Source organism: Drosophila obscura, unplaced genomic scaffold (assembly GCF_018151105.1).
Source record: "Drosophila obscura isolate BZ-5 IFL unplaced genomic scaffold, ASM1815110v1 contig_73, whole genome shotgun sequence".
Lineage (NCBI taxonomy): Eukaryota > Metazoa > Arthropoda > Insecta > Diptera > Drosophilidae > Drosophila > Drosophila obscura.
The window spans coordinates 9,209,149-9,484,218 of NW_024542865.1; the positions used below are offsets into that span (position 1 = coordinate 9,209,149).

The 275,070-nt window shown below is 42.1% G+C and overlaps 37 protein-coding genes and 4 long non-coding RNA genes across 64 annotated transcripts in view; 26 read left to right on the forward strand and 15 right to left on the reverse strand.

Annotated features, from left to right (window-relative positions):
* Positions 1-7,550: 7,550 nt before the first annotated feature.
* LOC111068704 (dual specificity protein phosphatase 3) lies at positions 7,551-20,883 on the reverse strand. Of its 4 annotated transcripts, none has more exons than XM_022358381.2 (7): positions 20,867-20,883; positions 20,306-20,573; positions 12,377-12,436; positions 10,540-10,709; positions 10,340-10,468; positions 9,886-10,010; positions 7,551-8,728 (listed from the first exon to the last, which is right to left on the reverse strand). In XM_022358381.2, exons 2-7 carry the CDS (start codon positions 20,321-20,323, stop codon positions 8,523-8,525), a joined length of 708 nt encoding a protein of 235 aa, XP_022214073.1. In that variant the 5' UTR covers positions 20,324-20,573; positions 20,867-20,883; the 3' UTR covers positions 7,551-8,522. The 4 variants fall into 4 exon arrangements, with proteins under 4 accessions (XP_022214073.1, XP_022214074.1, XP_022214075.1 ...); XM_022358382.2 differs by having other exon boundaries at positions 9,886-9,983; positions 20,867-20,882; XM_022358383.2 differs by lacking the exon at positions 12,377-12,436.
* Positions 20,884-23,363: 2,480 nt separating this feature from the next.
* LOC111068688 (succinate dehydrogenase [ubiquinone] iron-sulfur subunit) lies at positions 23,364-25,224 on the reverse strand. The gene is made up of 2 exons (XM_022358358.2): positions 25,117-25,224; positions 23,364-25,053 (listed from the first exon to the last, which is right to left on the reverse strand). The coding sequence occupies exon 2, from the start codon at positions 25,051-25,053 to the stop codon at positions 23,974-23,976; it is 1,080 nt and encodes a 359-aa protein (XP_022214050.2). The 5' UTR covers positions 25,117-25,224; the 3' UTR covers positions 23,364-23,973.
* Positions 25,225-34,083: 8,859 nt separating this feature from the next.
* On the forward strand, positions 34,084-38,538 carry LOC111068694 (fl(2)d-associated complex component). The gene is made up of 3 exons (XM_022358369.2): positions 34,084-35,625; positions 35,698-37,469; positions 37,546-38,538. Exons 1-3 carry the CDS (start codon positions 34,337-34,339, stop codon positions 38,175-38,177), a joined length of 3,693 nt encoding a protein of 1,230 aa, XP_022214061.2. The 5' UTR covers positions 34,084-34,336; the 3' UTR covers positions 38,178-38,538.
* Positions 38,539-41,309: 2,771 nt separating this feature from the next.
* Positions 41,310-46,856, reverse strand: LOC111068715 (ubiquitin carboxyl-terminal hydrolase MINDY-3 homolog). Of its 2 annotated transcripts, XM_022358400.2 has the most exons (7): positions 46,790-46,856; positions 44,862-45,326; positions 44,543-44,676; positions 43,703-44,465; positions 43,469-43,628; positions 43,209-43,368; positions 41,310-41,857 (listed from the first exon to the last, which is right to left on the reverse strand). In XM_022358400.2, the coding sequence occupies exons 2-7, from the start codon at positions 45,241-45,243 to the stop codon at positions 41,708-41,710; spliced, it is 1,749 nt and encodes a 582-aa protein (XP_022214092.1). In that variant the 5' UTR covers positions 45,244-45,326; positions 46,790-46,856; the 3' UTR covers positions 41,310-41,707. The 2 variants fall into 2 exon arrangements, with proteins under 2 accessions (XP_022214092.1, XP_022214091.1); XM_022358399.2 differs by lacking the exon at positions 46,790-46,856 and having other exon boundaries at positions 44,862-45,470.
* A 228-nt stretch (positions 46,857-47,084) lies between these two features.
* Positions 47,085-56,077, forward strand: LOC111068702 (zinc finger protein 596). The gene is made up of 2 exons (XM_022358378.1): positions 47,085-48,172; positions 55,991-56,077. The coding sequence occupies exon 1, from the start codon at positions 47,133-47,135 to the stop codon at positions 48,168-48,170; it is 1,038 nt and encodes a 345-aa protein (XP_022214070.1). The 5' UTR covers positions 47,085-47,132; the 3' UTR covers positions 48,171-48,172; positions 55,991-56,077.
* Positions 56,078-56,106: 29 nt separating this feature from the next.
* Positions 56,107-62,769, forward strand: LOC111068703. Of its 2 annotated transcripts, XR_002607205.2 has the most exons (6): positions 56,107-56,430; positions 59,902-59,977; positions 60,048-60,074; positions 60,984-61,474; positions 61,803-62,134; positions 62,328-62,420. XR_002607205.2 is itself a non-coding variant. In XM_022358380.2 (5 exons), exons 1-5 carry the CDS (start codon positions 56,119-56,121, stop codon positions 62,418-62,420), a joined length of 999 nt encoding a protein of 332 aa, XP_022214072.2. In that variant the 5' UTR covers positions 56,107-56,118; the 3' UTR covers positions 62,421-62,769. The 2 variants fall into 2 exon arrangements, 1 of the variants encoding a protein (XP_022214072.2); XM_022358380.2 differs by lacking the exon at positions 61,803-62,134 and having other exon boundaries at positions 62,328-62,769.
* A 3,406-nt stretch (positions 62,770-66,175) lies between these two features.
* On the forward strand, positions 66,176-66,657 carry LOC111068708. The gene is made up of 2 exons (XR_005968336.1): positions 66,176-66,467; positions 66,533-66,657. It is a non-coding gene; the product is annotated as an uncharacterized LOC111068708 (long non-coding RNA).
* Positions 66,658-84,921: 18,264 nt separating this feature from the next.
* On the forward strand, positions 84,922-91,831 carry LOC111068739 (ethanolamine kinase). 2 transcript variants are annotated; one of them, XM_022358429.2, is made up of 5 exons: positions 84,922-85,487; positions 86,899-87,274; positions 89,538-90,163; positions 90,243-90,692; positions 90,772-91,831. In XM_022358429.2, exons 2-5 carry the CDS (start codon positions 86,900-86,902, stop codon positions 90,857-90,859), a joined length of 1,539 nt encoding a protein of 512 aa, XP_022214121.1. In that variant the 5' UTR covers positions 84,922-85,487; position 86,899; the 3' UTR covers positions 90,860-91,831. The 2 variants fall into 2 exon arrangements, with proteins under 2 accessions (XP_022214121.1, XP_022214119.1); XM_022358427.2 differs by having other exon boundaries at positions 84,922-85,405.
* LOC111068742 (vesicle transport protein GOT1B) lies at positions 91,427-93,973 on the reverse strand. The gene is made up of 5 exons (XM_022358432.2): positions 93,835-93,973; positions 93,677-93,768; positions 93,417-93,595; positions 92,964-93,045; positions 91,427-91,773 (listed from the first exon to the last, which is right to left on the reverse strand). Exons 1-5 carry the CDS (start codon positions 93,857-93,859, stop codon positions 91,729-91,731), a joined length of 423 nt encoding a protein of 140 aa, XP_022214124.1. The 5' UTR covers positions 93,860-93,973; the 3' UTR covers positions 91,427-91,728.
* Positions 92,100-92,784, forward strand: LOC111068743 (cytochrome b-c1 complex subunit 7). Its single transcript, XM_022358433.2, has 3 exons — positions 92,100-92,216; positions 92,336-92,383; positions 92,457-92,784. The coding sequence occupies exons 1-3, from the start codon at positions 92,177-92,179 to the stop codon at positions 92,702-92,704; spliced, it is 336 nt and encodes a 111-aa protein (XP_022214125.1). The 5' UTR covers positions 92,100-92,176; the 3' UTR covers positions 92,705-92,784.
* A 604-nt stretch (positions 93,974-94,577) lies between the features above and the next one.
* On the forward strand, positions 94,578-99,703 carry LOC111068741 (RNA-binding protein cabeza). Of its 2 annotated transcripts, XM_022358430.2 has the most exons (7): positions 94,579-94,694; positions 94,761-94,868; positions 94,942-95,026; positions 96,900-96,934; positions 98,314-98,459; positions 98,587-99,026; positions 99,090-99,703. In XM_022358430.2, exons 1-7 carry the CDS (start codon positions 94,688-94,690, stop codon positions 99,430-99,432), a joined length of 1,164 nt encoding a protein of 387 aa, XP_022214122.1. In that variant the 5' UTR covers positions 94,579-94,687; the 3' UTR covers positions 99,433-99,703. The 2 variants fall into 2 exon arrangements, with proteins under 2 accessions (XP_022214123.1, XP_022214122.1); XM_022358431.2 differs by lacking the exon at positions 96,900-96,934 and having other exon boundaries at positions 94,578-94,694.
* Positions 99,704-100,815: 1,112 nt separating this feature from the next.
* LOC111068676 (endoplasmic reticulum resident protein 44) lies at positions 100,816-103,372 on the reverse strand. Its single transcript, XM_022358334.2, has 7 exons — positions 103,150-103,372; positions 102,810-102,894; positions 102,163-102,254; positions 101,708-102,101; positions 101,366-101,632; positions 101,092-101,290; positions 100,816-101,023 (listed from the first exon to the last, which is right to left on the reverse strand). The coding sequence occupies exons 1-7, from the start codon at positions 103,198-103,200 to the stop codon at positions 100,876-100,878; spliced, it is 1,236 nt and encodes a 411-aa protein (XP_022214026.1). The 5' UTR covers positions 103,201-103,372; the 3' UTR covers positions 100,816-100,875.
* A 2,933-nt stretch (positions 103,373-106,305) lies between these two features.
* Positions 106,306-108,323, reverse strand: LOC111068647. Of its 3 annotated transcripts, none has more exons than XR_002607196.2 (3): positions 107,751-108,323; positions 106,894-107,098; positions 106,306-106,816 (listed from the first exon to the last, which is right to left on the reverse strand). It is a non-coding gene; the product is annotated as an uncharacterized LOC111068647 (long non-coding RNA). The 3 variants fall into 3 exon arrangements; XR_002607195.2 differs by lacking the exon at positions 107,751-108,323 and adding an exon at positions 107,282-107,428; XR_002607194.2 differs by lacking the exon at positions 107,751-108,323 and adding an exon at positions 107,258-107,428.
* Positions 108,324-108,369: 46 nt separating this feature from the next.
* Positions 108,370-115,385, forward strand: LOC111068644 (myotubularin-related protein 4). 5 transcript variants are annotated; one of them, XM_022358280.2, is made up of 15 exons: positions 108,370-108,446; positions 109,720-109,843; positions 109,916-110,910; positions 110,975-111,165; positions 111,501-111,696; positions 111,764-111,949; positions 112,013-112,177; positions 112,255-112,381; positions 112,491-112,596; positions 112,666-112,985; positions 113,045-113,609; positions 113,674-113,833; positions 113,908-114,012; positions 114,262-114,464; positions 114,958-115,385. In XM_022358280.2, exons 1-15 carry the CDS (start codon positions 108,432-108,434, stop codon positions 115,151-115,153), a joined length of 3,654 nt encoding a protein of 1,217 aa, XP_022213972.2. In that variant the 5' UTR covers positions 108,370-108,431; the 3' UTR covers positions 115,154-115,385. The 5 variants fall into 5 exon arrangements, with proteins under 5 accessions (XP_022213972.2, XP_022213973.2, XP_022213974.2 ...); XM_022358281.2 differs by having other exon boundaries at positions 108,391-108,748; positions 109,709-109,843; XM_022358282.2 differs by having other exon boundaries at positions 108,391-108,748.
* On the reverse strand, positions 114,850-115,805 carry LOC111068648. The gene is made up of 3 exons (XR_002607197.2): positions 115,713-115,805; positions 115,493-115,643; positions 114,850-115,290 (listed from the first exon to the last, which is right to left on the reverse strand). It is a non-coding gene; the product is annotated as an uncharacterized LOC111068648 (long non-coding RNA).
* Positions 115,806-116,792: 987 nt separating this feature from the next.
* On the forward strand, positions 116,793-118,987 carry LOC111068646 (peptidyl-prolyl cis-trans isomerase). The gene is made up of 2 exons (XM_022358285.2): positions 116,793-117,062; positions 118,401-118,987. The coding sequence occupies exons 1-2, from the start codon at positions 116,808-116,810 to the stop codon at positions 118,824-118,826; spliced, it is 681 nt and encodes a 226-aa protein (XP_022213977.1). The 5' UTR covers positions 116,793-116,807; the 3' UTR covers positions 118,827-118,987.
* An 811-nt stretch (positions 118,988-119,798) lies between these two features.
* LOC111068720 (WASH complex subunit 4) lies at positions 119,799-125,292 on the reverse strand. 4 transcript variants are annotated; one of them, XM_022358408.2, is made up of 11 exons: positions 125,249-125,292; positions 124,616-124,999; positions 124,477-124,542; positions 123,643-124,414; positions 123,061-123,572; positions 121,689-123,005; positions 121,381-121,633; positions 121,086-121,240; positions 120,600-121,020; positions 120,319-120,527; positions 119,799-120,255 (listed from the first exon to the last, which is right to left on the reverse strand). In XM_022358408.2, exons 4-11 carry the CDS (start codon positions 123,665-123,667, stop codon positions 119,818-119,820), a joined length of 3,330 nt encoding a protein of 1,109 aa, XP_022214100.2. In that variant the 5' UTR covers positions 123,668-124,414; positions 124,477-124,542; positions 124,616-124,999; positions 125,249-125,292; the 3' UTR covers positions 119,799-119,817. The 4 variants fall into 4 exon arrangements, with proteins under 4 accessions (XP_022214100.2, XP_022214099.2, XP_022214098.2 ...); XM_022358407.2 differs by lacking the exon at positions 125,249-125,292 and having other exon boundaries at positions 124,676-125,214; XM_022358406.2 differs by lacking the exon at positions 125,249-125,292 and having other exon boundaries at positions 124,616-125,214.
* Positions 125,293-125,570: 278 nt separating this feature from the next.
* LOC111068722 (IWS1-like protein) lies at positions 125,571-128,511 on the forward strand. Its single transcript, XM_022358410.2, has 6 exons — positions 125,571-125,750; positions 125,812-126,789; positions 126,854-127,013; positions 127,089-127,452; positions 127,536-127,949; positions 128,020-128,511. Exons 1-6 carry the CDS (start codon positions 125,732-125,734, stop codon positions 128,140-128,142), a joined length of 2,058 nt encoding a protein of 685 aa, XP_022214102.1. The 5' UTR covers positions 125,571-125,731; the 3' UTR covers positions 128,143-128,511.
* A 620-nt stretch (positions 128,512-129,131) lies between these two features.
* On the reverse strand, positions 129,132-129,959 carry LOC111068728. 4 transcript variants are annotated; one of them, XR_005968346.1, is made up of 2 exons: positions 129,743-129,959; positions 129,132-129,448 (listed from the first exon to the last, which is right to left on the reverse strand). It is a non-coding gene; the product is annotated as an uncharacterized LOC111068728 (long non-coding RNA). The 4 variants fall into 4 exon arrangements; XR_005968348.1 differs by having other exon boundaries at positions 129,710-129,959; XR_005968347.1 differs by having other exon boundaries at positions 129,693-129,959.
* LOC111068725 (lambda-crystallin homolog) lies at positions 129,791-131,280 on the forward strand. Its single transcript, XM_022358414.2, has 3 exons — positions 129,791-129,965; positions 130,041-130,419; positions 130,639-131,280. Exons 1-3 carry the CDS (start codon positions 129,922-129,924, stop codon positions 131,170-131,172), a joined length of 957 nt encoding a protein of 318 aa, XP_022214106.1. The 5' UTR covers positions 129,791-129,921; the 3' UTR covers positions 131,173-131,280.
* Positions 131,281-133,879, reverse strand: LOC111068723. The gene is made up of 3 exons (XM_022358412.2): positions 133,627-133,879; positions 132,774-133,517; positions 131,281-132,714 (listed from the first exon to the last, which is right to left on the reverse strand). Exons 1-3 carry the CDS (start codon positions 133,786-133,788, stop codon positions 131,722-131,724), a joined length of 1,899 nt encoding a protein of 632 aa, XP_022214104.2. The 5' UTR covers positions 133,789-133,879; the 3' UTR covers positions 131,281-131,721.
* Positions 133,880-134,314: 435 nt separating this feature from the next.
* Positions 134,315-136,172, forward strand: LOC111068726 (27 kDa hemolymph protein). Its single transcript, XM_022358415.2, has one exon. It carries the CDS (start codon positions 134,539-134,541, stop codon positions 135,448-135,450), a length of 912 nt encoding a protein of 303 aa, XP_022214107.2. The 5' UTR covers positions 134,315-134,538; the 3' UTR covers positions 135,451-136,172.
* A 220-nt stretch (positions 136,173-136,392) lies between these two features.
* LOC111068724 (XK-related protein 6) lies at positions 136,393-138,170 on the forward strand. Its single transcript, XM_022358413.2, has 5 exons — positions 136,393-136,965; positions 137,026-137,166; positions 137,247-137,377; positions 137,446-137,598; positions 137,659-138,170. Exons 1-5 carry the CDS (start codon positions 136,721-136,723, stop codon positions 138,039-138,041), a joined length of 1,053 nt encoding a protein of 350 aa, XP_022214105.1. The 5' UTR covers positions 136,393-136,720; the 3' UTR covers positions 138,042-138,170.
* Positions 138,171-138,625: 455 nt separating this feature from the next.
* On the forward strand, positions 138,626-139,988 carry LOC111068727 (proteasome subunit alpha type-7-1). The gene is made up of 3 exons (XM_022358416.2): positions 138,626-138,853; positions 138,917-139,146; positions 139,207-139,988. Exons 1-3 carry the CDS (start codon positions 138,752-138,754, stop codon positions 139,622-139,624), a joined length of 750 nt encoding a protein of 249 aa, XP_022214108.1. The 5' UTR covers positions 138,626-138,751; the 3' UTR covers positions 139,625-139,988.
* An 817-nt stretch (positions 139,989-140,805) lies between these two features.
* On the forward strand, positions 140,806-152,061 carry LOC111068729 (mucin-19). Its single transcript, XM_022358417.2, has 5 exons — positions 140,806-141,859; positions 141,937-143,308; positions 146,034-151,193; positions 151,272-151,565; positions 151,632-152,061. The coding sequence occupies exons 1-5, from the start codon at positions 141,248-141,250 to the stop codon at positions 151,820-151,822; spliced, it is 7,629 nt and encodes a 2,542-aa protein (XP_022214109.2). The 5' UTR covers positions 140,806-141,247; the 3' UTR covers positions 151,823-152,061.
* LOC111068730 (sulfite oxidase, mitochondrial) lies at positions 143,345-145,522 on the reverse strand. Its single transcript, XM_022358418.2, has 2 exons — positions 144,301-145,522; positions 143,345-144,211 (listed from the first exon to the last, which is right to left on the reverse strand). Exons 1-2 carry the CDS (start codon positions 145,193-145,195, stop codon positions 143,397-143,399), a joined length of 1,710 nt encoding a protein of 569 aa, XP_022214110.2. The 5' UTR covers positions 145,196-145,522; the 3' UTR covers positions 143,345-143,396.
* A 1,757-nt stretch (positions 152,062-153,818) lies between the features above and the next one.
* Positions 153,819-155,063, reverse strand: LOC111068733 (L-xylulose reductase). Its single transcript, XM_022358421.2, has 2 exons — positions 154,506-155,063; positions 153,819-154,448 (listed from the first exon to the last, which is right to left on the reverse strand). Exons 1-2 carry the CDS (start codon positions 154,811-154,813, stop codon positions 154,028-154,030), a joined length of 729 nt encoding a protein of 242 aa, XP_022214113.1. The 5' UTR covers positions 154,814-155,063; the 3' UTR covers positions 153,819-154,027.
* A 269-nt stretch (positions 155,064-155,332) lies between these two features.
* On the forward strand, positions 155,333-157,686 carry LOC111068732 (U4/U6.U5 tri-snRNP-associated protein 2). Of its 2 annotated transcripts, none has more exons than XM_022358420.2 (4): positions 155,333-155,949; positions 156,017-156,067; positions 156,138-157,290; positions 157,344-157,686. In XM_022358420.2, exons 1-4 carry the CDS (start codon positions 155,928-155,930, stop codon positions 157,597-157,599), a joined length of 1,482 nt encoding a protein of 493 aa, XP_022214112.1. In that variant the 5' UTR covers positions 155,333-155,927; the 3' UTR covers positions 157,600-157,686. The 2 variants fall into 2 exon arrangements, with proteins under 2 accessions (XP_022214112.1, XP_022214111.1); XM_022358419.2 differs by having other exon boundaries at positions 155,334-155,949; positions 156,014-156,067.
* Positions 157,687-157,815: 129 nt separating this feature from the next.
* On the forward strand, positions 157,816-159,022 carry LOC111068734. The gene is made up of 3 exons (XM_022358423.2): positions 157,816-158,058; positions 158,128-158,536; positions 158,631-159,022. Exons 1-2 carry the CDS (start codon positions 157,891-157,893, stop codon positions 158,512-158,514), a joined length of 555 nt encoding a protein of 184 aa, XP_022214115.2. The 5' UTR covers positions 157,816-157,890; the 3' UTR covers positions 158,515-158,536; positions 158,631-159,022.
* Positions 159,023-159,683: 661 nt separating this feature from the next.
* Positions 159,684-161,645, reverse strand: LOC111068677. Its single transcript, XM_022358335.2, has one exon. It carries the CDS (start codon positions 161,566-161,568, stop codon positions 160,081-160,083), a length of 1,488 nt encoding a protein of 495 aa, XP_022214027.1. The 5' UTR covers positions 161,569-161,645; the 3' UTR covers positions 159,684-160,080.
* A 1,611-nt stretch (positions 161,646-163,256) lies between these two features.
* Positions 163,257-183,248, forward strand: LOC111068674 (zinc finger SWIM domain-containing protein 8 homolog). The gene is made up of 8 exons (XM_022358328.2): positions 163,257-165,041; positions 176,730-176,972; positions 177,039-177,202; positions 177,270-177,580; positions 177,660-182,450; positions 182,514-182,852; positions 182,930-183,079; positions 183,160-183,248. Exons 1-8 carry the CDS (start codon positions 164,777-164,779, stop codon positions 183,224-183,226), a joined length of 6,330 nt encoding a protein of 2,109 aa, XP_022214020.2. The 5' UTR covers positions 163,257-164,776; the 3' UTR covers positions 183,227-183,248.
* A 10,420-nt stretch (positions 183,249-193,668) lies between these two features.
* LOC111068693 (putative uncharacterized protein DDB_G0290521) lies at positions 193,669-194,986 on the forward strand. Of its 2 annotated transcripts, XM_022358368.2 has the most exons (3): positions 193,669-194,081; positions 194,142-194,415; positions 194,695-194,986. In XM_022358368.2, exons 1-3 carry the CDS (start codon positions 193,689-193,691, stop codon positions 194,820-194,822), a joined length of 795 nt encoding a protein of 264 aa, XP_022214060.2. In that variant the 5' UTR covers positions 193,669-193,688; the 3' UTR covers positions 194,823-194,986. The 2 variants fall into 2 exon arrangements, with proteins under 2 accessions (XP_022214060.2, XP_022214059.2); XM_022358367.2 differs by having other exon boundaries at positions 194,142-194,986.
* A 2,215-nt stretch (positions 194,987-197,201) lies between these two features.
* On the reverse strand, positions 197,202-211,017 carry LOC111068686 (CAD protein). The gene is made up of 7 exons (XM_022358355.2): positions 210,768-211,017; positions 205,858-209,873; positions 205,673-205,777; positions 199,980-200,119; positions 198,037-199,906; positions 197,596-197,979; positions 197,202-197,528 (listed from the first exon to the last, which is right to left on the reverse strand). The coding sequence occupies exons 2-7, from the start codon at positions 209,857-209,859 to the stop codon at positions 197,319-197,321; spliced, it is 6,711 nt and encodes a 2,236-aa protein (XP_022214047.2). The 5' UTR covers positions 209,860-209,873; positions 210,768-211,017; the 3' UTR covers positions 197,202-197,318.
* LOC111068687 lies at positions 201,169-205,433 on the forward strand. Its single transcript, XM_022358356.2, is given in 3 exon segments — positions 201,169-201,992; positions 202,065-204,153; positions 204,155-205,433. Coding segments are annotated over 3 exon segments (3,186 nt in total). The 5' UTR covers positions 201,169-201,405; the 3' UTR covers positions 204,665-205,433.
* A 2,195-nt stretch (positions 211,018-213,212) lies between the features above and the next one.
* On the forward strand, positions 213,213-214,020 carry LOC111068696 (protein BUD31 homolog). Its single transcript, XM_022358371.2, has 2 exons — positions 213,213-213,417; positions 213,485-214,020. The coding sequence occupies exons 1-2, from the start codon at positions 213,324-213,326 to the stop codon at positions 213,823-213,825; spliced, it is 435 nt and encodes a 144-aa protein (XP_022214063.2). The 5' UTR covers positions 213,213-213,323; the 3' UTR covers positions 213,826-214,020.
* A 3,375-nt stretch (positions 214,021-217,395) lies between these two features.
* LOC111068735 (protein sisterless A) lies at positions 217,396-218,034 on the forward strand. Its single transcript, XM_022358424.2, has one exon. It carries the CDS (start codon positions 217,396-217,398, stop codon positions 218,032-218,034), a length of 639 nt encoding a protein of 212 aa, XP_022214116.2.
* Positions 218,035-221,697: 3,663 nt separating this feature from the next.
* Positions 221,698-223,606, forward strand: LOC111068668. Its single transcript, XM_022358324.2, has 2 exons — positions 221,698-222,455; positions 222,517-223,606. Exons 1-2 carry the CDS (start codon positions 221,698-221,700, stop codon positions 223,604-223,606), a joined length of 1,848 nt encoding a protein of 615 aa, XP_022214016.2.
* Positions 223,607-227,035: 3,429 nt separating this feature from the next.
* LOC111068716 lies at positions 227,036-227,860 on the forward strand. The gene is made up of 2 exons (XM_022358401.2): positions 227,036-227,147; positions 227,224-227,860. The coding sequence occupies exon 2, from the start codon at positions 227,284-227,286 to the stop codon at positions 227,797-227,799; it is 516 nt and encodes a 171-aa protein (XP_022214093.1). The 5' UTR covers positions 227,036-227,147; positions 227,224-227,283; the 3' UTR covers positions 227,800-227,860.
* Positions 227,861-232,827: 4,967 nt separating this feature from the next.
* On the forward strand, positions 232,828-241,133 carry LOC121405010 (GATA zinc finger domain-containing protein 15-like). The gene is made up of 4 exons (XM_041595531.1): positions 232,828-232,885; positions 235,925-235,991; positions 239,713-240,065; positions 241,063-241,133. Exons 1-4 carry the CDS (start codon positions 232,828-232,830, stop codon positions 241,131-241,133), a joined length of 549 nt encoding a protein of 182 aa, XP_041451465.1.
* A 4,071-nt stretch (positions 241,134-245,204) lies between these two features.
* Positions 245,205-275,070, forward strand: part of LOC111068680 — a 91,540-nt gene continuing 61,674 nt past the window's right edge. Inside the window, exons 1-2 of the mRNA XM_041595457.1 lie at positions 245,205-245,407; positions 249,480-249,706. The gene's annotated coding sequence lies outside the window, so the exon portion shown is untranslated. The remainder of the gene's footprint in view (positions 245,408-249,479; positions 249,707-275,070) is intronic.
* LOC111068681 (zinc finger protein 239-like) lies at positions 267,769-273,110 on the reverse strand. Of its 3 annotated transcripts, XM_022358340.2 has the most exons (3): positions 272,799-273,110; positions 268,891-268,947; positions 267,769-268,810 (listed from the first exon to the last, which is right to left on the reverse strand). In XM_022358340.2, exon 3 carries the CDS (start codon positions 268,804-268,806, stop codon positions 267,895-267,897), a length of 912 nt encoding a protein of 303 aa, XP_022214032.2. In that variant the 5' UTR covers positions 268,807-268,810; positions 268,891-268,947; positions 272,799-273,110; the 3' UTR covers positions 267,769-267,894. The 3 variants fall into 3 exon arrangements, 2 of the variants coding, with proteins under 2 accessions (XP_022214032.2, XP_022214033.2); XM_022358341.2 differs by lacking the exons at positions 268,891-268,947; positions 272,799-273,110 and adding an exon at positions 269,327-269,358; XR_002607204.2 differs by lacking the exons at positions 267,769-268,810; positions 268,891-268,947; positions 272,799-273,110 and adding exons at positions 269,136-269,259; positions 269,327-269,388.

Consider the following 275,070-nt stretch of genomic DNA (forward strand, 5'->3'; position numbering starts at 1 on the left):
CCCTGCCACCCTTTTGTCCAATGCCTGCATCCGCTGCATTGCCTCTCCCTTCCATTCTCCTCCTTGCCGCTTGTCTGGCACGGTGCTATCTTTCTGTAGATTTATTGTGTGAATTGGCATTGACAAAGTGCATTTGATTGGTTCTTTTCTCTCTCTCTCTCTGATATGCGATGCGATGCGAAGCAATGTATTGCATTGCGTTGCGTGTGTTTCGTCTTCTTGTCCATGCCCCATGCCGCTTGCCACCCAGCCCCATACCCATACCCCTTCACACTCACCACTCACTCACTCACTCACTCACTCATTCTCCTTGTCTGTCGTTTTTAATGTGTTTTGATAACAATTCCATTAAAAGTGAAGAAGTTTATAATAATAATTTCGAGTAGCCGTGAGGCTGGACTGCCTGCCTGTTGCCTATACCCTCTGCCCTTGAGGGTACTATAATTTTCCAGAGAAAAAGGATTTAACTTGACTTCATCTGTTCAAAATAGTCCTACAGTTGGGGGCTGAAAAATATTCATAAAACTTAAGTCTACAAAAAAAAAAAACAGCTCCAAAATAACAATAATTTATTGTTTCTAAAGATGATTCCAGTCCAAATCGTATCACTATATAAGAACTATACAACTGCAAGAACTAGCCACATTTCTGGTTGTTTTTTGTTGTTTTTCTAGTGGCAAGCATATGGGTTCTACGCTGTTCAAAACAGAAAAATTGGGCAAGATTTCTGCCCAGGAAAGTCATATTATTTGGATGTGCGTTTTATGTTCAGAAAAGAGCTATTCAATTAAACTAAAAATGGCCATTACTATATAACTGAAGATCAGCGCTAACATAATGGATTTATCCAAGGAAAATCATAAAAAAATTAAAAATTACAGTACTTACCTACATATTTCAAAAGTATTAATAAAAATTATTTATTATTATTTATATTTATTTTATTTTGTATAAAAAAAGAAGATAAATTAACAATAATTCAGAAATAAATTAATGTTAACTTTAACTATAGGAGACATTTCGATTCCATTATTATTATGCTCGGAATACTCGTATGCAAAACAACTACCCCGTCGTGACAACCGCTCTCTCTCCCTCTCTCCCAGTGTGGCTTCGCTGCCTCTCCGATGAAGGGTATTCTGGTATTCGCTTAGAAACGGACTTGCTCCGTGCCTTGGCTGCTCTTTTTGATTCAATTGATTGTTGTCAGTCCATCACATGGCATTGGCCAGATATACGTGGAGTGAAGCCCATATCTGTGCATATAAATGTATGGCATGGATCTGCCACAGAGTACGGAGAATATGGTATGAGTTTGGAAATGGGAATGAGAGTGGGTTGGGGTTGACGTTGACCCAATATGCCATGTGCTTTATTGCAATCAATTTGCCCTCTTGTTTGTCAATTAGTTTGGGGGCGTTTGGTAGTGGTAGTGTGAGTCTGAGTGCTGTTGTTGTTTCATTGTTTTTGATGTTATTGGTGTTGCATTTTGTTGTTCGTGCCCCCGCCGTATTACCACGGCCGTAGCTGCCACTGCTGCTGCTGCTGGCTGGTGTTGCATTTGAAGCCAAACAGCCAAAGTTTTAATTGGCTGCATTATTTATTGTTTTTCACTTCGTCGAGCAACCACAAAATATCCTCGCCCCCATCCCAGAACTTCACCTCTCCACCTCTCCGGTTTTGAATGAATAATTTTTGTTGCACTCTCAAAATGCATTTAATATTTGCTCAAGTTGTGTGTGCTTTAAGCTCTGTCTGCCCTTATTGCCTTTATTGCCTTATTTCTCCCCAAAGCTCTCCAAGCTCATTAATAATTAATAATTGTTTGGCTTTAAACTAAATCCCCCCATCTATGAAACAATCAGCTAGAAAATACTCCTAAAAGTGTATTGAAATGTTTGCAGCTTTTGCTTTTTTGTTGCCATCATTTTAATTAAATAATTTATATTAAAAAACTTTGAAGGGAAATTGTTATGCACAAAATGCAAATAACATATGTATGTAGTTATGGACGGGGAAATGGAATCCCCAGTGAGGTAAATAGTCTTTAGTTGTTTGAAGTTAAACAGATGGAAGAGTTCTACATATATCGAAATTAGGGATTTCGAGGCTATAAATTTACAATGATTTACTGCCATAAGCTGAACAGACAGGAAAGGCACAAATTCGCAGCATCTTTCACTGCTCTTCAATACAAAAGAAATCGCTCTGCAAAAAATCTGTGCAACACTACTTTGAGGATCAGCCATGTCCAACTTCACGATTACCTGAGAAAATAAATCAATTTCTGAACAGCATTAACAGAGCATTAACTCTCCCTTTTCTTTGCTTCATTCTTTCATTTCTATTGTGTTGCATATTTCCCATAATTTTCCAAAGATCTTGCCCCATATATTGAATTACTCTTTGGAAACTCTAAGATCAAGGAAGGCGTCTTTTCCTAATCGGTGGAATATATCAACCGGGAAGTCTTTTAATGTCTCAATAAAAGGTTAAAGTTTATTTGCACACTTAAATTTTGTAAGCAACACAGAAACTTTAGGGATTTTTCTTTTTTTGTGTTAAGGTTTTTATTTTTAATTTTTATGCTACATTTTTGGTTGGATCTTGCTGTTCCCTGTGTCCTTGCGTCCTGTCCCTTCGTCTGGTTTTAATCTACGTCTGAGGAGGAAATTTACCAAAAGTGTTCCCCCACTAGGTCATCGGCAGGGCCTGTTCATAAATGGTACCGGTAAAAATATCCGGAATATCGAATCCCCCTAGACACACAACAACGAGGTTTTCTATTAGATGATTTGCGGCTAAGTTTGCCATCTTCTATGGTCGTGTGGGGATCCGGGGAGCATGACTATTAATATTTATGAATATTTACGACTATTTACTTGAAGACTAGTACTGGAAAAAAACATCAAAGCATCATCGATAGGTGAAGAAGATTAGCGTACTGAATGTACGCCACCAAAAGGAGCAAAAGGTCAGGATGAGCGTCTGGACTAGGGATATATGTACATACATATGTACATATTGAGATGGGCGGCTCCACGCAGGGATATGTGAATGCCCGTGGCCGCGGAAAGGAGATCACGCAACGTGATCCATGAAGAGCGGCCAATTTAACTAGATTCGTTGTTTTTATATTTTATACCTTTTTCCTATGATTTATATTTGCAGAAATATACAGCCCGTACCCATGGCAGAAGCCATTGTTGTGCTTCAGTTTCTTTGCATCAAACATTTCCACACATTTGCAGGTGCACAAACAGAGAAATAACAAGGTGAATCCCCAACAACAATAAGTGCACACAACAGCAGCAGCAATGACAAAACCATCTATTAGGACACCCCGGACACAGCTGCGGAGCCATTCACTATTTGTAGAGCTTACGGACGAGACGAGACGAGACGAGCCATAGAGGAGGGAGAGTGCCACAAAGGGTTGCGTTGCGGAGTCATGTGGAGTGTGTGTAGTGTGTGTGGAATACTCGTATGTGTGCTTATAATTATTTAACTCTTTTGCATGGTAGCCACACTCATAGCCCCCACCCCCACTCGTACCGCTTAGCCGCTACCGCTACCATCCCCAAAACATGTAGCTAGCGCCAGATGAAGATTAATTATAGCAGAGGAAACATTCATAACATTTTTCATGCTTAATCTTGTAACGCAATTCCCGGGTATCCATCCACACAGGGCAGCATAGAGCAGCGCAGCGCTGAGCAGAGCAGAGCGGGGGTAGGTAGCACGTGGAGTAAAACTAACTTATTAATAATAATAATTGTTTCATGTGCATAGAGTCCTCATCTATTTGCCCAATCCCCCTCTACCCACCCCCAGCCCCCACAACCGCCTCTCTGAACATGTGTCACAAAAGGAAGATCCCTATACCGTGGCAACACAGAAATGTTCGGGTCGGGTTGGGTCGGACCTCAGTGTGTGTGCTTTTTGAAAAATGATTTTTAGCGGCTTACGTCTGGGGGGGTATCGGCCTGGGAACACCAAAAACTAGTTTAACCATATTTAACCCTCCCCTCCCCTCCCCACCGACGCCAATTTGGTAGCCTCTATAGCGCTGCTGGACTTTGCCTTTTGACATTTGACCAGAGAGGAAGCGGGAGAGACACAGTTGAGGTTGCATTGAAATTTTTAAAGCAGATGTTATACACTCTTCGGAGTGTTTTATCTATATAAATACAAAGCCTACAATTATTTTATTATATTATTTTACTAAATATTATTTTATTTATAGATCCATGGGGCTATCATTTACCAAGTGCAGAGGTGATTCTCTATAGATGCTGGTGCTCTGTTACAGTGATTAATCTACCAAAACTACTACCCAACATGATCTGTTATGGCTCCACCTGATTAAAATATTAAATCTAATAAAAATAAAACACTTTAAATAGTTATATAATGCATTAAATTTTGAACCATATATGTTTCATATTTATATTAACTGTTATAATTACTATTATTAAAATCAAAGTGAAGAGACTGCTTATGTTATTTAAATATCCCATATTACATAAATGAAATTAAATATATTTTATAGTATATCACTAGCTGTACCCGGCCACGTTTCACTGTGGCACATTGTGGTTGCATGGATGAGAAGTGAGTCGAATAATACGTTCAACACAAATTTGCTTTTGCAATAATTGGAGGGTATCAAATACACAGCATTTCATTCCCGTTTCCGGCATCTTCAGTTGATCGACCGCCATTCCGTCTCCCGCTACGCATATGGATGCTTCATGTTATTATTTCTCGTACGGATTTCCGATCTTCCTCATTCATATTTGAACAACCATCTTCTTGTGCAGCATCTTTATTAATCTGTATACATATATTAATATATTTCTCACACAAAACAATTTTCAAAACCGACCAACAAAACAAACTAACTCTTTTCAGCAAACAGGCACATTTAAAATATTTTAAAACAATTAGCCAAATCGGTATTAACCGACTGAATTTATTTTTTGATTTATGTAACACTTCCATACAAAAAATCAAGCACACGTTTGATAGCCCTGGAAAGGCCTGCTTCAATACTAACATTTTCGGAGTATTCTTAAATTTTCGAGTATTCCGCGCAATTTTCTTAATTTTTTCTTTTATAAGAACCTTCTCCTGACAATAACCAACAATAACCAAAGGTCCAGTCGTTCACGCGCGATGTCGTGACCAAGGGAAATAGGGATTCTTTTTTATATATACAGATTTAAATGCGAAAAATATTTAACTTACACACATACATATGTATATGAAAAATATTCCATTTAAATATGAAACATATTTGAATGTAAATATTAAAATAATTAAATTTAACTATGAAATATTTAATTTAATTATGAAAAATATTAAATTTAAATATGAAATATATATAATATATGTAAATATTAAAAATATTTCCACTCTCTCTCTATTGATAAAAAAATTTGTAAGTTTAAATGTAAATATTAAAATATCAGCACTTTCTTCCAGAATATACCAGTAGCATTTTCATTCAGTTTTAAGGTTGGACTTCCCTTAGTTTACATTAAATTTTTATACCCGTACTAAGAAAAGAGTTAACGGGTATATTAGATTTGTGGTAAAAGTGGATGTGTGTAACGCAGAGAAGGAAACGTTTCCGACCCCATAAAGTATATTTATTCTTGCTCAGCATCAATAGCCGAGTCGATATAGCCATTTCTGTCTGTCCGTCTTGTTGAGCGCCTAGATCTCAGAGACTATAAGAGCTAAGGCAACCAAATTTGGTTTCCAGACTCATGTGAGATCACACTGCTACAAGTATATTTCAAAATTTCGCCCCGCCCCGAGTACGGGTACAAGTAGAGTCGCGTCCCCAGAAGCGACTCACACGTTCCTCCTCGTTTAATTTTGCAATAGTGCGAGTATTATGTATCACAAGTCCTCATTTATTGTCATGAATATCATCATTTTATGCACGCTCTTACGTGTACAACTCCTCCTCGGAGTGTGGGATATTTCTTATGGGCAGGCAGGTCACAGTGTTTATACTTTGGAGAATCATCGTCGTCATCGTCTTGATGGTTGTTTCCATTTGTTGTTCAACGACTTTTAACAACTGCTACCTGTTTAGGGTTTTTTTTTCGTTAGATGGAATTCCATTTCGAGATCACTTAAGTGGCACCCGCTGATCCCTCGCATGAACCCGCGCGTGAACCCCAACAGCGGAGACATTAATTTTATTGTTTTGACTGTGTGCGCCACCACGAACCAACCATCTTCTTGTTTAAACCATCTTGCGGTGGCCTCCTCTCGAGCTCTGTTTAGAGTTCTGCTCAGTCCAGTTATTGATAGTTCCAAATTAGGGTCAACTATGCGGTTAGCAGGGCGCTCTCTCCATCTCCCATCTTCCATGTTCCATCTACCATTTCCATCTGCAGGTAGCAACAGGCAGGGTTATCATCTGTTTTAATTACAAGTACCACTCCGGGAGTGGTTCTGGAGCAGAGCGCTGAGCAGAGCACTAGATAACAGACTATAAATGCCGCTGCAGGTGTTTCCAAGCAGTTAGCAGGCGACCTAATGGCCCCAACCAGAGACCCCACACACACGTACAATCTCCAAAGAGATGCTTTCAGAGGTGGGAAATGGGAGGGAAATCTAATTCAATTTTCTTCACACTGCAACGTGGTGAGAATTTTTTTTGGTAATGGAATATGGATTGAATATGAATGTCTTTCGATTTCCGCAACACATTATACCTACCATACAATATCTTTACGCCTAAATAGTGATTAATCATAGAAAATCATACAGAATGAATTTTTGTAGAGCCCCTTACTCTACCATAATTAGATACCATATTGGAATACTTTTCTTTAAGTAGATTTTCATAGAACCCTATATGTTATTATACATGCGTACACACGAGTATATCCAAATTTGTATAATCATATTATGAATTCCAAGTCCCCAAAAGCGACTCAAACAGAAATTTGAATTGAATTTAAAACTAAAAACTAAAATTTAGAAATTAATTTTATATCTATCATCTATCCGTGGAGACTCAGCTAGGAATGGTCGCAGATATATTCACAGATCCCTCTCATAATAAAAGCATCTACTACTCCACAATCTATAATTTAGAAATGATATATAAATAAACATAAATATTTGGAGTCCCTGAATCCAAACACATAGTAAAAGCATTTGAAAAAGATTCCAAATAACACATTTCGAAATGTAATTTCAATCTGATGTCAATTTGTTGGTTTTTCTTTTTCTTTATTTTGTATTTGTTTGTTTTTTTGTTGTTGTTGTTGTTGTTGTTATATTAATCACTTCTTAGACATTAGTTTTAGTTTTTAGTTGATTCTCGTTTGGTTTTGCTCATCATTATACATGTACTAGAAAATATGAGTTGTTTTTGGTTTTCTTTTGGTTTTATTACTTTGTTTCACACTTGGTGTATATGTATATATATATATAGTGTGGTTGGTATAGGTGTATATAACGCATGCGTTTGTATATCCATTACACGAGTTATATATCAGTATCTGGTTTCGATTCTATACATTGTTTCTTGTTCTATATAGTTTTTCAGCTCTTCTTAAACATAGTAAATCTATGTGTTATATGTGGGAGTTGGGGTTGTGGGTTGGTGTTTTTGTGGGTGGAGGGAACAGAGTTAGTAGTCTGTTCTGTTTTGTTCTGGGTTTGGGGCTTTAACATGGGGATCAAATAAAAAACTCTAACAAAGATGAACCGTTACAAAAAAGATACGTTTTTATATATAAATATATACTATATACTATATATGGGTGTAAGGAATACATGTATATAAATCTGTATGTCTAGGGTATAGGCAAAAGGTATATATAGGTTCAATGCATATATCGCATATAGAAGTGTATATATGTATATCTTTATATATATATATATATCGATTCTTTTTTATCGCCAATTAACGAGTATTGTTTTTTCATTTTATTTGTTTTTGATCGTGTCTGTCTAACAATCTAGGTCTCTAAGTGTCTGTCTGTCTGTGAATGAATAGATAACTTGATTCCCATATATCGTATATATGTACGTATGTCTGTATGTATATAGCGATTTATATATGCCATGATTACAGGTTTTTTTCTAATATACATATGTATGTATATATTTTCGGGTTCGTGTATGTTTTGCATATGCAGAAGACCAAGTTACCATTTATAAGTCATTTGCTTTTTGGGCCTTTTAAACTATTTTTTTTCTGTTTAGAACAACAATTTTTCAACATTTTCAATATTACTTTTTCTTTTCCTTTTATGATTATTATTATTTTATTATTATTATTTTTTTTTTTTGGTTAGTTTGCTGGATTTTTGGATTTGGAAGGGTTCCAGCTCCACAACGTATTGCATTATCATTATCATTTCCCCCCCAGACAAAGGCCCCGACATCATTCAGCGTTTTGTTGTTGCCTCTTCTTTTTCGTTCTCTTTGGTTGCAATTGCTTTTTCTTGTTTCACACACAATACTCGTATTGTTGAAGGCCATCCCTAATAGGGATAGAGATTCTTGCGCTTCAGTTCCATGTCCAAGTCGGCCAGTTGCTGCAGGAATCCATCATTGGGCCGAATATCGCGACGCATCCGGACCGTGCGTATCGCATCCACCGCCGACATTTTGCGACATATCATCAGATAGGCCAGCACACAGGTGGCCGAGCGGGACATCCCCACCAGGCAGTGTACCAGAATTTTGCCTATAAAAATATACACACATTAGTTGCAATTAACAAATAAAATGTAAACTGGAAGGAGAGTGGGATAATAAATGCTCAGCTATTGCAGTGTTTTTTTTTCGATTACTATAACATCTTCGGTTCCATTTAAAGGTTTCAATAAATGGTTTTTTCAATTAAAACTATAAACGAGAAATTACGAACGAGAAAACGGAACGTGTGAGTCACTTCTGGGGACGCGACTCTACTTATACCCGTACTCAGTCAGTGAATACATTTTTGAGCTTAAGATTTTTTAAAATTTTAGAATTAAAAAAAAATTTTTTTTTGCTACATCTGCTATCTACATATACATCTACAATGTATATTCTACATCTAACATGTACATTGTAAATGTACCATTTACATTCTAAATCTCCTCAGCTAGAGGGCGCTCGCGTACATAACGAGGCAGAGCGTGCGAGCGAGAGAGAGAATGAGTAGTGGGCCTCTTGCTGAAGGAGGCGGGGAAACCAACTGAAAATTATTATGATCCGATCTGATTCAGATTCGGCAATCTGGTAAATATGGTCATTCTCTACGATACTGCGTTTTCAATTTTATCGTATCTTTAAAATTGTGCCTGCCACAGATTTTCGTATTTTCTTGGGTCGGAAGGTGGCGGGGCAAATTTTTGAAATACACTTGTAGCAGTGTGATATCACATGAGTCTGGAAACCAAATTTGGTTGCCATAGCTCTTATAGTCTCTGAGATCTAGGCGCTCATCGAGACAGACAGACAGACAGACATGGCTATATCGACTTGGCTATTGATGCTGATCAAGAATATATGTATATACTTCATGGGGTCGGAAACGTTTCCTTCTTTGCGTTACACACATCCACTTTTACCACAAATCTAATATACCCCTTAACTCTTTTTTGAGTACGGGTATAAAAAATTCATATACATACAAATTAAGGCAAAATATACCTGTAAATATTATTTGGTCAGAGAGTTATTCAGAATATTTTCTGCTGGCTTTTACTCCTCATTTTGTATTATTATTTTATTCCATATTTATAAATTATTATTCTATTGCACTCGTTGTATTTCGTTTTGACACGCATTCCGACCGAGGTGCACTGCTGTACATTGCACTCCCATTTCTCCCAAATGGCAATTCCCAGTACTCACCTCCGCTGCTGATGGCGCTGTCAATGAACTTGGAAGCCACATAGAAGTAACGCGAGATGTCTGTCGTGGGGGCATCGATCATCGGGAATCCCATGTACCTAAAAACACAGTCCTTATGGTTCCGTCTGTGGTACACAACACACACACCACAGCACACATGCACACCATCCATACATCCATACACCACAAAACAGCAACAACACAGATGAGGCCAAAATCATAATGAGATGGCAAATGGAGATAGATGAATGGACGGAAGGGGTTGATATTCGAGGGGGGGTGGAGTAGAAAGAAAAGAATACATTTTGAAGTGTGTGAAGAAAGTGAAAGTCAAATCAAAAACGATTTCAAATTAAAACAAAATATGAACAAATTTTGAATTGGAATATTGGATTGTTCCATTGTTCATGTTGTTGCCTTTTGTTGGAAGGATGGAAGACGCTTCGCGACTCACCTAATGCTGGGCATATCCCGGTAGTAGCTGTGTCCGGTGTCTACCTGGCCATAGCGACAGCCCTCGGCGGCATTCAGGACATGCGTGATGCCCATCATTCTCAGATACGTCTTGTTCTTGGCCGCCGCTCTGTCAAAAAACGAAAAAGCCACCATCTATTGATTGGGTGAAACCTCAGAAAGATTGCACTCTCAACTTACGCATCGCCAATGTAGATGCCCGGATAGACCTCGTCGCAGTCAACATCATGGATGGCGCATTCGGCCCGCCTCAGGCCGGGCAGTGCCCGTGTGGGTGCCATTGAGTAGTGCAGGACACGCTGCAGCTGTCGTCCTGTGGTCTGTTCGGAGTTCTCCAAGCGGCTGGGCGACTGCAAACATAAACCACAAGACACATGGCACATAATATTAATATCACTCGGGAAACGATTTATGTTCTTCATGCTTCAAGATCATACAAGTATTAACAAGTTTTGGCTTAATTTAAGTTTCGTTTTAGTACAAGAAGAAAGCACGGCGCTTGTTAATAACTAACCGAATGTATCCTTTCGCTTATGGGTACATTTATACAGCGATTTAATGTCATTCGAATGCTGCTTGTGGAACAGGGAATACCCAATGCACTTAATGCACTTGAACCAACGAAGGAGAACGAAACAGAAGAAAGTCTGAGCAAATCGTAGGATCAAAAGGTCAGGATATAAAAATAAACACACAAAAGTTTCTCAAACCAAATGGCTCCCAAGGCCGTCTTCATTTTGAAACAGTCGCAATGGGTTTTTGGGGGCACACTCTCTTGGCTCTTCTCTTGAAGGAAGCTCCTTCTGACAAAAGCAAACTCTTCTCTTCTGTAGGAAAATGTCCTTAAACAGACTGCTCTTCTCTGACCATGAAGAAAGCCTTGCCCTGCCCTGGCCGAGACCTTCAACTTCAACGCCAGTCAGTGCTGCCATTTACTGTATGTAATTAGATTTTGTGAACATTTTGGCAGGATTATAACTTTCCCCCCACCCCAACCAACCAACACCCAACCGCCTGCTCATGACATCACAATCCCTGCGACAATTGACAAACAGAAACGCAACAAAAACAAAGGAAAACTAAAGTAAAAATGCTTGGGCAGCAGATTTATGGCAAAGGCGAAGGTCGCAATTTTTGGGTTGACAAATCAGTCGGTTGGGGGGGGAGAGCAGAGATCAGGGGCTTAGAGTTTTTTCTGTTGTAGTGTTTTGTGCCATTTTTTCAGGGTCATTTTCATGCCGTGAAAGTGAAAACTTTTACCCATTGCAATTCCCTCGAATACGAATTCGAGTATTTTTCTTTCAATCATTTTCAGATTTCATTCAATTTTCTCTCGCTGTTCGTTGTTTTGTTGTCGTTCCCGGCTATCGACTGTCTACCAGTTGTCATAATACTACAATCACATGTTTGGGGCGAGGGGCCCCACATTTCGTGAAAACTTTTGCTTTTTCTGGCGGCATGCGACCCTGACAGAAACCTCCCGAATCGAGAAACAAGAAACGAAAATCGAATAAGAATTTGTCTGTCGCCTGCAAAAAGTTCTCAAACATTCTGCCTGTCTGATCTATTGTGACGGATCTATCTTTCGTTTGCTATATATTCCTACTATTTATATACTTATACATCTTTTTCTTTATATATAGCAGAGCAAAAAAAATCTACATGGGGTATGCAAGGTGTGTGTGGGTTAATTGCTCTAAATCCGTTGTCAACCGTTGAAAAAAAGAAAAAAGGAAGAACAAAATGTGCGTGTTGGAAATTATTTTTGGCCTTTAGCTTCAGACACGATCGAAGTGCACATATAGACAACAGAATTAAGTTAGTACAGCACTTTGGTAAGCATTTGGAATCCAAGAGATCTAAGCATATTTTAGCTCACTCTTTGTTAGGGTCAACAAGCAGCACAGACAACAACAATATACACAGCACAACACAATCTATCGATTCGATCGTTATCGTTATCGTTATCGATCCTTCATGCACTATTTGTTTGAGTGTGTGTGAGTAGACAACAAACCTGATAATAGTGCGGACTATATCTATCGCCGATACTGCTGGTGTATCTGTCCGTTGAAAGCTGAAAACAAAAATCGATATTCAAACGCAAAAAAATATTTAATATTTAACAAAATAGGAATAAACTTTAAACAGACAAAAAATTTGTATTTGGTAATAAAATGCAGGACCCAATTTCGAAGGATCTATCAATGACAAGACTATATAATATTTTTCTTAAAAGAAAAGTCCAGTGTTTGAGAAAATTGTAACGACAATTAAAACTGGTAAAGAACTGTAATAAAAATTATTTAAAAAATTTTGTAAGCTCATTTAAATCTTCTACAAGCCATATAAATTAAGAACTGATTTAAAATTATTTATATTCAATTTATCAAGTCATAAACGACTTTCAAGACCAAGGAAACCATTTTGCACGCAAGTAATCTAATATCGAAAATATCTGCTACAAATTTACATATAGATCTATGTATAGATCCGCACCAAGTTATAGACTATCATTCAGGTAGAAACGGAAATAGATAGAACAAATAGTAAAAGCTTTCTGGCGTCGCAGGCAGGTGAGACATCGCCCCCAAGTTTTATGTGTCTTGGCTAGTAGGCGACAACGCCTTGACCTTGTCCCCCTTGCTTTGCTTTTTTTTATATATGTATGTATACGTACATATATCGTACCGGTACCAGAACGAATACGAGTACGATTATATACCCCCAGCAGATAGATTACTCTCCCAAAAAAAAAAATCACACACAGCACACATCACTCTCAGTGTCTTTCTCTGTATCTAAAAATACCGCAGAGAATAAATTACTCAGAAAACAGAAAAGCACACACACTAACACACACACACACTCAAATGAGAAAATTATTCAAGAAAATGTATTGGAAATACTTGAAGCCCACAAAATATTTCTTGTTGTTGTTTTTTTTTGTATGACTCATACCCCCCACCCCACAACATTCTCCCCAAGGGTACCCACAACCCGCATGACAAGACAATTAGCTGGACACGACAGATACTCGTATCACAAAAAGCTAAAATCTGAACAAGGGGGAAAAAAGGGGGAAAATAAAGTTAAATAGAAACCATGATTGATATTTTGAGTGCACCGTAATCGCCAGCATATATGTATAAAATATATGTGTACATCGAATATATTGAACTATATCTGCATAGCCATTCCCAATGGGTGACCCGACTGGGTGACTGACTGAGTGAATGACTCGTGTGTTAGCGAAAAATGCCAACAACACTGTTTTTGTGTTTCTTATTATAGAAACAACAACATTCAGCGCCGACTCTCACCTGAAAGGTATGCCAGCACACACGCAAAACAAACAAAAAAAGCGAATGCTCTCTCAATGAGAAAAAATGGCCATAGCTTGGGTCTTAGGTCTCTTACTAAGTATAACTTTGAAGAGTAGATTTGGGAAGTTCAGAGCCTGATTTTTGCTTTCCTCAGAGATGCAGAAGTCATAACCCAGTAGTGTTTCCACCTTGCAAAGAATTCCACAAGAAAGAGTAGACCATGAAATCTAGAAGTCATTCCATACCATTAATAAAAATAAATAAAATAAAAATAATAAATAAGAAATAAGAAAAAATCCCAGATAGAGAAATAAGATAAGAAATAAATAAGATTTTATGGATTAACTTTGATAGAAGCCTTTCATATTTCGTCGCAAGTTTTAATTCCATTTTTCCACCCACCACAAGGCTGCCCAAAGGGTGGCTTTGGCGCCCATCCAAGGCTCAAGCCGATATCTAAACGATTTACATATACGTCTGTAATTGTTATATGATCCACTGCTGCACCCCCACCCCTCATTTGTAGTAATGCAATTGCGATTGTCTAGTCTTCCGTTCCGTTTGCTGTCCTATCCTCTCGCTCGTGGCACAGTTCTTCTGCTCTTTTATTTAGTTTGTGGCACTTCCTGCCACTTCCTGGCAGCGAGCAGCAGCGAAAGCGATAGCAACTGTGTCAGCACCCAACCCAGAGGTCAAGCATTGGGCCCGGCCCAGCCACAACTGTTGCCACAATCAGCGAACGGATGGGTGGATGGTGCAACCTGCAACACGTAACCTGCGCTGCGCTGCCCTGCCCTGCGCTGCAACATGTGGAGCGGATGTGGGTCATGCGATTGTGGATTGTGCGGCTGATTGGAGGGGTGTTTAATGTGTGTGTGTGTGTGTGTGCCCAGTAGGTGGTCGAGGACATCAGCTATAATCAAAATCAGATTATGACATCATCAAGATGACTGCATTATGCATTATTCTCCTGGTGTACAAGCTGCCTTCTGGTTCTGCCACTGGTCCTCTGGTGTGGCTTTGCTCATAGCGTGAACCAGTTGCTCCATGTTACAGGAAAAATGTCTGGGCAACGGTCAAAGGAAATGTCCATCAATGGTAACAACTAATGCTCCAATTTAATTAGCAGACCATTCGCATGGAATGTTACATGAGACGTTCACGTGTTAATGGTAAAAAAAAAGGGAGATAATTTGAAATATGTATAGGAGATCTGTACTGGGAATTTTTCTTTTATAATTGAGAGAATTCGAAATCTATTTTCTTTCGAAAACCAATCAGTTGCATATTTTTTGTGGATTTTATAGTAATTAAATTTCGGATCCCTCTCTTAGGGTAACACTTTTACTGCATTGAACCACATCATTCCCATCTGGTAAAGAATATCCTTTCATTCCAAAACTATTTTCCACTACTAACACAGATTATATTTGTTGTTCTTCTCATATGAACTTTTAATAAAATTCCATTTAACAAGTTGTCAAGAGTTTCATGTAAATTTCCTACAAAAATCCTTTAAAAATAAATCAAAAAGTTATCTTACAAAAAATACTTTCAACAAAATTATAATTAACATTTTGAATCGTATACTAAAACCATTCTTATGTATGTACATTTATTCGTTGAAGCATCTATTAAATTTGTATCGCAATTTACTTGCCTTTGGCCTTGAAGAACCAAACATCAAAAATTCCCCCAAAAATAGAAAAACAGAAAACCGAAAAAAAATCAACCAAAAAAATCATTTTTCATGTGTGAAAATTCTCAACGTCCAAATGTTGGAAAATCAAACCAAAAACAACAACAGCAAGAGCAAGAGAAACAATTAATGTATGAACCAAATGAAAATTAACAAATTTACGAGAACATTTTTGGCATTGATAAATCTATATCTGTATGCATAGTATATCTGACAGATATCCATATATCTGTCTGAGCAAAACAAATCTACATATAAATATATGCAGAGTTCTTTTTTTTTTTTTGGGGCCACTCGACAAATGCAAATTGCATTGACATGCAAGCAGAAGCAGAGGCACCTGCAGATTTTTATTGATTAAACAGTCAACGAACACAACCCTTTACCTCCAAAAAAAGTAAATAAAATTCAGAGACAATTATTAAAAAAAAAAGCCAACAACAACAGCGAGAGAGAAAGAGAGAGAAAGACGCCGAGAAACATTCCTGAGGCGATTTCCCAATGAGGGAAAAAACTTTGGCAACGACAAACGGAATGAAAAATTTCTGATTCCCTCGGATTTTAATTCATTTGCAAAAACAGCAACAGAAGCAGAGAAAATAATTGCAAAAACAAAGTTTTCAATTTAATGCGCAGTTCCTGTGCTTCTTAATTGGCCTTTTAAGGTGTGCAAAATGCAACGAATGATGTTACTTCGTACTCGGATAAATGCTCATCAGAACCTCATCATCATCATCGTCGAACGAACGAACGAACGAACGAACGAACGAACGACAATTTATGCAAATGAAATGCAAATCAGGCGATGGGACTGAAGGTTATGAATAGGGCGCATCCACATCCACCACTACTGAGGAAACGATGAGTGCTTTAAGGTAATGGATCTCCCACAACTGGTAATGTGAGGAGATACTCATTAAAAATGGCTCATTAAAAACACACACAATACAGAAAGGGCAAACTTGTGGCTAATGCGGGGGCTGGGCTGCTTTTTCATTCTAGAAATGCTTTGAAGTTGCAAAGTTTTCAGCACGTTAAAATGTGAGTGTCAGTTTTATGAGTCTTTTTCCTTTTTTCTATAATTCCATTCAACTAGAGGGAGCTTATATATTTTTAAGCTGAAAATTGCACTAAAAACAGCGGCAATTCTTTTCAAAATTGAGATATAATTGAGTTAAAAATATATGGATTTATAGATCTATGGATATTTTTGAATATTTATATGATGATATTAAATGAAGCGTACTTCTCTTACCCTACCCTACCCTACACATTCAAGTTCACCAACTCATAATTATCTTTATTTATATCTCTGGATATTTCTTTTATACGTAGTTCCTTCTCTTATTCCCTCTCATTATATATTCTTCATTTCCCTTAGGATAAACTTTCTTCCATAGTTACACGGCTTCCCCTTGAGCCACTCCTCCCTTTCGTTTAATGCTTTTCAATGCTCTCAGAATATATCTACTAGCTTTGACCTTGAAACAGAATATACTGGGTCGTACATTCCCACTTTGTTAATACACTTTTGGGTCGAGTTTTTCCGTTCGAGCCAAATGGGGAAACGCTTTGAAGTGGCCGCCAACCAGCCCGCCAGCCAGCCATCGGTTGCTTCTGTCTTCAAGCCACAGAGCCAGAGTTTAAAATCGCGCGCGCATTGCCTTTCGCTTTTTTGCTCAATGAGGCGCAACAGCTGCGATAGCGCCAGCGACACGCCCACAGCTATAGCTGTAGCTACAGATACTATATCTGTATCTACGTATCTGCCAGTAGGAAACTAAAACTAAAAAGTGTACAATGCTCTATCGATTGTTCAATTAGCGCTCTGGATGGGCTTGACACTGAGCCAAAACAGAAACAGCAGCAGCAGCAGCAAAAAAACAAAAGAGGCAGTTGATGACATTGACATTTTAGCAAAGCTTTTTGGCATACATATATATGTATGTGCATATGTATTTAATGTGTATATATATATATATACCTTACAATCGCCATTACACGGAAGCAGCAAACCCCCCCCCCCCCCCCCCACCCTCCAACCGACCGGCATTTAATTTGAGGCGAGGCGATGGAAGGGGAGACATCAGCTTAATACGCTTCACTGACTCTGAATGAGGGTTTGGTGGTGCCCAGCGATTTAATTAATTCTTTATTATTTTTTTTATTTTTGCATTCGACTTTGAGATTTTATTTAATAGGAGGATGCCACCTGGAATGTGCCACCCGTTCCCGTTCCCGTTCCCGTTTCCCCATTGAAATATTCGTTTTATAATTAAGTTAATTGGCCCATGCGGCGTATGAGTAATCAGCTTTAGGGGGCAGGCAGCGGCAGCCCACAAAAGCCCATTACCATTGATCCGCTCTTTGAGGTCAATCGAATACCGTGCAGCGTGCAGCGTCACTAATTCGTTTCGTTTAAGGGTGGACCCTATGCACCCCCCCCCACCCTTTGGGGCTTAATTCCAATATTTACTTTTGAAATCCGTGATATATATAGAAAGAAGGGAAGGGATGCAACGAAGGGTTTTCTGATCCATAAAGTGTAGAGTGTAAAACATTCAAATATATTTTTCTAATAAAAAGTTTTATCAATCAAATTTACTTGAAATGCTTTCTATACCAAATATCAGAGCCACTTCCACAAATTGCTAAATTAAAGATTATTATAAGAGAAATCTACCCTCAAAAACCGAAAGCTACAAAAAGGGAAAGCCCATTCGGCGAACCAAGGATTACTTTAGGGAATTGATAATTAATTGTAAAAAAATCTTCAAAAATAATGCAACATTTATTTTCATCGAAGTGTCTGATATATTGACATCCTATCTATTCGCTATCGTTTTTGATCTTCAAAATTGAAGCTCCTAAAAAGCGCCTTCCAAATAAATTTATTTACATCTTCGTGTGGCCTTTTTTGTCCCCCGATAGAACACTTTTTTCATACAATTTCTTTCCTTAAACGAACGCTTCGTTGATCTATGGACCATAGCTCATTAGATCGCCTGAAAACAAGGCCTAACATTAAATTATTTAAGTAAAATGTTGTACTCTCTTTTTTTTACAGCGATTAACCTCTATGAAGGGGCTGTTGTACACCACCAAGGCCATGCCCGGCAACCTGCAACTTGGATAACAGACCCTCCGCCCGGAATTTGGGGCACCGCCCAAACGCAAACTTAATGCCAAGAAGATAATCTCCTGATAAATGCCAAAAGACACAAAGATATTTAGTTATTTAACGACCCACATGTTGGTGGGTTAGTGGGTTGATGGGTTGGTGGTTTTTGGAGGCCGGGCCTCTGCCTGCCACGCCTTGAAAAGGCACTTGAACTTTGCATTTGCATTTGGAGGCCTTCAGTGGGATGGGGCTATGGGTGGCATGGGCATGGGCATGGGCATGGGCATGAGAAACGTGGATGGTGGTTTGGCATGCCAAGGCCTCTCTCTCTCTACCTCCATCTCTCTCTCTCTCTTTCTCACTGTCCCCCACAGAAAATAGTACAAATTCTATTTTCCTCATTGTTTTTTTTCGGTGGTTTATAGGTGAAGTGTGTGGCTGTCAGGCAAATTGGGTCAGCAGAGCAAACCACACACACACACACACACACACACACACACAAGCAGAGACAGAGACATAGCCGAAAAACGAGAGAATGAGAGTGAGAGTATCAAAAAAGAAGGCAAGTCAAGGTCATTTCGATGGTCCATCCCCCCATCATCATCATCAAAAGCATCATCAACAACAGCATCGTCCTTGTCATCAGCTGTTTCAGACAGATGCCCGGAAAATGGAGCCCGAGCCGTCGAAAAGTCTGCCTATCCTTCCACTCTCTCCACTCACTCATCCTTTGACAGTGAGATGCTCCTTCACTCAGTCTGTTGTTCGTTGAGAACTCTTCCATACCATGCCCATTCGCTATGCTCTGGACAATTTAGCCTTCGTTCCGACTCTCATCTACTCCCTTTCCCTTCCTTACAAGGTTTATTAATACAAGGTGAGGCTATACATATGTATGTACATATGACATGCGGTGGGTGCCATTGGTTAAGGGACATTTTTGGAAGGTCATTTGGAGATGGTATATTTTCCAGTTGAAATCCAATTGCCAGACGATAGCAGATCGGTTTGTTTTGGTTGATATATTGGTCCAACCCGTAGGAAATTTCATAAAATAAAAATGTTGGCTTAAAACTCAAAAGATCTCTAGGGAAAGGGACGAGACGAACGTGGGAGAGCGGGTGTGTTGACGCTTCTGACACTTAAAGCCCTAGAATCACATTCAATCACTGAAATAAATGAGTGATTTAATCCCAGCAATTATATTAATGTAAACATCACCCATGGATATTTATACATAATATTTTATTCGTCCTTTGCCTGTCTTTGGGTATGACTAACGTTAAAGTGGTTTTTCGTCAAAAGCCTCACCTTAATTGAAATTATCTTTGATCCTAAACCTTTCCGTTACGATTTCTAGTTTCAGTTACTCTTCCTGCTCTCCCACTCTCCTGTGGCTATTCTGCTGCGTTCCCGTTTTCCCGCTCTCCTGTGTTTCCGCTCTCTCCCACTACTCTACAGTTATGTTTCCATTGCAACGCTTGCTTGCTCTCCTGCCCAGCCACTGATTTGTTACTCGTCTTCGAGCATTCTTACCGTTAGGATTTCTGGGTTTCTAGGTCCTACCCCTCACACAGCCCACTCATTTGTTAGTGTTTCCATTTCCATTCCCATTTCACCATCCCGTTATGATTGCTCTCTCGCCCACACCCACTGCCATGCTCCTCTGTTTCTTTTTTTGTTTGTTTGCTTAGTTACTCTTTTTCGTAGGAAGGAGCCCCCTGCCCCCTGCCCCCTGCCCACTCTTCCCCTTTCTCCTTTCCCCTTCCCCACTTTTCTCTTTCCGCTCTTTCCACTTACCGCATATCTCCATGACATCTTTGTTGAGTGTGAGGGTGGTGTGTGTGGGTGTGGGTGTGGGTGGTGTGTCCTGCTATCCTGCTACCGCTCCTCTAGTTTGCGCCCAGCCCTCCTCTTGCCTCTTGCCTCGTGCCTCGTGCCTCTTGCCTCTCTCTCTCTCTATTCCTGTTCCTTGTTCCTGTCACCGTTCCTCTCCTCTCGTTTTGTTTCGGGGGGCGGGCGGGCGTCGCGTGTGTGCGGCGGGGATTTGGATTCTCGCGCGGGTTGCCTTTTGGTTGGAAAGTTAATTCGTTTAAATAATAGGATCAAAGAGCAAACAAACAACAGCCACAACAACTACAGCCGCAGCAGCAGTAACAGTCAAATGACGTCGCCGAAGGGGATGTGGAGATGCTGATGAAGAAGGGGGCGGGAGCAGGACATAGGGGGTGTAGAAGAAGACGCTCAGCATTCGTACATTTCTCGGTCGCCAACAACAACAACATCACTCTCTCACAATCACACACAAACAAAAAAAATATATCTATGTAAATATGTTTATGTACAGCAACAAAATCTTACTTCTTTTTTTTTGCAAAATAAATTAATTTTTTTTGTATATTTATTTAATTTATATTTTATTGCGATTTGATTTTTTGATTTTTGGGTTTTGACTGCTGCCTGTTTTTGTTTGCTGGCGTTCTCTGGCGACGGAAACTTTTTTGCGACTGATTCGCGATGCCGCTTTGGGGTTGTTTTGTAGGCGTCCGAAAGCGCTCTCTTGGCCTGGCCGTGACGTAGGCGACAAAAGCTCACGCTCCCGCTCAGACTTTGGCCGGAATGGTATATTCCCCCATAGAGGTGAGGCAGTGTATTATCAGGGTCTGCCTGCAGCATCCGCTCAGAGGGTTACGTACCCAATCAGCCGCCTTACCTTTTTCGTCGATTCAACTCGGTTTCTCTCTCTCCCTCTCGCTCCCTCTCGCTCTTTCTCTCTCTCTCGGTTGGAGGCGCGCACGTGGTGAGCACTGATTTCTCTGTAGGAGGCAGGAATGTGGGTGTTGCCACACACACACACACACACAAACACACACTGCCACCCACTTACGGATGTGTAAATATTTTTATATTTACATTTGTATTTGCGACCCATTCATTTACATATTCAATCGGTTAAGCCAAAATAGAGAGACAGTTTTGAAGGAGAGAGAGAGAGAGAGAGGGCTAAAAGCTTTTCTAGGAAAAAGTTCTAGGAAAGCCAGCAAACGATTCCCGTCGAATCACACATACCCTTCCCTACTAAAGCAATTTTGTTATACATGCTTTGTATGCTTTGGAATGAGGAAAAAAGATATGCATACGTAGTTACTATCTATAGAAGCTATGGAGGGTAGACATGTCCAAGGTGAATAATGCCAACAATAAATTGCCTACCAGCTTTGAAAACTAATTTAAAATAAAGGTACTACAGGTAATTTACTCTATATATTTGTGTTCGTGTTATACCATAACCTCATAGAGTGTAGCGGCCAGAAAGAAGCATCTCCGAAGCTCCGAAGTGCCTCGACAAAAACGTTTCGAAGGATTTAAGGGTTTATATATTTTTTTTTTTATTTACGGTATTTTATTTATCTAATCTTCCCTATTAGAGACTCACGAGCAATTATGCAAATCTTAGCCTAATACATTCATTTAATTATTACACCTAATTTTTAGAGTACGTCCCTAACTAAGTATTATTGCTGGGTGGGGGAGGCGGGAGTGTATGGCTGTCGCCGAAGAGTCGCTTTAGGATGGGCCTAAGGGCCTGATACTTTGCTTTCACCTTGGCAATTTCATCTTCAACTGATCCTACATTTAAGTCTTTATGGATATTTTCATTCCGTATGTACCATGGTGCCCCAGTGATAGTTCTTAGTATCTTCGATTGATCGATGGGTATTGATTCGATTCGATTGATAAAAAGGGTTTTATAATAATTTTTTTTTTTGCTTAACCCTTGCCTGGGTAATAGAAAGAGCATTCAAATATGTATACTTATTCTGCTTAAACGAATCTAAACAGACTGCGGGAAATTCTTGATCGAAGCATTAGCAAAAATAATTGCAATTTCAATACCAATGGATAAATGTTTTCAGGAAAATATAATCCTACATGGAGACACAACTAGCAAAGTTCCATAAAAAAATCTAGCTTTGCAAACTGTTCTTTTCTTTAATCTATAGATATCGGTGGAGAAGATTTAGTTCCCAAATAATATAAGCTTTTGGTGTAAAAAACAGACCTACCCCATCAATAACCTCGATCGCCATATGATTCATAGACTCTCTTTGTCCATGAATTCGATTCACAATGCATAATACAAACGTATACGTATACGCTCTCTCACCCACACAATTTATGACTGTGGGATGCGAAAATAGAATACTAGATAGATCTCAAAAGAGAGATAGAGAGAGAGAGAGATACACAGAGAGATTAGGAGTGAGCTTATCTCTCTTGGTTCAAAAGTGATTCACGTTCAAAGTCATTCGCACTGTTTGGGCTTGCATTTTGTCATTGGTTTTAACCCACTCAGCCAACGAAGCTATGGCAATTTTTAATTGTGGCTAAGTTTAAAGCCATTTAGAACCAATTATTCCATATCCATAATTATCTTTTATTGTACATCTTGTAATGTACATTCCAGGAATACAGAGACTTGTCCCCCCACTTCCACATTCAAGATCTTTTGATGCTTATCATTTTCATTGTAATCTTTGATATTTTTGGTACAGTTTTTTACAGTTAATTGTTGTGTTAACGATGCCTATACCATATACAATACATTTCATTGCTTGTTTTTGTATTATAAGTGTAAGATATTCCAAGTATAGTAACATTTATTTGTGTTGCATGTCGTGCTAAGTGTTTTCAGCATTCATAGCTGTAGACCTTAAACAGTGTTAGATATCGTTCCAAGTAAGTGTTTTAAGCATTCATAAACAGTGTTGCATATCGTTACCATTAAGTGTTTTCAGCATTCACTAGTTCTTCAGTCTGGCATTCGGTTTGGTAGTGTCGATTTGACGTCACAACTATAACAATGTCATTTCCTACGTTAAGTACTCATAACGCTCTAATAAACAGTGTTGAAAATCGTTATGATTAAGTGTGTAAGTACTGTATATCGGTAAGTTTTTGTTGAGCTATTGTTAATTGTTTATTTCGATGTAATCCGTTTCTTTCCGTTTCAACTCAGTTTATTGGGAGTGTTAGGTGTTGTAGGCATTCATAAACAGTGTTGTATATCGTGAGTATTACGTGTCTGAAGTATTTAAAACTCTGTGAGGGATTCAGTTAAGAGTGTCATTATAACGTCAGTTGCATAGAAATGTCTCTGACTTACGTTAAGTAATTGTTGCATTCATAAACAGTGTTAAATATCGTTGGAATCAAGTGTTGTAAGCCATCACCAGTGCTGAACATCGTGAAGTTTGTTGAGCTTTCGATATTTACTGCTATGTAATACGTTCCTTTCCGTTTCAGTTCCGTTCCGTTTCCGTTCCGCCTACAGTTAGTATTTAGTGTTGTAGGCATTCATAAACAGTGTTGTATATCGCTTGCAATTAAGTGTTTTTAGCATGAGGTAATAGGTGTAGGACATCGTTAACAGTGTCAGGTGTCAGTGTGTTTTTGTGACGTGTCCATTACTTGCCCAAGAAGAGAGCATCGGTCTGTAGCTCCGGCTTGTTCTTCTTTTTGGCCCCCGACAGCAGTTGCTTCAACTGGATGATGGCCCTGGCCGGATTGAGGTTCTTCGGACAGGTATTGGTGCAGTTGAGGATGGTGTGGCAGCGATACAGCTTCCAGGGGTCCTGCAGGAAGCACAGCCGCTGATCGGTGGCCTCGTCACGGGAGTCGATGACCCATCGGAAGGCCTGCATGAGGACGGCCGGTCCCAGATATTTTTCACTGTTCCACCAATAGGAGGGGCACGAGGTCTGGCAGCAGGCGCACAGAATGCACTCGTACAGGCCATCCAGCTTGTTGCGATCCTCCAGGGACTGCAGATACTGGGCCCGGCCCATCTCGTTCTCGATATTCTTGCGCTGCAGCCAGGGCTGGATGGAGCGGTATTGGTCGTAGAATTGGCTCAGGTCCGGCACCAGATCCCGCACCACATACAGATGCGGCAATGGATAGATGCGGCACGGTCCCCCCAGGCTCTGGTCAATGGGCGTGACGCAGGCGAGGGTGTTGGTGCCGTTGATGTTCATGGCACACGAGCCACAGATGCCCTCACGGCAGGAGCGGCGGAAGGTCAGTGTCTGGTCGACCTCGTTCTTGATCTTGATCAAAGCATCCAGCACCATGGCGCCGCACTGCGACAAATCGATGGGATAGGTCTGCATCTTGGGCTGCTCGCCGGGCTGCCAGCGGTAGATCTCAAAGTTCTTGACACGCTTCTCCTTGGGTTTGGGCGGCGGCGGTGGTGGCCCGGCATTCTTCTTCTCAGCAGCCGCTGGTGGCGGCGCTTTCGGTGGCTCCTTCGGTGGACCAGGACCCCCCTTGGGTGGTGGTGCCTTTTTATCCCCTCCTGCCGCCGCTGTTGCCATCGTGATGGGGACTTGAGGTGGCGTACCGATGGGCTGTGATGGCGGCTGTGGCAGTAGCGGTGCACTCACATCGCCCAACCAAATCGATGGCTGGGTGCTAGCGATGGACCTCATCAGCTCCATCGCTGTCCGACTGTTGTGCAGCTTCAGCTGCCTGCGCACCAAAAACATCTGAAAATCCCCCACAAATGTGGCACTAATTTCGGACCTATTCGGGTTTAATTTCATTCTTACCTTTTGTGTGTGTGTTTTTTGTTTTGGAGCTTGTTCCACTTGGAAGTTCAGTGATAGACTGAGATTTCAAATGGGTTGTGGCATAAAGTCAAATATCTATCCAACTCAGGGACTACTTGATTTAATTTTTGTAGAAGGAGTTCGTTTGGGTAAAGGAATCATTTGGGCAGCAGACGAAATAATTTGACAAGTTCGAATAAACATGGACATATGGACATACATACATAGATCAACTGACTCTCAGATGAATGGGCTCTCATGGGGAAATTGGCAAAATTCAAAACAATAGGCAATCTTTTACCAAACTCCTTTTTGGCACTCAAAACATATTCGATGCTTGTCAGAATTTCAAACTCAATGTATGTATATTGGAATGCAAAATGCATACGATACGAGCATATTTTGTTGATGCTTATGCTGAAGAATACTTATTGATTGCTTAATTATCATTCTTAAAATGGGTTGACTATCCAATAAAAATAGATAGAGATATAGAGAATGGTGCCATGACAATCGCTGATTGGAAGCACTCGAAGCGGCTTCTCCTGGTACAAGGGAGTACTCCAGTATGGAGTATCTGCAGGAGCACCGTGTTCAGTGTCTTGACCTGAAATCAGGCCTGGAATTAGCCACAAATAGATCCTGCTTATAGGCGGACAGATAGCTTCGGCATATATGTAGAAAATCTTGTTCCAATTGCAACACTTGAATTGAATAATCCCCATTTGCAAACAAATTCCAGGCATTATTCCCCACACCCGAATAGTTCTTGCTAAGAAAAGAAATCAACAGCAAATCAATGTTTTGTCTGCTATTTCTGCACTTGTTGCAATTAAGTGGGGAACATGCTGTACGAGTACGAGTGGCAATGTTAATGTTCGTGTCTGCACCAGAGGGACCCAAGACAAAAAACAACAAATGAAACTTCAACAGATCTCTCACTCACTCACTCGCTCGCTCACTCTCTGTCGCTCCAACTACAGAGGAGAAGGCAAATGGAGATCAGCGATCAAGTGGATGGAGCTGAAGCTGGGGTGTTGCATTCGTGAGGGAAGCTGAATGGAAACCAACTGTGAAAACGGTCTCCAGTAGCAGCAGCAACAGCAGCAGCAGAAGGGCACTAAAGTCTATAAATATGCCAAACGCAAAATTCTGTTTCAAGGGAAACCCAAAGAGCGGCAGTGCGGGTATGGTAGGGGGATGTTTTCTTAAAAAAAAAACACAGAGCCCCCCCATTCCAGCCAAAAAGAGAACTTGTCAGCTAACAGCTACGTCGGGATCTACGCGAAAATTGTAAGGGGAAATTTGTAAAGAAAGAAGGAAAGGAATGGGGCATGGAACATGGATGGGGATATCTTGTCACATTTTCCCCATTCTCATTTACACAACTTGCACTTTTATTTTTACTCCGCCAAGTAAAAAGCAGATATCCAAGCTCGCTCTTTGCCATTTCCCAAAAAGAATTAACATCCAGCTAAACTTTTCCTCTCATTTATCGCCCGTTGAGGGGTTCGTTCGTTCCCCAACTTGTTTTCTTTTCGATTTCGAACAACACTCCATCGACATGACGTGGACGTGACGTGACAGCCACAAATCAGATGAAAGCCTTAGCGGCAAGCCTTCAAGAGATTAACCAAAAGCTGCAGCGACGAGCATCTTCTTATTCTGCTGCCAGTTCCAACTCCAACCAGATGCTTCTGCCCATCCTAGCCAGCCATTCCGTTCCATTCCATTCTTTTGGTGTGGTGCATCCCCAACGAAAATAGCTGCAAAGAAGGAGCCAAAGAGAGACAATTAAAAGGCAATTCCAGCAATGCGCCTGTTTGCACCTGCCGTCCAGATATCACAGGCGACAAACGACATTGTCAACAATGAAAGAGGCAAAGACAGAGAAAGACAGAGAAAGATAGAGAGAGTCATTTACACTGCACAACCTGATAGAGGTACTGTAGTTTCTTCTATAGATCATCCATTAGATCCTTTCATTAAGCACTTGGCCAGTGAGGAATCGACTAAATTGCAGGAATTTAATTATAAATAATAACTCATAATTATACTCTTTTAATAAAAGCTAATAAAAGTTAAAAAATATTAACTTAACTGATATTGTGAAATTTGTATGTGACTTTTTGCCAGATATTTAGTTGAATATTTAAAAAAGAATTTGTGTTAGAACTTTTATATTTCTTTTAATAGATAATAATAAATGAAAAAAATGGAATTGAAAATAAGCAAAAAAAAAGTATCGAACAAATTTACTTTTGCTGATGTTGATAGGTTTTGACATAAAGGTTAATGAGATTATATGCAAACTGATTTAATTAGTTAATATTTAATAAATTTATAAAATTTATGAAAATGTATTTCCAATCTATATTTCTAATCAATTGAAATTACCATATATGGTAACCACGAATGTAATGATAGGTTTTCTAAATTCTTATAACCAACAAATAGAAAAAAAAAAATAAGTGCATTTTCCAGTGAAGTATTCCACGGTTTTCTACCAGTTTCCTTCATCCATCGTGGGATTCTTAGGGAACCTTATACAGACTGTACAGTCTGCATAGTTTTCACGATTTATCGAGCGCACTTTGCGCACTCAATCGATAACCAGCTGTAAAATATCGACTCGCCGATGCCAAATTTGTTGCAAGCGCACAAGTATTTTCTATAGCCAAATGGGTTATTCTGCTAAGAATGGATCCTCCTCTGCTTTGAGTGCTTTGCTGTCTAGTGTTATTAAAAATAAATGCATCAACCAAAGACAGACAGACAGACAGACAAACAGACAGACGCACACGCGCTCTCAGAAAATAGTTGCAGCAAATTATGTTTTGGCTGCAACGCATTGTCAAGGTGTCGACGATGCTGCTGACAATGTGGAGCAGCCCTGCCCTGCCTGCCCCACTGTGCCTGGCAACCATTTGAGGTGAGCTCTTAAGCCGCCGCTGACGTCTGGACAGGTGACACCAGTCCAGGCATAGGCAGGCAGGCATTTGTTGCTGGAACATTTCGTCATAGACGCGTGCTGGAATTAGCTTGGATTGGATGTGGATCCCATGCAGACACGTCATGTCAGAGGAGTATAAGGAAGGAAGGAGGGAGGGAGGGAGGTAGGGAGGTAGGGAGGGACTGCAGCCTATGATCCAGACGATCAACGATCCAACATTGCCGGGGCGACAACTGTCCTTCCTGTTTTGCAGTTTGCAGCCAGTAGTTAATTTGATTGCCACCAATCTGGGTGTGCAGCAGTGCGATAGTATAAAGTCGCCAAGATTTATGGGTTTTAAATTTTCATTCATGTTGGGATCTGCTGTATCTGTCCGACTGATTGCAACTCTCCAGCCAGTGCCCAGAGCCCCATGAGCGGATGTACAAATCAATTGTCATTGTGATTGGGTGGGTCGGCGGCAGGGACTGGGACAGGGCAGGGGAAATGCAGCTGGGCAAGTGGGATTATCAATTGCCTTTTGATGCAATCGTAGTTCTGTTGACTCCTCTGTTGCCCCTCTATTCTTTTTTACGGGCGTATCGATTAATTTTATGTATTTTTTATTGATTTAGAATACCAGAATCAATCAGAACGAAAGCCGTTTGCGGTGGCAATTCGATTTTAGTTGGGGATCAAACTACAATATGGAAAATATATGGTTCTGGATCTAAGAGGATCTTGCATCTATTGACATATTGAACTGATCATCCACAAAGACTCTTCATTCATGCAACAGTCCCAATCCCACATGGCATGCCTCTGCATATATCGAAGAAGTCTGCCCAATGGATGTCCCAGCCCCCCCAGAGAATGGGTTTCCGATTGATGACGATTGTCTGCTATAAAGATTGTAAATTTATTTACAAATTTGTATTAGCCAAGAATTCATAGAAGTATCTTAAAACTTGAATTGCCTTAAATTTTGATTGATTTAATTAGGTATTTATAACTCTTCTAAGCATTCGAAGTGTTAATGTCCAATCGTAATATTGATAATCTGCTATTTATCTACATAAATGTTTTACATCGGAAAAATTATGTCTGAAAAACTCTAAGAAAAGGTTCTCAACTAAATTTTGCTCACTTTTGCATGTTGCATCATTACAATATACAGATATACTCGTACATATAGGTAGAATCAGCACTAGGACTTTTTTATGCCTACCGGAGATGCTCAACCTTTGGATCGGTTGCAAAGCAATTTAAAGTTATCCCTCAGAGATATTCTTACTGGCGGAAGGATTTCCACCAAATAAATGTTCAGCTACTGTGTTTTCGATGAGCACTGGTTTTATTTGGTAAAATGTGCGGTTTACATACAATTTGTATGGTTGCAAAAAATGGATACATATTTTTGATTTTAATACTGCACTGAAATTTTGGCAGCCCATCAAAGTCAGATGTTCGCTTAATTACGAGTTGGTATACGAAAAGTGGCGATCTTTTTCTTTACTTTGTGAGCTTGTAAGTTTTGTAAATTTTAGGAAAAGGTGAATGTAAAATATGGAACAGAAACGCCGGGCTATGTTGTTTTTGTTACAACACTTATAACTCGAGAACGGCTGGACCGATTGCCATGGTTTTTGATTTGTTGGATTTGTTTCCGTCCCGAATAGCAGAATACATCTTAAAAACAATGAAAACTCGATTTTTTTTTTTTGAGCTTATGGCCTGGTTGCTGAGCCACTACTTTATTTTTTTCTGAAGACATCATGTGTGCGTTCAGAAATTTATTTTTTGTAAAATGTCTACAAAGTTCAGGTACTGTTATATTTGTTTTTTTTTTTTGGACATTAATTTTCGAAAATTATTTATTAATTATTTAATTTTTAATTCCCGAAAATAATACCTAAGATTTACTCTACAGTAAAAACATAAAATCATCGGAAAGGAAAGGAATTTAAGGAATAAAAAATCAGTTTGGTGGTTTTATGCGAGTGCACATTTTAATAACAATGCCGCGTCCTAGAAGATCTAATCTTTCCAGGCGAAGCCGTAATGCAATTAGGCAACGGAATATCGCGAGTCAATTATCTGATGGAGAACGAGAAATTGCACGGGAACAGCGCAATGACTCGAGATGTTTTGGTGGTGCAATTATTTTATTATCTGGCGATTTCCGACAAACACTACCAGTCATTCCAAGATCTACTGCTGCCGACGAAATAAACGCTTGCCTCAAAGCATCGAATCTGTGGCGATATTTAAAGATACTTCAACTGTCTGTAAATATGAGAGTTGCATTGTTGAACGATCTATCTGCTGATGATTTCTCGAAGCAATTGCTGACTATCGGTAATGGCCGTGTTCCTGTTGACAAATCGAGCGGTTTGATTTCATTTCCTCCAAATTTTTGCAATTTCGTATCATCAAAAGACGAGCTTATCAACAAAGTATTCCCGGATATCATTGCTAACCACAAAAATACTAAATGGTTAAGTGAGCGAGCAATTTTGGCCGCTTAAAATAAAGATGTAGATGACCTCAATTTTATAATTCAAAATCAAATCGTAGGTACTCTGTATTCATTCAAATCTATCGACTGTGTAACAAACGAAGAAGAAGTCACTAATTATCCAACTGAATTTTTAAACTCCTTGGATGTGCCTGGTTTACCACCGCACAATTTAAAACTTAAAGTTGGCTCGGTAGTCATCATGCTTAGAAATTTAAACCAACCAAAACTGTGTAATGGAACGCGTTTGGTAATAAGAAAACTTATGAGCAATGTGATTCACGCGTCGATACTTAAAGAAAAATTTAAAGATGAGGAAGTTCTTATTCCAAGGATTCCGATGATCCCAACGGATATGCCCTTTGAGTTTAAACGAATTCAATTCCCGATTCGTCTTGCCTTCGCCATGACGATCAACAAATCACAGGGCCAATCCTTGACTATTTGTGGCCTCAATCTAGAAAATGCATGTTTTTCTCATGGTCAATTGTACGTGGCATGCTCACGTGTCGGCAAACCATCCGCTTTATTTGTTCTTGCGCCTGACCAGAAAACAAAGAATGTCGTTTACCACAAAGTGGTTGAATGAAAATCCTATTAATGAATTAATCCGAGTTTTATTTTTTTTCCCCCAATCTGCACAACATAGTTTTCAATCATTTTTTTCTGACATGCGTTTGAAGTACTTAATTATTATTTTTTTTTTTTTTTTTTTATTCTCATTCTGTATGTATGTTTTCATTATCATTCATCATAATAAAATACTTTTTTGGTTCTATCTATATAAGTATATTATTTTGTATCATTGTTTTACGTTCATCAAAGCGTAAGTACGAAAATTTGCAGGGTCAGCTAGTTTTATATAAAAACAGATTTTTTTCATATGTGTCAGTTTGTTTTTTGTTTCCAAAATTAGACAAAACTTAACCATCATGCCTGTCTATTGTGGCTAACAACTACTACCGCAGCAGCTAGCGGCAAAATCTAAATATATCAAATTAAAGTAGAAAGTGTATATTTACTAATGTCTATTAAATTACACTGGTCAACACGATTTTTCCTCAAGGAACAAAACAAACTTTGTATTAAAGATTTGGGGCTTAGAAATGGTTTGATAATATTTTTTTTTTTCTCTATGGCCGAACTTTTTTTAGAAAAATTTTTGAAAACTGGTATTTTTTGTTTTAGCTTTTTTCAGAGGTAGCGCTTGTTTTTTTCACATAACTTTAGTATCTTACGTCTCGTTGAAATAACTTTGCTATTTTGAAAAGGTAATTAAAACAGCTAGAAGTTAAGCTCAAATACTTTGTGATTTCAGCTTAGATAGGGTCTGGTAGATATGGGCATTCTGTACGATACGTATCTATCGTATCTTTAAAAATGTGCCTGCCACAGATTTTCGTCCTATGTGTGTGCGGAAGGGGGCGAGGCGAAATTTTGAAATACACTTGTAGCAGTGGGATATCACATGAGTGTGGAAACCAAATTTGGTTGCCCTAGCTCTTATAGTCTCTGAGATCTAGGCGCTCAACAAGACGGACAGACAGACAGACAGACAGACAGACAGACAGACGGACAGACATGGCTATATCGACTCGGCTATTTATGCTGATCAAGAATATATATACTTTATGGGGTCGGAAACGTTTCCTTCTCTGCGTTACACACATCCACTTTTACCACAAATCTAATATACCCCTTAACTCTTTTTTGAGTACGGGTATAAAAAGTGCATCTTATATGGTCGGCGGGAGTGGGCGTAGTCGAATCGGTTCGAAAAATATCTCAGTGTATCACTAGAATCAATCGCCGGATGGGACTGCCCTTAACTCCGCAATCAGATTGCTCACCACGGTGTAGCGGAGAAAGGGTATACGCCCATGCGGCATCACAACGGGATTTCCCCCTCTCTACAACTACCGCCTTAACCTAACCTAACCTATCACTAGAATCAACTGTACCTCGTTCCAAGTCTCTATCTTGAATTTTCGAATTATGCCAAAATTTTGGCTTTCTGGCCCAATGTGGCAACGGTACATAATTCGGCATAATTGGCATAAATAAATAACGCTTGCCGCCAAATAGTTGCCAAAGAGTGGAATCTCTGACAATACAGAACCACAATCCCGTACTAAAATACTCAATGGGGCACCTTATGCGAAGCGGCCTTTCAAAAGCGGAAATTGCCAATTCAATTTGTCGTTTTAGGTAGATTATTAACGATTCTTTTATAGTTTTAACGTGTATTTTGTCAAAATTGAGTCAGCAACCAGCTGTGTACTGTGGCAGGTGCTGCCACATCGCTGTAATTGGTAGCGCTCTTTTGAGCCCAGTGTATATCGATATATTTTATCACCCGTTTTGAATATTTGAAAATTACTGAATCGCATAGCACAGACAAATTTGTTAGTTGTAGTGAAGAACTTACTTTATTGTATTCATTATTGTTCTGAGCTCTGTCGGAACAAGTCAATGACAATTTTGTTCTAAATTTTGTGTTTAATTTTGAAAATTTCGTGAAAGTCTGTAAAACGGCTGGCGAATCCCAAAAACTTTTGGCTTCCAAATTCTCCGTTTACACATACATAAATCACTCAGAATCGTGGCTAAACCCACTCACCGGGTCTTGTCACGGAAATATATAATTTTCGTTTTTCACTTTAATGTGTGTGTTCGACTTTACAACAAAACGGTAGGATAAGTGACAGTGTTCGTTTGGATTAAAATATATGTGTCGTTAAGGAAAACCCTTCGGTGCCTGAGGACCTAGGCCTGTTCAAATGGCTCTGGGCCAGAAGCATATCATGTCTCAAAATTCCTGACAGGTAAAGTTATATTTCTAAGAATGAATATTTTAAAATTTAAATTGATTTTAAATCCCTCAGGAGCGCCATCAACCGCGACTTCTCCGTTATCTGCAATCGGTTCTTGGTGCAGAAGGGATCAAAATTTGAGTATTATTTAAATATGTATCTACAAGAATGATACACCTCCCCATACACAAGAGTACAGAAATGCAAACAACAAAAAGGTATTCGTATTCCATAGTTATATTTATTATATCTTTATTTATTGTTGTCCCAGCAGTAAGACTCCAGACTACACACTTCGTTTGGCGCTCTCGCACGAGACGTAGCCAAAGGGCTGCATAAGGGGAGATCCAACTTACATAATATTGACTATTGTTTGTACATATATATAATTTAAATTAACAAAATGCAAAAAAACATAAATTGTATTTTGATTTGTATGGCGGCTCTTTATCAAATATGTTGTGTCTATCGCACAAAAATATCGATATTCTTATCTACACTCTGTGCATCGATATGTGTAATCAAAAAGTCGCTGCAATATGATATAAAAACATAAAACAGCAACAAAAACAGTGTGAATCTGCCCCGAATTCAGAAGTCGATGATACATTCCACAAAACAATCAATATTAATGTGGCCTAAGGGTTCAGTTCAAATATCGATATATTGATATACTCATTTATATATTTAATAACCCATCCCTAGTAGAGGAAGAAAAAAAAGAGAAAGAGACAAAAAAAGAAACTGGAGAGTGGCAACAAAGTAGTATAACATAAATAAATAACAATTTGAGAGCGGGAAAAGACGTTAAGTGATTTCAAAAGCAAAACTCCGCGAAGCATAAGTGGCAGGCGCAGGAGGTTGTTTTCGTTTGCGTTTGTGGCGGCGGCCTTCTGTCCGCCCACCAGGCACCGGGCCAACTATTTCCACTCGACCCACGCTTAAGGATCCTATCATATGGAGAAGAAGACCAAGGACACTCTGAGAAGATACAAGAAGTCCTCTCGCCACAATGCCACGCACACGAGCAGCGAGAGCAGCAGCACCGAATCGGAGAGCGGCAGCAGTTCGTTCAGCAGCACCGACAGCGAGACGGGGCATGCGGACAGCCATGGGCATCCGCACGGCCATCATCCGCGCACCGCGGAGCGTCACCATCGCAAGAAGAAGAGCAGCAGGCGGGCGGCCAGCTCGTCGGGCGATGAGCAGCACCAGCGCCGGAAGCGGGACAAGCGCGATCATGTCCAGAAGAAGCTGGTGGCCAAGCGGAATCACATCAAGCGAAAGTTGAAGGAGGCGCGACTCAAGAAGCGTGCCGCCGCCGCCTTGAGCGGGCATGTTCATCGCTCGCTGTCGCCGGCCACGCGCTCCAAGCTCAAGAAACTGGCGGAACGGAAGCGGTTGCGTGCCGCCAGCAAGGAGCAGCGGGAACGCGAGAAACTGCGAGCCGTGCAGCGGGATCGGGAGCGGGATCATCATCGCTTGGGCAGCAGTCGATCGCCACCGAGTTCTTCCACCACGACCACCACCAAGATTCGCATCCATCAGGATGTGGTGGGCAGCAAGCGTCAGAAGAGCCCTGGCCTGGGGCCCAATGGTACGGGCGGCGGTGGCGGTCATCCCGGACCCGGTTCGTCGCGCATGCACCACCAGCTGATGTCGCGCGAGAAGATCATCATTCAGACGCGTGCCCGCGGACGCACTGCCTCCCTGGAGCGGGAGAGGGAACGCGAGCGTGACAGAGAGCGGGAGCGCGAGAGAGAGCGCCATGATCTGTCGCTGCGCGAAAGGGATCGTCGGGATCGGGACAGGGAGCGAGAGCGAGCCGAGCGAGAGGCGGCACGGGATAAAGAGCGCGCCGAGGCGCTGGCCCGTTGCCAGGAGCGACAGCGGGAGCGGGAGCGACTAGCACGCGAGAAACTGCGCCGCCAGGAGGAGGATGACGGCAAGCGGGGCGGCGGTGGGGGTGGTATTGGTGGACGCGACCTGGATCTGCCGCCATATGCCAGCCGTGAACGTTCCCTGGACGCTGTGGAGCGCGAGCGTGGTGGTGGTCGCCATATCCGGGACAAGCGGGAACTGGATCCGTACGAGCGCGAACAGGAGTACATGGAGGAGCGGCATGGCCATGGCCTGATCGATGAGATGCGTCGCTATCGTCGCCGCGAGCTGAGTCCCCTGGCCGAGCACTATGTGCCCCGCCTGCGTGATCCACGCGATCTCTACTCCGAGGAGGAGCGCGAAAGGTAAGCCAAGCGGGAGGAAGACCTCCCTCCCTGCCTTATCGTGATCATTCTTTAATCTGCTGGTCTCTGCAGGGCCTACAAGCGGGCATTCATGGATGCGCGCTTCTCGTCGCGCGAACGCGAGGCCTGGATCGAGGCCCGAGAGCTGCGGGAGCGCGAACTCCAGGGACGCGACTACCGGGAGCTGGTGGAGCCCGAGGAGGTCCTCTATCCGGACGAGCGGGAGCGTGTGATCCGCGATCGTGAGCGTGAACGCGAGCGGGAGCGGAATATCGACAGAGAGCGCAATCTGGGGCCACGCGGGGAGTACCGGCCGGAGTGGGAGCGCGACTGGGATGATGACGGCAACAGTGCCGGGGGCGGCGGTGGTGGCGGTGGCAGTGGCACTCCCGGCCGTCCCACCGGCTTTGTGGGCGGCCCCAAGCGCGGCAAGCCGCTGCCACATCCAGGCGCTGGCCCACAGCAGGCGGCCCAGCAGCATCATTCCGCCTCCGAGCCCGACTGGGATGCGGATGAGCGGGAGCGCGAGCGGGAACGAGACCGTGAGAGAGAGCGCGAACGCGAGCGGGAACGTGAACGGGATCCCCGGGATGACAGACCCGACAATGGCAGCGGTGGAGCAGGTGGCGGCGGCGGCGGTGTGGTCATCATCAAGAACGAACCCGCCTGGCTGGAGCACGATCAGCGGGAGAAGCCACGCTCCTGGCAGCAGCAGCAGTCCAACTCTGGCGGGGATTGGCGCGACAACGATGAGCCTTTCGGACGTAGCGGCGGTGGTGGCGGCTCCAACGATGCTCCACCGCCACCCAACCATCCGCATCCCCCGTCGCCCCACCATCATGTGCATCCGCGTGGCGAACGCGGCTCCGGGCGGGGCTTCCGACGCGGTGGCCATGGCCATGGCGATCATGGAGAGTCCCGTGGTGGTCCCGGCTACAGGTCGCATCCCCCACCGCTGATGACGCTGCCTGTGCAGCCACCGGGCGGCTATCATGGCGGTGGTGGCGGCGGCTCGCGGGGATTTCCCCACAAGCGGATGCAATATGGCGGCGGCGGTGGACCCGGCTGTGATCGAGGCGCCCCGCCCGGCTCTTCATCGTTTCTCAAGAAACACATCCATGTGCCGCTCGTGTCGCCCACACACCCCACACCGCTGCTGCAGTGCCAGCTGTCGGGGCCGGGGGGCAAGCCGCAGCCCGGCAATGCTGCTGCCGCACAGGCCAGCGCTGTGGCAGCCGCCACAACAGCGGTGGCAGCGGCCAAGGCGGCTGCCCAGAGTGCCGCCAATGCCACCACCAATCCGGGCATACTGGGCCAAGTGAGCGGCAAGCCGACGACCCACGTTAAGCTGGAGGATGCCTCCGAGGACTCGGTGATGAGCACCCCGAGCCTGGGTACCCAGGACTCAGAGTCGCCCAACGGTTCGGCAAACGGCAACGAGCTGGTGGGCTGCAGCATCATCAAGCAGGAGCCACGGCCGCCCACACGAGAGCCAGAGGCGGAGGAGCTGAGCGAGATCAGCGACAGCGATGATGACATACTCAACACAACGGAGATCATCCTGGGCAGCCAGCCCACAGCGGGCGCAGCTGCTGTGCGGCCTAAGGACGAGCTGCAGCTGGATGGGGATCCATTGGCCGGCACACAGGAGCTCTCCACGGACACACTCTCGCCAAGCACAGCGGAGGAGGTGAAGAGCGAGAGTCCATCTTCAACTGCGACGACAACGGGTACCGGCATAGGAGGACTGAATGGGGGCAATATCAAGGTGGAGGAGGTCGACGAGGTGCTGGACTTTGAGGAGATATCCGACGGTGAGCTGGAGGAGGATGCACGTCACAAAGGTGAGAATAAAAACCCCATCCAAGAAGGAACTCCCGCCCCCCACCCACTAATCTCTGTATTTCTGTGTATTATCAGGCATTGGCGATGCCTTAGGCGTGGACTGGCAGGGCCTGATTGCCGAGACCAGGCAGCAGGCCGAGCAATCGGCACAGCAGCAGGGCGTGGACCGTGGCACCTCGGCCAAGCAGCGTTGGCAGCCGCATCGGCTGATACTCGACATGGGCATATCGTTTGGCATGGCCGGCGAGCAATACGCCCGTCATGTTATGGAGGAAGCCCGACAGCAGCTCATTCAGGAGAAGGAACAGCTGAGGTTGGCCGAGGAGCAGGCCTTGCTGCAGCAACAGCTGGCGGAGGAGCAGGCCGCCGATCCGGAGGATCTGCCCATCAAAAAGGAGGAGCCTTCACTTAAGCGTGCCTCACCGCTGCACGACTATCGCGACATTCTGGCCACGGATCAACTTGCGCCTATGGCCTGCGTACAGCAGGGCCTACGCGGCCTTGCCGCCGAGCGTCAGCGCCTAATGGGCAATGTCTGCGGACCGGGGAGTCGAGCGCTCTGTGCTCGCCAGGACCTTCGCCTGCGACGGCAGCTGTGTGGCCTGCCTGCACGTGAATGCGAATTCCCGCGCAACATGCCCGTGGTGGGTGAGGGGCTGCGGCATCTGGCCATGCAAATGTTCCAGCGCAGCCTCGACGTCAAATGAGATCCGATGCACAGGGAGTGTCGTCGCGCCAGGCCACAGGCCGCACCCACCTACCGACTGGATGTGAAAATCTATGCGGGTGGCCAGCGCGAGCAGCAGCAGCTACTGCACCGGAAACGCAAGTGGAAGTGGACGAGGCAAGACAGAGATTGAACTAGAATTAAACGAAAGGAAAGCTTACGAAATGGTTCCAAATCACCGAACCGAATTGAACCGAACCGAACCGAACCATATTCTATTATTCTATTTTAGTTGTTAATAAACATTTTATCTTGATCCACTTGTATTCCTATTTCTAATAGTTCTCTCCAATTTGTGGCTACAATATTCCATGTGTGATTATACAATGAATAAAACTATACATATATATAAATATATAAACAACTACGGTTATCCTCTACCACCGACTATAACGCAGCCTCTAAACGGGTATTGATATCTACTAGATTGTCCAATCGGATCAGATCGAATCATTATTATAGCTAGAATAAACAGATAAATATTCAGTTGCTACGCTATCCCCTTCCTCGCGGCTACTCATTCTCCCTGTCAATCTCTCCCTCTCTCTCTCTCTCTCTCTCTTTCACTCTGCCTCGTGCAATCTGCGTCCTCTGGCGATGGAGATCGAGTTAGCATACAGATGTAGCGGAATTAAAAACAATTGCGGAAAAATAAAATATTCTTAAATCTGACTGAGTACCAGGGATAAAACTAAAGCAGCGGCTTTTCCTGATAGATCGAATTACTAACTTTATGAGCAGCTAAAATTTACACAGGGAAGGCTCCTCCAAAAAGACACACTGGTTCTTGCAAAAGATCAACATAGTTTTGATAGATCCGAATACGTATAGCAACTGTCTACAGCAGTTTTAAAAAGGTACAAATAAAAACATCAACTAATAGCGCAAAACATATTTCCCTCTTTAGCAAGTTAAATTTTGAATGAAGCATATAAACCAGATCCATGAATGAAAACTCTTTAAGGATCCTTAATATACAGGCACCTACTGTAGAAGATTAAGCTTAAATAATAGATAATTGAAAGATGCTCCTGGCTATAATGGATTTATAATCTGATAATGATATTATATGTAGCATAAATAACGTTAAGGAATATCCTTCCTTCTGTAAACCTATCTTCTATATATATAAAACAGAAATTCGGTTGGTGCTCAAACACTTATAACCCTAGAACGGCTGGACCGATTTCCATGGTTTTGTCTCCTTTTAGAATAGCAGAATAACTATTAAAAACATTGGAAAAATCGACCGCGGCTCGGAAAATCGCTAGGGCTGTCAAACGTATCCTTACTAAACAAATAATATAAATAAAATAATTGAATATCAGCTACGATATTAACCAGACTGATTTGCTGGAGTGCAAGATTTATTCATTGCCGCGAACAAGAGGATCTAATCTTTCCCAACGGAGCAATTAGGCAACGGAACATGGCGAATCAATTAACTGATGACAAAGGATAAATTGCACTGGAAGAGCACCGCGTTGGTGTGGCACGCATGTTTTCGAGCATTGTGGGGCATTGAAGTTTGCTGGCGAAACCCGTGGATTGTGGTGCCTTAATGGCAAAGTTAAATTGTAAATTAATCGCAATCCTTAGTCTGAATAGTACAATAAGACGGTTTTCCGTTATGAATGAAGAAGAACGGGAATCCGTACGAGAGAGAATAACACGTAGCAACCATATGCGTGGCCTGAGATGGAATAGGAGACGATCAACTGAAGATGACGGAAACGGGAACGGAATATTGGGTATATTATGCCCTCCAGTTATGGCAAAAATTAATTTGTATTAAACGCGTTAGGGCGACTCAATTCTCATCCTTGCAACCACAAGGTGCCAGAATACTAGAATACTAGGACCATTTTAATTCGAAGTACATTCATTTTGAACATTAAATTCGTTGATTTTAAGGGTCGAAATCTAGACATGGTATATCTGCCCTTGAAAATGCTAACTCGAAGAACCCCACCATATATGTATGTCTGGTTTATCCCATTTGCTATTATACGCAATGACTTAAATAATTAAATCCGTGTATTTTCACTTTTGAAACCGTGGTGTACCCTTTTTTCTAAAATCTTAGAACCCAAATCCCCATACTCAATAGTACTCAATGTCTCTCTGGTTTCTCTCATTTCCTATTCAATGCGAATGATTTTATAAAATAAACTGCATTTACTTTATGCTATATGTATGTAGCCATATGACATACTCTACACATAATATATGCATACATAGATTTATGTCTCTCTGGTTTATCTCGCTTTCTGCTCTCCCATTAATTCCTTTTTTTCTTTAAAAATAAATCACAATTTGAGGTGCGATTTTTTTGTTTTTCTGTTTATTTTAAATTTGCATTATTATTTTTGTTAATTTCTATTTATTTTTGTTTTTGTTTTATTTTTTAAATTTATTTTTGAAATATTCTGTTCTTTGATCTTTCTCTTACCTCTCTCTAGCTCTTACGCTTACACTTACGCTCCCTCTCATACTCTTTCACATTGATGTTAGTAGTTTTTTTGTGTGTGTGTGTGTGTTGTTTTTGTTTAATTTTATTAAATTGTTTAACACTACAAGTAATTTGTTTAAAAGGCCAAAGAACAAATATGTTTTTTGTTACTCTACGACATAGCTTCTTGTTTCTTACTCTTATGCTCTGTGTGTGCTCCTTACGCGCTCTCTCTCTCTCTCGCTCCTTAATTCCTCCTCTATCTTTTGTCTAATTCTCAAATAAATTATGAGCTCTATCTCTCTGTCTCTGTCTCATTCATTCTACTCTCTGTGTGTTTACGTCTTACTTAATACCATACAATTTTTGTGGTTGCCTGTAATTCATTTTTGTTTTTTAAGATTCCATTTTTGAAACGTACATTATCTTTTTTTTTTTTTGTTGAATATATTTTTAGTTTTTGTGGATTTTTATACATCGATAAGTTTTTGTTTTTTCCCATTTTTTTTCTTTGTTTTTGTTTTATTATATATTTTTCTTTCTTTTTGTTAATCATATTTTTGCATACAGCTATGCATAAGGGTGTGTTTGTGTGTGTGTGTGGTGTGGAGGTAGGGAGAATCAACGCTTGGCATTCTCCTTTCCATTTATTTCCATTCCTTTTATTGTTCTCCTCCAAAATGCTCTCTTCCAGAGTGCATTTTTTAACTGTTTTTCTCCTTTGTTTTTTTTTTATTGTTTTCTTCTTCTTACTTTTCAATAAATACATAAACCACAAATTGTTTGAAAAGCATTTTGAAATTCAAAATTTTTTTGTGTGCATTTGTCTGTCGCCTGTCCTGTCTCTTCCCGATTCAGGCAAATGTGTTTATATTTGTCTGTCTGCTTTAGTTTTGTGTGTTTGCTGTCCTCTACTGCTTCATCTGCTTCTGCTTATGCTTTCGCTTCTTTTCTTTCTTTCGCTGCTGCTTTGCAACTGCTGTGGCGTCTTCTGCTGCTACTCCACCGGCTGCTGCTGCTTCTGCTGCTGCTGCGACTGCTGCTGGCAGCTGGCGATGTCAATTCAGTGATGGTGTATGCCAGGGATCATGCCAATTGATCTCGATGTTCGGCCACTTGGTCTGGAGGCATGTCACCATCGGATTTGAAGCACAAATCGACTTCAGATCCCCTTCTAGTAGAATGGCCGAGCCACAATAGTAGCGCACCTATAAAAGTAAACGAAAATTATTGAAAAGTACTCATTACAACGATTTAAAAAGGTATTCAGTGAAAGCGCACACCAAACATCGCGCATGTTCGGTTCATTAAAGATTCTCTCGACTGAGGGGCGCTGCTGCATGAAGCGCAACACGTGTGAGACCAAGCTTCGGCAAAATAACATATTTAAACGTGTGATCTAGAACACGATCTATGTCTGTCTGTATGTATCTCTGCATTAAAGCACCTTTATCCCATCCCGTAGATCACTTCAAGAAATGCTCACCGTGTATCCCCTTAATCCCTTAATACTCGTCCTTGTTCCCAACTTCTCCCTTTGATCTGAGCTTTTTGTTCAACAATCAATAATATAAATAATTCTTTTACGGATAATATTGTTAAATTATAATTATGAAAGAGTCAAGTGCTCTCAAGCAACAAACAGCCTTGTCTTAATATTAATCCTGAAGTTTGTGGAATTGTAAACAATACTTTATATGCCTATAAAATGCCAAAAACTGGTCAAGAAACTTTTGCTCCTGGATAAGAAGCTCTGGACGCGACATTCTGACTTTAAGGGGTTAAATGGGAAATATCACCCACCAAAGTGCTGCGCCAAACATAATTAGTTGGAACTTCTATAAAAATGGAACAGGGTACGTCGGTGTTATTAGTTATTATTATTATTATTATTAAAGGGGCGACATGTTTTTGGTCTTTGAAAATCCTACAGAACTTACGAAAACCCTATTACATATGCCTAGGATGGCTATCAATCCAAAAGAATCGATGACCTTAGAACCATCAAAACCATTCAAACACCTATTGGGAATTTCCATTCCGTTTTCTTTCTTATTCATATTTCTTGATATCTTGTTCCTAGGGCGGCTTTGAAAGATCCGATTAAATACTTCCTTATTCCCTAATTAATAATTATTTATTTCTTAGGCCTTCAAAGCTACTTTTTCTAACATTAATTAATGAATTGTTTTTTTTTTCTAGCCATTCTAAAAAGCTAATGAATCAACATTTAACATTTTGTGGTTTAAGCTTACCATCTGTGAAATATGAAGCTTTTTTGTGGTATTTTTGATCGAAATTTGGATTTTAAAAACTTAGGAAAAACTTAACTAAATTAGATTAGTTTAGGTTAATTAAGGTAGCGTGTCAGAAAATCTTTTGGTTCAGCCAAAATCATTAACCAAATTTAAAATCTTTTTACAAAAAAATGCATTTAAAATTTTTGTAGCCCTCCATCTAACAGTCTATCTGATGCTAAGTTTGTTCTTTTTTGGTTTGTTTGGCTGTTAGCTAGTGTTATTGGTGAGGAATCATTAGAGTAATTACATATAAACCGACCTTGTTGTTGTCATTGGAGCCTGGTATGCCATTGTAGTGCATTAGCTCAAAGGTATCGGGTGCGGAATGTCGCTCGCATGGAAAGAATTCCTCCATGAAAGCATTCAGCAATATGATGCCCAAATTCTCTGGATCCAAGCGTTTCATCATGAGATTAACACTGTGTAATGGAGGGGGAACAAGATACAACAAGAAAACACACACAAAAAATGATAAATGAGAGACATTTCCATGAGGGGAGATCGGATGTTAATACTTACTATCCTTGTTCGCTGACAAGGTTCAATTGGGCCAATACTTCACGTAGAAGGGATGAGGCTATAAAGTTATTACCCTCCGGATCATAGGACTTGAACACGCGACGACCATGCTCTGAGGGTGTCTCCGGTGAGACGAGCTTCTTCTCGTGGCTAAAAAGCACTGGGAAAGCAACAGGGAATAAACACAATTAATATGGATAGTTTCATTTGTCAGGGAAGGGTATTTTCTCGTACCAGTTAAATGCGTGTCTGAACCCATCACCCAGACGGGATATCTGGGATTCTTGTAGAACGAACCGACTGTGCAGTAGCGCATCTGTTCCATTGTCGTTATGTATCCAATATCGCTCTGTTCGCAAATTCCCCTCAACTTTAAGCCGCCAACATCCTGTTCGTGGTCCCATACATAGCCCACGGCACGACCCGTGAGCATTAGATTTATCATGGACTGGCCGCCATAGCCAAAGGTTCTGTGTATGATCGGCTCCGAGGTGTCGGATATATCGGCGGCCACCAGCTCAATGCCCTTGGTAAGGAACACCGAATACATGAAGAGCATCACGCCATAGGTGTCCGTCAGTTGGTTGTAATGATCACCAAAGTATCGCACCACTGTCGGACCATCGAGAAAATGTAGCGTATAGAGACGCGCATGGAACTCCTCGGGAGTCAGATCACGATCCGAAAGAGGGTGGGACGAGGCCTGTCCAGCTTTATTGTCTTTCCCTGTAAGATGCTCCACCGTTTCGGGTGTTGCCTCTTCGGCCTCCTCATCCACTTCATTCGCATTGGGTCCAGCTCCAGCTCCTCCCCCACCAGCTGCAGCTGCAGCTGCTGCTGCTTTTCCCGACGTGGTGGCTCTCTCTTTGGTTGCCTGGTTGTCGCTGCTGATGCGATGGCGATGCAGCTGGACAAGACGATAGCGTGGGGCACGGCAATTCCGTAAAATATTGCACAGGGCCTGTATGAGTAGACGCTTGCACTCTGCTGGAGTTATCTTTGAAAGGAATGGAGGGGATGGATGGATGGATAAGCATGAAATGAGACATCAATAAAAGAGCATTTTTTAATTACCTCCGACAATCGAAACTCGTGGGTGTCCATGGTAATTATCTTAAGCAAATACGCCTGAACGGGCGCTATCACAGCACAAGGGCCGCCCTGTTTTTGCACCAATGCCGACGGCTCATAATCACTAAACTCAAATCCTAAAAAGGAACAACAAATTAAGTAGTTAAAAAAGGGCGCGCAAAATAATTTGTATGATTTTTTTCATTTTTGGCTGTTTTTATTTGAGGGGCGTTGGGTGGTGTGCAGTGGGATGGGTGGGTGTTTTTTTTTTGTTTTTGGTTCGGTTTGGTAGGTAGGTGGGTGGTGGGTGGTGCATGATTACCTTGAGACCAACGCTTGAATACATCTTCGCGCACATTATCGCCCCACAACAACTGCTTTATCTCGCGCAGCTCGCGCATATCATTTGCATTCAACTGCGGCATCGGCGGCAACTGCTGCTGTTGCTGTGGTTTTTGTTTTGGGGTCTGCGGCCCGCCGTCAGGAGTGGACGACGCCTGCTGCTGCTGCTGCTGATGGGCGGCCGATGTTGTGGGCGGCCCAGCACTTGTAGTGGGACGTTGTTCCTGCTGCTGCTGTCCAGCAGCAGTCACAGTGTCGTTTGGCTCCAAGGCTGCCGAGGCCAACGTCATCGATGTTGACGGTGATGCAGTTTTTTGCGAGGCAGATTTCTCGCTCGGTTCCCCTACGGTTTCCTCGTTCATTTCGTTTTTCTGTTTTGTGTGGATTTGTGTGTGCTGTTGTTGCAGCGCTTCTGCTGCTGGTTTTGCTGCTTGGAGCCTGACAACTGTTTTGAAAGGGATAACACACACACGAAAATTAATTTCGTATGTACCGAAATGCAGTTAATGCCACTATTTTGTTGGCATTTCTGCCTTTTTTATTTTTGCTTTTCCTCTTTGGGCTGTGTGGGCTGCAAATGCAACAGTGTAGGGTGTCAAACCATCGAGGGCACCATCGATAGTATCGATATTTTACTGCTAGTCTCTACTATCGACGGTTTTGCGACTATCATGATAGTATCGAGCTACAGTCGTTGCGCTTTTGATATGTTTGGATCGGTTGCTATATATAATACGAAGACACATTTGTAAGCAAATCGACAGGTGGCATCTAATTCTTACAATGGACAAGTTCCTAATAGGTTTCAATGGTTTTCTAATAGTTATTTGAGCCCGATACTATTAGGATAGTATCGACTGTTTTTTTTTTTAACATTCAACGTTGATGTTCCTCGAATTTGATATTCCGTTTAATATTACTAGCTAGTTGGCCCTCTCAACACTAAACAAATAATTTTATCCGATAGATACATAAATTTTTTAAGAGATTGCCAAGTTTTCAGAAGTCCTTTTTATTGGATTATTTACATATTAGGGTTCAAACAAAAACGGCCAAAGCATAAAACGTAAATGTTGACTAAATGTGACGTCACATGTTGCTGGTCAACCAAGTTTCTTCTATGCGTATGGATTTTTGTATACCTTATTTCCTTTAATTGATGTTAAATTTAATGTTCCAAGCTCTATTGAAATATTAATAATGATTTTATTCTAGATTGACATGTTTTTAACCTCTTAATGAATATATTTGTGTTTTATATATACATTTATCCCAGTTCTGATACCTATTATTGGAACCCGTGAGCTGCAAAACTTTTTTAATATCTTTAGAACAGAGATGGAATAGTTTTTGCATTAATTGGAGCCTGAAAATTCAAACAATATCTCAAGTCCATAATATCCATTTTCCCAAGGTATTCAGACTTGTTGCTCATTCCGTGCTAAAGTTGCACAACATTGCTGCTACTTCATTTCCCTACGCTGCTGAAATTTTTCCCATACAAATCAAATGTATCTTACGGGAACGCGTATGGAATAAAGATTCATTGTTGCGTCCATACGCGTTCCCGTAAGATACATTTGATTTTGTATGGGAAAAATTTCAGCAGCATGCTGCCACACCACGAAAATGAGGGGAAAGTCTCCACAAAAACACTCTATTCTCCACTGAAAAGAGAGCACTCTCCACGAATTGAGAGCAAATTTTGAAAACTCTCCACGAATTGAGAGCGAGTTTTGCAAACTCTCCACGAATTGAGAGCGAGTTTTGCAAACTCTACACGAATTGAGAGCGAAAAATGTCAGTATTTTTGGTGCGCTAAATTGAGTTTGGCGGTCAATTTGAAAGTGGCAAAATACCATGCAGAATTGAATGAAAAATACGTTTGCCCAGTCCCAAAATACTCACCTCACTTTGAATAAAATTATTTTTAACGAAATTGTGTTGTCCCAAATATGTTTGACTCAAATAAATTTGAAATAATAGTAGATCAGATTTGATAGTATTGATATAATTAATAAGTGTAATTTATCGGCCTAGCCTACTATATTTGGTATTTGTATCGATGAAATAATGAAACAATGTTATCGGTATCAATGAAAGAACAATGAAACTATCGATGAAATAATGAAACGATGCTATCGGTATCAATGAAATGATTAAACTATCGAAAACGCGATATTTTCACCGTTTTACAGCACTGAACTCGAAAAATCTGCTTACAAAATTTTAAGGTCGAATTGTTTATTTGATGAGTGGCAAACCGCTTAAGCCCAAGCCACGTGGTGGCCACACCACGGATGCCCAGAGATCGCCCCCACAGAAGCTGACCAAGCGGCTGTACCACTGCGGCTTCTGTTTGGCCAGCTTTCGCTGGTACCCAAAGACCAAGCAGCATGAGCAACACTGTGCCGGTCGTTTGTGGCGCCTCCACATCTGCAAGCACTGCCTGACCCTCTTCGGGGACGAGAAGGTGCTGGAGCGGCATCTGGCGCGAAAGCATACCGACGGCCGATTCCTGTGCCTGCAGTGCGGCAAGCGGTACTCTTCGACGACGTTCCTTTACCGGCACGTGGTGTCCTGGCACGGCGTGCACTCGCTCTTCTACTGCGCCATGTGTGCGAATAGCCGCAACGATGTGAAGACCTTCAGCAACATGGAAGCGCTGCAGGCACATGCCGAGGAGGCGCACGATCTGGCGCCAAGGAAAACCCACAGCGAGGTGGACGAGACCGAGGAGCTGGAAATGCTGGAGGAGAACATCGATGATATACTGCCGAGTGTCGACTGGGATGACGATGTCACCTTTGGCTGGCCCATGGACCTGGACAAGGAGGCCTGCATAGCCGATCACAAGCCCAGCGGCTATGTGTGTCCCATCTGTGGCAACGGCTTTCCGGGCAGCATGAGCCTGATCCGCCACCTCGAGGACACACACCAGAAGAGCTCACTCGAGTGCTGTTTCTGTGGCAAGTTGCACGGAACTCGCGGGGCATTGCGAGGACATCTCGAACGTATGCATGTCCTGATCCGCGGCCATGTATGCCACATCTGCCAGGCGGACTTTACCACCGTCGATCACCTCAAGAAGCATGTGAAGAGCAGGCACGTTAAAGATCGTCCCTATCTGTGTCCCGCCTGCGGCAAGGGTTACAACCAGCTCTGCCACCTCAACGACCATGCGTGCTGCTCCCCCCAGGGAAGTGAGCCACACATTTGCCAGCTGTGCAATTTTTCCTTCCGTCGGATCGTCGATCTGAAGCAGCATGTCATCAAGAAGCACGCATAAAGGTATGTGTCCTACTCCATGGAGAAAGAAAATTAGTGATATATACATAGTAGCATTACACTGTGTCGACAACACCAATTCTGCTGCTGTCTCGTTTGTCAAGGGCTCAAAACTGCCCCAACAACTGTTAAGCACCAGCTCGCTCTCTTCGATTCGCAGCCTCCGCTCGCGAGAGCCGCTGCAGCGCGCTGATCCGCTGAGAGTGCCGGAGAGCGAGGGAGAGCGTAACAGTTGCAGTAACAGTAACAGCCACAGTAACAGTGGGTGAGAACAAGCGTTATGTTATGGTTGGGGGCGCCCATCGCGGGGTTTTTCGAATACATGACAAAAACAACAAAAAATAAAAACTTGGCCCACACCGATATGACAGTTTTGAACGGAACTTGCTGGCGTCTGGATCGCATACACCGTCCAACGCTTTTTCTTCTCCCCTCCGCCGTGTCTTTTTCGTCGTAGTTATTTCTCACAAATCACAACAGAAAATACGTGTTTGTTTTGTTTTTCGAATTTTCTTGGTTTTTTTCGAGTGTGTTTTGTTGTGCTTCAACTGTTTTTCCGCCAGTCTGTTGACAATTTTCGTAGTGCACTTTTTTTGAGTGTTTTTCTTGTTGTTGCAGTAAGTAAAGGCTACTGAAAACGTATTGTTGTTTATAAATTGTTCAAGATATTTTCAATAAAACAAATAATTCGCTAAAAGAAATTTTAACACATTAAAAATAAACTCTTACAAATATTACAAAAAATCTGCCAGACGTGCTTAAATATTAAATATAAATAATTATGATAACAACTGCTTCTAAGAATAAATTATAGATAATAAATAAATGTGCTAAAGAAAAATAAAAACAATTTTATTTAATTTATATAAAGCTTTAAATACCCTTGCAGATCGATAGTTTACATAGTAGATTACAGTTTGATCCAGTTGATATTAGATCCCGTTATTTCCGATCGTGATCATAATTAAATTAAATTATTTAAAATATATTAAACCAATAATACAATTTTTTAAAATGGCTTTTAAAAAGTAAACCTACATACATGTTATTTAAACAACTTCAATTAAATCGAAATACTCATAACAATTTGTGATAAAACATTATACAACATTTTGCAAGCGCATGCCGAAAAAAAAAACCAAACAATAAGAATAATAATAAATTCAAATCAAATCCAAGCGACGACCCTCAAGCCTCTGTTAACATTTAAACTGAAACAACTTTTGTTGTTGGTTTTTTTTTCAAATGTTTTCCACATTTGTTTTATTTTTTGTTTGTTTTAGTTGCGAGAGAGGCAGTCGAGCCGGGCCTTAAAAAAAGCTTTTTCATATCGCATTTGTTTCTGTGTGTTTTTGTTTTTTTTGGCATCTAAAACCAGCTTTTGACAGAGAAACGAGAACAGATTCCGTTGTGTCGCGGGCTTTAATGCAAAAAAATAGTAAAATACAAAAAAAGTACAAACTGTAATTAACTTAATTTGTTGTTATTGTGGTTGCTATTTTATTTCTGTGAGTGGTGTGGAAAACCCCCCATGAAAATTGTTGCGCTTGAGTTGTTCTTCCCAACCGTCAACGCATTTGAAAACATGGCTTTAATGAAAATCACATTGCATGTGAATCGTATACAAACTAAATCCAGCCTAAAAAAAAGATTTCAATGAATTGTTAACCCAAAACAAAGGGATGTAGATGGGATCATTCAGTCATAGCCCTCACTGAATCACTAGATGGTCCCTAAGTAAAATTAATACTAAAAGAGGCAAGATCGACTGCCAGAACAGTTGACTAGAACTTGCACTCTACTCAAACAATCACTAATATGTTCTATGATTAATCGAAAGATTAACAATTTAATTGTTAGTTGAAAAGGTGAAGAAAATAAATCAATAGTTGAAGAGACATCAAATACAATATAAGAATAAAAATACATACATATTCAAATTGACTTTGCATGTAAAAGGAGCAGTTTTTAACTCAACTAAAATGTTCCACAAATAATCGTTTAGTCGAAGCCTTTCTCAAATTAATCGATCCCCTAATAAATGTAAACAAACTCCAAAGAATGTCTTACATTTAAAGTTGAATATCGGTTAATCTTTAATTCACATTCCAGACAGCACTTTTAGACCCAACCCCACTCGCCTCTATCACAGCGGGGTGGGAGGGGGCGCATCAAATCCATAATTTATCTTGTAGAAACCGTTAACCTCCTGTCCCTCGCTTTTCTGTTGTTTTGTTGCAGCTCTCCCCCCAGAGTCAGAGGAATTATCATTTATTCCTATATTGTAATTGATTTGCCTGCGAGAGCCCTACGCTCCAGACTCCAGAATGGATCTTGGAACTGAACCTCTCCCCTGAGACGGGGTCTGTCTCCTTATTTTGTACCCTCTGCGTCTCTGCCCCTTCTTATCGTTAATGCCAGAGTTCCCATTGCCGTTCCCTCCCGATGTGTCTGCCTGTCTGTGGAATGTTGTTGTTTGGGGCAATTACAAGTTGGCACTCCTTGGTGTCCCACAGAATGGGGACCGGACCGCCCAAGTAGGTACACTCGTACTCATACTCGGTGGTATTTGGCGGCACAGTGAAAATTCGCGCAAGCAAAAAGCTCTCTTAACTGTCACAAATTTGATTCACTGTCAAACGGACACGGAGACAGGAGAACATTCGCCACAACTGGTTCTGTCTTAGGCAATAATTGTGTGTTGCATTCGAATGGGGGGACAGCTCACCGATTGGGAATCTTCCATAACCGAAGACATTTCATAGACTCCGTACACAAGCATTTTGCATTAAAGAATATTTATTGTAAATCCTTTCGATTTCGAGCTTAATTTCTCGATGTTTCGCTCTGCATCTCTCACTTCACTCTCTCTCCCTTGCTCTCTTCCGATATCTTACAGTCTCCCTTTCGGTAAATACCTTAGCAATGACGCACCGTTGGGCCGATGCCTCGAAAAGAAAATAACCGCTAAAACACCTGCAAAAGCAACAGCGCAAAAAAAAAAAACACCACACATTCCAATGAACACAAAACGCATTTAATAATTAAAAACGTGCTGAATTTTGTAATCAGTTGTGCAGTCACTGTCTCCGTTGCTTCACTCCACTCTCCACTCTCCCCGCACCACAGTTCCCCTTTCCCAAATCGATGTCGATGTTTCTTGCTCTCTGCATCTCCATCGGCATCGGCACCTCGCCAACACTTCACCCACTTGGCAAAACAGAAAATCAACAACTGATAAGAGACGTCAACGCAAGTGTTTCTCAAGATATTGGCCCCATATTCGATAGAGTTGCCATATAAACAGATCTATTATCATGGCAGATATAAAATAATAGAATTAAGAATAGTTTGGATGGCGTGACATGACTTCAAAAATTAATCGACGAGGCAAGCTTTTTTCCCCCCTGTGCAATCAGGTTAAGGTCTGCCTTCTAACGGGGGCATTAAATGAGATTTTAAGTAGTTAAGCCATTTGATAGATACTCTTGCCATCACATTAATTTACTTTACCTAATGGGGGGTTCGCTAGGGAACTACCGCAGATGACATGCATATGCATACATAAATCTAAACAAAATGTTAAACCATAACGGAACACATTCCGGTTTTCAATTTCACTTCAAATCGCATTCATTTTGATTAACAAATACGACTCAAATTAAATTCAAAGAACTTAAAGGGGGAATTGTAAATAAATAGGTAGCTTACGTTGACACTGGTATGAAATATTTTTGTTAGTGTTTCATTATTTAAACAGCTGTTTAATGTTAAATAGATTTATATGTAGTGGCCGTTCACTTATGGGAAATTTCTAGAGCGAAGCAAGGCCTTTTGAGACATTTGCTATAATGGAACAGACAGAGGTGCCATGTACAAGAGATGGTGACCCATACATATATCTCATCGAATGCATCGAAATGAGTGAAAATATAATTATGGTAACTATGGTACTGGGAATAGTGAGAAAAACCTTTACGTTACATTGTTTGTGAGTTTTGTGAACTTAAGAACGTGATCAAGAAAAGGAATCGTGACATTTTCGTGTAATAAAAACAAAGTGCGCAGTCATCAGCTGTTTCTAATCTCAAAACAGGAGCCGAAGGCCTCCAGGCTGGCGTTCCCCTATTGAGTTAATTGCAATATTATTTTCCTTAAAATGAATTCTGGCAGAAAGACCTTTCAGGGTCGCTCTCGGAATTGCACTCCTTTGAAGCTTAACCACCAGAGATTACTGTCATTATCACTTCCTTCCCATTAATTACCCCGCTGCTCTAAAAAGATCAAGAGAAACGAAACGAAGAATGAAAAAAAAGGAATGTCGTAATGAATCACGCAGGTGTGCGTGTGCATGAGAGAGCGAGTGAGCAATGCCCGGCAACAAAAGCTACAACAAAAGCAGCGACAGGCAGCAGCTTTGGCTTACGGCTCTCCCATATCAATCGGTATTTGCTTAACTGTTCGGTCCCCCCCATAAGAAACAATGGAAACAGCAGCAGCAGCACAGGCTGTGATATCAGTAGAGTGTGTGTGTGTGTGACCGTGCGTGTATGTCTCATGATTGCACAAAACAAATAAACAGTTAAGGGCGTAAATCCACCTCCAGCTACAGTACCTGTACCAGCAGGTACTCTTGCGCCGCCTAGACCATGGCTTTTGCTCTCTAAAACTCCTCTCGCTCTCTTTCTCTGACTCTCCTGCTTGTGTTGGCACCGCCCGCACCGTTACAATTTAAGTTAGAGTATAGCTATTTTTAAAACAGCGGGATCTCTCGCAGCAGCAGGCACTGCACTGCGCTTTTGCACTCTCTCTCTCTCACTCGCTCTTGTTCTTTGGGTTATTTATCTCCTTTCCTGTGCTGTTGTTTGTGGCCTCTCTTTGGGCTGTACTTGATTTCTCCCTCTACGAATTCTTGTTCGTAATACCCGGTACTTCGGGGGACAACTGCTACCCTATATCTAATCGGGTATCCAGTAGATATCGTCTGTATAAACAGGTCGGAATTTATGGGAAATCAAGTAATGTCAATAAAGAAAATGCTATGGTAAATCGAAATTTTAAGCTAGAAAGCTCATATTTGATAGACCAATAAACAGAACTATTATCTACCATATACGATTTACTTCTGCCATTGTGAGAGTGCCAATCATTTCACACAGCGTATAAATCAGAGTAGCAAGTATCCTATAGTATAGTCCGCATATCGAGTGTTTTATTATTGTGATCTTTTGTTTTTGCTTCATAGGGGAGCCAATTTGTCTCGCTGGCATTCTGCTGCTGCTGCTGCTGCCTGCTGTTGCTGTTTTGTTTTGCATTTTTATGAATGAATGGCAAATCACTGACTCTTTCTATTTTATATGTACATATGTCGTACGTATTTTCGTTAGGCTGATAAACCGCCTTGAGCCAACAAAAACAACACACAAAAAATATCATTATCAGGGGGTACACACTCGTCGTACGAGAGTTTTATTATGCTATCGACAGCAGAGCTGAAAGGGAAACGCGATCGCGAACTGACCTATAATAAGAATTTTCATATTTGAGCAGCCCACAGAAGACAGAAGAGGAGGCTCCAAGGCAGCACAGGGGAGGTGGGGCCTTGCATTGCAATCGGGGCATAAAAGGCAACAGAGGAGAGAAAACATAATAATAATGAAATGTAAAAGGCGTAAATTAAAATTCGTTGAAACACAAAAAGAAAAAAAAACAGGCCGCAGCATTAAATACTCTTATAGATCCGATGTTTCTTGGAAATATATATGTACATACATATACATATGTATATACATAGTATATGGCTTTCTGCCTTAGATATCCACTGCAAATCGATAGTTCCTATGGGACTAGATATATATTTGAACAATAATAACATTTCACAGAGCTATGATGAAAGAAATATGTATCTGGTTTGGCTCTGTATTCTTTATTATATATGGAATACCATTTATGAGATCCTCAATACGATCTCTCTTTTCTGAAAGAGAATTAAAAACGAGTGTAAGCTGTAATACTTTTTTATGATCTATGAAATAAATTCCATCTGCTGTTAAAGAATTGTTTAATACCCGCATGAAGGGTAACCACAAAAGAAATCAACAGTACGTGTACCAAGAGTATCTGATGGATTACACAAGAATACTTAAGTTTCCTTTATACCAAGGCAGGGAACAATTTAATTCCAATCACACCTCGGGCTTACCCATGAAGGATCCATTAATACAGACAGGAAATCGAATGGGATATTTCCTCCCTGCACCTGCATAGACATATAAAAATCCGGTTTGCCTATTGGCTTCAAGTTCTTTCTGATTTATGAGTCAAAAAAAGTCTGTGCTGTGTAATTAAAGAAGCAAACAAATAAACGGCTCGCACCGACAAACAAACGTGGTTCATTCATAGGCAAAATGCGTTGCAATGTTCCACCAATGGTATGCTGCATAAATGAGAGTTGAATGGGTATATAGTTTTTGGTAGTTAGGGAAGAAATGCGCCATATACGAGTAGCATTTGTTAATTGGAAATGGAAATATTTAAACTCACAGAAATGATTTGCCTTCAATTATTCTACAATGTCTTTAAAAACTGGCATTATTATTAATAATCCCAAGTCACTCGTACCGTCAGCTCTCCGTTCATGTCATTTGAAGCAAAAGTATCAATTCACTTATGGGAATAGCGTATCAACGTGACTGGTGACGCATATGCACCTAAGCGGAAAAGAGCTATAAGTTGTTCTGTGAATAGTTTCCTACCATAAAAATGAGTGCACTCGTAGATGGAGGAGCTACCAACCTTCTGTTAGCAATTCCTCAAGAGGTATATTACATGACTAAGACGTATCCCATGGGTTGATTACCACACACTCCTTTTTCTATGAGTATTTATTTATGGCCCCCCCCCCACTCGTTCCTCATGCAATCATTCCGGATGATTGTCTGATTGATATGCCTGACGCATACTCAAACTCGTGGCTCTGTCCTCTGTCCTCTGTCTTTTGTTTTTTTTTTTGTATGCTTATGATAAGAGTTTTTTTTTTATATCAATGTCAAGTTAGCCATAAAAAAAAGAGTTTTTTGTTGGACAACATCGACAAAAAGCGGATTCAGAAGGTGACCCCAATTCAAACGGTAAATGTGTACGTCCGCCCACCTGCAGCCCATCCGCAAATGCTTTTCCATTGTAAACTACAAAAAATGAAAAATAAAAATAAAGAGTTGACATTGTAAATTAGGCAGCAAGTCAAAAGAAAAGTAAATTAACCACCAAATAAACAACAACAGACACATCTCTGGTGACGTCTTCTCGCCCTGTCCAGGCATCATCATCGGCGCTGTAAATCAGATCATAAATCATGCCGTCCACAAAGCCAAACAAATAGCCCGACAAATGAGATGCGGCATAAGCATAAGCAAGGTATATGTATGTATTTACACAAAAGATGAGGGAATGCCAGACATGCGAGAAGTCGGATGGATATATGATAATACATAAATATGTATGTAGTTCGGTAGATCATTTGGAGAGCCGAGCCCACAAATGCTTTTACACGTTAAACAGTTTAAGAATATTTGTAATGCACTGCAATTAAGGGATACATTAAAAAAAACAAAGTCCAAATTCTTGTAGCCTTAGAAAAAGAGAAATAATTAAATAAATAAATAAAATAAATATAGTGGTTAGAACCAACTAAAACATCGGTAATGGTTACGCTTCACCTTTTGTGAATATACCTTTACCTTTGACATAAGCACCTGCAAGAGCAGTACAATCTAGATTCTCTTCTCACCTTACCTTTTTTCGCCCTCACTCTCATTCCAGCGAAATTACAGAAGCAGCAACAGAAGCTTTAATAGAAGACGCAACAGAAGCAGCAACACCAACTGTTAACCGAAGACTTAACAGAGCACCCGCTCTTGCTCGCTCTCCTCTCACAACCACACTTAGCCATGCCACTAACCAAATCTCCGACAACGCATCGCCTACCGCTGCTGCTGACGTTGACGCTGCTGCTGTTAATCGCCAACAGTGCTGCTGGCATCTCTGTTGCCTCCTCGACCAATATGCCCTCGCCCCGCTTCTTCTATGCTGCGGCAGCGGCGGCCACCCCCTCATTAGATGCCGCCTCACAGACAAAGGTGCGTCTGCTGCGGCAGACAAATTCTGCAGCCTTGCCAGGGGCAGCAGAAGCAGCGGCAGTTCCAGAGGATGAGGGAAGCTGTTGCCAGGGAGCAGCCGCAGATGCTGGAACACCTGTAACGGTGAGTGGACTTACACGCCTACAGAGAGGGGGATATTTTAACAGAGAAACGGAGGAGGGGATATTTTAGCAGATGAAGGAGGTGATATTTAAATGATGATTGGAAGGGAATTTCCAAAAGCGATCGCCAGAAGGAATATTCGATGGTACTCTGGAGAGCGAAATTAGATTTAATAGTTGTAGGAGGAGATATTTGGACAGATGGAATAAGTATAAGATATTTGAACCGAGAGTGGAAGGAACAACAGAATAACTCTCGTTCCGAGGTGTGTGTGTGTGTGTGTGTGTGTGGTCGGGGGATATGCAGTGGCGCCACAGCTCTTATGGTGGCGCCACAGCGTCGCCTAGAGACATTGCATATTTGGGTCAGCCTTCAGCGATCATCGCATTTGTTTGCAGTTTGATAAGCCACAACCCCAACTCGGACCCCAATCCAATGCCATCATCCCCCACCCCTCAACCCCATCATCCATTCCCATGGACAGTGGCGCCGCTGCCGTCGCCTGTCATCGTCTCAGCCTCTGTCTCAGCTTCACTGGTTTCTGGGTGTTGTTTCTGGGGTTCTGTTCTGCGTCTGGTGGCATTGATAGCGATCGCCTTGATTCCAAAACAAATAATTCGCATTACGTCTCCGCCATCCCCATTCCCTTTCCCACATCGTGTGCCCAGAGCTTTTGTTTGCGTCAATTCAAAGATAAACAAAACGGTGCAGGGCTCCACCTTCTAGTGGAGCTCTGCTTTCTACTACTCCTCCTCTGCCTCCTCCCACACCTGCTCGTTGCTTCGTTTGGGTTCCCCTTGCGGCGGATGTGAATAATAGAGCAGGGTTTTTGGCTTTACTGGGTAAACATCTGGTAGGATCAATTTCTAAATACACAAATAAAACACTGATTACATAGAAAGCCGCAATTCATTTCCTGGAAGCCTTAATTATTTATCAGAAGATTACGTTTTCTTATCGAAACAGTAAATGGCAATGTAATTGGAGACGATTCATAATGATAGGAATGAATGGGTCTTAGTTATGATTCACTTCTCGAATTATATGGCAAACAAAAGAATAAGTTTTTAATCTAAGATTTTATATGAATTTGTAGTTAACTTGCAGGAAGCATCGATTTTTGAATAATACTCGTAATAATAACGCAAATTTGTGGGGACTCTGCCACAAAGAGGTGGCAAAAGTCAATGAATTTGTTGAACGCTTTGGATAAAATGAATACACGAATCCGATAGAAAATTTTTAAAATGCAGTTTTTTTCATTTAGCAATTTAGCAAGCCGAAATGGCCTAAGGCCCCACTGTGCGACGGCAATTTGTTTTCTCTAATTCAGGTGTTACAGGCCTAACCTTTCGGCCTGTTCGTATTATTACATTTTATTGTGAATTGTAAGATCAATTTTCTATAGTTTTTAAGCAACAGAAAGTGCTTTTGGCATCTTGCTAATTTTGAGATTCCTCAATTCTTATAGAGGCCTGCCACATTGTACTGCAGATACCTGCACTCACACATCATATGGGACTATGTATTTATGTTGTTTATATTTCCCTATGCCTCAGGAAATCTATCTTAAAATTTTCCCATCAAATTATCTTCGATTCTCTTTCATTAAAAAATCATTGAATGATTTATTTTTGATAACAGATCAAGACCTATTTGCAGAAACAGAAGTTCAGACTGTTATGAAGTGTCTGAGAAGTTGGTTTAAGCATTTAAGCATTTCCTCACGATTGTAGTCGTGTCTGTTGGCCTTGAACTTTCTCTGTGATAAAAATTAACACAAGAGAGTGAATAAATGGCAAACCGTTCCGATTCGTTCCGGGGCCGCTAATGAATCATGGCCAAATGATCGGATCGGACCGAACTGGCGCCGCTACTACGTTGGAGATGACGATGATGTGACGATGCCGTGCCAATTGGTCAAAGCACCTGGCACGTGGCGTTGCCCTCACTTCACTGAAACAGAAGCTATGGGATGACGCACGACAGCACCAGATATAAAACACAAATAACTGTTCGAGATTCAAGCTATTTTTTCCCTGGAGATAGCAACATTTCTATGCAGTTGTCGTCTGTCATTTTTTAATGGCATACGCAGACGTACATCTGTGAATTCGTATGTATTGTGTGTGTGTATGTATCTACGTCAATTAAGGTGGAATAGACAGAGAGGGAGCAGCAGCTTAGACGCGGATAGGAGAGCAGGTGACTAATGATTGCTGTAGCGATCTCTTGTACGTGTTGTCACAGTTGTTTAATAACAATTCTAATAATATTGCCAGTTGCCACTGCTGGCACGGCTATCCAAGGGGGGAAACCGTTCTGATTTTTAAATAAAGAAATATCCAGCAAAAGGATACGGAAAAGGAAACAAGTTTTACCCGCAGAGGGAATATTTGTGTGCATCTTTGTTATATTGTTTTTAGACGAATGATTATCCAAATAACATTCATCAGTATATATCAGGAATTATGACAATAATATTCTAATATTTACAGATTAATTTACAAATAGTTCTAAAAGAAATTAAAACTCGATAGAAATTCGAATCTTATTTGTAGACTTGAATTTTGTAGATTATATCAGAAAATTTATTATGTGTTCGTCTTTTGTCTTTCGTCGCCTTCAATCTGCTTCTTCAGCATTTTCCTGGTTGCATGAAGGTGTGCATGCGGGCCTCGTAGTTTGCCGGTTCACCCTCCTGTGCCACGGCCACTGCATCGATTTTTACAGTCTACGCGACCTGCAACTGGTTTACTTCATTCGCTGGGCAGTCCTGTACCTGTACCTCCCCCTGTTTCTCATCTTCCCCTTTCATTACTTCCTTTGCCGCTCTGCGTCCCTCTGCGATTGGAACTTGTAGCTGGACTCCGTCTGGAGCTGGCGTTCGTGTTCTTCTGCAAACTCGTTGATCAGTTGCTCCAACAACTGCAGCAAGTCCTGTCCCTTGGCTTGCTTGCGTCGGAATCGTGCCGCAGGCTGACGCACACGAAGTCGCTAGATTCCGATTTCTTTAAGCAGTTCCTTTCTGGCTACGTCCCGGACGGCGACGACGATTACGACGTCCACAGGATGCAAAACCGTTACGCTGCTCTCCCTCGTTGTCGGGTGGACGTCTGCCTTGTGGTTCATGTAGGCTCCACGTGGTGGCTGCATCTGTTGTCCCTCTGCGTGAGCTAAGAGACGACGGCCACTGCCGCGATCCTCTGATTTATTAATGTGTTTTGTTGATTCATTTTTAAATGTATTCCTTAAGTGAAGTCTGTGTCACGTAGCCTGTGACAGGTGGAAACATAAACTTACTGGGTTGGGAACAGCTAAGGAGTATATTGTTTTGGGGGTGTACCCGAATCCATGGCGATTTCAGCATACAGAGATGGTGGGAGGGAATAGGTTCAATCACCTATGAGAAATTTCCCTTTCCTTGCAATTGGCTAACTAAACCACTGATTTTAATTTTATTTCCATTAGTTGCCGTTGGAACTTGCAACGGACCTAAGCAATATTACCGCCGACTACGATGTCTCTGCCGAAATATCCTCCAAGGGTGAGTAGAATGACATTTGAGTGAATCTGCACTTAATTTACGCTCTATCTCTGTCCTTTCGTTCTTGCAGAAAACTTCAAACGCAGCGTTACCAGATGTAAGATCTTTGTTGATTCCTGATCTGTGGAAAAGTCAACAACGCCTGTCTTCTGGGGAGACTTTTTAGACAGGATTCACTCGAATTTATAGATTATAGATGCATGTCTCAAACTGCAGTTTACTAGATTGTTAAGTTTTTTGGTGGTTTCACTCATTTATATTGAGGCCATTAAGAGCACATTTACGTTCCGAGCATTCCTGCCAAAAATCGTATTTCATCTACTACTCTTATTCTGGAATATTTCCCATAAAAATTCATTTAAAACAAATTTAAAAACTATTTGAAATATTTTAAATCAGTAATTTCGCTAATAAAAGATAACTTTTTGAGATATCATCGTAGAAAAAAATGTAGAATCGTGCATCCATTCGCTTAGGGTTACATTTGTGCAGCTTGTAAAGGAGCCGTATAAGTAATACTCGTAGTAGATATTTGCCTTATATATAGGAGTTTTAATCCCTCAAATTGCTTTAATTTCTCAACCACAAAAATGCATAACCAAACGATAATTTACATCCCAAAAATATTCAAAATGATTTTATGATCCCCAATAATTGTTGTGTTATAACACAAAATAATTATCAGCGCTTGTAAAATAAGTAGTGGGGGAGAAAATGCTACCGGAGTCTGCTCTCTTTTCCCATGTGCACAAATATTCCATCTGAGCTTAAGACTTTCATTTCATGTTAACTTATGTATATCCTAATTGAAAGATTGAAAGTTGCCAAATAATGTCATTTAGTTCGTTGGCATAATCATTTGGATTGCCTATTATATAAGCTAGAAGAATGTAGATATATAATAGTATGTAATGTACTTTATAGGCTTAGTTTTAGTTTCCTGCACTAAGAACCCCAAGAACAAACTCTAATAATGACCCTTTCGCTCTCATTCACTCTCTTGCAGCTGCCATACGGAATGCCACGCCTGCGATCTGCTCGCCTCAGCCAACCATTGTGGAGCTGAAGCCGCCGAGCGATGAGGCGGGTGGCTTCAATGTCTACTATACGCCTGCATGCACGCGTATCAATCGCTGCAACGGCTGCTGCGGCTCCACATTGATCTCCTGCCAGCCCACACAGACGGAGAAGGTGCAGATGCGTGTGCGCAAATTCGAGCGTGGTGGCACCACGCGGGTCTCGGAAATCATTGTGGTGGAACAGCATTTGGCATGCCGCTGCGATTGCCGCATCAAGGCCGAGGACTGCAATGCGTATCAGCTGTACAGAAGGGAACTGTGCCGCTGCGAGTGCCAGAATACGGACGCCAGGGACAAGTGCTTAGAGCAGGCCGACAGCAAGTACTGGGACGATGCCAATTGCACCTGTGCCTGCCGCTACAATCAGAGCTGCACCACTGGCACCGTTTTCGATGAGACGCAGTGCAAATGCACCGATGTGAGTGTGCGCTGAGTGCCCTGGAGTGGAGGGGACTAGATTAAATTAAATTATTTAAGGGATAGATCAATTGGTTATAGATTCGGTTCGGTGTGTTTCGGTTGTGGTTACGTCCCAAGTTGTACTCCCAATGCAAAACCACAGGCTCCCACAACTTTACCTTATACTTATACTCGTGTGGATTCGGCTCGTTTCAAACACTCCCAAAAAATGATTCCAATTCGGTTTTAGTTCTAGTTTAAGTAATTTGTTTTTGGTCTTGCTGTTTATATGTACAAATGTTCTTTTTCCTCCATCTTTTCTGTTTTCTCTTTATGTTTCGTTTTAGATCAAAAATGTCGAGTATTATTCGTAAAGTTCGTTAACAAACACACACACAGACACACACTGTTCCACTGTTCGTTCCACTAATTTGTTGCTGAAGAAATTTGTTAAACATATTTGAAGAATTTAAGTAAGCACTTTAAAAGAGAGAGAGATAATTAAATCTTAACTTATCTTTGTGATACTTTCCTGCAAAACGTAACTACAAAAAATTAGAAGCCAATGGTTTAAGGAAATTTATTGTAAAAATGTAACTTATAGTAGAGCTGTGTTGAGGCAAGAGAGAGAGAGAGAGAGAGAGTGGAGTGTGATCCCCAGAAGGTTTCATTGCATTGTGTGAGTACTTCCGTCCTGTTGTCCCCACCCCAAATCCTGCATGTAGCATAGCTCTCCCCTTATGCTGGCATTTCTAATCCTGTTACTCACATCAATCATCAATCACTGCTTCTGTTCCTATCCCTAAATTATACGTAAAACTAATTTTATTTCTTGGATTAATAAATGGAAATTTATTATATTTTATATCCAGCCATCGGCCCCCATTGATGTGGTGGATCGCAAGCGATTCATTGTACAGGCCGTGGAGGTAGAGCCCGACAACACCACGTTGTATCATGTGTAAGAGCGAGAAGAAGGGAACGAAGGACCAGTAAAAGGGAGCTCCAGCTGGGACTGCAACCTGGTGGAATGGCGAGAGATTGTACTGAGAAACCCACAAATTACACAATGATTGCACTAGGCTTAACTGCACACGTACTTTATATTATTTATAGATATTGATTTAGACCTAGTCTATTACTACACACCACACACATTCCCTCTCTTTCCCCCCTATTCAGTATTCTGTCTTTAGTTCCCTCATTTTGTGCGTGCCGCCTAATTATTATTAATTTTTTTTTATTAATTTGTTGGGTCACTTCTTAGGCGCCTTACCATGTTTTCCAAAGCTTAAGTTTTATTTTTTTGAATAATTCAACAGAAATTTAACTTTTGCCGCACATCCCGCACATACTCGTAATTGTGTGTACATTTATTGTTTTTGTCTAATTTGTATGCAAATTTTGTAGCTTTAAGTCGAGCCATTCCAAGAAAACGATGCGAGAGAATATACAAAGATTATTGAATATGTGTTTTAACAAATTGTTTCCTTTTGTTTTCCCTGAGGCAGGGGGTCCTGCCTGGAACCTATTGAACCTATTAATAACACTAGTCAACACGATTTTTCCTCAAGGAACAAAACGATCTTTTTCTTAAAGATTTGGGGCTTAGAAATGGTTTGATGATATTTTTTTTTGTTCTATGGCAGAACTTTTTTTTAACGAATTTTTGAAAACTGGTATTTTTTTTAAAGGTTTTTTCAGAGGTAGCGCTTGTTTTTTTCACATAGCTCTAGGATCTTACGTCTGGTTGTAAAAAACTTTGCTATTTTGAAAATATAATTAAAACAGCTAGAAGTTGATGCCAAACACTTTGTGATTTCAGCTTACCGTCTGGGAAATATAAAGCATTGAAATGCAAAAATGATGATTTTTTGCGGTATTTTTAACGAAATTTTGACTTTCAAAACTCGGGAAAAGTAGAAAAAACGAGAAGGAACGTGCGAGTCGCTTCTGGGGACGCGACTCTTTGGTGTATACCCGTACTCAGTCAGGCGCTACGTTTTTGATCTTATGATTTTTTAGAAATTTTGGAGAAAAAAAAAAATTTTACATTTTTTGCCAAACCTAAAAATACAAATACTCTTCAAGGTCCAACTTCTACAACTAAATGTACGGATTGTACCAAATGTACAACCTCTTTTCGTTCGCTTTGTTCCCAAAGTTTACCCGTGTGGGCTACCTCCGAAAAAACGCGGCAAAATTCAAAAAAGTTCTGAGAAAAAGGAAAATGAGTTTTAGAGTTGTTTTGTTCCTTGAGGACGGGGGACTAGGGTAAGCAATGAGTCTGAAAATTAATTTCTTCATTCTGGCAATAAGTATATACGATCTGATTCAAGATAATCGGCAGTCTGTTGTGTGTGGCATTCGTTAAGTATGCTGCGTGTTTAGTTTTATCGTAATCTTTACAAATGTGCCTGCCACGGATTTTCGTCCTTTGTGGGGGGTGGAAGGGGGCGGGGGAAATTTTGAGATGCACTGCTAGCAGTTTGATATACACATGTGTGTGGAAAGCAGATTTGGTTGCCCTAGCACTTAGCAGAGCAACAATTGCAGCTCACTCAGGCGCAGAAGCCGGACAGAGCAGACAGACGGACAGACGGACAGACAGACATGGCTCTATCAGACTCGGGATGCATGATTGATCAAGAATATATATACTTTATGGGTTCGGAAACTGTTTCCTTCTTGCGTTACACACATCCACTTTAACCACGAAATCTAAATACCCCTTAACTCTTTTTTGAGTATCGGGTATAAAAGTGGCATCCTTTGACCTCTATTTTTGGGGTATAGGTGTATTAATTAGGCGCCCTTTAAGCTCATTATTACCATTGAAATCTATGGAGAAACTTTGGAACTAAAATTCGTTAGCCAAACCTAAAAAAAATGAACAAAAAATACCTTTTCGAAGCTTGCGGGCCAAACTGCCAATTTGGAAACAAAGGAACGCGATCAGGTACCTTTAAATTGTACAACCTTTTTTCGGTCGTTTGTTCTTCCAAAGTTTTACAACCAAACGAAAGATACTAAGGGTAAGACGTTACAAAAACGGCGCTACCTCTGAAAAAAAAGCTTCCACATCTGCTTTAGCCATTCGGGAATGGCCAGAAATGCGGGCAGCTTGAAGAATGGAAAGTTCGAAGCTCTGTACAATGAGTGCACTCCCCTTGCATCCAGTGCACAGTGGGCGAACTTGTATGTGAAGAAGGCGACAAATTAGATATACTTTAGCAAGCAGGTCTATAATTTTCACACCACTTTATTGAATTACCAGAATATTATTTTGAAAATTTTGGGAGTGGTTATAAGCACCATTCGTTCTTGTCACAAGCCATTTATATATTTAATAAGAAAAAATTTAGCTTGCGTCTACTGTCTCAAGCCAAACCGAATGCCTCTGCAAAACTGCCTTCTTCGTACGGTTGCAGTTTTGCCACAGTTTGCATATTTTTTTACAAACAGCATCGGCACAAGCTAATAATTTTCCTTGGCCTGGAACATATCCTCTAGTTTCCAATTCCAGCTGTATTAAATCTACAACTAATCGAACTTTTTCCGCATTACTGCATTTTTGAGAGCACCACGCATCAAAAAAAAACCTGTGCAGGATGTTACATTGAAAAGAAAATCCTATACCAGTTTAAACCAAGAATAAAATATAGTAAATTATAAATTAAACATATAAATTTGGCATTTAAGCCTGGGAACCTGGAACCGGGACCCTGGGAACCTGGGAATCGGTTCGGAACACAACTAAAAGCTTAAGAGAAGTTATAACTGGAAATCGAAACACTCAGAAAAGACAATTTGATTATTTTCGATTTTTTGACGACACAAAACCATCTACAAATAGTTGGTTGTTTTTAATTAAGCTTTATACCTGTATGAACGATATCCATATTACTTAAAAGTTGTTGGCGTTTATTTTAAGTACGTTTTTTAAGTTTTTAACCCATCTTGGATTTTACTTTCTGAAAAACCAAAACGCAATGAACTGCCGACCACGTGGCTTAACTTTAATGGGTATTTTTCGCAAGCAGCAAATGATCACACTGAAAAAAACTTTGGATTCAAAAAGCCAGTTTATCTATGAGATGATCAAAATGATTAAAATTGTAAAATTCCAATTTCGGTGGTAGATTCTTTTGCTGACTTTAGCTGCATCATGTTTTTGTTCTCAGAGTAAATTGATTGAAGATTCTAGAATTCGTAAATTATAGCTGGAAACGCGTTTTGCATGGACTTTCAATACTTTTTTTGTGATATGTTTAAGATGTGCTGAATAGCAGAATATATTCTATTCTGCTTTTGAAAAGACCCACTGTCTGTCACTCGACTCGAAGAGTTTTTATCAAAAAGCTAATGGGTGAATAGACAGGCAGTGAGTTATCGCTGTGATACCGTCTAGACTGTACCATGAGTACTACATAGATCCACCCAATGCTTGAGAAATATTTTTTTAGTCAAATAATGAACAAAGCAACCTTAAATAGCACAGCTGCTCGGATAAGTCATTGAGTGACTTAAATAGAAATATACATATCTAAATTTTGGAGCATTTGAACTATTTTGAATTTGTGCCAAAATATGAGCGAAAATCCAGAAACCCCGCCGAAATGTGCAGAGCAAACTAAACCCCAGATATCAGAGCTCGAGATGATGATGCTAGAAAAAGCTAACAGACTTGACAATTGGCTTAATGATTTGATTTATTCATTTCACAAGAACAAAACTGACATGGAAGAAATTTATAAAATCGTGATCATTATGAAGAAAGTTCGGGATGATTATGAAAGCGTGAAAGCAAGCTGCTTGATGGAGATGCAGCGCAAGGGGGAGGAGCAGACAATAAAGAACCTGATCATCCGCATAGACGGCGCATTAAAGCAGATCCGTATAACGCAGGACCAATACCAGCAAATTCAAATGGGATAAAACAAGAACACAGTGAACCGTACTCAGTGAACACAGCAGTCGATGCAACGCGATAGGGAGTGGATATAAAAAAGGTAATACGGTAAAAGGTCTACATATATCTCGATACCTCTTCCCGTACAACATTCGTTAATTGCAGTAACAAAGACCCAGAAGATACAAATGCACTAAAACAAGAAACCGACAAGTACAAGTACACGGCGTGCCAGCCAGCAGGTGACACAGAACTAAATAACTAAATAACTAACTAAATAAATAATAATAAATGAAATTGAAATCATCTTTTAATTATAATTATAGTATATACAAAAAGGCAGTACTCTTGTCTTCCTATCATCTAGAAGCAAAGTAAAACAGCGCAGCAAATGCAACGCCACACAAGGGCTGCCCCACCCCGTTTATGTTAAAGCCTAGTATTCAGACGCGCTAAAATTTAAAATTTTGTATTAAAAGCCTAGTACTAAGACGCGCTAAATTTTCCGTCCACCAAAAGTTCTATATATACCGCTCGGTGCCCAGTGTTTTTATTTTTTGTTTGTTTATTTGTTTTATATTTATGAAAATTAATAAAAATAATATATTATAATATCCATATAATTGTCATTCATATAATACTGAAATAATTAGATTCTATTTGTCTTCATTATTTAAATATTTCATTTGGGTTTTTGTTCTCATAATGCAATGTTTGCTTCGTGTTTGCTGGCAAAATATATCAAATTGATATAACTTTCGAGGGGCTAGCAACATACCAACGAATACCAGCAAATACCATCGGATACTTTTCTAGTATCTACCGTACAGAGCCTAGAAAACCGTTTTTGCCGGAAAAAATTTCTTATCGGTTTCAAACGAATATCAACCCTGATTCTTTTCGCGAGGTGTTTTTTTGGATCTGAGTACTAGGCTTTAACAAAGGGTGCTCAACTCTTTAAATAGAGTGGATTTTTTAAGTGGATTAAGTCTCGTCTGATCGCCAGATTGCCCTGGTTTTTTTTATGGTATGGTATTTAAACGGTATTTCTCGCAACTGAAATGGTATTTATTTTTTGGCAGGATTTCTTATCGTTATCGGCGCGGCGCACTACTGTCTACCAGAAAAATGTATGGCAACAATTTTTTTTTGGGCTTTTCGAGAATTTGAATTTGGATTCCATTGAAAAATCTGACTTAACTGATCGATGTTTTGATTGCTCGTTAATATATCGACATACTTTAACCTGTCATAAACAAAGATAAACGTAAAGAAGAAAGTGACAAAATTCAGCGACGAAAATGAGCAGGGAGACACAAAAAAACGCGATCTCTTCGTGTCCGATGTATTGGAGCACGACTCCTTCCTATTGCTGTCCAAGGAATCACTTGAGGAATTCCTGCAACGGGACAGCTTCAGTGCCCCCGAAGTTAATATCTTTCGGTCGGTGTACAAATGGAGTCTCCACAATCCGGCCGAAGCCATTAAGTCAATGGTATCTCTCGTGAAGCTCTTCCTCATGATCTAGTGCATGTGGTGCGTCCCTCTGCCCTGATAGAGTCGTATAAAATATTGGACGCAATCAGTGATGTTATCAACAAAAGAGAAAACAGCTAGAAGCTAATCCAAACACTTTGTGATTTCAGCTTACCGTCTGGGAAATATAAAGCATTGAAATGCAAAAATGATGATTGTTTGCGGTATTTTTAACGAAATTTTGAAATTTTAAAAACTCGGGAAAAGTCGAAAAAAAATTACACCCTTTGACCTCTATTTGGGGTGTATTATTAGGCCCGTTTAAGCTCATTATTGCTCATTAAAATCTATGGAGAATCTTTGGAACTAAAATTCGTTAGCCAAACCTAAAAAAATGAACAAAAAATACCTTTTCGAAGATTGCGGGCCGAACTGCCAATTGGGAACAAAGGAACGCGATCAGGTACCAAATGTACAACCTTTTTTCGTTCGCTTTGTTCCCAAAGTTTTACAACCAAACGAAAGATACTAGAGTTATGTGAAAAAACGGCGCTACCTCTGAAAAAAAAGCTTCCACATCTGCTTTAGCCATTCGGGAATGGCCAGAAATCGAGCAGCTTGAAGAATGGAAAGTTCGAAGCTCTGTACAATGCTGCACTCCCCATGCATCCAGTGCACAGTGGGCGCACTTGTATGGAAGAAGGCGACAAAAATAGATATACTTTACATACAGGTCTATAATTTTCACACCATTACCCCCCCGCCATTTAAATTTAATAAATACTTCGCACCCCAAAATTTTGGGAGTGGTCCCAGCCAATTCCTTCACAAGCCATTTATATATTTAATAAAAAAAAATTTAGAAAAGAAAATCCTATACCAGTTTAAACCAAGAATAAAATATAGTAAATTATAAATTAAACATATAAATTTGACATTTAAGCCTGGGAACCTGGAACCGGGACCCTGGGAACCTGGGAATCGGTTCGGAACACAACTAAAAGCTTAAGAGAAGCTATAACTGGAAATCGAAAAACACTCAGAAAAGACAATTTGATTATTTTCGATTTTTTGACGACACAAAACCATCTACAAATAGTTGGTTGTTTTTAATTAAGCTTTATACCTGTATGAACGATATCCATATTACTTAAAAGTTGTTGGCGTTTATTTTAAGTACGTTTTTTAAGTTTTTAACCCATCTTGGATTTTACTTTCTGAAAAACCAAAACGCAATGAACTGCCGACCACGTGGCTTAACTTTAATGGGTATTTTTTTGCAAGCAGCGAATGGTCACACTGAAAAAAACTTTGGATTCAAAAAGCCAGTTTATCTATGAGATGATCAAAATGATTAAAATTGTAAAATTCCAATTTCGGTGGTAGATTCTTTTGCTGACTTTAGCTGCATCATGTTTTTGTTCTCAGAGTAAATTGATTGAAGATTCTAGAATTCGTAAATTATAGCTGGAAACGCGTTTTGCATGGACTTTCAATACTTTTTTTGTGATATGTTTAAGATGTGCTGAATAGCAGAATATATTCTATTCTGCTTTTGAAAAGACCCACTGTCTGTCACTCGACTCGAAGAGTTTTTATCAAAAAGCTAATGGGTGAATAGACAGGCAGTGAGTTATCGCTGTGATACCGTCTAGACTGTACCATGAGTACTACATAGATCCACCCAATGCTTGAGAAATATTTTTTTTAGTCAAATAATGAACAAAGCAACCTTAAATAGCAAAGCTGCTCGGATAAGTCATTGAGTGACTTAAATAGAAATATACATATCTAAATTTTGGAGCATTTGAACTATTTTGAATTTGTGCCAAAATATGAGCGAAAATCCAGAAACCCCGCCGAAATGTGCAGAGCAAACTAAACCCCAGATATCAGAGCTCGAGATGATGATGCTAGAAAAAGCTAACAGACTTGACAATTGGCTTAATGATTTGATTTATTCGTTTCACAAGAACAAAACCGACATGGAAGAAATTTATAAAATCGTGATCATTATGAAGAAAGTTCGGGATGATTATGAAAGCGTGAAAGCAAGCTGCTTGATGGAGATGCAGCGCAAGGGGGAGAAGCAGACAATAAAGGACCTGATCATCCGCATAGACGGCGCATTAATGCAGATCCGTATAACGCAGGACCAATACCAGAAAATTCAAATGGGATAGAACAAGAACACAGTGAACACAGGTCTACATATATTTTGATACCTCTTCCCGTACAACATTCGTTAATTGCAGTAACAAAGACCCAGAACATACAAATGCACTAAAACAAGAAACCGACAAGTACAAGTACACGGCGTGCCAGCCAGCAGGTGACACAGAACTAAATCAATAAATAATAATAAATTAAATTGAAATCATCTTTTAATTATAATTATAGTATATACAAAAAGGCAGTACTCTTGTCTTCCTATCATCTAGAAGCAAAGTAAAACAGCGCAGCAAATGCAACGCCACACAAGGGCTGCCCCACCCCGTTTATGTTAAAGCCTAGTACTCAGACGCGCTAAAACTTAAAATTTTGTATTAAAAGCCTAGTACTAAGACGCGCTAAATTTTCCGTCCACCAAAAGTTCTATATATACCGCTCGGTGCCCAGTGTTTTTATTTTTTGTTTGTTTATTTGTTTTATATTTATGAAAATTAATAAAAATAATATATTATAATATCCATATAATTGTCATTCATATAATACTGCAATAATTAGATTCTATTTGTCTTCATTATTTAAATATTTCATTTGGGTTTTTGTTCTCATAATGCAATGTTTGCTTCGTGTTTGCTGGCAAAATATATCAAATTGATATAACTTTCGAGGGGCTAGCAACATACCAACGAATACCAGCAAATACCATCGGATACTTTTCTAGTATCTACCGTACAGAGCCTAGAAAACCGTTTTTGCCGGAAAAAATTTCTTATCGGTTTCAAACGAATATCAACCCTGATTCTTTTCGCGAGGTGTTTTTTTGGATCTGAGTACTAGGCTTTAACAAAGGGTGCTCAACTCTTTAAATAGAGTGGATTTTTTTAAGTGGATTAAGTCTCGTCTGATCGCCAGATTGCCCTGGTTTTTTTTATGGTATGGTATTTAAACGGTATTTCTCGCAACTGAAATGGTATTTATTTTTTGGCAGGATTTCTTATCGTTATCGGCGCGGCGCACTACTGTCTACCAGAAAAATGTATGGCAACAATTTTTTTTTGGGCTTTTCGAGAATTTGAATTTGGATTCCATTGAAAAATCTGACTTAACTGATCGATGTTTTGATTGCTCGTTAATATATCGACATACTTTAACCTGTCATAAACAAAGATAAACGTAAAGAAGAAAGTGACAAAATTCAGCGACGAAAATGAGCAGCGAGACACAAAAAAACGCGATCTCTTCGTGTCCGATGTATTGGAGCACGACTCCTTCCTATTGCTGTCCAAGGAATCACTTGAGGAAGTCCTGCAACGGGACAGCTTCAGTGCCCCCGAAGTTAATATCTTTCGGTCGGTGTACAAATGGAGTCTCCACAATCCGGCCGAAGCCATTAAGTCAATGGTATCTCTCGTGAAGCTCTTCCTCATGATCTAGTGCATGTGGTGCGTCCCTCTGCCCTGATAGAGTCGTATAAAATATTGGACGCAATCAGTGATGTTATCAACAAAAGAGAAAACAGCTAGAAGCTAATCCAAACACTTTGTGATTTCAGCTTACCGTCTGGGAAATATAAAGCATTGAAATGCAAAAATGATGATTGTTTGCGGTATTTTTAACGAAATTTTGAAATTTTAAAAACTCGGGAAAAGTCGAAAAAAAATTACACCCTTTGACCTCTATTTTTTGGAGCGCCGTTTAAGCTCATTATTGCTCATTAAAATCTATGGAGAATCTTTGGAACTAAAATTCGTTAGCCAAACCTAAAAAAATGAACAAAAAATACCTTTTCGAAGATTGCGGGCCGAACTGCCAATTGGGAACAAAGGAACGCGATCAGGTACCAAATGTACAACCTTTTTTCGTTCGCTTTGTTCCCAAAGTTTTACAACCAAACGAAAGATACTAGAGTTATGTGAAAAAACGGCGCTACCTCTGAAAAAAAAGCTTCCACATCTGCTTTAGCCATTCGGGAATGGCCAGAAATCGAGCAGCTTGAAGAATGGAAAGTTCGAAGCTCTGTACAATGCTGCACTCCCCATGCATCCAGTGCACAGTGGGCGCACTTGTATGGAAGAAGGCGACAAAAATAGATATACTTTACATACAGGTCTATAATTTTCACACCACTTTATTAAATTCCAGAATACTATTTTGAAAATTTTGGGAGTGGTTATAAGCCCATACGTCCTTCACAAGCCATTTATATATTTAATAAAAAAAAATTTACGAAAAGACCAAATCCTATACCAGTTTTTAAACCAAGAATAAAATATAGTCAAATTATAAATTAAACATATAAATTTGACATTTAAGCCTCGAAACCCTCGGACGAACCAACCAGTTAAACCGATGGTATTAAATTCCGCTTCCGGCCGACCCCCCCGAACTAAAAGCTTAAGAGAAGCTATAACTGGAAATCGAAAAACACTCAGAAAAGACAATTTGATTATTTTCGATTTTTTGACGACACAAAACCATCTACAAATAGTTGGTTGTTTTTAATTAAGCTTTATACCTGTATGAACGATATCCATATTACTTAAAAGTTGTTGGCGTTTATTTTAAATACGTTTTTTAAGTTTTTAACCCAGCTTGGGTTTTACTTTCTGAAAAATCAAAACGCAATGAACTGCCGACCACGTGGCTTAACTTTAATGGGTATTTTTCGCAAGCAGCAAATGATCACACTGAAAAAAACTTTGGATTCAAAAAGCCAGTTTATCTATGAGATGATCAAAATGATTAAAATTGTAAAATTCCAATTTCGGTGGTAGATTCTTTTGCTGACTTTAGCTGCATCATGTTTTTGTTCTCAGAGTAAATTGATTGAAGATTTTAGAATTCGTAAATTATAGCTGGAAACGCGTTTTGCATGGACTTTCAATACTTATTTTGTGATCTGTTTAAGATGTGCTGAATAGCAGAATATATTCTATTCTGCTTTTGTCACTCGACTCGAAGAGTTTTTATCAAAAAGCTAATGGGTGAATAGACAGGCAGTGAGTTATCGCTGTGATACCGTCTAGACTGTACCATGAGTACTACATAGATCCACCCAATGCTTGAGAAATATTTTTTTTAGTCAAATAATGAACAAAGCAACCTTAAATAGCAAAGCTGCTCGGATAAGTCATTGAGTGACTTAAATAGAAATATACATATCTAAATTTTGGAGCATTTGAACTATTTTGAATTTGTGCCAAAATATGAGCGAAAATCCAGAAACCCCGCCGAAATGTGCAGAGCAAACTAAACCCCAGATATCAGAGCTCGAGATGATGATGCTAGAAAAAGCTAACAGACTTGACACTTGGCTTAATGATTTGATTTATTCGTTTCACAAGAACAAAACCGACATGGAAGAAATTTATAAAATCGTGATCATTATGAAGAAAGTTCGGGATGATTATGAAAGCGTGAAAGCAAGCTGCTTGATGGAGATGCAGCGCAAGGGGGAGGAGCAGACAATAAAGAACCTGATCATCCGCATAGACGGCGCATTAAAGCAGATCCGTATAACGCAGGACCAATACCAGCAAATTCAAATGGGATAAAACAAGAACACAGTGAACCGTACTCAGTGAACACAGCAGTCGATGCAACGCGATAGGGAGTGGATATAAAAAAGGTAATACATATAAGGTAAAAGGTCTACATATATCTCGATACCTCTTCCCGTACAACATTCGTTAATTGCAGTAACAAAGACCCAGAAGATACAAATGCACTAAAACAAGAAACCGACAAGTACAAATACACGGCGTGCCAGCCAGCAGGTGACACAGAACTAAATAACTAAATAACTAACTAAATAAATAATAATAAATGAAATTGAAATCATCTTTTAATTATAATTATAGTATATACAAAAAGGCAGTACTCTTGTCTTCCTATCATCTAGAAGCAAAGTAAAACAGCGCAGCAAATGCAACGCCACACAAGGGCTGCCCCACCCCGTTATGTTAAAGCCTAGTATTCAGACGCGCTAAAATTTAAAATTTTGTATTAAAAGCCTAGTACTAAGACGCGCTAAATTTTCCGTCCACCAAAAGTTCTATATATACCGCTCGGTGCCCAGTGTTTTTATTTTTTGTTTGTTTATTTGTTTTATATTTATGAAAATTAATAAAAATAATATATTATAATATCCATATAATTGTCATTCATATAATACTGCAATAATTAGATTCTATTTTTCTTCATTATTTAAATATTTCATTTGGTTTTTTGTTCTCATAATGCAATGTTTGCTTCGTGTTTGCTGGCAAAATATATCAAATTGATATAACTTTCGAGGGGCTAGCAACATACCAACGAATACCAGCAAATACCATCGGATACTTTTCTAGTATCTACCGTAAAGAGCCTAGAAAACAGTTTTTGCCGGAAAAAATTTCGTATCGGTTTCAAACGAATATCAACCCTGATTCTGTTCGCGAGGTGTTTTTTTCGATCTGAGTACTAGGCTTAAGTCGGTGACTAGATTAAGACGCAAGGTAAAATCAGAGACAGGGGCTACTGAAGTAGTGTGGGAACCCACTTTATCAGTGAAAATTGGTTTTTAAATGTAGAAATCCCATCTCATGTTGTTTTGAATTACTGCAGACTAGAAGTTTCTCATTTTGTACGAAATATTTTACAATGTTTTAACTGTGGACGGATTGGTCACGGTTCACGAACGTGTAAAGCAAAGAAGCGTAGTCTACGTTGTGGTGCGCCGGAGTGCACATCTCCAAATTGTCAGGTTTACAAATGCATTTTATGTAACTGTAATGAAAACACGGCTCGTGATAAGAAAGTATGTTCAAAATGGGCACTGGAGGAAAAAATGAAAGTTATATGTGTAAAGAAATTGTCAAGGAAAGAAGTGACATCCCCATACTCGATAAATAATCGATTTGATTTATTATCCCAAAATGAAAAGGCTTTTCCTGCTCTACCATCGAAAATGCCTGAGACAATAGATAAAAACGAGCTTGTAAACAAAATCATATATAGTAACCGATCCACCTTAATAGTAAAAAACACCTTAGTTCCCCCACAACAAAATTTCAATCATTTCTCATTACCATCTTATACTCATGACACTTCAGAACATAAATTCCAATACCCAGTCAAGGAGGATATAAAGTTTGCTGATATATGTGTTCAACTTTTTCGCTTAATAACACCATTCATTGATTCGGTGAAGCGTTATGCGAGTCCTTTCAAGATTTAAAAGAAAAATTTATAAGAACAGGCAGAGAAGTTTGAGTCAGAGCCAGACTTTAAAAACACAATAATCATGTCAGTTAAAATATTTAAATATAACATTCAATCGCTCAAAGCAAATAAAAATGACCTAGAGTTTCTGCTTAATAATGAAGATTTTGATTTTGCGTGTCTTTCTGAGACCTTCTCCCATGGAGATGATCCTACTTTTAGAAACATTTTAAATTTTAAAGCTGCTGAAAAACTTAGAGCTGACAATTATGGAGGTACTTCGGTACTAGTAAAAAATAAAATTCTTTTCAAAAAAGTTCCTTTCATTGCTACATCTGACATATCAATTATACAAACAACCAATTTATCCCGAAATCTCACGATAGCTTCAGCCTATTGTGAGCCAAATAGATGATTTTAAATCAGACATTAAAAGACTTTTTGTCTTCAAGATGTATTCCTAGGTGGAGATTTTAATGCTCGAAATAGTGTATTCGGTGATAGTATGACCAATTCCAAAGGTCGTTTCATAGAAGATGTTTCCTTAAATGCTGGTTTCATCAAGTGGTTGAATGATGGGAGCTTAACCTTTAAACAGTCTCTAAATCTAATGTCGGGTTCAGTTTTGTATTTGACTTTTACCAACTCTAATTTGCTTTTTGACTGGCATATCAGTCCGCTAAGGATTGGTGGCAGCCATCATTTTCCTATATCAATTACAATCCAGAATATCAAAATAAAACCAAAGTTCTTTCTGTCTAAAGTAAAGTTATTTTCAAAACTAAACAACATTAGAGAGTTTCGGAACATTAATGATATAACAAACAAGGTGAAAAATGAAATTAGGTCATGCACTCCCATATTGGAGAAAAGGTCTCCAAAGTTCTGGTGGACTGACGAACTTACACGTTTAAATTGAATTTTTAAGTCTACGCAAGCTAAAGCTATCAAATATCCAAATACAGAGAACTTTGAAGCGGCCAGCCAAGCTCGACTAGAATGGAAAAATGCTGTGAAAAAAGCAAAGAGAAACTCTTATCAGGATAAAATTGAAGAGATTAATCAGAGTCCTTCGCCTAGGAAATCTTGGCAATTTTTGAGGAATCTTAAAGGTCTAGGGAAACCTCAGATGCAGGAGTGGTCTCCATCCAATAACAGGGAATATTTAGACTTTCTGAGCAATCAAATTCCACAAACAGAGTTAACTGCAACTGTTCCTAATAACATGGCTAACTCGCAGAGTACACAAGCATTTTCTATGAAGAAATTAAGTGAGGTTATTAGAAATAAAAGATCAACATATGAAATGCTAGCATCTCTTTCGGAGAAGGTAATACAAAAACTCTTTTCTTGTTTTAATGAGTCATATGATAGCTGCCAATTTCCAAATGCGTGGCGTAGCATTAAGATTTGTCCGATTCCAAAATGGGGTAAGCCACTAGATGACATCAAAAACTTCAGACCAATATCGCTAATCTCAGTTCTTGCGAAATCTGTAAACGGCATGGTTAAAAATAGATTGTCTGAGTTTGTGGAAAAGAATAAGTTACTGCCCTTTAGGTGTTACGCTTATACGAAAAAGAAAAGTGCTTCCATGTGTATAAACGATCTTTTGTCAACCATTCACTGCCGCAAACGGCAAAATTTTTGTTTTAAGGTTTTTGCAATTATGTTCGGAGACTGAGAAGGTTACAAATGGTCTGCCACAGGGAAGCTGTCTGTCGCCAGTTCTTTTTAATCTGTATACTCGTCGGTTTCATCAAATTGAGGCAAACGACACCAAGATTTTTCAATTTGCTGATGATTTCATAATCTTGTCAGCCAAACCCAATTTTTGTGAAGCTGCAATAAATTTACAAGGCAAGATCGACAGTTTTCAGCTCCTTTGTGGAGATCTCAACCTGAATCCAACTAAGTGTTCGGTTATGGCTATGACACCATTCAAAAAAACGAAAGTAAATATCGTAATGAATCTGCAAAGTATCCCTGAAGTCAGGGAAATAAAGTTTCTGGGTAGAATAATCACATCGAGTTTGTCTGACAAGAAACATGTAGAAAAAATAAGGAAAGAATCTGGGGTTGGCATGAAACTGTTGCAAATGGCCACCAATATTAAGAGTGGCCTAAGACCTCAAGTTGCCACAAATATAGTCAAAGCTCTCATTAGATCAAAAGCTGAACATGCGTCAACCACCATGGCAAACCTAAATAAAGGTAACTTTGGGAAACTTTTTTCGAGACAAGTCGCTGCGCTTCGTCGATACTTAGGGGTAACACCAGATACTCCAAAGCATGTAATTTTTGCGTTGGCGGGTGAAATGCCCCCAAACTTCAGAGCAATGTTTTTAACTGCCAAAGAGCTTTTGAGATTAAAGACTCAAAACTACGATCTTTACAATAGTTACACCTGCTCTCTCTCAATCAGTAAATTCGTCTTACACGATAGTAGCAAACATGTTTAGGGATATTTTTGAAATGACCAAACCAGCAGTGACTTTCACCGCAAATAAAAGACTGCATCTACATAGTAACCCCTTTAATATAAACAAACTAAATGTACCTAAAGAACAAGTTCTTGTTATGTATTATGAAATTCTCCACAATCTCAAGGAAAAAAAGTACCATATCTTTGCAAGTGATGCTTCAATATGTGATAGTAAAGTGGGTATGGGTATTATTGATGTAAACGGAAAAAAGACATAGATTTAGATCAGAGATAAAAATTTCGTCTGCTATGGCTGAATTATTTACAATTAACATGACCTGTCTCATTGCCAAGCAATTAAGACTAACTAAAGTAGCTATATTTACGGATAGTTTAGCAGCTATATATATGTTGCTAGTTCAATAAATATTCGGTTGCTGATTCGAATTCAAATTTTTAATTTCAAACGGTCACCCTGCTCCCACCCTTAAAATTATCGGCCTGCTATCGATGTTTCTGAAAACGAGAAAATATTGGCACGAAGTCGCGTCGCCGATCTCTAAAGAAGAGAACGAAGGAGACAGTAAAAAAGAAAACGGCGGCACGACAACACAATTTAATAAATCATAAGTCATAACTGTAGTGCTTGCATAAATAAATGTATTCGAAGCATAAAGATTCTATTTGGTGTTGTTGTTGACTATTTACCACACGGAGTGGTAACATCTTTATTAAGTTTGTAACTTTGACCGTCGAAGAGAAATTTCACGAAGTGGTGAAATTCACAAATACATGCGCAGCAAGAGAAAATTGGAATTTTATTCGAGCGACATGGCTGGTACATCTACACCAAGATCAAACTCAGAGGACAATATGGATTCCGACAGGGAGATTACAATGGTGGAAACAAAAGAAAAGGATTCGAATAATGACATCTTCCGGGATTTAATGAATATGATGAAAAGCATAAAAGAAGAAGTTAAGGGTCTATTAATTAATCCTGTATATGTTGGGTTTATTATGGAACGACTACAGTTTACGTATGGAAGGCCAGAAATGTTAATTAGTAGTCAAATGAATATGGTTAATCAAATAGCATCTGTAACAGAGAATAATCTAGAAAAGCTAGTCGTATTTGCTTCTAAAGTAGATAATTTAGTAATATTTTTGAAATCAGCTAATGCTACTCAGCATTTACAGAATCCATCTTTGATAGAAAGCTTGGTAGGAAAGATGCCACTTAGTAAACGTATTCAATGGATTGAATATTCATCGCAAGCCCTATCCCAATTTGGACAACTTTAGCAACTGGCTGTTAACGTAAAACAATCGAAGGGTGAATATAAAGGTCCACAAAGTTCTATTTTGCACTCCTCCAAAAAAGAACCTAGCCAGAACAAAGTGGAATGTCTTCATTGTCAGGGTGAACATTATTTAAATAAATGTGAACAATATTTAAAGGCTGAAGGAAAAGAAAAATGGAAAATCGTTAAGGATTTACGATTGTGTTATGGTTGCCTTCGGAAGGCAACCCAAAAGATTGGGTTAACACGATTGTCAGTGGTTTTACATGCATGTCCAAAAGAAGACAGCTCAGAAAAAGAAATCCATGAGATGATAGCAGATTACTTCACAACGGAGAACTTTGGAGTAAAGATACCTATAAAACCATTAGAATCAGGCGATATATCTAGAGCTGGGGATATATTAAAGAACACAACTAGAAAACTAGAAGGGTGTTACGAGACTGGACTCCTTTGGAAGGAGGATGTGGTTAAATTCCCGGATAGCTACAACATGGCTCTTCAGAGGTTGCACGGAGTAGAGAACAAAATGCACGGATTAGGAAAGATGGACGAATATGACAAAGCCATTATGGATGTTGTTCAAAAAGGATACGCTGTTAAAATGTCAAAGCAAGAAGCAGCTCTTATTGAACCAAGGACTTGGTATTTACCGCACTTCGGTATTGTTAACATAAACAAGCCCAAGAAAATGAGATTGGTTTTCGATGCAGCCGCGACTATCAATTTTGAATCCCTAAATACCATGCTCTTAAAGGGACCTGATGAAAACCCACCATTGACAACGATTCTTTTCAAATTTCGGCAAGGGAAATTTGCAGTATGTGCTGATATAAAGGAAATGTTTGTACAAGTGCAAGTCCGAAAAGAGCACCAGGATTCTTTAAGATTCCTTTGGAGACATGGTAATCGTAATGCTCAGGTTGAAACATATAAGATGACTGTCCTTATATTTGGAGCAGCATGCTCTCCTTGTTGTGCCCAATACATAAAGAATATCAATGCACAAAACGCTGAAAGTTATAGGGAGAAAGTAATCGATGCCATTCAGACGAAGCATTATGTAGATGACTTCGTTGCTAGTTTTGAATCCAAAGAAGAATCCTTTCAAATCAGTCAGGAAGTCAAGAGAGTACATAAGATGGGAAAATTTGAACTCAGGGGCTTTGTATCTAGTTCCAAACAAATTCAGGAATTGCTAAATGACACGAAGGAAAACGACTTGGTAGCACAAACCGTCCAAATGAGTAACGAATCAACAGACAAGATTTTAGGCATGTATTGGAATAGTAAGTCCGACAACTTTGTATTCGATCTCAAGCTAAACCGTGTCGACAAAGAATGTCGAATGGATAAGCGGTCCCGAATTTTTTCTTGCTGAAAAGGATACCAGGCCAACGATGGATTACAGTTCTTCCATAGATGACTATACTGAAAGGCGTAAAATCACAATGACTGTAAAAACTAACCAGTTTGTAGATATCAGTCGATTCTCAAACTATCTACGGTTGAAACGTATGGTATTTGAGATTTGTTCATAATTGTCGGAAGGAGATTCAACAAAGAGAAAAAGGAGAATTATCCGCACCTGAACTAGTCCTTGCTGAATCAAAATTATGTGAAATGGTACAAAATCAAGTATACGCAGATGAGGTCGCTGAATTACAAAACTCTGAATCAGTTTCTAAGAGTAGTTCCATTTATACGCTCTCTCCAAAACTAAATGCGTGTGAAGTTTTAGTTGTCGCGGGAAGATTGGATTATGCAATCGCTATACCAGAAACACAACGTCAACCAATAATACTGCCGCCACGACATAGCTTCACGGAACTTATTGTAAAATGGTATCATGAAATCTACCACCATCAAAACGACGAAACCATTATAAACGAAATAAGATGCAAATTCTAGATCACAAATCTACGAAAAGCGGTTCGACGGGCAAAAGCTTTTTGCCAATATTGCAAAAATCATAGTGCCAAACCAATCGTTCCTTTAATGGGTCCTCGTGACACCATATCAACGACCTTTCACCTTTGTGGGCTTAGACTACTTTGGTCCGGTCATGGTTACCATCGGAAGACGACAAGAAAAAAGATGGGTTGCACTCTTTACGTGTTTGACAATCAGAGCCATGCACTTGGAACTAGCTGCTGATTTATCCACAGACGCCTGTATTTTATGTATAAGGAACTTTGTAAACAGAAGAGGTGTTCCCGTAACAATACGATCAGATATGGGAACAAATTTCCTCGGAGCAGATAACGAATTAAAACAGGTTAAGGATTTATTTCACTGGAATTATATAAAATCGGAGATGTCAAATAAAGGAATCGACTGGAAATTCAATTGCCCTTCGAATCCCAGCTCAGGAGGATGCTGGAGGCGCTTGGTGAGATCGACAAAACGAGTCCTGAGCGTAACACTCAAGGAGAAAGCACCACACGTTGAAACGTTAAGAAGTTTACTTATTGAGGCTGTAAATATTGTAAATAGTCGACCTCTCACTCACCTACCTGTTAACATAGATGACCTGGAGCCTCTAACGCCTAACCATTTTTTTCTCGGAACGACCAATTCTACTCAAACACCAGGAGATGTAAACAATTTTTGTCATCGTAAACAATACCGCATTGCCCAGCAATTAAAGGATCACTTTTGGAGTCGATGGATTAAAGAATACTTGCCGACTCTGACTAGACGAACCAAATGGCATTCAAGGACCAAGCCTATCACCATTGGAGATGTGGTAATAATTTGCGAAGATAATCAACCTATAGGAAGTGGAAAAGTTTTAGGATGGGCTTAGGTTTGTGATATTTTTTTTTTTTGTGGAAAATTTTTCAGCACGTTTATTCCAGCCAATAGTATGGTCAGTGGTTGAAGATGAAAGATTGAGTAGAGTCATCCACACTGTGCAGTTACCGTTAAACTAAAGCATATGCAAAAAGCATTTTGTGGATTTTTTACGTTTTGACTTAAACACCGAAGTGATTTCTTTTTAGTGTGGGCGGTAATTTGCTGTTCGTTTAAGGTATTCGGTTGCTGATTCAATTAATTTTTAATTAACGGTACAGCTCCCCTAAATTAAATTCGACCAAACCGAACTTTTTGGCCAAAAGGATCAAAACCGACTTTTTCTGATAGATGGAGGGCTTTAAAATTTTTTAAAGAATTGAGGCAAAGAACTTTTTTGAAGAATTTTTGAAGTCTGGTATTTTTTTAGCTTTTTTCAGAGGTAGCGCTTTTTTTTTTCATATAACTGCAAACCTACTTCTGGTTGTATGGGACTTTACTATTTTGAAAAGTAATTAAACAGCTAGTTTTTGATGCCAAACACTTTTTTTGAAGAATTTTTGCAGTCTGGGTAATATAAAGCTTTGAAATGCAAAAGTGTCTTTTTCAATAACTCAGTATTTAGTTTTGTAAGAACTTTGTGACTTTGAAAAACTAATGAAACAGTCGAAAGTTGTCCTATTTCTTTGTGATTTCAGCTTAATGGGCGTCGGTTAAGGTATCGCTCATTGAAATGCAAAATGATGATTTTTGGGGCTAAAATTCGTTAACCAAACCTAAAAATTGGAAAAAATGAACAAAAAATACCTTTTGGAAGGTTACGAACCAATCAAATGTGCTACCTATCAAAAAAAGCATAACAAAATCCGAGACCTTTAATAAATGGTCTTCAAGTAAAGTTCTTCCTCATTAGTGTCGATAATTTAAAAAATTTGGTACATCCCCATATCTATCTGAAAAAGTCGGTTTGGATTTAGGAAAAACGCAATTAGTGATGTTATCAACAAAACAAAATCTGTGGTGTCGATTGTACGGGGGGATAATTTGGCATCCGAAAAGTATCCAGTACGCACTGTCACGGCCAACCAAAATAAATATGTCATCGAGCTGAGCAAGTTGTTCTTGATAGACTATATTCTCCTGACTGATTGTATCTCTGGATTCTACATTGATGTCTCATACGATCAGAATTACTGGCAACGCGTGGGATCTTTCAAGGAAGACGAATACTTTTACGAGGTTCAATTCACGGCGCGTTCCGTTCGATACATTCGGTTGGTGAAATCGTGAGATGGAGACCTGAATTCAAAATATAAGATTTTGGTCATGCTCAATGACTAAATAGTACTTTCTCATGATTTTCACTCTATATACTCGTATGTTACGGATGAATCCATTGTTTATTGCCTATTGAAAATAAATACGTTCTTGGTTAAGCTTTTCAAACTGAACAGCTGTTTAACAACTCTTTGTTATACCCGTATTCAAAAAGAATTAAGGGGCACATTAGATTTGTGGTATTGGTGGATGTGTGTAACGCAGAGAAGGAAACGTTTCCGACCCCATAAAGTATATATATTCTTGATCAGCATCAAGGGCTCACATACACACTAGGTGAAAGCGGAGCAGAAAAAATCAAACACACTGCTCCAGTGCAAGTGCGCACATAGCTGCTTCTGAGCTGAAAGCTTGCTCAATGATCAAGAATGTTTGTTTTTATCAGCAATCTCATTCAGATCCGCTTTCAGCTAGTGTGTGCGTAAGCCCCAATAGCCGAGTCTCTGTCCGTCTTGAGCGCCTATATCTCAGAGACTATAAGAGCTAGAGTAACCAACTTGTTTCCGGGCTCATGTGATATCACACTGCTACAAATGTATTTCAAAATTTCGCCCCGCCCCCTTCCGCCCAACTGTGGCAGGCACAGTTTTAAAGATACGATAAAACTAAAAACGCAGTATCGTAGAGAATGATCATATCTACCAGATTGCCGAATCTGAATCAGATCGGATCCATATTATAGCAAGAATAAAGAAATTGATTTTCAGTTGCTTCACCCACCTCCTCCAGCGCTGCTGACGCTACTCATTCTCGCTCTGCGAGAGCTCTGCGGAGAAGATATAGAATTTAAAGCTTCGAAGACAACAGACACGAAGTCAAATACGTTACTTGTTTCTCTGCCGCTGTGAAAGCCAAGTAATTGTGCATAGGGCACACGAATGCTTATCTGCCGCTGAGGCAAGCGAGCAGAATATGAAGCCGTTTGTGCATAGCCCGCTCTGCCGCTACGTCAGTGGGGCAGAATATTCTCTGCCGCTACGTCAGCAGCGCAGAATAACGAAACCACACGAAGTCTTTACGCTGTATGTGGGCCGACTGCGCTGCCCGAAATTTTTTCCTATGCACAGTGCATACGACGCTGCCGGCTCTGATTTAAAGTCATATGAAAAATAATAAGTACGCTTGGTAATGTAAATGCTCTATAAAATAACTATTTTCAGGAATTTTGAGGTGATCTTAATTATTATAAGTTGATTTGTGATTGCACCAGATAAAGCAAAGTAAAAAACCAAAGTGTAATGGTGGAAAAAATAATAACAGATTTTTTCGATTTTTAATTGACTTTGGGCTGTGCGAAATAATAAAGACACCCAAATAAAACATATGTATATTTCGCAAAAAAATGGGTTTTTCTAAGAGTTGTTTGGTTTTAAACTATTAATAGTTATTGGCTTTAGTAATTTTAGATATAGCGAGAAGGAACGTTGTGATAGATAGATAGCGCCAAGCAACTGAACTTTCAAAAAGTTCCATTATCGCACAAAAACATCGTTATTAATATTTATCTAGGAAATAGATATCGATATATCAAATTTCCTGACGGCGGAAATTTGATTGATGTTAAACGCCTTCGCATTAAGTTATCTTTATATATGTATATAATAATTCTTTTTATGTATTCGACAAAAAATCCATACTGTTATATCTCTCAAAACTCATACCTGAGACGCACAACTGAGACCCTTACAGTATGTTGAAAAAAGGGTGAACTTAGCCTTGCATGCCTTATATTCTCGACGCCGTTTTGCCTGTAAGCCACACCTTTTCATTAGCTTGTCGGCAACACGCTTCCCAGCAACATGAGTAGTAGAAATGGGCACATTGTAGCTAGAAAAAATGGTCTCACAAATTTTTCCCCGCGAACAATGAAACAACAAAATAGTGTCAAATTTTTTTCTAAATTCAGAAAAGTCCGTTGATAGTTGATATATGCAATAAAATAGAAAAAATCGACCCCAAATATATATTCAAAAAAAATATATTCAACATCCCTACAGTTCGCCGAGTCGGAAGTCGGAGTTGTGTGCAAAGAAATTTGAGGAAAGAGCCGAAAAACGAAAAATCGAATAAGGCGGATAGCGAGAAACGCAAATATTAACACATCTGCTTGCCATCGAAAAAAGAACCAAATCCAAGACCAAGACCGCCATACATCGTACATCGCATCGCACTCTACGCTGTCCGCTGTCCGTTCTCCCACCCCCCTAAATTGCCTGTTCTTCGAAAAGCGAGCAACAGCAGCAGCAGGCCCCAAAATCAATAATCTGGTTGTGTGGTTTTCGCGGCTTTTTTTTTGTGTTTTCTTTCAAAAACAATCAATACCCGAAGGTAACGTGTGTAGAAACAAAATCTAACAATTCCACCTCTCAGTGTGCGTTTGCGTTTGCGTTCGTTGACGCTTGACATATTGGTACACATTTTCTTTTATATTTTTACCTTATTTGTCGTTTTTATACATATCACATGCATGCAAACCATCCCTCTAATCCCCAATCCCCATTGAACAAGATCAGCATCATCCCCATCCCCATACCTATCCATCCCCCTCAACAACCTACCTTAAGACCAAACCTTCCAAACCTTCCTTCCCCCAAATAAAAAATCGCACCAAAAAATATGAAATACACACGCATACACACACACCCATACTCATACAGCCGAACGTACATCTATCTGCATGAAACTTTAAAATTATTTGCTTTTTCCGTAAACGGAGAGAATTCGCTAAATATATACATATGTATAAAAGAGTGGAAGAGAGGAGCAGAGAAGCGAAGAGGAGAGAAACATGTTAATGCCAAAACAAACACGAATCTTGCGTGCAAACGAAACGCCGCCGCCGCTTACGCTTTACCTGAAAAAGCACAGCACAGAGATCTCTCGTACATACATTTGTATGTATGTACACATTGCTGCGGTACGCAGTGCCGCTGAAACACATGACTTTTGTACATAGAAAGGGTGGTGGTGGTGCATGTACAACTACTGTATGTATTCATATGTGCGTACATATTTATATTGTTTCAGGCACTCGAACGCCCTAATTATTCTCATATATGTACGAAATATGTACCGGCGGATGGCTGCCGTACAAAATAATACAATACGATATATGTACATATGGCGTTGGGTCTATTTCGCGATCTAATCACAGCAAACTTATTGACTTAGTATAGGGCCCAACAGTGTCCTATCTGTTTCCATTTTTGCCAACATTTTTTTTTAATTATTGCCCCACATGTGTATGTATTTGGAACACATACATACGTGTAACTTCTGTTTCAGACGTTTATGCGAGTGACAGAATTTGCAATACGATTTTTTTCCTGCAATTCATTTTGTACGGTACACGTGGACGAGTGGTCCGCTTAATCATACCACCCACCCACCCCATACACCACCCCTGCTATACATTTATTTTTTTTTTGTCCCGCTTGGGAGTCATGGCATGGGCTGGCTATACTTTTATCTAATTAGTCGCAGAGGATATGTATATTTACTACTGCTATGACGAATACTAATATCCAGCTCTACCGGATTGATTGTTTTGGGTGCGGTCCTCTCATCCAACTTATCCTTATGGTTTTTAGTTTTTGCTGTGGGCTGAGGGGGTTGCGCTCATGAACTGCGGGGCTACTTAGAAGGAGCTTCGGCCTGCCGATTTTGTTTAAGTGTGTGCTTTGCTTTTATTTGTAAAATATTTCCATATATGTACATACGTATGGTGTTATTGTTGTTATTGTTATTGTTGTATGTGTTTTTGACCCGACCTCTGACACACCTTTCGTATATTCACATGATTGATAAATACCGAATGATAGAATGGGCACAGAAACCAAGAGCAACAGTTACACAGGACAGATTTCAACAAGTGGCGGCAATCCAAAAGTGATGAAAGATTCTTTATCCTTAGTTCGTCAAACGGTCAATCAGCAATCGCAATCGAATCAGAATCAATATCAAACCGATAACGATAACCATTTGAATTCAAATTCAAATTCGTATTCAAACGCAACCAAAAACCAACCAGAGACAAACCACACGGAGAAGAACACGTCGCCGTCGCCCAAAGAATCAAAGAAGATTATTGTACCCTTTGTACCCATATTTGTTGGGGAGGCCGATGTAATTCAAGGTGCTAAGGAACTATTGAAGGTTATACGACCGAACTGGGATCTCGCCCACGTTGAATTTAAGGTAATGTATAACCATCAACAAAAGAAAACACTTAAAGACATCCTCTACACCCATCCAAACCAACATAATACGAATACATACCATACATACATATATGTACATTCTATTCCCCCATCAACATTCTCTACCTCTACCTTCAGCACCTTCATCTTCCGAGATTATGTACAATGTATCTCAAGTGTTGTAGTTCCCAGTGATCATTTGAATCACCAAAGAAAGGACTGACTGTCCCCACAAAGCGATGATGTATTCGTACGGTAAAATTTAATCGTATATTTGCTATGGCTATATTCTACAGACATACTATACATATATTTCCAACTAATTTACTCTGGGTATGACAGACAGCAAGACAGACAAGACACAGAGGGGGAGAGGAGTAGAGTAGAGTAGAGTGGAGCGTGAGGCTGGTTGCACAACCTTCCAATAGTAATTATTATTATTATTTATATATAGTATATATGTTTTTGCGCTACTCCGCTACCTTGAAAATTTGTAAATAGACTTTATTTATTGTGAGCCATGGGATTGTTATTTGAAATTAACATTTATTTATTTTTTTTTCGCTGGTGCTGGTGCTGTTTTCCGTTGGGGTGTTAGGACAATTCGAAACGTAGTAGAAACCAGTTTATTATTCTTACTTTGTTTTATTATCTCGTGCCACGAGGGAAGGGCCTCAAAGAAAGAGGCCTTCGTGACGACAAATAGCTCTAGATTCTAGATTACAATCTCAAGTCCTTCTCGAACAGGTGCATTGACTCGAGTGGCCCAGCCATATATTACGGATGAAACAGATACTATACTATATGGGTTGAGTGTGGGCTGCTGATAATGTTCTTCCACTGATACGTTGATAAGAGCCATAGAATGTGTGCCCAGCACATACAGTACACTGAGAGAGGAAAAAGCCAAAGCAACGAACGTAAAAAGTTTCCATAATAATTATCTGATTTTCTGTATGGGTTATACTTTCACAATGGCTTGCATTCCGTATATCACGAGTATATGTATATGCCTTATATTCTTTTTTCTCTGTGTAGCCATAAATGCTGCTTAAGCCATAATTCTTTTGAAAAATGGGCCGCTCGACTCTGTGTCTTATCGGTACGCTTATAACTTGACCTCCTACTTATGTACGTGTAGTACCCATATATGTATGTACATGTATGTACATATATGTATGTATATATATATTTGAAGTGTTTAAATTCTAATGAGTGTTATAATATGTATGCTTTTAGTACTACGCACGCAATCTACTTATCTACTAAGAAAAAAAACAGTACGTTTCAGAACAACAGCAACAGCCAAAGATCTAACTGGAATGCTATAGATAGCAATTATATAAATCGGGAGAGAGTTTATGCCAGAGGCTCCATTAAAGGCACATTTACGTGTGACTGCCAAAAAAACAGCTCATTTTCGGTATTCCAATACTAAATGTGTTCTTTTATACGAAATATACTATAATATGTATATGTACATATGTATCTACAAGCCAAACATTTGGGTTATATTCACGTTCAGTATTTTATTGCAAAAATTCCATAATAACTCATAGCAAATGGCGCTTAAGTTTCCCTTAACTTGGGGGTACTTTGTACCAGCGAATCACAGCGCGTCATTCGCATCATTCGACAATTATTCGCCCGGTCATAGGCCTCTATATTATCTGCAAGCTTATATATATTTTCGAATCATGTCAGGGGGCGCATATTTGCCCGGTTATAGGCCTCTATATTTCAGTTTATACTTGATATTTTCAAATAATTATAGAGGTGTTGTCGTCCCGTGTTTGAGAGGGTTATTGATGACGGGGGGGATTTATTCGAAGCCAAGGCAGGGGGTTAATGTCAAAAAGTTTATCACTAGCAATTATACACGTACCGTACCCCTGAATGCACAGATACACTCGTACATACACATACATAATAGTATATAGTGTATGCGTAGCATGTGCCAGCGATAAGGAAAAGCCCCCCTTTTTTTAGTTTTATTGTAGAACGGTTCCGGCTTTAATGAACGTTTTTTTTTATTTCTTTGTTCGAAATCTTTCCATTGAAAAATCCCAAACTAAAACCCTAACCCTAACATTCTTACGGTTTTGGTTAGAGGTGTGATGCAATAACTACATACATATATACATAAATCTAACTCCCACTCCCCCCATAACCTCATAACGTTGTTGCATATAAACTGGGCCAAAGGCAAAGTGCCATTAATAATTGAACATTTTGTTCGTTTACGGATTTATTGATTTCAGAGTTTTACCGATGGCATCACAAACAAACTGGTTGGTTGTTTCCACAAACCAACAACCAAACTGAAGAAGAACGATGGGAACGATGACGATGACAAAGAACAACAAGAGCCATATGTACCCCCCATCAAAGTTGAGGATCCAGCAGTGCAGGAGGAGGAGGACGAGGACGAGGAGGAGTTTACGGCGAATGGGGAAACAGATGGCCTACCTCTACAGTACTCCGATAACGTAGTCCTGGTCCGGGTATATGGAAACAAAACAGACCTACTGATCGATCGGAAAGCTGAAACGCAAAATTTTCTACTACTGCATACATATGGCCTAGCGCCATCGCTATATGCAACATTCAAGAATGGCCTCGTCTACGAATACGTACCTGGTACCACCTTAAATACTGAAAGTGTTCTATGTCCAGAGATTTGGCCTTTGGTTGCTCGTCGTATGGCTGAAATGCATCGTAAGGTTAGGAAGAATGTTGGAGATATTGTGGGAGGTGCTGCAGCTGATACTTCGAGTGCCGATGCGGTTGCGGATGCAGCTAAACAATTGCCAATGATATGGACGAAAACGCAAAGCTTTCTTGATTTAGTACCTGAACGTTTTACTGATGCTGAGAAACACAAAAGGTACGCAAAAACGAGTGCTCTTCTCCTCTCCCGCTAAATACTAAATCATTTGAAACTCTGTTTTTGATTTTGTTTGCAGAGTGAAAGGAACATTTTTACCTATTTGTCGACTGCGTGAGGAATTCAACAGCTTGTACAAATATCTGGTGGCACTAGACAGTCCAATTGTTTTCTCACACAACGACCTACTGCTGGGCAATGTCGTCTACACGAAAAGCATGAAGACGGTTAACTTTATTGACTACGAGTATGCCGATTATAATTTTCAGGCCTTCGATATTGGCAATCATTTTGCGGAAATGTGCGGTGTCGATGAGGTGGACTATACACGGTATCCAAAGCGTGAGTTTCAATTGCAATGGCTGCGCGTCTACCTCGAGGAATATCTGCAACGTACGAATATACAGAGCGACGAGGTGGATTTACTCTACGTCCAGGTTAATCAGTTTGCTTTAGCATCGCATATCTTCTGGACAGTGTGGTCCCTATTGCAAGCCGAGCATTCCACTATCGATTTCGATTATGTAGGGTAAGTAGTGCTAAAATGCAGGAAGATATAGCATAAATCATATTTATATGTTATAATTATATTATTATTTTTGTCCTAGCTATGCGTTTCTTCGTTACAATGAGTACTTGGCCAGGAAGGAGGAGTTCTTATCATTGACTGCTGCATCACAGAAGAACAATAAATGAGCTCTCTCTCTCTCTCCCTCCCTCGCTATTTGGAGATACTATATATATATATGTATATGTATATATATATATATATACTATGTGCCCCCAGTGATATATGTGTGTAAACTAAGGCTGGACACGGATCTCAATGTTATACATATGTATATATATACTAAAACGTGTGTGTGTGCGTGTTAACAGAAAAACAACAGAAAAACAAAAATCAATCTTAAATTAGTGTCGTATTCGTGCCAGCCCTAGTGTATGTATATATATAAATATATATACATATATATATATAAAGAATTTGTATATGTTCTTTAATTTGTAAATTGATATTTTGTAGTCATAAATAAAACGAAATTCGAAGTAATGTACTTTAAAACATACAAAAAACATTCTATTTGCAAATGGTGCATACTGAATGTTTTAACCAAAAATATTCTACTATATGCATGTAAATTGTCTAACTCGTGTATAAGCCAGCCCAGGGGAACATACTAATATATACTTAGTACTAGATACAATAGAGAGGTATAAGAGAGGCATATTTTGTCGTATGATTTTCCCCCAAAACAAGCCTTAAGATTTATTTCTGAACAACGTAGTTGATTTATTTAAACAAAACAAAAACAACCAAAATTTCCCTTTGATTTGTTTTCTGGTGATATCAAATAACTCCCTTTTGCAATTTGGCTTTTAAAGACACTATTGTGATTATTAACTGTTGTCATCTACATGTAGTGTATATTGTTTATGAAGGCGGATTTGTACATGAAGCTTATTAGATTTTACAAGAATTTCGATACAATTTATTTACTTTATACAAAAAAGGCTTTTTCGTATATTTTGTAATGGGTGTGAACACGTTCAACAGACCATTTTTATTATACTGTTGTCCGGTTGCCATCACCACCAAGTTTTTGAACAATCTATAAAGATATACAATAAAAGAAAAAGGATAAATAAATAAATCGTCAATTATCAAAATTGGATACAAAATTCTATATTTTTTGTGCATTTGTATGAATTATACACCTACATATGTATATCCCAAAAATGGGCTTTATAGTTCTGAAATTTTGGTTACAGAAATTGAGGATTTCCCACATTTTTCTTGTTTTTTAAAACAGACTGTGTGACGTATCGGTTTGAGTTCAGTCGATTTAATTAAGGCAACTCTGGTATCGATACAGAATTCTACTATCGCAGCTGACTGCTATCGATAGGTCGTTTCGAGGCAAGTCTCACCACCAGCTGTAGCAGCTGTCATACCAAAAAAAAAAGGGAGCCAGGCGACCGAGTTTCTAGAATTATTTTCAATTTCCGTAAATAATGGCGAGCTACATTGCTAGAAAAGGTCCATCGGTTTTCTGTAAGTATTATTTTAGATGGCTGCCATGGCGATGCGCACGAATGTGGCGCCGCTCTTGTCGCCTGAATGTTAGAATGATTACGTAAATATGTAACTCGAATTTTTTTTTGCAATTGCAGCTAACCTGGGCAGATGGGCCTACAACTTGTCCGGATTCAATCAGTATGGTAAGTGCCCAACACTAATGGCATTTAAATTGCGACGAAAGTGTATCTAACTATGGATTTGCATTGGATGTAGGTCTGCACCGTGACGATTGTCTCTATGAGAACGACGATGTGAAGGAAGCAGTCCGCCGTCTGCCCCGCAAGATTTACGACGAGCGCAACTATCGTATTATGCGTGCACTGCATTTGTCTATGACCAAAACGATTTTGCCAAAGGAGCAGTGGACTAAGTACGAGGAGGATGTCAAATACTTGGAGCCCTATTTAAACGAGGTGGTTAAGGAGCGAGAGGAGCGCGAGGACTGGAACAAGAACCACTAAGAACTTAGCCCCCTCCCTAACCACTCGATTTGTAAATGTTGAAATACATAGCTTAGATTAAAACTAAAAAAGCTATGAAATTAGCCTGTTTTGCATAGTCAACTGATGGGGGGAGATGCCATTTTAATTTATTAGTGGGATTAATGCTTATGTGGATCAATAGAGTCGTCAGCTCTCTCTCTCTCTATATGTGATGTTTGTGTGTGTGGAATGTGATTTTGTGAGCTTAAGCATTACGATATGCACCATTCTGCCTTACCTTTTGCATAAAGGGTAAATTGAATAGAGATCCCAAGACAGGCACACGTCCAAGGAAATTGACGGCCACGGGAAAGAAGCCGCTGTAAAGATATAAAGAAAAAATCCATAGATTTGTATAAAGATGAAAGACAGATTGGAAAAGATTGCTCTTTGGTGATACTTGAAAATTGTGAAATGGAAGATATTGCCGTTGCTTCGCATTCATTTAAACAATTCCGAATGCACGCACGCACGTACATATGTGCATAGATAGAAAGCGTGCACGGACGGACACATGGGTGGGCAGACAAGACTAGACAAAATTTGAAATGTAAATTTAAAGCTCTGTTTTAGGGTCTGTAGGTATAGGGGAGGACCCAACAACAGTTCTGGCTTATCATTTAATGATGCAAACATCTTCCTTTCCACGTAATTACCAAGAACAACAACAAAATGTATAGAAATAGCGAACCTGAATAGTGCAAAGAATCCATAGGACTCAACAATCATTCCAATGATGGGAAATCCCAGCAGAACGATGAAGATTCCACCAAAGAAGGCGGTTGTGCCTTTTACTTTATGTCTTTGAAAGAAAAAGCGCAAAGTTCGCTCCACGCCGATCACACATCCCAGTCCCGAAATGAACAGTATCTACGGGTGAGAGGAAAGGAAAGATTTGTTAATAATGGAGCGTACATTGGGTGGTGCGTTAGCTTTGAGCATTGCACATACATTTCCAATTGCGAGTAAACCTTTGTCGAACAGAAGCAGCATGCCAAGAAACAAAAACGATATGCCGAAGCCAGCCAAGCCGATGCCAATTTCTATGAAAAAGGGATTCAAATAAGCTCACAGAAGTATTTCAATAGATGCATGAACAATGGACTTACTCTGAAGATCTGTTACCTCAATCATTTTGTCCGTTTGTATTTATTTCAGTGAGAGTTTCCGACCTGATTGGAAATTCCACGTAAACACGTAAATTATTTAAAAATTGGAACAGCTGATTTCTACAATCTAAAAATGTATCGTATTAACGAATATAAACAATCATTCGCAGGGTTGCTTCTTGCCTCTGTGTTGGAAAACGAAGTTGATAATTAAAGAAATCACGATATCGTCTATGTATTTATTATTGCATATTATCGTTTGCACTTACATATATAGTAGTAGAATTAATTATTACATGATATTATATCAAGCAAACGATATCACGACAGCACACTGCAATGCTCACAATAGTTTTATGAAAATAGTGCAATACGGTGTAACAATAAAACAGAAGCAATAAACTGAAACATCTGCACTTAGCAGAAACGCTAAGATTATTCGGTTCCATTCAAAGCATAATTATAAATGAATGTATAAAATTTCAAAACTATCGAATTGTCATATGAAACACAACATAAAATATAAGTACGGCCTATCGCACAAAAATACCGATATTTGTCTTAGCTACTGTGAGCATCAATAAGTAGACTATCTGTTATATCTGTTTTAACGACGTGAAACAGCAGAAAAATATTGACAGCTTGTTCCAAATGACTATGCAAATAGATTATCCACCAACAAAATATATATCGATATATTGATATGTCAAATATCTATCATCCCTATTCTCCGCCATTTTGACAAAAGAATTTGTCAAATTTTATGCACATAGCGTCCGAATATATCCGTGTTGGGAGTAATTTGCTCCTGAAATTCTGTTGTTGAAAAAAATATTTACACACGTTATTTGTGATGGATCGTAAGTACACCATACCATCAAGATATATAGTTAAGGATGAAAAACACTAAAATATGTGTACTTTAGGTGGAGGTTATGGCGGCGGCGGCCAGGGCTTTAATAATTTTAATGTCCCTCCACCAAATATGCAGTCCAGCTACAATCAGCCACCTCCAACCCAACGCGGCGGTGGAGGTAAGCAATTGTTTAACATGCTAAATGCTCTGGTAAAAACAAAAACTGATCAGCTTCAATATCATCTCTCTAGATTACGATTCCGGTATTCGTGGTTCTGGCAGTGATGGCGGCGGCGGCGGCTCATGGTCCGACAAACGAGGCGGCAGTTCATATGGGTATGTTATTAAAATACATTTGTTATGCTCAAATCGGGACCGGGGGTACAGTTTTTCCACTGAGGTTACCATGATTTTTTTTTTTTTTGTTATAAGAATGTGCACAACAAATTCCATGAAACCATTCCATCGACGAAATATACGGGCCTGCAAAAATATAAACTAGAAAAAAAAAATTTAAGACGCGTGAAAAAGCAATCGATATGTGTGTATGTATGTGTGCATGAGAGCATACATGTGCATTGAAAATGATTCTTTTTGTTTTGAGGAAACGAAAATTCAAAAAACCCGGAAAATACAGCAAAGAGAAAAAAATTAAGCAACCTGCTAGAAATAAAAAGAAATTTTCAAGGAGAAAGCGACACTTTATTCGATTTGTTGCTTCGCCCTTTGGTGGAAATCTATAAAAACAAAACAAACACGCGCACGCAAAAAAAATAATGCATTTTGGTATTTGCAAAATATGTATGTATAGATAGGATACTGCAGATAAACCCCCGTTGTTTCTTATCAATTCGTGGCATATATTTTTGTATGTACAATATAAATAATTTTGATACAAGAGATGCCTGAGAGACATGATAAAACAATTTATTTTCAATGCATTCACCACACCCAAAAGCTGTGCAAAATTTGCAAATTTGAAAAATGAAAACAGAAACTAGAGTTAAATGTACAATGAAATCGATTTGGTAAAGTTAAATGTGGTAAAAATAAGGGTCCAAAGGTAGTTGCAAATATGTATTGTATCTATGTATGTGATATAGTCTTGTTTTACTCACACAAACACGCAATTATATCCACTGCCTAAACATTTACATAAATATTAAACGAAGCATCGAATAAACGGGTGGCCTGGCCCTACCCTGGAACAAAAAAAAAGCTTCGTGAAATATCAAAATACTTCTACGAAAAACATGCCATAACCCGAGTTATGCATAATGCATAGGATGGGATATGTTTGGGCTACGACATCAAACACTCCACACACATTCGCGCCCCCTCAATCAGTAATTGAATTTTGATCTACAGGCGACGCAAAATAACACCAAAGCACATTTACGAGTATAAACAATAACAAAAGAAAGACCCAAGCAATATAAAGGAGATTTGTGTGTTAAATGTAATCGGAAAAAGGGATGCAAAAAGAGTCGCAAAAGGATAATGTTCGTTTGAAACTGAACATGTGTTGTGACTAACCTTAGAGCTTAAGTTAAGATAAGTAGAACTCTTGAATATACCCACACCTCTCCACCCATGCTTGAGACTACCCCTTCAGAATTAAGAGTTTTGTAGAATAATGGGTAACTAGGTACCAAGGCTGTCGAGTGGAACAGGGGTAAAGGTGGGTGACAAATTTGGTATTGTAAACCCGATTAAAATCCGGGTAAATACTACGTTAAAGCGGGAAATTCAAAGTCATTCAGTTTTTTAATCTTAAGATAATTATTGCAAGTGATACCCAATAGAATAATACAAATTATATACATATATTATTATTATAGAATAAGCATTTGTATTGTGATGTCTTTTGTCTAGATTACATTTAATTAGGTATATATATATATATGTAAGTCTTATGATTATTATGTAGAGTGAAAAAAACCAATAGGTTGCGGTGTCCACCAGAGCATTTGTGATCAGCGATTCGATTCTCCGGTTCGGTTCGTTGCCGGTATTTTTTTTAATTTAAATCGATCTGTGGATTGGATGCGATCTAATCTGGTGGATACCTATCCAAATTGTTGGCACAATATATTGAAACAAGCAGCAAAAAACAAACAAAAAACAAATATGTATTTGATGCCTTACAAAACCCCAAAACAAATCGAAATTCAAACATTAAATAAGTTCATTCAATATCCTTTTTTAGAAATGGAGGCGCCAACAAGGACAGCTACAGCAAAGGTAAAAATAATGCAAATAGACTGCAATACTATCGAGTAATGTATAACAATATTTTTCTACATATTGAACTTAAAAACAAAACAAGGATCCTCAAATCAAAAATCTCAAATTCCAAATCGAAAGGAAAGAAAAGCAAGGCTAAAGAAAAGAAAAGAAAGCAAAGCAAAGCAAAAGGCGGCATTCTTTGGTCGTTATTTTCCATCGTTCTATTAGGATATTTAGGATAGAGTGTGTATATCTAAAGCGAATTTCGTGGTGGTATTATATATTGTTAAGGACGGACTCAAAAAAGTGTTGTTACAATACCGCGAGGTACTCTAGGGGTTTCTAAGAGGTGTCCAGAAGAGTCTTGCAGAAATCTAGCTATACTGCTTTATCACATAAAATTGTGTTGTATCTGTCGTGTGTGTACTATATTGTTGTGGTTTTAATGTAAAGCACTATCTATCGGTATATTTAAAAATATGCAAGCAAGGTTGTTTGGTTGGTTGTTTGTTGGTTTGATACTGAAGAAGTGGTTGCTTGGTGGTGACGAAAAGGCACTGCGCTTAAACGAGTCAGCAGATGGCCTTTTTGCTATGTGCCATGTGGTGTTGTTAAATTCTCATATATTTGGTGTTTTTTTTTCCAATTGCAGTGCAATTTATGGGCCCATCTACGCAAATTAAATACATACAGAGATGGGCAATGGGGATCGAATTGCTTTCTTGTTGCAAAATATTTATAGTAAAATGTTCCATTTTCAGAGCGTAAAAGTGCGTTTGCACGGCAACACTGCTGCTTTCTCGTTTAGCCAGTGCTTAATCACTTCCTCTCTCTTTGGCGCTCTCTCTCTGGCTCCTGGCTCTCTCCTCTCTCTCTCTCCTGTGGGTGGTGTGTTTGTGTCGTTTGGTGGAGAAGCCAGAGAGAGAAATAAGGCTAAGATTAAACTGTTCTCTCTGTCTGTCTCTTTCATTCGCTTGTCTCTTCCCCTCTCCTCTCTCACACTGTCTCAAGGTTCTTTTGAAACAAAAAAAAAAAAAACAACAAAAAAAGGTTCTCTGTGAAACTGTTTTGGTGTCCCACAAATGCCGCTGCAAATTCTGGTTTTTATATTGCTAAGCAAGTCTTTTAGTCGCGTGCGCCTCGGCATGGGCGATATGGTTCTTACCCCCGATCCATTGATCGGCAGAGTTCGGTGTTAAAATGCCCATTTATATATTATATGCCCAACACATATACTATTTGTACATTAAGAGCGCGCACCGTATTTTGGGAGAGGGGCCCCCAAGTCGTTAAAGGAAACCAATCCGCAAAATTCAATAATAATCTTTGTTTTTATAAGCTGTCTATTGCCCTCAGTGCAGCGCATTCTAACACTTTTTTGGCCATTTTTGTAGGACCCATGGGCGGCGGTGGTAGCGGCGGCAGCGGTGGTAGTGGCGATATGATTACCCAGGACGATACCATATTTGTCTCTGGCATGGATACAAATACAACAGAGCAAGATATTGAGACGCATTTCGGTGCCATTGGCATCATCAAGGCAAGTATCAAATAGTGTGCATTTTTTTAAGGATATCGAATAGGCCTCTCTATTCCACTGTTCCATTCCACATCGTTCTAGTCTCAGTTCTAATCGAAATTTGAATTGTTCTAATTTCAAATTGCAGAAGGATAAGCGTACAATGAAGCCAAAGATTTGGCTCTACAAGAACAAGGACACCGGTCTGTCGAAGGGTGAAGCCACCGTCACATACGATGACACCAATGCTGCCCAGTCCGCCATCGAATGGTTTGACGGACGTGTCTTCAAGGGAGCCAATATCAAAGTATCGCTCGCACAGCGCCAGAGCACCTGGAACAAGGGTGCCAGTGGTCGCGGCGGTTTCGGCGGTCGTCCCCGCGGTGGTGGTGGCGGCGGAGGCGGTGGTCGTTTTGATCGTGGCGGTGGTGGTGGCGGCGGTGGCGGAGGCGGTGGTCGCTTCGATCGCGGTGGTGGAGGTGGAGGCGGCGGTGGAGGCGCTGGCGGCAATGTTCAGCCTCGTGATGGCGATTGGAAGTGCAACAATTGCAACAACACCAACTTCGCCTGGCGCAACGAGTGCAACCGGTAAGTGCGCGCGCGCATCTTTACCTTCTAAATGAATGCCCATCCAATTCTGATCTTTTGCAGCTGCAAGACTCCCAAAGGAGGCGAAGAAGGCGGTGGCTCAGGTGGCAGCAGCGGCGGATATGGCGGTGGTGGAGGCGGCGGCGGCTACGGTGGCATGGATCGCAACGATCGTGGCATGAACGACCGTGGAGGCGATCGCTCTGGCGGCGGCGGCGGTGGATACCAAAACAGAGACCGTGGGGGCAACTCTGGCGGCGGCGGTGGCCGCTATTCAAACGAGAATGGCCGTGATGGCGGCGGTGGTCGTGGTGGCGGAGGACGTGGTGGTGGCGGTGGCGCCAATCGCAGAGAGGGCGGCGGTGCTATGCGAAACGACGGTGGCATGCGCTCCAGACCATACTAACGACCTGTTGTTTGGTAACTCTATGACCCCTATTTTTTCAGATTTACGTATTTATCGTAGCGAAAAGTAACCTTATCAAAAGTTTACCACAGTCAAAGCAAAAGATACAAATGTGCAACCACGTCAACCATTTTATCTGATTTCTCGCTCCCAAAAACAACAACAACACACACCAACACCCTACCCTCTTTTATCGCTCGTTTTGACTTAGACTATACATACATACATGTAATCTAATTTAACAAACACTATTTGTAACATTGAAACAAAACAAAAAACCAAGTATAAACTTACATATATATATGTGTGTATTTTTATAATTGTAAATACATATATATATATATACATTATATATAATAGAAGAGGTCTCTCAATCTTTTATTAATTTCAATGGTGGGGGCGGGCTATACACAAATATTTCGACCTAAAAGTTGTTCCTTTTGTGGCAAGAGACGGGTTTTTGAGCATTTGGGCGAAACTCGAGAACATCATGCACATGACATGTCATGTGTTTTTATTACCCGTACTCAACAAGAGTTAAGAGGTATGTGGTAAAAGTGGATGTGTGTAACGCAGATAAGGAAACGTTTCCGACCCCATAAAGTATATATATTCATGATCAGCATCAATAGCAGAGTCGATATAGCCATGTCTGTCTTTCCGTCTGTCTGTCTGTCTGTCTTAATGAGCCCCTAGATCTCAGAGACTATTAGAGCTAGAGCAACCAAATTTTGTATCCAGACTGCTGTGGTATCATACTGTTACCCCTTCCGTAAAATGTCAAATTTTTGTTTAAATTTTAAAATCCAAAAAATCATAAGCTTAAAAATGTATATACTGACTGAGTACGGGTATACGTAGAGTCGCGTCCCCTGAAGTGACTCACACGTTCCTTCTCGTTAAATTTATTACTATAGCTTGTCTTTTGTAGCATTCTCTTGTGCATTTCGGATAGGAGCCTTAATGATATATGGTCAAAATCCTTTCTTAGTGCGCACCCACATACACAAATATGTAAATATCTAGAGCAGCGATTTGCATTGGAATAGAATGCAGCTCACGTGCACTCAAGATTTCAGAGTTATTCCTTTGAACACAACAGATTTATCTTTGGATAAGGATAATTTGGGAAGTTTTTATGAGTTGAATTAGCTGCATATATGTATGTATATACATTCGTTCAAATATAGCCATTGTATGGAGACAAATCAAAAGTCATCTTATGAAAATGCGCAGTTATCAAATCGCTGTTTTTGTATATTTAAAAAAGATTTTGAGGGTATATTCCAAATTGTAGGTGTACGAATGTGATCTACTCATCCAAAGTACAAAATGAGTGTCGCAGGGTTACAGCTGCAAAAAGAAATTCAATTTTCTTGGAAATTTTTTTTTTTTATAAAATTTTTGTTTTAATATTATTTGTTGAATATACATTAGTTAATATTACAGTTCATCTTTTTCTAGCAAGGTATAGCGATGCTTGGATGGGCCCAATTCCTTGAATTTCGATTCGGGCGGTGAGGTACCTTTGCCGGTATGTGGATCAGGATGTATATCATTATTTGAGGGATCCGGCCCATAATGAAACTCCCTGTAAAAAAAACAAACGGGGAAATACATAAGAGTTTTGCAAAACGTTTGTGTTTGCGTTTTGTGTACCTGTGCAGCTTCCCGCTGTAGAGATCCTGAAGGAATTGCTTAAGCTTGCCCGGCGTGTACATATCACTGAAGTGGGGGAACAGATACATGTGCTTGAACGAATCGATGGCTATCAATGGCAAATCGTCCTCGGACTTTCCCAAATGATGCAGCGGATGGGCAAATCTTTTGCCATCTGCCGTCAAAAAGTTGACATTCTCTGTAAAACAAAAACATAAATCGACATTAGATTAAATGTGTTTTTTCGTTGGCCGAAAAGTATCCATTTTCGTACGTTTCTCATCTAGCAGTTGACGCTCAATAATGGACTTGTAATCCTTGATGGAGTTGAGATCGTCTGGCCGGTGGAAGAGTATCAGGAACGGCAGTCCTTCTTCGGTAAGCTCCTCGGCATTCTCAAAGGTTATTTCCCTAACCAGCGGCACACACTTTTCCTGTATCCATATCTTCAGTTCATCGAAATTCTGCAGGCTGCCAGTGTAGGTCTCATCGTTCTCATGCGACAAGGCCACATCGGGTCTAAACACAATGATGGGGGTTCCTATGTAATCAAATCAGAGAGCGAGGCGATGATCAATAATGAATCGGAAAAGGTTGATTTTAACGTTTATCTTACCAGGTGGATGCATGGCCTGTGAGGCATCACCGAACCCCACATGGAACTGGCAATCCTCTTTCAAATTTGTGGCCACCTTGCGGAATGTATCATATTCCGGCTGATCCCTGCGATCAAAGTAGCCCAATATGAGGCGTTTCTTAGAGTCCAGATTCTCCAGTTCCTTCAGCGATTTAAACTCCTGTATGGGATCCTCCAGTTGCTTTTTGACAAACTCCAAGAAAGCATCCGCCGAACGCTGGCCGCGATATTCCCGCTTGCTAAGCTGTCCATTTCGTACAATTTTCAATGTTGGATATTTATTGATATGAAACCGTGAGGCAATGGCCGTCTCCTTGTCACAATCCACTTTGCCGAGCACCACACGACCAGCATCCGGGAATTCCGCCTTGATCTGTAAGCAAATACACATTAATCTTGACAACGGATTTTGAGGATATATATATTTGGCTTACCTTGTCCGCAGCTTCACTGAATATGGGGGCTAAGATATTACTAAAACGACACCATTCGGCATAAAAATTAAGGAAAACCAATTCATTAGATGCTGCAAAAAGATACAAAATGATAGACATTAGTCATTAAACCCTAAACCAACATTCACACAGCTTCTTAATTGAGGAATTGAGGTTGTTGTTCACTGGGAAGATAAGATAAAGAAAACAACTCCTCTATAGAAAGTCAATCTGTCAAGATTTTAGCCCTATTCCATACGCTTATGTTCCAAGTAATTGTAGTAATGACTCACTCACGTGGCAGTCAAGTGTTTATGATATGAAAGGAACAAGTGTGAAACCAGATGTGTGTATATAAAAAGGCAAGATGATATTGTATCCGCATTAACAGAGAAAACTCAAATTGTTATAATATCCAACTTAATTTCTGTGGAAACTTTATGATTTTTAGCCCCTGTTGTTTTTGTTTTTAGACACGTTGGCAGCAGGTCGCGTCAATACGCCCGCCAACAACAGACCAATTTACCGGGCCAATGGCTTTTTGCGTGAAACTTGTGACACGTCAATGCCCACCAAAATGTTGGCTAATTGATTTTCTGCATTTTGCTACGCAGCGGATGAACCGTACCCACCACTTGGAGCCTTACCTAATGTCATATCAATGTTTTCACTGGTCATGGGAACCGCTCCCGCCGCATCTGTGGCCGCTGGATGTTGGAGGATATGAAGTATCTGAAATTATGCATAGAATCGAGCAACTTAGTTTGCAGGCATTGCAGTGCTGTGTAGTGGTGGGATGATATGTCTGGGCGTGAAGTGATAGACTGACAGGCCCGGCGGGCGGGCGACAGCATCTTTCGAATTATTTTCATGCCTAAGCCGGGTGACCGAGCGCGCGACTGCTGCCGTCGACCGCCGTCTGTCATCGTCGTCGCCCAGCCAGTGTGTTTTCTTCGGCATTAGAACACGTCGACTCAGAACACTCACCGCTAGCAGAGCCATGCTGGGCCCCAGCTTTTGAATTCTTGCTTCAATCATTCTGGGGTACTGGCTGTGGGTGGAGGGACTGCGACGAATTGCACACAGAAATGGACACCAAGTTATTGAATTCGAATCAGTTCGGCATGGATTCGAATGGAAATATGCCTGCTGTCGCACTGCAAACGTAGTACAATAAAAAAAAGTTTCAACAATTTGGCTGGTTGATAGGGCTGCAAAACCATCGATGGCACTATCGATAGTATCGATGGTTGCAGAATATATCGTTTCAGAGGAAAAGTAAAATTTCGAAGTTTAAAATATGAACTAAGCGAATTTATGAACATGAATAGTACTACAGGCCGCAGAAAACAGTTTGTGCTCGAAATAATTTCTTATCGGTTTCATAAGAATTCTATAATATTCTTTTTTCCAAGGGTTGCTGCAAAGAACCATAGCGCATTAGAAGAATATACCTACAAACTTCTTTGTAATGCTTTAAGCCTGTAAATATAAATCTTTTGTTGTATACATACATACATAATTTATTTTACTAACTAAATTAATCTATTATAGATGGTGATCAGGTGGCGCCTGCATCAAATGTCTCGGAGCAATATTCGGGTGATATTTAACCTGAACATCTAACAGAGCATTTGTTCGGTCGCTCCCCCGATTGACAATACGTCCCTCGGGACATGTAACATGACGAGCTATGTAGTCTTTTAGATTGTGGGGCACCTAGGGAACTACGTTAATCTTTAGTTTTTTGAAGGAAAGAAATATAATTAATCTAAAGAATATAGACTCCGGGGACCAAAAAACTTAAGTTACTTACCCCTCAAGCACTGGCGCTGTCTCTGCCACCGAATTAGGTGGTTCAGCTAGACTCGTTTTTTTTCGCCTCGGCGCTGCGTAATCGAAATTATTTTTGAACTGTTGGCGGATCGTCTCCAATATGGGCATTTCCGCGGTTCGCAATTGTATGTTCGCACGTTTTTGATGCACAAAAACGGTTGAAAACAAAAATTATCTTCACCTTTGTTTTTGCCATTGATAGCGTTTTGTAAGCTCTATGGTTAGTGCAAATTATACGGTTCATCGAGTTTTAATTTTCATAATAATTGCCAAAAACATGCGGTCGCGAATGTACGCGAAATAGACGTCTAGTAAAATGCAAAAATCTGCGAATTGGAATAAATATGATAAAGCAATTAATTCACTTTTAAAGAGGATTAATGTAGCTTTCTATCGAAATTCTACATAAAAAATTATCTCTATTGGTTTTTTTTAATTGAATTAAGTACCGGTCGCGAACTTTTATTTTTATTACCTCACATTTTGCCATGAATCACTTAATTTTTCCTAGGAAAACAACTTTATATTAAATTTATTGTGTGTAGTAACATTTATAACCAGAAAATTTAATTTATATATCTCTTACGTTTTTCATTATGTGCGAATATTTATTTTCGTGTTAAAAAAGCAAAAGTAAAAGTTTAAAAAAATGTATACCTACGGTCGTGAACGTACGCAATTTTGAAAAAAAAAGTTTGTTTAAAAAGTTTGTTTAATAATAACCCCAAAGTGTTATTACAATTTGTTTTACCAAACTTTTTTTACACGTCTTGTTACAGCCACCTGCTTGCATTCAATGCGATTCAATTACAAAAAAATGGTGAATTTAAATATAAATTAACCGTTAATTCAAATTTTCCTCGGTCTCTGCATTTTTCTCTTCTAAATAGATTGTAACAAAGGGATTTAGCAGAAAGAGTGCGAGCAAAAATATATATATATATATGTTTCATGTGAAATAATTAAATTAATTAATAACACTAGTCAACACGATTCCTCAAGGAACAAAACGAACTTTTCTTAAAGATTTGGGGCTTAGAAATGGTTTGATGATATTTTTTTTTTTTTATGGCAGAACTTTTTTTTAAAGAATTTTTGAAAACTGGTATTTTTTTTTAAAGCTTTTTTCAGAGGTAACGCTTGTTTTTTTCACATAACTCTAGTATCTTACGTCTGGTTGTAAAGAACTTTGCTATTTTGAAAAGATAATTGACGCAGCTAGAAGTTGATGCCAAACACTTTGTGATTTCAGCTTACCGTCTGGGAAATATAAAGCATTGAAATGCAAAAATGATGATTTTTGTGGGGTATTTTTTACGAAATTTTGACTTTAAAAACTCAGGAAAAGTCGAAAAAAAATTATATCTTGTATTATCTATTTTTTTGTGTATGGCAGAACTTTTTTTTAAAGAATTTTTGAAAACTGGTATTTTTTTTTAAAGCTTTTTTCAGAGGTAACGCTTGTTTTTTTCACATAACTCTAGTATCTTACGTCTGGTTGTAAAGAACTTTGCTATTTTGAAAAGATAATTGACGCAGCTAGAAGTTGATGCCAAACACTTTGTGATTTCAGCTTACCGTCTGGGAAATATAAAGCATTGAAATGCAAAAATGATGATTTTTGTGGGGTATTTTTTACGAAATTTTGACTTTAAAAACTCAGGAAAAGTGTCAAAAAAAATTATATCTTGTATTATCTATTTTTTTGTGTATAAATGCGTTAATTTGGCGTCGTTTAAGGTATCGCTCATTAAGATCTATGGAGACCGGATCAGGTACCAAATGTACAACCCTTGCTCGTTTGCTTTGTTCCCAATTGGCAGTTGGGCCCGCCGCCTTCAAAAAGGTATTTTTTGTTCATTCCATATTTTAGGTTTGGTTAACGAATTTTAGCTCCAAAGTGTCTCCATAGATCTTAATGAGCGATACCTTGGTTGTTGTCAGGAGGGGGCAGGGGAAGCAACTGAAAATTAATTTCTTCATTCTGGCTATAATTATGATCCGATTAGGATCAGATTCGGCAATCTTGTAGATATGGGCATTCCCTACGATACTGCGTTTTTAGTTTTATCGTATCTTTAAAAATGTGCCTGCCACAGATTTTCGTTCTTTGTGTGGGCGGAAGGAAGACAGACAGACAGACAGACAGACGGACAGACAGACAGGCTATATCGACTCGGCTATTGATGCTGATCAAGAATATATATACTTTATGGGGTCGGAAACGTTTCCTTCTCTGCGTTACACACATCCACTTTTACCACAAATCTAATATACCCCTTAACTCTTTTTTGAGTACGGGTATAAAAATACGATGATTATGAACATTTTATTTTTTGGCCTTGGTTGACCATTCGGCGGAAATGTAGAAGGAGTGGTAGTAACGACGGAGCAGGCGTATACAGCTCTTATGGTCTTGCAGGATATCGGCTCTTCGCTGCTCTCTTGCTGTATTCGTGGACCAGCTCAAACATTAGCTGATCGAAATTTATGCATTTGCTGAAGGTAGGAAATGTTTCATTCAAGTGGTACAGCGTGGGCGGATATCCGCCGACGCTATCCCGTTATCCCTTCTGCATCATGCATAGTGAGAAACTTATCCTTGATTAATTGAGAACATGGCTTCTGCTTAAACTGGTATCGCTCGTGGACACTTGCGTCCATGTAGAAGGCATTGTAATACCACCTAGTACACTCGTCCAGCGTTTTGTTGACTCCATCTACATCACCATTCCCAGCTTGGTCGCACTGAACCTCGATTTCAATGTCCCGCAGGATCGTTAATAGCCTTTTAAATTCCTGAAAAGATACTGCATCCCTGCAGAGAGAATACATTTTGTATACTTTTTAGTTACTTAAATTAAGCGAAATTCCATAATTTATTGGTAAACTTACTGTTTATCGTCTGTTCATAGGAGCTGCGGTTGGAGTTCGACCGCCTTAGACAATGTTGGACTCGACTTGAGGCCCACTTGACCTAGATGGGGTCAGACACGCAGGACACACACAAGACAGTATACATGTGGCAATTGTGTCCGGTTTCATCAGAAGCAGCACATCTCGTAAATAAATAAAAAATGTCCCATTGCTGCCGAAGTTTCTTAATGAAAGAGAGTACACAGTATAAGAGAATGGTATAAGCAATGGGCGTTTTAGTCTTCCTAATGTTGAATGGTAAATGATATCACAGGGTGGGAGGTACGTTCCTCATTCATTGATCATGGGCGTATGCGAGTGGATGCTTTCATCACTACACTACCTTTACATTCCCCTTTGTAGTTACCGTTAACCCAGCCATCGCTCCTCGCTTATCTTAAAACTTTTTCTCTGATGCAATCACTCGATTAAAAAGCGGACGCTCCCAGCCCACTTGAGCGTTAAATGCCGTCTATCGATCAAGGCGTAACCCATGCCCATGCTTATGGCCACAACATAACTGTAATTAGTACACAATTCTGTCCCTTCTCTGTCATTATCAGCGATATGCTTCGATATGCGCGATATGCTCCGGTTCTCGCAAATCGCTAAAAGTTGCGACTTGACAGTCAAATCGTAAAAAAGCGTGCTCAGGTTTTCGCAAATCGCAAGATTGAGACCGGTTGCTAATGAGCTCTCGATTTCAAAATAAAAACTTGTATGAGCGGTAACAAATTATAAACAACTCTGCTGATGTTTTAAGCCTATATTTATATTTATTTTCGTGTATCCTAATATTTTGAATAAATATATTTCTACAGGTCCCCCAATTTTACCTCACCAAAATAAACATAAACAACAAAATGCGAATTCCCATTTAACCGATAAAATATCGATATCAATATCGCTTGGGATAAATATGTCGGCTCTTCTCAATTCACCCATTTTTAGTTTGTTATTTTTTTGTTATAATATAATGCGATTGCCAAAATTATGTCATATTTAACTAAAATATTTCCATTTCGATACCAAAGAAAATTTGTTTAAAAGATAAATATCGGAAAATAATTTGAGAGATAGCAAAAAGTTACGAAAACCGGAGCGCACACAATTTCAGTTCGTACAAATTGTTCCAAAATCGTAAACTCAAAAATTTACGACAACCGGAGCAAAGCTTGAATATCACTTTTTGTAGACAACAAATTTAGCTGATCTGAGTACTGGACTTATGGCCCTTTTTGCTAGCAAACATTTATAGGAACTGACTACTAGGCTTTAGTCGAACTCTCCGCGATATTAAGAGTCTAAATATTAAAACAGAAATATGGAAGCATTTTGTTTAGACTTTGTATACAAACACTGGATAATTCGATTTGGTACAAAGTGCGTTCACAGTTAATTAAATCACGTTTTTCGTGTGATCAATAAGAGACTATCGATATTCAGATATCGATAGGCGCAATCACATATGTGATGGAACAATATTTGCGAATCTTTGTTTATAATAGCTGACGTTTATGGATTCTATAGTGGTAAATAGAGCAAGCAAAAGCAAAAACTAAACGCGTTTTTAATTCGGAAATAAATTTGAATAGTATATGTGCATTCCAAAGACGTTTTACCAAGGTTTTTTTGTTTGGCCACAAATGTGTGTGTGTGGTGCGTACATGCATATACATATGTACGATTGTTTTGTGTTATTGTTGCGTTCGAAATATCGGAATATGTACATACAAACATACGTATAAATATTTAATTACTTTGTTTATGACAACATAATTCCGTCTTTGGCATTGAACAACTAAAGCAACAAGGATCTAACCGAACATTTCAAGTACGATAATTGCATTATTTTTTCTCAACTTCAAACTTATTGGTAATGGAATTCACGATAATCTAGCAGTAACTTACAAACATACACCCCATATGTACACACATACATACATATGTATGTAGTGCGCACCTTCACTCGATTGCAGCTGTATGCCATACATATGTATGTTCGTATGCATTCCGCATTATCTATATTGCCACCACGACATACAAAACAAAATTAACTTCGATTTGTTCTAAAGGTGTTGGTATTTGTTTTATTTAGTGCGCTCAGAATGTATGTATGCTAAATTCAAACATTCACACAGATATGCATATGTATGCATGTATGTATGTACATATGCAGATACATTGTATAAGTGCCCCCGCGTCGCGAGACACTGAACGGAGGAACGCCACAGATTGCCGACGTCTCATCCAGTACCGTCACACACACACACAGACTCAGGCATACACAAAGCATACGGAGTATCGGATGGAAAGTTCCGTAAGATTTGGGGGAACAGGAGAGGAGACACATTTCCAAGACGAGAAAGCATGAGAAATCTATCGAATCCCCCTACCTGAAAACTCTACGTACGTCAGTGAGAAATATGAATGTATGGGCAAAGTTCACTCCAGTGATATAGCCAGGACATGGCTGGATAAACTCTCATTCTACATATGTACATATGTATGTAGATTATCGGAATGGGGCGTGGGGTAACAAAAACCTGCCCCTAAATGATCTCGATCTCAATCGCAAACCCAAACATACATATGTACAACATTGCACAATAATACATACATATGTACGAATGCACGCACTTGTAGTATGTCTAGATATATGTACATATATACATACATACTATATGTATATGGTTAGAGAATGCTAACCGGATTTTTGCACACACAATCGCCTAATGAGAGCAGATATACATTAAATATAAGCAATAAATAATACTGTATACATTATATATAGTCTTATTTTAGCCGATTCACACAATGTCAGATGGATCACCGCCTCCATCGATTTGCTTTATACGCGCCGCCGAATCTTATCCAAAATCACAAATGGAGAAGGAAGACTCGCAGCTGTTTGTACCATTTCCAGAACGTATGTGTGGCCAGAACAGAAAGTTCCATTAACATCCATATTCACACTTTCGACAATCATTCTTTTCAACAGTTGCTGGCGAGTCAATCAAGTACCTAGGACGCACCGATGATGGCGTTCTGGCGCTGTCCAATTATCGCATATTTTTATCAAAAAAATCAACCGCATACGAGACTTATGTGCCCTTGGGTCTGATCGAATCGGTGCAGGTGCGTGACCTGTTCCAGCTGATTGTCAATTGCAAGGATGCCAGCACGGTTAGGTGCTCCTTTCAGTCCGCCGAGCAATGCTCGGAATGGCAGCGACGCATTCAGTTGCTAATCGGTGTACCTGTATCGCTGGAGACACTCTTTGCCTTCCCCTTTTACTCGTGGACCTGCGACATTATAGGGACATCCAATACCCATGCCCAGGCGAATGGTAATGGCCATGGAAAAGAGCGCATTCCCTTGTCAAATGGTTCTGGATTTGGATCTTGTGTGAAACCTCCTGCCTTATTGAGTGAGAACTTTCCATCGGCCTGCGAGATAGCAGCGTCGCAGGCAAACAGTCGCTTGCAGCGTGAGGTACGATATGAGAGTGATTTCAAGAACGAGGTGGCACGCCTGGGCTTCGATCTAAAGGGCTCGTGGCGAATCTCGACAGCAAATGCCGACTTTAAGCTCTGTCCATCGTATCCGCCAAAATTGCTTGTTCCTTGCTGCATAACCGACGAAATGCTTCACAATGTGGCCAACTTTCGTGGTTCACGGCGTCTGCCGGCCGTCGTCTGGCGACATCAGAAGTCAGGGGCCATATTGGCACGCTGCAGCCAGCCGGAGGTCGGTTGGTTGGGCTGGCGGAATACCAAAGACGAGCAGCTACTGAAAGCCCTGGCCGATGCTTGTGCCTTTGACAGAGGCGAGCATAACAGACGACAGACACAACCCACAAAGCCCCAGGCCCCCGCCCACGCCCACGCCGCTGCTTCGAAGGACACAAATGGGCAGTCAAATAGCTCCGGCAATAGCTCACCATCGCTGGATGACTCCTCCTCGCATGAAGAGCTGGCCCTTGACGAAATACGAGTAAGTTTTTGCACTTAAACTTTTCCAATCCGAAATCTGTATTCCATTTTCATTAAATTTTAAGAAAATTCTCATTGTTGATGCACGAAGCTATACATCGGCTGTGACGAATCGTGCACGCGGTGGCGGCTGTGAATGCATTGAGTATTATCCATGCGCCGAAATCGAATTCATGAGCTTGGGAAACATTCATGCGATTCGTAAGAGTTTTCATGCGGTCCGTCAGCTGTGCGCCTCATCGCCAGATGATCCAAAGTGAGTAAAAGTTTCCTCTTAGAAATTTCCTAGCATTTGAAGACATAAGGAGAACGGACAGGCGGCGGAACATGGTACCCGACTGTGAGATCTGATCTTCAGAAAAAGCCAGGCGCGAAAGAGGACGGGGAGGAAATAGGGAGGTCATTTGCACCTGTCCTGCTTTTCTGGGAAGGCACCACTGGATACTAGAAGTGGAGCAGTCTGGCTATCATTATTTATAGAAGGCTGAGATGGTTCAAAAAATCTGCATAATTAAATGACAAGAATGTCGAAATCTATTCTCCATAGAAATTAATTACATATATTATATTTTTCCAATTTTCTTTTTCCAGTTGGTTTGGACAGTTGGAAAAGACCATGTGGATGCAGCATTTGTCGGGTCTACTGGGTGCAGCCATGACCGTTGTCCATACCATCGAAAAGAACGGACGACCCGTGCTAGTGCACTGTTCCGATGGTTGGGATCGTACGCCACAGATTGTGGCCACAGCGCAACTGTGTCTGGATCCATACTATCGAACTGTTGAAGTATGTCCCTCAATTAATTCAATCCCTAAGCAACAACAATAATTAAAACCATATTTTTATTTTACAGGGTTTCCGTGTTCTGGTTCAACGGGAATGGTTAAATTTTGGTCACAAATTCGCTGATCGTTCGGGCAATGGCCCCAACTCTGATGAGGTGAACGAGCGTTGCCCTGTTTTTTTACAATGGCTGGATCTGGTGCATCAAATCCATAGACAGTATCCATGCAGTTTTGAATTCAGTATTGGCTACTTGGTAAACGATTCCCACTGCCCTTAAGGGTCAATCTTTTTCATACTTTCATAATTATTTTTTTAGATAAAACTAGCACAACACTCGCTTTCCTGCCTGTTTGGCACTTTCCTATGCAACTCGTTGAGGGAACGCATTGAGAATTCCGTTTTTGATCGTACGTTTTCAGTGTGGCCATTTTTAGCTGAAACTATGTATAGAAATCCACTCTATAAGCATGAGACTGAAAAGGTACGCTTCACAAATACATATAGTCTGGTGCAAATCGCTCTATCCTTCTCTCTCTCTCTCTGTATTTTTGTTTTCAGGTTCTTTGGCCAGCGCACAGTGTGCGGTTTTTATATTTTTGGTCTGACGTCTATCTTGGTAGCTTAGGCAACAAAAATGGTACTGATCTTCCATTACTAAGTAATGAACGACAAAGTGCCCATAATGGTAATTAAGTAAACGACTAGAAAACAGAACATTCAAGCATGACTTAAATCAAATCAAACAAACAAAAACCAAAAAAAAATCTTTCTAATCAATTACTACCCACATTTAGGTTCGTTGACAAAAACACGATCCTCTGAAGATCTAACAACGAATGAATTGGGGCAGAGCACCATTTCGAGGAGATCGAGTGATCCGAATTTAACCGTAGAATCAATGTGAGTATTGTGTAAAGCATATGAAAGCATTGAAGACATTCTCAGCACTAATTATACACCTATTTACAGTGTTTCGGAGTGCGCTTTAAATATGAATAGCAACTCGATGTTTGATATACGATCGGAGGCAGACAGGAGGCAGTGTGTTAGTGCAAATAATGTCCATGATAATGTTAAAGACTCCAAAGAACCAGAGGTAAAGCTTAAGGATGCCGAAGACGAGACAGATGCCAGTTGTTGCTCTACAAAGTGTACCTCCAAGCAGTTTAAAAACGACCAAAGTACAGCTTCTAACCGTGATATAATATGGGAAGCATCAGCGACAGTGCCAGAGCCCTCTCAGCTCCAAAACTCTGAAACCGAATACGCTGTTCATGCCTGTTCGAACGGTTAGCCCTATATAAAATCAGTTCTTTCTAGTTCTAAGAAATCTTTTGCTTACATTTAGATCGAGAACAAGAAGAAAAAAGTGATGCAAGCCGAGCTCTTTGGCTTGGCCCAATTGATAATAGTACAGATACCCTAATTCCTACAGAGGCCGTGCAACAAACGAAATCTGACAATAACCACCACGTAGCGCCTTTGGAGAATCACGTGATAAGCATGGACAAAAAGCCAAATGTGGTAGTAGCACCAGCCGCTGTCCTAAGTGCTCCTACCCCAAGCAATAAAATCAGTCAGAGCTACAATAATTTGCCTCGGGTACACAGCAAACCGAATACAAATCTGAATGCTGCTGCTGCTGCTACTACTGCACGCTGCACAAATACGACGCAAATAAAAGAAGCGAATGCACATTTTCCGCACCATTTGGATTTGCATGTGCCCAGCAGATGCAAGGAGGAACAAACAAATGCGAATGGTTCGATGATTGATGGCCATAATGCTGCTGATGAAAGCCTGTTCATGTCACCCGAGCTCCTGCCCACGCTGGGAAGTCGAACGCGCCGGAATACATTTGGTTCAAGCTACAGCCGGGATATTGGACATTTGAAATTTGCAGAAAATGGCAGGTGAGAGATTCACCTGAATACTCCCAATAGATGTAGAGTAATAAACTGTTAATGTGACTTTCAGCACACATAATTCCCCATTTACGGGTGGACTAATTTCATTGCCACCGACACCAGTGGGTGTTCAGGAACGGCCGCAATTCACAATATCTTGCCCCGATGGCCTGGCCCACGGCCTAAGTGAACAAAATATAAGACTTCATCAGATTGTTCAAGAACACAAGGTAATTGCGAATCTAATTGGGATTCTGAAGGTATATACTGATATTACCTTTGATTGATATATTTGTATTTATAGCAACGCGAAGAGGTACTACTACGGGAAATACATGGCATGCGTCTGGCTCTCTTGGAGAAAGGCTGTCCCAGCTGCAACAGCATCGTCTCGACAAATGTGGAACATGTAATTGCCCTTTAATCTGGTTTAAAAATTATCGAAAACCATATGTAGATTTGCGTATATTCTTGAGATAGCGAGAGGCTACCGTTTGGTCTAGCCATTTGTATCAGTATATTTGATAATATATGGAGTTTATTTTAGGCTGTACAAGGTCTCCAGATTGTAGCCTTAATTCATATTCTTTTGTGTGTGTTTTTTTCTTGTATAAACTTTTTCAGCCTTCCACAGTCTAATGATTTGAATCTCCTTTAGGAAAACGGATCGGATATCGTTGAAAATGCTTCGACGTGTTCTTGGGAGGCCGTCGAAGAGCGTAATGGCCCGTCATCGTATGCCCCATCTTCGATACAAGAGAAAAAAGCATCCAGCGTTCTCTGGGTACCAGATCATGCCGTTTCACGTTGCTCCAGTTGTCAAACTGAGTTCTGGCTTGGACGAAGAAAACATCATTGTCGGTGCGCATTACTCTTTTCAGTAATACCTACACACACACTCATACACACTATACACGTAGTTGTTTTTTTATATTTCGTTTAGTACTATTATTTTTTATTTTTCAAAAAAGAAAAGAACTATCTTACTTCTCTCATATCTTTTTGAAGCTGTTTACTAATCTAATCCTTGTAGTCCTTGTAGTTGGAAGAAGCATTTTAAAACTATTTAAATATTCATACCATTTATAGATTGATTTATTCAACTCTTGTTTTGAATCTCCTACTTCAAGAATAGTAGCTCTTAGTGGCCCATAAATTTGGTTTTGAAGCTGAGACACATGACTAGACTAATGCTAATCAAGAATATATACATAGATATATACATATATACATTAATCCAAGAAATTCCTCTGAAATCTGTTTATTTTACAACCATTAACTTTAACAAAAAATATTACATTTAAAGTATTACTATTATTTTCTAATTTTAAATTTACTTGTGTTTTCATTTCAGATCATGTGGAGAAATTTTCTGTGCTGACTGCTCGGAATTTTGGGCCCCTTTGCCGTATGAAAAGCTTTTCAATCCCGTAAGGCTATGCGGATCTTGTTATACTACAGTCACATCCAATGTCCATGAGTATGCTGCCGTGCCTTCCGACTCTACGGACTCCAATGAAAGAGCGGCAAGGCCTTCTGCCAGCTCCTAAGACAAGCTTTCATTATGCTGTGGGTTGCTTGCTGCTCCTCCTCCAGCGTTGTATCGATATGTACATATAATACATATACTCAACAAACAATATTTATTACATATGTATGTGTTATAGCACCATAATAGCGGAAATTCCTTTGTGCGATTGTAAAGAACACGAAATTATACAAATTTTGTTAGATATATATTATGGATATATGGACACAAAATGTAAATTTAAATACAAACTTAAAACAAAAGATTTTTGTTATTTATTAAAGCGGCTAGTTATTTTTGTACATATGCATATCTTTAGTTTCCTACAGTTTCAAACAAGTTCTTGTAAGGAGTAACATACCTTTTTACTAGTGCTGGCTGTGACTGTTCTTCTCCTCCCTCTCCGTTAATTGGCTGTCCGTTATTCTCGTCGTTTTCCTATACTATTGATGTATTAGTCCTCGTGGAAGAGTGATAAATTATGTTCAAGTAAAACAAGGTATAAAAATATCCTAAATATAGGCAATTAACATTAAAAATTTAACGTAATCACAAGAAAGTTTAAAGTTGTGAAAGCTCACTAATCAAAAAGTAACTATTGAAATGTCACAATTTTTAAACCAAACGAAAGTTTAACCGTTTAACCGTTCCGGTACATGACATCAAATGTCCGATACCTACTTAGTTTATTCGATACGGCAAAATTGTCATCAAATTCAGTATCGTTTTGTGTATAAACCCATTAATGGTATTCCAACAATAGCTTTTCAAATCTATAAGTAAACAAGAATCAGCTGACAGTGAGTTTAATTGAAGAAAGACAATCTATAATATAAATTTGTAGAAAAAAATGTGTGTGTAAGTATGCAACTTATCTATAAATAGGTCCTTAAAAAATTAAAACAGTCAAAAAAATCTAATTGGGCCAAAAATGTGTGTTTGAACGCCCATTTCGTTTCATTTTGTGTCATTCTGTAGAACGGAACATTTTATGATAGATTTTGTTTTTATACCTTTTTGTGTGTTGTCTGAATGTATATTGGTTGCTTTTGATTATCATTGTTTAATTTAATATATCATTTAGTATAATCATACAAATTCAAAAAATCAAACTTTGATCTACTATTAGATATTATATTCAACGGTAATATTCATTACCAATGTTTATTTCTTCCTGTTGTAACATAAAATTAAAGGAACAGAATAAATATCACAAAAACAAGCTGTGCCATACTAAAACGGCTGTACGTGCTGGGAAACATTGTTTTGTCACTTTCATATGTATAGTGCCACAGATCTTTGACTGATACCATTATGGAGATGCCTCCCAACACTGATTTATCTATCCTGCAGACTAGTCTTAAAGTCGAGTGGAATATCAAACTTAAAAAGGTTAAAAGGTAGTTCTTACGTCCTTTTTATAGATTGTGGAATGGAATGAATGGAATTTTATATCCGAAGTAGATCAAAATTATCAACATAAATATATATCAGTAAAAAAAAACATATTACGAAAATAACTTATTTTTAATATGTAAGAATATTGATTTTTTTTAGGGCAATGTCCCTAATGGTTTGTAGCTTCCCTAAGATGATATAACATACATGCGCGGAGTGGAATCGAACGATTGCCGCAAGCGTAACCTCGTGTAGTAACATACACGCGGTCATACACGATGGTCTTTTTCGGTGCAACTCTGGTACGACACATTCGGAACTACAAGTCGGCGGCATTTCAGATTGCAGAGTCCGCCATTTTAGCTAAGAAATCTATAACCCCAGCTTCGTTGAGCACCGGGAACAGAGGTCAGTTGCAATTTGGAATTCAGTTTGTTCGCGAATATTCAAGAGCGTCGAAGATGAGCACTTTGCCTAGGGTATTTTTCGATATGACTGCCGATGGGGAGCCCCTCGGTAGGATTATCATGGAGGTAAGTTTACTTATTTTTTTTATATGTGCCAATAAAATGACTATCATTTAAAGTTCGTTTTTTTTTCTCTTTTTGTAAAAAGTGTTAATTTGACCAAGTGTGTGCATTAGTATGGATATTCATATGTATGTGTATGCATATTCACGTAGAAAGTTAACGTGCACTTAGATTTGAACACGTGATTTACAGATCGTAAATGAAACGGTTCCGGTTAAATGAACCCGTAAACTGTTGAAAATATAAAAAATACATTATAAGTGCATATTTTTATATAAAAAAGCATGCGCTTTTCAGCAAATTTCGGATTTACATATGCATGTATGTTATACACACGACATACATACACATGTAATTTCCATGTGAAGCATGCTTATATTTTCGGCTTTTACTATTAAATATATGTAGATATCATGTTCTTTTTTCATATACACACGCTACCCAATAATTAAATAAATGACAATGCCCTGGCGTGTGTGTATTTAGAATGCTCATTTTACGGCCAGGTGTGTGCAAAAAAGACCGATTTCCAGATACGTTGCAATGGAATTTTTTCAAATTTGATTGCGGTGCTCTGTATATGTTTGTATGCGCGTGCTCGTGTGTTTGAATAGTTTGCCGGTATTTCTATACATGCATACATGCGGTGTATACTGTATGCATGTGTGTGCTCATACACATTTAAATCAATACAGTGAAACATAACCTCTACGTTGGCGCACACACACATGGACATATGCACGACATACATACACACACACATATATATGCATGAGAATCTAGTAAACCCGTTTCACGAATGAACTCAATATTAATTCCGTTGATGATGTAATGGGGCATACGTGCATTTTTTTTTTTTTTGTTAATTTTGCGTATTTTTTATTCAGAGAGAGTTTAGCAATTGCATCGTAGTATATTTTTAGTAACAGCCAAGTCATTGCCCGGCATGACAAATAAAACCGATACATATGTATGCGTGTAATATTGCGTGTAGATGCCAATGGGCGGGCGCGCGCGGGGTGATGCCAATTTTGAAACCAGGCCCGCGCACTTTTACAGGCGAATTCGATGCCCAGACTCCCACGGGACCCATCTCTCGCTTTTTCACAGTTTTTACATACATACAAATGTATGTATAGATATAGGGATTTGTATATATATTTTGTATGATAAGAAAATATCACTTGAAATTGATTTTCTCTCACCAATGTGTACCCTCCTCTCTCTCTCTCTCTCCTCTCTCTGTCGGGGAAGGTAAAAGTTTTGAATTTAATGTTTTATGTATGTATATTCAAATAAATAATCAATAATCCTTGTGTCTTTTTTGAATAAATTTTCCAGCTGCGCTCCGATGTGGTACCCAAGACTGCCGAAAATTTCCGTGCGCTGTGCACTGGCGAGAAGGGATTCGGCTACAAGGGCTCCATTTTCCATCGCGTTATTCCCAACTTCATGTGCCAAGGAGGCGACTTCACCAACCACAACGGCACTGGCGGCAAGTCCATCTACGGCAACAAGTTCCCCGATGAGAACTTCCAGCTGAAGCACACCGGCACTGGCATTCTGTCGATGGCCAATGCGGGCGCCAACACCAATGGATCCCAGTTCTTCGTTTGCACCGTGAAGACCGCTTGGTTGGACAACAAGCATGTTGTCTTTGGCGAGGTGGTTGAGGGCTTGGACATTGTCAAGAAGATTGAATCTTTTGGCTCTCAGTCCGGCAAGACCTCCAAGAAGATCATGGTGGCTAACTGTGGTTCTCTTTAAACAACAATAGCAACAACAATCCAACAACAACACCATTATAACAACAACAAAAAGAGGAAAAATGTGTTAAGACGAAAACCATTTGCATTTTCTCCACAACAATTTTTTTTACGAATTACTTGTAATATTACGAAATACAATACAAGAAATAATATTTTCAATAGACCTTTGTTCGAATTCGAATGTTTCCCCCCCAGTGGGACAGGGACAGCACTCACAGAGATTCTTCTTTATATATGTAGGTATATTTTAATGGGGTGGCGAGCCGCATAAGTTTGGAATGTAAGAGGAGAGGAAGAATATGAGTGATTGATAAATTCCGTTGGGCTTTTAGCTTATAAGAGAAGATCCATTACACATCTACATAGCATAGATACTATATAGAAGAAGCTGCTGTTACGGGTTGTCTAGTCCCTCCTCATTCTGAAGGCAGGGCCGACTCGGCCCTGCGTTGTCTCGCGGGAGAGAGTTGAGTTGTGTGTATTGTAGATTTCATTCTAGTTCAAATGTCGGGAGTAATAAAAATAGTAATAAAATAGTTGAAAAAACAAAACTGAATAACCATGTAACTTCCACATTTCCATTGGAAAAAGGCCCCCACAACATTTTTGTGTGCCGCTGTTTATAATCAATTTAGCGGCCTAATCAAGAAAACAAAAATGTTTGTCGATTGATCTTAGCATAAAGCGCTTTCTAAAGCTAGTTATATCTACTATCTACACGTTCTACACGATATGTACCAGAATCAGAATTGTATTTTCGTCTTAATAAAAAATAAATAAAGGGTCCCCAAACAATCCAAATCCTAATACTGCGAAACGACGTTAATAAACTTTCTGGGAGGGCTCTGGTCTGGGCACAAAGCAAATTCTGAAACATGACTAATTTTCCAGCTGAACTGAAAAGAGTGGAAGCAATCCTCTAAATTACAAATCTTAACAAGAATTTGCGAAAGATAAGGATTTCTTTTTTGGTTTAATAGTAACAATTTTTATTGAAAGAATATTTCGGCACTGCTCAATGTGGCATAAAGTAAATTGTACTCATGCTCGTAGGCATTCACATGCCTTTCTGTGATGGCCACCGTCTGGAGTAGCTTCTCATCGACCGGATCCGTTGACTGTTGGCCCCCGAGTATGTCACGAACCTTTGAACGCTCCAATTCCATTTGCTGTTTGGTCGTCTGGCTCCAGCCCAACTCGTGGAACTCTCCCAGCTGGTTGAGCATCGTCAGTATGTAGATCAGCCCAATGGCAAAGCCATCCTCAAAGAGCGAGAACTTGGCCAGATCTTTCTTGTGGATTTTCAGCTTCTCCTTGACCCGATAGTCAATGTAGTTCATTATGAGGGCCGGGGCAATCAGGAAAAATGTCTTCAAATGATAATTGTTTGGATTGCACAAAAACGGCTGAAAGCCTTGCAACAGGAGCTGCAAACATGAAGTCCTTTCGTTTAAAATCTTTAAATCGAAAATCTATTTTTGTTGTTGTACCTTAAAGTAGTTGGTGCTGTCCGAATAGCACTTTTTCATATGATCCACACTCTTTTCGTACTCCTTGATGGCCGACTCTGTGGTCTCGTGCAGAGTTTTGGTGCCACCGCAAACGAGGCTGCTGTGAAATCTGGACATGTACGAGCGACTTTTATAGTTGGCGCTCTTGCTGCCCGCCTGCAGGAGGCGCACATAGCCAACGGAATTGCCTACAAAAATGAGAGACAGACAAATTATTAATATGGTTTTCTTTTCCCCGGGAAGTGCCAATGGTAACATACCAACTTGTGTTATCACCTTCCTGAATAGGTCCATGTACGTCTCGCCGTTGCCGGAGAGACCCAGCTTTTTAATCTTTTTGAGCAGGATGTCTGCCCGTTCATACGGATACGATTCGTTGGTATGCTTGTGCTCCGAGTGATAGCGCAGCTCCTTCAACAGACGCGACTTGATCTGTTCGTCGTGCAGGAATGTGGAGAATGTGTAGAACTTCTGGCGCAGGAACTGATAGATAAAATTCACGGTAGTATTGATGATGCCAGTGCCATGCGTTTGCACCGAATTGGCCACATGGCGGGTGCCAATGATATCCAAATGCTTGCTCCTGCTCTGCATCTCTACAAAGATCTGCAGATTCATGTTGTAGGCATACGAGGAGGCGAATGTATGGATATTACGCATGATCTGTAGCACATCTATGCCCTGCGTGGATCAAATTTAAGCTTCAATAATCATTAATCGTTTGTTTAGGAGAAATGCTGTATTACTTGGTCGATGATTTGGTTGGGCAAATGATCATCGATGGGACGCAGCTGGAGCACCTTGTCGGCAAGGTGGCGCATCTTCTCGTATGATTTCCAGTCGTGCGGTGCGATGGTTGTTAAATTGTAGAATGTTTCAGTGAAATAGTTCTCAAGATTATCTAGAACAACCAGCAGAAGTCTGTTTAGGTAGTGTGGCATGTACGATAAGATAGTATACAAATAATTGATTTTAAATGCATTTCAAGAGTATCAAAAATGTCCAGTACATATATAAAAATGTCATCCGATTCGGACGTACCTCTTAAAACGCTGTAGTCCCCTTGGAATTCCATAGCTTCAACATTTACACAGCTGCGGTAGTCTAGCAGATGCGTCTGAAACGGTTGATCCTGGTTCAAAAACAGATGCGACAAGGCCTCCACACGCAAAAAGAACTCCAGATGGGTCTTGAGAAACTCATTGGCCAGGTCACAGGCCGATTGCTTGGAGCTACCATCGCGCCTGAATATACCCAGAGTCTTGTCCAGCTGATTTGTCACTGCAATTATGTTCTATAGATATAGCTGGTTAGTCTCAAGCTGATTCCCAGTTGATCTGGTGACGTACCTGTAAACTGTAAGGATTACGCTGCTGCTCTGTGAACTCCTTGAGCAGAGAGGTGCTTATAAACCAGTAATTGTACATGAGACTGGTCGAATCAAACTGTCCCCTGATGTTGCGCTGGAAATCGCTGAGATTGTTGACGCGCAACAGTATCGATTGAAATTGCTTTTGCATGTCGGCCGGGAGCAGGCGATCCTTCTCCAGGAACTCGCTAAAGGCCAGATTCACAAAGGTCAAGCGTTTTTTGCTGGGCAAACCCAAGATGGATCTCTCGGCCAGCTTAATCGTTGAAAGAATGTTCACTTTTCGTTGCAGTAGCTTCAAATCCACGATCTTCTTCTTTGTGATCAACAGGAGATGCAGGGCCTTCTGTTTCTGCCATTGGACGAGGGAATTAACGTACCGCATCACATTGATTTGGTTCGACTCGAAGGTCTTTTGGAGAACTCTTAAATACTGAAGCAGACGGCACACAGTGAACCATTCGGACTTTGATAGTGGTGTCGTTAGGCCCACATGGCGATTAATTAATGAGTCCATCATTAGATTTACTTGATCCGCATACGATTGGCCCCTGAGGATCAGCTGCGAGAAGACTTGCAGCTGACCAAAGACACCGCTAGCAAACACCCTCTGTATGTGGATCGTCCACAGGGATATCTGTGTACCCAGAAGGCGGCACTTTTTCTGGTCGCTCAACTTGATCTTCTCCATGAGCGCGTGATGGGACTTGTGGTTATCTTGCGGCCTGCCTTGGGGCGGTGTCTTTATCAGCGTCTTGGCATGTCTGGCCAAAAAGGCAGAGGGGGACCAGCAAACACTCTGATTGAGGGGCAATCTTTTATGCCTGCTCGCCACATCCAAAACACTCTTTATCAACTTTGCCTCCATTTGAATGCCCAGCTCATGGAGCACTGCCACAAATGCTGTGAGACGTATCACATTCTTGGGCTCCTCGTAGTGTTTATAGTCGTTGCCATTGTTTGACTCAATTTCAAGCATTATTTTACGAATATATGCATTGGTATGTTGATTAATATGATGGACGTCTTTCAGGCTGAATTGCTTCTTCAGCTCCAGCAGACTGTTCAGCAGTATACCAAATAGATTGCCCGCAATCATTGTCTCTATATCACCGAGGGAGCTCAACAGGCCATTCATCTCCATGCTGCTGCATTGCTCAGTGGTCTCTTTGCTGTTGGACAGCGTCGTTAGCCACTTTTTATACAGAGTCCACTTGGGTGCAATCTTTGATTGATCCGCAATTTCATTAAAAACAACCACGTCTTCCAGCAGTTCAGTCATGGCTTCAAAGACAGTCTGTAAATACGAGACAAAGGAGATCTCTCTATCTTTCTTTGTTCGAAATACTTACAAATAAATGTACTTCGCTGATGTCCAGTGGCATGCCCGCCGATGCACTGATCTGTTTCCAAATAGTTTGTACCATCACAATAATCCGTTTGAGCAGAAAGTACACCTGACAGAAGAAATTCATAGCGCTGCTCATACGGTGTAAGCATCGCTCCAGCCCGGCAGTGTCGGATACGGCTGGCAGTCGGCCGTCGCCCAGTTGAGAGTCGTTGAAGAGGAATGCCAACTGATACTGCTTGGCCGTTAGGGACAGATCCCGACATTGATTGCACAGATTTGCCAAGGTTTTTAATGGCTTATTGGCCAGCAGCTCGGATTCCTCCACATTCGTGTCACAGTATGTGCCGCTGGCACCGCTGCCGTAATTGAGTTCTATTGGAGATGTCATGGCCACCACCGCCACAGACTCGACCGTATTTAAGCTAAGCATATCATTCCTTAATGATTTCATTGCGCCATCGTGCTCCTCCATGAACGAGCCGTAATCCCTGAGGATATCCTCGGCGAACAAAGCTGTGGCAACGTGGAAAACATCACACAATTAAGGTATTCAGAGTCGGGAAATAAAAGTTAACATTCTTACATATGGTACTTTGCTCATTTTTCATGGTTGATGGCCTGGCTCCGGTAAATGTTGTTTTTGTTTTTGTTTTGTTTTGATTTTGCTATATTAGTAATTTAGGGATGGACGATTTCAAGTGGGTGCATTTCGATGTGATTCCGACAGCGCAGTTATCGAACTATCCACCCGACAAATTTTTCAAAAGCCTTGAGCAGGCTGATGGTGGCGTGGATGTTTGGTGCTTCTCCGATTCCTTTTGCGGCCACTAGCTGAATGTTAGCCAATCACAAACGTAGCCCATTGGGATGGTACTTAATGCACGTATATTGTTCTTCGAGCCTTCATTTAATTACTAATCAGCAGTTGCTTGTGTTGCTGCTGCAGAGGCAGGTTGGCCAGGTCTGTGGAGGTCAGTCAGAAGTATCGCATGTCGCTCGGGCAAGACTGAGGGTGCACAGCAGGAAGACCAGAAACAGCTGCCCGTCGGTCAACGGAAAGCATATTTTCGACAACAGGGCGCGCACTTTCGCCGGCAGCACAGGCCATGCGGATGTTCTACACGAGCCCAGGACAGATATCAGCAGCGTCCACAGAATCAGCAACTATACCGCCAAAGAACCCACCAGTCCCATCATCCCCAAAGAACCCAAGGAAGATATCAACCGCCAGGAGCAGAAGCATAAAGCACGGAACTCTGGGAAAACCAGGTCCAGTAACTGTTGATGTCAATTTGGATAAAATGCCAGGGTGCCTGGCATCACTAGAGCTTGAAGTCATCGGAGGCAACTTGTAGCTGCAAAAATGTTATATTGCTATTTTTCAAATGCTTCAACAACCGATTCAGCCATTACTTACCTTTCCAGGGAGTTCATGTCGACCTGCAGGAAATTAGGTCTAGATTTTAGTGCTACGTACGACCTCCTGTGCAATATGCAAGAAAGAAAATTTTCGAATAATTGAAAATTTGCCGGATGGTTAGTCAAAATATACATACTTAATATGCTTTGCTTTCAAATTAGTTGTTCAACCGAGCAGCTTGTGTCCTCGGACTCACCGTGGTATTCCTCAAATGCCTCGGGGATACTGGACGGGTTTTCGCAGAAATCCAAAGCTCATGGGGCCTGCTACGGCTGGCGGAAGATCGCTTTATTGGATTCTTTTTGGACTTTTCTGACTGGTAGTCTTCATTGGTGTTTTACTTGCTAACTTTAGGACGTTGTTGATACCCGCCCTGCGCTCATGTAGCACAGCGGAATCGTCTTTATGCACGCTGACGTTGATGAGGGCCGCCTTATGTCATTGACTGTCGGGTAGCTCTGCCGGTCATTCTGATGCATGCCTCATCCTTGCCCGAGCTGAGCGCGCTTCTTCTGACAGTCTGGCACATAAGATAAGATACGATAAGAATTTGTATGTTTTATGTAGCTGCCAAATTGCACTTTAATTTTTTCACTGCTTAAAAAAACCATTCGACATCACTCAAGTTTTAGTTCTGCACTATAAAAAAGTTTAGAGTAACATAGCCGAATCTTTCTTGTTATATCACCAAAATTTGGAAATTAAATGAATGTGTGCTCCAGAGTCAAAGGCAAAACTGACCAATAACAGGTTGAATGCAAGGGCCTACCTTGTTGGGGAAAAATAAAGTTTTGTTCTGCGTTTTGAAACGTCGTTCGTTCAGAATTTAATGGCCTCTAACCCGCCTATTTTTCTTGTTCTTATCGATATTTTCAATGATTTACAAAAATACATTTTTATATGAAAGCTAGTCCAGTAAAATTTTTAAAACAAATTTTTTAAGTATGTAATCTTGTAAATAGATACCATAGTTTTTAATTTCAGTCCTACTCTTGCTCGACGCGACAAATATCGTTGGTTTATTAATCGAATTTCTGTATTCGACTAGTTGTGTGTACCAGCCCTAAGAAGCGTGCAGCCAGGTGTGTGTGTACACATACACATTACCAATTCATCGGCCCTGATAAAGGCCGAAGGTATCGCGTCGTATTTTATAAGCTATTTAACCACCAGTATATTATTTTAAATAGTTCAGGATTGATGCACAAAGTATTCGTTTAATTTCTTGTTCACTACTAGCAAACCAACAAAAATGGAGGCGTCAGAACAAGGTTGATTACAAAATAATTTGAAATAACCAATACGTATGTAACTAACTGTTTATTTTCGAAGAAAACGCGTGCGGCGATGACGCCGAGGCATCCGCAAAACCATCAGAGACAATGACGACGGAAACAGTGTCGAAGGAAATTCAAGATTCGACATGCGAAGTAACTTCCACCACAACAATCGATGATACAGCACCCGATGGCCTTAACAAAAGCGTTTCCGAGTCACCAGCAACCCAGGAGGAAACCAGTTCATCGCGCTCCAGAAGCCGCACTCGCGATGGCAGCGAGCCCACACGTTCGGGCAGTGGCTCGGAAAGATCCCGCAGCGGATCCAAAGCTTCGGCCACAAGTTCCCGCAGTGGCTCACGATCGCGCAGCGGATCACGCCACTCATCTCGACAGTCGCGCAGTGGCTCAAGGCGTTCGGGCAGCGGATCCCGCAGCAGATCCGGCTCGAGACGCTCACGCAGTGGCTCGGCCCGCTCACGCAGCGGCTCAGGATCTAGGCGTTCGCGCAGTGGATCGGGCTCTGGACGTTCTCGGAGTGGTTCCAGACGCTCTCGCAGTGGCTCAGCCCGTTCTCGTAGCGGCTCCAGACGTTCCCGCAGTGGCTCTAGGCGGTCGCGTAGTGGCTCGAGACGTTCACGCAGTGGTTCTGCACGCTCACGCAGTGGATCTAGACGTTCCCGCAGTGGATCCAGACGCTCTCGTAGCGGATCTGCGCGTTCTCGTAGCGGTTCTGGCTCAAGACGTTCTCGCAGTGGCTCGAGACGCTCCGGCAGTGGCTCCAGACGCTCCCGCAGTGGCTCGAGACGCTCCCGCAGTGGTTCCAGACGCTCCCGCAGTGGATCCAGACGCTCTCGTTCTCGCAGTGGGTCCAGGAAATCGCGCAGTGGCTCGAGAAAATCCCGCAGTCGCTCCAATAGCGCTGAATCACCAAATAAAAAACGAAATGGCTCGCAAGACCGTTCACGGTCTGGCAGTGCTGGATCCATAGGGGCTTCTAGGCGCCGGCGACAGGCCATCAGTGACTCGGAAGGTATATTTTTGGTGTCCTGTCCCATTCAAACCGTATTCATTTCCGTATATTAATGCGCTTGCAGATGAAGCACCCACAATCGAAAAGAAACGGCCCAAGATTACGGATACAGACAATGAGGACGACGATGAGACGCCGGCAAATGCCTCCGCCACAGAAAAACCCCAAGACAAGATTATAGAGAGTTCCGATGACGAAAATATACCCATTTCAAATGAACCAGAGTAAGAGGATCCCCACCCACATAGCCCTTGAATATTTGTTGAATTAATATCTGTTTTCGCTCTTTGAAATTGCAGCCACAACAACTTTATGTCGGACTTTGATGCAATGCTTCTCCGCAAGAAGGAAGAAAAGCGCGTGCGACGACGCAAGCGAGATATTGATCTGATTAATGATAACGACGACCTCATTGATCAATTAATTATAAGCATGAAGAATGCCTCTGATGATGACAGGCAATTGAACATGACCGGACAGCCGGCCACCAAGAAAATATCCATGTTGAAGCAAGTGATGTCGCAGCTGATCAAAAAGGATCTGCAATTGGCCTTTTTGGAGCACAATATACTCAATGTACTTACAGATTGGCTAGCACCGTTGCCAAACAAAAGTCTGCCCTGCCTGCAAATACGCGAGAGTATTTTGCGGCTATTATCGGATGTAAGGCACAGTTAACAGAGTCAAAGCTCTCCTTTATATGTATAACCTTATAATTGTATATTGTATTCTTTGCTTTCGCTTAGTTTCCCACGATAGAGAAGGGTTTGCTGAAGCAGTCGGGCATCGGCAAGGCTGTGATGTATTTGTACAAGCATCCCCAGGAAACCAAACAGAATCGCGATCGTGCTGGTCGCCTCATATCCGAATGGGCACGACCCATCTTCAATCTAAGCTGTAACTTTTCGGCCATGAGCAAGGAGGAGCGCCAGGAACGTGATCTGGCACAAATGTCACGGCATAGGAACAAGAGTCCAGAGCCCAATCAGGCGGCATCCGAGGAAAGCCGCTCCCACGCACTCAGTCAGACATTCTCCAGCGAGGACAAGCAGCTGCGTCCCGGTGATCCTGGTTGGGTGGCACGTGCTCGTGTACCAATGCCTTCCAACAAGGACTATGTCATACGTCCCAAGTCCACAGTGGAGGGCGAAGTATCTACGGTAAGTCTTTGTGTGGCTGCATCAACGGCATTTCTAACTCCCAATTTTCGTGTTCTTTTGTATGTTTCAGTCAACAAAGCGTAAGCCAAATCGTTATGAAAAGCACATGAAACGCTTCCTCGACTCAAAGCGTTTGAAGGAGAGTCGACGTGCCGTCGAAATATCCATTGAAGGACGCAAAATGGCGTTGTAAGATGGAATCCTACTCGTAGATAAGTTTCAATTTAAAAGAGAAATCATCCAATCCAAACATAGAACAAAATTAATAATATAAATTATATTTTTGAATATAATGCGGATATATTCCACGCCCTCCCCCGCCCTAACAATGTAGTCCATCACAAGCACTCAATCAAGTTACATAAAAGAGAATTACAAAGCAAATGATGAATCAATTAATGAGTTAATGTATGAAAAAGAGAGAGACAGAGACGACCGAGAGATGGAATGGATGGAGGTCGGTCTTATACCATTTGTACATATATAAGTGTATGTGTATATGTATTGTTTACATATGTATGTATTCTGTTTAAGTGAGGAATAAATGTCAGTGCTTCAATCGCAAATCTAATCCATTTTTAATCATTCCACTACATAAAAACACAGCGTTCAATAATACGTACATGCTCGTGTATGTACATATGTGTGTTCCTAGCTAATAATCTTTAAATGATACCCTAGAGAATCCACAGAAATGCCTCCTACGATCATGGACAAGGTAATTTCAACTTAATACAAATTTAATAATAATTAATCATTTAATAATATAATTAATATTTATTTTAATTAATTTAATAATCAGAGAATGGCCCATATCGAGTGTTTTCTGTGATTTGTATATGCCATGGTTAACGAATACAGAAATACATATATTGTAAAAGCCACAGTTCGTGACTGATCTGTTTGGTGGCATGCTAAATTCGATTTCTAATGTCCCAGAAATCCATACAAAGAAAGTCTTCTCTTTTGAAGACATATTGAACCAAGAACTAAACTTATAGCATAATTTTGTTTGCTAATTAATCATCATTATACCCACACAATGATGTTAATATATCACTAGATATCTTTATCCATGATTATTACATGATCTAAGGATCACACCACACACTGCCAGTTAATAGCCGATAAACCAAAGAGAGTGGATTGCTGCGCCGCTGCATCGATGACTTAAAACATATGTTTTATGTATTCCACAATATGATTTATTTATTTATTTCTAAGAGACAACATTGAAGCATTTCCACTTAGAGCTATGCACCTACTGCTGCTGCATTTGTTTTTGGTTAGCAATTATACGAGTCATCACTATGCGCCGTATAGTATACGGTCACCACTCTCCACTCCGCTTGCCGTGTTGGAATTAATAATAAATGTCAAATTAAGGGCATCTTTGATAGACACAAACACAACAGCCCCCCATTTGGAAATCGGAGTACGAGTACCCGTACCGTAACCCCCCGGCAAATGTACGGCGATAAACTGCACACACGAGTGGGCTGGAAAAATACAACAAAAAAAAAACACCAATGAAAAATATAGATAAACAAAAGCTACCAGTTTTTGAGTGTCTGGCCACGAGCATATTGTATGGGTATGGTATGGGGATGTGAATGTTGGGGATACTGCATGCTGTCGCTGTCTAGGATGACAAATTGTCTAGCGGGTGGCTGCTGCCATACTATCGCATAATAGTTGAGCTGTAGCTGGAGGGGGGCTCTTATTATCTCTTTAAAAAATCACCAAACACGGCTACCAACACCTCAGAGAGCACTTGGAGGTTTCGGGTTCACCTCTGTCGCTTGTCAGCCGCCTTATCGCCTTAATATTAAACCGGTTGCGCTGTTCTACAATTGTTCAAACGCCTCTGCACTGTCGTCTAGGTTGGTCTGTGATTGACTGAATGCTCTGCAGCACAAAACAAAAACAAACAAAAAAATAATAGAAAAAGTCAGACACACGCTAAACAAAAATGTCGCAGGTTAAAAAGAACGAAAAGGTCGGCATTGTGGGCAGGTAAGAACAAGAAACAGGATCCAACAAAACAGGATCTCCTGCCTGCTACATGCATCTACATCTACTCTTTCACAGCGGTCTCATTGGACGCTCCTGGTCGATGCTGTTCGCCTCTGTGGGATATCAGGTGATGCTCTACGATATCCTGCCAGAGCAGGTATCCACAGCACTGACGGCCACACAAAAGGAGCTGCTGGATCTGGAGGCCAAGGGACTGCTGCGTGGCACACTGAATGCCAAGCAACAGTTTAGCTGCATGTCGGGCACCAATGACATCAAGGAGCTGGTCAAGGGTGCCATCTTCATCCAGGAGTGCATACCCGAGCGCCTGGACCTCAAGAAAGCGCTCTACAAGCAGCTGGATGCTGTTGTCGATGCCAATACCATACTCTCCAGCTCAACGAGCACCTTCCTGCCGTCTCTTTTCAGTTCGGATCTGAAGAACAGGCAGAACGTAAGTAAACACAGTCCAGCCAGCTAGACAGCCAGCCATATATCTATCCGGGCGGGCAGTCAACGCAGATAAAGCCACTCCAAAACAGCGGAGCGGCAGGCCAGCAGGCCACCGCATGCATCGCCATGTGTGACGTGTCTGTGGCATCTGTCCTTGTCCCCGTTTTGGCTTAATCGGTAATGGAAAACGTTAACAAATTGTTGTATTTTGTTGGAACAGGTTGTGGTCTCACACCCCGTCAATCCACCTTACTATGTTCCTTTGGTGGAAATTGTGCCAGCGCCATGGACCAAACCGGAATTCGTGATCAAGACCCGTGCATTGATGGACGAAATTGGCCAGAAGCCGGTGACGCTGTCGCGTGAGATTGAGGGCTTTGCCCTAAACCGTATACAGTATGCCATATTGAATGAGACCTGGCGTCTGGTGGAGGCTGGCATCCTGAATGTCAAGGATATCGACAGTGTGATGAGCGATGGCCTGGGCATGCGTTATGCCTTCCTGGGGCCCCTGGAGACGGCCCATCTGAATGCCGAGGGCATGGCCAACTATTTTGAGCGCTACTCAAAGACCATTTACAGCGTCAGCGAGACCATGGGACCCACACCAAAAATGGAGGGCCCTGTGGCCGAGGAGGTGGCCAAACAGCTCAACGAAATGGTGGCGCTCGACAAGCTGGCCGAGCGACGCACCTATCGCGATAATTGCCTGACACATTTGAGCATACTCAAGAGTAAGCTGAATAAACAGTAAATGCCATTCATCCATGCCCCACCCTCCACAATTCTTGTGTTACATTTTTTTTTTGCTTTTCGTTAGCCTCAATCTATGTTACAATAAATCAATTTTTGAATAACTAAATAAAGGCTTAAGCCTTTTTTATTTTATTTGATAAATCATAAATGAAGAGTGTTCAGGTTCCGTCTCTCTCTCTCTCTCTCTCTCTCTGAGCAAAGATTTTCAAGTAAATTGCTCTCTTGTCCTTAGGATAATAATAGAAAGAATATTTCTGGTAATAATAGAACGAGTATTTCTGTTTAAACTTATTAAGTACTGTGCTGGAGGTGCGGGCGGTGTTTCCACATATCAGTTCGCTTTATCTTAAGGTATCATAAACAAAAAAAAAACAAACCAAAACAAAACTAATACTTCAGTTGGGAGATAGCCAAAACACGCTGCGTGATGCGGCCATACCGACCATTCTGAAAGGTTTATCTTCAAGGTTAAACAACATCACAATTGGAATAATTCACTTTCATACGACATTGGTGGCCTTGCCTGCTCTGCTCTGGCGTGGTCTTCCTATCCGGAACCCGGCTTCTTTGAGAAGCTGGGGCGCCTGATATTTGGCGTGGAATAGGATGCATTGACCACAGCATTCACCGACACTGGCTTCAATGATCTACGCTGCAGCGAGCGCATCTGTGGCAGCGGTGTGCTCGTGCAAAATATCTTTTGGCCAGCCTTTGGCTTCACTGGCATGGGCGTCTCTGGCGGATGGACGGGATTGAGGTACGTTCCCTCATTGGGCGCCACACTGAGTGGCTTTACAGTTGGAATGACACGCTTAATGGGTATAGATGCCTTCATTGCTGTACCATTGCATTTGGACATGGATTCATTAATGGACGGTGTCTTCATGCGGCTGGCCAGTATTGAGCGCCTATTGGCATCGGCTCCCTTTACTGGCGGATTGACAATCGAAAACGAATTACGACGCTGTCTGAACGGCGGCGGACCGCTGCCAGCGATGCTGCTGCTCAATGGTGTGTTTCGTGGCTCTTTTGGTGGCACATTCTGTATATTTTCAATCAACTGATTGGCCTTTCTTTCCGGCAGCAGCTTGGACTTGTCGTGTATGGACAGAGACGAGGATCGTCGACGCATTGAGCCCGCCTCATCGTTGGACACAATCGCTTTACCTGCCGGCTGCAGCTCTGCAGATGGTGGCTGTACAAAGCAGCTGGTCTGGAACTGGCCCCCATTGCTGGGATTCACCAACAGAATGACTGTTCGTGGATCGGCGCCATGCTGTTCGTTGTGGCTGCGATTGTGACGCTCCAGAAGCTCATTAATTTGATGGGCCAGGGATTCGTCCACCAATTCGGTCATGAATGGCTCTCGCTTTAGGGGCACTGGTGCAGGTGGGGCACTCATTGGATGGAAGTCCTTGTCATATATATCGGGACGCGAGTCGCCATCGAATGTGGCCGAAGAGCAGACCATGGCATCTGGAAATTCCTGCATTTTACTGCCGGGTGGCAATTGCTCCTCCATAGACATTGTTCTCTTGTCCTGCCAGAGAGTAATCCAACATAAATCTCTGCCATAGAAAAATACTTAAACTAACTTACTTTCAGCTCGAGGTCAAAGGTTCCCTGCCGAGTGTACGCGTGTGGCAATGTTGTTACTGGCGTGGTATGGTCCACATCTCCTGCAAGATTAGTCGCTGCCGTACAGCCACCAAAGATGGCTGCATCCAGCGACTCAATCACCGAGTCAAAGTGGTACCTCTTCGTAATTTCCACCTTGTCATGCACTAAAGTTTTCAGCTCCTGCAACAGTTGGCCCACATTCTTTCTGATTGATTGATGCCCCAACTGCGATTGATTGTCGGGCGTCTGGAAATCTGCCCTGTGAAATTCCTCTGTTGTTTTGGGCTCTTCTTCCTTGGCCGTCATGGCGTCCAGTATGGGTATGCGTAGCATTTTCAAATCCTCCTCGAAATTGGCACTGGAACGATAGCCACTGTCAGCGGGCGGCTCGTCTTCTATCAGCTTGAGCGGCGATTCGGCAGCAATCATTTGCAGATTTTCGGCCAGAATTGTTTTCTCAAATTGGGAGTCTCCTCCTGCTGCTCCCCTGGATTTTGCGCCATGATGCGGCGGTGTATTTATCACCGATCGCGAGGCATTCAACTTGAGCAATTGCTTTTGAAACGAGTTGTTTGTAGATCGGTGGGGCGGACGTGAAGCCTCGCCGGGCGCCACATCCGTATGCATACAAACGGGTGGACTTTCATTTTCGAGATCGGGATACGGATTTTCTGCTACCTTTGCCTCCTCCTTCTCTTTTTGTTGTGTCGTCAAATTAATTCCCTAAAAATAAAAAAAACGAGGAGTTGGTGTGTCTGTGTGTGTATGCAAGAGTGTACATATGCTTTCGCATACAGTAAAAATTTTGGCAATGACAGTGTGTTTGGCTAACCTTGATGCAAGCCTCTTTCGCAACAGAATCGAAGGGATCGTAGGGTCCCTTGAAACTGTTGGACTCAACGACCATTGAGGCTTCTGGTTCCTCCAAAATGGTCTCTTCTTTTTGCGGTTCATCCCAGCCGGTCAGGTCAATAAGGTTTCCAGTATCACACATTTCTAACAAATTCTAACAAAAAAACTAGCGGAACTCGCTCAACTTCGAAACAATGCCGAATTTCCCGCTACTGTTGATGGGCCATTGTATTGGTAATTATTGATGATACCTGGATGATAGGATATATCGATATCTATCCAATAGTAGTTTTGGATATGAAACGATGGAAACGACTCCTCGTGGTTTTAATTATTTTAAAAATACATATTTAATATTAAAATCAACAATATATTTAAACCTTGTATTTATAATGTATAAACAACACTTTCCGCTTGATATTCAAATAAATGTATAACTTATCCACATCTTTAGTTTATAAAATATATGTTTTATTGCAGTTTTATGGAAAATTTGAAACTTTAATCGAACGTTTTCTAATTGTATCCCTCATAAATACTTAAATATATACATATTAATATATCCAAAAGGTTGCGCAAGTATTGATGTTTCTGTTCCATTCGTCCGTTCCGATACCTAACCGATTGCGCCTGCACATACCGATGATAAACACAATGACTAGATATTTATAATATATTTATAAGCAGCAACTAGTAATTACCTAATTAAATTAATTTTTGCTATTGCTAAACAGTTTGCTTAGTCTCTTCAAGCCATCAATGGTGGAGGAGAAATCAACGGCGTAATATTAATCAATAATAGTGCAATAAAATACAAGCAATAGTTTTCATCGTGCAATTGACTTTCAAGCGGAGAGATCATAATTAACAATCAATCAATCGAATCGACAAGATGAACAGGAAATTCTTGCCAATCACAGTGTGCGTGGTTTTTCACGTACTACTCACCAATGTGGGCACCCAGGCACAGCTGAATCTCGACCAGATTGAGCTGCAGAAGCAGCTTCCGGAGGAGCTTCTCAAGTCAAACTTCACCCTCAACGATGCCAAGGATGTGTTCCGCCACAAGTGCATAGAGGTGGTCGGCGAGGAGGCTGGTGGCAAGGCGTACGAGGAAATCGAGTCCGGTTTTGCAGTTCTCAGCGATTGCGTGAACGGCATTGTCAACTATACGACAATGCAGCAGGAAATCGAGGAGGCGAGCCCCGAGGGCGAGCTGGATGTAGTTTTTAATAAGTATTGCAACAAGCGGTCAAGTGCCATTGAATGCTTCGATGTGTTCACCGCCAAGCTCTCGCCTTGCTTGGACAAGGAGGAGCAGGAGAGCAAGGATGTTATCAAGCGGATCATTCAGAGTTTATTGAACTTTGTTTGCCACAAAGATGGAGACCAAATAGCTCTGTTTATTGCCGAGAAGGGGCCCGAGTGCCTCGAGTCTGAGAAGGACAATATCCAACAGTGCTTGAACAGCACCTTTTCTACGTATCTTAACTCTGCGGATATCCATGACAATAAGATCAAATCCATACCCAAACTGACTGTTGGCCAGCGGCAATGTGATGATATGCTGAGCCTGCAGTCGTGCGTGGTCCACCGGCTGGAGCAGTGCACCGACATAACGCCAGCCAATCTTGTGGAATCAATGTTCAACTTTATCAGAAACGAAACCCTATGTCGCAACTATCAGAAATCTCCCCTAAGCGCAGCCGCCGCCAGCAGCAGTCCAGGCATTCAGGCAATGCCATTCTTGTACTCTCTGTCGCCCATTTTTATTTTGATGTTTGCTCTCCACAAATCTGCATAGTTCTAAGTTCAAAAAACAAATACCGCTGGAATCTCTCGAATATCTCGAATATATTTACTTTTCCCCCATCAAGATTCAAAAGTCAAGTAAATAATTGATGGAAGGTCGCGCGGTGTGTGCATATGGATTTAATGGATATTATTTATGCACTGGATTTACATACAAACATATATCTGTACTCGTATTTAAGTGTTTACTCAAAATATTTAAAAACTAATTTGTATTACCGGTGCTAGCACCATTCCATAGGTCAAACCCAAATATGTAGATGGGCGCACCACATGGCTGCCTACGACTCTTTTGCACGCAACTCAGGCCGCGTGCAAGTCTCTATAATAGTAATTTACAAAATAATAACAAAAATGTATGTACGACAGCTAAGACATTGTCGTAACCTTTTGGCCATGTCGTGCGTCTATCTCTAAACTATGTATTAAATTTAATGAGGCCTTTGCTTTTTCAAGTCTATTGCTTTTTTGCTTTTGTTTATTTTTTATTTTTTTTTTTGTCACGGAAATGAATCTCTTGCATTAATCTGATCGAATGGATCAAAACACTTAGTGGGATCGGATTAGGGATAACTCTTACATCTCATCATGGAGTGGGTACGAAATGGTACGGGCTAAAGTAAATAATATTTATATATGTATATGTATTGTATGTTTTTTAAATGAATACAAGTATCATAAATGTGCAAATAAAGTGATATAAATTTGAAACAACATTTCCATCTGCAATGGTTATTATTGAACGACATGGAAGTGAGCAAATAAATGTTTTTATAAATAGATATTTTTTAATTATGAAATTTCATATAGAGCCGGTTTGCGCCTTAAATTTAAATAAATTAATTGTTGATATTTTCGATCTAGTAGTTGGCTACTTCGATAGCTCGGATTAGGTAATCGATAGAAATAGTTCATTTTTGGCAATCGATCGTACTGTTCGTTTTGCTGTTTCCCTTCAAATTGAACCCAAACTGGCTTACTTCTGATTAAAGATCATCTTTAGCCCTATTGCTAAAGAAAACAATATGTTTACACGAAAATAAAAGGACTATTAGCACGAAAAAACCAAACAAAGTGATCAAGTGTACAGGTTTAGAGCCTGCTTGAGCCAATTCGTTTTGTCATCTCTAATTCAATGTTTATAATTCTTGGCTTGACTTGACTGGCATTTTTTTCATAGAATTTTGAAACTCCGGACGAGTATGTGACATTATGCGAAGTCATCTGCAACACAGGGCCAAGCTGAAGGTTTCTGAAGTACAATGAAGATCGCTAGCACCAGAATGGAGGAAGTAGTGGACTCCGCCGCCTCTGTTGTGATGGTGCCTATCACCCCGCTGAGCATAGTGCTAACTGGCGTCTCCGTCATATTGCGCTTCACTTCCATCATCATCAACTGGAGTCTGGCCTATGATTATTGGCTGGATGGATCGTACAGCTACACCGCCTGGACTATTGGATCGATTACGCTGCCCATGGTGATCACATCAATCATATACACAAATGTGTAAGTATGCCAATGCCAAGGCCTTGAACAAATGTACATATACTAGCATTATTTTTTTAGATTGGCTGCCAGCAACTCGGATCAGAGAGGCATGTACTCCACTGTTGTGCTATCATATCTCTTTCGGGACGGATATTCCTTACATTATGCCCTGGAGTACAGCAAGGCAAAAACGAAAGGCCACAAAGAGTTCGAATTAATGTTAGTACAGGTGCTGGATCTCACTAGCCATGGGTTTCCATATCGGTAGGCTGCGTGATTCAATTGGTTTGCTTTTTTAGATACTATCAACAACTGTTGCGGGAAGAATGCGATGTGGGTTTTATCCGGCTCTTCGATTCGTTTCTGGAATCAGCTCCCCAAAAAATACTTCAGCTTGTCATACTGATGCGATCTTTAAAGAAATTGACAAGTAATGTTTAATAATAGATATTGATTTATATGGAAAGTAGTATACGTTTCATATATGTGTTAATGCAGATTATCGCCTCTTTGCCTTCGTCGTCTATTTTGGCAGCATTGCCTGGTGCATACAGGCCTATAATCGTTCCAATCGCCTGGTGCAGCTCGACAAATATGATATAGCGGCCAAGGGGCGTTTTGTGCAATTCCTTTTTCTCCTATGTCTCACGGGTAACTCAATCCACCAATTACTGTAACCGATATGCATTTTATACCTATTTTATTTTGTAGTTTCCCGAACTTTATGCATTGCCTATATGGCCAGTCTCTTCCCCCTGGAAACACTGGGTGTGTGCATCCTTCATGTATGGTTTTGTGGCTCTGTCGTCTTTTTGTTTGACTCGCCAACGATTGCCCAATCTAGAGTGTTAAACTATATCTATTGCCTGACCTTTGGTGTTGTGTATATATTTATTTTTACCCCTGTTAAGGATGCGCCCACAAAGTACAAGTATACATCGTATCTGACATTTTGTCTTTTGCAAAACATTATCGTCTGTGTGCTATATATCCCTCTGTATTTTTCTATTGCCATTATTGCCTTGTATATTTGTGGGATCATGCTCACGATCTATTACTATCTGTACTGCCACCCAAGTATTTTATGTCTATAGTTTACTTAAATTCTCTTTTTGAATTTGGCCGGGATAATAAAGGTGCTCCCCTACCCTACAGCTGTATTCTGTTTAATGATGAGCTGGGGACAAGTGCAAAATAAGCCTATGTTTAATTATTCCTATTGGGAAGATATTAAAGACTGCCCCAAAACTAGTACTTTGCTGTAATTTTGTTATTTTTTAAATAAAACGCCGATATGGTTTTTTAGTTATTTTCCGCGGTTCAACTGTTTATACTGTTTTTTCCTCAGTATATTTTTGGGATCAGAATTTAAACGCAAAAATAAGTCGGACGATTTTCCTCAGCACTTTTAAAAACTTTGTTGGGACATTTTTTTTAACTTCTTTGTTTAAGGAAACAATCTTATGAAAATGAGTCCTTAAATTTAACCAATCCTGTAGAAAATATATTCATCTATCGGATAAAAGTATGTGTTCAGTGCTGAAGGTTCTAGTTAGCTTGTACTATTAAATGGAATATCAAAATTAAGGAATATGATTTTCCTCGGAATATTTTCGGTATATTTTGAAAATGAGAACGTACATTTCAGTATATTTCTGAGGGATATTTTATCGATAAGTCCGCGGTCACACCGCCTCAAAAAAGCATCATCATTGCCGGAACAAAAAAACTTTCAAAGAAGCACGGAAATAAAGTGTATAATAATCGTCGAGTGCATCATCTGTTTGTTGGCTAATTCCTAAAGATGTCTTCACGTTACGATCGTGCAGTTACCATTTTCTCCCCTGACGGACATTTGCTTCAGGTGGAATATGCCCAGGAAGCCGTCCGCAAGGGCTCGACTGCGGTAAAACTCACGCTTTTTGCAATATTTGGCACGCATTTACACAAAAACAATTATATTCCTTAGGTTGGTGTTCGCGGCGGCAGTTGCGTTGTGCTGGGCGTGGAGAAAAAGTCTGTTGCCAAGCTGCAGGAGGACCGCACAGTTCGCAAAATTTGCATGCTTGACCATCACATTACAATGGCCTTTGCCGGCCTTACTGCCGATGCGCGCATTCTGATTAATCGTGCACAAGTTGAGTGCCAGAGCCATCGCCTTAATGTTGAGGACCAAGTTACTCTGGAGTACATCACTCGGTATGCATAGTGCCCGTGCCTTTCACTGCCTTTTGCATTTACATTTTTTGTCCATTACAGCTACATTGCGCAGCTGAAACAAAAGTACACTCAGAGCAATGGTCGTCGCCCCTTTGGTATTTCCTGCCTGATTGGCGGCTTTGATGGCGATGGCTCGGCGCATTTATTCCAAACCGAGCCTTCTGGTATATTCTATGAATACAAGGCAAACGCTACGGGTCGCTCAGCCAAGACGGTGCGTGAATTCTTCGAGAAGAATTATCGTGAGGAAGAGGTGGCCGACGAGAGAGGTGCTGTCAAGCTGGCCGTTCGCGCCCTGCTCGAGGTGGCACAGTCGGGCCAGAACAACCTGGAAGTGGCCATCATGGAGAACAACAAGCCACTAAAGATGCTAGACCGGGAAGTCATCCAGGAGTATGTGAACATCATCGAGAAGGAGAAGGAAGAGGAGCTAGAAAAGAAAAAACAGAAGAAGTAACACACCCAGCACTCTTTCAACAGAATGCCTCCAATTCGAACATTTTCCAAAATCAGGACCTCTGCCCCTTTAAGATTGTCCCTCACTTTCATTCAGTCCTTTTATCCGAAAAAAGTGTTTGCACTACACAAAATCAGTTCGCCCGAAACATCATTCACATATAAAACATATTTTATATATTCAATCGTAGGGAGGTTTCTGCAGATTCCATTCACTTGGAGAATGTTCCGCACCGCATCACATCGGGTGGCCCGATGGCACATTTAAACTAAATAATTTTCTACATTTTTAAATGTTGTAAAGAGGTTCAAAGCTACATATTTGAGTTGTATAAAATACATGGTCTACCAGACACGAGGACAGAGATCCAACCTACTTTTCATTTGAAACATTTGGCAACTGTAAGATTTTTACGTTCATTATAGCATTATTTAATTAATACGGGAGTTATGTCCATTTGGATGTCTTAAAATTCGGAATTCCACGTAAAGAAGTGGTCGCAAAAAAAATTATTCATAGATAAAGAAATAAAAAAGAAATGTTTACACACATGCATTCAAATACGCTGCTACCCGAACAAATAGATGAAGATGGAGCTCCCAGAGCCCAAGGGAGTTTTCGCCACAAATTCTGTTGGGATTATAATTTAAATAAATATATCAAACACATGTTGAAACAAATGTCGGCTGTAAAAAGTAAACAAGAGACATAGCGCTGCTCCCAGCTCAACTGGACTGCCAGCTTGACGCATATAGTTCTCTCGCTCTGACTGCAGGCATAAGGCCATCTCTAATTTTCCAGCTAGTCAAAGCTTAGCAAAGTCTAATGTCATTTGGCTATAACTAGCTTTTAATATTAGATAGAGTATCAAAATAAAGGAATATGATTGAATAGTTTTGAATGTTTTGAAAAAAACAATCGATACTATCGTGATAGTATCGGGCTCAAATTATTATTAAATAACCATTGAAACCTTTTAGGAACTTGTCCATTGTAAAAATTAGGTGCCACCTGTCGATTTGTTTACAAATGTCTCTTCGTATTTTATAGCAGCCAATCCAAACATATCAAAAGCGCAACGACTGTAGCTCGATACTATCATGATAGTCGCAAAACCGTCGATAGTAGAGGCTAGCAGTAAAATATCGATACTATCGATAGTGCCCTCGATGGTTTGACACCTCTAGCTTGTCATCTCCAGCGAAAATTTCGTGCGCCAAAAACATAAACTAATGTGAAATAATTAGATTTAAGACAAATCAAGTGCAATATAGTTTGTAAAAGCAAACTTAAAAACCCAACAAGTCTTGGAGAGTGTAGTTAAGTGCCCCACAGTGAGGTCGCTAGCGATAGGCGAGTGAAAATTGCGTTTTACAATTACTGTTTTACGGTGGTGGTGGGCCGTGGGAGAGGGAGGCCAACAGTCAGTGGTGCTGTCGTGTGGGAACGCCAAGCAGGAGCACCGTTTTTATTTTCAATCGAAATGAACAGTTACAAACAGTAAAGTTGGAGCTCAATCCAAACATTCATACAGTTTCGCCCCCCAACCAACACTAGATACATAGATGCTGCGAGGCATCCAGTGAGGGATTCGTTACGGAGTGAAAATACGTCTTTGTCGGTATGCAGCAACAGGACGATCCTCCGTCTCTGCCCGTGGGCACGGAGGTGAGTGCCAAGTACAAGGGCGCCTTTTGTGAGGCAAAAGTCAGCAAAGTTGTGCGCAACATCAAGGTGAAAGTGGTCTACAAACAGGGCCTGGGCACGGGCATCGTGCCCGACGATGCCATCAAGGCGCCGCCCGGCCAGATGCGCGTGGGTGCCGTCGTTGAGGTGCGGCACCCAGACAGAAAGGAGGTCGTCGAAGCGACGATTGCCAAGATCCAGGATGGCTCACAGTACACGGTCGTCTTTGACGATGGCGACATCACCACCCTGAGGCGTACGGCCCTCTGCCTGAAAAGTGGCAGGCATTTCAATGAGAGCGAGACCCTCGATCAGCTGCCGCTGACCCATCCGGAGCACTTTGGCAATCCAGTGGTCGGCGGTAGAAGGGGTCGTCGGAGGGGTCAAATGAACGAGGACAGCTCCGATGATGACGATGAGAGCGATGCCAAGGAGGTGGTCAACGAGAAGGAGGAGAACATTGGCCAGGTCGTCTGCGTGGAGACTGAGTCCAAGAAGAAGGACAAGGAGAAATGGTTCCCCGCCTTGGTGGTGGCACCCACAGCTCAGGTGAGTCCTCGCCCTTCCACTGCCTGTCGAAGATTTGAGCTGCCCGATAATCCCAGCATTTCACTTTACTTTTGCAGGCCACGGTCAGAATACGCGTGAAGGATGAGTATCTGGTGAGATCCTTCAAGGACGGACGCTACTACACGGTGCCCAAGAAGGAGGCCACCGAATTTACCAGGGAAGTGGCCAGCAAACAGGATGTGCCTGCCGTGCAGGCTGCCCTCGAATTCCTCGACAGCAGCATCCTACCGCCACACTGGGACCGCGACTCCCTCTTTGGCCTGTCCAATCTGACCAGCGACGACGATGGCGAGATCGATTCGGATTCGTCCGACGACGAGCCGCACGAGGAGAAGGATCGCTTTGTAGCCCAGCTCTACAAGTACATGGACGATCGTGGCACGCCACTCAATAAAGTCCCCTCCATCCAGAGCCGCGACGTGGACCTGTACCGCCTCTTTCGCGCTGTCCAGAAGCGCGGTGGCTACAATCGCGTTACGACCCAGAACCAATGGAAAATGATTGCCGTTCGTCTGGGCTTTGCCCCCTGCACGGTCAGCGTTATGAATCTGGTCAAGCAGGCGTACAAGAAGTTCCTCCAGCCATACGGCGATTTCCATCGCAAGCTCGGCTGTTCCATGCTGATGATATCGCGGAATTCGAACCGCAGCAAGGGACGCAGTCTGGTCAGGGCTAATTCAGTGGCCTCGCCCAAGCCCATGGAAACCACCAAAACGGAGACGATCAGCAAGTTAGCCCAACCGAATCAGACGGCTACCATTACGAGCTCCACTAGCTCCTCCAGTGCTCCAGCAGCAGCTGCCTCATCCGCTGCTGCCTCATCCTCATCGATTGGACCCACCTTAAGCGCTGCAGCCAGCGCTGCCAGGGCCACCTCGACAGCCTCCATATCGGCAGCAGAGGAGTCAGAGAACACCAGCGAGTCCAGTGTGGTGGTGGAGCCCATCAAGAAGCAACGCAAGGCCTCGGCGGCCGCCAGCACTCAACAGCAGGGCAAGGTCAAGAGCCTGGTGGAGAAGTACGAAGAGAAGTCCTCGGCAGCAATGCCCCTTGCGACTGCAGCCGCTGCTCCTACTGCTGCTGCTGCTCCTGGAGCTGTCATAGCCACCGTACAGCCAACAACAACAGCTACTGCGGCAACATCTGCTGCTGGCCACACTCCATCCACGGCCACTCCATCATCAGCTGCAACAGCAACAACAGCAACAGCCACAGCCACTCCTTCGGCAGCTGTTGGCAAAGATACCGAATCGGATCTGCCTTTGGCCAAGATCAAGCTGCAAGCGGCCGCTGCTGCGGCAGCAGCCGTGACCAGGAATAGCATGGAGAAGGACCAACAGCAGACCAACATCAGTCCGGGCAGCGCCACATCCAGCAAGGCCAACTCGGCGGACAATCAAAGGAGCAGGGATGCCTCTCCTGCCTCGGGTAAGTGCAGGGCACCACAGTTCTCTAGACAATCCCTTAGATATTATGACGTTTATTTATTATGATCAGACGAGTTCTTCGGCTGTTGCTATGCTAGCTTCACTTTCACCTTATGATAGGCATTGGCCAGGACTCCGCGCAGATTCCAGATATGCTCAAACTTCTCCGGCTGCACATTGTAGGCAGAGTCAACGGCCTTGGCCCAGATCTCCAGCTGCTGTTGCTGCTGCTGCTCCTCGGGTATGGGCAGACGGGCGGTCCACAGGGACCAGCCATAATGCCGACCGTCGGGCGCATCCTCTTGCTCCAGTTCGGCCACATGCCATGTTTTGCCCTCGTCGCCAGTCAGATCCACGCGGAGTATTTTGCGGCCTCCACCGCTCCAGGCATAGCCACGCACTGTGATGTATCTGCCCTGTGGATCCACTTTGACACGCTCCCCAGGGAGGGGCGTGCAAATGGCCGAGGTCACCGGCATGGCTTGAATGGCCTCGGCCTTGCCAAAGTCCACCGTGTCCCAGTCCGTGCTGGGACTGAAGCCCTTGTAGTCGTTCTGCTGCCAGTGGGAGTCTGACTCGTGGTCCGCCACCGCGATTCTAGTCAGCCATTTGACATTTCGAGCACCCACAGTGCCGGGCACAATGACGCGTATGGGATAGCCATGATCTCGCGTCAGCGGTTCATCGTTCATCTCGTAGGCCAAGAGGACATCGCCGCGTGGATCCAGGGCCTTTGAGAGGGGTATGGAGGCGCCGTAGGGATGGGATGTGGGATCCAGATCGGCCCCCTCGAATAACACGTGCATGGATTCGTTGGGCTGCACTCCCTGCTCCCGCAGCACATCGCACAGACGCGCTCCCGACCACTTGGCATTGCCCACAGCTCCAGCGCCCCACGAAAGACCTGCAACAAAGAGAGAGAGAGAATGTTTGATCAGTTAGTGGGATTAGTGGGGGAAAAGTACTGGAACTGGAACTGCAATTGGAACCTACCCTTGACAGCCTTGATGCTGGTCATCTCTGAACGTCGATTGCCCCCGCACATGATGGCCGCCGTCACCGTGTGCCTGGGCAGGGCCTTGATCTGGGCCAGCGTCAGTGTGAGCGGCTTCTGCTCGCCCCCACACGCATCGATCTCCAGTTCGTACTCCTCGGACGCTACGACGGGCACTGGCAGGTGATTCCTCACGTAAAACAGCTCGTTGGGGGTGTAGAACTTTTCGGCTAGCAGCCCAATGGGCGGCTCCGCATTAAACGGTCGCTTGGAGGCGGGCTTCAGCAGGGCATGACGTACGGGCTCTTGGGCCCAGGGCGAGCCCAGCTCCTCCTCCGCATTGGGCACAATCAGACCTTCAAGATTCCCGATGCGGAAGGATTCGAGTAGCTCCAGTACCTCCAGGGTGTTGTGCTGCTGGTAGATGGCCCAGAAGGGATCGATGGCGCTGCCCGCGGCCATCATGATCTTGTCCCCTCCGGGATGATTCTCGGCGAATTCCGTCACATCGTAGACGCCCAGGCCATAGGTGACCCAAATGCGTTTATCGGGCGCATTGTGCTGTTCCACCTGATCGGCTTTGTAGGTGGGCAGATCCTTTCTAGGCGTGATGTGCCACAGTCGCGCCACTGCCTCATCATCGGGCGTCGCCTCCGCCGTGCTACTATTTCGCTGAGTCAGCCAGAAGTAGCCCAGTCCCAGGCCACCGACCCAGAAGGCGCCGTACAGTAACATCTCCGCTTTGCTCCCAGGCGAACTCCATTTGCGGCGTTCCCTTTCTTCTTGTCCGTTGCCTCGTGCTGAAGCTGTTGTGGTGGCCAGCAAGCGTCTGTGTGGACGTGTCTGTGGCAGCAGCTTCTGCAGCCTGACCGCCCGTTGCCACAGCAAGCGCATAATTATGTAACAGAGCAAACCACTCCTCCAGAAGAAAAGCACCTTTAAATAATACAAAACAATTTGAATCGACCGATTCCGTGTTGCCCCGTGATGTTATCTTTGGGGGCAGGGCAGCCGGCGAATGCTGCTGCTTCTTGAACGTCGCCTGTTGCTGCCTGTGGCTGACAGCCAGTCTCTTCTATTCTCTTTGAGCTCTATTTTTCAGCCTTGGCCCTAGCACCTGTGCCCCCCTTGGGGTTTAATTGATAAGCAAGCTCTTTGGCAGCATAAGCGCTAATTTCTGCTGTTTTCTGTCGCCCCGTTTTGCGTTTTGTTTGCGTTACACACACACACACCAGCTTTCAAGTATCGATACAAAGTATCTACGGAACAGACTATCGATATGTCGTAAGCCCTGTCTAAACGGGGCTGGGGGTGGGTAACCACAGGTGAAAATTGATATCAAACATAGAATAAAAATGGCTATCCCCTGTAGAATTCTCGTCGAGCACAACCAATTTACAGTTAAAAATTTACAGCAATAGCAGTTGTGCCTTACAGAGAGAACGGCGAACAAAAGAAAATCTGTGAGCGGTGCAAAGCAGCTGCAGCCTCGTTTAGCCAGTACTTACGAATAGCATATACAAGAGGAATGAACCAAATTGAATATAATTAGGAGAAATAAGCTAGTTAATATGCAGCATGCAGAGGTATATAGATAAGATATAAATAAGCAACAAACAAAATATAAATAAACATATGTATAGTGTTTGTATGTATTTTATGATTTTATTTTATTTTTTTTGTGACTGTACTGACTGACCATCTTCTGTCTCTCTTCAACTCATGTCTATAGCTGCCCCTGGCCCGTCTGCTGCCCCACCGACCACCGCCAAGAAAGAGAAGCACCAACGAAAGCAGGTGGAAAAGACGGACGAGAAGCAGCGCGGCAAGCGGAAGAAGGAGGATAAGGACATCAGCGTTGAGAAGATCGACACTGGGGACTTTGTGGTGGGCATCGGTGATAAGCTGAAGGTGAACTACCACGAAAAGAAGTCCCCCAGCTCCCATGGCAGCACCTACGAGGCGAAGGTCATCGAGATTAGCGTACAGCGCGGTGTGCCCATGTACCTGGTCCACTACACCGGCTGGAACAACCGCTACGACGAGTGGGTGCCCCGCGAGCGGATTGCCGAGAACCTGACCAAGGGATCCAAGCAAAAGACGCGAACGATCAGCACCAGCAGTGCGAACAGTGGCAGCGGCGGCGGAGGAGGAAGCGGAGCCGGACCGGGCACACTGCCCCCAGGTCCAGGTGGGGGTGTCGGTGGCGGCGACAAGCAGCCGCCGCCTGGTAAGGATGGACCCTCAAAGACGGTTCCACCCTCTGGGCCGGCGGGTCAGCAAGGCGGTCAGTCGGGAAATCCCAGCGGCTTCAGTACGGCCAATTCGCTGATCCAGGCCATGGTGAAGACGCCCACCACGACGGGAGCGAAGCGGGGCCGTGGGCGCAGCGATTCGATGCCACCGCGATCGACCACCCCTTCGTCGGTGGCCTCCAACTCTAGCAGGACCAAGTCCCCGGCCAGCTCCCAGCAGCAGCTGCAGCACCAGCAGCCGATGAAGAAGCGTCCCACGCGAGGGCCGACCAACAGCGCCAATATTCATCGCATCTCAGACGCCTCGTTGGCCTCCGAATCGGACTCTGACTCGGATGAGCCCGTGCGCCGGCCCAAGCGGCAGAGTGCCAAAGAGAAGGCAGCTGGCAAGCCGCAGGCCATCGCCAAGGGACGTCTGTCCCGTGGCATATCCTCTGGGCCCACGGCAGCCGCCGCCCAGCAAAGTCCCAGCGAGGACTCCGACGAGGATGAAGAGGAGGAGGAAGAGGGGCCAGGCCTCAGTCCGGGCAAACAACAACAACAGCAGCAGCAGCAGCAACAGCCGCCATCTTCGCTGCAACGTTCTCGCGCCGCTGGCAATCGGGCAATGAGCAGTGGGGCCGCCACCTCCAAGGGACGTGACTACGATCTCAGCGAGATCCGATCCGAGCTGAAGGGATTCCAACCGCAGCTGCTCTCCTCCTCAGCCTCCTCCTCGGCATTGCCCAGCGATGAGCGCAAGGACCACATAAAGGGGGAGATCCATCCTACTGTGGGGGACATCAAGAAAGAGCCGAAAATGGAGTCGTCGGCCAAGAGCAGCTCCACGGAGCTCTCCTCCGAGACGGACTCGTATGTGGACGAGGACTCCCAGTCGTCGGACTACCGGAAGCAGGCCAGCGAGAAGCGCACAAAGGCAGGAGCTGCAGGGCAAACGCCAGGCAAGGCTGGAAATGAGCCAGCGGGCAGCGGAGATTCTATTCTGCTGCTGGAGGCCATCAAGACGGAGGCCAAGGACATCAAGGCGAAGCCCTTCCACACGGGAGCAGACATCAAGCCGACCACCACATTGATAGCCCCGGCACGCTTTGGCCTGAACAGCTCCTCCTCAGCCGCAGCCTCCTCCTCCTCGACATCCACCCAAGGACCCTGCCTCTCGGCGGTGGCCAAGTACACGTCGGTGATTGTGGAGAAGCCACTAACCATGACAACAGCAGCCGGGGCCGGCAGCAAGAAGTCCGCGTCCGCGGGGGATCAGCCACATCTCAACAAGAAGGTGGACAGCCTTAAGAAGCAGTCGGGCACGGCAGGAGGAGGAGCAGCCACAGCCACCAGCAGCACCTCGGGACAGGATGTCAAGAAATTCGCTGAGCCTGTGGCCACCTTGAAGGTTGAGCTGCCGGCCGCCTGTTCCCCCTCATCGTCCTCCTCCTCGTCCAGTTCCTTCTGCTCGAGTGCCTCCGGTGGCAGCTCCAGCTCCGCCACGCGATCTCTGCCGGATATGAGCAAGCTGGAGATTAGCGGAGCTGCAGGAGCAGCAGCAGCAGGAGCAGCTGGTCCATCTGGTACCCAGCCCTCGACTCCGCCCACGGCGGCCACAGCCAGCAAAGAGTCCAAGTACAGCAGCAGCAGCATTGCGGCAGCCACTGGTGGACCCCTCACGCTGGGCGATCTCTTGGCCTCGGATGTGTACGAGTTCAAGGACACGGAACCCTTTGAATTCGAGAAGCGCATATCGCCCATGGCCGCCTGTTCGACCACAGCGACAGGCGTTGCTGCCGTTCTCCCCGCCACCGCCGTCACTTCATCGGTGATTACTGCGGTGCCGCCGCAGCCAGTGCCAGCAGCAGCATCAGGGGCAGGAGGCGCAGCAGGAGCCCCTTCCAGTGCTGGTACTACTGTGGGGGTTAGCTCTGCAGCCAGAAAGCAGGCCCTCAAGGCCTCGGCTATGCAGCAGAGCCTGGAGCAGCATCAGCTGCCGCCCACTGCCCATGGAGGAGGAGGAGCAGCAGCAGCAGCAGCAGCAACAACAACAACAACAACCGTTGGACTCGCAGCAGGCAGCAAAGCCAAGAAGCGTGGCTCACCCCTAAAGGAGGCCAGTCTGGTGCTGGAGAAGCCCAAGCTGATAAAACTGGAAAAGGAACAGCCGGAACAAAAGCCAAGCATTCCACAGCAGCAGCAGCAGCAACAGCAAGCCCCTCCCACTGTCAAAGTGGTTGCAGCCACACCGAATCTTGTGCAGATGCAGCAAAAGTTGATCACCCCACCAGGAGCAGCAGGAGGAGGAGGAGGAGGCTCCTCCGCCACCGCTGGCCAACTGACGCCCGGACACCATGCCACGCCCTTTGATGCGCTGCGCAAATCTCCGAGCTTCAACCTGAATATCATGGCCCTGAACGAGGAGCTAGCCCAGACCGTGCAGGAGACAACCCGTGCCCTAACCGATGCCCTGCAGCCACCCACGACGCCCATTTCAGCCAGCGTTCCAACTGCAGGACCGCTGCTCATATGTCCAGGCACACCACCAACAGGAGGAGGCAACCAAGTGGCAGCCTCGCCCAAGCTGACAACACCGCCACAGCCTCAGACGAAGCCCCCACCGCCAGCCACTGTTGTGGGCAGCCCCTTCATCGAGACGCGGAACGTGTTTGAGCTGAGCACCTCGAACGAGGGCAGCGGCTACAGCTCGGGCGAGTCCAAGGACAACAAACTGGAGAAGCTGGAGAATGTAAAGATTCTGCTGGCTGGTGCAGCGGGTCTGCCCTTCGATCTGGATGCGGTGAAGTACGAGCAGAAGACCAGTTCCATAGCGGACAAGGTGCTCAAAGCCATAAGCCAGAAAAAGGAGGAGGTGGAGAACAACAAGAGCAAGCCACCGCCACATACGGAGGCCCCACCAACCACAGGCACTGGCAAAGCCACAGCCGCAGGCCCTACTCTGTTGCTGCCCAAGCTGCTGCCCGATATGGAGGCCAACACGCCCTTGCTTTTGCCCAAACCAGAGCCCTGCACCAGCACCAAGCTGGAGGCACTCAAGATGTTGAGTGAACCGCTGAAGATCCAGACGGGACCCCTGCTGGGGGAGCTGTACAGGCCAGGACCGGCCACCAATAGTCCAGAGACCAAGTCCATACTCGACTCGATGCCGGCCAAGAACAGTGAGCTAAGCGAAACGATCCAGAAGCTAGAGTGTGCCATACAGCAGCGCAAGACGCCCGTGGGTGGCCTCTCGCTGGCCAGCTCCACGGCAGGCACTCCTCCAACGGCGCACACACCCAACTCGACGGTGACTGTGGGCGTGGGCGGTGGCTTCTCCGACGAGTCCATGGACAGCACAGACTCGGAACAGCGGCTGGTCATCGAGGATGTGATTGTAGAGGATCACACCACGACCACAACGGCCGAACAGAAGAGTCCCGGCTCCCAGGAGGAATTGGCCGAGACCATGGACAGGACCATCAGCACGCCCACGCCGCCCGTGAAAATGGAACTGATGGGCAGCAAGCAGCTGTGCAGCAGCGGCATTCAGGCGCCCATTGCCCTCAAGCTGGCGCAGGCAGAGACCAGCTCCAGCTGCAGTTCGTTTGCGGGAAAACTAACAGCGGTCACGCAGCCACCGCCGCTAGCGAAGCTTCATCAGCAGCACCCAGCAGAGGACAGTAAGATGGGTACACTGAGCTCCTTCGGTATACCCATTGTGCTGCCCAAAATACCCGCCTCTGTGGTGATGGCCACGCCATCCATAATGATACCCGCCTTCACGATTCCCATGGAACAAGATCAGGATAGTCCACCCATAATGGCGTGCACCTCCAGTCCGGCGTCGCCCTCGCCGCCAACTGTTTCTCCCGAACTGGGCGACAGACTGGGCAGTGGATTGCTCCTGAAGACGTACATAGAACCGGAGTCTGAAGCTCGATCCAGCTATCACCACCACCAGCAGCAGCAGCAACAGCAGCAGCAGCAGCAGTCGGCGGCTGTCCAAACTGAGATTGTGCTATCCAATGTGAACGTATCATCCACCAGCGGGGGATGGAGCGACACAGCGCCCGTGGTGGCACGACCATTTGTGATGCATGCCGTCAACAAGGAGATGTACAATGTGGTGGCCAATACGACGGCACCAGCAGCCAGCTCGCCGCTGATCAATGATCCACACAACGAGTCGATCAATCTGCTGTGCGAGGAGACAATACCCGGCAGTCCGGCACCCACCTATGGCGGAAAGGATGAACAAATTCCCGCCACAGGGAGCTCTGCTTTGGCCATTGCAGGCATCACGCCGCTGTCGCCGGACACCCCACCACCGGGTGCCATAGGCCAACTGCAGGGCACAACAGGGGCCCAGCAAACCGTAGGGGAGTCAGCCATGGGTGGCGTGGGCGCGTCGGCGGCAAACAGTTCGCCGGACTCGGCAAGCCAGGAGGATGAGAGCAGCGAGGAGACCAAGACGAAGCATCTGGAGAACGAACTGGAGGGCTTGGGCTTGGGTGGGACACTGCGCAAGAGGAAGCGCGCCAGCAAGCAGACCCAGGCGCAGATCAGTGCCGTTGCGGCACAGCTTCAATCGCTGAGCAAACGACGGCGTCAGGTGTCGGGCATGAGAAGCAGCAAGACGACAGCCACAGTTACAGGTGAGTGGGAGAGCCTGAGGCTGCCTTTCTGGCAGCTTTGACTTGGATCTAAACTCAAATACCATTTCCATTCTGCAGCTGGTTCGGATACTGATGACAATTCAGACCATTTGGTGTCCAACTTGGGGCCCCAGCAACAGCAGCAGCCGGCACAGCAGCAGCTACGTCAAAGTGGACGCCAACAATTGATGCCTTTGTGCAATACCCAACAGCAGCAACAGCAACAACAACAACAGCAGCAGCAGCAGCTCCAACAGCAACAACAGCAGCACCAACAGCCGCAGCTGCAACAGCAACTGCAGCAACAGCAACCAACTTCGAGCACTCAATTGGGCGTACGACCCTGTCCATACAACTTTCTGGTTGAATTGGGTAAGCATAAGCTATAGCCCTCGCGAAATATGTGCAGTCTCTCATTGAATCTTATTCCCCATACAGATCGCTCTTTGAGCTCGGATCAGTGCATCACAATTCTGCGCAAGCAGATACAGGATCTGCGCAAGGCATACAACACCATCAAGGGCGAGCTAGCTGTCATCGATCGCAGGCGCAAGAAGATGCGACGACGCGAGCGCGAGAAGAAGCAACAGCAGCAGCAGGGCCAGACGCAGGGCAAAGTCTGCACCTGATGGTCGGAGAGGGAGCGTGAAAGGGAGCGAGAACGCGAACGAGAGCGCGAGCGAGAGGACGTGGAAGTGGATGTGGACGAGGACGAGGACACCCAGTAGGAGGTAAGAAACTCGAAACAGGAAGCTGAATCATGAATCAGAAGAATCGAAAAAAGAAGACAACTTGAATTGCGGTCATTATTAAAATTAAGCTAAATTAAAAATTTTAAAACTATTTAAAACAAAATATATACAAAAACATATATATATACATATGTATATGTTTTTTTAAATGTCTTAGGCGCTGTTTATACAACAAAAAAATAAATCTGATTAGGGTTTTTGAATGCATATATATACACATACACATATATCTATATATATATTTATTTACAAATTGTATATAGACTCTGTCATATTTGATGGCTGATTATAAGAGACAAAATTGCGTATTTAATGGAACACAATGTACCCGGAATATGGGGTATTTGTAAATGCAACAATATAAATTGTCTAAATTAGATTTAAGCAAATTAGATTTTTAACACTTTTAGATAACGATTCAGCAAACATTTTGTTTGTTTGCTAAACCGGGCTAAGCACTAAACCAAATTGGGTGTATTTTTTTAAGGAAAACCTTTTACGCAGCCTATATTCTGTTTTGGTTTGTTTGCTGAATTGTAAAACGTAAAGTAAATTGATTAAATGACACAAATGTTGTAGCAAATTACGTACATACATAGCATGTAAATATTTAAGTAGATGTAGGCACGGAAATTCCGTGATAGGTATAGATACTAAAATATATTCAAATAAAACAGCTGTACATACATCATTATAAGATTGCAAAACTTGCTTAAATCCCCGACCAGAGGGCATGGCACTCTACAAGTAAATGAATACAAAATTCATTTATAATCTGAGACTCTGATTAAAAAATATATATATTTTTTTTTCTCATTTCGTATTCATTAAAAAAAAAAAAAAGCCAGGAAACTCTGAAAAGCAATATTTAATAATGGTCAAAAGATTATTCATTTAATCTTATGTACCACAGTACTAATATACCCGGAAAGAAGGGTATTACCAAAACTAAATTTTAAAATAAAAAAAATAATTAACAAAAAAAATGTATATAAATGAATACAAAATGAACTCTACAATGAATGGTATATATCCTACATATTTGTATAATAAAAAAATAGGATAAGGCCTTGCTTATATATACTATTATATATCCTATATAAATTGATTCAGCAATCTTTTGTTGCTGAATTATAGATCATTATAATGGCTCCGAAATGGAGTTAATATTAAGTGTCGAGTCGAACATTATAAATTACTTGGTGATGCAAGCAGGGCAGAAGAATTTTAACTATTAATATTAAATAGAGCAGAGTACATAGATATAAGTATTTACGAAGCACACACACACACACATGTATGTAGGTATGTATGTATACATATATATCCAAGAATTCAATCAAGTTTTTTATAGATTGTAAGAGATACAAAATGTTTTTTAATAGAATCTAAGCAATAATATCTTAAGGCCTTGAATTGAAGTTACTTGCAAATATATCATTCAAACTGCTATCTAACCCTGCTGTGGAAGAGTTTTAGCATGTGAAAAAAGATTCAAATGCATCCTTTAGTGACTTCTTAAGCTCTGAAGAAACTTTCAGAGTATAGTACAATGGTATAGTTACATATGCGTCCATCTATGCATATCCCCCCCATTCGTGAGATAATGATAGCTCTGTGTGACAAAATGAATACTTTTGGAATGTACTTTGTAGGCCTGGGCTTGAGTAGATCCACACATCCTCATACCTAGAATACTTTTCAATAAACTCCCAAACAGCATTTTGCCCACTTTCATAGTTTTCACTCGGCATTTGCACTCGCCGACATCCTAAACAATTGTTGGGTTGAAAATAGAATTGTGTGACCCTTGATAGGATTATTAATGCGTGTCGATACGGTGCCACTGATTGCCATTCAAACTTAGTTGCTGTATTGTGCTTCTGCTGTATTTATCTAAGGGAAGTTCAAGCTAATAACTTTCAAAGCTGTGCAAAGAAACTTATATACATATAAATTTGCATGTTTAACCGCCGTTAAACCCCATATATGGGTATATACTATAGATACATACATATACATATATATACAAATAAATTGCATGCCATTTAAACGCAAGTGAAATTATTTCTTGGGGAGCCTCTAGGACACCGCATAGCCGCCCTCCAGCAGAATGTGATGGCCATTCACAAAGCTGGACTTGTTGCTCAGCAGATAGCCAGTGGCATCGACAACCTCCTGCACCTCACAGAACCGATTCAGCGGAATGTGGGCCAGCAGTGGTCCACTCTTGCCGGGATCCGACCAATTGTCGCGCCCCATTTTGGTCAGCACCACAGTAGGATTGACCGAATTGACGCGTATCCTGCGAGGACCCAGCTCCAGAGCCAATGATTTGGTCAGCGAGTCAAGGGCCGCCTTGGTGGCGCTGTACGCTGTATGACCAGCAAAGCAGCGCGATGCAGCTATCGAGGAGACATTCACAATGGAGGCTCCATCACGAAGCCTGGGCAGCAGGGCCTGTGTCACATTGAACACAGCCTTGATGTTCACATTAAAGTGCCTGAAAGCGACAAAGTTATGAAATGTTTATTTTCGAAAGAGATCCCCTTCCGCTTACGTATCAAAGTCCTGTTCGGTGAGCTCCTCAAATGGCTTAATGATGGCCACTCCGGCATTGTTCACCAGTCCATCCAAGAGTGGTACCTTGGCCAGGGCCTCTCTCACTGGCTGCCACTCGGTGAGGTCCAGCTGCAGGGGCTGAATGTGCTTGGGGTCAAAGGCGGTTAGCTCCTTGAGCTGGGTCTCGCTGCGTGCCACCGCTATGACAGTAGCCCCCGCGCCGGCCAGCTCTCTGACCAGCGCCTGGCCAATGCCCGCTCCGGCGCCCGTTACCAAGATCACCTTGTTCTTGAGATCGTCCCACATGATGATGTGCGTAATGCTGATCTCTAGCTGCCAGTTGTGTTGCTGTGGAAAGTTCCACTCTTTGTGTTTATGGGGATCGTATTTCGTATTAAGAACTGGAATTGATGTTTACACCTTATCGCTCTAATCTGCTAGCGGTCACGGCGAAAGCTTTGCCAAGACGCGAGAGCTTTGGATTGCGGTAGGTAGGGCGTTTAAGGTCGTTTCTTATAAATTAAGAGATTCACTCTCAGCAGCTTTAATCAAATCAGACCTGTTATAAAAATGTATAAATAGAGCCGCCTTTTTCCGATAAGCGATACCAACGTCAGTCGATAGTTTTGCAAACTTTTCTCTGATTTGATCTGCTTCAACTAATTTTTTTTTAAACAGATTGCTTGGCTAATAGCTTGTACTAAAAATGTATATTTAATTGGAATTTCGTCAAATATTTAAACATTTACTGGCCAAATATCGTTATGATCGATGTTTTCAGCACATGCCGCCCTGCAGCCGGCAGCCGCTTTCCAATACTAAACGGACACCGCTATCAACAAAGTTCTTTATTTTATTGCATAAAGATTTCATAAGCAATTCACTAAAAAGAAGTCTTCACAGTAAACCAATATTGTAGAAAACTAATGTATCTATCGGCTAAAATTGCAAGTAAAGTGCTGAGTGTCCTCGCTAGCTACTAATATTAAACCGAATATCAAAATCGGGGAATATGATTTCCAATCATGGACTGAGAACAATTAGCCCATTGTCGACCAGTGGTAATTTAAATACCCGACCTCAAATGATAAAACTTGAAGAATTTTAACGCAGCTCAAGTGAAAGATATCATGGTAATCCTTTTTTGTAATTAAAGAGCAACGTTGAAGCTACAAGGAACATTTAAAAAAATAATTTTTTTCCGTGTTTTGACTCATGGTGTTCATCTGTTTTAATAGAATGGGCTTTAGTGGGCTAAGTTCGTTTTTTCCTCAGTATATTTTTAAAATGAGAAAGTATATTTCAGTATATTTCTGAGGTCAGGCGGTACATTTTATCAAAAAATTCGCGGTCACATTGCCGCTATCAACAAAGTTTTTTTATTTAAATGCATCATTTTTGACAAAAACCACTGCAAGAAATGGCGCAAACGAAACTCACAGGTAGCTAACATGTCCTCCCAAGCTTCTAGCAAAACCCTAACAGCATTCCATTCCATATGTTTAGCAGCAAAGCGCCCCAGGCTGGACAACAGGCCGGCAAATTTACATGAAGACGATGGTAAGCTAAGTGCCTGTGAATGAACAGCCTTAATTGTAATGATGGTAAACCGCTCTTTCCCACCATGCAGAGACGCCGTCCGTGTTCAATCCGAAGTATCGGGTGTGTCCCTACCTGGACACGATCAACAGGAATCTGTTGGACTTTGATTTTGAGAAGCTTTGCTCCGTTTCGCTGACGCGGATCAATGTGTACGCATGCTTGGTGTGTGGAAAGTATTTCCAGGGACGCGGCACCAACACGCACGCCTATACGCATTCGGTGGGCGAGGCGCATCATGTTTTCCTCAATCTGCACACACTGAGATTCTACTGCCTGCCGGACAACTACGAGATCATCGACTCGTCGCTGGACGACATCAAATACGTGCTAAATCCGACCTTCACCAAACAGGAAATAAGCAAACTCGATCTGGTACTGCCCAAGCAGTCGCGCACCGTCGACGGCATCCTCTATCTGCCCGGCGTTGTCGGCTTGAACAACATCAAGGCCAATGACTACTGTAACGTGGTACTGCACGCCCTCTCTCACGTGGGCCCGCTGCGGGATTACTTCCTGCGCGAGCAGAACTACGCAAAGATCAAGCGGCCGCCGGGCGACTCGATGTTCACCTTGGTGCAGCGCTTCGGCGAGCTGATGCGCAAAATGTGGAATCCGCGTAACTTTAAGGCTCACGTATCGCCGCACGAGATGCTGCAGGCGGTGGTGCTTTGGTCGAGCAAGCGCTTCCAAATCACAGAGCAGGGCGATCCCATTGACTTTCTCTCCTGGTTCCTCAACACCCTCCATCGGGCCCTCAAGGGCAACAAGCAGCCAAACTCCTCGATTCTGTACAAGATTTTCCTAGGCGAAATGCAGATATTTACGCGCAAAATGCCGCCCGTAGAGCTGGACGATGCGGCCAAGGAGAAGCTGTTGGCCACTGAGGAGTACCAGGATCAGGTGGAGCACACAAATTTTATCTACCTCACCTGCGACCTGCCGCCGCCACCACTGTTCACCGACGAATTCCGCGAGAATATCATACCGCAGGTGAATCTCTACCAGCTGCTGGGCAAGTTCAACGGCAGCGCCGAGAAGGAGTACAAAACCTACAAAGATAACTTCATGAAACGCTTCGAAATCACCCGATTGCCGCAGTTCATTATCCTGTACATCAAGCGGTTCACCAAGAACACATTCTTCTTGGAGAAGAATCCCACAATTGTCAATTTTCCCATCAAGTGAGTATGGCTGGCCATTTCTTGGAGCATTCATTAATCTCTTGCCTCGCCAGGAACGTGGACTTTGGGGACATTCTGGGCATGCGACAGCGAGACAAGGATGTCAAGGATACCAAATACAATCTAGTGGCGAATATTGTCCACGATGGTGACCCCAAGAAGGGCACTTACCGCGCCCACATTCTACATAAGGCCAACGGGCAGTGGTACGAGATGCAGGATCTGCATGTCACCGAAATTCTACCCCAGATGATCACACTCACCGAGTCCTACATTCAGATCTACGAGCGCAGTTCGGATCCGTCATGATCCATGCCCTAACCCCTCTCTAGTTTATTATTTGTACTGAAAATACCTCCCTACCATGAGCTAGAAATACAAGCTATAGTCCTTGTATTTAATACGATATTTGTTTCAAGGCAGAGAAGACAAAAGTCTGCCTTTGTGTCTCTCTTTTTTGTGGCTGCTGCTTTCAGCTGTTCCATCAGATGGCTGTTCCATCCTGCGCATGCCTGGGGCCTCCACAATGCTGTACAAGGGGAGCAAACAAAAAAAAATCGATGTTATTGCCAGTCGGTTGTCAGATTGTTTGGTTGCAAGATGTCCGATTTGCAGCAGCAGGGTCAGCAGAACAGCAACAGCTACGAACAGGAGTGCCAGCGGGCAGAGCTGCTGGGCCTGCAGGCGCCCGACAAGGACGAGTTTGAACGTAGACGGCAGGCCCGCCTCGAGCAGGAGCAGGCCGATCACGATGCAGCCGAGGCAGTGGTAAGTCTCTGTCTCCCCCTTTATGAATGCTTGATGGAATCCTAAGGCTTCTTCTGTACGCCCCAAAAGCTGCTGGAGCAACAAGACGAGTCGTTGGGCAATGTCGGCGGCAAGCTGGGTGAACTGAATAGCATATTGTCTAGCACGCAGCAGAGACTTAACCGTTTCAAGCAGACGGCCTGCGGCAGTCTAACCAACATCTTTGCTCGACCCAGCTCTGGATCTGTAGATCTTTCAACATCAGCTGGGGGAGTCACCGCTCCGGAAGAGCGTGCTCCTGTGCAAGAGCAGCCGCGGCCCCCACCCACAGCGGCCGAGGTGAGCGCAGCCAAGGCGGCAAAGCAGCAGCGCATGGACTCACAGCTGGACAAACTGGATGCGTTAATCAACAAGGCGGACAACGCCCACATAGCCATGAGCGAGCAGACGCAGCAGATGCGACGCTTGGCCAAGTGAGGCACGAAGTCGAGGAGTCAAGGTGCGTGTGTTAACATTTTTTTTATTTTGTACGAAATTTGTTTGGGTTTACAATGAATACATCGGATCTTCTGCATCTTCTCTACGTCTGTTAGCTCTGATCCTGGCCAGCCTTTTGTCCTCTCTTTCTTTGGATAAATGAGTTTCGGTTGAGTTGAGATTACCCAAAAAGCGTTTTCAATCACATGCAGGAGGACAGTGCGGTGTGCGCTTTACAGCCTAGAGACAGACCGCCTCTCATTTTGATGGATCTGCTCTCAAGCCCAAACAAGTCGCTCGCTTCTTTTCCTTATTCATGTCCTGCATCGTTTGATTTGCCTCCACTACTCGTATTATATCATATTCATAGCTTACAACAGTTTTTTATCGTTACTATATATCTCGTTATAAACTATATCAAAAGTTTTTGTGTCCAGATATTAGTAAATAATATATAGAATTAATTTTATATAATACATACACTGTATTCAATTTAAAACGTCGTTTCCGTTCTTATCTATTCAGATAATTATGTGAAGTAATGTGAAATTTGGTTTCTCAACTTTCTTCTTTTATTTCTTTTCTTTTTCTTTAAATTGAAACTTTAGAAATATGCTTTTTTCTCATCTCTCATTAATTTTTGTATATATATATTTGTATATTTTTTGATTTTGTTTTATTATTTTACTTATTTTTTTTAATGCTTTTTAATTTTTTTCTTAATTGAAACCAAATAAAGTATTATTTTCTTTCATGGATTTGTGGATATTTTTTTTTGGTTTTTCTCTCGTTGAAATAAGAGAAATTTTGTTGGTTTATCGGAACATATTAATTTTATAAAATATATTAAAATCAAAACATTTGATTTTTGATTCTTTCTCAATATTAATATTAAAAAAAAAATATTTTCTCTTTTCACATTGTTTTTTCGCTTAACTAACACTACTTATATTTACTGGTTTTTAATTTTTTTTATAATTTTAAGGTTTTATATTCTCTTTCAATGTGTTTTTTGGTGTTTAATTATTTGTATGCTTTTTACTTTTTTTTTTTTTGTAATTTCAACTAACAAAAATATTTATTTCTCTTCTTTTCTTTGTTTCCAAAAACTCATTAAATGAATTAATGTATGTATTTTTCATTTGAAATATTTTCAAATATTTTTTGATTCGATTAACTTAAGTATTTTTATTTTGTGGTTTTTCATCAAATATATAAATTTGATGCATGGTACAGTGCGTTTCACAGCGTTAGGAGACATGAATGGACATGCATTCAAAAAAAAAAAAAACATGAAAAAATAACAACGAAAATATATCCAGGAATCACAGCCACTGGTTGTATGGCCATGAAACGCACTGCACTAGCTGGACTAGCATAACTTCCACTTCCAGTACTCTTCCTCTAGCTAATACTTGTTGAGAAAAACGTTTGTAAAGGTTAAATAAATGCGTCAAATATAACAAATTAAAAAAATTCAGCTTTAAGAACAAAAAAAAGCAAACAAAAATAGAGTAACAGAAGCTCTGCTCTGCCTCTCTGTCTGAAAAAATAATGTTACGAGAATTAGTTTGAGGAAGCGTCGTCTGGCAAACGATCCTGGCTCGGATTCGGCTCCAACTCGGCTAAGCGCTGGCGGCCAGACTTATTCTTGGCCAGATTCAGGCGCGACTCCAGCAGCCACTTGAGCAGACGCTTACGGTTGGACTCTCCATCGAGCACGCTCGGCAGGGACATGGCACGTCTGAGTCGTGGGCTGCGCTTGCGGCCGGAAGTCACGCTGCCCGGATCCGACTGTTCGTCATCGCTGTCGCTGCTGTGTGCCTCTGTGCAGGGTATCTTTGGCGGAGCCATTTTGACGCTGCCCGGCTGAGCCTCGTTCTCGTAGATGAAGTAAGTAACGACGAGATTTTCTGCCATCACATTGTGGCGCCACTCCTTGGGTTGGTACTCGGCGTTATGTTCGAGGCGCTGGCGCAGCTCCATGAACATTTCGGGGGAGATTTCAAACTGAGAGACATCCTGGTGGGCCTGCCAGCGCTGCACAGCCGGCGGCTCCGCCTCGCAGTCCTCGACGATGCCGTAGCTCAGCTTGATGGCATAGTAGCCGCGCAGCTCGGGCGCCTTGCAATTGATGCGACGCAGCACTCTCAGCTGCGGCTCCACCACACGCAAGAGCATATACTGCTTTCGCTGCGAAGTGGGAGAGGCGAACAGCACGGCGCGGCTGCCCGTCAGGTTTATCGATGGCAGCACATGGGGCCACAGGGTGTTGAACAGGCGCAACACCAGCTCCGTCATAGTGGAGAACTGAAAGAAGTGACGACTGGCTGGCGGCAGTACGTCTGATTTCTGAGCCGACGGCAGCCAGCGGACGGCATCGGCCCACAGTCTGGCCGCTTCACCATTGAAGATGGCCATGCCCAGGAAACGCATGCAGCGCTGGCAATGCAAGTGTTCGCCACGCTGCACAATGTTGGCCAGATTTACCATCCGTATGATCACGTTGTTCAGCCCGTAGAAGAGGTCTCTCTCGCCTGGCAACAGGCTGTAGGGCCTGTCCGGGCGCCCCGTTTCATTTCCATGGCCGTGACCGTGACAAAAGAACTCATTCGGATCCACAATGCAATTGGGAAACTCACGCATGCGCGTGTAGATGCGCAGCGGTGCGACCTCTGCCTGGCAGCCCACGCATTGGATCGCCAGGGATTCATTCTCGCGGCATCTAAGGAGTAGCGGCTGCATGAGGACCCTTACCGTGCGTTTGTCGAGGGCAGCCATGGTTATATTGTTGAAACTAAAGCGAAAGCTCATGTTTTTGCCACTCAATAAGAAGCCCGACAGGCGGCCGAGATCCATATCGAACTCGTTTACACGCATGATCTCGGTGTCGCTGCTTTTTCCCATTACTCGGTCGGCAGCATCAATGTAGATTCTCTGCTCCATGATGAAGACGCGCATGCTGCGGGCGTCGCTGGCATTGCGATGCAGCTGGATATACACTTGGCCACAGTTTAGATAGGGGCGAATCTCGATGAGTACGCCCGCCAACATTTTGATCCTGTTTTTTTTTGCACGGCGTCACTAAAGTACGCGTTTTGGCGGCCGTTCCAGGTATTAGAGCTGGGAAAAAATCGATTCAAACATCGATATAATCGATTCTTTGGTTTTGGTGTAAACATCGATTCTTGTTTTGGAAATCGATGTTTGTTTGCGACCACTTGAAAAAAATTCCATCTCCAATTTACCACAATTTAACGGGAACTTGAGTGAAGCAAAAGGGTAATAGGCCGTTTACACTGGAGCTGCGTCATGCTTCTTTGCGTCTTGCCGCAGACGCAGTTTTTTTTACATAGGTTAAGCATAGGGCCCTAGTGGTGGCAAAAAGTTGCGTCAGTGTCTGATTCATGTGCGTCTATTCGATATATTCGATTGCTTTTGCTAATTTTTGGTATTTTCTGCCTATCAGCGCAACTATCACCACTAATAACAACAAAAAATTGTAGATCAAAAATCAAATTTTGGCGCTAAAAATGTATGATTGTGCAAAAAGGTGAAAATATACATAAAGTCATTAAATAAAATACTTGAAACTGATTGTATTATTATCATATGAAATTTTTCTGACCCCCTGATGCCATTAAGACACTGCTGGAGACGAACTTCGGTGGTTTTCATAATTTGAAGAAGAACTCCCACAAACTCTACAATGAAATGTCTGAAAATAATATTTAAATATGAGAATCAATTCTTTTTCGTCCATTTTCCTGACGTCTTGCTTAATTCTGTTGATTTTCAAAAATTTGTGTATCTTTCCTTGTCATCAAACACCCAAATCCAAATTCAAGACGCACGTCTTCCAATGTAAACGCCTTTTCTGCTTCATTGCGTCTATGCCGATATCGATAGCAGACGCGCCCAGTGTAAAAAGGCTATGATGAGAGGATGTTCAGTCGAGCTGGAATACTCATATCAGATAGACGAGCCTCCTTAAAGGCTAGCAACGTAAACAAATTGTAATTTGCAGGCAGGAACCAGTGGGTTCTGGAGCAATAAAAGAAAACAATGGATCTAAAAAATAAATGTGTTTATATTCGATTTAATCGATTAAATCGATTAAATCGATGTTTTTGTCTAAAAGATTGAAAAAAATCGATTCTGCGAAAATCGATTTTATTCCCAGCTCTACGAGGTATGTGTGACCGCGAACACATCGATTAAATATACCGCATGACCCTCAGAAATATACCGAAATATATCTTCTCATTTAAAAAATAGCGTAAATATAGCGTTGAAAAATAAATTCCCAATTTTAATATTCGTTTTAATTGTGGATTGGTATCCAAGATTCTAAGATACCTAAGATTCTATGAAAAAAATGCTGGGAAACTTGTTTAATTTAAGCAGCCTTTGTAATCCAAGAAATATTAAAGAATTCACAGTAAATTGTATGGTCACTCTTCGTGTAGCAATATGAATGGTAAATTTTCTGCAAAATTAAAAAAGTTGCACAACATTTGGTAAATCGCAGCATTTAGTTTTGAATATATTACATCTGATATTTTACACTAAATGAATATTTTTCATATTCGTTTCGGTGAACTTGTTGCCAGTTCCGGTTCGAATTGCGGTTTGTGGGTTAAGTTCGTTCCTCACCATTTCGGTATATATTATGGTATATTTAATAAATTTGTTGGTATGTTGCTGAGGGTCAGGCGGGTATATCCTATCGATAAATCCGCGGTCACACTGGATGGCTGGCTAAAAACAAAGCCCCGTCCGTGTATTATTTAAAAAGTGTGTGTTAAATCAAACAAATCGTAACTCGAAGCTCTAATTAACATCGATTGGAACGACAATTAAGTGCTGAGTGCAGTTGAACAAGTTGAAACAATTTCTGGACACGGACAAACGGGGCAAAATAACGCAGAAGAAAAAAGGTTTTTTTTCTCAACGTTCTCTTTGAACGCATTTCGTTCACACATACAACCCACACACACACACGAAAAAGCAACGCGCAGCGCATATACACAAAGAAAGAAGGCAAAAAGGCAGTGAAAATCGACAAGCGTGTGAGCGAGAGAGAAGGAGAGCGCGCGCAGGTTTCGCGGTAAAGAGACACTCCACAGCAACACAACACAAGTAAAGTGAGTGAAGGAAGGATAAAACAGGAGCGCCGAAGATGAGCCAAAGCATAAAAGCGAAAAATAATTAAAGGTTGCCTGGCAGTGGTCGAAGGAGCGGTACTGTGTGGTGCAGCAGTGTACGGTGTGTGGAAAGAGTGAAACGGAGCACAGCGATTCCCCTACAAATTGGCCATTTTGGCGTTGTTCCCCTCCTCTCTCCCGCGACCATTCTTATTTTTGGCAGTCGTCGTCGAATCTCTCTCTCCCATTCTCTCTCTGTCTTTTGGTTTGGTGTTGCTCTCTCCCCCCCAGGCCACTGCTTCAGTGGGGGGTAAGAAAAATTCACATGCAACAACAACGACAACAAACAATAGCAGCAGCAGCAGCGTCAGAAGCAGCAGCAGTGGCAGTGGGAATCGCAGTCGCGCTCGCAGTCGACGCAGACACAGGCAGAGCCAGAGCCGCCGTCGACGAAATAAATGTATTTTGTACATATATACAATGAAAAAGAAATAGTTTTTAAATCAATTTAAAGAATTCTTAAACCCCAAAATATACAATAACGGTAAAATCACATCGCAAAGTAAAAGGAATGTTAAATAAAATGCAAAAGTCAAAGTAAAACAAACAACAACAAAAAGGAAAAACATCGTCAAGAACGCTCAACATCAAATTCGCCTTTTACACGATTTCAATTGAGCGTTAACGCATTCGAGAATTTCATCCATCCAAAAACAAGTAAAATAATATAATTAACAAATAAAATATATAAGCCACAAAACTACAAGAATTCAAACGAGCGCTCGAAGGAGAAGCAGCGCAGCAACACCCACACACACACACACACACACCCACCCACACACACCAATTACAATCTCAGCCTCACGCTGGCGAATCGCAGCGGCAGCAGCAACAACAGAGGAGGCGACTCCGGTGCCGGAGGAGGAGGGGACGGAGGACACGCAGGTCCTTCTGTGGCCACTGCCTCCAACCGAAACAACAACAATAATGGCGGGGGAGCAGGCGGAGGTGGTGGTGGTGGCGGTGGCAACGGAGGAGGTGCAGGCGCTGGCGCCGAAGCAAACGCCGGCGGTGGAGTAGGCGGTGGCGGTGCCAATGAATGGAATCCCGAGGAAATGGACCGCTTCAGCTTCGATGACTCCATCCGGTTCGAGGAGGACTCGCTGTGCAGCTGGAGCTCAGAGCCCGAATCGTTGTGCAACAATTGGCGCGGCTGGAAGAAGCCCACCAATGCGGCTGGCGGACCCGGTGCCGGACTCGGTCTGGGTATGGCTCCATTTGGATCGGTCGGCGGAATGGGAGCCGGCGCACCTGGTTCGTGCGGACCAAGCGGAAGCACTTCAGCTATGGTAACGATGTCAGCCTGCGGCAGATATCATGGTGAGTGGAAGCTTTTTTTTATTGGGATATAAACCCAGATCTGAAACTATAGTTTAGAACACACACAAAAATTAACTTTTTTTTTGGCGAAATTTAAATGTATTGTATTTTTTTATAATTTATATGTAAGATTTATATTTGGTGAGCGTTTAAATGGAACTAAACAATTTTAAGCTGCTTTTTCTTATCTAAATTAATATGTATGTATATATAGCTTGTCCGCTCTTATGTAAAGTTGAGCAGGATTCATTTGAGAGAAACTAGAGCTCGAACTCCTGCTCAGGTCCAACTACAAAGATGGAATTCGCTACCGATTGTAGAATAATTAGAGAAGGAGCAAACGCACCGCCGAAAAACCGAAAGTCTGTAATCCACTGTATTTATAATCCAATAGTCCTTGTCCTGAACTCGAGACGTACAAGGGAATGCATTAAAAGATAATGCTCGAGAATTCCAAAAACAATATGCATTGCGTGTGCATGAGGGGTAATGTTAATGCTTAATATTCGAGTTTTGTATACAAAGGTTTTTTTTTTTTGTTATTTTAGATGGACTGCTCCAAAATTTAAAAAGCCTGAAAACCGCTGTCCTAATCAGGGAGTTGACAAAATGGAGACTTACTCCTTCACTAGAGAAATCTGACTTGTCAACATATTTCCGTTAACTACCAATCAATGTTTTCCACCAACAACAACGGATATCAATATAGAAATAACTTCTTTGTGTTGTGGCATTGAAATACCGAGAGGGGTCGCTTATCTAGCTATTTTTCTTGTGATATGCGTGTACGGACAAGCCACTGTTCGCCAGGACTTATAGTTTGTTTACGTTTAGTAGATACTATCTTGCGTCGTGTACTAGAAGTAAAACTACAAATTCGCTTTGCTGTTTCTTCTCTTCGCGGCTCGTCGATGATCTGGCAACACTGCTCTGTGTGTCTGTCTGAAATCATACGCATGACCTTTTCTTCGCTCTTTTGTAAATTGTGTAAAATTGGCTTAAGAGCAACAACAACAACCACACTTACATTGAGTTTCTGCCTTGTACCTTGCAATTGTCTTGCCTGTTTTGGGGTCTGAGCCCTACCTTGTCTTGCCTCACCTATGTACCTTCTTACCTCAGAAAAAGAACAAAACAGCCCTGAAATATCCGTCCAATGTCCTCTCCTACTTATCGCTAAAGTCAAAATCACGACTTTTGTTAGTTACGTTTTTTGCCTCTTGTTTTGTTTCTGTTTCTTTTCTTGTCTTGTGGCTTATTACGTATTTTTTTACTCTGTGTGTGTTTTTTTTTGTTTGGGCCTTTCAAAGCTAGAGACTTTTTTACACTCTCTTGTATCCTGTGCGCCGACGCAGCAGCATTATCAGCATGTCATCTTTGACTGCGACTGCGCTGCTAGCTGCTGGTCTGCTTGCGTCTCATAGCTTCTCGGTCTTCGTTTAATTCTTTGTAAGATTTTTGTAGAGAGCGTCCAGTAGCCTTGGGGAGAGGACAACATACAGTGAGAGAGAGAGAGAAAAAGGGAGAAATATATGTAAAGCCATCTTCATGTAGTTTAGCAGATGGTGGCATGGTGTGTTAATATTGGGTGAGATATTTCGAAATATGATAATAATAGGCAAGGTTCCTGCAGACACATATCTAGAAGAGAGTGTAGGCGAGAGAGAGGGAATGCATGGCTTTTTATTAAGACACCTCGTCAGAGGGGCAATCATCAATCAAAGGTGTATTTACACTTGAGTGAGAAATTGCAGAGAAACTACTCCCAAGATAGCCATTCAAACAGGAGCAGAATTAAGAGTGAAAAAGCAAAAGCCGCACCTTCTAAAATACACCTTTCATTCGTTCATCCTCTCGTCTAGGTGTGTGTGTATGTGTGCGTGTAGGCAATGCCAGCTGCATTTTTATGCTCGAAGGACAATAACCGCAAAACGCAACAAAAACAACAACAAAATTGCCTCAAAATTATGTCGCTGCCAGTAGTGAAGCTGACGCTAACGTCCCCGTCTGTTTCATCTTCTTTTTCCCCTATCTTCTTATTCCTTGCCTGCTCCAGTGCTTCGTTGTGTTGTGTCAAAGAACCTTTTCAAGGATACCACCACAACACCGCACCGTACACACCCAACACCTGCCCGAGGGGGATGTAATAAAAATGAAGACATGAAGCGACATGAACGATTCCATTCTCCCTTTTGCAGACAGCCTGGATCACGTGAATAGGAGCGACAGGGAGAAAACTGATTTTATTTGATCCCCAGGATATATGCTTACATATGTACATATATTGTTGCTAAAAAACTTAATCTCAGTCGAACCTCCTCAGTCCAATAAAAATTCTCGAAATGCTGCGGGGATTGTTCCATTTGTTTCTAAAAAATATCTTTGTATATTCATTAATATGTTCAATATGCAACGAACCTACATAATTAGTTTGTATTACATTTTTTAAATAATATATTTTCAGTTTGTACATTGTACATATATGTACATATAAATATTATGTATGTATGTAGCATATTGTTATACATATATATTTTTTCGATATGTGACGACCCCAAATGAACCGTGTATCGGTCACGCTGCATTGCTGACAGTGCAACTCTGCGTTAGTGGGGGGCATGGCATGACATACGAGTATGTGTGCGTGTTAAGTGCTTGGCGTTGCCACATGTCATCATCTAATTAGTGGGTCGAGGGCTGTGTGTGTCAATTTCGAATTAAGTTTCGCTCGACCCAACGGGAATGCGTTCAGTTTTTCATACTTTTCGCTGTGCATATCAGTTTCGTGCACTTCCGCAGCCCCAACAATTACACGAACATATGCAAGACAGACCAGACCCACCACAGTACGCTAAACACACACATGGAAATTATGGTTTGCATTTTGACCTCTTTTTTCTCCTCAGTTTATCTCTCTGTTTTCTCTCGGTTTTTTGTTTTGTTTCTTTTTCGAGCCAAACTTTTTGTTCTGTATAACCTGAATTTGTCATGTCGAACAACAGACAAAACCCGAAACATGCAGGCAACACAAAAAACTTTGTTGAACATTACAAAAACAAAAAAGCTGAAAAACATACCGGGAATCGAATTCCGGCCCTTAGGGAGAGGGTCAGAACGCGGTCCTACCCAATAGCCCATATGGGATATGTAGTGTGAACGAGCATCATTTTCGGCACGACTACTATCTGCGGAGCCAGGGAACGTAGCAGTCGAAGGCTGTTCAATTTATGACGGGGATCGGATGCACAATCGTACTACAGAAATCTACAGCACCTCTTGCCCAACTTTGTTTTGGGAATTCGTTCCGTAATAACAAAAATAATTGGAGCATGAGGTTCGTTTTTATTATTACGAGTATTATTATTGTTACATTTCTTGTTCGTTGCAAATGGAAAAAAAATTGAAATGCATATGAAAAATCGCAAAGAGGAATAGGGCAAAGAAAGAGTAGAGCCGACCAGACCAGACCTGAGGCGAGCTGAAATAAATAGGGGAACAGTCAGGAGAGTACCTGCATATAAAGAAGAACGGAAAACAATACAAAACAAACCTGTTTGAAGCAATAGCCTTGAACCAGCTGAAAGAAACACAAACGAATCGGTTATTAAACCTTCTTGAATCAAATTTTTCTGCTCATTCTGGCCGACTCCGCAGGGATAATGGAATCAGCATTAACTTCCAGGCCCAAGCCCGCTCCCCTACTTTAACTAAGTTTATTTTTCATTTGACAAATGCATTTAATTGTTTTATTTGGTATGTTTATATTTTTTGTCGTTTCTTTTATTTTTCTGTTGAGGCAAATGGAATTGAAATGAGTAAGGCTAAAATTGTTTTTACATTTATGGTGGTATGAGGTGTGTCTGTCTGTATATAAGGAGGGATTGGCATGAGCAATAAGTTAACGCTTGCAGAAAATGACTTTGAATAAAATGGTGCCAAAGTGTCTGAAAATTAAGCGACGACCACGACGCAAAACGACTCGTCGTCACGGCGCACGAACGGAGCGGTCTTGCAGCTTGCCCGAGTACGAACGAGAGCGAAAAATGCGAACGAACGAGGGGAAGAAAACAAACAAACAAACAAAACAAAGAGCTGGCCTGTTCAGTGCTGGCGTTTCAGCCTTTTTATGTCTACATTTTATGGGAAGCAAAGCAGCTTCTCTCCGAACCACTTCTAATTCAGTCTATCGGAGTATTGATGACTTTCTAGTAACACAAAATTATTTTTCTGAAGTTAGTAATGTTGTTACAAATAAATTAACGAGTCAAAAATTAATGAATTCGACGAGACCTGGCGTAGATATTTACATGCATGATATGTTCGATTTCAGCCGCTATCATGGACGGGGCCATCTCCATATAAATATGAGATTTCTTCCGAGGTCTTTGCAAACCCTCAATACTCTCCTGCCAAATATAAATCAAAATATTCCACATTTCAGCAGACTACTTCAACGTGCAGCATGTTGTTTTTTTAATGGCTATAAATATTCGATAATTGTCAAATGCAACCATAAATATTTGACATTCTCTCTCTCGTTTTTTTTTTCTTTTCTTTATCTTTTCCTCCCCCGTTTTTTTTTTTTTGGGGGGGGGGGGGGGCGGGCCCAAATTCAACTCCCCCTTCTGGCGTTCCCCCCCCCCCTTGGCCTAGAAACCCCCTTTCCCCTCCCTCCCCCCTTTTCTCCCCCCCCCCCCCCCAACAAAGAAAAACGGAATTCACTACGAAACTACTGATCATTCTTTGGGGGGATTTTCCTTTCCTCCTTCCCCCCCCTTTTTCCCAAAATTTACCCCCCCCTTTTTTTTTTTTTTTGGGGGGAAAAAAAAAAAAACAATGAAAGACAGGAAAATGGGAAAAAAACAACAAAACATCTGAATTGTCTCAGGTACACAACTCGGTTTGTGGACTATCCTCTGGGATCCTCTCATTTATGAATGCTCTGCAAAACTCATGAAGGATATTGCAAACGCTATGGGCTGACGGCCTTCCGACTATTCTGTGCTTAGAAAAAGAGCCCAAAGTATACGGCTATACAAAACTTAGCTTTAAAAACGCCTCGTTGTTTTCGGGTACATCTATCTCCCAAATGTCCCAAACCGCTTCTCAACAAACATAGAATATATATTTGTATTTAAAACATTGATTGGATTCAGTAGAAGCTGTCACAAATGACCACGCTTCAGTGTTTTCAAAACAGATACCCATTCCAATAAATTCTCCTCTTCAATCTTGGCCTCATAGCCTTTTCCCACACAGCACATCCATGAGGAACGGTGGGAATTTTTGACAGATGTGAAACTCCGATTCCCACTGGCACCATCCACCATCCATGAAAAATAGCTGATGCACACAATTTGGTGCGGCGGAAAATTTGTTTCTTTTATAATGTAAATGAATATTAATAATATTGCAATGGTTGTGAATTTAATTCAGCACCAAAATATATTCTTGCACAATCTAATCATGTTGCTGGACATGGATGATGATAATAATGTGATCAACATTGACGAGGAAAATTTATTGAAATCGATCTAAGTTTTGAAAAAACTGAAGCGTGGCCATTTGTGACTGCTTCTACTAAATACAATCAATGTTTTAAATACAAATATATTCTATGTTTTTCGATATGCGGCTTGGGACATTTTGGGAGAAAGATGTACCCGAAAACGAGGCGTTTTTTAAGGAAAGTTTTGTATAGCCATAGCTTTGTATACTTTGGGTTCTTTTTCTGAGTACAGAACAGTCGGAAAGCTGTCAGCCCATAGCGTTTGCAATATCCTTCATGAGTTTTGCAGAGAATTCATAAATGAGAGGATCCCAGAGCATAGTCCACAAACCGAGTTGTGTACCTGAGACAATTCAGATGTTTTATTGTTGTTTTTTACCATTTTCCTGATTTTCATTGTTTACATTTTCGTAGTGAATTCCGATTTTTTGTTTGTGAATGTCAAATATTTATGGTTGCATTTGACAATTATAGAAAAAATACCGCACAGAAACGTGCGAATTAGGAACATCCCAGATGTGGAATAACTGGAATAACATTCAAAACCCTAGCAATATTATTAATATTCATTTAAATTATAAAAGTAAACACATTTTCCTCCGCACCAAATTTTGGTGACAGTGTGAATCGGTGTTTCACATCTTTCAAAAACTCCCACCATTCCCCCGGTATTGGCTCAGTGTGAAGAGGGTATAAGCAAATACAAAACAGTGTAAACATGTAACCCACTTTGGTCACACTGTGCACCGAGCGGAATATATAGCCCATTCGATCGACGGAAAATTTAGGGGGTCTGCGTACTAGGCTTTATAGTCTTTTCACACTGGCGACCATCCACCATCCATTTCTGGGATGGTCCGTAAGGTTTTGCCGTTCCGCAAATTTCCCAGATATTCCACAATCCCTCTGGGATGTTCCTAATTCGCAAGTTTCTGTGCGGTATTTTTTCTATTATTGTCAAATGCAACCATAAATATTTGACATTCACACCAAAAAATCGTAATTCACTACGAAAATGTAATGCCAGACAAAAATATGGTAAAAAAAACCACAGCAAAACATCTGATATGTCAGAATTGGCTCAGGCACAGAACTCGGTTTGTGGACTATCCTCTGGTATGCTCTCGAAAAACTCATGCAGGATATTACACACGCTATGGGCTGACAGCCTTCCGATTTTAATTTTAATGTGAAAAAAATTTTCACCGCATGCATCAGCTGTTTCTCATGGGCATAATGCCCTCTGCACACTGAGCCCATCCCGGGGGAACGGTGGGAATTTTGGATAGATGTGTAAAACCGATTTACACTGACATCATCCACCATCCATGAGAAACAGCTGATGCTCACAATTGCATGCGGTGAAAATTTTTTCATATTTATAATTAATATGAATATAAATAACATTGCAATGGTTGCAATCTAAGATAATCATGTTGCTGGACATGGATGATGATAATGAGGCTAACATTGACGAGGAGACTTTTATTGGAATGGATATTTGTTTTGAAAACACTGATGCTTGGTCATTTGTGACTGCTTCTACTAAATCCAATCAATGTTTTAAATAAAAATATATATTCTATGTTTGTTGAGAAGCGGTTTGGGACATTTGGGAGATAGATGTACCCGAAAACAACGAGGCGTTTTTAAAGCTAAGTTTTGTATAGCCGTATACTTTGGGCTCTTTTTCTAAGCACAGAATAATCGGAAGGCTGTTCAGGCAGTCTTCATTATTTAAATATTTCATTTGGTTTTTGTTCTCATATTGCAATTTTTGCTTCTTGTTTGCTGGCAAAATATATCAAATTGATATAACTTTCGAGGTGGGTAGAAACATACCAGCAAATACTTCGGATACTTTTCTAGTATATACCGACCTTTTTATACCCGTACTCAAAAAAGAGTTAAGGGGTATATTAGATTTGTGGTAAAAGTGGATGTGTGTAACGCAGAGAAGGAAACGTTTCCGACCCCATAAAGTATATATAATCTTGATCAGCATCTGTCTGTCCGTCTTGTTGAGCGCCTAGATCTCAGAGACTATAAAAGCTAGAGGAACCAAATTTGGTTTCCAGACTTATGTGATATCACACTGCTACAAGTGTATTTCAAAATTTCGCCCCACCCCCTTCCGCCCCACAAAGGACGGAAATCTGTGACAGGCACAATTTTAAAGATACGATAAAACTAAAAACGCAGTATCCTAGAGAATGACCATATCTACCAGATTGCTGAATCTGAATGCTAATTCTCTTTCTCGCTCGCTAAATAATAAATTTATAATCTACATGTTGATGTATAATATTCATAGTAGATGTAGATGTAAGTAACAGATGTAGCAAAAAAACTAAATATGTAAATTTTTTTTTTTAATTCTAAAATTCTAAAAAATCATGCTCAAAAATGTGTATACTGACTGAGTACGGGTATAAGTAGAGTCGCGTCCCCAGAAGCGACTCACACGTTCCTTCTCGTTTGGATCTGAATTCTAGGCTTTAGAAACAGAAATCTGTGAAAATTTCAAATTTTGCATTAAAGCAAGCAGTAATATCTTATTTGTGGGTGCTGTGGAGCTGGATTACGACAATGCACACTGCAATATTGAATAAATCCGATCCAGCGGGACAGAAATGCGATCAACATGCTTTTTATTTCCTTTTAAATTTTTAAAATCAGACCGGATATAAGATTAATAAATAATAATATCCATATAATCGGTATTCATTCGACTGCCTTAATTAAATTAAGTCATATCAATCTCACATCTTATGATAATATTGGCTAAAAGTATTATTTTTAGGTACTATATGCAAATTTACATTTTCCCTCCATTTTTTAATTGTAAACATGTTTTGTTGTTGTTGTTGCTAGTGGTGATAGTTCACAAGATAGGCGAACAGGGCTGAAATATTTTAAGCTAAAGCCTAGTAATTCAAAGAACTGTTTGCTAGCAAAAAAAAATTCATATAGTCTTCTAGCGGTCAGTGGTGTAACCAAAGGTGTGCACTGCATACCCTACGGTTACACTGCTCAGACAGCTGTTTGGTTTTGTTTTAAGTAAACAAAGATAATGAATTGCACTTGTTCGCCTGGGGTCGCTCTTCCCAAGACATATCCTGGGCTCCAAAATATTTATTGCCAAAGGAATGTGTCTGTATCAGAAGCAGCAGATGGCGACGCATCCCGTGCAACCGCCACCGACCACCGTGTTGAAAACATATTTTGAAAACAATATTTGTTTTATATTCATAAGAATTCATAAAAATAATAAATTATAATATCCATATAATTGTCCTTCATATAGCTGCCTTAATTAGATTCAATTTGTCTTCATTATTTAAATATTTCATTTGGTTTTCTGTTCTCATTTTTAAATGTTTACGTTTGTGTTTGCTACGGTACCTGGCGGAAGATAGAACACTAAAATATTTTTCGAGCGGCTAGCAAAATATCAACGAACACCAGCAAATACCATCGGCAGCTTTTCTAGTATCTATGGATCTTTTTTTTTGGGACATGTCATTTTATATTCAACAATAAAATGCACATATTATTGTGGGGGCGGTGGAAAATCGTCGGAATAGTTTATATTGCTTACCACAAACTAATTACGAGTAACATCCTTAATAAAGAACTGTAATTGAACTATTGTCCCAACTGCGCAATTGATATGGTAAATCTAGTAGGTCTATTTTAAAATTTAAATTGATTTCGACTGATTAATTAATGGCCCAGAGATTGATGTTTTTTCCCGCAGGATGGTTAAAATATTTTGTATATCCGTGCTCGAAGAGTTAAGGGGTATATTAGATTTGTGGTCGAAGTGGATGTGTGTAACGCACAAAAGAAACCCCATAATAATGTATAATGTATATGTACCCACTTTTCTGCCCCGCCCCATTCCGCACCCACAAAAGGACGAAATTCTGTGGCATCCACAACTTTAAAGATACGAAAAACCGAAAACACGGTATCGTATAGAATAACCCTATCTACTAAATTGCCGAATCTCCGATATCATTATATGTAGCTAGAATGAAGAAATTAATTTTAAGCTGCTATCCCGATCCCTTCCAGCGATGCAGTGCTACTCATTCTTTCTCTCGCTCACACACACTCTTACTCGTGACGGAGTTGTAAGAAGAGAGATGTAGATGACAGATTTTAAAGTAGCTGCATACATAACTGCAGTATCGAAAATACAGTGGCTCTTTGTGTAAATAGTTTTCTGTTCAGAAATTGTTTTTTCTCAACTTAATATTATTATTGGAGATTAGAAAACTTAAAAAAAACAAGAAATGATATAATTACAACAGAGTATGGCCTATGACTCTGTCCCTGCTTCTTGTGTTTAAGAATATGAAATAAGAAAGTTCGCTGAAGAGAGAGCAAGAAGTAAGATAGCTTCTAAAACATTTAGTCCTGTCCGTTAGGAGAGCTTTTATGATGGGAGCATGGCTTATGGCTGCTGGGTCATGTGCTCTCCAAGTTCTAGAGTGGAGTCCGTCCATTAACCCATTATGATTAGTGAAAGCTTTCGGATCTGGTTTCTCCGGTCAAATTTTAAATGCTCTTCTTTCTCTAGATGACTCGACCTTCTGCCGCTCAGAGACTCGCTTTTTGTCTCTTTCTTAATCTAAATCTGCCACCACCTTCTCTCTTTGCGTGGGCGAACTTGAACTTTTGTTGTTGTTGCAGGTTTCTGGTTGTTGTTGCTGCACTCCCCCCAACACTCCTTTTGGTAAACACACACAAGAAAACTTATCTTCTTTCAGTTCTGTTTTCTGCTGCTTCTTTGTTTTGTATTTGCTCGTGGGGGCTTTTGATTTTTTTTTATTTTTACTTCTGAGCTTTAAAGCAAACTAATGGGAACGAGACCTTTAAAATGCAGGCCATTGTTGGGTTGGTCTTTACGTCGACTAGCAAATGCCTTTTGCATTTGTTTATTTGCATGCCAATTCGCTGAATTTTTGTTTGTTTTGTTTATCTATGTGCAACTCAATTTTGCTGCACAGATAACGTCCACAAAGAGAGAGAAGCACCTAACAACAAATAGAGGGCTAAAAATGCGTGGCTAAGATACTCACGCACACACAAACGCACAGGCATGCAGGCGGTATACATATGTATGTACAAACGAAGAAGCAGAGACAACCATCACATTGTTGACCTCTCTCTTTTTCACTGCTCTGCTCTCTTCTCTATCCTCTCTGTGTTCTCTGCTCTTATGCCCATTCTTCTCGGACTGCGCTCTGGCCTCTCCTGGTCATTGGCCGTGCGCCATATAAAAAGTTCTTTAATTAATAAATGTCTGACATGTGTGTATGTGTGTCCGTCTGTCATGTCTTTCTGTCTGTCTCACTGTGTGTGAGAGAGAGTGCGTGTGGCTTTTCTCTGCTTTGGTTGCCTTTAATTATTGTGTGAGAGAAAGAGAGAGTGAGGGAGAAGGAGAGAGATGTGGAATTAGTCATTTCTGATTCTCCTTAATCAATGATACTACTCTCCCGTTTGGCAATGCCGCCAGAGCATAAAAATGCTGACCTTTCCAATTCATTTTTGCATTGCAATTTGAAGAGAGCGATGCCGATTACCGTTGTCCTTTTATTTACAGCTACTTGTACTGGATGGCAACGCCGCGCGAATGAGCATAAATCTTTCATTTCATTTGATTTGTTTTCCTCTCTTCGCTCTAAAATGGCATGTCCTTGAATTGCGGCCACCTATGAGTCGGACTGGGAAATTTCATTTAATAATTTAATATGGGCAGGCATTTGCATTCGGTTTTTCCTTTAATTACACTAATTAAAAATTGTCAGAGTAATATTGGAATGGGATGGATATTGTATGTAACATTTATCCGCTGTTCTCGAACGTACATATACTGACGGGGAGGGGTCTTAGAATTGCTTTCACTTAAGCCTCTGGAAATTTATAACATATGATTTAATATTAACGGTATTTGTGGGGCTAACTTAAAATTTAAATGTAATTTTCATTTCATTTGATCTCTCTCCCTATCATCTTGTGGAATGTAATTTGGGGAATGTCCTTTAATTCCCTAGAATTTGTGAGACTGGCAAAGCACCTTTGCCTCCTTTGAGGTAACATTTTTGTTTTTCCGACACATTTAATTGATTTTTCCCTTTGTTTTGTTTTGTTTTTTGCCATACCCGCAGAGGTTTCCACATTGGCCGAACTGTCCGCCCGCTGTGTCGCCTCCTACATACCATTCGAGCTGGTGGAGCATGTCTACCCACCAGTGCCGGAGCAACTGCAGCTGCGCATCGCATTCTGGAGTTTCCCCGACAATGAGGAGGACATACGGCTGTACTCCTGCTTGGCCAATAGCTCGGCGGATGAGTTCAATCGTGGCGATCAACTGTTTCGCATGCGAGCTGTCAAGGATCCCCTGCAGATAGGTAAGATTTTAATTGCTTTCCTGCTCTAACGGAAGTGCTGATTAAAGGCTTATTTTGCTCCCACAGGCTTTCATCTGTCGGCCAGCGTGGTTAATCAGACGCCGCGTGCGTACTTTAATGTGGCGGTGACCTTCGATCGGCGTCGCATCTCCTCCTGCAATTGTACGTGCACCTCGTCGGCCTACTGGTGCTCCCATGTGGTGGCAGTCTGTCTGCATCGCATCCATTGCGTGAGTCTCCCCATTGTACACACCAGACACATGCCCCATAAAACTTATTTTCTTATTTTCTGTACAGCCGCAGGAGGTCTGCCTACGTGCTCCTGTTTCAGAGTCCCTGACACGTCTCCAAAGGGATCAGCTGCAGAAGTTTGCCCAATATCTAATCAGTGAGCTGCCGCAGCAGATTCTGCCCACAGCACAGCGGCTCCTGGACGAGCTGTTGAGTGCCCAGCCGACGGCCATCAATACGGTGTGCGGGGCACCAGATCCGACGGCGGGTGCCTCGATTAATGACCAAACCAGCTGGTATCTGGACGAGAAGACGCTGCACAACAACATCAAGCGGATACTCATCAAATTCTGTTTGCCCGCACCCATTGTGTTTAGGTATAGTCCGAAGAACCCTTTGTCCTAGTCCTAGGGACCTCTCTAATCTCTAATCTCCCTCTCCCTCTCTCCTCTGCAGTGATGTCAACTATCTGACCAATTCGGCTCCCCCAGCGGCTGCCGAATGGAGCTCTTTGCTGCGACCGTTGCGCGGCAGAGAGCCCGAGGGCATGTGGAATCTGTTGTCGATTGTGAGGGAGATGTACAGGCGTTGCGATCGGAATGCGGTACGTTTGCTGGAGATCATCACGGAGGAGTGTATGGCCTGCGATCAGATACTCATCTGGTGGTTCCAAACGAAGCTGGCCCTGATGATGGGCTCGCATGGCCACAGCGGAGGCAAGCACTCGAATACGCACTCCAATTCGACGGCCCTGCAGCATGCGTGCAGTTCGCTGTGCGATGAGATTGTAGCATTGTGGCGGCTGGCCGCTTTAAATCCCGGCCTGGCGCCGGACGAGCGCGACATGCTGCATGCCCAGTTCACGGCCTGGCATCTGAAGATACTCGATCGGGTGGTGAAGAGCCGCATGATGCCCTCCTCGTACACGAACAAGCATCAGATAAACTCACGCTCCGACACGGAGCTCTTCATTGGCTTTAAGCCGGCCATTGAGGCGTGCTATCTGGACTGGGAGGACTATCAAATACCGGGCGTTACCCACACCCACGACACGAATCCCATTTACTATTCCCCATTCACCTGCTTCAAGCACACGGAGATCAAAGGCGATGGCGCGGCCATTCCACCAGGCACGCTCATTGCCACCCAGGCTTTGATGAGCAACAACAAGCACTACAACTACTTTAGCTCCTCCAATGAGCATGGCGGTGGCCTGCATCCGGGCGCCTTCAAACAGCGCCTGGATCGACCCTTTCGCGAGCGACTTTATGCCAGCCCCGCGGACCTGGAGGCGTCTGCCATCCTGGCCGGAGCGGGTCGACAATATTCAACGGGACTGGGTCTGGCCGCCGCAGCAGGCAGTAGCGGTGTGAGCGGAGTGGCTGCTGCAAACGGAGGAGCAGGCGCAGGAGGTGGCGGCATGCCCAATGGCGATGCAGATGCCGCACAGCAGCTAATGCCAAGCACCTCAGCGGGAGCCAGTGGATCTGGAACGGGTGCGAATATCGTTGGAGGAGGCGGCGGCGGCGTCCGAAGAGCGGCAGCTGGTCGTGCCGATGGCAATCGTTCGAGTGCCAGCAGCGAAGGATTCTGCGAGAACGACGACTTTGGAGGCGACAACAGCAGCAGCCACAATTACTGCACCCCGGCGCAGGCTGCGCCCGGCCAGAAGTCCACCCTCACTGAGTCCGATTCGCAGAGCAGCTTCGATGCCGTCTCCCAGCAGAGCAAGGACGAGCCCGGCCTGGGGCCCGGCGGAGTAGGCGCCGGCGGTGTGGGTGGAGCCGGTGAGCAGGGAGTTTGCTCCACCTCGGATACCTCGTCTGCATCGTCCTCCTCGTCGGCATCGACGGCTTCGGGCAGCTCCAATAGTTCCACCTCATCCATGCTGATGGCCGGACAGGAGGCAGTTGTGGCCGCCCAGCAGCCAGCCCGAAGGCTGAGCAAGGACGAGTCCTTTAGCAGCAGCAGCGATGACTTTGCCCAGGCAGCAGTGGGCAGAGGCGGAGCCATGCCACCCGGCAACGGCGGGGGAGCAGGAGTGTCCATACCAGCAGGAGGCGATCTAACGCCTGTGCCCAGCACCTCGGCAGCGGCTCGAGCGGCACTGGCCGCGGGTTCCAGCGCCACAGCCATGGCACAGGCAGCTGTGCAGACGCCACACCTGCCAGGAGCAGGCATCGGCATCGGCATGGGAATGGCAATGGGCATAGGACTAGGAATGGGCATGGGATTGGGAGGATCATCGTTGAATCCCCATCCACCCAGCGGCAGCAGCGTCTCGCACTCCAATTTTGCAGCAGCCCGTGCCCTGGCTGCCGCGGTGGCTGTGGCCCACGACAAGCCCCACATCTTCTCGAATGTGCGGCCCACAGAGGATGCGTGGGACATACTGCTGGCCCGGGCCGAGGGACTACATGCCCACGGACATGGTCAGGAGGCGTGCATACTGGCCGTACGTCTGGCCGAACAGATGCTGGCCAATCCCCCGAATCTGTTGCTGGAGCTGCCGCCGGTGCCCAAGCGGAAGGGCAAGAAGCAGAACGTGAATCCGATCTCCCATCAGCTGACGGTGGTGGCCTCGGCCACCCTGTCCAAGTGCGCCTTCCTCTGCACGGTGCTGTCGGAGAACTCGGAGCACTATCACATCGGCTTTCGGATATGCCTGTTTGCGCTGGAAATGCCCAGGCCGCCGGCCAGCACCAAGCCGCTGGAGGTGAAGCTGGCCAATCAGGAGGCGGACATACTGGCGCTACTCAAGCGGCTACCCCTGGCCGCCGCCGAGTTGCAGGTGATACGCGAGAGGGCCGAACAGCTGCGTAGCGGCACATTCAAGACCCGCGGCGAGGCACTGCTGCCCATCAATCTGGCTACCTTCATATTTGATGCTTTGGTCACGCTCAGTCAGCAGAGCGGCGTGGGCTCCAGTGGCACCTCGGGAGCGGGATCGCTGCCCAACAAGAGCCTGGTCAACTGCAGTTCACGACTGCTCCTCTACAAGCAGAACAACGACGAGAATCTGGGCTTTGAGGCCGCGGTGGCCGCTCTGGGGCTGAAGGCCAATGTCTCCGAGGCAGAGCATCCGCTGCTGTGCGAGGGCACGCGACGACAGCGCGGGGATCTGGCTCTATCGCTGCTCTACCACTACAAGGATGAGCCACGCAAGATAGCCAAGATCATGGAGAAGCTGCTGGACAGGGATATACACACCCTGTTGAAGGCGCCGCTTCTCTCGGCATACTACTCCAGCAATCCCCCGGTGCGGACGCCCAGCAATCAGCCCTCACGCCGCGAGGAGCACGACTATGGAGGTGGAGGCGGTGGAAGCGGAGGATCTGGCTGCGGTGGAGGAGCATCATCAAGCTGCAATCCCGGCTCGGGCATTGTCAATCTCTGCGAACTGCTTCCGGCGGACTATGGCAGCGTCGGAGGCAACAGCCGGCCACACAGCTCGACCAGCGCGGAACTGGAGCTGAGCATGTGCGCCTTGAGCATGGCCAGCAGCAGTGCGGGCAGCCAGTCCGGACAGGGCATGGTACCAGGCGGAGGAGGAGGTGGAGGAGGACAGGCGGGTAACTCTGGAACGGGGGCCAATGCCGGAGGCAGCTCAGGCGGCGGCGGCGGCAACAACAGCAATCCCAATGGTAATCCCAATGGCTCTGGCGGAGGCGGCAGCAATGGCAGCGGCCGTAGCAAGGAGAGCCGATACAAGGGCAAACGTGCCTACCCCTCGATACCCAACCAACCATCGGAGGCGAGCGCACACTTTATGTTCGAACTGGCCAAGAATGTGCTGACAAAGGCCGGCGGCAACAGCTCCACGTCGCTGTTCACGCAGGCGAGCACCAGCCAGAATCACCACGGACCCCATCGGGCGCTGCACATGTGCGCCTTCCAGCTGGGCCTCTACGCCCTCGGGCTGCACAACTGCGTCAGCCCCAACTGGCTGTCGCGCACGTACTCCTCGCACGTCTCGTGGATACTCGGCCAGGCCATGGAGATTGGAGCGCCGGCCATAAGTTTCCTGATTGACACGTGGGAGGCGCATTTGACTCCGCCCGAGGCGGCTGGTATGGCGGATCGTGCTTCACGCGGCTGGGACAGCAACATGGTGTATCCGGCCGCCGAGCTGGCATTGTCCGTGCTGCCGCATGCCGCCGCCCTCAATCCGAATGAGATACAGCGCGCCATTCTGCAGTGCAAGGAGCAGAGCGATCTGATGCTGGAACGGGCCTGCCTCACCGTCGAGACGGCGGCCAAGGGCGGTGGCGTCTATCCGGAGGTGCTCTTCCAGGTGGCACGCTACTGGTACGAGCTGTATTTGCGCGTCTCCCCCAACAACAGCGAGCACGATCAGCACGAGGATCCCATGGACCACTCGGCGGTCAGTTTGAGCGCCCTCATCGAATCCCAGCAGCAGCACGAGATGCAGCAGCAGGTTGCGGCTCACCAGCAGCAGCAACAACAGCAGGCTGCGGCCCAGCAACAGCAGCAACAACAACAGCAGCAGCAGCAGCAACAGCAGCAGCAGCTGGGAATGTCAAATCCCGGAGGACCAGGAGCTGGTCCCCTGTCCGTGGCAGTGCCCTCGCCCGTGGTAACATCCGTAAACACTCCGCAGGCCTTCCAGCCCGGCGTTGGAGTGGGCGTAGGTGTGGGCGTGGCCGCTTTGGCGCCCATCGGGCTGGCACCGTATGCGCCGTACAGCTTCTGTCAGGGCATCTATGCGCATCACCACAATCTCAGCTATCCGCCGAGCCAGATGCAGATGTACATCTCCGCGGGTCCACCGCCACCGCCCCAGGCCTATGCCGGATATCAGCAGCAGCCGCAGCCGCAGCAGCAACAGCAGCCAACACAGCAGCAGCAACAGCAGCAGCAACAGGTGCAGATGTCTGGTCAGGCGCCGCCGGGTCATCCGGTGCAGGGCCATCAGCCGCCGCCTGCTTTCCAGGCTCCACCACCGGGCGCGTTCCAGGCACTGCCACCACAGGCGTACCAGGCCCTGCAGGCGGGACCTCCAGGACCGCCGATGGGGCCACCTCAAGGGTACTATGGACCGCCGCCTCCACCGCCGCCCAATGGTCCGCCCGTTGGCGTGGGTGTAGCCATGCGCCAACATCAGCATCAGCATCCCGTGTATCCATTCATGCAGCAGGCGCCACCACCTCCGCCCCAGCAGCAACAACAGCAGCAGCAACCTCCCTCCCAGCCGCAAGTGCGACAGCGTCAGCCACATCAGTTTACGTGAGTATCTATCCATGTATTTAGGGGTACATATGTCAACGAAATCGTTCTCTTTTGCCACAGATCCACTCAATTGCGTTATCTGTTGGCCGCCTACAATGTGGGAATGCTGGCCATGGAGACGCTGGCGCGACGCGTACACGATGATCGTCCGCAGGCCAAATATGCCCGAAATCCGCCATACGGCGAGGATGTCAAATGGCTCCTGAGGATCAGCAAGAAGCTGGGCACCCAGTATCTCCATCAATTCTGCATCTGTGCCGTCAACTCGATTGTGAGTCCGTTTGTGCTGCACGATGTGGCCATTGAGTCGGCCCATTATCTGGGCAGGAATAACCATCAGCTGGTGATGCAGCATCTGCGTTCGGCGTTGACGCCGCTTGTGCAAAAGTGTCAGCAAATGTGAGTAGAAAGAACAACAGGCAATGCCAGGAATTCCTGATGTTTGATCCCTGAATTTTTGTGTTTCGTTCCCTCAGGTACATCCAGTGCATACACCAGAAGCTGTATCATCTGACTCAGGGCGATTATGAGGAGTTTGCCAGCATTGTGGTGGCCGCTAGGGCCGCTTTTCAGATAACACCGGAGGGCAGTGCCCAGTTCAAAGACTGGCTGCAGTCCATCAAGAGGTGGGGTCCATTTAATGGGAGAAGAAAATAGATGCTTTTTATTTACCGGTTTTCGAATTTTAATTTATTTTGTGTAACAGATCGAAGTCGTGCAAGAAGGAACTGTGGACACAGATCAATGCGGCGCTCCAAAGCAATTCTAAATGACAAAGACTTGACTCCTGCACTCTGATGACGGCAGTGGCAAATGCAACAGCAGCAGCGGCCGCGGCTGCGGTAACAGCAGCAGCCGGCGGCACAACCACAACGACAGTTGCAACAGCCACCACAACGGGATCGAAAACAGATGCAGGCAGCAGTTCAGAAGCAAAACAACAGAGCAAACTAACAACAGCAACAGCAGCAGCAATCACCAGCAGCAGCATTGACAGCAGCAGCAGCAACACCAACACCAACAAAACCAGCAACGATTCGGCCGGAGGGAAAACAACTCTACACAGGAAAACCCTACATTATTTACTGGAGACGCCCACAACCAGCACAGCCACACCCACAGCAGTAGCAGCAGCAGCAGCAACTGCAACAACTGCTGTAGCAACAACTGCTGTATCAACAACAACAGCAACAACAATAGCAGCAGCAACAGCTTCAGCCCCGTCCGTACTGGGTTTTGTACGTGCACCCCTGCTGGGTGGAGGGCCAATGCCACCGTCAACAACTACACCGATGGTGGGTCCACCAGTAATACCCAGATCAGCCGCTGCAGTGGCAGCAGCAGCAGCCTCCGTGCACGCAGCCTATCAATCGCTGACCTACTATCAGGCGGCGAATGTGGCGCGACAACTGGCACAGCATGCACACAACCACCACAACCATGTGCACGGGCACCCGCTGGTGCCACATGCACATCCCCATCAATACCAGCTGCAGTCCCTTAGTCACTATCATCAGCAGCTTTAACAACGTGCCAGCGGCGCTGCCCCTGGCGCGCCTAATCGCATCCCTCCGGCGCTTTGGCAGTGGTGGCCGCAAGGACCCGGTTGCTGTCGCCTACATCCTGCGGCAGCCGCACTTGCATCCGCCTGCCCATGCGGAAGGCCACAGCCAAATAGCGGAGCAAATGCACGTCGCCCCCCGCTACTGCCACTGCCGACAGGCGAGGGTCAGGCTAGTGATGATGGTGCTTCTGCCTGTTCTGATGATGGGCCTGCTAGCGGTGGTGCTGCTGGTGCCGCTGCTAATGATGCTTCTGATGCGGATGCTTCGGATGATAACCAACCGGTGACGCCCACAAAATCAACAAAATCATCAAATTCCCCAGAACCTAAATCAACCAAACTCCCATAGTTCCCCCCCAACACCACCCAAACATCCCTCTGAAACAACAACCACCGCACTTAGTTAATGTTAAATCTAATTTTGTACGTTAGTTTTTAGTTCGAGTTTCATTCGAATTTCTTTCGTAATTGTATCGTATGAATTTTTGTAACCATCAGCTACAGATTTTGTGTGGTCTTGCGTGTGTGTGTGGGTTCGATATTTTAGACTGAGAAATCTGCCAACAACAGCAACAACAACAAAACAACAACAACCGTACACGCACACACACACACACATTGAGAAAGCCACAGAAAAACAGACAGAAATAAGAGAGGACGAACTCCTTTTTTTTTTGATTTTGTTGTTTGAGAATGTGTTCAGTTAATCTAACGTATTTATAGACGATCTATCCAATAGTTTTCTACCCCTCATATCTGTATCTGTAGCTCCAACTACATACATGTGTTTTTTTTTATATATATTATTCGATCTTGATTCAGAAGTAATTTTCTCTAATTTAAGCCTAAATCTAATTTCTTTTATTAATTGTATGATTTATAGGCATAAGTGGAAGAAGAAAAACAGAACACTTTATACAAAATTTATATACATATACATATATTTTATGTTTTGCGGATAAGCAATGTTTAGAATTTTCAAATTATTTCTGGCATAATAATATCAACATATATATACCTATACATAGTTCTGTATATATTCGATATACTTCTATGTATTAAGTATAAAACAATATGTTAATGCAATCAATCCGTGTTTAGTCGAAGCAGTAGTTGAAGTTATGGGGAAGCAGTTGAGCAGTTTGTTTTAAATATTTACCCAGCCCAACCCAGCAGCAGCAAAAGACTTGGCCAGATCTCAATCCAAACAAAAACTATCAGATAAATTGTCACCAGAGGATAGATGGGCATAAGAAAATGTAGGACCCAATCGACATGCTTCTACTATCAAAAACAATCAAAGCAGAGCTCCTTTCTCGCTTTAATGTTCAGAACTTTCTTCGTTTTAGCTGTAATAATTATCCAATTGCAACGAATTTTTTGTAGAATGTTGGATAAGCGCTAGAAATGCTAGCTCTAATAGGTACCAAAATCCAAGTCTTTGTACAGGCTGAAGGAAATGGCAAGCCACTCATACAATGTTGTTGAGAGTTCCGATCTTCCACGTACTTCTGCCCGGCTGTGTAAATTTCACATTAAAATATACCCTGCTGTTATTTTTTTGCGACGGCTAGGTATACTGAGAGTGTGGAAATATCTTTTGGAAAATCTTTACGGAAGCAATTTAAGCTTAGTTTTTGGAAATTGGTTTTTTCAAGATTTAGCCAACTATTTGAGCATATCGTAAGGCCGGCAGGGCATAAATATATCTATGTATCTATATACGAGTATAAGAATCCATGGACAGCAAATATTTAAGACAAACTGCTGCAATTTCTTTATAATATTTATATTACTTTATGCGGTGACAGGCAGACACTTCGGACCTGATTGCCTGTCTCTGATGAAGAGATCTGAATACTGAAACAATCTGAACAGATTTCTTTATAGTTTATAGACATTACCTTTTTCATATACAATATATATAAATTATAGGATAGTTTTTTGTTGATGAAGCAAAAACATTGATCTAGAATTTTGTTAGTTGAAAAAGAATTAGCAGGAGAGAAGTTTCTATTTATACAATTTAACAAAAAAAAAAAAAAAAAAAACAAAAAACCAACAAAAATAATATTTTTTGCTTTACAAATTGTGTTTATTTTTTGAATACATTTGAATTTTTTCAACGCTTTTTTATTATGTATATGAAGCATAAATATTTTTTTTTTAAACATCAAGTTCTATATTTATACACGCCCAGAAAAAAAAACATTTTTTTATATTTACACCTAATGCAGTTTTGAATAAATATGGTTTTTTGGATTTATTTCAAAACGCAAAAAAAAAAAACGAAAAAAAAAAACAAAAACACCAAAAATAATCAACGTTTGTTTTATTTGTTATAAATTATTTTTTATTTATTCAGGAACTTTATTTACACACAATTTCGATAAATTTTTAGAACATTTTCAGAGCTATACAGTTAAAAGTTTATTAATTTTTATTTTTATACATTAAAAACTCCAATGATTAAAAAATAAGTTACGCAAGATTTTGGCAAAATGTTATGGTATTTACAATTTGTAAGCAATTTATTAAGAATATTTATCAAAATTTTTCATTAAGTCCCCTAATTTTCTTTACCCTTCCCAGGCGACGATCATCATCAGACTGCGGTCCATGTCATTGATTGCTTGTGCTGGTCAAAGCAGTAACCAAAACCCTCCCCACACCTCCCAGCCCCAAACCATCATCCCATAACAAACCATCCTCAAAAGCATCGAAACAAAACTATAAAAGAAACTGCCACTGTCCTGAGGATTGCGTAGTGTCATAGATATGTATATGTACAATACTTACTACATAATATATTTAGATATACTGTATCGCAAGTATCCAAACCAGCTGTTCCCGTTAGGCCAGGGTCGAGCTGTGGACCAGTGAGGCGCTGGCCATCCTCTCAGTCCTCAGTCCCTGCTTATAGATTGTATATAAAAAAAAACGTATATAAATATTGTGAATCTCCTTCGTGTTTTTTTTTATATTTAAAATTGTAGACCACACCAGAGAACACGTGGATAAATATTTAACCAAGATCAATTCTCGGATTCTCGGCAAGCAATCAAGTAAATTGTAAAAATTTAGTGGGCAGAGTTTTATACAGGCTACAAAAAAAAAATAAATAAAAAAAAAATTTTAAGCCAAAAAAAAAAACAACAAATTATTAAAAGAATCAACACAAATAGGTTTATTTCTATATAAAAAAACGAATGCAATCTGTAAATTTAAATAAGTAACATAACTGTTTTTAAATTATATTAAAAGAGAGAAAAACTCTATATATACATATATAGATCGACATATATATTTATATTTATATATATATATATATATATATATACTAACATAGTTAACTTTTTTCCATGAAAAAAAAAAAAACAAACAAAACAAAACTATACCCAAAACCAAATGATTATCGAGAACAGAACCCGATAACGCCCCGCTTTGTTTACCGGAATACAATATTTGTAAATTATATACGCTATAATCCCAATCCGAAAAAAATAGTACTCGTAGAGGTAGACGGAAAATATTGATTAAACTAATAGAATGAAAGCAATAGACAGACAGAACACCAAATAAACCAATAAGTGAAAAGCAGCAGGAAAAGTAAATGGAAAACTTTATACAAAAAAAATATGAATAAATGAAAACCAAATGTTAACGTAGCCGATTAGCCTTTAGATCACATTTAGCGCATATTTTACACAAGCGTAGTGAACCAATTCCACATAAGTATAGCCACCATAAATTCCCATACACCTCGAAACCTTCCCAACTCCCCTCATACATAGATTAGGAACTGAGTAAATCTGAGTAAATACCATCCATTGAGAGTGGCCTGAGTTAAGCTTTCCCCAAAATTGTTTTAAAAAATATACAAAAAATAGTCAGAACAGGATTCAAGATATAAACATAAGTAAACTGCTTAAATGAGAGAACACTAAATAAATATTACCAATTTAATATCCCATTAAAGTGTCGAGTACAGATCACAAGTACCTTTACAGCGATCATCAATTTCTTTTAAAAAAGTTCCCCCATATCAACATATTTTCAATTTTATTCGTTTCGGGGACGCCTTTACTCAAATTCACTCGATATGTGTTGGTACCTCAATACCTTAGGCAGCCACATTAACCTTAAAGCAAACCCAAGAGATGCAGTCATAGATATAGAAGACTATCTGAATCTCAGCGTAGCAATCTGTATATAGCCTCACACACACACACACACACACACGCATACAAAAGCAGACGAAATCTGGTGTACTCGGAGCTGATGGGGGACTGGATATGGTCTGGCTATATCGCTCTGCAAATCAGCTCCCTGTTGGGATCCGCACAAATTATACATATACAGTAACAGCAACAGATACAGATACAGACAAACACAGGCAGACATAATTCACGTTAATCTTAAGTCGGAAATAAAGCATTACCTCATACTTTAAATACTTATGATGATGAAAGTTACCAGTAGTAGATCACTTAATATACATATATTATATACATATACATACTTATACACATATACACACGCATAGATATATATACATACATCTACATATATATATTACAAGAAAAATACTTAATAAGAGGACATTTTTTTGTAGCAATCGAACATAGGCTTTACGAAAGTTCTATCATTTAATTTGTTGTGAAATAGTAAAGACGATAGAGAAAGAGATATTTTGGGGAGAGATAGCCGTCATCTTTGGGCTTTGAGATCGTTTTAGACATCAGATCTCTCCCCGAGCATCCGCTTTAACATTTAACCTCGGACTTGTTTTTCGGAGGCATTTGACAACCCTGCAGAGTTCTTCTTTGCGCTTATCCCTAGCTCTTTGTACATTTTGCACTGTAAAAACTAAAAAAAAATATACATAATAATTTGAAAAATAAAACCAAAAAATTTAAATAGCTTAAAAACGCGCAAAAAGTTTATCATGCAAATATATCTACATAAATATATATTATATATATATATACATACATATACATGCAATGAAACGACGTTATTTATATATACGCCTACAGAAAAATGAGTAAAAAAAAAATCAACTATTATATACAAATATATATATATACATAAATATATAAATATATATATATACAATACTTATTTACATTGCATATTTTAGCGTTTTATTCAACTTTGGAAAATAAAAAATAAAAACAAAAAACAATCCATAGAAACGCGACAAAAAGTGTTCTTTTTAACTAAAAGCCGGAAGAAAGTCACCAAAAAAAAAAATATATACATACATATATAAATGCAAGGATATGCAAAGGAAGAAAATAGAAAATAAATTAAGCAAGATTATTTATACACGGAAATGCATTGGCATGTTGAAAGCTTAACTAGAAAACACTAAACAAAAAAAAAAAACTTGAAAACTAATTTTTCAAAACGAAACACATAATGCAAGTTTTTGTACCAATCGCTGTAAATATGTAGCAGAGACGGAAACACACAATTTTGATCGGATCTTGGATTAATTTTCATTGAGTTTTTTCCCTTGACAAAATAAAGAAAAGAAAAAACATCCCAACAATCCGAAGCTTTAATCCATTGCCACACAGACACACACAAAAAACACCCACAGCTATGCTAAAAAGCTTTAAAACAAATTAAAAAAACATTTCTCTGAACAATTAAAACAATTTTACGAACAAAAGAAACGGAAACTCTGCCAAAATCAAGCAAACACCAATTAAAACCAAAACAAAATACATACCCAAATTCTTCTTTATATAGCAACAAATTGTAAACAACTGAATAATACGAAAACTTACTAAAAAAAATACAAAAAAAAAAAACAAGAATTGGAAAGTGACACAGTAACAGAGAGGAGACGAAATGGGAAACGAGAAATAAAATAAAAAAGCTTATTTTATATATTCAAACATACAACAATAAAATAAACGAAATGACCATTAAAAGAACTAAATTATATATGAAAAAAATTATAAGCAGAAAATTTATATATACATACATCATATGGTATATATGAATGATTTTAAACCATGTAAAGATCACTGAAGAAACGTTTTTTCAACTTTTAATAGTTTTCCGAAAGTTAGTGAGCGAGCGAGAAGGCGAGTTGGAAAGTGCGAGGGAGAAAGATAGAGAGAGCTACAGACGCGCATTATTATTAACTAATTTAATATGCAGTATGCTATATACATATATATATATATATATATACATAATGAATATAGTATATACATATATCTACTATATTAAAAAAAAATTAAATGAAAACAAAATGAAATGATGATGAGTAATAAATATACACCGCAAAGGAAAATGATTAAAAAAAAGAATACATTTTAAAACAATGAGAAAAAGATCGAAAAAAATACACAAAACAGAACACTCGAAATAAAAAAAAAAACAAAAAAAAGAAACCAACAACAAAAAAAAACATAAAAACCCATGACTTTTTATTAATATGTAAGCTAATCAGCTATTTTGCAGCGTGGCTCAGAACTATTGTCTTTTAATTTATGTGTTTTACATTTTGCATCCCTTAACTTTTTTATTTCACATCCTGAGCGATCTGAAAACCTTAAATTAGTGGAAGAAGGGGACTGGAATGCGCTATAAGTATATTTTTTGAGAAATATCTTTTTATCTTCCATCAGCAGAATCTTGTATCAAAAGTACTAGAAGTATCTTTTTCCCGAGATATATTTTTTTGAGAAATATGTATCTATTATATGTACTCTTATTTATTTATTCAGCATTATTTATTTTGGGTTGGGGCCTACCTGCGACTTGGTCCCAGGTGAGGCTTCTTCAGCTGCGAGCTGAGTTTGCTTCGAGGGCTTGTTGAATTTATAGTGTTATAATTTTGCTTCGCTTTTTATACCCGTACTCAAAAAGAATTAAGGGGTATATTAGATTTGTGGTAAAAGTGAATGTGGAAGTAGATATATTCTTGATCAACATCAGTAGCCATGTCTGTCTACCCGTCTGTCCGTCCGTCCGTCTTATTTGTTGCCTAGATCTGAGAGACTATTAGAGCTAGAGCAACCAAATCTTGTTTCCAGACTTATGTGATATCACACTGCTACAAGTGTATTTCAAAATTTCGCCCTTTGCGCCACCTCAAAGAACGAAAATCTGTGACAGCCAGAACTTTAAAGATACGATAAAACTGAAAACGCAGTATCGTAGAGAATGAACATATCTACCAGATTGCCGAATCTGAATCAGATCGGATCATTATTATAGACAGATTAAAGAAATTAATTTTCATTTGCTTCCCCCACCTCCTCCAGCACGCTACTTATTCTCTTGTAAAATATTTATAAATTCAACATAAATCATAAGTTCACAAATTTATATACTGACTGAGTACGGGTATAAGAGTAGAGTCGCGTCCACAGAAGCGACTCACACGTTCCTTCAGTTTTTGTTTGTTTATTTTTTAATCCTGCTTTTGTTAAGGGTATCAATCAACTGGTCAACAGCCAGCAACAGAGTTTCTTGGGCTTTGTGGCGCTGCTTTGCGCTTGAGCTTTTTTCGGCGCCTGCGTTTGGCAAAGGAAGACTGCGCACGCTTGCGCTTACCGCACGACCCTTTACCATCGCGCTTGGACATGACGCGATTCTTGGCCCGCATCCCATTCGAATCGCCTAGTGTTGAACCGCTAGCATACTCTTCCGATAATGACGATGTGTAGTCGCTTTCCGACATGTTGGCAAAAAACCAAAACAAAAAGGAACGGATCGAAAAATGTGTGTTATTAGAAAAATAATATAAAAAAAACAGACTTCACAATTTTATTTTAGAGAGCTAAGTGTAGCTGTGCTTATCGCACTACAACCAGTTTAAGACAAATATTCCAGATTGGGTATTTTTGTGTGCGACATTTATTTTTAATTTTTTGTCTATAGATGTATTTATTAAATTTCAGTCAATGTGACCAAAAGTAGTACCCCTATTCGTGCAGTGGGGATGCCAATTAGCACATAAAATAAATGTTGCACTAAAAGCCAACGTTAGTTTTAATAAATGCCAGACACTGAAGTCTGCATATGAAAATTAAAAATATAATTGATGGTAAAATTATAATAATAATGTTGTAAACACAACACAAGGAATACCCATACTCCAGAACAAAACACTCAAAAACAATGGAAATGCAACACAATGCAACGCCACCGAAAATTACAAAAATATCCACAATAAAATATTCACAAATCTACAAAAAAAAAATACTCTCTCATAATTGTAAATTAAATTAATATATTTTATTGTGTTATCTATTTACATATATTCATAAATTTGTTAACTTGGTTTTTGCAATTCAATAAGAGTTAGAGTAGTGTGAATAACTGAACGTTCGATAGCTCAATATTATCGATGACAAGGCAACCCTGTGGCATCGATAACTCTTTTCTTCCGTTTCCGCAGATATTCCTTTATTTTCCGTTCAACTGGCGAAGAGGTAAGATGTGCTCTGCTCGTAAAATCCTTTTTTTTTTTTGGTGCTAAAATAGTTTTAATAAAAGCTCCACACACACACACACACACTCACACAACCATGTCGTGCTTCAATATTAAACAAGTGAAACACGCATAATAATAGCATTTCTGCTTGTAATAAACATTTTTTTTTCTTAACCAAATGTCCGCAATTTCGGTGCAAACTTTGTGGCTTGGCCTTTTATTCCTCTATTTGGCTATATGACGGACTATTTTGTGTATTTTCGATTTTAGCATAGCTCCATACACACGCATGTCGCGCTTCTACATTAAACAAGTGGAACACACACAAAATACAAGAATTTTCGCTAATTTTTGATCAACGCAAAGGCCGCCATCTTGTTGCAAATTTTTGGCTGTGGCTAGGCTTTTGATTCTTGTATTTGGCCCTTTGTTGAATTATTTTGTGTAGTTTTGATTTCAAAATAGCTCAATACACCGGCATATCGCGCTTCAACATTAAACATCTGTAATTTTTTTCTCAACGAAAGGGCCGCCATCTTGTTGGAAATTTTTGGCTGTGGCTAGGCTTTTGATTCTTGTATTTGGCCCTTTGTTGAATTATTTTGTGTAGTTTTGATTTCAAAATAGCTCAATACACCGGCATGTCGCGCTTTAACATTAAACATCTGTAATTTTTTTCTCAACGAAAGGGCCGCCATCTTGTTGAACATTTTTGTCTGTGGCTAGGCTTTTGATTCTTGTATTTGCCCTTATGTTGGATTATTTTGTGCAGTTTCGTGTGTTTAATACTAAAAACCAATAGAGAGGAAACACACTTACATATTTCCTGTAATTATTCTTAGCTTGTTCTTTCAAGTGGCTAGCCGGTAAGTTGTGTTGTGTTTTCTGCTTATAAAGTGCGTTTTGTTTTGTTAAAATTGTTTGAAAAATAAACCCATAACACACACGCATGTCGCGCTTCAATAATAAAAAAGTGAAACACACAAAAAAAAGCGTTTTATGCCGCCATCTTGGTGAACATTTTTGGCTGTGGCTTGGCTTATGTGTGTTTATATGGTGTGTCTGTGTCTGTGTATGTGTGTGTGTGTGTGTGTGTATCCTGAATGTGCCACGCATACTTTTTGTTGCTACAACGTTAACTAAATGCGACTGCAAACATTCACCGCTCATTTAAATTGATTTCACAGATAAGATTCAACTTCGGAAAATGTCGTCCACCCCTCCACCTTCTGCCCCACCCTCGGCCCCCCCTTCGCCGGCTCCCCCTTCGCAAGCTCCACCTTCGCCGGCTCCCGCTTCGCCGGCTCAGTCTTCGGCTGAGTCTCAAGCTGTGTATATACTGCTGACAATGGCACAAGCAGAACAAGGGCCACCCACTTCGGTACTACCTGAAACGGATCAGCCAGTTGAGCTTGCTCAAATAGAAGCCATACAGCCAATACAGTATACAATGCCAAATGCAGAACAAGTGCCACCGGACCCGGTGTTGCCTGCAACGGCTCAGCCGATGGGGCTTGATTTAATTACGCCTGTGCATATAATGCCAAATATGGCAACACCGGCACCAGGGCCATTAGTATTGATGGACACCAATAATGTTGTAAGTATTTTCGATCCTGCAAAAACTTCCAAAGGTACAAAATGTTTTTTCGCTTTATAGCAGGTGGAAAAGCGAACAGTAAATAAAAAAAAGAGAGAAAAGAAACGGCCAGTACCTTATCATGGACCTACAACTCGTAGTATGTCAAGACGTTTTCGGGGATTCACCGCAAGCTTGCCACCCGGGGGGATCCATGGTGAGAACGCAGAGATTCCAAACGATATTCTCTCAGCCCCGAACCCAGAAATAATTGGCACTCAAACCAATGGGACTTTGAATGATGTTGGATCCTCAGGTCAACGAGCCGATATATCTTATCAGAACGCTGTAAATGGTGAGGGCCAAGTACAGCCGACTGGTACACAGGATATAACAGAAGCTAAATCAGTGGAAACTGAATCATCAATTGAGGTTCCCAAAGAAAATTTGGAATTGGGAGAAAACGAAGGGGGGATCCATGGTGAGAATGCAGAGACTCCAAACGATATTCTCTCAGCCCCGAACCCAGAAATAATTGGCACTCAAACGAATGGGACTTTGAATGATGTTGGATCCCCAGGTCAACGAGCCAGAGTAGTTTTAGCCGATATATCTTATCAGAACGCTTTAAATGGTGAGGGCCAAGTACAGCCGACTGGTACACAGGATATAACAGAAGCTAAATCAGTGGAAACTGAATCAACAATTGAGGTTCCCAAAGAAAATTTGGAATTGGGAGAAAACGAAGGGGCCGAATCTTAATTATCTACAAAAAAAAACAACGACAATAAATCGCAGAACGAATATCCCACAGATTGAAGGATAATCCTGCGTTACATTACATTTCAACTTAATTGATTATAAATACATACATCATTTCTTCATTCTTAAATGTTTAATGATAAAATTAAAATTATAGTTATTCAAACAGATTTGTTTATGTTTTAATTATTTTTTTGTTTTTAGCATTTTTGTGATTTTCTGATCGCTCTCCCCTGGTGATTGGGTAGTTGTAGCTATACTCCTGAAAGCGCGAGGAGTTGGTTTGGTGGCACTTACCGCTCGACCTACGGCTAGGTGGCTCTTTGAATGGACAGAAGACCTTCGGAAAGGTTCATCGGTAAAGGCCAAGGTATGTACTATGTATGTTTATTGCTGGACGCGATAGTAATTCGGTTCCTGGTATGCAGTGTGGAGATTCATGACAAGGGTAGGCTACTGAGGGTAGTTAGCTCTGTTGCGCAGCTTTTTAGTGTTCAACAACGACCATCTGTAGGGGTAGGTGTGCTCTGTTGCGCACCTGTGCGTTGGAGGGGAAGCTCTGTCACGCACCTTTGAATGCATTTCAATGGATATGCTCTGTTATGGGAACACCGGTAAAAATATGCCTTACTTATATAATTAATTTCATAGCATCGAATGTATTATTGTCGGTATAGTCTCGGAGCCCGGTGACAAATCCGGAGAAAGCAGGATAAAAAGCTGGCTAAAATTGCGCCTGAACCACCAGCCACTCGTAGGGCTCGAGACCCAGTGAAATATCAGCATCTGGTATTGTTCGAATGGGTTTTGTGAATATTTAAATATATTACATTTGGCGAGCGTATGGTTTGTTTTTAGTAGGATTAAATATATAGTCTATATTTACATAGCGAAGTTCGTTCAAAGAATTAATGTTAATTAATGGTATAAAGAATCATTGCATATTCCGTAAGTAGTAGCATAATATTCATAGCTCATTTAATTACTTTCAAAAAATAGGACAAGATAGAAAGCAATTTGGATGGCTATATAGAGGAAAGTATAGAGATTGTTTTGATTTTATGGGAATTTGGATATGATAATTAATCTTATTATTCAAATATCAGCCAAATAGCTCAATCGATATATAGCGGAGCATGTATTAAAATACCAATGTGGAAAATCAGTTTTCAAATTCCAATAAAAGGGCAAGCAAACAAATTAAAATAGTATTCCATGGGCCAACAGAAAAATAACCCATTGCTCTAGCATCGGTATTTAGTGCAAGTAAAAACTGCCAAATTTTATATAGCAGTTGTCTGTAAACGGAATACCTTTAAATTGGGGATGCTGATGCTGCTATATAGCAGCATTCTGCTTATGTTGCATTCCCCCACCCCACTGTAACAACAGTTCGAGCTCCACTCCGGAGGTCCAGAAATTTCACACATTTCGTTTACCAACACGCTGTTGCGTTCAACTGGAAAATTATTGCGCTGCACTTTTCCAAAAAGTATTCCCCTTAAAATTAAATAAACTAAACTCTTTTGCTGATTGCGATTCGCCAGGCGTGTAGGTCCACCTATATCCAAAATACGCGTGAAGGGCAACAGGTTCCAGTAGCAGAGTGAAAAAATTTAGTGCGCACTGTAAAATTGTTGCAGTTGCAGTTCCAGCCACAACACAACAGCAGCCACAACTCGCGTGGGGCCACAACAAGTGAAATGGAGAGCACAAATAAAAATATCGCAGCTGTGGCTAACTCGGGAGGGTACTTTCTGGGCATTCGACAGTCGCTGAGGGCTCTGAAACGTGGGGAGGCCAAGCTCGTTCTTGTCGCCAGAAATATACCCACAATTATGCGCATTAAGCTGGAGCAAAGCGCCGCAATTGCCAAGGTCGAGATCAAGAATTATGGTGGGACCAACAAAGAGTTGGGCCTCGCCTGCGGTAAAACGTTCCGTGCGAGCACAATGTGCATTACCGATGCTGGTGATTCGGACATCCTTGGTTCCTCATCGGCTGACAATTGAAATGCTCAAAATGAATTTCTGCATATGCAATGCAAACAAAATTATACTTACCCGTAAATTTAAATTTTAAATAAAGGAACTTGTTTCCCTGAATGTGTTTTATGGTTCAATTGGACAAGTGTATTATTTTTCGTATGGAAAGGGGGCAAGGCAGTCAGTCCCAGTGGCTCTGGGAGGATTTTCTATATCTTAGGAGCGATTGGCTTTTACATTTGTTCTAGATGTTGGACGCTTTCCTGCTAGGGCTAATGGGCAGGCTTACTTAACTCTCTGCTAACGAGTCTCCCATTCCAGCTCCGAGCTCCCACTGGATACAGCTCACTACTAAGTACTTTAGACTGAAACCTGTTGAGTGAAACATTTTCTGTGTTGTAACCAATTGAAGGATGTCTTTAATAACTATCACAAACTGAATGTGTAACTGAATGCTGGGGCATATTTCTATCTAAATATTGGAAAAAAGAACGTTGCAAATGGAAGTCCATTACAGAGCAGTGCTGCGGCACCCAACGACCATGGCCAGCAGAGCCATGCGAATGTACATGCCGTACTCGGCCTGCCGGAAGTAGGCAGCGCGCGGATCCAAATCAAAGTCGCGACTGATCTCATCCAGACGGGGCAACGGATGCAGCACAATCATACGCTTTTTGGCCAGCGTCATCAGCTTGGGCGTGACAATGAAGCGACCGTAGCACTGCAACAAAAAAACAATACGAAACGCATTCGAATAAATCAGTGAGCGGACTATTCTGGGTGCTTACCTTCTGATACTCTGCCTCGCTGTCGAAGCGCTCGCGTTGTACGCGCGTCATGTAGAGGACATCGGTGTCGGCGAGCACCGACTCGAGCGAATTGCAGTATAGCTGCTTCACGCCGCGCTCGTTTACATAATTGCTGATCTCTTCCGGCATCTGGAGTGTGTTGGGCGCCACATACTGCAGCGTCACATTGTAGAGGGTGAGGAGACGCGCCAGGGAGTGGACAGTGCGGCCGTTTTTCAGATCGCCACACATGGTGATGGTGAGTCCGTTGACGGTGCCGATCTCCTCCCGTATGGTAAAGATGTCCAACAGTGCCTGGGTGGGATGCTCGCCGACGCCATCGCCAGCATTGATCACCGGCTTGCGGGAGTACAAGGCGGCACGCTGAAAGGGCAGGGCAAATTAACGGATGGTAAGGTCTTTAATCCATTGCATACTTACAGCCACAGCACCGGGTAGGGGATGGCGCAGCACCATGACATCTGCATAGCTGGCCATCACTTTGATGCTATCCTCCAGGGATTCGCCCTTCTTCACGGACGATGTGAGCTGATCCATGCTGATCATTCGGCCGCCCAGTCGTTGCATGGCAGCGGCGAAGCTGCACTGCGTCCGTGTGCTCACCTCGTAGAAGACGCTGGCCATGATCTTGCCGCGCAGTAGATCGTCCACCGGCCGGTCCTTGGTCACCCGCGACTTGAGCAGCTGCGCCAGATTGAATATGTCGTTTAGTTGGTCCTTGCTGAACATGTCCACGGTCAGGATGTGCTTGCCCACCAGCGAGTGGGCCACCGGATTGGCACTGGGCTGAGCGTACTGATTGGCCGTCGCCGTCGCCGATCCTGACCCTGACATGGCGGTCCTCTGCAGATAGTCCCGCAGGGTGGTGTTGCTGGACGAGTCCAGGCGGTGGCGCGGCGACGGCGAGATGGGCCGTAGGAAGCTGTTTGAACTATTGGCCTCGTCCACAAAGTGCACCTTGGCCGATCCTTCCACAGTCAAGAGGCGGGCGAATGTGTCATTGGCATCCCTATCGCTGGGCAGCTCCTCTGTGGCCTCGGACAGCAGCAGCTGCTGGGCGCCTGCCTTGGTGCGTACATTCTGCCCGAATCCGGGCTGGACGAGTACCTGGCCATCGATGAAGGCCACCTCGCCGCGCAGCACGACGCGATGGACACGACCCGTCACCTTGGTCCCCTCGAAGGGCGTCCAGCCAGCCTTGGTCTTCAACTCGCTGCCAGTGATGGTCCACTCCTCATCCAGATCGACCTCTACATAGGTGTGCGGCTGCTCGGGCAGATTGAAGATGTTGCGCGGATTGCGGTGCAGCTTGCGTTTGATATCCTCCATGGTGAGCCGTCCCTCGTGCACAGCCTGCAGCAGGAGCGGCAGAATGGTCTCCAGGCCGGGAAAACCGGGCGGCGGTTTCTCGGATCGTTTCTCCGCGAGCGTGTGCGGTGCATGATCGGTGGCAAACACATCGATGTACTCCATGTGGTCCCACAGAGCCTCCTGGTCTTCGGGCGAGCAGAGGAGCGGACGCACCTCTGACATGCCCTTGCCCAGACGCTCCACATCCTTGGTGCTGAGGAACAAATGGTGCGGACACACTTCGCACGTCACCTTGATGCCCTTCTCCTTGGCCGCTCGGATCAGCTGGATCTCCTCCTTCCTGGCCACATGGCAAATGTGCACATGGCGATCCAGAAGGTGTGCCAGCAGCACCACAGCCGCCATGCTTTGCTTCTCCGCGTGGCAGACGATCGGCGCCCGTTTGGGCCAGTGTGAGAGATGCCGCTGCCAGGCCGTCATATCGCTGAGCCTCAGTGTGCCGTACGTGTCGTTGAGGTACATCTTGAGGCCACAGGCTTGCGTGGCCAGCTCGTGGGCCTGCGCCCAGTTCGCATCGGAGGCGCCCAAATACAGGGCATAGTCACAGCGGGCCCCAAGGCGTGCCAGCTCCTGGAACTCAGCAAACGTCTCCTTGTCCACTATCGAGGGATTTGTGTTGGGCATGGCACAGACCAGCGTCACACCGCCAGCCAAGGCGGCGGCTGTGCCGCTGGCAAAGTCCTCCTTGTGTGTGGCACCCGGCTCCCGCAGATGCACATGGACATCGATGAAGCCCGGCAGCTTGACAATCCGCCGTGAGGTCATGCAATCCGTGTGCGTCTTCATTGCCGGCTGGCCACCCATCAGGCGCATCGATTCCACCAGCAGTTTGGTGCACTTGACATCCGTCACCAAGGGTATGGAGTAGTCCACCGCCAGGCGGCGGGTGCGATAGCCATGAGTCATGAAGGAGGATACCCTGAAGGACAAGGCAAGGATGTATAATAGGATGTGTAATATGTATATATATGTATATGTATGTGGACACTCACCTTCTGACACCTCCCCCACTCATGGGCAAATTGATGACCAAATCGAACTGTTTGTTGGCCAGAAATTCGGCCAAATGCTGCAAATCTCCATTGATGTCGTCCGGTGTTGTCTTATCGAATGTCCACTGTACCGATTCCACCTACAGAGAGCAGAGATCAGAGATCGGAGAGAGAGAGAGAGTGCATTAGAGAGACAGCAATTCCAAGGCCAACTGCACGTCAGTGAAAATCAACTTCAACTTCAAATGCAATCAATTGTTTGCCGAGGCCACACACAGAGGGAGAGATATCGCTATTTATGGGATGGCGATGGTGTACCCACACTCCATGTAGACATGCCAGATCCCCCCAACAATACCAGTTTATAGCCCCGTTACAATGGCACAGTGGGTCGCGAATCGCGAAAAAGGGGAATGCTCCCTATCCTCATTTATTATTATTATTTTTAGTATTAGCTTTCAGTTACTTTTGGGACCATGAGGTCTGTTAGGGCCATGCAAAGAGTCTGCCAAATAGCGATTTCAGTTTCCAAAAGACTTTCTTGGTTAGAGCTCAATATCGAGAGTTATATCAGGGACTGCAATAATGATTATTATTATAATCAATAAAAATAAATATAAAGAAAAAGAATAATGATTTTTTTTTACTTGTAAATCATTATGTTGCGGGTGAGTAAATAAAAATTAAAATAAATCATTATTGTATAATTTTTTGAATAAAACTTATAATGATTGCAGTCCCGGGGATATATAACTGAGTTATATATCACTTTTCGATAGACTCAACTCTCTTCAAAAGATATATGCCATGTATTTTTAATTTAAATTGTCAGAATACAAATTGAGAGTAAATTGAATTGTATAATTAATTTCTTTGCCACAAATAAAGCGACTAATAATGGCAAATGTTCAACGAATAACAAAGGTTAGAGCTTTTTAGGCTATCCACAATATTATAAGTTAATTACACCAAGCACCTGTAGCAACTCGGTGTTCTTTATGATGGGATCTCACAAGTGAAAAGTTATAGAGATTTAAATTGGAATTAAATAGAATTTAAAAGCGACTTAAGCGAATGTTTTCCAATGTCCCATTCATGATATGATATGTGTTGGTCCCAGTGTAAAGTGAAAATAAGTACTCGCAAAGTCCATAAGTAAATTGTGCTTTCGTTTGGTTCGAGTTCGAGTTTACCTGGAACCGAACACCCTGACGCCACATATAGAAGACGAGCAGCGAGCCGGAAGTGTCAGTCACTTATCTCCGCTGATGGCTGTATGATTGCGATTGTTTGATTGTTGATTGGTGGCGATCTTATCAGGGCGAAGGAGAAGACTGCTGCGGCCAGACAAAAATCGAACTTGGTCAGAGGCACACACAGAGAGAGCTGTGTCTACCAGTAAAGAGACCAACACAACAGCCAGGCCATGGGTTGCTCCTGCTCGAGGCCATTGGAATACGACGGCGCCACGCCCAATCCACTGCAGGCGGCCATTGCCCCACCGCGCGTCCAGCGGCGACGCCAACAGGAGGAGAAGCGTATGCGTCAGTTGCAGAAGCTCCAGAAGCGCAATGCTCGTAAGCGGCAACAGAAGCGAGTATCAAGCGGGGGCGGCTCGTCAGGATCCATTCAGCGGCGCCGTGTAAGCGGCGGCAAACAGTGCCAGGATCTGGCGCTGCAGCTGCGTCTGCTGGGTGGAAGCAATGGCAGCAGTGCCACCGAGTGTGTCAGCGCATTGTACGCGCGCACTTTGGAGCACCAGCGGGAGGAGCTGCAGCGAACCATCGAGCAGAAGACACTGCAACAGCTGGACAAGGAGCTGCACACGTTCCTGCTCAACCAACTGCTGCTGGGCTTGCAGTTCTTTGCGCACTTCGACGCCGAGATGGGGGCCATGGACGTGGAGCTGCAGTTCCAGCGGCGTGCCTGTGGCCAGTCCCTCACCGAGCACAGTCTGCTGCAGGCGAGTGCCATAGATGTGGCTGTGGCCAAGCATCTGCTCTTTAAGCCCATGTAGGTGGCAGCAGCCCTGTCCTCCGCACATTTAGCTGATCTCTGATCGCTCTCTTTTCTTTCTTGCTTTAGAGCTGCCAAACACTCCCAGCCCCTGCAGAAGCCGCTGACGTATGTGGTGTTCGAGAACGTGGACATATCGCGGCCCAACGATGCCAACTATGACTCGATAGCCACCCTCTGCAAGGTGCTGCTCGAGTCCGACTACTACACATCCACGCCCTGCCGCTCCGAGTATGTGCAGCTAATGGAGCAGTCCCGCTGGATGGGCTATGTGCGCCTGAAGCTCAGGGAGGAGCAGGGAGCCCACGAGCAGGCGCAGCCAGCCAGTTCGAGTCCGCGTCCGATTGGGCGGGCCGCCAGCAGCGGCGATGAGGGTGAGGGCGATGGCATCTACACGGACGGTGGCGGATCCACATCCGGCTACAGTTCGGGCAGCTGGCGGGAGGGGGACTACGATCACGTCTATCTGGCACGCCTCAACACTCTCCGGCCCATGGAGGAGCTGAGAATGGGCAGCGGCCCGCCGTTGGAGAGGAACGTTCTGCCAGAGGGTTGCATTTGCCGACTGGCCAGCTGCCTGCCCGCCTGGCTGGAGCAATCAGATGATGACGATGACGACGAGGACGAGTCCTGCCCCAACAGCGATGGGGAGGAGGAGGAGGAGGCCGATGAACAGGAGGCGCCACGTTCCGCCTACGAGACAGTCCAGGTGCTGCGCCAGTGCCGCGTGGAGCAGCAGCGGCGACAGGCCCTGCTTCAGCAGAGCTACCTCAGCTCCGAGCAGTTCATGAAGTACTTTGCGGATCTGCTGCGCCAGCAGCTGGCCCGCGAGCTGCAGATCCCCGCCTCGTTGCTGGCGAACGGCAGCTATCGGGGCTGCAGCGTCTACACGGACAGGGAGGAGCTGGTGCCGGCCATTCATGTGCCCAACGCTTGGCCCGACTGCGCCTTCGAGTTCAATCTGAGGGCGCGTCCGCGGCTCACCAATCTGCACACGGACGAGAAGTTCCAGTGGCCCACTGAGCAGATGAGGAATCGGATTCGCTCTTTCGGTTTCCATGTGGTGCCAGTGGGCTATGCGCCGAAGCATTCGCGGAATCCCTTTCGGGAGCTCGAGTGGCGCATTGTCTTCCCGCAGGCGGAGCAGTTCCTGGAGCGCCAGCTGACGGCCATGCAGCTGAAGGTGTTCCTCCTGATGAAGGTGCTGGTGCGCACCTTTGTGAGCGACAAGTGCCAGGCCATGGGCTCCCTGGTGGAGCAGCTGCGTGCGCATCTCTTCTGGCAGTGCGAGCGGCACAGCAACGACTGGCCCGAGGAGTTTCTCGGGGAGCGGCTGCTGCGCTTCGTGCGCTCCTTCGACGAGTGCCTCGCCCGCAAGCATCTCAGCGACTACTTCATCGAGCGGCGCAACCTGTTCGAGCACGTCCCAGAGGATGCCCTCATGGAGCTGCGCTCCATTATGGCCGGCATTGCCGAGCAGCCGCTCCTCCATCTCGTGCAGGCACTGCGGAACCTCGACCATGCGCCCGACTTCTATCCCAAGTTGGACTACAAGCGGCTGCTGGAGAACTTCTGCTGCCAGGACTACCTGCAGCTGCACAGCTGGGGCAGGTTCTCCCGCTCGGCCAACTCCATCCTGCAGCAGGCGCACCTGCAGCAACAGCAGCTGGATGAGGAGCAGCAGGAGCAGTCACAGCGAGTGGAGGTCACCGACGCCCGGGGACTGCTCGGCATGCCGCAGCATCAGGAGCGCTCAAGGGGCAAGTTGCGGCGCAAGACCCAAATGCTGCGCGCCTCCAACCAGCAGCTGCAGGAGTTGGCCGACCAGCGGCGTTCCTCGCTGGACTCCTCCTCGATGATGGACATGTCCATGCAGCTGCTGCTGTCGCGCTCCCGCAGCCTGCAGGACACTCCGCCGTCGCAGTGCCCGGCGGGGCCGCAGCTCAACAACGGCCTGGAGATACTGCGGCGCACCAATCTGCTGGAGCTGCTGATCGACCATCTGCTGGCCATGCTGGCCAAGGCCACTCAGTTTGGCAATCGGCTGCACGCGGAGCTCTACTTGGAGCAGGCCCAGCGGCTGTGCCGACTGTACCAGAAGCTCGGCTGCTCCCAGAATGCCCAGCACTATGTGGAGGAGCTGCTGCAGGCGTCGGCGGGACATTGAGGGGATGTGCGTGGCCGGTGCGGAGACTCCGCCTGCCCTGCCACGACGCAGCTTCTCCGGTTCTATCAGATCATCGCCATCGCCATCGCCAATGCCATCGCCACATCCTTCGCCGTTGACTCCCCGCCAGCGTCGCAAGTCCATCAAATTCATGGAGCATGTGGTACAGATCCACACACCCGATCCCATGTCCAGGCAGGTGCTGCCCCTGCCACACCACACGGCACCTGGAATACTGAAGGGAAACACACAGCCCAAGCCAGAGGGCGCGGTGCCAGGGATTAGGGAGGAACCCGCCCAAACAGTGGTTAGTCCCACGGAGAGCATCCTTTCGCTCAACACTCTGCTGCAGCGCCTCCACGTGGATCCGGACAGACTACAGACGCTCAGCAGCAAGACGGAACAGGTCATCCAGACTCTGGCACCTTCGGAGGCCAAGCGCGAAGAGCTGCGCGACATCCTCAAGCGGAATACGCAGAAGTTCAAAGAAGCCTTCAACTGAATTCGACCTTAATCCTATGCATAACTACGCAGGCTGCTATTTAAGTTTCTGGCCTAGCTACGAAAAACACAACTTAGGCTTCCGCAAATGGTTTTATTATTTTGAACAACATTCTTCAGGAATAGAAACCCTTTTTTCGAAACATTTGAACCTATTTTCAGAACACTTTGGGCACATAGAAAAAGTATCCATAACACACATTTTTTGCCACGAGGTGATCATGGAAAATCTTATTAATGGTCGTCATACTAATGCTTAGGGATACCTCAATCCCACAGTATATGACATGATGATCTTGCTCAATCATTTCGCGCACAGCATCGATATTTTTTGGCCCAAAAATTCATTTTAAGCTACACGAAATTCGATATCGAACGTGGGTCGTACATGAAAAAGTTGTATGTTTGTTTAATTCATAAAACTTCAAACTTTTTTATGCAACTGACCATTTGGTCGTAGTACGACTAGAAGTGACCTAGGCCAGAAACATAAATAGCACCCCTCGTATGTATGTATATATCTATAAACTATAACTGTAAGTTTCCCCCACTCACAGATAAGACCCAGCGAGCACTCTGCTGAAAAGTACTCTACAGTACCTTGAGCTACTGAATCCATTTGGCTAGTGAGCACTCGAAGTGAATATTACAGGGTATATGTTTGAGTTAAGGCATCAAGGCATAAAGGTGACTCCAATAGGTAAAGGCTACGGATAAAATAACTCCTCATAACCGAAGATCGTACAATTATCTATGAGCATATTTACAATAAAATAAAATAAAACTAAATTCAGATCTTTCGATTCTACAAATTGCAATTAAAGAAACCTCCCGGTGCCAAGGAAAACAAATAGTAGCATCAAGCATCTCTCTGCCCACGTCATGCACAAGCTATGTGTGTTGTTTTTGATACCAGTCTGAACTAGAGATCCCCCCCAAGTACTTTCCCCGTCCAAGCCAATGGGCTGGGCCTAAATATTCAATTTTAAAAAATCGTTTTAGCACTCACATCAACGCCATGTTCCGCATAGAAGTCGCCCGTGCCCATGGAGGCGTACAGCTTGTAGCCCATCTTGGCCAGGTCCCGTATGGAAGGAAGCAGCTCCATTTTATGCTGCCCAAAACGAAAGGAATTCGAATTATAAAAGGGGAAATATCTCAAAATATGCATACGGCAAGGAACCAAACGCTCACCTTGAAGCTGCCAACGGAGAGGAGTACGGCGTTCTTGGGTATCTGAAAGCCAGTGGACATCATGGCCTTGAGGTAGGCCTCGTAGCGGTTGTCGCCAAAGCCGGCCACTTCGCCGGTGGAGGCCATCTCAACGCCCAGCTGGACATCGGCTCCCGCAAGGCGGGAGAAACTAAACTGTGGCACCTTTACACCGACCTTGCCGACTCCATGGAGCACATCGACGGGCTCCACATCCATGCCGACTATGGCCCTGGTGGCAGTGGCCACAAAGTCATGGTCGAGGGTCTTCGAGACGAAGGGGAAAGAGCGCGAGACGCGCACATTGCACTCAATAACCTTGAGTTCGTTGTTCTTGGCAATCAGTTGCATGTTGAAGGGTCCGGTGACATCCAGAAGACTGGCCAGGGCGCAGGTGATCCGCTTGATGGCCTCCAGTGTCTCCGCGTTGAGATCCTGCGGCGGTGTGACCAGCGTTGCATCGCCCGAATGGACGCCAGCATTTTCCACATGCTCGGAGACGGCCATGCAAAGGATCTGACCGTCGGCCGCGACAGCATCAACGTCGATTTCCTTGGCCTCGGTGAGAAACTTGGATATGACCACCGGATGCTCGCGACTCACCTCCGAGGCGGCGTTCAGATACGTCTCCAGATCCTGGTTGGAGTAGGCCACATTCATGGCCGCGCCGGACAGCACATACGAGGGCCGGACCAGGCAGGGATAGCCCACCTCCTCGCAGAACTCGATGGCCGACTTGAGGTTGGTCAGCTCCTTCCAGCGCGGCTGGAGGATGCCCTTCCGATCGAGCATGCGCGAGAACTTGAAACGATTCTCGGCACAGTCAATGGAGTCCGGGGAAGTGCCCAGAACCTTGGCCTGCTGCCGGTGCAGATCCATGGCAATGTTGTTGGGCAGCTGGCCGCCCATCGAGAGGATGATGCCATCGGAGGACTCCAGTTCGTAGATGTCCATCACCACCTCAAAGCTGATCTCCTCAAAGTACAGCCGATCACACATGTCGTAGTCGGTGGAGACCGTCTCCGGATTGTAGTTGATCATAATGGTGCGCTTCTCCAGCTTGCGCAGCTCCCGCAGACAGCCCACGGCACACCAGTCAAACTCCACCGAGGAGCCAATGCGATAGACGCCCGAGCCCACCACAATGATGTGACCGCCGGGGAACTCCACGTCGTGCTCGGTGCCGTGATAGGTCGTATACAGATAATTGGTGCTCGCCGGCCACTCACCGGCCACCGTGTCGATCTGCTTGACAGACGGACGGATGCCCAGCTCGTGTCGCTGTTGGCGCACCACCAGCTCAGTGCTTTTGGTTACCTTGGCTATCTGCTTGTCGGAGAAGCCCAGACGCTTGGCCTTCAGCAGCAGATGGTGGTCCAGCTGTTTGCCGTCGGAATTGTGGCGTCTGAGATAGTGATAGAAGCAGACAATGCGCTCCAGTTTGTGCAGGAACCACTGATCGATTTTGGTCAGTTGATGCATCTCATGGATGTTCATGCCCAAGTACAGGGCAGCGGCCAGGAAAAAGGGCCGTCGATCTGTGGGCTCTGACAGCTGATCCGCCAGCAGCTGCTCATCCACGACCACACCGTCCGCATCGAAGCCCAGCACATCGCTGTCGACCATGCGTAGGGCCTTCTGGAAGGCCTCCTCGAAGCTGCGTCCAATGGACATTACCTCGCCCACGCTCTTCATGGAGCTGCCGATGTGCTTGCTGACGCGCGAAAATTTGGCCAGATCCCAGCGCGGTATCTTCACCACACAGTAGTCGAGGGAGGGCTCAAAACAGGCCGTCGTATTCCCCGTCACCGAGTTCTTAATCTCGGGCAGGGGCAGCCCCAAGGCCAGTTTGGCGGCCACATAGGCCAGGGGATAGCCGGTGGCTTTGCTGGCCAGCGCCGAGCTGCGCGACAATCGCGCATTCACCTCGATGATGTAGAACTGCTCCGAGTGGGGGCACAGCGCATACTGGATGTTGCACTCCCCCACCACGCCCAGATGCCGGATGACCTTCAGGGCGGTGTTACGCAGCATTTGGTACTCTCGGTCCGAGAGCGTCTGCGAGGGTGCCACCACAATGCTCTCGCCCGTGTGGATGCCAAGCGGATCAAAGTTCTCCATGTTGCAGACGGTGATGCAATTGTCGAAGGCATCGCGCACCACCTCGTATTCGACCTCCTTCCAGCCTTTGAGCGACTTGTCCACAATCAGCTGGCTAGAGTGGGCCAGCGCCTGTTCGGCCAGGCTCTCCAGCTCCTGTTCGTTGTTGGCGAAGCCAGAGCCCAGGCCGCCCAGCGAGAAGGCGGCCCTTGCCATCACCGGATAGCCGAGACGTCCGGCCGCCTCCAGTGCCTCGGCCACCGAATAGACGGCCTCCGATGGCGCCACCTGCTCACCAATATCGTTGACAATCTGCGCGAAAAGCTTACGATCCTCCGTTTCGATGATCGACTGGATGGGCGTGCCGAGAATGCGGACATTGTACTTGTCAAAGACGCCAGCGCGATCCAGTTCCACGCCGCAATTGAGGGCCGTCTGGCCGCCAAAGGTGAGCAGCACACCGTTGGGCCGCTCCGATTTGATAACCTCCTCCACGTAGTGCGGTGTAAGGGGCAGGAAATAGCACTTGTCCGCCATTCCCTTCGAGGTCTGCACAGTGGCGATGTTCGGATTGATGAGCACCGTCTGGATGCCGCACTCGCGCATCGCCTTGATGGCCTGCGAGCCGGAGTAATCGAATTCGCCCGCTTGGCCAATGGACAGGCCGCCAGAGCCCAGGATGAGCACCTTGCGTGGCTTGGGCTGGACGGGCAGCAGCTTGGCGGGACGCAGTCGTCGCTCTATCAGCTCCGGCACACTCAGCTGGGGATTGCCGATGGATTCCATAAAGACATCGAACAGGAATTCGGTGTCGCAGGGTCCGGCATGATGCTCCGGATGGAACTGCACTGAGAAATAGGGCTTGGAGCGGTGCACAATGCCCTCGTTGGTGCCGTCATTGGCATTCACAAAGAGCTCCTCCCAGTCCCCGGGTAGATCCTGCAGATCCACTGCATAGCCGTGGTTCTGTGAGGTCATCAGGCAGCGGCCGGTGCCGCGGTGCAGACAGGGCAGATTGTGGCCACGATTGCCGTACTTCATCTTGTATGTGGAGCAGCCAATAGCTTTGGCCAGCAGCTGGTGGCCCAGACAGATGCCAAAGATGGGCTTCGTGCCGGCCTGAATGACGCGCCGCACCTGCTTAACAATCGCGTCGCAACTCTCCGGATTGCCGGGCCCGTTGGACAGGAAGAGGGCATCGTATTCGTCGTCCTTCAGCTCAGTGCTCCATGGCAGCAGCTGCACAGAGGCGCCACGCTGCAGCATACAGCGTAGCTGATTGAGCTTCAGGCCGCAGTCGATGATGGCGATGCGTGGACCCTTGCCACTGGTGGCATCTCCGAAGACCATCCTCTGCTTTACGCTGCACTCCTGGGCCAGGTTACGTTGGTTGGGATCCTCGAAGATCAGTTTGGTTGGCCCCTCCTTGGGGGCCTCGTACACGATGCGACCCAGAAGGCTGCCCTGTTCTCGCAGCTTTTTGGTGAGGGCGCGTGTGTCCACGCCACTGATGCCGGGCACCTTGTGCTCATTCATCCACTTGGGCAGCGTCTTGGCGCTGCGCCAGTGCCAGGCGCACTCGGCCACTTCGCCCACCACAAGGGCGGTGGCCTGGACGGCTCCCTTGAGCCACTCAAAGTGCTTGGGCAGGCCGTGTTCGTCCTCCTCCGCGCAGGGCACTCCGTAGTTGCCAATCAGGGGGTATGTCAGCACCAGAATCTGTCCACTGTACGAGCGATCTGTCAGCGCCTCTGTGTAGCCAACCATGCCCGTCTGGAAGACAACCTCGCCGCCCACGGGCCTATCCTTGTCCACATGGCCGAACGACAAGCCCGGAATGACGGTGCCATCCTCCAGCACCAGGTAACAGTCCACTTGTCGCATCTTTATCCTGTATCCTGTCCACAGAAGAAACAGAGAGTGTGAGAGAGATATGTATATATGTATGTTAAACAATAAAATTATGCATACGCACTTGGGATTACTTTTATTTGTGTACCTATTCTGATATAGCAATTAGATTGTATTATATTTTACATGTTTTATCTATTTTGATCCAAAATGGATCTGTACATCTATCCGATTACAATATACCCACGAACACACACACACATGTATAAAATGTCACTTCTGCCTGCTACGCACAAAACCAATACTCCCTTCTACTCGACAAGTACAGGATAGCATAAAGTCCCGTATAACAGAACAACAAACGTGCGGTTCTCTTCATACACAAACACACACACACATGACCTCTCTCACGCACTTTTGTCTGTCTCTATCTCTGTCGCCCTTATGTGTTTTGCTATGTCTGGCAGCAACATGTTGCTCGCGGCTGGAACAGTGGCGAAACTTTACCAGCTGTGTGTTTCTTTTCTTGCTACAATCAGCGCCTTATCAAAAATGGAAATGTATAGACAGCTTGAAAACACTGCCACGACATGAATGGAGGTGTTTTTTAAACCACAAATGACCAAAATATTCGATCATTTAAATATGGATAAATAAATCAAAATAGTAATAAACTTTTAAACATATTTTATCCACTCAGATGTTTGTTTACTAAGCACAAAGTGCCGCTGTTTACCACAACGTGCCGCTGGTTGTGCGAGTGTGTGTGAGCACACGTGTGAAGAAGTTCAAGAAGACTTGAAACCGGTTGGTACCCCAACAAAGTACTCCAAATCCAATGCGTATTTTAAGTGTGTTAAACTTGTGGAACAGTCCCCACCATTATGAATAAAGTTTTTACAATTTTGCGGTATATTATTTAGCCATTTAGATGCACTCACACAGACGACACCTTCGTTCACAGAAGCTTTTGATGCAGCTTGCAGTTGTAGTTGTAGATGGAGAGCACGTGTGTGTTAGAGCTGTGCTTTGGTTCTGTCTCACTTGATGTCCAATCAAAGTTTTATTTATAGTGCTTTGCAAACCTAATTTGTTTAGCATTCAATGCCGTTTGTTGTCTATTTATATCAATTAACAAAGGGAAGGAAACTGTGAATGGCGCAGTCAACCAAATTCGCCGCCTAATAGGATTGTTGATATTATATCGATATGGGTGATATTTGTTATTTTTGATACGATAATATCGGTAAGATATTTTGTCGCCGATTATATCAAGAATCGATATTTTTTGAAAATATTAACCACTGCGCGCAAGAGCTTCCGCTCGGACAAGATGGACAAAATAAATCGTTTACACAAAAATTGACCAGCACTCCGTATCGTGCAATGTTTGCATTTAAGAAACAGGCATCATCACATCGTTTAACAGACTTCTGGCGCCAATAATGTGAATGGCGAGGTTCGTAAACACACGTGCACATATGCAGAATCCAATATTGTTCTAAAGTTGAATATGTTTTGGCGTTTTAACAGGCAGCTAATGTTCAGTCCGATATTGACTTCGTCGCTGGTGTGTCGTTGCACGAAACACCGAAGAGGGTTAAGCAGATGGATTTGCGATCAATTTTAAGTGAAGAGAAGCAATTTGAAGGTAGAACTAAACAAAATATGCAATCATGCGTATATTACTGAAATATTTGTATAGAAGGTTGAGTTAAAAACCGAGAAATAACGCAAAAAGTCGCATTCATGATCTGCAAATATAATATGCCTGCCCGTTGCGTCGAAGAAGAGGGCTTGCAAATGCAAAGCGCCTGCCCCAAGTATAAGATGCCTTCTCGATTCAAAGTAAGTTTCGTTTATAAACCTCACACTGTAGATGAGATGCAGATGTTAAACTAAGGTTATATTTTATAGGCTGTTTACATGGGGCCGCCGGGGGGGGGGCGGGGGGCCAATTCCCCCCTCTGGCCGGGGGCCCCCCGTGGCCCCAAACCAACCAACAGCGCCGCCCGTACCCGCTCATGCGCCGTATCGCCGCCCATGTAAAAAGGCTATTAGATTACACAGTCCGTTAAGCATAGCTAGGCCGAAACCAAGGAAAATGTTAAAAGAATGTTCAACGATATTAAGCACATTGCATTCAGCAATGACGTCCTAACTGTGACTAGCTCAACTAGAGCATTTCTCACGTTGACAGCCCATTTTATAAACAATAATATCTTAGATAGTATTTGTTTAACTGCTGTTCGAATGCAGGAGGTATGTAAAATTTCATCTACCGTGCTATCCCAATAAACATATCTTTACATATGAAAATGTAAAACAGCGCGTATTTTTAAAGTCGCTGAATAAACAATATTGGAATATATAAAACTAATAAACAATTGAAAAAATTTTTGAATATTTTGCTCAATATATCGATATCTTAAAATAGATATATTCGATATGGCGTTATTTAAATGTATAGCCTGTTTACACTACGGTTGAGTTATTGCGTTATGGCACTAACCATACAACATATAGATGTGCCAGTTCATACAACGAAAGGGGCGCAAATGAGGTTTCTGTCCCAGCACCCCCAGGTCTTCGGCTAGGGTGCTGGGACCATTGTGTGGGTGCTGAGACGTTCGGGTCGTGGGCCTGAGACGTTCGGCATTTTTTCGACATGTTCGATTCATGACGAGATGCGAAAGCAAGCTGAGAATTGCAAATGTATGTGTGTAAACAGACACGACAAAATTTTATATCAATTCTTATTTTCCGAAACAGTTTTGAGTTTGTTTTGAGTTTCGTTTCCAGGTTACGTAAATGTGTGTGTGCCATGTATTCACACATAGTGTGCTTGTGTGTGAGCTCTACAATTGTTGGCCGCTTGAATTGGTTTTTCGTTTTGTTTTGAGGGCTGATGTGATGTAGCGACCTATTCAGGGCCGGATCAACCCTCAACCGGGCCCTGGGCAACCATCAATCTGGGGCCCTCCTTTATTTTGTATATTTCTCAGTGGCTATTATATTTTTTATTCATTATTTGGAGTTTTGTTTTTTCAACAAAATTTTTCGTTTATTTCTAGGAGGGCCCTAGGCAACTGCTAGTCCGGCCCTGGACCTATTCCCGTCGTAAGACTTCATATTTTCTTGGTGTGTTCTGTCGCTCGACTCGACGCGGGTCGGGTCGAGGCATTGAACTCAATAACTCGAGCTTGTGCCAGTGTAGACGCCAATTCTGGGTTTTTGAGTTGACTCAACAATCGATAGGTAACTCATGTCAGTATAAATAGGCTATTATTCTCTGAAACGATGTATCGATGGTAGACTTAAGAACCATCGATATATCGCATAATTCTTAAACCATCGATTGAGACATCGAATGCTTTTGCAACACTTGTTTGAGCAGCTGTTTTCTATTTACACAATTAACTGAAGCAAACAAAAGTTCTAGCCATATTAAAACATATTTATTCCGTTTAAGTAAGACGATATACGGAATAGCTGATATGCCAAAGGTGCGGCGAAGTCGAAAGCCGCCGCCAGATGGCTGGGAGCTGATAGAGCCCACACTGGAGGAGTTGGAACAGAAAATGCGGGAAGGTAAGCCGGCAACTAATTTTTTTATAGATAGAGAGGGAGATGGTAAAGAGATGGTTTTTTTTTACAGCCGAAACTGAACCACATGAAGGCAAACGCATCTCGGAATCGCTATGGCCCATATTCAAGATCCACCACCAGAAAACGCGCTACATCTACGACCTGTTCTACCGCCGTAAGGCTATCAGTCGGGAGCTCTACAACTATTGCCTGCGGGAGAAGATTGCCGACAGCAATCTTATAGCAAAATGGAAGAAATCCGGCTACGAAAACCTCTGTTGCCTGCGCTGCATACAGACGCGCGACACCAACTTTGGCACCAATTGCATATGTCGTGTGCCCAAATCCAAGCTCGAGGAAGGACGCATTGTGGAATGTGTGCATTGCGGCTGCCGCGGTTGTTCGGGCTAATACCCGTCCGTCCAGCCACCTGTAGAATTTAGCATACAATTTTTTTTATACGAATGTTGTGGCTGTTTTAGACATAAGTTATGCTCCGATGGCCCATAGCTAATCCCACTGTTAGACAGGGACAGAGAGAGAGAGCTAGGCATTGTAAGCTAAAAAAAAATAAACGTACAATTTATAGGATTTTGTAAATGGTGAGAATCGAAAACTAAACAAGATTTGCCTGCCTGCCTGGCTCAGAGCTGTAAATTATCCAACACAAATCCCAAATTGGGGTCACCTATCTGCTGGCCACACTCCCGCCCAGTGCCCCCAGCTACGCCCACAGAAATTGCATGTACATAGATTTTAATTTAATGCCTGGAACAATTTATTACTGCGCTGACATAATTCAAACTCAATGTCGTTGGGGATGTGGCCGGTGGCAGTGGCGTCTCCACGATGAGCACGTTGCCTTTATGGCCGTATTAATGGCCTCATCGAGGGAGAGGCCCTTCCCTCATTCTACCATTTTTTTCATTCTTTTCGAGTTTGGAAATTGTCAGGCTTCAAGTGCCCGTTGGACATTGGACATGGGAAGTCGCCTGGGCCCGATGGGGTGCTCGGGTGGTCCACTGGGGATTTGTGCGAAAATGATTATAAATCGTTTCTTAATTATACTTGTCTGCATATTTTCCGTTTTCCGCTTCCCGAAATAGAATCGGATCCATCGCACAAATATATTGTGCGACAATTTTATTTCTGAAATGGAATGTTATTGTCCAGCACGAAGTCTGGGTACGTCTGCTGTTGACAGCTTGCCCCAAAAAAACCCCAGGGAAGGAAAGATTTAAAACAAGCGAAATGGCTGAAACATTTGCACGCGTCTCGACCTAGAGATACCTGCTAACTAGTTTCTTGATATACAGTGGCTCACAGCTTAAATGAACCCGACGACCAGCAAAGCTTAAAAGTGGTATAACTTCTGGACCATCAACCGTACCACTGAAAATCAAATGTATACTGATAGACAAATATTTAAACTTCAACAAACCCAGCTTTATTTATTTTTCAACATTTTTATAAAGCAGTTTTAGCAATTAATTACAAAAATACTGTCTCATTTCATCCCACAGCCTATTTGAGCCAAAATACTTAAGCAATTTGTTTTGGTTTCTATTTTACTTTTAAGCTAAAAGTTTATATATTTTATGTTTCTCCTATTGTTTCCATTTTGAGCCATTTTTGCATCGATTCGACGAGTTTTTCGAATGTTTGAAGAATATTTGAAGGTGGTTTCTTTATGTGTGGATAGGTAACATGTCCTTGTCCATATTCCGATTATAGAAATCCAAATTCCCAATACCATTGGCTGACATATGAGCCTAAATATGTCCCATGATCACCTCCATGCATAGCTGCAGCGTTCAGGTTCTTACATAAATATGTACGAGTATATGCAGTTAAATATTAATTTTTTCCCATGCTTCCATTTTATCAGTGCTACAGATTTTATCTTTTCGCTTACCATTGCACGAGGGATTTTTCCTAAAGGGCAATAGAATCAGATGTCTTTTTAATATATTTGCATATACTAGTTCCATTTTGTGTTGTTGTTTTAAAATTATGTTTTAAGGACATTTTTCTAGTGAACTGAATTGATTCAGATTTTGTATAGCTCAGGCTTGCTGAAGATTTAAAATTATAACAAGCTTCTCTATATAATCGGGAGACTATATGAGACTTAACTTCTGTATGTAATCCTCTTCAAATCCCAATATTGCCTTGATCGCTGACTTGAGATCTTGCAATCAATTATTATTATCCTCTTGAAGGATTTTCATATCCTTGATGCCTGCTGGGGCAAGGGTTTAACCCCAGTCCCCGCTCGTTAAACCGGGTTAACGCACCCTTTTTTGTTGGGATTCGTTGAGGGCTGTTAATTTAATTATACAACGGGCGGGCTGTGTTCTGTGAACAACAAGCCGCAACATGTCCGCTAATTTCTCAAAGAATAATGGCTACCTACCTACCGAGGGGCCGGCCAGAAGTGGCCAATTTCAGGTAGCCCTATCGATGGCTGATTGGTTCTTATCGCCCAACGGTAGGATTATCCCTGCATGTGGATGTCTGCAAGTGTTGGCAGTTGACCTTCGACCTTATCATGAGCGGTCTGTCCGTTTTGCACATTTAAACGATACACAGATAACTAAAAACGGACAGTTCCGCCAGGCCAAAAATCATGAAAAGTCTATACAAACATTTCCATTTCCATTTATTTTTTTCCGATATTATTGTCTAAATTTATTGAAAGTTAAATAAAATAATAAATTGATAAATATTTTAATTAACTTTGATGCGAAAACCTATTCAAATAACGTTTTCAGTATTTATTGGTATTTTTATGGTAATTTTTTCTTTTACTATTATCGCCTAGAAGAAACATGAGTCTTGATAAAGGTTTTTCCTCAAAGTCTCTCTAACATTTTGAACTATTAAAAAAAAGTAACAGAACACTTTTTCAATCTCGGCGAACGGAATATTTTTAAGCGTTTATTACCGCAGAATTTTGGTAACGTAACGCCAGTAACGTTCGTCAGATGTTTCCGCGGACTGATAACAAAAACAACAGAAGACGATTTTTACATTTAATACCTTTGAAAATTAACACTATATACATACATATATGCACAACAATTCTATATAAAGATAGTATTACCTAAATAATTCGCTTTGAAATTTTGTTCTCTAAGCTCGAACACGTAACGTAACATCAGCTTATATTTTGTCTTACGTATATCTTTAAAACTGTACCGTTGGATTGTTGTGATTTTTGTTGGTGAATATATTACCCAATTACTATTCAAATAAAAAATATTTTTATTCCAAAATTGTACTTTTAATTATTTTTGTTTAACATTTTGTCGTACGAATGTAACGTAATGTTACATATGTTTGAATGAATATTGAATGTTTTTTCATTAATATGAATTATTTAAAGTAAATTAATAAAGTAAAGGAACAAGGGGGTGGCAGGGGAAATTTACGTTGTTTAAGTGATTTTAGGAGATTCAGATATAATAGTGGCCATAACCTCACAGTTGTTATTTAATGCGTTTTTTTTTTTTTTAAATTGAATTTGGACCCTTAAGTTTAAAGCCAATTAAATAAAATATATTTTAAGCAATGAAATAAATTCTATCGATGCTCTCTGCACGTGCTGACGATAGATACCTGACAGATACCTGCCAGACAGTATTAACTGAAGTTCCTTAAAATATTTTCAGCCTTCGGTTGAGGAGCCGCAATCTCCGCCGCTAATCCCTTTGTTTACATCGACGGTGACGGACCCATCCCTGGATCCCAGGTAGGCGGCACACCCACACCCCAAGACAAACAAGACCATAAAAGTTTCAGTCGTCCATGTTGGGTGGGTGGCAATCATTCATGAAGAGACCTGCACCAAGCCAGATTCCAGGCTACCTGTTTTCTATAAAAGCGAGCCGTGAACGGCTGAGGGGCAGCACACGCCTTGCACACTTCGACGAGAGCACACGACACACGAGACGCGAGACACACCCAAAGCCCAAAGCCATGGAACAGAGCCATCTCTATCTGCACAAATTCTACGCCCAGATCAGCCCAAGGCCCCTCCTAGTCAGCACCGCTGGCCTACATCATTCGCACTCCGGCAGACCGGCGGCAACGCAACAACAACCCGAGCACATTGACGAGCTGGTGGCTCTGGAACTGCAGCACCTGAAGACGCACTACGCCGACGAGGAGCAACGATATGTGGACCAGATGCTGCTCGCGAATCCCATTGTGGTGGAGCGACGGGCACAGCCCAAACCGGAAACTGCAATATCCCCGACAGAGGCAGCCAGACCAGTGCCAGTACCAACACCTCCTTCGCCCGCACCTGCACCCGCACCCGCACCCGCACCATCATCCGCAATGCCCAGCAGTCGCCACGACACCCAGCGTCAGAGAGCCGAGTCCTGCCGCAAGTCGCGCTACAACAACAAAATCAAGAAGGCCAAACTGCGCTTCCGTCACAAGTTCGTCAGCAGCCAGCTAACCGAGAGCGTCGGCGTGCTGGACCACATGCGGGAGGTGATTGCTCAGGCGGAGGCGCAGCTGCTGGCGCGAGGCTTCAATCTGGGTGCCCTGGAACGCATGCGCAGGAATTTTGGCGTGGATCGGTGCATGACAACGGCCATGGAACAGTGATTGATTGATTACTCTCTCAGTCTCTACTTTAAGACAACTTTTTTTTCTTGTTGATTTTTCGATTTATAGCGCACTTATTATTAGTATTTAAAACCAATTAAAAATATTGTAAATAAACATGTTAAGCGAAAAATTATGTTGCTTTCTTGTGTTGGTCTGAGAACTTAAGTTTCGGGGGGCGATGTTGGGAAAGTCAGACTGGAAATTAATGTAGAATCGTTTTCAGGAAAGCCGCATTCAGAGTGCAATTAGCTGACCTTTGCCGGTCTTCTCCCACACTTGGACGATGTAGTAGCAAGACAATGAAATGGCAGTCAGTGCTAGCAGAATATCTAGCGCCAATTTAGTTTTTGAATAGAACTCGAACTCTTTGTATGCACAAATCAAATCAGTAAACGTACTTTTGCGACATAATCTAAGTGTGTGTCACACATCTATCTCATCAAAATCACTGGCTGCAGAAATGTTTGCTTTTGCCTAGTTGAAACTTAAATTTGCAATATAAATTGGCTAAGGACCAGATACAACAAATTCCGGACTATTCTGTGCTCCAAATCTTTGCTTCAACGAACGTATGTACATATGTACATATATTGTATGTAAGTGAGTCGATACGAGTAAATGGCAAATAAATTGCTCACTGGTAATAAATAGGTACAGATGCAAACGGAGGATTTGCTCTTGTTGCTTGATTTTTATAATTCGCGGCGTAGTAATTTCAATCGCAACGCTTTTTACATCAGCTGTAGATCTATGCGTCCAACAGCTGCCCCTCTTGGCTGGAAGAGCAATGGGGAATCTCCAGACGCGACATTTGATTTTATGAATAATCAAGAGAGACTTTAAGATACATACTTATGTAGACCTCGACCTGAAAGGTCTTGAGAATTATTCAAATGAAAAGGTCTTTCTCCGCGCTGGGCCTGACTGGGGCCTTAAGATGAAGCTGGAGGAGAAGAAGCAAATGGAGTTGTGCTTGCATCCAGCGGAGTTCAGTGTCTTGGATTAGTATATGTTAAGTGCACAAGTAAATTTATATTTGTATGAAAATTAATTTATTTTTTGTATTACCCGCTCTTAATACGAATTCGACACAATTTTGAGTCCATTATGAATGTTTTGACTTTGCATTTAACGCTTCGGCAACTCGGGGGCTCCATGTTGGTTTTTTTTTCTCTGTATTCGAGTTGAAGGTAATCCCATTGGCATGCCATTCGGCTTGGTTAAGTTCAGTTCATTTGATCCGACATGATTGCACTCTGGTTTCTTATTTTCTTTATGCTTTTTTTCTGTTTTTTCTGTTTTTTCTGTTTTTTCGCTTGCGAACAATTTGCGTTGCCAAAAGAAGTAAATGCAATGGAAGTAATGGCTTTTGGGGAGGGCGAAGTGAATGTGAATGGGCTGGGAATTGTGGCTGCCTGCTTCTGCCATTTAGTGATGGCTTCAAACCAAGGATATTGGCGGAAGATAAAGAGCCACTGGCTTATCGAAAGGTGTGTGTCCTCCGCTGGAAATATAAAATGCATTTCCATGTGAAAAAACATTTATATGTACATAGAAAATATATATTTAAGAGACGAAAATTTGAGGATAAGCTGGAAAAAGGCGAGGTAAACTCGTCGCTGCAATGATGTCCTTTTGGGGCGCTTACTTGCGATGGGTTGTCCGTATTAAAGGAAACCCTAAAGAGAGCGCTGAGTGCACCCATAGAATGCACTCTACCACAATGGCCAATCGACGTTCCCCTGGTTCGAGTGCTGATTTTCACGTGCCAGGTTACAAATGATTTCATTCCCTTCTGGATGCAGTCGTACCGTACCATTCCCATTGCCTCCGACGTGCGTCTCTCACTCACTCAAGTGCACACAACGGGTCCCGTCATAATAATAAATGAGTAAACCGTTTCCACGACTCTCTTTCCCTCTCTGTCTGTCTGTCTGTCTGTCTGTCTTTCTCTTTTGAGGCAGTCCGGAAAAACTTCAATTTGATTTTATCGCCGGGCCATAAAAGCTGGCCACGCCCATTGAGCTCAGCTCGTTTCAGTGTTGAATGCAGTGCGGTCCAAGATGCGCGATGGGCGCGGCCACGGGACGGACTGCCACACGCACGAAAAACATTTACGAACCATCAATCCATCCATCCATCCATCCATCCATCCATATTGCTTCCTCTGTCGATCTCTGAGACTTTAAGAGCCATGCCGAAACAGAAAAAAGACTTACCACCAATCCGGTGGAATATGCAAGGCTGGATGAAGAAAAGCAAGAAGGGAAAAGAAAAGCAGACAGGACTCTCTCTTGCATGGAATTATTTTCCTGAATATAAATATTTGGGTTGTATAATGAGAATAATATCTGCTAAAGTGATTTGTTCTTTTAAAAGAAAGTTAATTTAGTTATTTTTTGTGGTATTTTGAAATAGAGTCACATGTGCGGCACATGCCCATCTCTAGTCTGACAGCAAATGAGACAAGGCTGGGACCCCCGAGATGCAGCAGGAGGAGAAGTAGCAAATGGAGTTGTGCATCCATCCAGGGGCCATTGTCTCGGCAACGCACCTGCCGTGGCAGCGATAAAAACTTGCGATTGTTCGTGACAACTGTGGGAGGAGTAGGAGTTCCAGCAGCACCAGCGAGTCCTTCCATTCACTGCACGTTTCTAATGCGATGAATTGCTTTTTCAATTTTCCAATTTATTTTTCATTTTCAAAACTACTCACAGATACCCGGACACGGACACGGGCACCGGCACGCACCGCACCGCACCGCACCGCGTGGATCGAGCTTTGGAAAGCGGGGTAGAATTTTATTGATGGCAGTTTTTGTTGCTCTTGTCAGCGGACAGTGGCGGCGGCGGACAGCAGTGGGAACGTGACCACTCACAGATTTACGTGTACATATGTCGACATGCCAGAGAAGATAGGGAAAGGGGCAAAGACAAATTTTTAAGAGAGATATTTCATAAATGAAGAATCAGTCGGATAATAACCAAAAGTTTACATTGTGAATACTACATCTTTATACATATGTATGTACATATGTAAGTATATAACTCAAAGTTCAGGCAAAGAGCAGAGCAACAGCGAGCGGCCTTAGCTTGTAAGCTGGTAAGAATTATCTAACAGGCAGAATGGGAACGCTTTATCATATGCATCAGCTACATATATATTCAATAGTACAAATATCTAATAGTAACTAGTAATTGATCTAAGGCAAACACTTCACAAGCCACAGTGCCCAGTCCCATCCCACAACCCAAAAATCTCCCTGCGAGTCCGCGCACTTTCCGTTTCCGTTTTCGTTGGCCTTTTTGCTTGGATTTCCGCGTTGAACCAAGTTGATTTAGCAATGAATGGTCAAAACTGAATGCGAACCGGGGGCAAACGGACAAGCAGAAGTTATGGGGGTGGTACCCGCCCACCCACAGGCAGGAAAATAAAAAACACAGACATAAGTCCACTGTGTGGGGTGTCGTGTCGCTCTGCGATGTTTGCTCAGGAGCTGCGGCAGGACCTGCTGACACAACGAGTCTCTAATTACGCGCAAGCAAACAAACAAAATTGCAGGTGTCAAAACAGGGAACAGGGAACAGGCACAGGAACAGCACGTAAACTGGAGGAACTGGAGGACTTCTTGAGTCATTTGTGATATCAATGCCAAGACGAATGGCAGTCCCAATACTGCTGCTGCTACTACTGCTGCTGCTCTGCGCTGGAAGCGACTCCGTCGGAGTGGAGTTGACCCAATTGGATGATTTGATGGCTGTGCCCACAAAAGACCTGCCACAGATGCAGCTGTGGCTGCGTTTGCGGCATCAGCATGGGGACGCCGCCAATGTGTATGTCCAGTGGTTTCTGCATCGCTCCCAGCTGCCCCTAATCGTGCGTGGCTACGAGGCGGATGAGGATCAGTGGCTGGACGATCCCCTCGGCCGAGAGAATCTGGTGCTGGTCATGACACTGGCGGAGCTTATCTCGAATCGTGGTGCAGCCGGGCCCAGTCAGCGCGCCGGCGTCTTCCTTTACATACTGGCCGATCAGAGTGAGGGACTCACGATGGAGCAGCAGCTCCAGCTGGAGGAGAGCTGCCGATGGCTGTGGATGCGCCACAAGATCTACAATCGCTACATCCTCTCCCTGGAAGGCATCTGGATCTACGATCCGTTCCAGCGCAGTGGACAGGCCTTTGGTCGCCTTGTCACCTACTCGGGCCACGAGCCGCTGTCCAAACATCTCTTCCACGACATGGCCGGCTATCCGCTGCGCGTGCAAATGTTCAAGTCCGTCTTCACGCGGCCGGAGGTGGACCCGGATACGGGCCTGCTGGTCAGTGTGACGGGCGTGGACTTCCTGGTGGCCCAGATGCTGCGGGAGAAACTCAACTTTACGCTGCTGCTGCAGCAGCCGGACAAGAACTACTTTGGGTAGGTGCAGGTGCTCCCCAATCGAACGATCCGTCCCTTCGAATGATTCTCTTCTCTTTAGCGAGCGCAGTGCGAATGGCAGCTACAACGGCGTCATCGGTTCGATCATCCAGGATGGCCTGGACATCTGTCTGACGGGATTCTTCGTGAAGGACTATCTGGTGCAGCAGTACATGGACTTCACGGTGGCCGTCTACGACGACGAGCTGTGCATCTATGTGCCCAAGGCGCACCGCATACCCCAGTCCATACTGCCCATCTTTGCCGTCGGCTATGACATCTGGCTGGGCTTCATCCTCGCCGCCTTTGGCTGCGCCCTGATCTGGCTGCTGCTGCGCCTGATCAATCTGCGCCTGAGGATTGTCAAGCTGCGGAATTCCGTCTGCAGGCAGGCCCTGGGCATCATGGTGGACACGTGGGTGGTTTGGGTGCGCGTGAATCTGTCGAGGCTGCCCTCGAGCTATGCGGAGCGCATGTTCATTGGGTCGCTGTGCCTGGTGAGCGTGATCTTTGGGGCCATCTTCGAGTCGAGCCTGGCCACGGTGTACATCCATCCGCTGTACTACAAGGACATCAATACGATGCAGGAGCTGGACGACAGTGGCCTGAAGGTCATCTACAAGTACAGCTCCATGGCGGATGATCTGTTCTTCAGCGAAACGTCGCCGCTCTTTGCCAGCCTCAACAAGAAGTTATCCTGGAATCACGACCTGTATGCGGATGTCATCGATGATGTGGCCCGGAATGGGGGCAAGGCTGGCGTCTCTCGCTACAACTCCCTCATGCTGGAGTCCTCGCTGTTCATGCTGCTGCGCCGCATTTGGGTGGTGCCCGAGTGCCCCAAGTACTATGCCATTTCCTATGTGATGCCGCGCGACTCGCCCTGGGAGGATGCCGTCAATGCGCTCATCCTGCGGCTTCTCAACGCCGGCCTCATCGTTAAGTGGATCGCGGACGAGAAGTCCCGCGTCAACATCCAGATGCGCGCCCGCACCCTAGAGGCCGAGGCCGAGGCCGAACTCGCGCGTGTCCTCACCATCGGTGACCTTCAGCTGGCCTTCTATGTCGTCCTCGGTGGCAATCTGCTGGCACTTCTCGGCTTCCTGCTGGAGCACCTCTGGCGCAGAGTCATCCAGGGGGTCGCCAAGTGAAGCTGCCAAGTTTATTTCACATGTTTTGGGTGCATCCGATAAGCACAATGTCCATGCTTGCATCGATTTCAGCATTCCTAAAGGTCTCTGCAATTATTCCCTCGGATTCCCTGCAACAATTCCGAATTCTTTGACATGCCCCCTCCCGCCCAAAACCACCACCAAAAAATAAACAACAAAATCAGAGGGAAGTACATACAGCATTTGGCAAATATGCAACCTCATCCAGTCTCAACCACGGAACAGCGCTGAAAATTGTTGACCGAATTGGGTGAACATTTTCATTTTGGCCTGCGACGTTTGCAAATTTCATTTGCCAAAGGCCAGCGGGCCAAATGGAGGCAGCAATTTAAGCACACACACACACACACACACACACGCCCTGAAGTGGAATGGGGTGGGGGAGGGGGCGGCACCGGGCTTATATATTTTAGACAAGTTAACAATGATACGCACCAGCAGCGATTGCCATTCTGGCCGGGCCAGCAGTCGGGGCCTGCGTCAAATCGAATTGGCAGCCTCCAAAATGCAGTTGGGAATTCAAGGCTCTCATTACAAATGCAAAAAGGACAAAGACAGTGGCGACTGGCTGCAAGCTACAACCATAAATGGATCCATAAATGGATCTATAAAATGTACTAAAGAAATTTTGGCTTGCCACCGAATGTTAGACGTCGATCGCTGAGGCTTCGGTTCTCTCCTCTCCTTGCCAGAGTCCGATTCCTATCTCTCTCTCTCTCTCTCTCTCTCTCTGTTAGCCGTGCAGATGCTTCCTCTCTCTCGGACTCCACAGACTCCACAGACTCCGTTACTCTTCCTCTTCTTTTACAATAAAATTGCTTTCGATAAATTAGCTATTATTTGCCTATATGTACATTTTTTTATCTCTGTAGCGCTTGCCACTTTCCACAGATCTTTACTGTGCGCATCTCCCGTGTGTTCATCTCACTCACATATGCGTCAATCGGTCACATCCAATATGTGTTTATTTGGCATTTCAGTTTCTGCACACGAAATGACAATTAAACAGCCGCAAACAGCGGGCTTTAACAGGGAAATAACAGTTCATTTAGGCATTCAAATTCGAATAGGACAAATGAGTGGCACCCAGATGACAACAGAGAGAGACAGATTCACCACATACTTACATATGTATGTATGTATACGTATGTATCCGCGAGCTCAGGGGCTGATGTCTTGGTCTCGTACGAGTATAAAAATACACTGATAGAAAAAAGGCATAGTAAAAATAACTACAATCATATTTGAATTTAAAATGCCATTTTTAAATACAAACATAGTAAAATTTAATAGCATTCACTTTGATTCAAATATAAATGTATTAAAAATGCTTTTATAATACGGTCATATTTAATCTAAATACAAAACACTTCAAAATAACTTTAATATATTAAATTTGTAGTTTAAAATGTTTCATATTGTAACGAACCATGGATCCCATGGTTCGTCACAAGCAGATGACGCAGCCAACGCTACTCCCAGGTGAAGCGATCAACACCCAGCAAAAATGCAAACTCAGCACACGCCAAAAGACAGGAGACCAGCAGAAGGGGCTTACGCAATAAGTACCTAAAATAATATTAAATAAATAAATATTCCTAACAATATATATTCCCGAAGTGCCAACGAAATTCCTTTCCCACGGTACCGGTGCACACCGATCACCTTACCTGGGACATTGGACACTTGTTGGGAGGCGATTGCTTAGGTAACCCTCGATTACCGGGCAAAACCCCCACATGCGCAAGCCAGTCAGCAGTCTCCGACTCTCCTTACCGGGGATATTGGACACTGACTGCAGGGCTAATGATTAGGTAACCTTCTGTTACCGATCAGCCCGTCTGCACGCGCAGACTATAATTCGGCAATATATATTTATGTAAGAACCCTTCCCACATTCTGGAGTAGAAATAAGATATCTGTAAGACATTCATGGGAAAATCGAAGGCCGGCCGATCTATAAAAGGCACTGCCTTGCATGAAGAAAAGGCAGTCCACCAGCCATCGTCGGAGTCAGTCAATCAGCCATCGTGGGAGTCAGTCAATCAGCCATCGCGAGGCAGTCAAATCACCATCCGCGTCGTAGTACAAGTAAACCTAACATAACCGGGTAGAATAATCATACGGAAGAATAAAGAGAACTATTAAAATTAAAAGAACCAAAAAGTGTTGTGATTTCTATTTCAGTTTTCTGGCAAAGTTCCTGGTTTCCCGATAAAGTCCTCGTGAATTATAAATATCTTGTAATTCAGGACCCTGGACAGGCTGATGCATACCTCAGCCTGAAATAGGACATTACAATATTTAAATTGCATATTATTATGACTTGATTTCAAAATTTTTCTTTTAAAATCCAAAGGAAAAACTTTTTATTTTAAATATTCCATATTAAATGAAATCAAATATTTTTTGTATTTATTTTAACTATGTTTATATTATTTTGTTATGTCCCTCGAATTCCCAACTAGTTCCAGCTGCTGCTGCCTTGAATGCACAGTAAAATTATCTTAGCGCAGGGGCATAATCACAACCAATGCAGTCCTACTCATGTTGCGATTATTTCTAGTTGAAAACTTTGACCAATTCACACCATGAGGACTTGAAATGTAATTTGCGTATGCAAAATAATAACCAATTAGTTAAATATGAATATATATATAAATATGAAACATATTAGATTTAAATATTAAACATATTAAATTTAAATATGAAGCATATTAACATTAAATATGAAACATATTAAATTTGAATATGAAACATATTAAATTTGAATATGAAACATATTAAATTTAAATATGAAACATATTAAATTTAAATATGAAATATATTAAATTTAAATAATTCTATATTAATATCAAAATTTAAGTGAAAAATATTCAATATTAATACAACCACTCTTGGATGAAAATCAATGGCATAAATATTAAAATCTAAGTGAAAATATTAAAATTTCAGGGCTTTTTTCTATCGGTGTATATATTCTATATTCTGGCGAAGAAGCACACCGGCTGTTTCTAGGACGAAACTCCCACAATCCCCTTCCATTTTAACAGAGCATGACAATACATTAATAAATAAAAAAGAAGTAATCAAATTTTCTAAAATGAAAATATAAAAAACTTGAGAAAAATCCTTACAAGCTTGCGCCCAAAATTGTAAATTATTACAAAATTTATACGATAAAATATTAGACACTAAATCTATAATTTTTGGTACGTTTTACAGCGCATACAATTTGCATGGTTTATTCGCATAACAATAATAGTTAGTTTATTTAATTAGTAATTACAGGTGCGCATGCTAATATAAATTATTTTCTAATCAGTGCAAGCAGTTGGCCAACAAATGTCGAGACAAAAAGTTTTCAACGAGTTGGCAGCTCGTTCCCTGAAGTTATATGGTGAGCAAGTCGGCCATGTGCTTGATGTCAAAAAATTGGCTAATACTTTCACACAACGAAAATAAGTTGACTAGTTGTAGTTCGACCATTTGATAAGCTCTGAATATTCGCCAGGGATTGGTAAGTAATTGTGTGAAATTCGGATTTTGAGAGCATGACCAGCAGCCGCCCTAAAATTCCCGCTTTGGCTTTGCAGCGTCAGGCAGGCAGCAAATAAATCAACGAACTCTCAAAGAAAAACCGAAAAAAGGGCAAGATGGATGTCCCTGCGCCCCCAACGACAATTGAGCAGAGAATGCTGATCCAGAAGCAGCGTGAAGTGAGGGACGAATCGCGAAGTTTTCGAAAATCTGTTGCCGAGCAAATACGCCAATTCGCCAAGGATGATCGGGCGTTCATCGAGTTTGAGGCCGCGGATTATGTTCACCGCATGATCATTTATGATATTGCGGTCAACGCTGGCCTCGTATCGCTCATTTTTGATTGCCAATCGGTGGTATACAAGCGTGAGCATTACCCCAGCGAGGATGAGATAAAGGCGCGAAAGAACGGCGAGGGCTGGAGCGAGGAGAAAGCCAAACAATACGCCGAAAAAAGAAAAGCGCAATTGGCCCAAAAGCAGTGCGATAAAGCGGCTACCCGAGCAGTGCCGTGCTGCCCCACAAGCCCAGACAATACAAGGGGCAAGGCAAAGCCTGCGACTGTCTACATGCCAAAGGCAGTCCGATCTGATGGGGATATCAATGGCCCGCCAGACGGCAAGCAAAACTAAGAGAAAAGCCAGACAAACTCTTTTGATTCTATCATAAGATAAATAAAAATAAATCAACAGAAAGGGCACAACAACAAAAGCATAAGCAAACGTTATTTACACTATTCGTTTTGTTGTATATAGCTGTATACATATATGTCCGCCATCTGGAATCTCTTGGCGTAAAGGATGAGGTTCGTCTTGCACGCGCTAATATTGAGTCCTGCTCCTGCCGCACACTCATACATACATATGTGTTCGTGTGAGGGTCGAATTTCTGATAGCCAGTCGAAGCAGAACATTTGCACGGTTACGAATACGTGACGGGAATGCTAATGAAGTGGACCTTGAGTTTGCCTGATTTAAATATCGCCCGAACTTCTACTTCTTGCTGTCGCTGTGGTGGAAAAAATGGCAGTTTAATGATCTCGTTAATGGCAAATGAAAAATCACGTAGTAGCTTTTCCCTCTTGGTCAGCAGTTTGGTTCAGCGACCGATCTGACACATTTATGGTAATTCAATGGCTTTGATTGACTTTCGGTTTCGTGTCCATGAATTTTAATGAATGCCAGCCATAGGCCAGCCAATAAAAGCCATGGCCAAAAAAAGGCCATAAGTGGTTATAGACTAATAGTCTATGACTTTATTACCAGATTGTGACACTTAAACACACAAATTGTACATAATTGTAGTGCTTGCAGAGGTTATTCCGTCGCTATGTAGCATCAGATCCGTATGAGAAGCATAACTGCGACCGATCGGTCGAATAAAAAGACCCACGGAGTGGAGCTGGAGTGGTATGCACTGCTGCTGCTTTCGCATCTGCCTGGGGGCCTGGTGGCGCATCACGGAATCGTTGGAATTCCAAGACTGGAGCGGCTAAAAATAAACCAAATCAAATGGGAAAAAAGTGGGAATCGAAAAAACCGGCGTGGCGCGCGCGTTCATATTGAGAAACAACCAAAATTTTTGGTTTATTTCCAAATCATAACTTTTGTTTATCTTTAGCTGGTTCTGGTTCTGGTTCTGGTTCTGGTCTGCCGTTGCCCGATGCTAAGCCAGCTGCTGCTGCTTCTTCTGGGTCTTTACACTCCTCTCCATTTTGTTGGAAGCAGAGATGGCAAATCGGATTGATTCGTGCGTGACCGTGCAGAGCAGCCAAAGGAAGAGCAACAGCTCGTAGAATTGGATGTTTTGATGACCAAAACTGACACCAAATAGTTAATAAGAACTGATACTCCTCTGGTAGTATTATTTATCCGATTGCAGTGATTATCTTATTTTGTCTGCAATGCTTATCCTTGTTTTCATTTCTGGTTTATCTTTGGATATTTTTTTTTATTTATCGGAGTCTTTTTAAGTTGGTATTTACAGCTCAAAAGGCTAATATTCAGACAGACAGGAGGCTGGACATGGCTGAATTCAGAATCGACTCGCATATTGATACTCCTAAATCTAGTTTTTGCTTCGAACATCCCGTTCCGTGGACCATCTCTAGTCGGGGTTTTCGACTGTGCGCCGCTGCCTCGGGACGCTGCTTCTGCTGCTGCTTCTTCACACTGCCTGTGTCCGCGACCGCGTTCGGTGTCGTCGTCGTTGCTGCAGCAGCAGCCAACAGCCCACAGCCACTGCCACAAGGCAAACGAGAGAAATTCATTCCGATCTGTTCCGTTTTTTTCATACGCCGGCTAAGTGTATTTATTTTTAATAACAATTTTATTTCATTTGGCTCCATAATTCCCGTAGTCGCGCGTGTCTGTGTCTGTGGATTTTTGGCACTGGCATCTACAAATTTGATTAGGAATACCATTTACATTCAGTTGGCCAGCGATCGGTTGGCAGAGAGCGCCGCGTGTCAAAGTAAATTTCAGTTTCCAAAGTCTTCACAGTCTGGCTCCTTGGAAACAACTCCCAACAGAGAATAATACAATTTTCAATCCCATTTTTTTTGTCTGTGTCAAATATACCTACAATTGGCTTGGTGAAATTAAATAAGCGAGATGCATTTAAAGCAATAAATTGCCACGAATATAATAATATTTTGTTACCGTGCTTTTTGTTATTGTTTTTTTACGGTGAGTACAGACACATTCTCCCTCTCTTTCTATTGTCTCCAGCTGTTTTTGTTGTCTCGTATTTTTGTTGTACATATGTTTTTTTGTTGCTGTCTGTTTTTGAATCTTTTTTTCTGTTTCCAACTGTTTTCGTGTGTGTTTTTCTACAAAACGAAAATGTTGTATTATTCTTGATAGTGAAAAATTATGGTAATTTATTTTGGCTCCCTTGAAATGTCTACCACGACTAGGGGAATACCCTGGAGTGTTTGATTTTTCTTGACTCCTAAAAGTATGCAAATAAATATAGCTAAGAATAACCTAAGTTCTCTTTCTGCTTTTAATTCTGAAAGATTTTACTTTGAAAAAGTTTAATTTTCGCTTTTCATGTGTAATGGAATTATTTTAACAATTTATATAGCTCTTAGGCAGTCAGCAATGGTTCCAGTGGAGTGCAGTGGATACTAGGAGGTTGCAGGAATGTTCGAGAGAGTATGCACAGAACTGAACAAATTTAAATGGGAAAGATGTATGAGAAATATATCTGCATATAATGAACTTTTATCCCCTTAAAATCCTCTCCAGTTCAGTGATAAATAGCCCGTTCCGATAAGCTACATATGTATATATCCATGCAATCCTTCAAGTCTTTTCCCTTGCATACTTTTCAGCCTACTCAAACAGCAGTGTAACCAAAGTGGAACCCAAGCAACTCTACCCATTGCAGGGTACTTCCTTAACAGTGACGTCTCTCGTAGAAACATTATCCAATTAGTTTATATTGAGTCGATCATGTTTATGTGTGATTGTTTTAACTTGTTTCTGTGGCGTCGGAAACAAGCCGCAAATTGTTTCAATTCGAATGGCCGCGCATGGTCATTTTTAAATATCGAAAAAGCCACTAATGTATTAATGCGAATTTATTAAATTCCATTCGCCCTGCTGGGTGCTGGTGCCACACTGCTGGGCGATACCGAAATGCGGTTCCAGAAAACCGATTTTGACACCTAGTGTGAGTGGGGGCGGATGTTGGACACGCCCACGGGCATTCAAGCTAATTGGCAATCATAATTATTAATGTGGAAATTATTTATGGGGAAATACCAATGCAAATGGGGAGGAGGATCTGATTAATGGACCAAGTCGGACAGGGTAGTAGTGTTGATCGACATAATGCGTATTGTACTCAATATTTGTTATGCTTTAAATGATGGGAGTGGGAGCTACATGTATGTATACGTAATAGTTGGCTTTAGTTTATATGAACCACTTCAAGGACTATAAATAGTGACAGAAATCGATTTACAATATATGTAAGAAATTGTGGAGATATTTTGCTTTACTTATATATTATCACTTGTACTACTCACGCGGATGACTTTACCTTCTGATTAATCTACCCTGCACTGGGTACGTATCTGGGGGATAGGAACAGGGAAACGTTTCTCTCTGTGCCTGGCCCTCTCTTTGCATGGTTTCCGTATGCCATTTACCTTATGCGCTGTCATGTCAGCTGCAACTGTGAATTTACTTGAATATTTCGATTTAGGAATAAATTGGAAATGGAACATAGGAGAGCAAGAGGAGGATTGAGAATGGCAGATGGCAGCTACGATAATGCTCCATGCTCCTTTTTCTTACTCCCTGAATTCCAGCATGTGAAAGTTTTCTGTTTATTTTTTGTCAACATTCTATGCGGTTCTCAGATGTAGAAAAAACTTCGGGAGGATGTAGTTTATTGTTTTTTCTTCCAGCGCCATTTTTCTCCGATGTAAACACTAAAACTTAGATTTAAAATAGAAATATATTGCCTGAAATTATATTATATTATATTATATATAGAAATTAATTTCGAAACACAAAAGCTAATGGAGTTTTCAAGCTTATTCAATAAAATAAATAAATAATAAATAAATAGTATTTTCCAAGAGTCTTTTATGTGCCTTCGGGATACATAGATATTGGTAGATATTGGCCTTCCCTCACCTCCGGCTAACCTATTCATTTTATCCGCCTACACTCTCTCTCTTTGTCTCTCTGTCATTGTCGAAATCGGTGACGATCGCATGTTTCGTGAATGCAATGCTCTCTGGAAATGCTTTACCGTGCTCCTGCTTTTCTCACCTACATACTCTCTCTACAATGCTGACGAAGCTGCCAGCCGAACCGAACCGATAACCTACTGATCGTGCAGTTTTTCCACCCATCGGCACTCTCTCTCTCTCTCTCTCTGTTTAAATAGAAAATTCCATGAGCCGATCGCGCACATTGTTGCACAGTCTTAGAGTCACTGGGGGGCCGCCCCCACGATGAAGCACGAAATGGAAAGTAAAAGAAAACATTAACCGGACAGCCATCAGCGCAAACAGTCGTGAACGAATAACGGGAAATGCGAAAGGCCATCCAGCGGGAAATCCAAAAGATTTGCTCTGCATACACACACACACACAGACACATACACACTCATAATTGTGCTCGTAGTCTCGTATATTATTTTGCTGCACTTAAATGTGAAATTTACTCAAATAATTGCTGCCAAATCGAATGGAAACTGAATGGGAGAGCCGCCAGTGAAAAGTTGAAAGAAAATTCGGATTCGATTGGAGAATTTGTGAGGAAAAAACAAGTGCAACATTGTGCGGTCAATTCGCCATATGAATATCTAGTTTATTTACATGTACGGTACAAATTTACATACATACATATGTATGTACATATGAGATTTTTCCTTATGTCACAGCTTGATGGATAGTTTTCCGTGCGATCCCTGTGTGTAATATTCTTCATACATTCTTTTATTGTGGATTTTGTTTTGGTTTTGGGCTAAAATTAATTTTAGCCATTTGCCGATGCAGTCCGACTGCAGGCCAAATAACGCGGAAAAATGTTCGCCCAGTAAATACATCTTCGGATTGAAGAGTGAAAGCTTCAGAGACATACAAATACGACAGTAAAAAAAAAAAAAAAAAAAAATACCCACTATATAGTGCAATCATGCCGGAAATCTTGAATGCTATGGAAATGGAGGCACCGTCGGAGATTGTGGACATCTGTAAGTTCTTTTGGTTCTTTTTGTTTTCTGTTTTAACTATATTTATTATATCATCAATGATTGTGCCACACATCCGATAATACACTTCCTATTCGGGCTATTCCCATTTGCTGTCAAACTGAATCAAATCATCATCTGAACATAATCTAATGCCAGATGATTGCTGCTTGTATAGAGTTCTGAATTTCATGTACTTACAAAGAACTTTTATGTTATATGTTTTCAGTAAATATATTATTCCCTGTTCAGTCTTTCCTTGTGATCTAAATGTTTTTTGTAGTGCTTTGTCATGGGTCAATTCCTTCCATCTTGAACTTTAAACATTGAAGCAACAAAAATTTACCTATACTACACTGATCCTGCAGCTATAATTTGGTATTTTGTAGACCAGCTGTCATACCCTGCTTTTATTGATTGGGCATACCTTTCAATGCGCTTTTATCTGCATCGATTTTCAGGGACCCGGGTATAATCTTTATTGTCAATATGTATCTATCTACTATATCTAAATACACGGCAAAATACAGAGATAAACAACAGTCTAAATGAAAAACTTTAGTATTCAGCAGCTTTAATTTGATTTTTAGCAATTGTTCGTGTTATTGCTTGATGTTGTATTGAAATTTTGCTAGCTGAGACTAAAAAAAAAGAGAAGAAACGTGTGAGTCGCTTCTGGGGACGCGACTCTACTTTTATGCCCGTACTTAGTCAGTATATAAATTTTTAAGCTTATGATTTATGTAGAATTTTAAAATATTATAAATTTTTTTTTTGCTACATCTGTTATGTACATCTACATCTAACACGTTTATTCTACATCTGTAATGTAGATTATACATCTACAATGTAGATTCTACATCTTCTCTGCGAAAGGTCGCGCATTGCACAGGGCAGAGTGTACGAGTGAGAAAGAGAATGAGTAGCGTGTTCTCTTTATTCTTTATTTTGCATATAATAATTTTCCGATCTGATTCAGATTCGGCGATCTGGTAAATATGGCAATTTTCTACGATACTGCGTTTTTAGTTTTATCGTATCATTAAAATAAAGGAGTCTAGCTCATATAGTCTCTGAGATCTAGGCGACAAACCAGACGGCCAGACGAACAGACGGACAGACAGACAGACGGACAGATAGACAGACGGACAGACAGACAGACATAGACTTGGCTAATCAAGAATCTATACTTTATGGGGTCGGAAACGTTTCCTTCTGTGTGTTACACACATCCACTTTTACCACAAATCTAATATACCCCTTAACTCTTTTCGAGTACGGGTATAAAAAAGACACAAAAGAATTCCCAACAAAGAATTCTTGTTGCTTGTTTGTCCAGCAATTTCGACAGACCGGAATGAGATAAAGAATTTATTTGTATTTGATTTCGAATGCACTTTCCGTTTTACACTCGATTATGTTGAAAGCATTTATACTTTATGCTCCCACGCTGAATACTGCTGAATGGTTGTGTTGCTTTGCTACCGTTGCCACCTGCGGACATCAAAGCGATTTCCAAACACAAAAGCCAGCCACCCACCACACAATTTTTCCCAGCAATATAAAAAGAGTTTCCTCCTGTTCGCACTAGCTTTCCACCATCACCACCACTACCACTTCTACATACTTCGTCAAGTGTTCAGGGCCACCCATCGTGCCGGTAATCGGAATTGCTTGGGATTCGCATTTTGAAATACATTTCTGCCCCCCAAAGAACTCGCATCACATGGCCCTGCAATTGCCTGGCAATTAATTTCATATAACAAGTGCGATTATCATATCTGGATAAATAAATAAAACCCATTATATTATTTAAAACAGCTTAGCGAAGCATCTGCGCTTGAGTGGTACTTACTGTACATATGTATGTACAGTGCGCTTCGAAACTACAAAGCTCCAGATACTGTATATTACGGATAGTAGAATAACATCAGAAAATCGCATGTATTTTATTTAACCGCTCATTGTGCGATTATTGAACAATAAAATTCTGCCACCGATTTTTCAATTTGGATAAAAACCTTCGTGAGATAAAACATTTGTTGTTTGCAATGAAAATTCAATAACAATAAAAATGTAATAGATTTAACCTTTTGCTGCGAGATGTTTATATAAAATACAAAGCACATGGAAAAGAGTTCAGTTTGAAGTATCGTTTATTTTTCCTTTGTTTGAAATAAATAAAATAAAATATTTACGCATAAAGTGAGTCGATGGAAAACCGTAAGAGGAATTTAAATCAATGAATAATTAAATATTTTTTAAAACAAGGAAAAAGGCCATAGTTATATCCGATATGCTATTACCACAACCATATCCGTCCCCCTGTATATCATCAGCATCAAACTGTTCTACCGAAAACCTTTAGAAACCGATTCCCAGACCTTTTATTTTCGGCCTTGCCCTCTTTGCTCTGGTCTCCATAAAACGGAACAAGTTTCTTTTATTTTTGCGCTAAAGCGGAAATCATAAAAAAAAGAAAAGACCGAGAAATCGTATATGTTTTTCGGAAAAGAACTCAAAACTTTCTGCTCGCTATATATGTGTGTGTGTTTATTATTGTTTATTGTCTGGTTGCCCCCGTGTGTAGGAGAGTGGAGGGGGGTGAATGCGAAATCTGTTCATTTAGCTGTCAGTCCCCCCAGGCGCTGTCTGGAATGGATCTCAATCTCTGCCCACTGCTGTTTGATCGATTTCCAACGTTGCAGAAGTCCGAAATGGGGCCAATGACAGATGCAAAACAATATTACACTCTGCTGCACGAAAATTATTTTTCCATTCAGAAGTAGATGCCTCTCGGTTGGAAGTAAACAGTGGTTCCAAACAATATAAACCAGTCAAGTAAAACTAAAATTTTAAAATATATTGAAAGAACTAACAGAAGTTATTAAAAATAAAGCTATTCAAATCATTAAAATAAAGCTATTAAACATAAAGCCAACTGTTTATAATTCATATATAATTACTGTATAAAACCAAAGTTTACTCAAGAAAAATCTGTGGTATTTCCACAACTTAAAACATTTTCACATTTACTGGCAGCAGATGGCGCCGCACAGGAAGGTGTTTCCCCTGCCATAAAGTTCATCAAGTTCACAGATCCCTCAACGTAATTACATTTTGGATTGATAACTCACAGAGGCATAAATCTTGCCCACAATATATTTATTTCTATCTTTATCGGGAGCGTGAGAGACGGAGGAGTGGCATTGAGCGTAGAAATGACCTTGATTCGGGACAATTTATGGCTGATTGGTGTGGTTTATCCATCACACTGCAATTGCCAGTAGCCACAGCCCCGGTCCCTGTCGCAGTCGCAGAGTCCCGAAGCGTTGAGACGTGAAACTGAAATGCTGAAAAGTTGAAAGCCGAAAACCAAAACCAGAGATCTAAACAATGTCTGGAACATGTTTCTATTGCATATAGCAATTTTGTTTAGATTGCGTCCCGTTTCTCGTCAGAAATATATGTACATACATATATACATGTGTACATATATTTTGCCTCTATCTAAAGAGAACAATTTACATGGGCGGTACGTCGTGGTACAGGAGCGGGACAGGAGGCGTGTATTTATGCATATCATTAATATAAATATTTTGGCTCTGGCTTTTCGCATGCGATTTTATGAGTTTCTGTAAATTTCTTTTTTGCTTATGTTTGGTTATAAAATTACTTGTTTTTCGAGCTGAATTATAACAATAATAATTGTTTGGCCATTTGGCCTCTGTGGCGAATAGATATAAACCCCACTAGGTACATCCCATGCATATGGTAGCACGAGTAGTAAATGTCTATGGGGAGTATAAGCAGAGCGCAAGTTTAAACCAGATTTTCCTCTATCTGGAAATACCTGGAAAATGTTTTGTGCGCTTCTTGAACTATTTGGCATTGGATCATGTCGATGCGTAGAAATTATGGCAATACGATTTTGCATACTTTTTCGCATTCCTGGAACAACCCAAAAAGGGATTCGTTACAGAATTTCCCCTGAGAAATTATTTTCCACTCATTTTTGTCCAATACATTGAATTGAAATTGTTTCTTAATTTTCCATTTTAAAACCATTTCTAATCAATTTTGAAATACGTCTGCAATCCAATTCCATCATAGTTGGCGTTATTGCCTTTATGGCATTAACAATGTTCAAAATGTTTGGCTGTTTATCGTTTTCTGTCTCATTTTTAATGGGGCGCAAATTTACAGTCCTAACGCTTAAAGCCCCCAAGTCCCCATGTGCCTCTCTGAGCAATAATCATAATAATAATAATTGCAAGTGCTCTCTGGTCATTTGTTTAAATCAAATGCAAAATACGAATATTGATGCACAATTAACGGCTCGCAGACTGCGCTAAAAGCAATTCAATGCTGCCACACATTTTCCATAGACAAATTTTGATGCTCTTGCAGTTCGAAGACCAAAAATAAATTAGTGCTTCCCCAAAGCAAATTGCTGCAATAATTTCGAACGATAATGGAGTGTTTTGCTAGCTTTGTGCCAGCCTAATTTGCAATTATAAAAGTGCTGAAATTGATTAACTCTCGCAGCTCTGCGTAAAATTATAATAAACCGAAGTTCATAAATTGCAGAAATCTCTCAAAGTGCTGTACTCCCACATTTTAGAAACATGACATTTTTATATATTTTTTTGCGCGAAGTCTTTGGGTTAAGTTGATATTGGGTTGGCTTAAGAACAGCTGCATATAAAATATATCAGTTAAACCATAATTACCTCTTCAAGGCGTTTCCGAGTACAAATGTATTGTCAATATGTTGGGTATTGATTAACTTTTGCATTAATGTCATCAAGTTAAATGTGCACAAAATCGGTATGAAAAAAAGCATAAAATAAAAATTCGAGCATATTAAAAGGGCATTTTAGAACTTTCGTAACGATAAAAAAATACAATAAAAAAAATCCACATTTGCCCCCTTTTGGACCACGCCCAGCCTGTTGCACTGCTCTTGTCGGGTGCGACATTTGTTGCCACTTCGGAGCCACAAAAAACTATGCAACAAATAAACACGACCAGCAACAACAAGTGCAGCATCGTAAGAGAAACAAAACCGCACCACTGTGGCACGAAGGGGGAGGCTGCCTGCTGCTGCTGCATTTGGCTGAAAGCCAGAAATTAGCCAACCATGTCGTGGGGCAGGAGATGGGGATGGGAACGGACTGATGTCAAACATGGGCGTAGTGTAGAGGGTCTGCCCACACTCAACAGATCTTCTCTCGACCTATGTACGCTTCTCGAGAGCAGCTCAGGTCCAAACAAAGGTCTCTCCTTTATCCCCTTCTCTCTTCCCATCCAATCTTCCTCTCTTCCACTGTGCATATTGCAACAAGCTCCGTTGCAGCTTGCAACAAGCTAAGCAGCTGGCTGAGTAGATAAATCAAATGAATTGCATTTGTGGCAAAGGGAAGATGACAGTCCAAAAGCTGTTGAGATGATAAGTAAGTGGAGTCTGAGATTCTTTTTCGTGTATTTGCCCAGCACTTTCCCTCGGATGCTTTCACAACACTTGATTAGCCGAAGAGCTATTAGCTTTCTTTAGTCCATTCACAGTTGTTGGATGTGTTGCCATGAAATAAAAGTTGGGGTGGAATAATAATATAAACTATGGGGAAAGATAAAATAACTTGCTTTGGATGCTAAGGTTTTGAGTAATAATTCAATTAAAATAACCAAAGATGATATAAGATCTGCATTCAAGAAATTCAATCAATAGAAAAGGATTTATTAAAATACAGAGTAGCGCAGGGAAATAACAACCATCACTGCTCCTACATACATACATAAATATATTCATAGGTCTCTGAAATGCTTCTGGCTTCCATATGCACACATTTCGCTATACGAGGATATAGTTTGCTTCATAGTTTGCTTACTTAAATTATTCCTTAAGCTTCCTTATCCTGCCCATCAATTATTTGATCACATATGTGTGATCTCCCGCTCTCCCAGATCTTATAGAGTTTAAAATTTCCAGTGAAACTTTTTCCCTTCTTCAAACACTTGGGCATAGACTGAGATCTGTGTAGTATGTCGTACTATGTAGCATCCACTCAACCAGCGCAATGTGGTGTGTTGTGATTTTCTGGTCTATTCATTTTTAGCCCATTTACGACAACTCGTGAGCAATTTACCCAACACTGGCTGAGCGGCAGCTGAGCAAATTGCATTTCGTACACCATTTTCCAGCACTCAAAGTGCAATCCATGCACTTTTAGCAATACAACAAAAATTTATTTAATTTACGCTTAGGTGGCAGGGCAAATGCTCTGCCACGGTAGCTAGAGAGGAGGGCCACAGGCAGATAAATGGAGAGAGAGAGGGGGAGAGGGAAAGGTAACTCGAAAGAGAAAAGCAACATAGACAGAGTGGGAGTTGATTTTCACCTAACATTCCACCCCATTCGCTTGGATTTGGCACATTTGGCACAGTGCCTTCGATATTTTTCGTCTCCGAATGATTTACGGGATGATGTGTGAAAAAAGAAAGGGGAGCGGTGGTGAGGGGAAAAGCTGCAGCGAGATGGAGAAAAGTCAAGCGAAAACTTGTCAAAAACACATGGGAATGAATTTCTCGTAGGCGAAGAGGGTGAAAGGGTAGTTTTCCATTTGCTATTTGATGATGGCTTTGATGGTCGAATTTGTGTCTGGGATTTCATTTTATTTTCGAATTGAATTCTATTTCCGTTTTGTATTTCTTTTCACAGCAGCTGTCAACGTTATTACTATCATCAACACCAACAACAACAGCAACCACAGCAACCACAGCAACAACAGCCACAACATCAACAACACCAACAACACCAACAACACCAGCAATACTAACAACAATACCAACAACGTTAACAATAATAACAACAACAATAACAACACCAACAACAATACTGAAGTGGAAACAGAACTTGGCCCGGGCGAACTTCAGCTTCAACAACTTCACCAACAGCAACTGCAATCGCTTCAACTTCAACAACAACAACACCAATTGTCACCACATTTTGTCACCATTCCCCTGCTGGAGCGTCGCCGCCGCAGCCGCAGTCACAGCCACTGCCGCATCGCACCCCTGGCGCCCATCATTTGCATCCAGAACGGATCCCATCCTGAGGAGCTCGTCCAGCTGTCGCGGTCGCGTTCCTGCTTTCTGCGCGTTCGCAAGAGCTTCGCCAAACGTGAGTTGAGTCCAGTGAACCCATCTATCCGTACCCCACTCCTGCTTCATAACTCAAACGCCTCTATCGTGGTCATCTCTCTCTCTCTCTGACCAGGTTAACCACAATCACAATGAATGTGAAAAAGCGAATTGAGCTATGGAAATTTTATTGATTGAGGTTTGGCAGAGAAACAGTGGTATGGAGCATAAAGGAGCCGTAAAGTAGCAGCGGAACTACCAGTTTAATGTCTCAAAGATAGTCGTGGGATTTTAAGAATATATTCTCAGTTTTCAGACATTTGTTATAGCTAAGCTGGGTTTGCTTTGCCTTTGTATTTAAGGAATAAATTCGATCTTCGGATCGTTCTTTGGTATGTCATTCGTTTTTGTATCCGTACAAAATCGAGCGGATATTTAAACATAGCTCCCATCTTTACAATTATTGTACCATTTCTACCTTTCACCTGCAAGGATAAGAGTTTTTGAAGAGTTTATAGAAAAAATATCAGTATTTGCCTAAATTAATATTTAAATTTATATAAGACCGAGTGATACCTTCTAGGGCACTTTCATTAGGCAGATTATGGGGTTAACCTGGTCAAAGAGGAGCCACTCTGCCACTGCACTACGAGTTTAATTTCCTTCCTTTTTTTTTAAATCTACCCAAGCCAAAAAAATGGTACTCGTATATATTTATCTTTACCGCCCTGCACTTCCATTTAACCCTTTAACCGTCTATTTTCACTTACCCCAATCTATGTTCCCACTCGCTCCCGCTCTATGAACGAGTATTGAGGATGAGGATGGGAATGGGTATGGGGCCAGCACTTTAACTCTGTGTCAGCGCTTTTAATTGAATTGCAGTGATTTCTCGTCATTTTGTTACTGTTTTTCGCTGCTCTTTTTTGGCCGTGGGACGTCGCTCCTTTCGGATATTGTTGTTAACCCCTTGGCTGTATCTCTCTTAAATCGTTTTCTTGTTTTCTTTCTCTCTGTTTGTCGCACTTTTTCCACAGTTTTTGGCAAAATCATGGGCAGCAATAATCCCAGCGAAGCGGATCGATATGACTATTATGACTGTGAGTAAAATGCAAACTCATTTCCATATCATATTTTCCTTACCTATTTTCTCCCTTTTTTTGCGCTCTCTTCGATTATCGTTCAATATACATTTTTTTATGGGGATTTTACTTTTCTTCTTTCATTTTTTTATATTATTTTTTCCTTCTTTGTTTCTGTGGGGAAAAATACAATCAAGTGGGAGTTGGGATGAGGTTGGGGTTTGGGATTGCATGGGCGGAGAAGGTAGGTAGATTGAATGGAAATCTGTCAGTCATTAAGCATCAAGTACGCAATTGACGGGGAGATAAATGGATACACTTGCACGATGTGCATCTCATATTATACATATATATGTGTTTGTATGTGTGTATGTAAATATACACGTTGGTTGACTTACAAACAGTGAAAACTCTTGTGGCGTACTGATCTCCGGGGAGTACTTTCTACTGGGTCGAGCAAAATAATTACTACAACTCGATGCGCGATTTATAAATTAATTTGCGACAAACTAAGGTAAGGTACGATGTACATATGATTGAAAATTTGAAAAGGATGGGAATGCCAGCTTGTAGTTTATGTAAGGCGCTGACACTTTCAATTAAAGCAGCAGAACTATATCAGATGGGCATTAAATCTGCTTCTCCCTTGAGTGTCTGCCCAAGAGAATCCCCACTGTGCACTTTTGCGGGAGATGTGGCATCTCGATATTCTTGATTGTCAGAGCATCGACTGCTTTCGTGGAGTGCCAATTATTGAATAAGTGCAATGAATGTCGAATTCGTTTCTCTTCAAGCGCTGAATTTTCGTGCATCACAATTGAAGTCAGACAACGTATATGAATCTGTATCTATTTGTATCGAAAATCGGTTGAGTTAATCGTCTGAAAGAAACATTAGTTACTTTACAAAAGTAAGATACGGACACATGTTGCTCCTACGCGAAAGAGTTCCCCATGATTTCCCATTGATTGATTTGGAGGCTAAATAGCTCATGAAAGTGCAGAGACGCTTGGAGGAGTGAAGCAGCAACACAGTTTAAACTGGGCAGTCTCTATGCCACTATGTTCGAGTGAATTCGGCGCAAAGATACAAAATCTGCTCAACAGAGATCGTAAGAAAGGCCTTAAGCGGAAGGTCACTCTAATGATCCCTTTCACCACTCGGCCTGGGGGACATTAATGAACATCTTTGTGGAGCACATAGCATCTCCCATATGGAAAACTATCCGAACAGGCATGTCGAAATCATATTGGATGTCTGACTATATACACAGTTTGATACATTGCTCTGAACATTGTATTATTCTCTCAATGTCTATTTTTTTTTAGGCTTTTTATGCTTTATGCGTTCACTTCAACTCATTTTTGCATTTGTGTCTGACTTCCTTCTGTCTCCTTCTGTGTGTGTGTGTGTTTGTGTGTGTATTGTCTGTCCCTGCTCTGCCTCTTCTGTCTTCATCTGTCGCTGAATGTGCCTGTCTCTGTGGCACTTCAAATTGCGGCAAGTGAAAGCTATAGCAGAAAATCAATAAGACACCAGAGACAGTGAATGTGGGAAGCAGAGGGAACGCTCAGAGTTAGGGAGCCTAAGCAGGAGCAGGAGCCGTAGAAGGAGCCAGAGCAGAATGGTTACACGGGGTGGTTCCCAGAGCATAAGTACTATTTATGTTGGTATCTAAATATCTACACTCATCTGTCAAATATCACGTTTCCTGTTTACACTTCTTGCTGCCTCAATATGCCCAGGGATTCCCCTATTCTCCTCTCTCTCTCTCTCTTTTACTCCTTCTCTGCTGCTTCCCCTTTTACTCCGATATTTCTCTGTCTTTATCCTCAGAAGCACCTCCTTTTGGCAGGGTTCTGTGCTCTTCTGTGTTTGTATTTGGCATGTTGAGTGTTGAGTGGCATTTTCCTTTTCCCTACTCTTGCTACTCACTTTTCCCCCGCGTTTGTGTTGTGTTGTCGTTGCTGTTTTTGTTTGTTGCTTCTACCAAATGCAAACAACAAAAACAGGAACAACCGCCCAACAATAAACTCAACTGCCAAAAAGTTGGGGCATGCCACACGCGTACAACAAACAGAATACCAAACATTTTCACCAAACCTACAATTTATGCACAAAAGCTAAAAAGCAAGTTGTCTCTGTCTTCTCCTCTGTATCTGTATCTGTCTCTTTCTCTGCCTCGCTTTTTCTCCTGTCTGTTTTCACATTTCATTTCTCGTTTCTCGGAGTTCCTCCGTGTGAAATCAATAATTTGGATTTAATAAAAAATGAAATGATGCGTCTCAAATTTGAGAAGCTTTTTAAAGTTCTCCAAATTTACAAAGGTCTTTAATATGCCGAAATTCTTTGAATAACAGAAAAGGACGTGTAGAGATTTAAAATATCTGAGGGAAAAGACAAGCATATTGAAATTGTGCTTAAAAAAACAAATTTAATTTCTAATAAAATAAATGAATAAGCAAAATTATAAGCCATAATAAGATTCCCATTTAAAACATAAAAAAAAACAAAGTTAATCATAAAAATTAATTTAAAGCGAATTGTATGTATGTATCTAAAGTGTATACAAAGTGTTTACAATAAATAAAAATTTTTTTTAATAATAAAAATATATATAATAGTCATATAACACAAAGAGCAATTAAAAATATTTATTTAAAAAACAGAACTTTGTGCTAAAGTGTCTGGACATCCATTAATAAATATTAACCACGATTAACCATAGCGAACATTTTAAAAAGTTACCAGAAACCACAGAACAAAACAAAACCTGACCCAATGAAATGGAAAAAAACATTAGCGTTAAAAATATTATAAATATTATTAAAAACCAACTATATCGACTGAATATAGAATATATTCGAATGGAATAGCAAAATAAATGACTGATTAAAATTCTCCTTCCCTGAAAATGTCTTGGTATGTAATTGATTTGCGTTTGTGCGCGTTTTAGCTTATGCCCGAAACTTTAATGGTTTATAATTCCCAGTTGGTGTTCCATTTACAACATGAAATTGATTCCTTTCCCCCACCCCATATGAGGGGCCACACGTGTCCGTCGCCCCCTGAGCATCTCATGTGGCAGAGCTATCATCGGGAGGAGAACATTTACATGCGAATTTGCCAAATGTCATTTAGATGTTTTGACAATCGAAGGAAGGCAGCTCAAGTGTGCATACGAAAACAATCGATTTGGGGCAACTGGGAAAACAGCCATACGAGTATGTGTACGTGGGCATTCGCTTATTTTATCTCCCTTTTTGTTTTCTTTTATTTTTGTTCGCACATTTCTTTGACCCTCTTCAAGTGCCAGAAAAGTGTTTGCCTACTTCTAGGCGCTGGCAGCAAGAGATACAGAGAGAGGGAGAGAGAGAGAGCGTTCTCCAGAAATAAACGATTCAAAATCTCTGGAAGTTTTCCAGAATAAGAGCCGAAAAATTAATTTACTTTATTTATTGGAAACAGCTGCTGCTGCTGTAGCTAGAAAACGTTCACTTAATTTTGAGCGAAAAGAGGGAGAACTTTCCGTTCTATTATTTATTTGTATTTTTTGTATTTTCTTATGTTATTTGGCACTCTGACAATGGGATAATGAGTACTTTCCACCCTACCCCAAGCGAGCCCAACTCAGCCTCTCTTCTCCGCGCCTGTCCGAGTTGCTAAGCAACAGGTAGGCCCACAATTTGGCAAAAAGAGAAGCAAAAAACGGTAATGTTCTCCGCAGTCATGGCTAAAATCAGCCCAGATGCCAGCGCGTTGCCTCGCGAGCCGAGCTGTGGGCTCGTGGCTCGTGGTGCCTACGGTTTCGCTTTCGTTCGCTGCGTCAGGGAAATTTGTGCTCCGCTCGAAAAAATGTCCCCGCTACAAGCAACCAGGAAAATCTCTCGCATGCGACAAGGCCGAAAGAGGAGATGGTCAAAGAGGAGCCGAGCCGGAAGGGGCACAGATGCGAAACCAAAAACCGAAACCGAAACACTTTCCGCACTCCGTCACCGTCTCGTTGCCGCCTCGCCTCGTCGCGTCTCGGCATCGGCTGTGGCTGTGGCATCGTCGTCTCCGCTTCACAGTGTGGCACACTGGCACACTCGCTGCTCGATTCCGATTCTGATTTCAGTTCTCGTTCAGCTTCGCCGACGGCACGACGTGTTCCATAGAAAACTAAGAAAATCACCTCAAAACAACTAGGGAAATTGTCGTGTTGTTCTTCGGCGCGGGCCAGGCATAGACGCAAATTGGAAACTTTCAAACATCCAACAAAATTCTGTTAAATTGTTTAAATAAAACAACAATTTCTTGTGTGAGTTCTACGTCCTCTGAAATTTGGGATATTTATTTTTTTTCGGTGACTTCAATTAAAGGTTAACACAGGCAATCAAAATTTGCATATCGCAACGAAATTCAATTGGAAAAGTTTGAGTATTTTGGAAGAGTTTTTCTCTTGGCATTTTTATTGTAGTCTTTTTTTTTAAGTGCAATAAACAGAATATAACGAAATAAAAGTTATTTAAGAAACTAAAAAAAAAATAATAATACAATAAATAATATTATAAATTAACAAGAAAGCTAAGCTATACAAATTCTATTTAAATTATATATATATATACCAAATTTCGAAATTGTTTCAAACAAAAGTAAGCTTCAGCCCGAACCCTTTTTAATGATTACGATGGCAAATTAAATAGTGTAAGCCTATTCACCTGACTAAATCGGCTTAGCACCTGGCCGCAATCAGCCAGCATCATGTTTTGGGGGCACATGCATCAATCCTCTTGTTGTTTGGCCAAAAATGAAACCATTCGAGCTTAAAGTGTTAATTCCCAAAATGTTTGAGGCCCAACAGCACCAGTGCCAGTCCGTGGGCCAGCTCCTGTCCCAGCCCCAGCCTCCGGCGATTCCCATTGCTGTTGCATGTGTGTGTGTGTGTCTCTCTCGGTCTCTGGAGAATTGCTTTGTTCCACAGAAAGCACTTGGCCCAAGTCTGGGAAAATTGTTGCTGCTAAATTAATTACAATAGCTGCCTGGTGCCTGCCCGCCCGAAAGCCAAGCAATTAAAGGCTTAGACCCTGTATATACCCTGTAAATGATCATTGTCTCTTAGTGGGCTACCTGAAAGTATGCTATGGACATTTGAAATTCGATGATAATTCGATGGAGTGCTTTTAAAGATGAAATTGATTTCTCTCTTAATTCATAAATATTCTCAAAAGTAAAGTTAACTTCAAATTGAACTAAATAAATGCTAAGCTTTAATGACGACATTTACAGGGTTTTCAGCAATGAAAAAAACAAACAAACAAAATGCTCAGAATAATAATATTTCAATAAAACAATCGAGGTAGCAGCAGTCTCAGTATCTATCCAATATTGTAGGCTTTCAAGTTCGAGTTCAATAACCAAAATTACATTAAAATAAATTGTGCTGCAATTTTAGAAACCTATAAAACATTGCTTTTAATGGTTCCACTTATTCTATATAAAATAAAATAAAATAAAATATCTAAAAATTTGATTGCAATTCGAATAATTTTATATGGCTTCTGGAACTACTATAAGATTTTAATTACATACTTAGAAACAAATTAAAAGTACCCCTTGAATATCACTTAAAAGTGTGCAGTATTAATAAAAGGAATTCCATTTAAATAAGATGGAGGTCTGGAACAGCAGAACACTCAGTAATTATAGATTCAAAATAGATACAAAGAATCTTAACTTAAGAACTGCTTGCCTTGAAATTCCTCGTAAAATATATTCGCAATACATATAGCAATTTCAGAGTACTCTGTAGAGTGTCCTTCGCCTTCCCGAAAGTGTGGAATGGCATTCCCATAAAATTCCCGAAATTTCCGTTCCCATTTCAGGGTACGCTGTCGCTTGCCACACGCGCTATCTCTGCCTTCACCTCTGCCCCCTGTCCTGGATCGACAAACATTTCTAATTGTCTCTGCCCTGGTCTCTTTCGCCCCGCCCACTCTCCGCCCGTTCTCCAGTCAAGTGAGCCCTCTCACTTGTTAAATATTTAAGCTGCTTGGGCGTTTTAGTTTCAATTTTTAATTAAGAAAAACAAAACAAAACGCTAAGCAACACCAACTGAAACCAGAAGAAGAAGCGCAAGAAAAACCCCGCTCTAGACGAAAAGAAAAAAGTGACAAGCCCACAGGAAAAATGTGTGTGGGTAAAAAAAGAGAACACCGTTTGAAGCACTTAATTGCATTTGGCGTGTTTAACGTGCAGCTGCCTCGTCGCATAATTATCAAAAATGTTGCTCATACGCCGTGTGGCGTTTGAAACACACAAACGGTTGTGCATTCGCTTATGAATGCATGTGGGTATGTGTGTGTGTGTGTACAAGTGTGCGTTGAAGCGCATTTGGTTTTGGCCAGCTGCATCCCCGCCGCCCGGCACTGCCGGGGGGAATCCAAGCCCTTTTTTTGGCATTAGAAATATTACACATACGCCACTTGGGTCGCAGCTGTGCGCGGCATTGCGGAATGGAAATGTCTGCGAAAAGCGTACTGGAAATTTATGAAAATTGCCGCATTAAAGCCAGCGGCGAGACAGCCACAGCCCCTGCTACGGCCACTGCTAAGCTTCCTCTGAATTGTTGTCTGATTATTTATAAAGCGTTTGCTGGGCTTCCTAATTAAATATGGTTATTCTAGTAATTCATTTTAATAATTAAAATTTCGTTGGGAGAAGCAGTACGGTAATGGCTGCCGATCTTAAATAACAAAGTTGTCTGATTGGTTAAAAAACACTTCGCAGACTTCTTCATTATAGCTATACTAGTTGGGGAGAGAGACAAAAAACAAATGAAAGGTCATGCAGACTTTTCAAGGATCCAGAAATTTTATTTTGCTTTCTGGGTTTCCCTTCATACAAAGAAACCCCTAAAATTGTGCAACCTGATGCTGAGAACACAAGATGAGCATTTATTGCTCAATGCAAATAGCAAAGCAAACAATTGGGGGAAATAATGAATATTCTTTGGACATAAGAGCTCTGTGCTGCAGCAGGACAATTACTGAATTCTGGTGAAAAATTAGAGCTCAGGACTGACTGTGGTTTGTACTTCAATCACAACTGGAAAACCAATCTGCGTTAGTGTTGGGAGATATCGAATTTCCACTCAGCTCCAGGGCAGGTTCTGTTGGCTTTCAGAGCTCCAGTCGGTGTCCAGCCTGACTTTACCTTTGATACTCGTACAAAGCTCTGCCCAGCACTTGAAGCCGTTTCTCTCGTCGTTTGGCCTTCCCCATATCCGTCTGCCGTCTCTTGTCTGTCACTCAACTTCGAATGAACCTAATGCAAATCTGATTGGCTCAAAGGAGGAAATTCGGTGCTGAATGCAAGACTCTGAAGGCCAGATAGATGCTGCTCTTGGCCATCATTTGAGATCCATTCGGAGGCCAAGAGAGAAGAGTGAGCTAAAAACTTGTGTGTGGCTCATGCAGTCGATAAACATTATTTGTTGATTTTCGTTAGGTGTTTGATGCCACACAGAATACAAGATAGGGAAAGATGGAGAGAGGTGTAGGGCGCGGGACACTCATTCGCTTATGGCACATTTTCATTCATAAGAGAAATTTGTTTAGCCTTTTTGTGCAATTTTTCATCGTTTTTATTGCATAAACAAAAACTGGCCGTTTTTCGCCCGAAAAATGTAACGAAAGGAACTAAAATTAAAATTGTGATTTGGGTGTAATTTTGTGTGGTTGAAGGTGGAACCACCTTTGAACCACTGCACCACAATTTATGTGGATAAATATTTGCCCCTGCCGCCAATGCATATTGTTATTATTTGTATAGTGTTTCGGATTGATGCAGGCTACGATGTAGCAGGCGCTAAGCAGTTCGAGTATTTCCGGGAATCGTTCCCACAGATTGCAGTACTCATTCATCCGACTGTTTGCGATTTGGCTAAAATTCCACGCATACGTTTGGCTATCGCAACTAAGGGTACATATTTTTTGTGTGGTTTGCTCATGAAATTAAAGATTGTTTAAAAAATATTTAATAAATACTGAGAAAGTCAACTAGCACAGAAGAGAAATTTCTGTGCGCTGTATTCCTTCCATATCTTGTTTTTGAGTATGTTCAGTATTTTTAAAATGATTCTTTTCTACTTTAGATTTTTTACAGACTTTTATATATGTATGTCCCATTTTGGGTATAAAATTTTTGTGCTTCCCTTTGCTGGAGTTTATTTTTGTGGCTATTTTTTTTGTATTGCAATCAAAATGAAAAAATTTTCACAAAATGTCCAAAATGTCAACCGCAATGAATAAATTTGTATGCAATTAATTATTGAATCAATTAAATATACTAACAAACAAACGAAATAAACATTTTTGTGTCATAAATCATAGATGGGATCTTAAAAACCCCAAGAAATTTTAAAACAAAAAAAAGAAAACCAAAAACACGACTTAAAATAAAATCGTAGAAATATAATAAAAAACCGATCCATGAATGTGTCTAGTGTATTTGGGATGTCAGGCATTTGATGGATTTGTGTCACCAATAAGCTGAAAATTAAGCCCATAAATCAACAATAACAACAACAAAAGCCAACTACAAATCTAACCATCAGCGGGTGAGTAGCCAAATAAGTAAATTATTAATGAAGCCGTGCGATGCAAAAAAACAAATAACAAAAAAAGATTAAATAAAATACAATTTAGTATATTATATAAGGAGAATTCCAGCAGCGAGTGCATACAATTGCTCAACACACAGATACTCACAAAAACACCAACACACTGGCATTGCATTAATCACCACTAAAAAGTCAACAATCCAAAACGACAACAACAACTTCAAAAACTGCAACATCTACAACATTAAGTTGTTTGTTGTCCTTCGCTTTGATTGTTTTATTTATCTACTGGTTTTTTTCGTTGCAAAAATATTTACAATTCTTTGACGGCAAATATTTGGGCTTAAAGGTTGAACGAGAGAAAGGGGGGGAAAGTGGGGCTAGCCAGAGCTCCGCATAAATGCGGCCATAGATGGGAAAGATTGAGCTGAGTCTGCCGCAGACATGCGGAAGCAAATGTTGCAGCAGATCGTATAACATATTTGTTCTAACTACGAGTATATTAACATGAATCACAATTTACTGGACGAAGCTTTGCTGGAATGCAAAACAAAAGCATTCCAATGTTGGAATGCCAGGAAGCCATTTTGGAATCCAAAGGGAATTTTCTCATATTATATGCAGCTCCTATAGCGCATGCGATATCTTTTAGCTTATACCCGTAAAAGGATAATCATTTCCATGATAAGTACACTTTGAATGGTACTGGATGTTTGTTAAGAAAAAATACAACAACATTTTTGAAGTTTCTCTATTTATTTGCAAATTAAAATGTTCAATTTAATATCGATATCTTCAAATTCTCAGAAATTTTCAGGTCACAAGCTATATTTTATTGTAGTGTATTTACTATTAAATTTGTAAATGCATAGAATTTGATTGAATATTCCACTTTGGATTTGGTCTCTGGCTCTCAGCATTTATTTAATATACTTTTTTGTGATGGTTTCTACTATCTCTGTGATGACTCGCGCCGCGCCTCTTCTTCTGGCTTTTGCTTTTGGCCATGAGAGAACATTTTTATGAAATTAGTCAAATGCACGAGACGATGGCGAAAACAACATTTTGTCAGCCAATGCGATGTAATGCACAATAAAATAATATAAATAATAAAAGAGCCGCCAGAGGGGACCCCATTAAGACGGTGGATGGGGGACATTGGGTGGTGGGCATGCGAGTACGTACTTACGTATGTATGTATGTATGTAGCAGTATATGTTTTGTATATGATAATATGCCCAGGAGATTACTCGAATATAATTTATTAATATGTCAAAGACATGTTCTTGGGTTTGTTTTTGTTTGTTTTTTCTACTTCCTGCCCCCACTTGTACGCTCTCTGTTCGTCCTATTCCATTTATTTTTCTTCCTTTTCCACTAATTCTTCTTCGTCGCATTCGTTTTCCTGATTTTTGTACAAAACAAACTTGTTAATGCCGCCTGCCGCATAAGACAAACAAGAATGAATGAGCAAGTAAAAGCGCCCGCCATTCAGCAAGTGGGGGAAGAACATTCGGAAGGGGACATAAAGATACGCCAGAAAGGAAATTCAATTCAAACTCAAACTTTCCGGGAACTACTCGTATTGTAGCTCCCATTATGGTGTAGCTCCTCCTCACCAAAGTGGGAGTTCCTTGTAAATGAAGTGAATTAAAAAACTTTTTCCAAAAACTAGTTCACTGTCAGTGGATGTGGCATGCGGAGATAAATGGCTTTCATCATTTCCTATCATGTTATCTCATTTCTATTTCTATCTCTTATTTTCCATTTCTGAGCCTGATTTCAAAAAGGTTCTGATTCTTCACTGCTGTAAGATACTTCAAAAAATACTCCTCCAAAGAAAGTTACATTCTCAATGGCTTCCCATGAACATATTATTTATGTAGGTATACTTTTACTCCCAAACCAAACACAGCCAAGCCAAGTGGAAATCTATTACTTTTAGGGCACACAAATTACCGTAACTTTAACTGCCCCGCCGACATAACCGTTATCCATTTTCCTTCATTTTACCAAAACATTTTCCCCCAGTATTTCCTTGTTTTCATTCGCTCATTTCCATTTGATTTGAGGCAAATGTGCAGCGAACATAATTGAGAATGTCTTGAGAATCTGTTGACAGTCCCACTAAAAAAATAAGCCATTTCGAGCGAGGGTTGCCAAAGAAGAAAGAGAGAGAGAGAATGAAAATAAGGGGTAGAGAGAGAGCGAGCAAAAGACAGCAACAAATTTAATTTCGTAAGTGACTTTTGGCAAGACAGGTGAAGGTGTCTATAAATATAGGCGATGTCGGCATAAATTTCCCAGACAGCCTGCAACAGCAACAGCAACAGAGAGGCAAAGAGAGAGAGAGAGAGTGAGCGAGATAGACAGAGGGAAATAGCGAGGAAAAGCAACGGGCAACGGTAAAAATCAAAGCGAAAATTGAACGAAAAAAAGGCTGTAAAATAATCAAAGCGCTTTCGTCAATTTGTATTGAAGAAGAGACACACGCAACACACAAATGCAGACATACATACATACGTCTGCTACTCCACACAGAGACACACACACACACACACACACATACATGCATAAATAAACCGTTACTTTGTTGCAAGCTGAATGAGTGGGGCGGGGGGCGTGACCAAAAATATATAGGAACATACAAAGGGACCGACTTGTCGTTCGCTTTTATGCACGGTAAACAATGCAATAAATATAACCCTAAATAATAAAAAGAAAAATAAAAACTATGTACATCAACATTAAACTACACAGCTGCTACACACAAAATACACTAAATCTAAAGTCACTTCAGGCTTTTCGCTTGTCAGCTATATTTCCCCTGCCACGGCCCCCACTAAGCCGTGTGTGCGCCCACTTCTGGAAAAATCGCAAATTTTAGATTCTGCTGGGATTACCTTTCTGCTGTCTGACGTCTAATTTTGGCTGCGAGTTTGCCATAATCTTGCAGATTTTATAAGCAAGAGTGTCAGGATTTTTCAGGAAGTTGCTTCTGTATTTTCTTAAAAAATTCACCACCATCAAGAGACTTAAGCCCGAACATCTACGTGCGTCTCAACAGATGGTGTATGTATATGTACATATGCATCATGCTTGGTAATGTTTATCTAATAAATAAGTTTCAAATTCCTCCAAAAACAACTCTAGATCCCCTCATAGTCACCTGCCAGGAAATAGGCGCAAAAGCAATACTTTAATCGTCTGATTTTTGTTTACTTTTAGGACGTTTTTATTGGTTTCAGAAGTGTAATATATTCAGATATAAAAATTCTATTCGATTCCGTTTTTTCTTTACTTAACATGTTTATATTAAAACTATAATCATTCTAAATAAATTTAGTTTTTAATCAACATTTTGCCACTTTTAGAAAACCATTGGGACTATGAAGATCAAAATAAATTGCATGTTACACTTTATAGTTCCGAATTGGGAAAACAATTTTGTTGCAAGTTTAAATTAAGGATCGAAGTGTCAGCCTTATTAAAAGTTTATTTTGGTTAGCGACTTAAAATATCTTCAATGAATACACAACCACTGAGGAGTAAGGCAATTGAAAAGTTTGGTGCGGGGAGGGGGTTGCGATGGGTATGCTAACTTGTGGCATATGTTAAGCACTGCCACATTCCGTAAACAACGTACCCAAATTTGTATTTATGTTTGACACACTTCCCTTTTTGGGCAGCCAAAAATGTGTAAAGTCCATTTGGTGTCCTTGGAGATTTTTTGAAAGCCGATTGGTTGTTCGATAACAATGAACCAGCCCATCTCGGGGAACGGGAACGGAACTCCAGGTCGGGTATGGCTATGGCAACTTGGTCTGTGTACAAGATTTATGCGAGGACTGCATTTAATTTGGTTCATTCTCTGCCTGGTGGGTATCGTCTGCCCGTGTCCTGTTCTTCTAGCCCGCCCCGAAAACAAGCTCCAACAAATCCAAGGACATTCCCGAAACTCCTTTGAAATATGAGCCGAATTTTGTGCGGTTCCCTTTTCCTTTTTGGCTCTGCTCTGGGTTTTCCCTTGGAAACCGCACGCACTTTTTTATCCCTCGGTTTCCTTCACACCGAGCGCCAAAAAAAAAAATAGAAGAAGGGGAGAGTGAGGCGAAGGCAGGGGCAGACGAAAAAAAAAATTGACACAGAAATTGATTTTTGGGCCTTTATCATGTTGGTCAGTGTTCCCAGTGTTGTTCTTGTTGTAGTTGCCCTCACACACAGCATCCCTTGGCCTCTCAATCCCTGTCACTCTTTCTCCCTGTGTATGAGGATGTGTGTGTGTGTGTGTGTATTGTTCTCCCTCGTCGCTTTTTATTTGTCTGCCTTTCAATTTTAGTTGTTGCTTTGTTGCCTTGCCGCCTACACCCCCCACCAACATTTTTTTTCCTTGTTGTTCTTACTTTGCTTTACCGTTGTACGCCATGTTTTCGCTGCCTATGTGTGTGTGTGTGTGTGTGTATTGTGTTTTTGTGGGTTCGTTCAGTGTCCAAATATCCCACAGCGAAGGAAAGAAGAAAGGTGTGTGCTAAACCACAGAGAAAGGGGGGAGAAAGAGATTCGAAATGAAGTTAGTTGTCAGTGACATTTTTCATTTCAAAAATACTTTTCTAAAATATACCTCCAAACAAAACAAAATACTCTCAAATATAGAAATTGTTTATAACAAAATACTGTAGCATACATACGGTATTAGGGAAGATTCTATATATAAATCATTTGAAAATCAATTTGAAACCGTTTAAACTACAAAGGCCAGTTCCACATGATACGAATTCAGTCACGCGGATGATCATCGATAGAGACGTGTGACTTCCGTTCGCTTATGGGAAATTTGTACGGCTATGCACTCTCATTCGGGTCATTCGACGAGTGTGCGTGCCCTGTTGAAAACAAGTTAGCAGTACCTACCAACAAGACAAGCTGCAGCATTGGAATAAAGAAATCAGGGAGAGCATAGTGCAGTGGTACTCAAAAGGAGAAATACCAACAGCAGCAGCAGAGGCGCGAAATGTACATATGTACATAGCAGAGGAGCAACATCATCAAAAGCAAAAACAAATTGCATTAAACAGGCAAATGGAATGCTCTCCTCACCCTCATACGCACGCTCCCCCATTGACACTCACTCACTCAGTCGCATAGACAGCGGCATTCTTATGGCTTTCATTGTCAGCGCGCCCGTTGAGTGGGGGGAGGTGGGAGAGAGTAAGCCAGACATTCAACAGGCGGCTGTGCTAAGCGCATTGCCCTTTGCCCCTCTCCCACTGGATGCCCTTTTGTCCACCGTTCTGGCTCTTCGTCTTTTCTCTACTCTCCGTTCAGTTTTTTTTTTTTTTTTGGCAATAAGGGAGGCGCCGCCGACAACAACGACGATGAAAATGACAACGTTGCTCTTTGACATTTGTTCTTTCACTTGTGCCTTGCGGCGCCGACATCTCCCCTCTGCCCACAATCGCTCGTTCAGCTCCTGTTGAGCTCCTGTACAATGTACATACATTTGAGCCTGTGCGTTTGTGTGTGCGTACTACGTATGCACATACGCACATATAGCGACATTTGTTGCCGCAATTTGAATGCCTGCCACATATGGGGCACAAGCACACTGGAATATGTGTCTAAATCGAAAATCGATAAGTTTTCAGTCGCCTTTTATTATCAGCGTGACGTGTAGGGCGGTGGGGTCAACGTCAACCATCAGCGCCGGAGAACACAATGACCCGTTAGATGGTAATCGATAGCAGTAAATACATGTGGAACAAACTCGAACCCATTCAGAAGAAGTCAATGGCAGAGGCTGATAGAGAAAAAGCTTCTTAGGGAATTTGCATTAAATTTGTAGACTCCTTTACAATTTCGTCTCACAGATGGAGAAATATGTAGTAACTACATATGTATTATAGACATAAATATGAGAGAGAAAATATACAAAAAAACATTGAAACAACTAACATCTGTCTATTGAGAATGCTCCATGGATCAATACACTGAGTTAACAATATTACGTATTTTTATTAGAGCATAATCCTCCCTTTGATTGTACTGAAAAAGTGTATATACTTGCGAGTCGAATTATCCGTACTCTCTTCATACAGTCATAAGGCACCAAAGTTGTGCTGAAAGATGAAACATTCATAACGATGAATATTTAGTGTGATTCTTTGAGGATGGAGGACTCTGCACAAATACTCGTGTTTATCAAAGCACATTTCAGTGTATCAATATTTTTCATTTACATATGTCATAAAAATGTTCCCACATAATTGTCTCGCATTTTCATACAGACATACATATATTCAGCAGATTTCAGCAGATTATTGGCAGATTGGTTTCTAAAAAGCTTTCTGAATATTGAGCTTCATAGACAGATATGTACATGTTTACACAACTTTGCATATGTCTATAACTGATTTCGACATGTTGAAAATAAATATGCAATTTTGCAATCAGCTTATTGCAAATGTAGTTTGTTGTCAATTGGCTATGTCAACGAGTGGAAGAAGTGCAGAGACGAGTGCAGTCATCTCTTTCAATGTTTGTTAATTACAATTGCAGCAGTTCTGTTTGCTCTACTCCCATGTACCCTCTCCGATCAAAACGAGCGTTTTGTTTCACTAATAGTAGAGTTAAAAGCCTTTTTCTTGTGTCCACTTAGCCGTTAAGCAGACCATGCGGTTATGGGTCTCACTGTTTGAAAGATATTTCTTTTATTGATTTTAGTAGAGCTACAGTACCAACAGAATTACGAGAACATATTTCATTCCAATGAAAATTAAGCAGACATCCGAAGACCACTGATTATCACATTTTATACATATATATATCCCATAAAATCCATTGGGGGTTGCGAATTTATCAGGGCTTTGTGCGAGGCATAAAAATATAAACGTATTTTGCAATAGAAGGCAATAAAAGCATTTCATTCCATTGCCCCATTTCTCGGAATTTGGAACTCCAGCTCCAGTTCTAGCTCCAACTCGAACCTTTTGGTGTGCGTCTTTCATGTGCTGATGCGACAACACTTTTGAGTCACACAGTGGTGGCCATAAGGCTATGCACGGTCGGCCAAAGTAACTCCTGTTCCCGTCACTGTGGATGGGTGGGTGGCCATAAAAACTTTGGTGTTGTTTTATTTTTTAAGGCGGTGCGCGCGCAAATTGTTAATAAACCATACAAAATATAAACTGATTGCTAAGGGCGGAGGTTTAAATGTTTGTGCCCAACTGTATAGGGGGGGAGCATACGTTGTATATATTGTAAGTGTGTTTGTGCATTGGGGCGCGTGGCAGTGAGGCAAACTCGTGAGCACACTCGTAGAAAAGTGTCGCACTTGAGTGGGATTATAAATAATAAACTTATGAACGCAAGTCAAGACCGAGAATGAGCCCTAGACCATGGGCCTACTCGTAAATGAAATAAATAAGGTAGAATAAAGTAAAATAAAATAAAATAGCAAAAGGGAAACTCAGGATATGTAGAGGGGGGGAAAAAAACTGTGCGAGGTTAGAACGGCAGGGCATTGAAAGAAATGACGACAAAGGCAAGAGACATGGGACTGACTGTCTGTAGGTCCCCACATATGAGTACTGCGTTTGACATTATAATGAATATTAACGCCCAAGCCCTGGAAGTAGAGCAAAGGGGAGCAAAGCGTTAGAGGTGTTAGACAAGACAAGCATCTTCAAACTAGCAGCCCTAACAAAAGCTCTTAATAAAGCTTAGCACAACAATGAAGAATAAGCCAGAAACAGAGCCAGACCCAGGCCCAGAATATGCTGAAGAAGGAGAGATATGCTCTCATAGAATTATGGCTGCTTATGAAAGAAAGTTTTGCACAAAAAAAATTTGGCTATGAACATTAAATTCACATCTTGTTTGTATGCTCAATGGTAGAGCCCTAAAAATGCTCTCAGATTATATATTTATAATTTAATTATAATTTATAATTATAATTATATTATATATGTAGATATTTTGAATTGAATATATTTTGACAACAATCTTAAACAATTTGTTTTCATATAACGAAAAATTAAGCATCAAAGATATTTCAAACTTAGCTGGATTTAAATTGCTAAGATTGCTTTCGGACAGATTTTATTACAATTTTAAAGCTTTTGTTGTTCAACTTTGGCATATGAAACCTAGAAATCGAGAATATGTTGTAAAAATCACCACCTCATCCCATTGCGCTTATTATATCCAGCTGCTCGTTGAAAATCTCTTTAATCGCATTTCTATCTGGTGAGGGAAGGGCGGGATTACAAGGCCGATAAAGATTGTGATTACGATAACGATTATGGGTAAGTATCATTTGGTTTGCTACGCCCAAAGCTTGCATAATTAGCACGCAGCGTGCATGGGAAAGGGAAAAAGAACCGCAAATAACAAAGAGAGTGGCTTCGTTGCCCCACCAGCGAATAGAAAATGATATGCAAGAGGGGGTTGGGGTAGGTATTGGTAACCCATTCCCTTTCCCATTCCACACAGCCATTGTTATCGACATAATCATAACCTTCCTGTGGTAGCGTACTTATCGGGAAATGCTCTCAGCCTTAGTGGCCGCCAATGAAATAGTAACGTAACGCAAAGTGGAATCGCCAATAAAAAGGGGGGAGGAGGGGGCCCACGGCGAATGGGATTGGGGTGGATGATAGCGTGAATTTGACATTGTAATCTCTTAAATCGTAATTAAAGGTTAAATCTTAATTAAATGTGCTGTAGATGCCTTCGGAGGTTCCGAGCCCAGAGCCCCAGGCGAGTTTTAGCAGACGAAAGTGAGCTCGGGGAATGCGGGGGAAAAGACAGGGCCTTGACTTTGGCATATAAATCCAAACTTATCTGCAGCAATAAATCAGTTTTAATGCGTTTCTTCGTCATTCACGCTGCCTTGGCCAAGACAAAGCTCCAAAAGTAAGGCAATACAAAAGACAGAGATAGGGATGGAGAAGGAGAAAGGGAGCAAGATTTACCGGATTTGTAGACCAAAAAAAATGTTTGCCTCACTTGGCTTTATGACCTCAAAATCGGATCATAAAACGAAAACGAGTTGAAATATCCATAATGATGACAAAGAAGGCATCAAGGCGTCCCAACAACTGGAAATAATGAACAAAAAATTTAAAACAATAATTTTATTAAATTCTTAAATTTTATTTCTAAAAAATATTTCATCAAATTATTTTTTATAAAACGACTCTTGGGAAAATTTAAACCAATTTCAATTCAATATTTTAGGCAAATTTCTAAAACAAAATTTAAAAAAATTTTGGTACACATTTTCGAGAAAGGCTGCAAAATATTCGTAAAATATTCATCAGGCGCAAAATGTGTTGGAGCAAGAAAATGCGGAAACTTCCATGGCTTTTGGTTTTTCCCTGGCTCCTCTGAATCTATTTTTCTTTCACTTGCACTAATTATGTTCATGTGTATTACCGTGTTTTAAAACATTTTTGCAGAAGGCCAAACTTCTGCATAAAGAACAAATGTTGCAAGAATTTGTTCATCTTCCTCTTGCTGAATGCCACTCCGCTGCCTCCTTCATGCTCTTCGCTTCCGTTTCTGTTCCATTTCATTTCATTTTGTTTCTTGTTGCTGTTGTTGTTCCTTTAAATTAACGCAAATTTCTCCGGCAGCTCCCTCTAAGCATACCGCTCCGTCTCCATCACCATCACCGTCTCCGTTTTGTGTTTTGTGCTTTGGCCAAACTTTTTAAATTTTTATGACGCAAGTTTATTTTAAAACTTTCTGCCAGCCGACGCAAGCAGCAGCACAACAAAAGCACAGCAAAACAAAATAAAATAAAATAAAGTAAGGAATAAATAAGTTGGCAGCTGATTCCCGCAGGCTTTTCAAAGCCATTGCCCAAGAGTGAGATGGCAATGGAGCAACAGACGGAGAGGGAGATGGAAACAAAGCCACAGACAGAGACGCGAAGGAAAGGAGAGAGTGAGAGAAAGTTGTTTCTCATTGTTTAGCAGTTGATTTTTTGACGCACTTTGCCTGCTTATTATGGGACACGACACACAAACCCACACACACACATGCATGGGTATACAACACACCCGGGGGAAAGGGAAACACGTGGGGAAGCCCTAGGGGACAAGGACACAGGGTGAGGAGGCCATTGTCACAATGCCAGGAGAAATTGTAAACTTTTTTAATTAAGGTAAAGGAATTCGCACGGTCCCTCTGTACCCTACAACAAATTTTGCACTTCAAATCGATTCAAGCCCACTTTCTTCTTGGCCCAATTTCTGGGAGACGCATGAAGAGTCTCATCCTCCTTGACACTTTTCTACGCTGTACTCCAAAAAACCCTGGAGGCCATTTTTAGAAATTTTGAAGACACTTATAAATAGTTCCTAACGCAGAAAATGTTTTTGCTACAAATTACTTTGGTCAAACTTTTAATTTTAGCATGATTAAATATTTATTTATTTGGTAGGAACAAATAAAAAGCTTCAGGCGTTAAAAAAAAAAAAAAATGAATTTTAGAGGTATTAACCTTTTTGGTAAATATATGTATATATATGTACATACTTTCCTCGCCACTAGAATAGGACTCCCCAGAAAGTAAGTTTTCTATCACGAACTGCTCATAAACCAAGCACGTTAGAGACTTTATTTATTTTTTAAATCAAAGTGTACCAAATAGATTAATTTATGTTGTTTTAAATATTAATAAAATAGTATTTAAGAATAAACGGTTAAATTCGGGATTGTAGTATTGTGAGGCATTCAGAGGCATTTTTAGTTTTAGATAGACGCTTTAATTAGGCGTCATTTAAGGTATTGTTCATTTTTTTTGTTTAGATTTTTCCCGAGTTTTTAAAGTCAAAATTTCGAAAAAAAGACCACAAAAAATTATAAAATTCGAATTTGAAAGCTTAATATCTTTCAGGCTAATGCCTGCAGCTGCAGATACAAAGTGTCTGGGTCGGACTTTAAGCTGCATTTGTCAGCTTTTCAGAACTGCAAAGTTTTATGTGAAAAATAGAAGCACTACCTCTGAAAAAACCCATGAAAAAAATACTAGATTTGAAAAATTCTTTACAACAAAATTAGACCATAAAAAAAAATAAAGTACTACAAACATTTAAAAACCCGAAATCTATCAGAAAAAGTCATTTTGGTCCACAGCCTAAAGAAAAAATTTTGTTGAGTAGTGTTATCTTTTCATTACAATGAAATGTACTTATGCTATGTGAAAAAAATGGCGCTGCCTCTGAAAAAAGAATTAAAAAAAATACAAGTTTTTTAAAATTCTTAAAAAAAATTTCTGCCATAATTCTTTACAAAATTGCACAGCCTCAAATCTATCGGAAAAATTCGGTTTGGTTCCTTAGGAATAAAATGTTATATTTTTTCGAGTAGTGTAGTTTTCCATTTATATTAAAAATGTGTCACTCTTTGTATAAAATTCCGACTTTAAAATTTTTAAGAATATTTTTAAGTTTTGTTAATTAATGGTTAACTGATTATTTCCCATTGCATCCAAAGCTATAAATATAGTTAAACACCAATTAAATCCTAACTGAATTTGGAATGTTTCAATTCCGTTAAAAAACAAATCAAATTTGTCAGATTTTCAGCCACAAAATCACCGAGGAGCCACAACAGCGAGCTATCGTTGGAATGTGTGTGGGGTGGGGAGGAATTTAGTGGGACGATGAATCGGAATAATGCCAAAGTCGGTTGGTTTAGGGGCGTGGTAATTAGACGTAATATATGTCTGTGTCCTGCAGCTGACGGCAGTCATTAGGAGGGTGGGGTTACACAGAGAAAAAGAGACATGGCGGGACACGGAGGGATACGGAAAGCAGGAGCGAGTGAGTGAAACGAGAGCAATGCCAAATGAAATGACATTTAGCCGTGCAATTTTGACAGCATTTTAATATGCAGGCAGCGCTCGGATACGAGCTACATGGCGTCTGTATCTCTGTGTGCTGTTAGCCCCGTGTCTGTCTGTTTGTCCGAGTGTCTGTCTGTGCCTGGGTGTATCCGTGTGTAGGCGAGAGAGTGCGAGCGTGTGTGGCAAATCTGACGTTGAGCGCTTCAAATTGAAATTACTTAGCTGTTAGCTGCACTCGAGTGGGCTTTGGCTTTGGCTCTGGCTCTGGCTCCCACTGCCACGACCTTCTGCCCACTTTTTGCCGCCCTTGCCCTCGGCCTCTCTCTCCTTTTGCCTTTTCCCTTTGTGGAGCAGCTGAAAAAGTTGAGACGCAGTTAATTAGAGGCCAAGCCTTCACTCTCCCTTTAAAGCTTTAATACGAGTTCTAGTGCCAGTGCCAGTGCGAGTGCGAGTACGTGCCAAAAACGTTGTCGTCTTGGGCTCTACGAGTATCTCTCATCTGCTTTTTATGTCCCACACACGCAAATAAAAACTGAGCAGTTAAATTAAAAATTCAGGATATCCTTACATGTGTGTGTGTGTGTGTGTGTTTGTGAGCAGATCCTCTCTCAGCATTGTGCCAAGAGAAAACCAAGGAGAGCTGCAGAAATGGCTACCACAACAAGAATAGCAAATAAAGGCAGGGGCTAAAAATAGAAAATAGCTCTTAAGGGAAATACATTCTGGTTAACAGACACACGGACACATGGACACATGGACACATGGGCACCCATATACATATATACACGCACACACGCAAAAAAGCGTCAATCTGTCCGTCAGTTGACGTCGTTGACGGCACAAAAAGATACTCAGATACAAAGATACGGCCACAAATACTCTCGTACATACTCGTATAGTCTTGCGAACTACTTGGTGTAAAGTAGTTGGAACCCCGGGCCAAGGCAAGGCAGGCCAAGCAGTAAAACAACACAATATGTTGCAAGGCGAGCGCGTATCTCTCAGATACATTCGCCATCGCCATCGCCATTGCCATCGCCATTCGCTGTCGCCATTTGTTGTCACCACTTGGCCATAAACCAGCTGCCCCGGTTTGGGTATGGGTCTGGCCTCTGAAGCAGTTGACTTTGTAGTCATTATCAAAGGTTCGCCTTGGCTCAGAGCCACTCTTTCTCAATTGCATCTATCTCCATCTCCATCTCATTCTGACTTCTTCCTCCATCCCACTTAACCCTTAGTCTATGTGTCCTTTGCTCAGTTTTCTCTTTTACTTTCGTAGCTGTCTTCGAGTCAACTCAGACCAGAGCCATTGAGTTTTGCCCTTGGCTCAACAGATTGTGCAGGAAGATCAACTTGCCCGGAGTCCCACATCTGTGGAGATACCAGCAATAAAGCCCTAAAAATCCTGACTGAATATACTGCTAATTTTAGCTGATAAAAGCTTAACGAGAAGATTTCTTCTCTCTATTTGTGACTTCAGCTATTGAGATTTCAACAGGAACAGAAACTCATCAGTTTTCAGAATAAATTTATGCATAATATTCCTGTGCTCCGTGTATCATTTTTCCACCTAATGACAAATATACAAACTTTCAGCTGAGCAACACAAGTGTGGGCTCTGATTTAAACCAAATCCAGAAAAATATATTGTCAAACAGAGCATAATAAGCCCGCCTCAAGCAGCTCTTTCAGCGGCTGACCACAAAATATGAACTGCAATCTGCGTTAACTGCATTTTAATTGGTTTTGGCCAGAGCCCGCAAAGGGCGTTCGCAGAGCCCAAGCAGATATTTATAGCTGCCACCAAGGGGCGGTAAAGGCTGAGTGGAAGGTGGGATGGTGGGATGGTGGGTTCAGGTTCAATTTCAACCCTTCTGGCCATAATCTAAAATTCACTTTCGGTTCGTGGCGGATAAGGTTGGTCCAGGTATTCCCCCATAAGCAACCCAGTTAACCTGGGGTTAACAGTCACTGTGGGGGACTTGTGGCACTCGTGGTGGGGTTGTTTTCTGTCATATCCATTGGAAATCCTGTAAATTTCCCAATTTCTATTTGTTGGACAATCAATTGAAGAGCCGAAAAAACATTGTTCTGATCAATAATTCAATAAATTGTGGCTCCAAAGTTTGATTTTGTTTGCTTTCCCCATGCACATGCGTAGATATATCTATAGATGGTATATGTCTAGCGCTTACATAGATTCATATTTCTGTCTATGCTTGCTTGTGTGCGCGTATGTGTGTTTGTATATGTATCTATAGCTAGCATATTCATTGTCCTCGACAGATCCATGGCAACTTTTTTGTTGTTGTTCCCTTGCTGAAGGGGAAGCTGCTATAAATAAAACGTTGGCGATGTTGCGTGTGCGTCAGAAGCAGCACTTCCCTGTAGGTCACGCTGCCCCATGTCACCTCTCTGGCCACCCTCGTCCATTATTATTTCATCGAGCTAATGCCATACACGTAATCTAATTTTTAAACCAGAACCTAGGCGCGCAACCGGAAAAGAACGAGCGGTCGACCCTCTAACCAGCTTTGGGAACTTATTTTTTGAATGGAAATTCGATTGTTGGTTCCTTCCAACTGCCCTTCTCTATCTTCCTCACATTTTTTTCCTTTTATTAATCGACTTCGTCTTATGTTAAGATCAAGGAATGCAAGAGGGGATGTTTTTAAAATTATAATACAATGACGCACTTGACATTTTTAGTATTATAAAAAACCCACGGCTTGGAGTGTAGTTACAGGACTTGCTGACTCTTCCACTGCTTGGTATTCAGTCAGACAGTTTCCATTTCTATTTTTCCGCTATTGGTTTGATTCCGCTACATCTGTGTCTCTTTCCTTCCTCCCACACCAATGGCGTGCTCTAACTCGCTCTCCTCTGACAGCGTAGCCACTGCAAATTAATTTTATCCAGGCTTGGAAATCTGGTAGATATGGTTATTATCTACGATACTGCGTTTTCTCTTATCTTTCAATTTTATACCGAAGTAAGCTGCGATGAGCTCGAGAGTGGCCGAGGAGGATTCCCGCAAGGACGCGGATAACGAAGTCGCTTCGGAGCCAGGCGAGCTACTGACAGTAGCTCGTGTGAGAAATGCATCGTGGACTGGGGGCCATGCAATCATGCCTTTCACTCTCACTGCATTACGAGATGGGCCAAGCTGAGCTCTGTCTGTCCGCTTGATAATCGCGAATGGTAGCCAATTAAATGCGGAGCTAACCCACTGGATGGAGCTGAGACATCGTGGAGATTCAATATACATGTTCCAACTCATTCGACTATTCATTTTTACACTCTTCTTTAATATCTTGTGCTTATCTATAAATGGTTCCCATTCCTCCTGGCAAATGCAACCAAAACTAAAAGATCTGCTTTGTCCTTCCTACCAAAATCCCCCTCCCACTTTAACCAATAAATTAAAATGAAATGAAATGGGCGTTCAAACACACATTTTTAGGTCAAATTTAAGGTTTTTTTTATTAATTTTTAATTTTTGAGGAACCTATTTGTGGAACCATGTCACATTCTCTGTCTATCATTAAAAAAAAACAGCATGCAATTTGGTGAACGCGTTGCAGAGATAGCGGCTTACAAACATATTTTTTTCTACAAATTTATAGTATTGATTAAAAAATGTTACATTTCTACATATTTTTGCTACAACTGTTATCTACATCTACAATGTATATTCTACATATGAAATGTAGATTATACATTTTACATTTATATTCTGCATCTCCTCCGCTAGAGGGCGCTCGGGCACTGAACGAGTCAGAGTGTGCGAGCGAGAAAGAGAATGAGTAGCGTCAGCGGTGTTGAGAGGAGGTGGGGGAAGCAAGTAAAATGATTTCTTCATTCTGACTATAATAATGATCTGATCTGATTCAGATTCGGCAATCTGGTAGATATGGCCATATTCTACGATACTGCGTTTTAAGTTGTATCGTATCTTTAAAATTAAGGAGTCTAGCTCATATAGTCTCTGAGATCTAGGCGATAAACCAGACGGACAGACAGAAAGACAGACGGACAGACAGACATACGGACAGACATACATCGACTTGGCTATTGATGCTGATCAAGAATATATATACTTTATGGGGTCGGAAACGTTTCTTTCTCTGCGTTGCACACATCCACTTTTACCACAAATCTAATATGCCCCTAACTCTTCGAATACGGGTATAAAAAACAGAGGGTCATTGGCCTATTTCGGAGCTATACAAATACATATATGGTATAGCCCCAGTGGACCAAAACTTCGTAAACGATATCGTAAACATGAGTTAAGCAAAACTCAACCGGATAAAACTATCGAATTCAGATCCGAAAACGATATAAAAATGAATCACTAGTCGCTCAGTTTGTGGCAGTGAAAGTTTCGTTTTCGGTAGCTCGCAGAAGGTATCGTTTTCGAGCCTTTTGTAACATCTTATGCGAGCCTTTTATGTTTTTATCATTTACGATACGATTTTAATATGATTAACGAGCCAAAATTAATATTAAAAGTAGCCCACTATTAATATTAAAAGTAAATTAAAAAAAATTAATTTTTTTGGCTTGTATTTTAATCTGTTTGAATATTTATTATTTAAGTAGGGACGGCGCAAACGCAAGAATACTTTATAATTTTAAGACGTGTTCAGTTTTCACTCATTTTTAATTCCGTTTTCGATAATTTTGCGAGACTTTAGTCGACGCTTGGTTTTGGCACAATAAATGCTCTTTTCTGAATCCGCTGCGAACATTTAGCGAGACTTTACCAGTAGCTAGCTATTTAATCCATTGTTTTATTTTCTTGTCAATTTCTCACTAATTTTTAAGTCCGTTTGCGATCATTTTGAGAGACTTAAACATCCCACGGTTTTTGTCCGCTAAATGCTCTTATTTGAGTCCGCTTGCGGACATTGAGCGAGGCTTCAGTAATCGCTCATGGATTTTTACTATCGTCTTGTGGTCCACTGGGAGGTTGCATCAATGCCAAACTTACATATGTATGTGTATACTTAGTGAGTACCGGGTATTGTAAAGGACCCACATAATGACTCGTTTTTATTAGTTTCCTTCTCTATATTCATAAATCTGTTCGATTTTGATTGTGAGAGAAGTGTAGTATAATTTACAACTTAAATCTTTATTTCGCTTGGGGCTTTAATTAGTGTAAGTTGCTTCTCCTATTTATCTCACAATGTTCGGTCGAGGGTGTGACTGACTTTGCAACACCTCAGGACACGGATGCCGCAAAGCAGGTTGACCTCTTCAGACGTCCTTAATACCCCCTTCATTTGCGTTCATCTGCCTCGATATCCTCCGCCTTCGTCGCAGCTCCACCCCTTTTTGTTGGCATTACTTTATGAGTAAAAGGAGCAGAGGTGTGGCAGGAGGGGAAGGTAGAATGAAAGTAAATTAAAATAAAAATTTACTTTTAATTATGTTGTAATAAAGATATTCCACTTGGTCCTGCTCCTTCTCCTGCTTCTTTTCTCTCTCTCTCTTTCTTTCTTTCTTTTTCTCTGTCTTTCTTTATTTGCAACTGCAGCAAACTCAGCCAAGCGTGGAAACAATGAGAGAAACAGAGAGAGGAAGGTAGCACCACAAGGAATCAGAGTTGGGTCAAAGCGAAAGCATTTATTAATTGACTGGGTCAATTATATGGGCGAAAAAAAACGCAGAAAAGTTTCCCACAAAGACCCAATGGGTTAATGGTAACTTATGGGATGAAGCAGGGGGAAGGGTGAAAGGTACTCCCAATAAACGGCACAGCCAGTGCAGGCGATTGGCTCCATGGGAAGGCAAGGCAAGTGCTGCGGTGTTGGCCAAATGGGGCCAACAAATTAAAACTACGATCCCCCAAAGGCAGAAAGGCAAGTGCAATTATTGCCAGGCCAATGGGTTTCGATTTGATTTCCTACTTGATGGTCGAGCGAGTATGCGAGAGTGGGTACATGGAGCCAGATGGAGTGGAGAACAAATGGAGCGATGAGAGCTAACAAATACGTACAAATAATTCTATAAAGAACAGAATTCTGCTGAATATGCTGGCCATAACCATCGATCTGTATCCTTTGGCACACAAGTCCCTACGGCTATATTATAAGCCTTTATAGATGGCCCACGTGCCATTCCATCCAAACATTTGGAGTCAGGAGATCAAATACGACAGATGAAAGTAATAGGAACCAACATAAAGCATTTAATTAATTTGTATTTTATAAATTTATTGTGTATACTGTGTCGTCCATGTCTAGAATCGCAAGGTACTTCTTTAGGTGGCGTGTAGAATATTGGTGCGTCGAAGAAATAAATGGTTTCCATTCTGAACACTTCAAGGGTCGTTTGCTGTGTGAATACGTGCGTGTTTATCCAGATAAGATTTGAGCTTAAATGATTTTGTGCAGCGAGAGCACTGGAAAGGTCGATCATTAGAGTGAATACTCATGTGCTTATTCAGGATAGTCGATTGTGTAAACGCCTTGAAACATATGGGGCACTTATATGGTCGCTCTCCAGTGTGCACACGGCTGTGTACCTTCAGTTCGTATTTGCGTATAAACGACTTTGGACAGTCGGGGCACTTGTTGGGTCGATCCCCTGTGTGCGAACGGGTGTGCACATTCAATCTGAATTTGTTTGGGAAGGGTTTCGAGCAGAAGCTGCATATATGGTGGGGCTGGCCAACTCTGTGCGAGCGCTTGTGTATATCGAGACTGTGTTGGTTCAGGTACGCATTTGGACAGTCGGCGCACTTGAAGGGCCGATCAGCTGTGTGAATGCGGCTGTGTGCATCAAGTTTGCTTTGCTTTGCGAAACAACTTGGACATTCGGGACATTTGAAGGGCGGATCACCTATGTGCTTGCGCATGTGAAATTGGAGACTTGACTTCCGCGAATAACTTTTGTCGCACAGAGCACATTTAAAGCGAGGGACCACACTCTCAACAGCTTCATGTATTTCCTCCTCGCCTGAAATTTCCTGATTAACAGAGAGGTATTCTTCTAGATCCTTCTCCATCTCTGGAAAAATAATTGCAGGGCTCTGCACGCCGTTTTCCTGCAGGCTGAAGCCACTCAATGCCTCATCAAGGCAACGCGCACATATATGTTCTGGTAGCGAATCATCACCGTACCCGGTACAATCAGCCATCAGTTCGGCAAGGCACGTGTTCAAATCTGTCTCATCGAACATCTGATTGAGTGTCTCGGAATTCGCCATGCAAACTCTGCATATTTCCGCCATTGTGCTGCAAGTAAATGAATTTTAATGAACCGAATACAACAATTTTTATAGATTTCAAAATGAAATAAACAAAATAAAACCAACAATCAGCCAAATGTTGTAGTTTTTCTCCGTTGAAAAATAAGATGCGGTGCTTCCTCTCTGAAATGAAATGAAACGAAACCAAATGTGCTGTTAAGCGCAAGCGCTGATTGTTATCGGATGCAACAGTGCTTATGCTTTATTTTCACTTAATCTGATTAGATTTGACCAATCAATTTATTTATTGAAATCAAATTGGAACGAAATAAGATTCTACAATGATATTATTCTACTAAATCGAAATTGTTCTGCACATCAAATTTGCTTCATTATGTTTATATATCATTATTAATATGTACAACCCGAGCTGCAGGCTCACGTCGCCATAGCTCAAAACGCTGGTCAGCTCATAATTTTAATTAATTGCTAGCACTTTATAATAATAATAATAAAATCATTATTTATTTATCCAAAAATAATCCCCGGTTAAGCTACTTACTCCAACGTTCTCCAGAACGTTGCTCAAGAGTTTCCTCTTTGATTAAGTGTTCCTTGTCTGACAGAGTGAGACCATATCGTCACTTCCCCTTCCAAATTCTCCACGCAAATTTCGAATTCATTAACCCCCGATAGCCATGTTTATTTTTAGTCGTTCTTCGATTAGTTTTTTTCGCTTTGCATAACATTTTGGCGCGTGAAAATTATGACTGAGGGAAAAGGTGCAAATTAGAGCCTTGGATTAATATCCACAGTTTTCTTATGAATACGCAGCTAAACACTCTGCTGGGCCTCTTTAATGCTTTCTATCATTGTTTAACCCTGGGGAGAGCAGTGTGCAGTGTGGAAGCACTGCAAAAAACTCCACAGAGAATTGGCTGAAAATAATAAATAAATAAATATGAGCATGAAGACTATTTCGTGCATTTTCCTGTCGTTTTCCATAATTTGGTTGATTATTACTCTCTTTTAGTTTTACCGTGACCCTCAATTAGGGCGGAAACTCTGACAGTAGCCCCCGGAGAAAACAAAAAAAGTAGAAAAAAATTTTCAAATTGAATTGGTTGGACCGCCGTTGAATAATTCAAACTGGCCCTTTACTATTTTTATGGCTGCATTGAATTGGACACCAGGCCACGCCCACCAACTAGGTCAAGTTCGGCTCCACCTCACCGCCTTTCTACCTTCCTCCTAAGCCCAGTGATGCTATGACCCAAAAGCAAGGACCTTGCCGCATCAATTTTATGAACTGCGACAGAAAAAATTGAAGAATTTTTAACTCCAACAATGCAGTCAGTCTCTAGAGAATCAAAGAGAGTGGGAAAGAGAGAGTTGGGCTGATTAACTCTCTTTCGCTCATTTTGTGTCTCCATATTTGCTCTCCGTCTCTCGTTGTCTCCATAAAATATTGTTTGCGCCGTCTGGCCTGCCAACTCAATCAATCCAATGCCACCAGATGAAAGTATCTTAGATATACTGTGTAGAAAGAGAGAGAGAGAGACTGATAGGTGTGGTACTATGGGAGAGACAGAGAGCTAAAGGGAGCTGGGTCAGTGGTCAGTAGTCGTTGGCAATTAATGGTCATATGTTGGCAGGCCATTTAACCAGGCCAAGCTGCCAACTTGTTTGCCAGGTTTCCACTTCACTCCCTTTTTCATCCATCCATCACATCACTGTGCCCATTGGAGTGAAAGGGAGAGAGGCAAATAGAAACAGAGATGGAGAATGAAATTCAATTAAGCCTTAACACGTTATCTGAGTGTTAATTCTCAAAAACGAGAGAGAGCCAACGCTAGAATGAGGCAATCTACTGAAAGTTTTCACCAAATTTTGTAAGAGAAAAGGAGAGACAACATGGGATTACCTATACGACTGCATACATATGCACAGTACACGGAAGGAGCAATGAAGTCCTCTTTAAATTTACTGAAACTAAGGACTATTAGCAGTTCTGAAAGAAATGTCTCGATAATTTTTGGGCAGTGGATTATGAAACTTATATAATATTGGTAGAACTGTAAATCGATTGGGTAAGTTGCCTTTGAACGAAAGGTGAATTATTTAATTATTAATTTATTCGATTCACGATAATCCTCTCTAATACGGGGCTTAGTTCGTTTGACTAATTTTATTTATTATTGAATGCTGATAAGCTTTCATGTAAAGCTTTGGCATTCAGCATTTTGTATGTAAATATACCCGTACATGTGTATGTATGTATATGAGAGCATATATGTACATGGGTATGCATATTTTTTTTTTAGCTAGATTACACCATCCGAAAATTCAAATTAGATTCCAAATTGAGTTCTGCATGAATTCCGCTTAAGGTTTCAATTTACAGCCTTTTTTGGCCCTAACCAATTGCATTTCCCCTTCGAAAATTCTGTTAGCCACAGCCCCACTATACGACTCTTTAGTATTGGTTAGTTTTTTTTTTTGCTGTATTTGCCATGCGAAAGTTGCAGTTGAGCTGCGGTCAGAGCTTGTCCTGAATTATTGATTGGACTTTAATAAATTTAATTGCACCGCCCACCGCTGACACTGTATCGCAACTTGTTCCACTCTCCCTCTCAGAAAGGTGTGTGGGTAGAAGGATTTAGTTTAGCGTGCAAAAGAATGCAGTTTTTGTTTCGCTTTCCTTTTTTCTCCTGTGGAGAGCAAAAAAAAAAACGAATGGAAATTGGTTGGGCAGGGTAATGGAAACATGCCAGATTCCTGTCAACAGTTTCGGTTTTCGGTGTTGTGCGATTCATTAAACATATTTATGGCCACCTGTCTGGACACTGGACAGACCGCAATGGCAGTATCCAAATAAATAATATAAATAATACGAGTATGTGGGGCAGGGGAGAGTGAAAAGTTTTTAATTTCCGCAAAAGGATCAACCAGGATAATGCAGCGTCCATAAATAATGATTGGCAAATTATGAAATTGCCAACAAACAATTGCCGGCAATAATTCCGCCGCTTGGAGATAGCCAAAACAATGCAAAAACAAATAAAAAATAAAATAAAAAAGAGCGATAGCGGAAACCATAATTATGCCATAATAGTTTGGCGGACACGGATACCCTGGCTTCAAGGAGAAACTACGCTGACCGCAGACCAGTACCATAGAGCTTAAAATCATTGAGACTTGTCATAAATATCCAAAGATTATCCTCGAAAATCTTTATGAAAGTTTTTATTTAGTTTTTTTGAAATATTTACTTATTGTTTGTGAGCCACTGAACAAGAAACCACTGAGTACCTGAGTACCACTCAATGGTAATTCTCTGTAATATTCGATCATTGCACTGACCACCTTGATCGGGAATAAGCGAGCATATGCAAGCATTGCCATTGACGAACCCTTTTTCCAAATTCTCAGAAAACAAACACATCGCACACTTATAGTACATACATATGTACAGTGCCAGACTTGAGTCTTCAGACTTCAGTTTGTTGATGCTTTAAGAGTTTTTCATCGAGATTTTCAAAAGAAAAAGAAGTGTGTCACATAAATGAAGTGGCTAGAATACGATTGGCTACAAGCGTAATTTTATTGAATTATTTTGTAAATTTTTTGAAACGAAAAAAAGGTCTCAAATTAGTAGTCGAACACAAGAGCAAATACCGCAAAATACGTGAAGGTTTGATGGTGTTTTGCGTTGCGCCTGTGCTCTTTCTGATGAAGATCAAACTAATATGTGGGGATTACGTAAATATATGAATAAAGCTCTGTTAACAATGCCCGCCGATAAAAATGAAAAACACAAGCCATTAAGTTAGCAGGCAGTGGGACATTTTTGATTTGAGGATCTTTTTGAAAACATGGACATATGTGCTCAAAGTTTAAGTGTTTCGTTAGCTATTTACACATATTGTTTATTTAATTAAATGAGCTTTTTTCTTAAGACACACCAAAACATTATAAAAACAAAACATGTCCACATTTTACTGTCCGCTTGCTTTTATTTTTATTTTTCGTACTTTTCCTTTCTATTTCGCCGGATAGTAAGTAATAAGTAGTAAGTGTGGGCTAAGTAAAAGAGTTTTCTAGTGTTGATTTTTCATTTAAAGCAAATATATTGACGTCACGTTTTCTTCGAGAATGTTCCCGGCTAAACAAGATGGCGGCCCGCAACACGTTCCACACAGATTGACCGAATAAAATTCATTTTCGGCTGTTTTTTAATATGCCGTAGTGGACAGAAGAACCGCAAGCGGTTTATTTGTTTTTTTATCGAGTTTTTACAATTTTTTATGAGTTTTCTTAAACAATTTTGCGCTTTTTCAGTAGAGTTTTCGAACCACGCCAAATCTGTACCGTACAGGGTTGCCACCGAACTTGTTAAACATAACAAAAATATAAATAACATAAAAATAGCATTGATTGTTTGCCCACGCAAATAATTGATTGTCCATAGGAAAGATATTGTGGTCCTCGTTGTAAACTGCGCGCTCCATTCTTTCGTTAATTGTTCAAGTTTTAACAATCCGAATTCAACCCTACTTCAATCGGTACATCGGTAGAAATATCGTAGAGACTTCGAGGATTTTTTTGACAGATAAGATATCGTAGTTGCAACATTTGTCGACCAGATTTTTATTAATTCGCTTCTCGTTTAAGTCTTGCTCGTATCCCAAAAAATGTCTTCGGAAGGCGCTAAATTTCCGTATGTGGGTGAAAGCGGCCAACGTTTTCCGCCAAATGCAGACGACGGGCCAGTAGCAACAGCTTCAAAAGCTACTCAGACTGAGAAAGATAATTTTCTCGATTTTTTCTCGCAAAACAAAGAGAACACAGCCGCCGCACCAGCAAGTCAAAAGAAGCTGCTGAAGCTCTGCGCCCTCTCCGATGTGTTCATCACCTCCTTTTGCCCCCACGAAACTGGTGTCAAGACGGAGAAGTCCTTCACATGTGTCCACAAACGCAGCACGCCGACAATCTCCATGCCCAAGAGCGTGCTTTCAGAGCTGAATGTTGACAGCTGCAGTCGGGAACTGCTCGACACACCATCCACATCGAAGAAGGCCCGGCGGGACCTGACAAAACCACAAAAGCTGCGTCCCACGCTCAAGCAGACGCCCATCATTGAGTCCGGCAGCGCCGACGAATCGTCAGATGCCTCGCCGCTCGTCAAACCCAACCGTACCAAATCGGATACGCCGCCATCTTCAGCTCCGTCGCACCAAGTGGCCAAGCGGACCAAAAAGCAGATTGCTGCCAAAAGCGTGGAGGCAACAGCACCTGTGGACACGCCCAAGCGTCCATCTCTGTTGATGGCGCGTCGTAAGTTCCTTAAGCCAGTTCGTCTGCCCTTCCATCCGCATAAACGGACCCCAGCCCAACTAGCCGTCGATAAGGAGAGAGCCAGAACCAAGTGCCCATCTCTGTTCTTTCTCCCAGTCCCAGTCTCCCAGTCTTCCCCCAAGCCAGGATCAGAAGCGCAAGAGGATCCCCCTTCAGTTGAGGAGTCTGTAGAGGTAGTAAAAGAACTGCCTCAATCATCACCAGAGAAAGAAACATCACAGACTCATTTGGAATCCTCCAAGGGACCTGTCCTTAGTGCCCCAATTGCCATGGCAGAGGAAAGCATCCCTCTACCTGCAGTTGAGGAGCCTGTAAATCATTCATTACCAGAAAAAGAAGGGAAACGCGCAGAGATTCGATCAGAACCTTGCAAGGAACCTTTCCTCAATGCTCCACCTCCAATTGAGGAGCCATTATGGGAAGGTAAGGAACTCTCCCAATCATCATCAGAGAGGGAAGAGGTATTATCAGGGATTCAATCAGACTCTTCTAAGGAACCTGTTCCCAATGTCCCAATTTCCATAGATGATGAAAGCACACCTTTATCCACCAAGGAAATTCAATCAGTTTCCTCCGAGCCTCTGCATGAGAACAGAAGGGAAACCACTACCAAAGTGCTCCCCTCTAAAGTCCAAATGGATGACGTCGTGATTGAATTGAGCGACTCAAATTCGAGCCACGCACCGCAGAAAAAATTCCCGACACAAGCTGCAACACCCACAGTCGAAGCTGCCACAAAAGCACCTGCAGTCGAAGAACCTTCGTCCTCGGGTGCTCCCGCTGAGGTGGAGCTGAATGAGGACAGCTGCAGTCGGGATCTGCTCGACACACTATCCACATCGAAGAAGGCCCGGCGGGACCTGACAAAACCACAAAAGCTGCGTCCCACGCTCAAGCAGACGCCCATCAGTGTGTCCGACAGCGCCGACGAATCGTCAGATGCCTCGC

What these genes read in the sequence shown, in the direction of transcription:
- LOC111068716 (XM_022358401.2), top strand. Translation starts at nt 227,284, where the DNA reads ATGGATGTCCCTGCGCCCCCAACGACAATTGAGCAGAGAATGCTGATC.
- LOC111068730 (XM_022358418.2), bottom strand. Translation starts at nt 145,195, where the DNA reads ATGCGCTTGCTGTGGCAACGGGCGGTCAGGCTGCAGAAGCTGCTGCCA. An exon ending in CAGCATCAAGGCTGTCAAGG is followed by an intron (nt 144,212 to 144,300) that starts GTAGGTTCCAAT and finishes TCTTTGTTGCAG; the next exon opens with GTCTTTCGTGGGGCGCTGGA.
- LOC111068703 (XM_022358380.2), top strand. Translation starts at nt 56,119, where the DNA reads ATGCCACTAACCAAATCTCCGACAACGCATCGCCTACCGCTGCTGCTG. An exon ending in TGCCGAAATATCCTCCAAGG is followed by an intron (nt 59,978 to 60,047) that starts GTGAGTAGAATG and finishes TCGTTCTTGCAG; the next exon opens with AAAACTTCAAACGCAGCGTT. An exon ending in CAAACGCAGCGTTACCAGAT is followed by an intron (nt 60,075 to 60,983) that starts GTAAGATCTTTG and finishes ACTCTCTTGCAG; the next exon opens with CTGCCATACGGAATGCCACG.
- LOC111068725 (XM_022358414.2), top strand. Translation starts at nt 129,922, where the DNA reads ATGTCGCAGGTTAAAAAGAACGAAAAGGTCGGCATTGTGGGCAG. An exon ending in AAGGTCGGCATTGTGGGCAG is followed by an intron (nt 129,966 to 130,040) that starts GTAAGAACAAGA and finishes ACTCTTTCACAG; the next exon opens with CGGTCTCATTGGACGCTCCT. An exon ending in ATCTGAAGAACAGGCAGAAC is followed by an intron (nt 130,420 to 130,638) that starts GTAAGTAAACAC and finishes TTGTTGGAACAG; the next exon opens with GTTGTGGTCTCACACCCCGT.
- LOC111068724 (XM_022358413.2), top strand. Translation starts at nt 136,721, where the DNA reads ATGAAGATCGCTAGCACCAGAATGGAGGAAGTAGTGGACTCCGCCGCC. An exon ending in TCAATCATATACACAAATGT is followed by an intron (nt 136,966 to 137,025) that starts GTAAGTATGCCA and finishes TTATTTTTTTAG; the next exon opens with ATTGGCTGCCAGCAACTCGG. An exon ending in ATCTTTAAAGAAATTGACAA is followed by an intron (nt 137,378 to 137,445) that starts GTAATGTTTAAT and finishes GTGTTAATGCAG; the next exon opens with ATTATCGCCTCTTTGCCTTC.
- LOC111068704 (XM_022358381.2), bottom strand. An exon ending in ATAGTCCGCACTATTATCAG is followed by an intron (nt 10,710 to 12,376) that starts GTTTGTTGTCTA and finishes TTATGTTTGCAG; the next exon opens with TCGCCCAGCCGCTTGGAGAA. An exon ending in GGCATCTACATTGGCGATGC is followed by an intron (nt 10,469 to 10,539) that starts GTAAGTTGAGAG and finishes GTTTTTTGACAG; the next exon opens with AGCGGCGGCCAAGAACAAGA.
- LOC111068696 (XM_022358371.2), top strand. Translation starts at nt 213,324, where the DNA reads ATGCCAAAGGTGCGGCGAAGTCGAAAGCCGCCGCCAGATGGCTGGGAG. An exon ending in GGAACAGAAAATGCGGGAAG is followed by an intron (nt 213,418 to 213,484) that starts GTAAGCCGGCAA and finishes TTTTTTTTACAG; the next exon opens with CCGAAACTGAACCACATGAA.
- LOC111068733 (XM_022358421.2), bottom strand. Translation starts at nt 154,813, where the DNA reads ATGTGGGACGATCTCAAGAACAAGGTGATCTTGGTAACGGGCGCCGGA. An exon ending in ACCGAACAGGACTTTGATAC is followed by an intron (nt 154,449 to 154,505) that starts GTAAGCGGAAGG and finishes TGTCGCTTTCAG; the next exon opens with GCACTTTAATGTGAACATCA.
- LOC111068677 (XM_022358335.2), bottom strand. Translation starts at nt 161,568, where the DNA reads ATGTTGGCGGGCGTACTCATCGAGATTCGCCCCTATCTAAACTGTGGC.
- LOC111068674 (XM_022358328.2), top strand. Translation starts at nt 164,777, where the DNA reads ATGGACCGCTTCAGCTTCGATGACTCCATCCGGTTCGAGGAGGACTCG. An exon ending in CCCGCACCCATTGTGTTTAG is followed by an intron (nt 177,581 to 177,659) that starts GTATAGTCCGAA and finishes TCTCCTCTGCAG; the next exon opens with TGATGTCAACTATCTGACCA. An exon ending in CGTCAGCCACATCAGTTTAC is followed by an intron (nt 182,451 to 182,513) that starts GTGAGTATCTAT and finishes CTTTTGCCACAG; the next exon opens with ATCCACTCAATTGCGTTATC.
- LOC111068735 (XM_022358424.2), top strand. Translation starts at nt 217,396, where the DNA reads ATGGAACAGAGCCATCTCTATCTGCACAAATTCTACGCCCAGATCAGC.
- LOC111068732 (XM_022358419.2), top strand. Translation starts at nt 155,928, where the DNA reads ATGGCGCAAACGAAACTCACAG. An exon ending in GGCGCAAACGAAACTCACAG is followed by an intron (nt 155,950 to 156,013) that starts GTAGCTAACATG and finishes CCATATGTTTAG; the next exon opens with CAGCAAAGCGCCCCAGGCTG. An exon ending in ATTGTCAATTTTCCCATCAA is followed by an intron (nt 157,291 to 157,343) that starts GTGAGTATGGCT and finishes TTGCCTCGCCAG; the next exon opens with GAACGTGGACTTTGGGGACA.
- LOC111068722 (XM_022358410.2), top strand. An exon ending in CCCATTTCAAATGAACCAGA is followed by an intron (nt 127,014 to 127,088) that starts GTAAGAGGATCC and finishes TTGAAATTGCAG; the next exon opens with CCACAACAACTTTATGTCGG. An exon ending in TTTTGCGGCTATTATCGGAT is followed by an intron (nt 127,453 to 127,535) that starts GTAAGGCACAGT and finishes GCTTTCGCTTAG; the next exon opens with TTTCCCACGATAGAGAAGGG.
- LOC111068741 (XM_022358430.2), top strand. An exon ending in AACCCAACGCGGCGGTGGAG is followed by an intron (nt 94,869 to 94,941) that starts GTAAGCAATTGT and finishes TCATCTCTCTAG; the next exon opens with ATTACGATTCCGGTATTCGT. An exon ending in GTGCCATTGGCATCATCAAG is followed by an intron (nt 98,460 to 98,586) that starts GCAAGTATCAAA and finishes TTCAAATTGCAG; the next exon opens with AAGGATAAGCGTACAATGAA.
- LOC111068727 (XM_022358416.2), top strand. Translation starts at nt 138,752, where the DNA reads ATGTCTTCACGTTACGATCGTGCAGTTACCATTTTCTCCCCTGACGGA. An exon ending in TCCGCAAGGGCTCGACTGCG is followed by an intron (nt 138,854 to 138,916) that starts GTAAAACTCACG and finishes TATATTCCTTAG; the next exon opens with GTTGGTGTTCGCGGCGGCAG. An exon ending in ACTCTGGAGTACATCACTCG is followed by an intron (nt 139,147 to 139,206) that starts GTATGCATAGTG and finishes TGTCCATTACAG; the next exon opens with CTACATTGCGCAGCTGAAAC.
- LOC111068676 (XM_022358334.2), bottom strand. Translation starts at nt 103,200, where the DNA reads ATGATTGAAGCAAGAATTCAAAAGCTGGGGCCCAGCATGGCTCTGCTA. An exon ending in CCAGCATGGCTCTGCTAGCG is followed by an intron (nt 102,895 to 103,149) that starts GTGAGTGTTCTG and finishes GCATAATTTCAG; the next exon opens with ATACTTCATATCCTCCAACA. An exon ending in ACAGGCCATGCATCCACCTG is followed by an intron (nt 101,633 to 101,707) that starts GTAAGATAAACG and finishes TTGATTACATAG; the next exon opens with GAACCCCCATCATTGTGTTT.
- LOC111068729 (XM_022358417.2), top strand. Translation starts at nt 141,248, where the DNA reads ATGCAGCAACAGGACGATCCTCCGTCTCTGCCCGTGGGCACGGAGGTG. An exon ending in TGGTGGCACCCACAGCTCAG is followed by an intron (nt 141,860 to 141,936) that starts GTGAGTCCTCGC and finishes TTACTTTTGCAG; the next exon opens with GCCACGGTCAGAATACGCGT. An exon ending in CAACTTTCTGGTTGAATTGG is followed by an intron (nt 151,566 to 151,631) that starts GTAAGCATAAGC and finishes TTCCCCATACAG; the next exon opens with ATCGCTCTTTGAGCTCGGAT.
- LOC111068715 (XM_022358400.2), bottom strand. Translation starts at nt 45,243, where the DNA reads ATGAACGAGGAAACCGTAGGGGAACCGAGCGAGAAATCTGCCTCGCAA. An exon ending in CTTGTCAGCGAACAAGGATA is followed by an intron (nt 43,369 to 43,468) that starts GTAAGTATTAAC and finishes TCCATTACACAG; the next exon opens with TGTTAATCTCATGATGAAAC. An exon ending in GCTCCAATGACAACAACAAG is followed by an intron (nt 41,858 to 43,208) that starts GTCGGTTTATAT and finishes TTACTTTTATAG; the next exon opens with GTGCGCTACTATTGTGGCTC.
- LOC111068726 (XM_022358415.2), top strand. Translation starts at nt 134,539, where the DNA reads ATGAACAGGAAATTCTTGCCAATCACAGTGTGCGTGGTTTTTCACGTA.
- LOC111068723 (XM_022358412.2), bottom strand. Translation starts at nt 133,788, where the DNA reads ATGTGTGATACTGGAAACCTTATTGACCTGACCGGCTGGGATGAACCG. An exon ending in CGAAAGAGGCTTGCATCAAG is followed by an intron (nt 133,518 to 133,626) that starts GTTAGCCAAACA and finishes TTTTATTTTTAG; the next exon opens with GGAATTAATTTGACGACACA. An exon ending in CCTTTGACCTCGAGCTGAAA is followed by an intron (nt 132,715 to 132,773) that starts GTAAGTTAGTTT and finishes ACTCTCTGGCAG; the next exon opens with GACAAGAGAACAATGTCTAT.
- LOC111068688 (XM_022358358.2), bottom strand. Translation starts at nt 25,053, where the DNA reads ATGTTTTTGGTGCGCAGGCAGCTGAAGCTGCACAACAGTCGGACAGCG.
- LOC111068742 (XM_022358432.2), bottom strand. Translation starts at nt 93,859, where the DNA reads ATGATTGAGGTAACAGATCTTCAGA. An exon ending in GTTTACTCGCAATTGGAAAT is followed by an intron (nt 93,596 to 93,676) that starts GTATGTGCAATG and finishes TCTCACCCGTAG; the next exon opens with ATACTGTTCATTTCGGGACT. An exon ending in ATTTACCCTTTATGCAAAAG is followed by an intron (nt 91,774 to 92,963) that starts GTAAGGCAGAAT and finishes ATATCTTTATAG; the next exon opens with ATTGTTCAAAAACTTGGTGG.
- LOC111068681 (XM_022358340.2), bottom strand. Translation starts at nt 268,806, where the DNA reads ATGGCGGAAATATGCAGAGTTTGCATGGCGAATTCCGAGACACTCAAT.
- LOC111068686 (XM_022358355.2), bottom strand. Translation starts at nt 209,859, where the DNA reads ATGCGACAAGTGGACTGTTACCTGGTGCTGGAGGATGGCACCGTCATT. An exon ending in AGTGGGGGAGGTGTCAGAAG is followed by an intron (nt 199,907 to 199,979) that starts GTGAGTGTCCAC and finishes CTTGTCCTTCAG; the next exon opens with GGTATCCTCCTTCATGACTC. An exon ending in CCCTACCCGGTGCTGTGGCT is followed by an intron (nt 197,980 to 198,036) that starts GTAAGTATGCAA and finishes CTGCCCTTTCAG; the next exon opens with CGTGCCGCCTTGTACTCCCG.
- LOC111068668 (XM_022358324.2), top strand. Translation starts at nt 221,698, where the DNA reads ATGGCAGTCCCAATACTGCTGCTGCTACTACTGCTGCTGCTCTGCGCT. An exon ending in CCGGACAAGAACTACTTTGG is followed by an intron (nt 222,456 to 222,516) that starts GTAGGTGCAGGT and finishes TCTTCTCTTTAG; the next exon opens with CGAGCGCAGTGCGAATGGCA.
- LOC111068702 (XM_022358378.1), top strand. Translation starts at nt 47,133, where the DNA reads ATGAGTGGCAAACCGCTTAAGCCCAAGCCACGTGGTGGCCACACCACG.
- LOC111068734 (XM_022358423.2), top strand. Translation starts at nt 157,891, where the DNA reads ATGTCCGATTTGCAGCAGCAGGGTCAGCAGAACAGCAACAGCTACGAA. An exon ending in ACGATGCAGCCGAGGCAGTG is followed by an intron (nt 158,059 to 158,127) that starts GTAAGTCTCTGT and finishes ACGCCCCAAAAG; the next exon opens with CTGCTGGAGCAACAAGACGA.
- LOC111068694 (XM_022358369.2), top strand. Translation starts at nt 34,337, where the DNA reads ATGGAGAAGAAGACCAAGGACACTCTGAGAAGATACAAGAAGTCCTCT. An exon ending in TCCGAGGAGGAGCGCGAAAG is followed by an intron (nt 35,626 to 35,697) that starts GTAAGCCAAGCG and finishes TGGTCTCTGCAG; the next exon opens with GGCCTACAAGCGGGCATTCA. An exon ending in GGAGGATGCACGTCACAAAG is followed by an intron (nt 37,470 to 37,545) that starts GTGAGAATAAAA and finishes GTGTATTATCAG; the next exon opens with GCATTGGCGATGCCTTAGGC.
- LOC111068646 (XM_022358285.2), top strand. Translation starts at nt 116,808, where the DNA reads ATGGTCTTTTTCGGTGCAACTCTGGTACGACACATTCGGAACTACAAG. An exon ending in TCGGTAGGATTATCATGGAG is followed by an intron (nt 117,063 to 118,400) that starts GTAAGTTTACTT and finishes TAAATTTTCCAG; the next exon opens with CTGCGCTCCGATGTGGTACC.
- LOC111068693 (XM_022358367.2), top strand. Translation starts at nt 193,689, where the DNA reads ATGTCGTCCACCCCTCCACCTTCTGCCCCACCCTCGGCCCCCCCTTCG. An exon ending in TGATGGACACCAATAATGTT is followed by an intron (nt 194,082 to 194,141) that starts GTAAGTATTTTC and finishes TTCGCTTTATAG; the next exon opens with CAGGTGGAAAAGCGAACAGT.
- LOC111068644 (XM_022358280.2), top strand. An exon ending in TCATCGCCAGATGATCCAAA is followed by an intron (nt 111,166 to 111,500) that starts GTGAGTAAAAGT and finishes TTCTTTTTCCAG; the next exon opens with TTGGTTTGGACAGTTGGAAA. An exon ending in ACGACAAAGTGCCCATAATG is followed by an intron (nt 112,382 to 112,490) that starts GTAATTAAGTAA and finishes ACCCACATTTAG; the next exon opens with GTTCGTTGACAAAAACACGA.
- LOC111068739 (XM_022358429.2), top strand. Translation starts at nt 86,900, where the DNA reads ATGGGCACAGAAACCAAGAGCAACAGTTACACAGGACAGATTTCAACA. An exon ending in TCGCCCACGTTGAATTTAAG is followed by an intron (nt 87,275 to 89,537) that starts GTAATGTATAAC and finishes TATTGATTTCAG; the next exon opens with AGTTTTACCGATGGCATCAC. An exon ending in ATCGATTTCGATTATGTAGG is followed by an intron (nt 90,693 to 90,771) that starts GTAAGTAGTGCT and finishes TTTTTGTCCTAG; the next exon opens with CTATGCGTTTCTTCGTTACA.
- LOC111068743 (XM_022358433.2), top strand. Translation starts at nt 92,177, where the DNA reads ATGGCGAGCTACATTGCTAGAAAAGGTCCATCGGTTTTCT. An exon ending in AAAAGGTCCATCGGTTTTCT is followed by an intron (nt 92,217 to 92,335) that starts GTAAGTATTATT and finishes TTGCAATTGCAG; the next exon opens with CTAACCTGGGCAGATGGGCC. An exon ending in GTCCGGATTCAATCAGTATG is followed by an intron (nt 92,384 to 92,456) that starts GTAAGTGCCCAA and finishes CATTGGATGTAG; the next exon opens with GTCTGCACCGTGACGATTGT.
- LOC121405010 (XM_041595531.1), top strand. Translation starts at nt 232,828, where the DNA reads ATGCCGGAAATCTTGAATGCTATGGAAATGGAGGCACCGTCGGAGATT. An exon ending in AAGTTCACAGATCCCTCAAC is followed by an intron (nt 235,992 to 239,712) that starts GTAATTACATTT and finishes CAACAACACCAG; the next exon opens with CAATACTAACAACAATACCA. An exon ending in TCGCAAGAGCTTCGCCAAAC is followed by an intron (nt 240,066 to 241,062) that starts GTGAGTTGAGTC and finishes CTTTTTCCACAG; the next exon opens with TTTTTGGCAAAATCATGGGC.
- LOC111068720 (XM_022358408.2), bottom strand. Translation starts at nt 123,667, where the DNA reads ATGAAAAATGAGCAAAGTACCATAT. An exon ending in GGACTACAGCGTTTTAAGAG is followed by an intron (nt 121,241 to 121,380) that starts GTACGTCCGAAT and finishes TGGTTGTTCTAG; the next exon opens with ATAATCTTGAGAACTATTTC. An exon ending in ACAGCACCAACTACTTTAAG is followed by an intron (nt 120,256 to 120,318) that starts GTACAACAACAA and finishes TCATGTTTGCAG; the next exon opens with CTCCTGTTGCAAGGCTTTCA.